This window comes from Oncorhynchus nerka, linkage group LG4 (genome assembly GCF_034236695.1).
Source record: "Oncorhynchus nerka isolate Pitt River linkage group LG4, Oner_Uvic_2.0, whole genome shotgun sequence".
NCBI lineage: Eukaryota > Metazoa > Chordata > Actinopteri > Salmoniformes > Salmonidae > Oncorhynchus > Oncorhynchus nerka.
Window position 1 is genome coordinate 53384436 of NC_088399.1, and position 288358 is coordinate 53672793.

The window sequence follows — 288358 nt, forward strand, 5'->3', positions numbered from 1 at the left end:
TATCACTTCATATAACACACATACAATAAAATTAGACTGATGTGTACACAAAACATTACTTGTGAGAAACACTGATTTTGAATGAAACACCAATCCTGAAGGTTAATGCAATGAATGATAGGCATACAACTCTCATTAATGTGTCCTGAATGGCTTCGACTTCGTCTCGGGCCTAACAACACCCATGCCAATATATCCTCCAAACACCGGCTTCTCTGGCGTTATCATTTTTTTTTTTGTAGGAAGCAACCTCTGCCATCCTGTATAAGCAGCTTCCCACTGGGCAAAAACTGGTTGAATCAATGTTGTATACACGTCACTTCAACTCCAAAATTCAAGGGGACGCACAAGACATTATCCAAACATGCCACAGGGCCGACATCCCCGTTATTTGCAAGAGAAAATGACACAGGTACAGAGGACAAAGAGCCGGAGAAGGCGAGTGGGAAAGCTGGGGTGGGGGGGTCCTGTGCATGTTTGTAAACAGCAGCTGGTGCACGAATTCTAAGGAAGTCTAGATTTTGCACGCCTGAAGTAGAGTATATTGTGATAAATTGCAGGCCACACTACTTGTCTTGAGAGTTTTCAGCTATACTTTTCGTGGCTGTTTATTTACCACCACAGACAGATGCTGGCACTAAGACCGCACTCAGTCAGCTGTGTAAGGAAATAAGCAAACAGGAAACCACTATTGGCGCTCCGCAGCCGACGTGAGTAAGACCTTTAAACAGGTCAACATACACAAGGCTGCGGGGCCAGACGGATTACCAGGACGTGTGCTCCGGGCATGTGCTGACCAACTGGCAGGTGTCTTCACTGACATTTTATGACAATTATGTCCCTGATTGAGTCTGTAACACCAGACCCGTAGCACGTACGTAGCCATGAAGTGCTTTGAAAGGTTGGCAATGGCTCACATCAACACCATTATCCCAGAAACCGTAGACCCACTCCAATTTGCATACTGCCCCAACAGATCCACAGATGATGCAATCTCTATTGCACTCCACACTGCCCTTTTCCTCCTGGACAAAAGGAACACTTATGTGAGAATGCTATTCATTGACTACAGCTCAGCAGTTCAACACCATAGTACCCTCAAAGCTCACCACTAAGCTAAGGATCCTGGGACTAAACACCTCCCTCTGCAACTGGATCCTGGACTTCCTGAAGGCAAAACATTTGCCACGCTGATCCTCAACACTGGAGCTCCCCAGGAGTGCGTGCTCTGTCCCCTCCTGTACTCCATGTTCACCCATGACTGCATGGCCAGGCACGACTCCAACACCATCATTACGTTTACAGATGACACAACAGTGGTAGGCCTGATCACCACAACGACGAGACAGCCTATAGGGAGGAGGTCAGAGACCTGGCCGGGTGGTGCCAGAATAACAACCTATCCCTCAACGTAACCAAGACTAAGGAGATGATTGTGGACTACAGGAAAAGGAGGACCAAGCACGCCCCCATTCTCATCATCGGGGCTGTAGTGGAGCAGGTTGAGAGTGTCCACACCACCAACAAACAGCTGCAACATCGGTACGGCAATTGCTCGGCCTCCGACCGCAAAGCACTACAGAGGGTATTGCGTACGGCCCAGTATATCACTGGGGCTAAGCTGCCTGCCACCCAGGACCTCTACACCAGGCGGTGTCAGAAGAAGGCTCTAAAAATTGTCAAAGACCCCAGCCACCCCAGTCATAGACTGTTCTCTCTACTACAGCATGACAAGCGGTACCGGAGTGCCAAGTCTAGGACAAAAAGGCTTTTCAACAGTTTTTACGCCCAAGCCATAAGACTCCTGAACAAGTAATCAAATGGCTACCCAGACTATTTGCATTGTGTGCCCACCCAACCCCTGTTTTTACGCTGCTGCTACTCTCTGTTTAGCATATGTGCATAGTCACTTTAACTATACATTCAGGTACATACTACCTCAATTGAGCCGACCAACCAGTGCTCCCGCACATTGGCTAACCGTGCTATCTGCATTGTGTCCCGCCACCCGCCACCCACCGCCCGCCAACCCCTCTTTTACGCTACCACTACTATCTGTTCATCATATATGCATAGTCACTTTAATCATATCTACATGTGCATACTACCTCAGTCAGCCTGACTAACCGGTGTCTGTATGTAGCCTCGCTACTGTATATAGCCTGTCTTTTTACTCTTGTTTTATTTCTTTACTTACCTATTGTTCACCTAATACCTTTTTAGCACTATTGGTTAGAGCCTGTAAGTAAGCATTTCACTGTAAGGTCTATCTGTTGTATTCGGCGCACGTAACAAAGAAACTTTGATTTTATTGTCTTCTGACTCTCCTCTGTCTTCATTGTTTTTCACACACACTGCTTTGATGAAAAACCCCCTGTTTATTTTTGCTTTTTTGAAAATCTTCATTCCTTTTGTGCGCACAGCTTGATTTGATTGCCCTATTTTGTGAGCGATTTGTGAAATTTGATTTGATTGGCCACTGACTAAACAGCACCAATTTCCATCAATTCCCATTATTAAAGTGGCTGGAGTTGAGTCAGTGTGTTGGCAGCAGCCACTCAATGTTAGTGGTGGCTGTTTAACAGTCTTTTTCAGTCTCTCGGTCCCTGCTTTGATGCACCTGTACTGACCTCGCCTTCTGGATGATAGCGGGGTGAACAGGCAGTGGCTCGGGTGGTTGTTGTCCTTGATGATCTTTTTGGCCTTCCTGTGACATCGGGTGGTGTAGGTGTCCTGGAGGGCAGGTAGTTTGCCCCCGGTGATGCGTTGTGCAGACCTCCCTACCCTCTGGAGAGCCTTACGGTTGTGGGTGGAGCAGTTGCCGTACCAGGCGGTGATACAGCCTGACAGGATGCTCATGATTGTGCATCTTTATTTATTTATTTTATTTTAATTTAACTAGGCACGTCAGTTAAGAATAAATTCTTATTTTCAATGACGGCCTAGGAACAGTGGGTTAACTGCCTTGTTCAGGGGCAGAACGACAGATTTGTACCTTGCAACCTTTTGGTTACTAGTCCAACGCTCTAACCACTAAGCTACGCTGCCGCCCCAGCGTAGCTACAAATCTGTAGAAGTTTGTGAGTGCTTTTGGTGACAAGCCGAATTTCTTCAGCCTCCTGAGGTTGAAGAGGTGCTGCTGCGCCTTCTTCACGACACTGTCTGTGTGGGTGGACCAATTCAGTTTGTCCGTGATGTGTACGCCGAGGAACTTAAAACTTACTACCCTCTCCACTACTGTCCCATCGATGTGGATAAGGGGGTGCTCCCTCTGCTGTTTCCTGAAGTCCACAATCATTTTGTTGATGTTGAGTGTGAGGTTATTTTTCTGACACCACACTCTGAGGGCCCTCACCTCCTCCCTGTAGCCCGTCTCGTCGTTGTTGGTAATCAAGCCTACCACTGTAGTGTCGTCCGCAAACTTGATGATTGAGCTGGATGCGTGCATGGCCACGCAGTCGTGGGTGAACAGGGAGTACAGGAGAGGGCTCAGAACGCACCCTTGTGGGGCCCCAATGTTGAGGATCAGCGGGGTGGAGATGTTGTTATAATGGAGATGAAGATGGATGCATTCTCTAAGCGTTGTTTCAGAGACCTTGCCATCACATATCCTAAAAAAGTTTACAAGTGAGTCAGGAAAAAATGTATTAAAAACAAGTTGCTAAGAGAATCCCCAAAGACTCTGAGGGCAGACTTCATCATAAAACCGAACCAGGAAATAATAAGGAGACCTTCTGTTCTACACGGATGATCCTAATACTTGGCACACAGTTCTCCACACCATCAACTAACTTATAATGTCAGAAAACAAAACAATGAGGCAACTGTACATTGATTCCACCCACAAATGTAACATTAATATTTATAATAAAGGCAACTGTGAAGGTACAAGGTTCGGAGGCCAGTCTGGATCAATTTGTCCACTACTTCAACCAAATAAAACCTCTTTGTTACTGAACTTAAAACCTCTCCACTGTCACGACCTACAACAGCCTCCACTCCCTCTGTTCCCCAGTATGTAGTCCCCAATATCCCTCTCCCTTACTCGCCTGCAGCAGACACAGCCCTGAGAATGCCTCTCTCACACGTGACACCTGCAGTACCACAACACAGAGGAGGAGGTCAGCCTGATGCGTCAGCATAGGGATGAGATCTGGGAGCTGCAGTGTGCAATGGCAAATGTTGAGGAGGACAACCAGGCTCTCAGGATGGAAGTGCGCAGACCTAGACACAGTCAACACCAGCCACACGCAGGACCTGCAGAAGGAGCTACTTAAGCTAAGGCAGGAATATCTCAGCCACCACCATCCACTCTACAAGTCCCACAAAAAACCCAGGACCAAGCCAACAGCTAACAGCTGAATCAGAACCCACCAACCAACCCAACCAAACAACCCAACCAACGAATGCGCCAACCCAGCTGAGCCCCTCCACCACCATCTCACAGACTGTAATTACCCCCATCACTCTTGCCATCCTCCACACCTGACGAGAAACCAGATTCCAATGGAAAGTTTATATTAGAGAATAAACTTTTCCCAAATAAAAAGGTGGAGAGCTATGGAGCTCTTGACTGTGGTCCAGCTTTGCTCCCCGAGCCACATCATCATTCACACGGGGACCAATGACATACGTGCCCAACAGAAAAGGGTGGCCACATCACTAATGGGAGCGATAGAGAGGGCCTCCGCCATCTTCCCCCTTGAGAAGATTGTAATATCTACAAGTAATATCTACAGGCCTGGGCCAAAGCAAGGAAAGCTGGACTGGCAGTCTTTCAGACAATTGAGAAACAGATGTACTATCTTGATTACTAGTTACTTTTTAAGCTCCATCTATGTCTGAATGCACTGAAGTGTACAAATTCCTCTTCTTCCCTGCCTAAGCAAGTTCTGTCTGACTCTGGCATCATAACTGAGAATAATGGGATAAGTTATGTTTTTAATGATCATTTTATCTCTGCAGGCTTTTTATTTGAGAAAAAACTGCAGTTGAATTGACCCTGGTCAGTTAATCGACTGCCCTTCCCTCTGCTAGCCTCTGACTTGACGGTTCACCCATCAACTTCTAATGAATCTTTGTTTCATTTAAACAATTTACTATCTGTGATGTGCTTAGATGCCTTGCTTAAGATTGATATACAAAACATGCACTAGTTGTGCAGTTACCATTTCATTATAAAGCCATTGTGGTTTATCATATCACAATGCTCTTTATTACGGATGCCAATTTTAGTACTCATCACTGCATTCTCTACCAGAAGGTTGGTTGACCATCTTTGATGTCACGAAGATTGGTTGATACTTTGCTATGTTTTCATTTATAAAGCCCTTTTACAAAAAGTCCCACTGTATCTAACATCATTACTAAACTTTAGACATATGAGTTACCACACCCGGTCTCATTCCTTGGGTCTTTACTGAGTTAAGTAAATCAGCTTTTAGTTTTCTTGCACCTTATTTGTGGAACAAATGTGGATCTTCAAAATGTTCTTAAATGTGATGTTCTGGTGCCTCTAGGGTAATTAAGATAGCTGATTGAGGACCTTATTACTGATGAATGTGTTTGTTTTCATGTCCTTGTTTTGCTTTCGTTCCTTTTGCTTGCATTTATAAAAAAATATTTTGATGTGTATAATTTCTTTCATTTATGTAACTCAGTGCCCATCTGTAAAAGGAACCTTGGTCTCAGTATAATTCCCTGGTAAAATAAAGGTAAAATAAACAAATACATCTTAACCATGTTCCTTCTCTCTTTCTAGAAGCAATCAGTTACAAGGCAAAAATACAGATTTGAGGCCTTCAATCAAACGGAGGACAGAGAAATATGTGTGCGCCAGGTCAAGGCTTCTTGCATGTATGGCTTTGAGAATTAAGTTAGCAATAATTCATTTTGGAAAAATATCATGAATTGCCACATGAGACATAACTCAATTTTATGTTGCTTTTCTTCCACCCGAGCCAGGAAGAATAGTCAAGTGGTAGACGTAATGATGAAGTACCCAGTCTAGATTGAAAATCATCATTAGTTGATTAGTTTGAATCAGTTGTGTTGATATAAAAATATTGTATACTGTGTGGCTCTACAGGAACAGTTGGACACACATTTATAGGTAGATTTAATAAGCCTAAGCCCCAGTTTATGCTAAATACATTGTTTGTTCATATAGCATTTGTACAAAGCAAAAACAGTGTTTCCTTGCTGAACAATATATAGAATGCCAGTTTCAGTGAGAAGCATAGCAACATCAAGGCAACTTTGTAATAGCTGACACCCGTTTTTCCAAAGCCAAACCAACCCATTAGCTGCTGAGTTTACCTTTTAATATACCAAAATATAAACCATTTTCAGTAACTGTTTTCAGTGTCCTAATTTTGTTGTTTTCTGTTTTCTGATTGCTTTGGACAAAGTTCACTTAAAAAGGCACGAGTTCTGAACTGGGTTTGATCTAGTTTTTGTTTGTTTTAATTATCTAAATGTTGTTAATTATCTTTTAAACTTCCATTGGTTGAAAGCTATTGCTCAGTTAAAGTGGTGTAAAGTACTTTAGTAAAAATATTTGAATGTACTACTTAAAGTAGTTTTGGGGGGTATCTAGACCTTATTTATATTTTTGACAACTTTTGCTTTTACTTCACTACATTCCTAAAGAAAATTACATTTTCCCTGACACAAAAAAGTACTTGTTACAGGAAAATGGTCTAATTCACACACTTATCAAGAGAACATCCCTGGTCATCCCTACTGCCTCTGATCTGGCGAAATCACTAAACACATGCTTCATTTGTAAATTATGTATTGGAGCGTGCCCCTGGCTAACTGTACATTTAAAAAACAAGAAAATGGTGCTGTCTGTTTGCTTAATATAAGGAATTTGAAATTATTAGTACTTTTACTTTTGATACTTAAGTATATTTCAGCAATTACATTTACTTTTGATACTTAAGTATATTTAAAACCAAATACTTTTAGAATTTTACGCAAGTAAGATTTTACTGGGTGACTTCCTCTTTTACTTGAGTAATTTTATGTTAAGGTACCTTTACTTTTACTCAAGTATGACATTTGGATACTTTTCCCACCACTGCTCAGTTATCACTTGGCTCTTGTAAGTTCTGTAGTTGCCTCTTTAAACATCCTAAGGTCAACACCCCCCCCCTAAGGTCAACATAGTGTTCACATTTGTATCATGTAATGTTGTAGCTACATTTAAAAAATTGCAGCAAACAGTAGAAGTTTCACAGAATTGTTTGCCAGAAGTTTGCAAGTCACTGCAAATTTGCTGCAACAGTTTGCCACAAAACTAATTTGCATGTTAAAATATGAGCTGTTTGCCAGAAGCCTGTTTTTTTGGTAAGGGTCTTATCCCGCCCTCCCTCTCTGTCTCCCTCTCTGTCTCCCTCCCTGTCGGACTGAGTGCTCTCTTCCTGCAATGCCTCTCAACGAATGCCAAGAAATAAGATGAGAAATCTCCCCGCTGACGTACTTCCATGTTCTGCTAGTTATTTAGTCCAAATAAACACAGACAGAGAGAGATAGGGACATTGGCTTCACTCGAAATAGCACCCCATTCCCTATGAAGTACACTTTTGCCCCATAGGGTTCTGGTCAAAAGTAGTGTACCATATAGGGAATAGGGTGCTATTTGGGATGCACACAGTCACCGACAGGCAGCAGCCAGATACACTACAAAAAAATGGATGCTGTCTGCAAGAGCAATCTTCTACTTCAGGGTGTAGTTATAGGGGCCCTGTTTTTAACCCTGTGAAAGGACTGGACTTTCTCTTTACTCTGATCTCAGATTACTCAACAGAGAGGGCCTACTTTATTTCATGTTGTTGCTATGCTAGCCATGTGTGTGGTGTTTGTGAGACTTGTGATCTTGGTGTTCTTATCCAAATATGGTCGTAGAGAGCCTGGGCAGGATGTTTTGCTCAGGCCAGGCTCCAGGAAGACCCCTCCACTAGAGACAACAACAAAACAAATCATCATAAACAAAAAACAACATTTGTTAATCAGGGCCAAGGGTAAAAGACTCACTGTCACCCTGCGTGTGTGCCTAAGTGTGTGTGTGTGTCTAAGTGTGTGTATGTATGTGTGTATACATGCACACTCCATTTGGGCCATCACTATCTTGTGTTGTTGTCCTGTCTGTCCCCTTTAATGCCGACCCAGTCGTTTCCTGGCTGTGTTGTGTTTTGATCTGACCTGTGCTGTCAACCAATCAGGGTCCAAGGTAACCGTCTAGCGCAAGCAGTCAAGCTGTCGCCCTGGTGGAGAACATACCATTATGAGATGTGGAGCGATCATAAGGACACAATCACAGGCATTTATATGGCCGTCATATCAGTCTGATTGACGCCATTAACCTGATGTCTGTCTGACATACAGCGTCAATAACAGCAGCCTGGCTGGACAGACTTTAAAGATAGATAGCGTAACAGCTATAACAGTTTACAACGCAACACCCAGAGAGCGAGAGAGAGAAATAGAGAGAGAACTAGAGAGGTGGACTGACTGGCTTGCTGGCTGGCTGGGTGAATATCCTGGCTTGGTGGACTGTAATTGTTGTTTTTTCATGCAACTCCACAATTAAACTGAACAGTGGAACTCCAAAGAGGCATGACGTTTGACGCTGCCGGTGGGTCACCCGCCAGGTGAGTCACCCGCCGGGCGGGCAGGGCTAGCTGGCGGACCTGGCAGGGCAGGCACCATATTGTTGGCTAATGATATATTTAAAAAAAGATAAGAAGTTATAGCAGTGTTAGAAGATTTCCAGAAAGTAGAACCGATTGCCAAGCCCATAGCCAACCATTAGTAAAGTCATTCATACATACATTCATACATATACATTCATTCATACCTTTTGTTACCTCCACCATAAGTGTGAGATGATGGGCGCATGGGCCCCCAGAGCTCCTGCCTCCCCCCTCCCGCTGTGGGGGGGTTCTGCTATGCCAGTGAGACCAAGAAGGAATCCTTGTGGTTCAAGTGTGACATTTGGGCTTGCTAGTCTCTGGCAGTGCTACCTTATCACAAGAGCGTGATTCCAAATCACCACTGCTACATTAGCACTCAGCCAGTTAGCTTAGCTCAGCCATGCTTTTCTAAAATGATCAGGACTCATACATACATAAGATGATCCGATTAAACCTGGATGGCTAGCAGCTACTGTACATGATGTACCTGCCACACAATTATAAGACTAGGTTAGGGTTAGACCCCCCTGCTCCTTCTTGAATGCTCCTTCACTAACAGGTTGGTGACATTTCAAATCCCAAACCCCTTGGTTTGATATCACTCTAAAGCCAGGCTTGAGTATACATAATTACCAAAGTGGTAAAAAACTGAAATACAGTTCTTCCGTTGCCAAGCAACTGCATGCCTCAAAGTAGCTGGAATTTAAACAGTGGAAGTGGTCCAATTATCCTGGGGACCATTTTGACGTGGAGTGGATTGCAGTCTGTGTGTGAGTGTGTGTGCCCCTAGTCAAAAAATACTATAGTGATTTTTCCAATAGAATCCTATAGGATTTTGTGTCACCTCTATCAGAATCCTATTGGAATCCTTATTGGACTACTTTTTTCCTATTGCAAATCAAAAGTAATCCCAATGGATCCTATATGATTCTTACAATCCTATATATGATTTTCTGTCACCTCTATCAATAATCCTATTGGAATACTATTGGACTACTTCTTTCCTATTGGAAATGAATCCTATTGGATCTTATAGGTTTTTGATAAGACTTTTTTACTTAAAGGGCAATTATGCCCATTATCTTATTTCCCAGTGTCAGATGAACTTGTGGATACCATGTTTATGCCTCTGTGTCCAGTATGAAGGAAGTTAGGGGTATTTTAACGAGCCAACGCTAACTAGCGTTAGCACAATGACTGGAAGTCTATGGGTATCTGCTAGCAAGCATAATAGACACATCCTATCAGTGTGCTGGAGTGCAGTGTAGCAGTCTAAGCTCCCGCCTACGAACCACGGGTTTGAGCCTCAGCTCGGGTCAACTGCCTCTTCCCTTCTACATCTGTCTTCCTATTTGTCAAGTAAAAGGAACAATAAAGTAAACAAAAATAAACATTTTTCTGTAGCAAAAATAATGTTTTTGGGAAAAAAATAGTTTTTGGAACCAGCCCCATAGTCCCAGAGCTACCAACCGGAACATTAAGCTAGCCAATACCAACAACCCAAACAAGTGAACTATACAGCTACAAGCAGTGAGTGTAGTTATAAACAGACTATACTAAACAAGTTAAATGTGTTACCTGTGATGAAATGTTTTCCACACACATAGTTACGCAGCCTACTTAGACACCGGGTCCCCACATTTCCCACGTCGAACAGCCTGAAGCCACAGAGCTCTTCATAGGTTGTTTTTTTGTTGACCTGGCTACATGAACATTTAACAACACAGCAGCTTTTTGGCATGTCTTGTCATTTCTGTATAACAAAAAAAATCTACGACAAAGTTTGCTCTTTTACACTAGTGGTCAATGGGAAAGCATGTTTGTTTTCCCCAATTTGTGGGCGTGGTTGGGAGGAATTCCTTATTATTATATCCTTAACGATTCTATCCTGTAGGACAAAATCCTATAGGATAGGTTGCAACATTTGACAGGATTTTCTTTTTTGATTCTAATGGGATTTTCTTTTTGGAATCCTTTAGGTTTTTTTGACTAGAGGTGTGTGAGTGCGCGTGTGTTTGTGCTGAGAGAATACAAGACAAGCAGCAGTGAGTGACTGACATGACGATCCATTCCCTACAGGGACTCGACATATCTCCAGTAGCCATTGTATCTTGTGGTCTAATCCATCTACTGTAGAGGGTCTACACCCTACACATATAACCCCCACAGAGACACAATCACACCACATTTCACCAACATCAGATAGGATGTTGAAAATCTGTGGTGGTGGATGTAGCAGTATTTTCATTGCAGTGGGAGAGGGTATAAGCCTTATATTTTGTCACAGATTCTCCAGAAAGGAGAAGAAATTAGAAGAGGATATGAGAAGAGAAGAACAGAACCGAAGAAAGAGATGTGAAAAGAAAAGAAGAGAAGACGATAAGAGAAGGAAGAGAAGAGAAAAGTGTAAATGTAGGCCAGTGGGTATATCCCCTGTCTTCTCATTAGGATTGAAATGGATATTTCTGCCTCATCAATTAGGGAAGCTTCAAGAGCAATGTAGACTTCATCGCAACATTGCCATTATGGGAAAACCACGGCAGGCTGGAGCCCTATAAATGACTGTATTTAGGTAGTTCTCTCTCTCTCACATGCAAGCGCACACACACACCATGAAAAGTGCATACATTTTGTCTGAAGACATCTTTTACCACAAAACCATTGATCCAAAATATACGTTCTGTGAAATACTGTGAAATATCATGTGAACATGAATTAAATAATCAAAAACAGCAGAATGATATCTTCTCAATTTCATTATTTTAACAACCAAGATACATGTTTCAAAATATCCCTTTGAATGAAATATGATGCAGTATTGTAAATTACAGTACACTATTATACCTTTATTTTAACAAGGAACACAGACTGAGACCAAGGTTTCTTTTACAGCATGTACATGTTTACACATACAGTTTAGGTACAATGATTTAAAAAAATAAACAAGACAAACAAAATGATCACAAATAATAATGAATAAAAAACAAAAACAAACACAGCAAAATATTTAATTTACACCCAGGTTATTCTACTATCAGCACAAGAACTTGCATTACTCAAAACAGTTACAAGCAATAAAAAAATAAAAATGAGCAAGGGGGACAAGAGTCTCAAGTTTAAGTTTAGTCTGCAGGCTATTCCATAGACAAGGAGCGTAAACAGGGAAAGGCAGCCATACCCAACTCTGTGGAAATCGCATGGGCCTCAAGTATAATCCATGCTTGAGACCTGGTTTTAGGAATTCTAATTCTAATATTGATGAGTGATGATAAATAAGAAGGTAGCTTATTCAGTCGTGTTTTATAGACAAACACGAGAGCATGTTGTTCTCGTCTCACGGACAGCGAAGTCCAACCCACATTATGATATAAAACACAGTGGTGAGTTCTGTGATTTTCACTTTAGGCAATACACTTGCACTACCTATTAAATGAGCTAATACCTGGTGTGATCAAAAGTGTGATCATTAAAGACATCTTTCACAATCATTGATGCAAAAAAGACGTGTTGTAAGAGGCGGCAGGGAAGTCAGGCGCAGGAGAGCAAAACTGGGTAATCAACGGAGCAGTTTTATTCATAAAACCACTGGAAACCAGAACAACAAACCAGAGAAAATGTGCACATGCACTTACAATAAACAATAAACAATTCCGCACAAAGACATGGGGGGAACAGAGGGTTAAATACACAACATGTAATGAGGGAATTGAGACCAGGTGTGTGGGAAGACAAGACAAAACAAAAGGAAAATGAAAAGTGGATCGATGATGGCTAGAAGACCGGCGATGCCCACCGCCCGAGCGCCACCCGAACAAGGAGAGAAACCGACTTTGGCGGAAGTTGTGACACATGTACTATTCATATAATTACAACATAGACATACTTTAATTAAATGAAACTAATTAAATAAACATCATGTTTAGCAAGCAGTAGGTTGCATCAAGCCTGTCTTGAGCATTTGGCCACAAGTTCTCATCGATATCACAGTAAATGTCCTCATTGTTCATGCACCTGGGGACAAACTGTTTGGCATGGTGAATCCAAACATCTGGACTGATGTCATTGTATGCCTCGTCCATGGCCTGAAGGAGGGTGGTACGCAAATGGGGATTGCAATCATACATCTTCCACCTGTATAATAATCATGTATTTTACAGTATTGTATTATAGTGATCCTGTACGTGACTCAGTTTGTAAAGGCATGGCACTAGCAAAACCAGAGTTGTAGGTTCGATTCCTACTGGGGTCACATATGAAAATGTGCGGACTTACTGTTGTCACTTTGGATAAAAGCATCTGCTACGTAAATTGCATGTATTACGGTATTACGGTAATGATTTGGCCAATGCAATTTTAGTGCGAATCCCAACCCAGCAACTTCATTTTGGATACATGGTTTATTGTACAGGGGATGTTTTTGTTACATACAGTAGATCTCTAATTTTGTCAAAAGCAGACTTTTTAAAACTTACTGTGAATTAAAATGAAAGTAGTAAAAATTGTACATTACAGTAAATATTATAATTTATATGTTTCTACTTTACAACAGACACATATTTTCATTATGTAGTTCTCAAAATCTGTAGTAGACAAACCAGTTTAATATATATAGATTTACCAAACGGTTTAGTGATTATTAATTAAGAGCATTAAGTATGATGGTGATGAAGTAATAGTCAAATGTATTTAACAAATGAGAAGAGAATCATATCAAAAGTATTGCGAAAGTCAATTACTTTATGTGAACATGTATTGCAATGGCAAACATGTATTTCTAGATGAAACACTGATTAAGTTTGGTTACAAAGTGATAGTATGATTCTGTGTGTTGTACTTAGTCAATTGAAAATGTGTTTAGAGTTTTGACACAACTGCCTTTTTGATCTGATCTGTTTTGAGTTCTGTCCTAAGAGTGGTGAAAATGTACATCATACTGGTGAACATTGCACCAAAGTGATTGAAAAACTGTAAGCTTTGTAATTACATCCATGTTGATTATAATTCTCCAGTTAGGCACACAACATGTGTTGTGTGGGCCCTGGTCATAAGTAGGACACTATATAGGGAATAGGGTGCTATTTCAGACGCACACATCGTCTGCACTAAGCTGTGTGCATCATACATAACACTTCCTTTGCGGTTTATATACAAAAAGCATTCATAACGGCATATATGAAAGCACTCATAACAACATACATAAAGCATTAATAGCACATTCGTGAAGGTGTAGTAACATTTAGTAGACCATAGATAGAGAGATCTATGTTTGGTAACCTCTCAGTGAACCACCATACTCTAACAGCAGAATCAGTCATATCCAGTTCAGTGATCTGGTCTGTGCCAGAGCTCTCAAGGAATGTCTCAGAGTCAGACTAGGGTTCGGGTGGGCAGAGCCAGACTAGGGTTCGGGTGGGCAGAGCCAGACTAGGGTTCGGGTGGGCAGAGCCAGACTAGGGTTCGGGTGGGCAGAGCCAGACTAGGGTTCGGGTGGGCAGAGCCAGACTAGGGTTCGGGTGGGCAGAGCCAGACTAGGGTTCGGATGGGCAGAGCCAGACTAGGGTTCGGGTGGGCAGAGCCAGACTAGGGTTCGGGTGGGCAGAGCCAGACTAGGGTTCGGGTGGGCAGTATTAACTATGAGATTTGAGATAGATTACAGCTGGGGTGTTTCTAAGACAGAGCAAGAGAGAGAGAGAGAGCTGTGGATTTCATTGGGTGATTGTGGCACATTTATTGGAGTTTGAATCTGGGTCTCCTGCTTGCCCCAAAGACTGTGTTAGCCTGCTGAGCTAAAGCCAAGGCATTAGCTTAGGGGGCTAAAGCAATTTCATAGATCTGAGGTGCTCATCATCACGTGAGCGTAGTTGATCGAATCACCGGGTTACCTGTGGGTGTAAGTCCATTGAGAAACATCATAAGGGACTGACACACTGAAGCAGCTCAGCTCTGCTCAGAATGCGCTTTCTAACACATTAGGGGGGTGAGGGCTTTGGCCGTTGAGAAACATGGCTGTGAGGCTATAGGGCAGTGTTCTCCAACCCTTTCCTCAAATACTCTAGCCAGTTCTGGAACAGCAGTGAGTGACTGACTCCATTCCCTACAGAGGGTCAACATATCTGCAGGTAGCCTGGTGGTTAGAGCGTTGGGCCAGTAACCGAGAAGTTGTAGACCAGTGGGTATACCCCGTCTTCTCATTATCATTTAAATTGATATTTCTGCCTCATCAATTAACCTAGAAGTGGCACTCAGCTCCGAGAGAAATATAGACTTCATGGATGGCAATTACAAGACAGTTGCCATTATGGGAAAAGCATGGCAGGCTGGAGCGCTATAAATGACTGTATTTAGGTAGTTCTCTCTCTCTCTCTCTCTCTCTCTCTCTCTCTCTCTCTCTCTCTCACACACACACACACACACTGTATTTAGGTAATTTTCGAGTTAAGCTTTGTAATTATATCCATGTTGATTTTAATTGTCCATGTAGGCACACAATGTGAAGCTGCTGTTTCATTTACTCTATTGCCTCGCAAATGGCACCCTATTCCCTACATAGTGCACTACTTAAAAGTATGTACCAAGCTGTGTGCATCTGGTGGCTAAACCACCTACGATCCTGTTCAGTTGCAGTTTTATCCTTTCCATAATAGCGTGCAATCGAACATCTTGAGTGATAAATAATCGTTGTTTAAGCTAGTCTTTTATTAAAGCTAGTCTTGATGAAGCTAGTCTTGATGAACCACTGTAGTCCAAAACACTTCCTTTGCAGTTTATATACATAAATCATTCATAACAGCATATACACTGACTGTACAAAACATTATGAACACCTGGTCTTTCCATGACATAGACTGACCAGGTAAATCCAGGTGAAAGCTATGATCCCTTATTGATGTCAATTGTTAAATCGACTTCAATCAGTGTAGATGAAGGGGAGGAGACAGGATTTTTAAGCCCTGAGACAATTGAGACAATTGAGACAACTCAAAACAAGGAAGGTGTTTTAATGTTTTGTACACTCAGTGTATAAAAGCATTAAGAAGCAGTAACATTTAGTAGATAACCTCTTAGTGAACCACGATAGTCTAACATCAGAATTAGTCAGATCCAGTTCCGTGATCTGGTCTGTGCCAAAGCTCTCGAGGAATGTCTCAGAGTCAGATTAGTGTTTGGGTGGGCATCGGTATTAACTATGAGATTTGAGACAGATTATAGTGGACTAACTGCGTGACACACTGGGCATTTCTAAGAGAGAGAGAGTGAAAGAGAAAGGAAACGGGGGATTTAGTTGGGTGAGTGAGGTGCATTAGTGGAGTTTGAACATGAATCAAATCAAATGTTATTTGTCACATGGGCCGACGACAACAGTGAAATGCGTACTCACAAGCCCTTTAACCAACGATGCAGGTTTGAGAAAAATACCTAAAGAAACATAATAAATAAAAGTAAAAAATAATTCAAATTCATTAAAGGGCTCCTGAGTGGTGCAGTGGTCTAAGGCACTGCATCTCAGTGCAAGAGGTCTCACTACAGTCCCTGGTTTGAATCCAGGCTGTGTCACATCTGGCTGTGATTGGGAGTCCCACAGGGTGGTGCACAATTGGCCCAGCATCGCCAGGGTAGGCCGTCATTGTAAATAATAATTTGTTCTGAACTAACTTGCCTAGTTAAATAAAAGTTTATAAAATAAAATAAAAGGAGCATCAGTAAAATAACAATAGCAAGGCTATATACAGGGAGTACCGGTACAGAGTCAATGTGCGGAGGCACCGGTTAGTCGAGGTAATTGAGGTAGTACAGTATATACATGTATGTAGAGTTATTAAAGTGACTTATGCATAGATAAAAACAGAGAGTAGCAGCAGCGCAAAATGATGCTGTCTCATTGTTGTTGATGATCAGGCCAACCACTGTTGCCAAACTTAATGATGGTGTTGGAGTCGTGCCTGAACATGGAGCACAGGAGGCGACTGAGCACACACCTCTGAGGGGCCCCCGTGTTGAGGATCAGCGTGGCGAATGTGTTGTTACCTACCATTACCACCTGGGGGCGGCCTGTCAGGAAGTCCAGGATCCAGTTGCAGAGGGAGGTGTTTAGTCCCAGGGTCCTTAGCTTAGTGATGAGCTTTGAGGGTACTATGGTGTTGAACGCTGAGCTGTAGTCAATGAATAACATTCTCACATAGGTGTTCCTTTTGTCCAGGTGTGAAAGGGCAGTGTGGAGTGCAATAGAGATTGCATCATCTGTGGATCTGTTGGAGCGGAAAGCAAATTGGAGTGAGTCTAGGCATTTTGGGATAATGGTGTTGATGTGAGCCATGACCAGCTTTTCAAAGCACTTCATGGCTACAGACGTGAGTGCTACGGGTCGGTAGTCATTTAGGCAGGGACTTGGGCACAGGGACTATGATGGTCTGCTTGAAACATGTTGGTATTACAGACTCAGACAGGGAGATATTGAAAATGTCAGTGAAGACACCTGCCAGTTAGTCAGCACATGCCCGGAGCACATGTCCTGGTAATCCGTCTGGCCCTGCGGCCTTGTGAATGTTGACCTGTTTAAAAGGTCTTACTCACACAGGCTGCAGAGAGTGTAATCACGGTCTTCTGGAACAGCTGGTGCTCTCATGCACGCTTCAGTGTTACTTGCCTTGAAGAGAGCGTAGGAGTAATTTAGCTCATCTGGTAGGCTCGTGTCATTGGGAAGCTCGCGGCTATGCTTCCCTTTGTAGTCTGTTATGGTTTGCAAGCCCTGCCACATACGACGAGCGTCGGAGCCGGTGTAGTACGATTCGTTCTTAGTCCTGTATTGTCGCTTTGCCTGTTTGATGGTTCATCGGAGGGCATAGCAGGATTTCTTATAAGCTTCCGGGTTAGAGTCCCGCTCCTTGAAAGTGGCATCTCTACCCTTTAGCTCAGTGCGGATAATGCCTGTAATCCATGGCTTCCGGTTGGGGTATGTACGTATAGTCACTGTGGGGACAAAGTCATCGATGCACTTATTGATGAAGCCAGTCTACTGATGTGTTGTGTTCCTCAATGCCATCGGAAGAATCCCGGAACATATTCCAGTCTGTGCTAGCAAAACAGTCCTGTAGTTTAGCATCTGCTTCATCTGACCACTTTTTTATTGACCGAGTCACTGGTGCTTCCTGCTTACATTTTTGCTGGTGAACAGGAATCAGGAGGATATAATTATGGTCAGATTTGCCAAATGGAGGGCGAGGGAGAGCTTTGTACGTGTCTCTCTGTGTGCTTGCCCCAAAGACTGTGTTAGCCTGCTGAGCTAATGCCAAGGCATTCGCTTAGGAAGCTAACACAATTTCTCAGGTCTGAGGCAAGGCTACTCACCATCACATGAGCGTGGTTGACCAATTCACCAGGTTACCTGAAAGTGTAAGTACATTGGGAGATATCATAGGGGACTGACATACTGACGCAGCTCAGCTCTGCTGAATGTGCTTTCTAACATATTAGTAGGGTGAGGACTTTGGCCATTGAGAGACATGGCTGTGAGGCTATAGGGCAGTGTTCCCCAACCCTTTCCTCAAGGAAGTTACACCTAGCTGTTCCAGTACTAGCACATCTGATTCAACTGGTCAACTATGGTCAAGCCCTTGATTAGCTAAATCAGGTGCCAGTACTGGAATAGATCAAATAGTGTAAGTCATGTGGCTGGGGGTTATTGAGGAAAACTGCACCAAGATCGAGGTATTTTCTAGATTCTACTTTACTTTAGATTCTAGATTGTCACACCTCAAACCTCCACTATCACATCATCCACCCCATAGGAGACATTGTGTGTCTCCTCTCTCTCTCCCTGTGACTGGGAGCCTAGGCCTGTTGTGGAGGAAGACGTTTCAGTGCGGGTTTGTATGTGTGTGTGTGTGTGTGTGTGTGTGTGTGTGTGTGTGTGTGTGCGTGGCTGTGTGTATGTGTCTGTGTGTCTGTATGTCTGTGTATGTGGCTGTCACCAGTCAGCAGTGCAGGGGATGGAACACAGATCAACATTTGTGTTTCATTAGCCCCTTCCTTCCGCTCTGCATGCCTGCCACCCAACACAACACACATGCTGATAACTAACTCTCATTGGCTGCCCCCTTCATATGCACACACACACACACACACACACACACACACACACACACACACACACACACACACACACACACACACACACACACACACACACACACACACACACACACACACACACACACACACACAAAGATTTTGTCACACACATACATGCATCAAACACACACACTTACTTAAATACACAAGACACAGTGGTTTCCGTACTTTCCCCTGCAGATACCATTAGTGGTGAGAGATGGAGGGAGACAGGGCCCATGGAAGGAGGCGGCAGAGAGGGAGGCAGGGAGGGAGAGAGGGAGGAAGAGAGGGTAATTGTTGCTAAATCACAACTTCAGACTCAAGACTGGTGGGTGGGTGACAGGGACGGGGAAGGAGGGTACTGCCTACTGCCTGCTGCGTGACTGACTGTCTCTCTGCCTGCCTTTGTCTGTGTGTCTGTCTGACTTCTAAATTCCTATCCTGTATTTTTACATACATTTTCTACTATAACAATAGTAAATACATATATGTGAAAGTATAGGGTAAGTCTGATGACAAGTCCTCTAGAATGCAGGCTACAGGAAGGACTGGATTGTGAGACTCTCTCCCTCTCCATATCTTTCCCTCCACCTCTTATGCCTCCGCTACACCCCTCTCTCCCGCCACTCTCTCGCTCTCTGCTTCCCTAAACCTCTGTCCCTCTCTCTCCCTCCAACTCTCCCTGCCTCCATTACACCTCTCTCTCTACTCTATATCCTTCCCTCCACCTCGCTCCCTCTCTCTCTGCCTCCATCTCTCCCTGCCTCCACTACACATCTCTCTCCCTCACTCTCTTGATCTCTCCTTCCCTCCACCTCTGTCCCTCTCTCCCTCCATCTCTCCCTGGCTCCACTACACCTGTTTCTCTCTCTCCCTCTCTCCCCTTTACACCAACTTAATAAGTAATTAGCAATGTACACTGTCAAGCTTTTTCTTCACCTTTTACATGTAAAGCATGACATTAATCACAGAAGGTGCAGTGTTACAAAAAAAGTCAAATGTAAAGGCCAATAATCTCATCCTCAACCCTGACACTCTTATAGAAGGTGGAAGTGTAGCTAGCTACTATCCCAGTCCCAAACCATCAAAAAGGGAACTTGGTCAGAGGAATAATAATTAGGACAGACATTGTGCTTTCTTCCACTAATACTTCCAGAAGTCTCCCTGGGGTAGACAAGATAAATTATAAGCAAGAGAGAGACAGACGTGTCCCTATACAGGTAGTCAACCGACCTCATTCCTAAAGTAACACAGAGCAGACCAGTCTGGCTCAGAGGGGTTGGAGCTCTTTTATGTCACACAGGCTCCCAATGAATGTGTCATGTATTGACGGTAGACCAGCGGTATTCAGATTTGACCCTACGGGGTCCGGGGTCCTGCTGTTTTTCTGTTCTACCTGATAATTAATTGCACCAACCTGGGGTCCCAGGTCTAAATCAGTCCCTGATTAGAGGGGAAGAATTTTAAAAAGCAGTGGAACTGGCTTCAAAGTCCAGATTTTAATTTGAAGGGTATAGACACAGAGAAATACCATAGACTAAGCGGAGCACATTGGAGCTTTACTTAAGAATAAGAAATACTTTAGTACAGTAAAATGACCTGAAACATGTACAGACAGAAGACACTGAGCAGCTGCCTGCATTGTGAGCTGTCTGTACTGTGAGTGGCTGGGATACTGCTGCGGCAGGGGGGAGGGAGGTAGGTAGGGAGGTAGGCAGGGAGGGAGGGAGGGAGCGAGGGAGGGAGGGAGGGAGGGAGGGAGGGAGGGAGGGAGGGAGGCAGGCAGGCAGGCAGGCAGGCTCTGACCCATCTCAGTTGTGACCTTGATTTGAGCTCAAATGGGGCTCCTGTGGTGTGTGGCCTCCTCCTCCTCCTGTGGGGCACGCTTGCATTGTGTGACAAAGAATGGCTGCCAGTTGACTGCTTCTGGGCCACTTCTACCCTGTAGAGAGAGGTAGAGAGAGACGAGCAGAGAGAGACGTAGAGAGAGATGAGATGAGTCGAGAGAGAGCGAGAGAGAGAGAGAGAGAGAGAGAGAGAGAGAGAGATGCTGTGTGAGAAATAAGATGAGATCGGTGAGAAATGTCAGTGGTGTTTAGGAAATAGCCTTGCTGTCACCTACAGTACTGCATCACAGCTTCTCAGTGTGACAGCCAGTCAGCCAACCAGCTAGTCAGCCAGTCAGTCAGTCAGTCAGCCAGCCTACCAGCCAGAAAGACATTTGACAGGAACCAGAGGAGACTGTTGTGAGACTGTGGCTGACTGGCTGCTTCACCAAAGACAGGGGCACGGAAGGGTTTACAAGGTTAGAGCACTGAGGTATAGGGCTATCACTCTCTGTCTTTTGTAGCCAATCAGCCTTCTGCCCTGCAACTAAATAATATTATTCTGCATAAAGATATAATTACTTGTGAAGAAATATAATGATCTCACATAAACATTTGGAAGAAAACATCAGCTCAGTTGCATGCCCTGGCTCCTCTACAGAACAAATTATGATAATGATTACTTTAGGAGGGTGGCTGTGTTCGTAGGGGGTAGGATAGATGGGCTAGGGGATAGAGGGAGACCTGCTACCTCCATATTCATGAAATACCCACCATCAGTACTGACGGTGCAAAGCGCAGCTGGCAGCCTCTGTGTGTGCTCCGGCTGCATGGTAAGTAGCCCCTGTTGTATACTCATCTGCCCCTGATTCAATTACACACAGCCACTGCTTTGGTTGAATATTAATATGAGGCCTAAACTTAATTTGTCTGCTCCCTCTTGGCAGCGGGGGAAACACGCCCATCTGCTGCAGGAGGGACTGTGTGTGTGTGTGTGAGTGTGTGTGCGTGTGAAGGGGAGGGGAGGGGCGGTTATTCCTATTGTTTGGGTGACGAACACACAGGGACCTGTCGCCCCTGTCTGAGGAAGACAGATCAGTGTGTCAGAAGACAAAAGCTGGAGAGACCACAAAATAGAGACGGACGGAGAGACAATGAAAGAGAGAGAGGGACAATGAAAGAGAGAGAGGGACCTACCCTTGGTCTCTGGACACTCCCCAGAGAGACAGCAAACAGACAGAGAGAAGGAGAATGAAAAGAGACTGAGCGAGAGCGAGGGAGAGGAATAACAATAAAAGAGATAGGAAAGGAGGAGAGGTGGGAGCGAGAGAACAGAGACAGAAAGAGAGAAAGAGAGAAAGAAAGAAAGAAAGAAAGAAAGAAAGAAAGAAAGAAAGAAAGAAAGAAAGAAAGAAAGAAAGAAAGAAAGAAAGAAAGAAAGAAAGAAAGAAAAGGGGAGAGCTGGGGTAGATTGTTAAATGCTAATTATCTGCTACATTATCTGTGCTATGGCTATTGTATTGTGTTGTGTATTATGAGTGTATTGTAGTTTCAGATTCTGACATCATTCCGGTATCTATTTGTAGATCCACCCACACAATAATTCATGAATTCTGTGAGAAGCACATTATTCATGTCTAGTTGGTATAAGATAATGATAGCTCAGTTGGTCAAGCATGTTGCTTGTGACACTAGGTTAGTGGGTTTGATTCCTGGGACCACCCATACGTAAAATGTTTTATCCATTCTTGACTGTAAGTCTCTTTGGATAACAGCATCTGCTAAATGACATGCATTATATATGGTATATAATCCTTCCTCTCCATAGAATGATGGCCGTACGATAGAATGATTATATTATAGAATTATAGGCTGAAGAAGTCTGATTCATCTCCGAAGAGGAAGAGTCGAGCATGGGGGGGCGTCATTGCTCTCTGACATATTACCCAGGATCCTCAGAGAGAGAGAGAGAGAGAGAGAGAGAGAGAGAGAGAGAAAGGCTGTGCTCTAGGGCTCTGACCTGACCTCTGAATCACCTCTCACAAAGAGCATGTCCTGACCTCTGAATCACCTCTCACAAAGAGCATGTTTGCCTTTTTCTGCTCTAAAAGGTCAAAGGCAGCAGGACTAAGAGGAACTATACAGAGAGAGAGAGAGATGAACGATGGGAGAGAGAGGGGAGGCTGTCTGCTCGGCTCTCATTATCTGTATCATGTGGGGCTGTGAGGCTGTGACACTGATGAATGCCAAGAGCTGCTTTACCTCACACAGGCTGCCTGCTTGTCATATTGAATCCGTAAATATAACCACCGCTCTTCTGCTGGGAGCTGATCTCTCTCTCTCTCTCTCTCTTTCTCTCTCTCTCTCTCTCTGTATGCTGGGAGTGTTTGGTGCATGCTGGGAATTGTGTGAGCGAAGGAGTGCGTGTGTTGTGTAGAGGTGGATATTCAGAACTTTCTTTCGGTTTTCTCTTTCTTGGTGGCATTTTTTGTTTTCTTTCTGTGCATGATTAAGGTAATAATTTTTATTTTTGTTGTGGTAGAATTAAGTATTTTGTTTTTCGTATCGAAATTAACCTGAGTTTGGCGGGGATGGCAGCCCGAAATGGGGATGCCGTCCCTGTCACTTCGGCACGGCTTTAGGTGTGTTACTGAAGCTACTGTCACGGAGCAGGAGTTTCTGGTCGCCGTAGGAGAGAAGGTAGGATATGAGAATGTTGCTTATGCATCACGGATGAATAAAGCAGTGGTGGTATTTCTTAAAGAAGAGTGTCTTGTAGATCGTATGGTTGAGCATGGTGTACTTCTTAAAGAAGAGTGTCTTGTTGATCAGATGGTTGAGCATGGGGTACTTCTTAAAGAAGAGTGTCTTGTTGATCGTATGGTTGAGCATGGCGTACTTCTTAAAGAAGAGTGTCTTGTTGATCGGATGGTTGAGCATGGTGTACTTCTTAAAGAAGAGAGTCTTGTTGATCGTATGGTTGAGCATGGTGTACTTCTTAAAGAAGAGAGTCTTGTTGATCGTATGGTTGAGCATGGCGTACTTCTTAAAGAAGAGTGTCTTGTTGATCGGATGGTTGAGCATGGCGTACTTCTTAAAGAAGAGTGTCTTGTTGATCGGATGGTTGAGCATGGCGTACTTCTTAAAGAAGAGTGTCTTGTTGATCGTATGGTTGAGAGTGTCTTGGCGATCAGATGGTTGAGCATGGCGTACTTCTTAAAGAAGAGTGTCTTGTTGATCAGATGGTTGAGCATGGTGTACTTCTTAAAGAAGAGTGTCTTGTTGATCGGATGGTTGAGCATGGTGTACTTCTTAAAGGAATGTTATTCAAGTTATTCCGCTTTTTTCTCCGTCAACAAGGGTAACGATTTCAAATGTACCGCTGTTTATTCCAAATGAGCTATTGGAGCGCGAGTTATTGCGCTTTGGGAAGTTTGCAAGTTCAATTAAGGTTGTCCCGTTGGGTTGCAAACAGGGGGGCGGTGTTTATGTTTTTGGACTCACCGGAGCAGACTTTAGAGTTATCGTGTAAAATCAAGTATGACAATAGACTGTATATGGCTTATGCTAGTATGGGTAGTCAACGGTGTTTTGAGTGTGGGGATGTTGGTCATAAGCGACATGCTTGCCCGAAAAGGGAGAAGGAAGAGGGAGGGGTGCAGGTGGTCATCGTAACGCATGGGTCCATCGCTTCCCTCAAGGATATGGATGCTCCTAGCGCTTTAACAAAAAAAACCTAGGACAGTCGACATTGCAACGTAAACAGATGGTCTGCCTTCGTCTCCCTGATGGGAAGGTGACCACGGATGACAAGTGAAAATTTTATTTTATTTATTTATTTATTTTACCTTTATTTAACCAGGTAGGCAATGTGAGAACAAGTTCTCATTTACAATTGCGACCTGGCCAAGATAAAGCAAAGCAGTTCGACAGATACAACGACACAGAGTTACACATGGAGTAAAACAAACATACAGTCAATAATACAGTATAAACAAGTCTATATACAATGTGAGAAAATGAGGTGAGAAGGGAGGTAAAGGGAAAAAAGGCCATGGTGGCAAAGTAAATACAATATAGCAAGTAAAACACTGGAATGGTAGTTTTGCAATGGAGGAATGTGCAAAGTAGAAATAAAAATAATGGGGTGCAAAGGAGCAAAATAAATTAATTAATTAATTAAATACAGTTGGTAAAGAGGTAGTTGTTTGGGCTAAATTATAGGTGGGCTATGTACAGGTGCAGTAATCTGTGAGCTGCTCTGACAGTTGGTGCTTAAAGCTAGTGAGGGAGATAAGTGTTTCCAGTTTCAGAGATTTTTGTAGTTCGTTCCAGTCATTGGCAGCAGAGAACTGGAAGGAGAGGCGGCCAAAGAAAGAATTGGTTTTGGGGGTGACTAGAGAGATATACCTGCTGGAGCGTGTGCTACAGGTGGGAGATGCTATGGTGACCAGCGAGCTGAGATAAGGGGGGACTTTACCTAGCAGGGTCTTGTAGATGACATGGAGCCAGTGGGTTTGGCGACGAGTATGAAGAGAGGGCCAGCCAACGAGAGCGTACAGGTCGCAATGGTGGGTAGTATATGGGGCTTTGGTGACAAAACGGATTGCACTGTGATAGACTGCATCCAATTTGTTGAGTAGGGTATTGGAGGCTATTTTGTAAATGACATCGCCAAAGTCGAGGATTGGTAGGATAGTCAGTTTTACAAGGGTATGTTTGGCAGCATGAGTGAAGGATGCTTTGTTGCGAAATAGGAAGCCAATTCTAGATTTAACTTTGGATTGGAGATGTTTGATATGGGTCTGGAAGGAGAGTTTACAGTCTAACCAGACACCTAAGTATTTGTAGTTGTCCACGTATTCTAAGTCAGAGCCGTCCAGAGTAGTGATGTTGGACAGGCGGGTAGGTGCAGGTAGCGATCGGTTGAAGAGCATGCATTTAATTTGACTTGTATTTAAGAGCAATTGGAGGCCACGGAAGGAGAGTTGTATGGCATTGAAGCTTGCCTGGAGGGTTGTTAACACAGTGTCCAAAGAAGGGCCGGAAGTATACAGAATGGTGTCGTCTGCGTAGAGGTGGATCAGAGACTCACCAGCAGCAAGAGCGACCTCATTGATGTATACAGAGAAGAGAGTCGGTCCAAGAATTGAACCCTGTGGCACCCCCATAGAGACTGCCAGAGGTCCGGACAGCAGACCCTCCGATTTGACACACTGAACTCTATCAGAGAAGTAGTTGGTGAACCAGGCGAGGCAATCATTTGAGAAACCAAGGCTGTCGAGTCTGCCGATGAGGATGTGGTGATTGACAGAGTCGAAAGCCTTGGCCAGATCAATGAATACAGCTGCACAGTAATGTTTCTTATCGATGGCGGTTAAGATATCGTTTAGGACCTTGAGCGTGGCTGAGGTGCACCCATGACCAGCTCTGAAACCAGATTGCATAGCAGAAGGTATGGTGAGATTCAAATGGTCGGTAATCTGTTTGTTGACTTGGCTTTCGAAGACCTTAGAAAGGCATGGTAGGATAGATATAGGTCTGTAGCAGTTTGGGTCAAGAGTGTCCCCCCCTTTGAAGAGGGGGATGACCGCAGCTGCTTTCCAATCTTTGGGAATCTCAGACGACACAAAAGAGAGGTTGAACAGGCTAGTAATAGATGCGTCAACATGCAGTGGATTTCTACTCGGCCCTCTATAAGGTGGAGGATTGTGACTCTCTGTGTACTGAACAGTTGTTACACGGTCTTCCTCAATTGGGACCTGAGCAGAGAGTCGCATTGGACTCTGACATTACACTGCAAGAGCTGTCCACAGCAGTTATGCAGCTCTCAACAGTCCGAGCCCCTGGCATTGATGGTTTACCATCACTTTTGGGGGTCTATTGGGGAGGATTTTTATGAAGTGGTGTGTGAATCTTTTCATGAGCGTTCTCTTCCTGTATCCTGTTAACGTGCAGTGCTTTCACTGTTGCCAAAAAAGGGGGATTTGGCTCTCATAAAAAATTGGAGACCTGTTGCTTTGCTGTGCGCAGAATACAAAATTGTTTCTAAATATATCTCAAACAGGTTGAAAGAGTATCTGGGATTGTTGGTCCACAAGGACCAGTCTTACTGTGTCGCTCTATCGTTGATAACTTGTTTCTGATAAGAGATGTTTTAGACATTTGTAAACTGTCTGATGTAAATGTGAGTTTACTTTCTTTGGATCAGGAGAGAAGGGTTTTGATCGTGTGAACCACCAGTGCTTGTTTAAAACGATGAAAACCTTTGGGTTTGGGGATGTTTTTTTGTCTTGGATGAATTTACTGTATGCTGGGGCCTCGTGTATGGTGAAGGTGGGGGGTGGTTTGAGTTGCCCCATCCCTGTCCTAAGGGGCATCAGGCAGGGATGCCCAATTTCAGGGCGGTTATATAGTCTGGCGATTGAACCAATGCTTTGTTTTTTAAGAGCGAAGCTTACTGGTTTGTCTGTGCCAGGTGTAATGAAGGGTCCCACGATAGCACTGTCTGCGTATGCAGATGACGTGACAGCTTTTATTACAGGGGGTGAAGATGTTAAGGTTCTCTCAAACGCTTTAAAGGTGTATGAGGGGGCCTCCTCAGCTTCAGTCAATTGGGGAAAGAGTGAAGCGCTGTGGGCAGGTCAGCGTCAGATGGGGTCCGCTCCACGGTTACCAGGGGGGCTTCAGTGGGGCAAAGATGTTTTTTATTCTTTCAGAAAAATAACTGGGAGGGTGTAGTGGCGAAAGTGTGTGCCAGACTGTCAAGATGGAAATGGTTGCTGTCTTATAGGGGAAGGGTACTGGTAGCTAATAATCTTGCTGCCTCTACCCTGTGGCACAGACTAATGATTTTGCAGCCAACAAAGGGTCTGATACAAGAGCTTCAGAGGACCCTTGTCAATTTCTTCTGGTCTGGACAACACTGGATTAAAGCTGCAGCCCTGTACCTGCCACTGCACGAGGGTGGGCAAGGCCTGGTGGACATTTCCTCTAGGATCATGGCTTTCCGGCTTCAAGCAGCCTAGAGACTGTTGTACAGAGACGGTTCTAGCTGGGTCGACACAGCCTTACACATTCTCTCTCGCTCTCTCGCTCTCTCTCTCTCTCTCTCTCTCTCTCTCTCTATATATCTATATGTCAATTCAATTTAAGGGACTTTATTGGCATGGGAAAAACATGTTTACATTGCCAAATCAAGTGAAATAGATAATAAACAGAAGTGAAATATTACTCACAAAAGTTCCAAAATAATAAAACGTTTCAAATGTCACATTATGTCTATATACAGTGTTGTAACGATGTGCAAATAGTTAAAGGAAAAAAGGAAAAATGTTTGTTCCATGATGTTTGTTCTTCACTGGTTGCCCTTTTCTTGTGGCAACAGGTCACAAATCTTGCTGCTGTGATTGCACACTGTGGTATTTCACCCAATAGATATGGGAGTTTATCAAAATTGGATTTGTTTATGAATTATTTGCGGGTCTGAGGGAAATATGTGTTTCCAATATGGTCATACATTTGGCAGGAGGTCAGGAAGTGCAGCTCAGTTTCCACAACCTTTCTCAATAGCAAGGCTATGCTCACTGAGTCTCTCTGTTTCTTTCTCTCCCTACTACACATCACCACATCAAGTCTGTACAGTACAGTAAAGGCAAACTACGTTAGTATGTTAATGCTTTCTCTTGTGGTGTTATACTCAGTGGCAGCGATGTGTGCTTTGAGGCACTTCTGACTTCACAGGTTCTTTGCATTTCTTTGTTTTTGTTTAGCTTTTTGTTATCAGAATAAATGGTCTGATTACTGGTCTGCAAACCGTTGTGATTCCAGCGATTAGTAATTGGTTTGCATACAAATGGTGGTTGGCTGTAGGGGTCAGTTGACGTTCACATGATCTGCTTTGGTGGTGGGGAAGCATTGTGTGTGTGTCTGTATGTGTGTTGTGTGTGAGAGTGTGTGTGTCTCTGTGGCCAGGATGTGTGTGTGTGTGTAAGGGGTAATTTAAATTGGGAACATGTGAGAGTATTTGGTTAGGAAGCTGTGGCTGAAGGTCGGAGGGTATATGTGTGTCTGTATGCATGTGTGTATGCCTGCATGCGTCTGGGTACATATGTGCCAGCGCACATGTGTGTGTGTGCCTTTGTGTGTGTGTGTGTGTGTGTGTGTGTGCGTGCATACGTGTGTGCGTGTGTGTGACCCGGGGTTGAGCCTCAGTCTTTTTGAAAGGTAATGAGAACACAATCAAAAGACCTCTCCCTCTCTGAGCCAGGACACAGGGGAAGCTGCATGTGGTGTAATTCCACTAATTGACTCTTGAACTGTTTGCTTTAGTTTGGGGGCTGGTTTTCACAGAGAGGCTCATCTACCCCATAGGCTCCTCCATAAGATCCTTAATGAGAGCCTGGCTTGCTAGAGTCTTCACTCTTCTTTATCTCCTACCTTCACACCCTCTCTTTTTCTCTCGCTCATTCACTCTCTCTCTCCTCCATTCTCTCGCTTGCTCTCTCTTTCTCTCCTCCTCCGTTCTCTCTTCCTCTCTCGCCATCTCTCCTCTGTTCGTCTTTCCCTCTCACAGCCGCTTGAAACCTAACCCTCTTAAGCAGTGGCCCTAAACTCTGTGATGAGGAGCTGTGTTTACTTTGCTTTGTTCCGGGACAATGTGGACTGCGCTGACTTTCAATGTAGCAACTGCTTGCTTGGGGAGGACTACAGGAGCAAAGTAGCTACTCTTAGCAAGCAAGTAGCAAACCAACATGAGCTACTGGGGAACCCACGCCCACCTACCTTTTATTTTTCTTCCACCCCAGTATCCAGACGTCGCTCTGGTCTGGTGGAAGTATCGCCGCCGTGTTGGGTCTCCACAGTGGACAGGCCGGTGTTAGACAGGGTTCCATCCCAGAAGGCGTCTCCTCCTTCCCTGGAGAACGGAGCTGATCTCGACCCAACCAACCAGCCATGGAGGTACGCCACTTGCCGTGGAAGTCGAAGAAGGCGTCCTCTGGCAATGGGGGTCTCCATGGAGATGTGGAGCCCGGAACTGACACAGACCAGAAACAGCTTTTGCCGCCCTGGATCCAGAGGTTCCAGCGCCTTCGTCCTTGGTGGCTTCCCAATCAAGATCGGATACGGAGGTGCCTGTGTCTTCGTCCTCGGCTCTGTTTCCCTCTCCGGTGGCTTCTACCTCGGGTTCAGATCCTCGGAGCTCCCAGCCTCACCAGACAGTGAGGCTGCCTGAGAGACCGGCCCATTCAACATCACCAGCTGTCACCATAGGCATCTCTATGGTGAGAAACATCTCGGTCCCCAAGGCAAAAACCCTGTGCTACCCAGAAGCACGAGTACAGGACATAACAAGGCTGCCTCTGACTGTTCTACCACAGATGCCAGGAACTGACACCGTCGTAGTCCATGTGGGGTCAAACGACATCAGGAGGGCTAGCTCGGAACATTTGAATATGGATTTTATAGATTTGAGCATTAAAAGACTCCAAAAAACAGCCAATAACTTCAGGTCCAGAACCATCGTTGGGCCGCTGGTGTGAAAGATTCAGCAGACTGCTGGCATTACACATCTGGCTAAAAGATTATTGTAGCTCTGCTGGAGTCACTTTTATGGATAACTTTGACACCTTCTGGAAAAAGAAAATACGCTACAGGAATGACCGAGTCCATTCAAATCATCTTGGCACTGGACACTGTCCACGCATTTCAGGGCTGCATTGAAACAATGACTGGTAAATGATCCAAGACCAGCTCAGTTAATCCCTACCATTGTGACAATGAGTCATCATAATGCTGCATCATAATTAAATTTACATGATCTTAGGGGCATTGGCAAACACAATGTAAGTCATTTAATTTATGTACCCCTAATTGCACCCAATACATCTGTTTATCATACAGCTAATGTAAGCAGTAATCATGATCCTAGAAACTAGAGTTACACTGTTAGTGTAATGAATACTCAGGGAGAAAAAGGTGTAGATTCACGAGCAGAGAACGTGGCAGGTGTTAATTTCGCCTTAGTAGAAGGCAGGAATCGTGGTCACAGGCAGGCAATGGTCATACACAAGTAGGTGAATCAAAACTAGGACTGAAGGCTATAACTGGTTCTCACAAACGAGCTAGGAAAAGGCTTAGTAGAGTCAAAACGAACAATACCTCACAAAGGCACAAACAGAATGAACTGAACTAAATAAAGAGCTGGTGATGAGTAACCAACACAGGTGAAAATAATGAACAAAAATGAAAGACAGGGCTACGTTCAAGAACACAAAGAAACAGGGCTACGTTCAAGAACACAATGAATCAGAAAACAAGGTTGACTAAGAAAAGAAATACAGAACCTTACTGTTAGCACTGAGGCAGTGTGCAATAGTAGGAAGACCACTTTATGCAGCTCACCCTGCACTATCAGCTCCAATATAAATAACATGAGTAAGTCTACCTCTGATGAGCTTCCCAGTAAGCATGAAACACAATCAAGCAACCCAGAAAAGTGCTAAAAATAGCCCATATTAACATATGTAGCCTAAGAGACAAGGTACATGAAGTTCATAACTTACTTGTAACAGATGACATTCATATTCTGAAACTCTGAAACTCACTTAGATAATACCTTTGATGATACAGTGGTAGCAATACATGGTTACAACATCTATTGAAAAGACAGAAATGCCAACGGAGGTGGTGTTGCGGTCCATATTCAGAACCATATTCCCGTTAAGCCATATTCCCGACGATCTAATGTTAAATACTGCAGAAGTAATATGGCTACAAGTTCATCTGCCTCACCTAAAGCCCATTCTTGTGGGAAGCTGCTATAGACCACCAAGTGCTAATAGTCCGTATCTGGATAATGTGTGAAATGCTTGATAATGTATGTGATATCAGCAGATAAGTATATTTTCTGGGTGATTTAAATATTGACTGGCTATCATAAAGCTGCCCACTCAGGAAAAAACTTCAAACTGTAACCAGTGCCTGCAACCTGGATCAGATTGTCAGCCAACCTAGTTACAAACAGCACAATAATTAAATCATCAATCATCAATCATGTATTGATCACAACTTTACTAACACTGCAGCTATTTGCTTTACAGCAGCATCCAAATCCAAATCTATAGGATGTGATCACAATTTATACCTTCATTTAACTAGGCAAGTCAGTTAAGAACAAATTCTTATTTTCAATGACAGCCTAGGAACAATGGGTTAACTGCCTTGTTAAGGCACAGAAGGACCTTGTCAGCTTGGGGATTCGGTCTTGCAACCTTACGGTTACTAGTCTTTAACACTTTAACCACTAGGCTACCTGCCACCCCATAATATAATAGCCATATCTAGGAAAACCAAAATTCCAAATGCTGGGCCAGATATAGTGTATAAGAGGTCATACAAGAAGTTTTGTAGTGATTCATATGTTGATGATGTAAAGATTATTTGCTGGTCTGTGGTGTGTAATGAGGAGCAACCAGATGCTGCTGGTCTGTGGTGTGTAATGAGGAGCAACCAGACGCTGCACTTGACACATTTATGAAACTACTTATTCCAGTTACTAATAAACACGCAGCCATTGAGAAAATGATCGTAAAAACTGTTCAATCCCCTTGGATTGATGAGGAATTGAAAAATGACCGTAGAGAGCATTTTATGACTCTATTTTGGTTTGGTCAGGGTGTGATTTGGGTGGGCAGTCTATGTTCTATGTTCTATGATTTTCTATTTCTATGTGTTTGGCCGGGTGTGGTACTCAATCAGAGGCAGCTGTCTACCGTTGTCTCTGATTGAGAACCATACTTAGGTACCCTTTTCCCCCACCTGTTTTGTGGGAACTTTGTTAACTTTGACTTTGACTTTGTTTAGGGCACATAGCCCAAAGCTTCACGGTTTGGTTTTGTTCTTTGTTTTGTCTGCGTCATTTTTAATAAAGAGAAAATGTAAGCTTACCACGATGCACCTTAGTACAGTCCATCAGCCAGCTGTGACAATGGTTGAGAGGGACGAGGCAAAAGGTATGGCAATTAAGTCTGGCAGACCAACTGATTGGCAAACGTACTGCAATTTAAGAAGTCATGTGACTAAACTAAATAAAAATAAACTGCACTATGAAACAAAGATAAATTATATAAAGAATTATCGTAAAACACTTTGGGGCACCTTAAATAAAAGCTTTGGAAAAAAGCCAACTCGGCTCCTTCATTCATTGAATCAGATGGCTCATTCCTCACAAAGCCCACTGATATTGCAAACTACTTTAATAACTTTTTCATTGGCAAGATAAGCAAATTTAGGGATGACATGTCAGCAACAAACGCTGACACTACACATCCAAGTATATCGGACCAAATTATGAAAGAAAATAATTGTACTTTTGATCTCCGTAAAGTCAGCGTGAAGGAGGTGAAAATATTATTGTTGTCTATCAACAATGACAAGTCACCGGGGTCTGACAATCTGGATGGAAAATGACTGAGGATAACAGCAAATGATATTGCCACTCCTGTTTGCGTCATCTTCAATTTAAGCCTACTAGAGAGCGTATGCCCTCAGACCTGGAGGGAAGCTAAAGTCATTCCACAGCCCCCCCTTTACTGGCTCAAATAGCTGACCAATCAGCCTGTTACCAACCCTTAGTAAACTTCTTGAAAGAATTGAGTTTTACCAGAAACAATTCTGGTCAATAAACGAATTGACAACATAATTTCAGCATGCTTATAGGGAAGGACACTCAACAAGCACAGCACTTACACAAATGACGGATGACTGGCTGAGAGAAATTGATGATAAAATTATTGTGGGGGCTGTCTTGCTAGACTTCAGTACAGCTTTTGACATTATTGATCATAGTCTGCTGCTAGAAAAACGTATGTGTTATGGCTTTACACCCCCTGCTTTAATGTGGATAAAGAGTTACTTGTCTAACAGAACACAAAGGGTGTTCTTTAATGGAGGCCTCTCAAATGTAATCCAGGTAGAAGCAGGAATTCCCCAGGGTAGCTGTTTAGGCCCCTTGCTTTTTACATTTTTACTAACGACATGCCACCGACTTTCAGTAATGCCAGAGTGTCTATGTATGAGGATGACTCAACACCATACACGTCAGCTACTACAGCGAAGGAAAAGACTGCAACTCATAAAAAAGAGCTGCAGTTAGTTTCATAGTGGGTGGCAAGGAATAAGTTAGCCCTAAATATTTCTAAAACTAAAAGCCTTGTATTTGGAACAAAACACTCACTAAACCCTAAAACTCAACTAAATCTTGTATTAAATAATGTGGAAATTGAGCAAGTTGAGATGCCTAAACTGCTTGAAGTAACCTAGATTGTAAACTGTCACGGTCAAAACATATTGATGCAGTTGTAGTTAAGATGGGGAGAAGACTGTCCAAAATAAAGCGATGCTCTGCCTTCTTAACAACACTATCAAACAAGGCAGGTCCTACAGGCCCTAGTTTTGTCACACCTTGACTACTGTTCAGTCGTGTGATCAGATGCCACAAAAAAGGACTTAGGAAAATTGCAATTGGCTCAGAACAGGGCAGCACGGCTGGCCCTTGGATGTACACAGAGAACTTATATTAATAATATGCATGTCAATCTCTCCTGGCTGAAAGTGGAGGAGAGATTGACTTCATCACTACTTTTATTTATGAGAGGTATTGACATGTTGAATGCACCGAGCAAGTCTGTCTAAACTACACAGCTCGGACACCCATGTATACCCCACAAGACATGCCACAAGAGGCCTCTTCACAGTCCCCAAGTCCAGGACAGACTATGGGAGACACACAGTACTACATAGAGCCATGACTACATGCAACGCTATTCCACATCATGCAACTGACACAAGCAGTAAAATTAGATTTAAAAAACAGATTAAAAAAACACTGTGAAGCAACACAAACATTGGCACACACACACACACACACACACACACACACACACACACACACACACACACACACACACACACACACACACACACAAGATAACATACGCACTACACATACACATACACATGGATTTAGTACTGTAGATATGTGGTAGTGGTGGAGTAGGGGCCTGAGGGCACACAGTGTGTTGTGAAATCTGTGAATGATTCGTAATGTTTTTAAAATTGTATAAACTGCCTTAATTTTAATTTTAATTTTGCTTACCCATGAAGAATAGCTTCTGCTTTGGCAGCTGCTAATGGGGATCCATAATAAATACAAATACATGTACAAACGCATCAACTAGTGTACAGTAAACAATCACAGCATCATCAAATAACCTAGCCTAGCCATTTACCTTCCATTAGGTGCTCGCCCCATTCCGGTGTGTGTTAGACCGGGCATAAGCTAAGCCTACAGTCCTGCAATAACAGAAAGCTGTGTATGTTTGCATGCCTTTACAGCATGTTAATCCTTGGCTTTGAGGAGGTGTAAAAAGGAAACTACAATTTAATTAGCACCTACTGGAATACACTCTACATTTCTAAACGTCTTGTGCACACAGCAGGGCAGGAGTGTGATGTCTGTTACAGTACAGAGCCAGCTCTCTCAAAGATGTGGGTCACTCTGGGTTACTCTGTACATATTGATATCTGCTCAATCATATTTAATAGCATATTTAACATGAAGAGGATGACATAATGTGTTCTATTTTCACCGACTGATCAATAATCCAGTCAGTTTATAAACACTGATTACCTATTATGATAATCAATTTCCTGATTGATTTAGACCACTAATTATAACAATAATATAACAATAATAACAATAATAACAATAATAACTCATTAACTGTGCTTGATGCAAAACATTGTAAGCAACAATATAGCAAGACAGCATATTGCTCCTAGTTTTCAAGCAATGTAAACCGATGCATTGTATTTGGTAGCTGCTCTAAGAAAGCAGAAAACAGAACCCACCAAATTACCTTGAACAATGATAGGAAAGGAAAAGTACATTTACCGGACCACTGTTACCGAGATCTCCAACAGAACAGGCCTCCACTGTTCAAAAGACACACATTCCATTCAAAAATAGTTCACAGCAGAACACATAAGGGTGTGTGTGTGAAGCACAATTTGTGTGTGTGTGTGTGTGTGTGCGCCTGCACGTGCGTGCGTATCAAGCACAGTGAGTGAGTGGATCAGTGGAGATCCAACTCCATCTGGCGCTCATAATAAAGTGTGTCCTCTAAAGGACCTTGATCTAGAACGTGGAACCGTTCTCCTCCTCTTACCTAGAACATCCCCAGGATGCTCTGGAACCATTCTCCTCCCTTCAGTACGCAGCAATGTCAAATGCGACACTAACATATGACTGATTTCAGTGTTGTTGGTTTGAGGCGGTCAGAGCAAGATGCTGACTCGCCCTAATGCTTTCTCCCAGCCTTCAGAGAGAGAGAAATTGAGGGGGAGAAAAGGGAGAGACACAAAGAGGGGAGAGAGAGAGAGGGGGAGAGAGAGGGAGAGAGAGAGTGAGAGAGAGAGGGGGAGGAGGAAGGAAGGAGTGAAAGAAAAAAAGAAAAGGAAAGGCACAATAGTCAGACCATTGTTATCCCAAGTGGAGTTATGCTGATGTAAACAAACCATGTCAAATATCTGAACCTCCACGTTCCTGACACCATGAAGAACCCAAGCTAGACAATGCACCACAGTGTGGAGAGAGACCCAGTGGAGGACCGAAGGACCCACTGGTGCACTCAAGCTGACCCCAGGCTTGGACAGCCATCTCTGGGGAAGCCTGCTCCCACATCAAGGCCTACCACCTCCAGACCCAGACCCAGACCCAGAGTCGGCCCAGGGTTAGGGTGTGCGTCTGAAATGGCACCCTATTCCTTGTATAGGGCACTATATTTCACCATAGCCCCTTGGACACTGGTCAAAAGTAGTGCACTAAATAGGGAATAGGGTGCAATTTGGGATTCAGACAGAGTGAGAGGCATCCCAGCCAGGGTTGGGGCTAGGCTCAATGAGTCTTTGTTTCCAACGCGTGGCTGGAGCAAAGCCACTGACTGAACCACCTCACAATCGACCTCACCTCGGCTCCAGCTGCAACATTGAGCCGTCTGACCCCAGGCCCCAGCTTCTGTCCACCAGCCCTTTCCAATCCAAGGGGAAGGGAGCTGATACAGACACACCCACTGGGGCCATATGTATCAAGTGCTTCAAAGTAGGAGTGCTGCTCTATGATCAGGTCCCATATTCATAAAGCGTCTAATAGCAGGAGTGCTGATCTAGGAACAGTTTTACCTTTCGACCATAGTGAATGGACCGTGGGAGCCTGATACTAGATCAGCACTCCTACTCTGAGACGCTTTATGAATACATGCCCAGGGCTACCCTGTCCATGTAATCTTATTTGTTGTGATCTAGAAGGCAAAACCCATCCTAAATCAGTACTCCTACTCTGAGATGCTTGATACATACGGCCCCTGACCTCACCCCAGTCTCCAGCTGCAGCCCCCTGCTACTCCAAGGGGGAAGGTCCTAACTGAGACATAGACCAGCCTGGCCCGCGACCCCGGTCACCAACACAAAAGGTTAAGCGGCCGTACTTAGTAGGAAGGCAGCTGTGAAAATGATATAGGGAAGGAGGGAGACCGAATTTAATGTGACAATGAATCACTTTATGGAGACGGGAGCTGTATGAGGCTCGTTCGAGTCCATTATCATATATATTACATTGGCATTTTACATAACGCCTCAATGTCAATCAAGGATGCATAGATAATCAGATATGTAGTTATTAACATATAGTCACAATCTGCAAAAAAGTAACGTGCCTGTCTTTCAATTTAATCTAATTTGATGTGTTCTGAGAGTAATAAAGTACTATTACCACTTCCCATTATTCCTTTCCTTCTGACTCTGGTAGAAATAAAAATGTCTTTACAAGTGTAATTGGTACAATGAAAATACAAAATTAAAATAGTGGTTGGTGACTGAGTTATAGTTTCTAAAACAGAAATATGCAGTATGTTTGGAATAACTGAATAACAAAAACAAACAAACATTTACATTCGAAACAATGATTTGGCAGTTGTTATTCACACCAAAGATGTGTTAATGTCTTAATTCGTAACACAACATCGTACAGAAAAACAATTATTCAGACATGTCCAACAGAGGTAACTACGAATGCTTCGTTTAGAGAAGAGAAAAGACGAAAACAGAGTCAGAGGAATTAACCTCAACAATACTTGGCATCCATATGTCACAGAAAAAGAGGGAAGAAAGAATGATAATAACTGCAACAGAGAGGGAAATATACAGTACCATTCAAAAGTTTGGACACACCTACTCATTCAAAAGTTTTTCTTGATTTTTACTATTTTCTACATTGTAGAATAATAGTGAAGACATAAAAACTATGAAACAACACATGGATTTATGCATTAACCAAAAACGTGTTAAACAAATCAAAATAAATTGATATTTGAGATTCTTCAAAATAGCCACCCTTTGTCTTGATGGCAGCTTTGCATACTCTTGGCATTCTCTCAACCAGCTTCACCTGCAATGCTTTTCCAACAGTCTTGAAGGAGTTCCCACATACGCTGAGCACTTGCTAGCTGCTTTTTCTTCTGTGGTCCAACTCATCCCAATACCATCTCAATTGGGTTGAGGTCGGGTGATTGTGGAGGCCAGGTCATCTGATGCTGCACTCCATCATTCTCCTTCTTGGTCAAATTAAACAGCCTGGAGGTGTGTTGGGTCATTGAAAAACAAATGATAGTCCAACTAAGCGCAAACCAAATGGGATGGTTCACTGCAGAATGCTGTGTCTGACAGTGTCACCAGCAAAGCACTCCCACACCATCACACCTCCTCCTCCATGCTTCATGGTGGAAACCACACATGCGGAGATTATCCGTTCACCTACTCTACGCCTCACAAAGACACGGCGGTAGGAACCAAAAATCGGAAATTTGGAATCATCAGACCAAAGGACAGATTTCCACTGGTCTATTGTCCATTGCTCGTGTTTCTTGGACCAATCAAGTCTCTTCTTCTTATTGGTGTCCTTTGGTGGTGGTTTCTTTGCAGAAATTCAACCATGAAGGCCTAATTCACGCAGTCTCCACTGAACAGTTGATGTTGAGATGTGTCTGTTACTTGAACTCCGTGAAGCATTTATTTGGGCTGCAATTTCTGAGGCTGGTACCCCTAATGAACATATACTCTGCAACAGAGGTAACTTGGGGTCTTCCATTCCTGTGGCGGTCTTCATGAGAGCCAGTTTCATCATAGCGCTTGATGGTTTTTGCGACTGCACTTGAAGAAACTTTCTCAATGTCAACAGTGAAGAGGCGACTCCGGGACGCTGGCCTTCTAGGCCGAGTTGCAAAGAAAAAGCCATATCTCAGACTGGCTAATAAGATGAAAAGATTAAGACAGGCAAAATAACACAGACACTGGACAGAGGAACTCTGCCTAGAAGTCCAGCATCCTGGAAGGCCAGCATCCCGGCCAACATCGCCTCTTCCCGGTTGACGTTGAGACTGGTGTTTTGTAGGCACTATTTAATGAAGCTGTCAGTTGAGGACTTGTGAGGCATCTGTTTCTCAAACTAGACACTCTAATGTACTTGTCCTCTTGCTCAGTTGTGCAGTTGGGCCTCACACTCTTCTTTCTATTCTGGTTAGAGCTAGTTTGCGCTGTTCAGTGAAGGGAGTAGTATACAGCGTTGTACGAGATCTTCAGTTTCTTGGCAATGTCTTGCATGGAATAGCCTTCATTTCTCAGAACAAGAATAGACTGACAAGTTTCAGAAGAAAGTACTTTGTTTCTGGCAATTTTGAGCCTGTAATCGAACCCACAAACACTTAGGTTGGAGTCATTAAAACTCAATTTTCAACCACTCCACACATTTCTTGTTAACAAACTATAGTTTTGGCAAGTCGGTTAGGACACATACTGTTTGCATGACACAAGTAATTTTTCCAACAATTGTTTAAAGACAGATTATTTCACTTATAATTCACTGTATCACAATTCCAGTGGGTCAGAAGTTTACATACACTAAGTTGACTGTGCCTTTAAACAGCTTGGAAAATTCCAGAAAATGATGTCATGGCTTTAGAAGCTTCTGATAGGCTAATTGACATAATTTAGATGCATTTCAAGGCCTACCTTCAAACTCAGTACTTCTTTCCTTGACATCATGGGAAAATCTAAAGAAATCAGCCAAAACCTCAGAATTCTTTTTTGTAGACCTCCACAAGTCTGGTTCATCCTCAGGAGAAATGTCCAAACACCTGAAGGCACCACGTTCATCTGTACAAGCAATAGTAAGCAAATATAAACACCATGGGACTATGCAGTACTTTGGTGCGAAAAGTGCAAATGAATCCCAGAACAACAGCAAATGACCTTGTGAAGATGCTGGAGGAAACAGGTACAAAAGTATCTATATCCACAGTAAAACAAGTCCTATATCGACATAAGCTGAAAGGCCGCTCAGCAAAGGAAGAAGCCACTGCTCAAAACTGCCATAAAAAAGCCAGACTACGGTTTGCAACTGCACATGGGGATAAGATCGTACTTTTTGGAGAAATTTCCTCTGGTCTGATGAAACAAAAATAGAACTGTTTGGCCATAATGACCATCCCAACCGTGAAGCACAGGGGTGGCAGCATCATGTTGTGGGGGTGCTTTGCTGCAGGAGGGACTGGTGCACGTCACAAAATAGATTGTATCATGAGGCAGGAAAATGATGTGGATATATTGAAGCAACAACTCAAGACATCAGTCAGAAAGTTAAAGCTTGGTCACAAATGGGTCTTCCAAATGGACAATGAACCCAAGCATACTTTCAAAGTTGTGGCAAAATGGTTTAAGGACAACAAAGTCAAGGTATTGGAGAAGCCATCACAAAGCCCTGACCTCAATCCTACAGAAAATTTGTGGGCAGAACTGAAAAAGCATATGCGAGCAAGGAGGCCTACAATTTTTATTAGGATTAATTGTCAGGAATTGTGAAAAACTGAGTTTAAATGTATTTGGCTAAGGTGTATGTAAACTTCTGACTTCAACTGTAATATCTATATATGAGAGAGAGAGAGAAAGAGAGAGAGAGAGAGAGAGAGAGAACCATTCAGAAAGTCAACGCTGAATTCACCAGAGGGTGTGGCCTACTCCCGAACGTGCACGTTGCTCACCACCCAACAATCACCCCAGAGCATCTGTGCGACCACTCCCACCTGAGGAACCAGACAGTAGAGATGTTTGCCAAGTCTCTAAAGGATGTGGCACTTGGTAAACAAAAACCCCATGCCGGACTGGACAGAGGACCACCCAGAGACCCTTACCAGACCACTGCACCACCAAGGAGCCCCAGGCCCCTTCAACGCCACACCAGACCCAGCGCACCCCACAGGCCCCACCCACCACCAGAGCATCACCACTTCCATCGGCTTAGCCAGACTGGACCGGGCCCAGCCTACTACCCCGCACCAGACCACCACCTCTACCAGACCAGAGAGGAAGCCCCACGGCCCAGACCTGGCTCCCTTCCACTCCACAGGGCCCAACAGCAGGACTAGCACAGCTACTCAGAGGTCGTCAGAGGACAAGAGAACCCTGTAGGATTAAGTGAGATTAAACAGGTCCTCCAATACATCTGCATTAAACTGCACTAAACACACACTGACTCATGCATGTGCACACACACACACACACACACACACACACACACACACACACACACACACACACACACACACACACACACACACACACACACACACACACACACACACACACACACACACACACACCTATTGTACTAAAAGTTAACTTGTTCAATGAATAGGAATATTTATATATATAACAGATTTCTTTTCCTGTTTATCTCACTTTGAACAACTTATTTGTTAGTAGTTACTGTATTTCTGACTGCTATTCTTTCTTTTTGCAACATGAAATCACTATCATTTAGGATGTGGAACATTCAGGGCCTAAACTCATCAACCTTAGGACTGAAGAGTTTAGCACGGAGTTCAACAAACATCGTAAAGATGTTGACGTCATCATTCTGCAGGAGACATGGTGTAAGTGTCACGGTTCATGAATCCACTGCCTCCTTCTCTCTTTCTCTTTCTCTCTCTCTCTCTCTCTCTCTCTCTCTCTCTCTCTCTCCGTGTTTGTGTGGGCGTGGTTCCCAATCTCGGCCTGATTGTCTGCGCCAGCTGGAATCACTTATCTTCCCTTTATATGTTCTGTAACCAGTGTTTCTTGTTGTCAGATCGTTGTTACTTCCCTGAGGGTGTGTCGTGTGTCCGTGCTCATCTCTCGCCGCCCTTGTGTGGATTATCTGCTGTGCTCCTTCCTACCCATCCGGACACTCTCCCCTAGATTTCTCAGCACGCTATCATAGGAGGATGCGCCCTAGTCCCTGGGTCGGATTCCGTCTGAGTACAGTCTGTCTGTCCTGTTGCTGCTGTAAACTGTATTCATTAAACCATCGTTGCTTGCATCTTGCATCCGCCTCTGTATTGTTACAGTAAGGCTGGCATTGTCACTCACTGTCCCACAGGCTGCAGAGAGGTAATTGTGCCATCACAGAAACACAGCTCTGTCAATAGAGGCAGACACGGATCATTTGGAGACTGATCATTTGGTACAAATCCGAACTACAAAATCTAATTGATCCCCTCAAAATTGGTAAATAATCACATCTGGTTAAAACGGAAAAAATATATTGTACTGACAGAAAAATATGTGTTCCTTTGCGCAATATATATCCCCCCTCAAAATCTCCATATTACTCAGAGGAGATCTTCCCCACCCTTGAGGAAGAGACGTACCATTTCCAGGCCCAGGGAAATGTGCTCATCTGTGGGGACACAAATGCGTGCACAGGAACACTACCTCATCTAACGACCACACGAGGGGACAGCTTTATTCCAGGCCATACTGTTTTCTAACTGTCTTCATACTGTCTTCATCTCTCCCATAGAAACAACAGTGACAGCACCGTCAACAACAACGGAAGGGTTCTGTTGCAGACATTGACCCTTTCTCTCTCAGCTCGTTCACTGTCAAGCCACTAACACCTCTCTCTGATCACAGCCAAATGACGTTGTTCCTAAAAAAAAACAGACATGGACACAACCACACATTCACAGCCCAGTGAGCTGTACAACATCAGAAATTCATGCAGGTGGGCCCAAAACAGCACAGAAGAATACCAGAAAGCAACGTGAACCAAAATATCCAAACAATCTTAGATTCATTTCTGGATACCACATTCACTCACAGCAAAGAGGGCATCAATCTAGCAGTAAAAAACATAAACTATATGTTCAGGCAAATGGCAAAAGAAGCAAAATTGAAATTGATAAAAAACAAAACAAAAAAGACCACAGATGACAACTGGTTTGATGCAGATTGTAAAATTATAAGGAAAAAACTTAGAACACTATCCAACCAAAAGCACAGAGACCCAAATAATGGTGAATTACGCTTTCATTACTGTGATACCTTAAAACTCTATAAACCTACACTCAGAACCGAAAAAGCACAGTACAACAGCAAGCAGCTGACACGAATTGAGGAGTCCATAAACACAAACAACTTCTGGCAAAATTGGAAAAAAACACACACAAAAAACAAGAGGAATTAGCGACACAAAATGGTGACATATGGACAACACATTTTAAAACACTCTACAACACCGCTCAAATTGATACAAATGCAAAACAACACCAAATTCATGAGAAGTTGAATGGATTAGAAAAAGCTATAAAGGACAATTAAAATCCATTGGACTCCCCAATTACTGACCAGGAGCTCTATAAGAAACTTCAGGCCCTCAAATTTAAAAAAGCATGCGGACCTGATGGCATCCTAAATGAGATGCTCAAACTCACTTGTGCAAAATGTCAATTGGCCATATTAAAACTGTTTATTTGATTCTGAGTGTAGGTTATTTCCCTGACATCTGGAATCAAGGACTCATAACCCCAAACAAATTTGACCCTGACAATTACAGAGGCATTTGTGTGAGTAGTAACCTGGGGAAGGTTTTCTGTAGTATTAGAAATGTAAGAGTTCTAAACTTCCTTAATAAGCAGAATGTCTTGAGTAAAAGCCCAATTGGATTTATACCAAAACATTCCACGACTGATCCTTATACCCTACACACCCTGATAGATAAACATGTCCACCAAAATAGTACCAAAATATACGCTTGCTTTATCGACTTCCAAAAAGAATTTGATTCTATTTGGCATACAGGACTGCTCTACAAAGTTATTGAAAGTGGTGTAGGAGGTAAAACATATTTAAATCAATGTATACTGGCAATACGTGCAGCATTAAAATTGGCAAGAAAAGAACAGAATTCTTTAACCAGGGGCGGGGCCTTCGCCAGGGTTTCAATCTGAGCCCTGCACTTTTCAAAATTTACATCAATGAATTGGCCACTATTCTAGAAAAATCCTCAGCCCCTGGTGTTAGTCTCCACAATTCAGAGGTTAAATGCCTACGACCTATGCCTGCTGTCACCCACAGCACATGGCCTACAGCAAAGCCTGGACCTGCTAGAGCAGTACTGCCAGACCTGGGCCCTGGCGGTAAAACCCCCAAAATAATACAATAATGATTTTCCAGAGAAGATCCAAATCTCAGGGAATTAGACCAAAGTTGTCAATTGGTACAAAATATATAGAGTACTGCACACACTACAATTTCACGTAGGTTTAAAAATAAGCTCTCCTGAACAGAGAAAGCACGCAGGGCATTATAACGCCATTAAAAAACAAATTCAAATTGAAATACCTATTAATATTTGGCTAAAACTAATTGAATATGTCATTGAACCAATTGCACTTTATGGCAGCAAGGTGTGGGGTCCACTTGCAAAAGATTTCCTCAAATGGGACAAACACCCCATTGAAACCCTGCATGCAGAGTTCTGTAAGATTCTCCTACATGTCCAGAGGAAAACCACAAACAATGCATGCAGGGCAGAATTAGGCCAAAATCCACTAATAATACAAACTCAAAAAAGAGCAATTAAGTTTTGGAAACATCTACAATACAGTGACCCCCTCTCATATCATTACCAAGCCCTGCAATGCCAAGATCTGAGCAAAGAAAATAGTTCCCTCATCCAGCTGGTCCTGGGGCTGAGTTCACAAACTTGTTCTACTAACACACTGAAGCCTCGGGACCAGAACATCCAATCAATCAGAATAAACCAAATTACAACACAGTCAAAACAAATCTACATTGCTTATTGCTTATTGGGAAACACAAGCACAAGCACAAAGCAAAATGCAGTGCTATCTGGCCCTAAATCGACAGTACACCGTGGCTAACTATTTGACCATGGTTACTGATCAAACCTTAGAAAAACCTTGACAAAGTACAGGCTCAATGAACACAGCCTTGCCATTGAGAAGGGTAGACACAGGAAAACCTGGCTCCCTATAGAGGAAAGACTGTGCAACCACTGCAAAACAGCAAAACCTGAGACGGAGCTGCATTTCCTGACAAAATGTGAAAAATATATAACAATTAGAGAGTGTCATTTCCCCAAATTTGAAACCCTTACCCAAGGGAAGCTTACAAGAAATCCTGCTATGCCCTGCGATGAACCATCAAACAGGCAAAGAGTCAATACAGGACTAAGATTAAATCATACTACACCGGCTCCGATGCTTGTCTGATATGGCAGGGCCTGCAAACTATTACAGACTACAAAGGGAAGCACAGCCACGAGCTGCCCAGTGACACGAGCCTACCAGATGAGCTAAATTATTTCTATGCTCGCTTTGAGGCAATCAACACTGAGGCATGCACGAGAGCATCAGCTGTTCCGGACGACTGTGTGATCATGCTCTCCGTAGCCGACGTGAGTAAGACCTTTAAACAGGTCAACATACACAAGGCTGCGGGGCCAGACGGATTACCAGGACGTGTACTCCGGGCATGTGCTGACCAACTGGCAGGTGTCTTCACTGACATTTTCAACATGTCACTGATTGAGTATGTAATACCAACATGTTTCAAGCAGACCACCATAGTCCCTGTGCCCAAGAACACAAAGGCAACCTGCCTAAATGACTACAGACCCGTTGCATTCACGTTCATAGCCATGAAGCGCTTTGAAAGGCTGGTAATGGCTCACATCAACACCATTATCTTAGAAACACTAGACCCACTCCAATTGGCATTCCGCCCTAACAGATCCACAGATGACGCAATCTCTATTGCACTCCACACTGCCCTTTCCCACCTGGACAAAAGGAACACTTATGTGAGAATGCTACTCATTGACTACAGCTCAGCGTTCAACACCATAGTACCCTCAAAGCTCATCACTAAGCTAAGGATCCTGGGACTAAACACCTCCCTCTGCAATTGGATCCTGGACTTCCTGACGGGCCTCCCCAGGTAGTGAGGGTAGGTAGCAAAACATCTGCCACGCTGATCCTCAACAATGGAGCTCCCCAGGAGTGCGTGCTCAGTCCCCTCCTGTACTCCATGTTCACCCACGACTGCATGGCCAGGCACGACTCCAACACCATCATTAAGTTTGCCGATGACACAACAACCTGATCACCGACAACGACGAGACAGCCTATAGGGAGGAGGTCAGAGACCTGGCCGGGTGGTGCCAGAATAACAACCTATCCCTCAATGTATCCCTCAACGTAAAGACTAAGGAGATGATTGTGAACTACAGGAAAAGGAGGGCCGAGCCCGCCCCCATTCTCATCGACAAGGCTGTAGTGGAGCAGGTTAAGAGCTTCAAGTTCCTTGGTATCCATATCACCAACAAACTAGAATGGTCCAAACACACCAAGACAGTCGTGAAGAGGGCACCACAAAGCCTATTCCCCCTCATGAAACTGAAAAGATTTAGCATGGGTCCTGAGATCCTCAAAAGGTTCTACAGCTGCAACATCGAGAGCATCCAGACTATTTGCATTGTGTGCCCCCGCCAACCCCTCTCTTTACGCTACTGCCACTCTCTGTTCATCATATATGCATAGTCACTTTAACCATATCTACATGTACATACTGCCTCAATCAGCCTGACTAACCGGTGTCTGTATGTAGCCTCGCTACTTTTATAGCCTCGCTACTGTATATAGCCTCTCTACTGTTTTTCACTGTTGTTTTTATTTCTTTACTTACCTATTGTTCACCTAATACCTTTTTTTGCACTATTGATTAGAGCCTGTAAGGTAGCATTTCACTGTGAGGGCTACACCTGTTGTATTCGACCTACGTGGCAAGTACATTTTGATTTGATTTGGTTATTTTGACCCATGGTTATTGTTGTTACTGTTGTTATATGGGCTGGGCTTGTGTTTTTCCACAATGGAGCATTGAACTGAAGTGGAACTCCAAACAGGCAGAAGGGTTGATCAGGAAAGCCAGGCACAGGACCCCATCCCCATTCCCACCACACCATAACCCCACTAGGGGCAGGACGGGTTGGGGCTAGCCTGCCGTCCTGGCAGACCAAGCACCATGGACCGTGGGAGGGACGGGAGACAGCAGGGTCTGAGTGCCAGGACACTCCGGGCCCCAGGCCCCCATCAGACCATCACTGGGGGCAAGGCGAGCAGAGCTAGCCAGAGGCACCAGGGGCCATGGGTAGGACTGGCAGGGGACACAGCAGGGAGAGTCAGGCCTGAGTGCCAGGACACTCCGGGCCCCAGGCCCCCATCAGACGAGCAGAGCTAGCCAGAGGCACCAGGGGCCATGGGTAGGACTGGCAGGGGACACAGCAGGGAGAGTCAGGCCTGAGTGCCAGCATGCCCCTCCAACTCACCACTACATTACAGGCAGCAAACTGTAGTTCAGCCACAGTACAATTTAGTAAAGCAGCTATTGTGTCTCACTATGTTTCAGCCATAGTAATAGAATGACTAGAACAGACCCCTCAGACCACCACGTCACCCCAGGAAGCTCAGTTCAAGCCACAGCAGTCGGCCCAGTACAATACAGTAAAGCTTATTACAAGCTCTACGCAGATGCACGATTCTAGGTGTTGCAATGTCATAATCTGTTACATAAGGGGAGGCTCCTTGTAATACGCTCCTGTATTCAACATACTTTTTTATTGCCTGAAAATTGAGACGCCATATCATTCCTTCTGCAGCTGTGTTGTCACTCGGTTCATTGATCTGATCTATAAGCTATACAGGCTATTCATCAAAGTAGCCTATTTTGCATTGGTAACCAAATATAATCTCAGTGACTGTTCAAACAGTAAACCCAACAACAAGAATCCACCCAGAAAGGTATATATTTTTTAGATGTAATAACTAGTGATGATTACAGGCTATTGTGAAATGGTAGAACCTGCTGGAGCCAACTAGCTAGCCATGTGCTTTTTTTCTCCTGTGACCAAAACATCACAACGTTCTATTTTTAGCTGATATGGGAATGAATACACAAGCATCAAACTGGGATAATGTTTTAGGTTACACTGGCAAGTATAAGAATATTTGGCAGGGCATTTAAAAAAACATTGAAATCGGATAATTTAATTTAATCTATGTTTTTAGTCAGGCTATATCAACAGATTGAAGTTTGTAGTAATCTTAAAGCAGCCATTTTGACTGTCTGTAAACATCCCAAAAGACACCCTTTTGCCTTTAGAGGACATTTGGGATGCAAACTCTGTCTACACCATTGTGTGTCCATGCAAACATACTAGAAATTCTTCAGCCAAAGAAATAGAGTCCCTAGACCCCCCCCCCCCCCAAGCAGCCCTGTTCAATACATTATAGTTCACACACACACACACACACACACACACACACACACACACACACACACACACACACACACACACACACACACACACACACACACACACACACACACACACACACACACACACACACACACACACACACACACACACACACACACATCCCGGAGGCTCAATTAAATTGAATTGTATTACTGTTCAGAGTAAACATTGTGGCTGTATGTCCAAACGTTAGAGTCTGTTTAGGACAACAGAGAAATGAATCAGATTACCATGTATGGCCTGAATGGCTGAAGGCAAAGCAAACAAACACAGTCACAGACACAGAGCTATTTTATTTACATACATTTTTACATTTTAGTAATTTAGCTAGCAAACACTCTTATCCTGACACTTACAGTACAGTGAGTGTATACATATTACATTTATTGTATGTGTATGTGATGCCTGCAGAAATTGAACCCACAACTGGGTCACACAGGACCAGGACCAAACCCCACCAGTCCAGCACAGTCAGCCCACTATGGAGAGTGTGGTGTAGGAAGAAAACAGAGGTAATAGGTGACTATCAGAGGTGTGGCCTTCTAAATTCACACCCCAGTAGCTCTCTCTCCCAGTGTTAGTTTCCAGCCAACAGAAGAGAGAGAGAGAGAGAGAGCGAGAGAGAGAGTGAGAGGGAAAGAGGGAAAGTGGGAAAGAGAGAGAGAGATGATGTGAAAGGTGAAACCACTTCTAAAGAATGTTCTGTAGCTCGATGTTCCGCACGGAACAGAAACAGGAGAGAACGTTTTCTCGAGATGTTAACAAACACAACAACAACGGAGCTGTAAATACGCTGGAACAGAGGGGAGGGTGGGAGGGATGGGGGAGGGAGGGAAGGAAGGAAGGAAGGAAGGAAGGAAGGAAGGAAGGAAGGAAAGGAAGGAAGGAAGGGAAGGAAGGAAGGAAGGAAGGAAGGAAGGAGAGAGAGTGGTAGAGGAAGGGGAATGAGAGAGAGAGAGAGAGTGAGTGGTAAGAGGAAGGGGAATGAGAGAGAGAGAGAGCGAGTGGTAGAGGAAGGGGAATGAGAGAGAGAGAGAGAGAGAGAGAGAGAGAGAGAGAGAGGGTAGAGGAAGGGGAATGAGAGAGAGAGAGAGAGAGAGAGAGAGTGGTAGAGGAAGGGGAATGAGAGAGAGCGAGAGAGAGAGAGAGAGAGAGAGAGAGAGAGAGAGAGAGAGAGAGGGGAGAGTGGTAGAGGAATGAGAGAGAGAGAGAGAGGTAGAGGAATGAGAGAGAGAGAGAGAGAGAGAGAGAGAGAGTGGTAGAGGAAGGGGAATGAGAGAGAGAGAGAGAGAGAGAGAGAGAGAGAGTGCTAGAGGAAGGGGAATGAGAGAGAGAGAGAGAGAGAGAGAGAGAGAGAGAGAGAGAGAGAGAGAGAGAGAGAGAGAGGGGGACAGAGTGAGACAGAGAGAGAGACAGTGAGTGGTAGAGGACATGGGCTTGCTCCTACCTATCTTTCCGATTTGGTCCTGCCGTACATACCTACACGTATGCTACGGTCACAAGACGCAGGCCTCGAAATTGTCCCTAGAATTTCTAAGCAAACAGCTGGAGGCAGGTCTATCTCCCATAGAGCTCCATTTGTATGGAATGGTCTGCCTACCCATGTGAGAGACTCAGACTCGGTCTCAACCTATAAGTCTTTATTGAAGACTCATCTCTTCCGTAGGTCCTATGATTGAGTGTAGTCTGGCCCAGGAGTGTGAAGGTGAACGGAAAGGCACTGGAGCAACGAACTGCCCTTGCTGTCTCTGCCTGGCCGGTTCCTCTCTCTCCACTGGGATTCTCTAACCCTAATACAGGGGCTGAGTCACTGGCTTACTGGTGCTCTTCCATACCGTCCCTAGGAGGTGTGCGTCACTTGAGTGGGCTGAGGCACTGACGTGGTCTTCCTGTCTTGGGTTGTGCCGTGGCGGAGATCTTTGTGGGCTATACTCAGCCTTGTCTCAGGATGGTAAGTTGGTGGTTGAAGATATCCCAGACCACAGAGCTAGCTGTTAGAGGAACTAGCTTGGCGACAGACACAGGGTGACCATAAACACTGAGTCACACAGAGCACAGCTGCAATGGGGAGTAATACCACGGTAAAAAGAAGACATTTCTGAAAGGAAGACATTCTTCTTATTGCCATCTATTGAATTCATTTTCAGGTAGCCTTACCTGTGTAATTGCACACACACAAACTTGGCTCACAATAGAAGAGGATGATAAAGAATGCAATACAACTGAGGTACTTCACATCATGAAATACTATCACATCATAAGCCATGAGGTTTACTGCAGATAACAAAATGTGTTCTTTTAAGAGTTGAATCGCATTATTTAAAAAAAATATGGCCTTCGTTAAGGGGTTTAGCAAACTAAGTCATGAAGCTCCAATGAGTGTAAAAGCAAGGCAGTGGTTATGAGTTATACTTTAGCTGTGCTTGATCGAGCTTGCCTGGCACAATGGACCAATGGAATAGCCCCAAAAGTGCTACACCCACCCATCTGACACTCCAGTTAGGCTCAAGCCAATGCTCAAAGACTATTTGAACCCATGCAAGTCTGGTTGAGACCAGGCATACTGCTACCATGCAGTCACATTCCTCCCTGTTTAGAAGGAGAGTGAGAATGGAGCAAGGCCTGCATACATGTACATCTGCCTGCTGCCTCCATTTACACAGGGGGCTTTGCACCAGTTTTACTGCCCTATAACCAGCCCACAGTACACAGCTGGTAGTACTCCTTTATCTCTCTTTCGCCCTGCCTGCCTGCCTGCCTGCCTGCCTGCCTGCCTGCCTGCCTGCCTGCCTGCCTGCCTGCCTGCCTGCCTGCCTGCCTCCCTCCCTCTCGCTCTCGTTCTCTCAGGGAGTGAGGTGGTTAAACGCACCCATTTGGAATTGCAAAGGCAGCTTTTGGGATGTGCGTGTGTCTGTGTGTGTGTGTGCTCGGAGAACACCTGTGTCTGTAATCACTAATCACTTACAGCAGGGCCAAGTCAAACCTGTGGACAAACAAGAGCGCACCTTGTATCATGTACTCCTGCTACCCTCTGCCCAGCCCCCAAGAACCTTTTATGCTTTAATGTGAATGTTTACACACGCTCAGGAACCACGCCTCCAACAGGTCAGCATGCCACCTCGTAAATCAGACACCTGTTGGCACATGTGTACCTACATGTGTGTGTACCTATGTATGTGTGTGTGTTGTTGGCACGATTTAACAGGAGTTAAATCACTGAGTTCTTTCCGATGGCCTACTACTCTCCCTCTCTATGACTAACCCATCAGGGTCAGTAGGAGAGGGTCATACACCTCTCTCAGTCTCCTCTGAGCTTTAACCTCTGATCTCTGCACAGGACAGGGTCACAACAGGAAGAGACACATCATACAGTATATCATCATAACCTTAACGTCAACAAATTACATGGTTCATTTTCTTTGCAAGCTGCTCTAGTAGTCTTGGTAGTGGCTGTAGTAGTAGTGACTAGGAGACATGAAGCAGAAATGAGATGAGGTAACTAGCTAGTGTCTAGTACTGTAATTGTATTCCAAAGCTTTTAAGAAAAATGCTGAATTTTCAAGGCTGACGGAATGCAATATGACATTTTATTAAATACAGTAGTTTGAGGAATGGCCTCGTCTCCGAGCGAAGATTCTCGGAGCTAGATGATGTGATGACAGGAAAGCCCTATGCGGGGCTGTTGACATAGAAACAAAATAACATAAGTTACCACGGAGAAGGGACGCAATGAAGCAACAATTGGATCTAAAGATCGAAAACAATGATTCATTTATATGTAAAAGAGTTGCATGCAAGGAATCGAACAAAAGTGAGATTATACTGAAATGGAAAGTAATTATATGACATTTCTCAATAGAATCAAACATTTTCTGATGTGTTTAGTTGAAATGCTGTGTATGCCTGTACATAGAACCCAACCATGCATGCTGTAATGCAATTTGTATGATAAGATGAGACGTTTCCTTTGCGTCTAACCCAGTCCCGCAGGCAGTAATGTGAAGCAATAGGGACATGTGGCAAAGAGTGAGTGTCTGACCCAAGGCCTGCTGAGTGACTCCCATTGTTACATACGTGAAGGTGTAATAATGAATGACTGCAACCGCTACGTGCATGAGTGTGATCGGATACTCGCCAACTAATGTAGCTATTGATGGCTATGGTAAAATGACCATTGACCTGAGAGAATAGCCAATAGATTGTGGCTAACATATGAGGTGTAGGCAGAGCATGACCAGGGACCTCGTGGCTGGAGAGTGAGGGTGGAATTATACCTAGTGTGGCAGCTGTGTTTGCAGCTCCAGTTCTGAACGTGTGACCAGTAGTTTAGCATTGAGGTGAAAGATAACACCTTTATATTACTTCAAATCAAAATGTATTTGTCACATGGGCTGAATGCAACAGGTGTAAGAAAAGATTTACTGGATAAACTAAAGTAAAACAATTGAATAAAATCAAAAAAGTAACACAAGAAAATGACATAAGAGTAATACAGTTTTATACAGGGGGTACCGGTACCGAGTCAATGTGCGGGGGTACAGGTTAGTCAAGATCATTTGAAAAGTGACTACGCGTAGGCTATAGCTATAGTGATTAGGTTGAAAAGACCAGATCAGAAAAAACGAAATCACGTGAAGGAATGAAAGTGATAGAAGAAGTTGTGAACTCGCAATTAGAAAGAAACTATGGAAAACCAGTAAGAAGACAACCTTGCAAAAACGTCAATGCGGAGGGAAGCCACTTTGTCTGAGGGTTGCGAGCATATGCTGTAGAGATAAAAATGGTTCTGTTGCGATAAAGAAGAGTCGAGCTAATTGAATATGAATGGGCAAAGATGGTACAAGACAAAGCAACAAGACGTAATAGTTGCCTGAATTAATGTGATTCACCAAGGGTGTGACATGCTGTCGCTAGGCCTATTATTTGAGGCCCACTATAGAGTTACCGTTTATATGTAATGTAAGGGCAATAGGGGTGTAACGGTTCACCAAACCCACGGTTCAGTACGTATTGCAGTTTTGGATTCACGGTTCGGTTCTGTTCTGTTTCAGTACAGCGGGAAAGTTCATTTTTGTTTATTTAAGAAAACAGGAAGTGTTGTTATTCCTGATCCCATATATCATGAGACATATAATGTCTAATGAGAGCACAATTAAATGAAAACACACGATTACTCATCAACAACACCAAAATAAAGTGCAATATGCGTGTGAAATCAATATGTAAACAATGGCTCAGGCATTGTATAGGCCTATGCTATAAAGAGAACTCTCATAAAGGGGTCGCGTCTGTAGCACGGTTCTTCTAACTTCTCACTCCGGGGTAATGTGATGGGATGTCATTATTAAGTAGCCCTGGAGGTCCATCAATCTGTAGTAAGCACAACACAGGTTGCATTGGCCAATTCATTGACAACTTTGGCTTTAGCTTGCACATATAGAGCGGCTACTACCCATTTGCTGAAATGGGTGTGAGAAGGCAAAGTTCATAACGTTGCTCGAGCGCGTTCACAATGTGTTCAAACCCCCCTATTCTTCTCACCCACCGAGAATGGGGGCATTTCAGCGGCTATAAACATACTTATCACTCTTCTAATTGATTTGGCCTGGTCAGAAGCAGCTGCAAAGGGCTGCATGAGTGCAAAGGGGAGACGAAGTTGTGCTGTGGTTTTTTTGTGTTTCCATCTTCCTCCGGTGGTAGGAATAGTGTGGGGAGGTGGCGCTGCTAACAGCCGCAGCCAACCCTTGAAATTGTTCCAGCAATGTGTTCAATGCTCGGTCATGGTGTTCGGCCAAGGTCTGGAACCCTTCCTTATTATTTTTACATTTTTTATTACACCTTTATTTAACTAGGCAAGTCAGTTAAGAACACATTCTTATTTACAATGACGGCCTAGGAACAGTGGGTTAACTGCCTTGTTCATTGGCAGAATGACCGATTTTTACCTTGTCAGCTCGGGGATTTGATCTAGCAACGCTCTAACACACTGGGCTACCTGTTGCTACGAAGAAACTCCTCGTGCCTTCCAATGGTGGCTCATTGGGAGGAGATGGCGTTGCGGAGCTGGTTCGAGTCTGCTGGGTCAGTCATGGCCAGTTCGTACTATCACGTTTCAGGAGAAGACCCAGATGCAGACAGTGTTGAAGTAACAAAAGTTTATTACTAGAACCGGGGGCAGGCAAAACAACAGGTCAAGGGCAGGCAGAGGTCAATTATCCGGCATTGTCTCAGGATGGTAAGTTGGTGGTTGAAGAAATCCCTCTAGTGGTGTGGGGGCTGTGCTTTGGCAAAGTGGGTGGGGTTATATCCTTCCTGTTTGGCCTTGTCCGGGGGTATCATCGGATGGGGCCACAGTGTCTCCTGACCCCTCCTGTCTCAGCCTCCAGTATTTATGGTGCAGTAGTTTATGTGTCGGGGGGCTAGGGTCAGTTTGTTATATCTGGAGTACTTCTCCTATCTTATCCGGTGTCCTGTGTGAATTTAAGTATGCTCTCTCTAATTCTCTCTTTCTTTCTCTCTCTCTGGCAGGAGCTGAGCCCTAAGGACCATGCCTCAGGACTACCTGGCATGATGACTCCTTGCTGTCCCCAGTCCACCTGGCCGTGCTGCTGCTCCAGTTTCAACTGTTCTGCCTGTGATTATTATTATTTGACCATGCTGGTAATTTATGAACATTTGAACATCTTGGCCATATTCTGTTATAATCTCCACCCGGCACAGCCAGAAGAGAACTGGCCACCCCTCATAGCCTGGTTCCTCTCTAGGTTTTTTCCTAGGTTTTAGCCTTTCTAGGAGTTTTTCCTAGCCACCGTGCTTCTACACCTGCATTGCTTGCTGTTTGAGGTTTTAGGCTGGGTTTCTGTTCAGCACTTTGAGATATCAGCTGATGTACGAAGGGCTATATAAATACATTTGATTAGATTTGATTTGATTTGATAATCCAGATCAGAGTCCAAAAGGTACAGAACGGCAGGCAGTCTCGGGGTCAGGGCAGGCAGAGGTCAATAATCCAGGGTGGTGTGACAAGGTACAGAATGGCAGGCAGGATCAGGGTCAGGGCAGGCAGAATGGTCAAAACTGGGAAAACTAGAAAACATGAACTTGAAAAAGATAGGAGCAAGGGGAAATATGCTGGTAGGCTTGACGAATAAAACGAACTGGCAACAGATAGACAGAGAACACAGGTATGAATACACTGGGGATAATGGGGAAGATGGGCAACACCTGGAGGGGTTGGAGACAAGCACAAAGACAGGTGAAACAGATCAGGGTGTGACACTCAAGAGGCATAGGAATACAACGCAGCTTAGGCATCGCCTATAGGCCTAGTATTTTTATTTTGTAAATGTTTTTTTAAATGTATTTATTCCGGTTCACAGTGCGGACTGAACCGAAGTCCCTGTACTGAACGGTTCGGTATGAATATATATGCACAGTTACACCCTTAAAGGTTAATAAAACTGCAGACGGCTGATCCTGAAAATCCCCCAAAAGTACACGGATGGGAAGCATCTGTAGTAAATCCTGTCTAACATATAATGAATACATTTGAATAAATAACAGATCTTGAGATCGTAAAAAAACTCAAGGACCAACCATAAAAAAATAACTTAATTAATAGTGTTATGAAAAACTGAGTGCTAAGCAAGGACGGGCAGGTGCCAGTGACATATCCTATCCCTCAGGGGAGATTTCGGCGTCTGACAACACAGAAGCTAATGACTGTCATTGGAAAATTGTTGCTGAAATAACAGCAAGTGAGAGAACATGGGTAAATTGACACATAAATATATCCCAACAGCAGCGTGAGGAATGTGCATTATTGTGCCGTACTTATAGACTATAAGGTAAATAGGTAAATGACATGGCTAATAGGAAAAAGAGAAGGAACAGGACACTGTGCTGATGATGATACGTTTGTATTCATTGCCACTATGCCCGTAGAATAGGAAACAAAGTTCATTATGTTAAGCTTATTGGATGAAGACAAACGAGCATTCAGACCAGCCTTCCTGATTGAACTTTTGTAAACTACATTATAAAACTCCCAACATCACCAACACAGCCCTGGCTGACAACACGCACACAGCTCTCTCTGAAAGCAGCACAGCAGCACTGCAGCAGCAGACAGCTCTTAACGGGGGTTCACCCCGCTGTTGGTGGAAGTTCGAGACTGTCAACTTCACAGTTGGTTGCCTAGCAACAGGGTCACACTCCCTCTTGGCGTGCTGCCGCTGTGACTGTCGCTAGACGGGGAGCTTGGGCCCTAGTAACAAAGACATCAGATGCTACTTCTCACTGCTCGTCTGCAGACACCTCAACTAATGTCCTAACGGCCGGTAGAGGGGAGAGAGAGGTGGTATGTTTCTGTGTGTGTGTGTGTGCTCTACATGTTTTTCTCTCTATTTGTGTGTGTGTGTGTGTGTGTGTGTGTGTGTGTGTGTGTGTGTGTGTGTGTGTGTGTGTGTGTGTGTGTGTGTGTGTGTGTGTGTGTGTGTGTGTGTGTGTGTGTGTGTCTACTCCACTCTGCTCCACACAACGGAAGCTGTTCTCACGGGGGCTCGTCATGAGCTACAAAGAGACACTTCTGGGTGGGTGACTGGTCAAATAGGAGCACAATAACACGCGGCTACAGCGCTGCAGCTGCAGCCAGTCCCTGTGGTGGACAGGAGCATGGTTAGGAAACAATGGTGTGTGTGTGTCAATGGAGTGTGTATGGTGTGTGTATGTGGACAGGGTTAGAGTTAGGAAACGATGCCATTACATGGAGAGGAAGTAGACAACTCTGGCCATTTTATGTGCTCCATCCACAGCACCAAGTAGAACCTAATAATGGTGGTGGGTCTATTTGCCATTTGAACCACTAGATCAACCTAATGTAATGATTCAAAGGCCTAAGTACTAACCTTGCTGAGCAGCATGGGAACTGAGTTTCACAAAGTTAATTTCATAAATATGTTTTAGCTGAATTTCTAGGGATTTGACGTATGATGATGTTATGATATGTTTCTTACGATATATGACATATCCAATTGCCATACATCCTTATTAGTTACTTCTGTTTCTAAATCAGTATTCGTATGCTAGAATTTCTATTGAAAAATACACAATTTCCTTGCATAATGCCAGTAACCAAATGTCTCCCCCATTACATTTTTAATAAGATTCACAGTAATTTGACAAAAACCTAGATAAAAAGCTATTAGTATTATGATAATGTTTCTTGCCTCATGCTTAACAATTATTTTTACATTTTGTTCAAGACAACACCTTTATTTCCTTATATTTATTGGTGTCACCGGGCCGTAGGACATTATGTCCAACAGATGGACAATACACAACAGGCAGTCAAATGTTACTGTAACGACCGTTCGTGGAAGAAAGTGAGGACCAAGATGCAGCGTGGTAAGTGTTCATCATTATTTTAATAAGCTGAACACTAAATACAACAAGGAACAAAAGAAACAACCGAAACAGCTCCGTCAGGTGCAAAACACACTAAACAGAAAATAACTACCCATAAAACCCATGTGGGCAAGAGCTACCTAAGTATGGTTCTCAATCAGAGACAACGACAGACAGACATACATACCCGACAGATATACATACAACGACAGACATACCCGGGCAAAAACAAAGAAATACAAAAACACAGAAAAAAGAACATAGAACGCCCACCCTAGTCACACCCTGGCCTAACCAAAATAGAGAATAAAAAGCCTCTCTATGGCCAGGGCGTGACAGTTACGATTATAACATAATTAATGACACTCAGAAGTTTCTAACCGCTGTAAAACGCAACCTCTAAACATCAGCCATGGATCCTCATTAATGGATTTAAAGTGTACTCATTCCAAATGAAGGGCATCGGAAGAGTCCTGTATTGTTATTTTTCTTCACTACCTCCCTGAGTTGGGAGTTGGTCATTTGCCCGCCTGGTGCCTTCTTGGGATGTGTTAGCTATTTCTTAAGCTCCCTCCCTGGTATCTAACACTGATTCCGATTTACCCGTGGTCACCATGGTATGCACAGAAAGTACCATTAATAAGGCAGACATTCGAATTAGACATCAGCGCATCACCAGTCGAGGTTCTAGTCACCAAAAGCGTATGTGGTGGCCGAGAGTACCCCGCATGGGTTTTGGGTGTGAATAAATGCAAGCATCATCGAAGGTCAGCACTTGTTGGCAAGTATTAGGTCTATGATTTCTGCAGTCATCCACGTAATGTTGCAATCAAAGGAACCATAACTAATTTAATGAGCCATTTTACAGTTTCACCATACCTGCAGTGTACTAAGACTGGCAGGATCACTCAGGTAGATCCCCACAACATTGAGGTGTACCTGGGCACACAGCGAGGCGCAAGGGCACAGTCCCCGAGTGAAGGAGGAGACCCAAGCACACCCATGCACACCCAGTGGGAGGCCCTGGCCTTAACAACAGCAGTGGTAGCTATGGGAGCTGAGGCACCACTCACTGGGTGTTCTGTTGAAGGGTTTTCTGGCGTATCCTGCACTATAGAGCCAATGGGTTTGAAAAACTCAACGTGTCTCTGATGCTGGCGGGTAACATGGTCACATGCAGGGTGCGAGAAACCAGGCGTAGGAGAATGAAAATGTAAATATTACACTCAGAACCACTTAAAATGATCAAAATTGCAACAGGATGCACATCGGTATAATACAAATAAGTTTAAAAAGGTCATTATAGGGGGGTATTTATAGGTGTAATGTCCCCTGGAGTGACAGCTATTTCATCTGGTGTGACACCATCTTCATGTCACAACAAGAGAAAAAAGCTGTCACACCAGTGGAAATCTCAGGCTGTATGGTCCATTTTTGGCCTTATTGTCTACCATTTGATTTCACCACAACAAAAATGTAACTTCAATTTTTTTCAACACATTCAAAAGGCGTCACACCAAAGGCCTAAGAAATGTACCCCTTTTATGGCAACAGCAGAAAAGTGCAATATTAATGATAAATATTTCTGATAAAGCTCACAATCTCTCCAGACCATGTGCTCCAGAAATGTCTTGTGTAGTTCCTCATTGCAAGAGTACCCTCCCCAGTGAAATGGTTCCCAAATGCTGGCTTGTTATTCACAGAATTGTGTCACACAATGTGGACATTGATTTTAGGGACCAGGTTTAATCAATCAGAACTATTTGGAAATATCATGAATGGACTTGGGGACTACTGTTTCTTGACATAGACAGGGAATTTTATGAATGTTTTCATTCATAAACTTACGTTCAAAGTTCCACAAACTTAACTGGAACAGTGGACCATTACCATGTTTGTAATTGTCCACTTACCAATTGTAAGTAAACAAATAATACACTGCATGAATTTACTCATGATCAAAGTAAAAAAAAAACAAAGCTTTTAGTAATATGTCACAATTTTATCCAATTCATGAACAAAAAACGACCCATGTCAACTACCCATTACACCATGGGGACACAAAACTCACTGACTGTGGTGCTTTTCTCCTGGAGTATTTTTTGTGTCCACACCTCTCCTGAGAACACCACTGTTGATGTTGGCTGGCTGAATGTGGGTCCAGGCAGAGGCTGCTGAGGGCTAGGTAGCAGTGCTGGACAGGGCTAGGTATCAGTGTGTGTGTGTGTGTGTGTGTGTGTGTGTGTGTGTGTGTGTGTGTGTGTGTGTGTGTGTGTGTGTGTGTGTGTGTGTGTGTGTGTGTTTATGTGCATGCATGTTTCAGATGTACGTGTGTATATACAGTGCATTCGGAAAGTATTTGACCCCTTGACTTTTGCCACATTTTGTTACATTATTACAGCCTTATTCTAACATTGATTAAAACACATTTTTCCTCATCAATCTAAACACAACACCTCAAGTCTTCTTAGGTATGACACTACAAGCTTGGCACACCTGTTTTTGGGGAGTTCCTCCCATTCTTCTCTGCAGATCCTCTCAAGCTCTGTCAGGTTGGATGGGGAGCATTGCTGCACTGCTATTTTCCGGTCTCTCCAGAGATGTTCGATCGGTTTCAAGTCCAGGCTCTGGCTGGGCCACTAAAGGACATTCAGAGACTTGTCCTGAAGCCACTCCTGCATTGTCCTGGATGTGTGCTTAGGGTCGTTGTCCTGTTGGAAGGTGAACCTTCACCCCAGTCTGAGGTCCTGAGCGCTCTGGAGCAGGTTTTCATAAAGGATCTTTGCTCCGTTCATCTTTGCCTCAATCCTGACTAGTTTCCCAGTCCTTGAAAAACATCCCCACAGCATGATGCTTCCACCACCATGCTTCACCACAGGGATGGTGCCAGATTTTCTCCAGACGTGACGCTTGGCATTCAGGCCAAAGAGTTCAATCTTGGTTTCTCATGGTCAGAGAGTCTTTAGGTGCCTTTTGGCAAACTCCAAGCGGGCTGTCATGTGCCTTTTACTGAGGAGTGGCTTCCGTCTGGCCACCCTACCATAAAGGCCTGATTGGTGGAGTGCTGCAGAGATGGTTGTCCTTCTGGGAGGTTCTCCCATCTCCACAGAGGAACTCTGGAGCTCTGTCAGAGTGCCCATCGGGTTCTTGGTCACCTCCCTGATCGAGGCTCTTTCCCCCCGATTGCTCAGTTTGGATGTCAGCCAGCTCTAGGAAGAGTCTTGGTGGTTCCAAACTTTTTCCATTTAAGAATGATGGAGGCCACTGTGTTCTTGGTGACCTTTAATGCTGCAGAAATGTTTTTGTATCCTTCAATAGATCTGTGCCCCGACACAATCTTCGACCTCATGGCTTGGTTTTTGCTCTGACATGCACTGTCAACTGTGGGACCTTATATAGACAGGTGTGTGCCTTTCCAAATCATGTCCAATCAGTTGAATTTACCACAGGTGGACTCCAATCAAGTTGTCGAAACAGCTCAAGCATGATCAATGGAAACAGGATGCACCCGAGCTCAATTTCGATTCTCATAGCAAAGGCTCTGAATACTTATGTAAATAAGGTATCTCTGTTTTTTATTTTAGTACAATTGCAAAAATGTCTAAAAATCTGTCTTCACTTTGTCATTATGGGGTATTGCGTGTAGATTGCTGAGTTTTTTTATTTGATTCAATCCATTTAAAAATAATGTTGTAACGTAACAAAATGTGGAAAAAGTCAAGGGGTCTGAATACTTTCCGAAGGCACAGTACATACAGTCAGGTCAGTGGAGGCTGCTGAGTGGAGGATGGCTCCTAATAATTGCTGGAATGGAGCAAATGAAATATAACATCAAACACATGAAAACCATGTGTTCGATGTATTCAATACCATTCCACTTATTCCGTTCCAGCCATTACCATGATCCCGTCCTCCTCAATTAAGGTGCCACCAACCTCCTGTGAGATAGGTCCATGATTATTGGCACCCTTGATAAAGATAAGCAAAAAAGACTATAAAATAAACAATACAAATACTGAGCTATATTGTACGTTCAAAAATACCAGGAAATTATATTATTCTATAATATCATTTGCTTCCACTGGTCCTGGGGCCCTTGTTAAGACCAACGGCATCATTAACTATATTTATTCATCAGGAGGCTGACACGCAAGTGGATCTTCCAGCACGAATCATAATCCACAAAGAAATGGTTAATTGACCACAAAATGTATATGTTGCAATGGCCATCACAGTCTCCGGACTTGAACCCCATTGAACACCTGTGGTTTGAATTGAAGAGGGCAGTCCATAAGCGCAGACCAAGGATATGAAGGATCTGGAAAGATTCTTAATGGAGGAATGGTCTAAGATCCCTCCCAATATGTTCTCCAATCTCATAAAACATTTTAGAAAAAGGCCCAGTGTTACTATCCTCGCAAAAGGGAGGGTGCTAGAGTATTTTGACCCCTACCTTCAAAAACATTTTAAAAAACAACATTTTAACAAAAATCTCTTATCTCTGAGCAATTGTGGTAGTATAAATTAATATAAATTCCCAATTATTTTGGGTGCCAGTAATTATGTACCTGACTGTATGTAGGAGTACAAGCCACTGTAGAGTTAGATTGAATCTTACTCAGCAAGTTCCTAAAGCAGTGGAATCATTAAACAGTTCATTCAGGAAGCCAACAGGTCATGACATAATTTCCTCGCTGCCAGTCCAGGATGCAACAATATGAGTTACTGGTTCCACCACTGTTGATTATCAGGGCTTCTCTTACACGTCCATTGTACAGTTAGTTTACAGAGTGAGGGACATCCAAAACCAATCCTTAAAGTGGAACTGACTGGGTTTTAGCTACTTTGCAGACATGAAACAGACAATCATGATATCAATCAAGAATCTAAAATTCCCTGTTTATGTTTCAAAACCAAGGTTCTAAAAATAGTACAGCAAGGCATTGTTGGAAGAATAGGTTGATACAGTTCAATGCATGATAAATATACACTGAACCAAAATACAAAAAATGCAACATGTAAAGTATTGGTCCCATGTTTCATGAGCTGAAATAACAAATCACATTTCTCCTTTGCCCAGATTATCCATCCACCTGACAGGTGTGGCATATCAAGAAGCTGTTTAAACAGCACAATCATTACACAGGTGCACCTTGTGCTGGGGACAATGAAAGGCCACTTAAAAATGTGCAGTTTTGCCGCAAAACACAATGCCACAGATGCTGAGGAGTATTTCAGTCTGTAACAAAGCCCTTTTGTGGGGAAAAACTCATTCTCAAGGGCTGGGCCTCGCTCCCCGGTGGGTGGGACTGGCTGCCAAGTGGGTGGGCATTGACCCTCTCAGGCCCACCCATGGCTGCACCCTTGCCCAGTCATGTGAAATGCATAGATTAGGACCTAATGAATTTATTTCAATTGACTGTAACTCAGTAAAATCTTTGAAATTGTTGCATGTTACGTTTATCTTTTTGTTCTGTATATTTGGCATGGAGGCAATTTCCCATTCAGTTGTCAAAATGTGAGTTGGGATAGGCATGCATTGGCAGGCAAGCTGCAGAAGGACGAGCATCGTTTATCAGTGCAATTTCGACGGCCAACTAGCTGAAAAAGTTTGAGAGGGTACATCTACTGTAGATAGTGTTTCCTCGTTAGATTTTAGCTAATCTCCCTTTGACTAGCATTAGTTGTTGTTGATGTGCACAGCCAACTGAGGGAGAGAGCCTACCTTTTCATGGTTGTTTGATCAATAGGACTGTGAAGTTAACAAACGTAAAAGGACTCCTGTGGTATTTACATACACTGCACTTGCAGAAATCCATTCAATTGTATTTTGTGGCTTTTGGCGAATGCATTCTAATGATCTAAAGTCGCGCTGATGCTACTGTATGTGAACACAGAGTCCAGTTCAAAGTGAATGATGCCAGGCCAGTGTGACAAATAGTTTATTTGCAAATACAGTTGAAGTCGGAAGTTTACATACACCTTAGCAAAATACATTTAAACTCAGCTTTCACAATTCCTGACATATAATCCAAGTAAAAATTCCCTGTTTAAGGTCAGTTAGGATCAACTCTATATTTTAAGAATGTGAAATGTCAGAATAACAGTAGAGAGAATGATTTATTTCAGCTTTTATTTATTTCATCACATTCCCAGTGGGTCAGAAGTTTACATACACTCAATTAGTATTTGGTAGCATTGCCTTTAAATGGTTTAACTTGGGTCAAACGTTTCTGGTAACCTTCCACAGTCTTCCCACAATAAGTTGGGTGAATTTTGGCCAGGTTTGTAGGCCTCCTTGCTTGCATACGCTTTTTCAGTTCTGTCCACGCATTTTCTATGGGATTGAGGTCAGGGCTTTGTGATGGCCACTCCAATATCTTGACTTTGTTGTCCTTAAGCCATTTTTCCACAACTTTGTAAGTATGCTTGGGGTCAGTGTCCATTTGGAAGACCCATTTGCGACCAAGCTTTAACTTCCTGACTGAGATCTTGAAATGTTGCTTCAGTATATGCACATAATTATGTACTGTGCCTTCAGAAAGTATTCACACCACTTGACTTTTTCCACATTTTGTTGTGTTACAGCCTGAATTTAACATTGATAACATTTTCTTCCAAAGAAGGGCTCCTTTTGGTAGATAAAAAAAACAGGCATGGAATATCCCTTTGAACATGTTGAAGTTATTAATTACACTTTGGATGGTGTATCAATACACACAGTCACTACAAAGATACAGGCGTCCTTCCTAACTCAAGTTTCCAGAGAGGCAGGAAACCACTTAGGGATTTTACCATGAGGCCAAAGGTGACTTTAAAAAAGTTACAGAGTTTAATGGCTGTGAAAGGAGACAACAACCCTGTAGTTAATCCACAATTACTAACCTAATTGACAAAGTGAAAAGAAGGAAGCCTGTACAGAATAAAACATATTCCAAAACATGCATCCTGTTTGCAACAAGACACTAAAGTAACACTGCAAAAAGTGTGGCAAAGCAACTCCTGCATAATTATGCTTTTCATACTGTGAAATGATTCAACAAATGTTAATTTGGTCTCGGGAACAGGAATATTTCTTTCTTTTTTCAGCATCTCGAGAAAATGCGAATGTGCATGTAATGTGTTATCTTTGACACCGTTATGCAGACAGTATTTCAACCACATAAAATATGCACCCAAGCCAAACTGAAGTCTTATCAGAAACATGTTTTGTTGTTTTTCGCAGTTTTTAATTTCCTTAAAACCGGTGAAACTGATGACATTTAGATTTTTTGCACAAGACCAATCTTTCCACTGCTTTGGAGTTACTGCGTTTTCTCCTCGGTCCCTAAATGAAACAGACAACTTTACCGGTTTTAACTAGATTACTAATGCATTATTCTGGTGAGCACTACTTTATTTAGTCTTCTGGGGCAACAAGATGTGGCAGAAGAGAAGCTGCATGTATCAAACTATAGTTGACAAACAAATGGCCTACCAAATGTCGGAAATTTTAAGGAGAAACTTCATTTAAATTATAGCAAATTCATTATAGAAGGCTAAATTATTATGGTGGATCAAACTGTGCAGGTAGACTACTTTTTGAAGTGATTTGTTTGACAATCAGATGAAAACATCATTACACAACACCCGTGATATGTGAAACTGAGCCTGCGCAGACCGCAAAAACTACAGTGTACGGGATAAGATATTTACATGCCACATTATCCCGTCTTAGAAAAGCATATCCCAGGCATCTTATCTGGGTTTCTCATACACCAGGATACAAGATTTTTCAGGTTATTGTAAATGGATATGATGTTAATATATTATACTTGAGTATCCTAACAATAACAGGATACTGGTGTGTGATATTGGTGTGCATGTAAACGTGGTCAGTGAATGGTCAGTGGCCCAGTTACAGTTTTGAATGAAATCGGCTTGAAAATCTATGGTAAGACTTGAAAATTGTTATCTAGTAATGATCAACAAACAATTTGCCTGAGCTTGAAGAATTTTCTAAAGAATAATGGGCAAATATTGTACCATCCAGGTGTGCAAAGCTCACTTTGGCTGTAATCACTGCCAAAGGTAATTCTAACATGTATTTACTCAGGGGTGTGAATACTTAGGTAAATGAGATATTTCTGTATTTCATTTTCAATACATTTGCAAAAACTTCTAAAAACATGTTTTCACTTTGTCATTATGAGGTATTGTGTGTAGATGGGTGAGAAAACAAATCTATTTAATCTATTTTGAATTCAGGCTGTAGCACAACAAAATGTGGAATAAGTCAAGGGTTATGAGTACTTTCGGAAGGCACTGTATACATAAAACACAGGTAAAGCATGTTTATGTCTGCACTGGGCCTTTAAAAACTAAAGAAAGAAAAGTCAGATTGCAAAATCTATTCTCACATTCCCACTTTCCTAACCGCATACAATATGAGGTCTATGAGTCGTTACACTGCAAAGCCAAACCAGGCAGCTAAAATCCTCCTGTAGCCTCTAGCTATTGGTTCCTCTATCAAAGAAGTAACACACTGACTGAAGCATCAGAGGGACTTTTCTTTTCTCTTTCTCTGCTCCAGTTTTCCTCACACGTCCTTTCGCCTTTCTCTTCCGCTCCCCTCAGCAAGACCACCCCTGCAGTACACGTCTGGCTCACTGGAGTGAATTATCTCTCTCTCTCACACACACACACACAAATGCATGCGATTCATTTTCGCACATATATATATAAGGGTCAGAAATGAGCTGTGAATGTAGGTGGCATGAGCACACGCATTCAAAAGCTCACAAATAATCAGTGACTACAGGTACTGTATCTTCCCCTGCCCATCAGTGGCAGAGCTATAGGAGTGGTGACATCTGAATGGCATCATCAGGAGGATTGGGACTACTCAGCTGAGAGTTTGTGTGTTCATGGGGGTTGTCTCTCTCTCTCTCTCTCCCTCTCTTTGTGCCTTGCTATCAAGGACAGCTGAGTCACAGCCTCCCTTTGTCTGCCCTACACAATAGACCCAGGCTAGGCTGAGCAGTTACTCAGCTAGCTAGCTCACACCCAGCTCATCCATCAGTCCTGACAACACAGCCCCAGAATAAAGCCTCACAGCCACGATGACCAGGGGACAGGAAGACCAGACACAGGACTCTGTCTGGACGACCATGACAAAATCCTCTTCCCAGAAACAATGCCTAACACATAACCATTCATATTACAGTTCAACTAATGTTGCTGACGAAGGCTTGAAATGGTGGCCGGAACGCATCCATTGTGACTGCTGATAATAATACATCTAAGTAGCTAAAACTTTACTTGCCGTCTGTCTTTTTCTTACTAATGTTTCAGTCCAGTTTATAGTTGTCATACTATGTAGGCTAATTCATCAACCAAAGATGACTCCCACTAACTCCACCATGAAAAGGTCATAGAATGTCTGGACCATAAAGTCCTCCCCATCCCCCCTGTCTTGGTCGGTCAGTCCATGGGAGAGCTTTCCTCTCTTTTTGTGCAGACTGGCCGGCCAAACATCTCTTTGTGCTGCAGATAGTCTAGACTGGCTGGCCAACATGAACTCCTACTGTGATTCGGTAATGCGATCTAATTCACTGGAAGACGTAGCTAGCTGGATGAGTCTCCAGCCCGCATGGTCCTCTCTGTTTATCCTCTGACGCGCGGGCAAAATTAGCCATGATTCTAATTCAGCCTAGGGAGGGATGGAGGGAGCAGTCTCTCCATCCTCCGTTTAGCCATCTCCCCTCGGCCCGATGACACCATTAGCACAGGGCCGTGCTCGTCATTCACCCAACATCCACATCACACAGAGACCGAGGCGGAGACTGGAGACAAACATGGTTGCAGATGGGGTGTCTGACAGTCTGTTCACAGTATCATTTCAGGGTTGTGTGTATCAAATGGTGTGCATTATTAAAAATATACAGTACCTGTTAAAGGAGAACACAAAGTGATACAACGCCTCGAGTATATCAGCCTTTGACTTCCTTGCACCCCATGTTTGGAATAATCTCCAAAAGACATTTCAATTGGATGCTTTGGTGTCCCTAGGGCAATTTAGACAGCTGACAAGAGGATTTTTGTAATGAAGAATGTGTTCGTTTTAATTTTCTGTGTTGTGTATCTTGATGTGTGTACTTATCTATTCTTGCCTATTGATGTTAGTTTATGTATGTGCAGGGCTCAACTTTAGGCTCAATATGACTTTCCTGTTCAAATAAAAAGGTAAATAAACTATTCTAAAGATAATAATTTTTACATGAAGACACCTTCATATATTGAACAGTCCACATGTTGTGAGATGAATTATCAGTGTGTGCATTTTGTTACTCCTCGCCATAAGAGCTGAGTGGAACTGTCTATAATAAATCACAATTTGCACACACAGCTATGCAAATCTTTAATGCATATTTACCAGAAATCATTAGAAAATGGAGGAGACATGAGCAGTAACATTTCACATGCCCTTAACATTCCCAGTATGTTTGATGCCCTCTCCCCTATATCAGAAGTGGACTACCCCGTCTCACCACCCTTTCCTCTCCTGCCTCACATCCCCAGACAGAGATGGATGTGGACGGACACTGAAGGACAACCTGCCTGTGTTCCAGGGGCGAGCTCAGAGATCCAGGCCCCTGGGGGAGTGAACCCTCCTGACGCCTCCTGACGTCAGGGCCTAACAAAGGCAACACAATGGGCCAAGGACATCCAGTCATACAACTAGTCAGACACATAAAATATAGTATAATGTCTATAGGTAATACTCAATTTTGAAAGTATGCAAAACCTTTTAACAGAGATGACATTAGTATGTAGTATGATTCATATAGGACAGTCCCAGTGTGTACATGTAGCCTAGTGTTTAGAGCTTTGGGCCAGTAACCGAAAGGTTGCTGGATAGAATCCCCGAGCTAACAAGGTAAAAATCTGTTGTTCTGCCCCCTGAACAAGGAAGTTAACCCACTGTTCCCCAGTAAGCTGTCACTGTAAATAAGAATTTGTTCTTAACTTGCCTAGTTAAATAAATATTCTGTGTCTGAAGAATGAGAGCTCATTGTGAGCATAGCGACATGTGGCAGAGCATATATCGAGAGGAAACAGAGCTTTTCTCAGGTATTACATCCTTACTTATTCTGAAGAAGATTGTGTTTGAGTCAAAACAGTGCAACACAAGGCATCCCCCAGACATACGAGATGGTTTCTTAAAATAAAGAGGCTTTAGTGGCTGAACGGTGGAGTGAAGGGGGAGATGTTCTCAGGAAATGGGAAAATAAAATTGTCCAGCCCGTGAGAACGTTTAGCGGCTGCGTCAATACAGGCGCCTAATATTTCAGGCAGCTAAAAACCATAGTACAACACCCACATTTTTTTTTACACCTCTTCAGTTAGTACATTTTTTAAATGGCTTAATAAAAAATAAAATTGATGACCAACAACTTCCACAAATTCTACAGCTCATTATCTGTGCACCATCTGGCTGGTAGTCTCGCCTCGCTGGGGTTACACCGCTGTGATGATGCTATACCATATACCTCCCAATGTCAATGAGATGCAAATGGAGGTGCGTCACATTCAATAGTAGGGCGAGTGATGTAACCTAAAGGTCTAAGGTCAGACGGCGCCGGGAGGCCCAGTGTCACAGAGGAGAGTCACTCCTTTGCATATGGAATCACCCAATAGCATTATTTACAATCTAACATTATACCACACTTACCAGGCAAGTGATCATCGGAATCACAATTTTAGTCACTGAAAATCAAGACCCATTGTATTTTATCAAACTAAAATGAAATTCACCTTATCTACTTATCTAGACAGATGGGTTTGTATATGCAGGTAATTGTCAAAATAATTGAAACCCTTGAGTAAATGAGAGATACAATGTTTATTGAAAGCAGGTTTTTCCACGCAGGTGTGGTTCCTGAGTTAATTAAGCAATTAACATCCCATCATGCTTAGGGTCATGTATAAAATACTGCGCAGGCCATTATTTTGGCTACCATGGCTATGCCCCCATAGGACGACAATAACTACATCCACAGGGCACGACTGGTCACTGAACGTTTCATGCTCATCAAACCAATGTAAACCATACGCCATGGCCGTCTCTGTCACCAGATCTCAAACCCAATTGAACACTTGAGGGAGATTCCCTGAGCGTTTATCAACACCAGCAAATGATTGAATTTCTAGTGGAAGAATGGTGTTGCATCCCTCCAATTGAGTTCCAGACACTTGTAGAATCGACGCCAAGGGACATTGAAGCTGTTCTGGCTCATGGTAGCCCCAGTGTTGGTGTTTCCTTTATTTCGTCAGTTATCTGTTGTAAAATAACCTATTGTTTTGGATGTGTGCCAACCTTAAAATATTTGAATTCTTGATGCAAAAAAAAGAAATGCCCAGAGATTCAGTTCAATAAGGAAATCAGAAGCTAGTAACACTAGGACTGAAAGACTGCCCCACAGAAAGAGCAGTTCCTTCAACATGAGCTGAAGCCATAGTAAGAACACATGGAAAGGCCACGTCCTATCCACACAACCACAACCCTATAGCTAATCATCATGGCTAGAATATCATATTTCTTATACCAGTCATTCCTTTCAAATCAGGAAAGGGAAGTGAACAAGTGCACACTTTGGAAGGGTTGATAAAGGGGACGTAGCCCTCGTCTCTCTTCGCACCATGCCCTCCTAGAGCTTGCTTCGTTGTCTTAAATACTGGTATTTTATGTATATTCGATTACATTTAATTGGATTACATAATGATGATGATGGGGTTGATATGTTAATAGTGTTGTACACACATTTGCAGAAGCCAGAGTAATGCGAATCACATACTAGCTAACTACATTGTCAAATATATATATATATATTTTTTTTATAATCTGTAAAATGAAACAGATTTTTTTCTCTCTCAAAAGCAAATACTTCATCATCATACAGATAGAGTTGCAAAATATCCAACACTGCAAAATGGCTGCTTGAACAGGAGAACATTTGAAGAAGCGATTTGTATCAGGCTCGTTTTTTTGTTGTTTTTTTTTGCAGGAAAAAAATCAAATAAATAACCTCACTAAATTCGGTCACTCGGCAAGCACTCTCCACCTCTCTTGGCCTTGTCATTCAAAACAGCAAGGACGCAACTCTATAAATGTAGTTATAGTTCACAAGGCCACTAGTCTGACTGACTTCATCAAATCCATAATTTCTTTGATTCTTCCTTCTTGCTAAACCCTTCCCTTTCTAGTCAACCAACCCCTCAAACCTATTGATTCTTCTTAATGCTATTATTTATCCATACCACCATTAAAAAGTATTTTTTTCTTTTAAAACAAGTAATCACCTTAAAACAGTGCAAAAACAAATCAAACCTGTGCAATACATCTACCCTAAAATATTCCATTATCATACATATTTACAGTACATGATTTAAAAGAAATAATACAATAATAGTAACAATAATATAATATAATTAATAACAAAGGTAACAAAAGCATGGACAGAGAAAATTAAACCCCTCTGAAAATGATAATGACAACAAAAGCTCCACTAAAGCAGCGGCTTGATGCTGCTATCTGCTGCGCCTCCCAACAATCCCCAATCCCTAGCCCCCCACGGCAGCCCCACTGGCCCCCAGGACAAACCCACTGCCCCAGTCTGTCAGTGGCCTGGCTGGGTTAGTGTTAGCCTGGGTTGGAGGATGGGTTGGCCTTGGCTGGAGTGTAGGTGGGACTGGGAGGGTGTCTGCATCCAGCCCACTGAGGCGCCAGAAGCCATCTGCTACCCAGCCAGCAATCCAGAGTGCGCCAGCCAGTGTCTCAGCCACACAAAGCGCCTCTGGGGAGTGGGGGGGGGGACAAAGGCAGGCCTTACTGGAACCTAGCCCTGCAGTCTGGACATTTGACCTGGCCCACTGGAGGGAGGTCTGCCTGCCTCCCCTCTCATCTCCCCCAGTCAGCCACATAGACCCTGGGGTGAAAGGGTCTGGGACAGAGAGGAGGAGGGGAGATAGATAAAGGAGAAAGACAGAAAGGAGGAAGGGTGGTTGGCCCATGAACACAGAGAGAAAGAAATCTCCTTGGACCCCCCCTGCTTATTCTCTTTTTAACCTCTGAGGAGAGACTGTTCACCAAGGACAGGCGGCTGCTGTTCCAAACCCCCCCCCACACACACATCATGTCGTCTCTTTGTCCTCCACCCATCTCAGTGACCAGACACGCCCCCACCATCGAATGTGTGCAGGCTGCATGGCCAGTGGCCAGTCTCTTCTGTCTGTGTGTGTGGTGTAGTGTTTGTCTTTGCATGGATTTCAAGTCTGTCTGTATGTATTGTCAGTCCCATCTCCATATACCTAAACGCATTTGCAGTCTGGTATGGGGCCAACCAATTATGTTCTGCGACTCTGTACAGTCCCATGTCTAGTCCAGCCCCATGCATCCCAGCCATCAACCCAGCTCAGGCCTCCATGTGCCTGACCTGTGGGACAGGTCCTGGGTCTGGGGGGCTAGGCGGTGGTGAGCTTCTGGATGGTCCTGTTGTAGTACTGTGTGGTGAGGTCCTCCAGAGGGGTCCAGTGGTTGGCGTGCAGCTCGATGATCTCCATGAGCAAGGAGCGAGTTAGCTGGGACTCGGCTGGACACAGCATCTTGTCCCTGGCCGCAGCCAGGAGCTCTGTCATCATCTCTGGAAGCTGCTCCTCCAGGAGACGACCAGTGGACTGCAGCTGGAGAAGGAGGATGAGGGAGGAGGAGAGGGAGAGGAAAAGAGGAGAGGTGACTTGGCGTTGGAGTCGGGGGTTATGTCTAGCTGTCTGAATATTAAGAAGGCTAGTCTGAGAGACGGGCCGTGGCTGGCTGACTAAAGAGTGGGGGTGTCTGAGTTGTGGCATGCAGGGGGCAGGCTCATTAACAGATGTCTGTCTCAGAAGGATGGAGTCCCATTATAGGAACCTTGGCCTGTCTGTCTGTCTTATATTCCCAATTTCCCATACAATTCAAGGTGAAAATTCTAGCAATTACTGACTAGCTCCACTATAGCTATGGCAGTCTTTTTAAAGCTACCTTTATTTAACTAAGCAAGTCAGTTAAGAACAAATTTACAATGACGGCCTACCGGGGAACAGTGGGTTAACTGCCTTGTTCAGGGGCAGAACAACATATTATTTTTACCTTGTCAGCTCAGGGATTCGATCTTGCAAACTTTTGGTTACTGGCCCAATGCTCTAACCACTTGGCTACCTGCCGCCCCACCTTGCCTACCCTATCGCCCTCTTTTCCCCCCTTGAACAGAGCTTTTACCTAGCCCCCCTTTCTCCAACCCAGCTCCTGTCTACAGGCTGGGACTCAGGGAGTTTCAGACTCTGTTCTTAGCCTCTACACTACCTCACAGTCACTCTATAATTCATGAAGATTCCTTCAATACATCCAGACAGAGAAAATGGCCTCACTACAGACACACTCCTACTATGACTTGAGTTATCTGTGCATTCAAAACAAATCTATCACACATAACATAACAATTCATTATTCATAAATGACTGTGTGCAGCTGTAGGAGGCATCAGTACATATGAAGGACCGTATTGACATTCAGTAGTATGGTAAAGTAAAGTACATACCTCCATAGAATAACAGAGGACCGCATCCTCCTTCACCTCTGGAGACTCCAGCAGCTGTAAGAGACAGACAGAGAACAGAGAGTTACAGAAGAGAACAGAGATGATGAGAAGATGGCTCTTATAGAGATGATACTTCATTCTTTTCTATATACGGCTGGCTCAAAGTAACACAGCTCCCCAGAGAGTGAGACCGATAACATTGAGTATAGCAAACATTAGGAACACCTTCCTAATATTGAGTTGCATCCCCCCTTTTGCCCTCAGAACAGCCTCAATTAGACGTGGACAATGCAAGGTCTTGAAAGTGTTCCACAGGGATGCTGGCCCATGTTGACGCCAATGCTTCATAAAGTTGTGTCAAGTTGGTTGGATGTCCTTTGGGTGGTGGACTATTCTTGATACACACTGGAAACTGTTGAGTGTAAAAAACCCAGCAGCGTTGAAGTTCTTGACACAAACCGGTGCGCCTGGCACCGACTACCATACCCCGTTCAAAGGCACTTAAATCTTTTTTCTTGCCCATTCACCCTCTGAAAGTCACACATATACAATCCATGTCTCAATTGTCTCAAGGCTTAAAAATCCTTATTTAACCTGTCTCCTGCCCTTCAGCTACACTGATTGAAGTGGATTTAACAAGCGACATCAATAAGGGATCATAGCTTTTACCGGGATTCACCTGGTCAGTATATGTCATGGAAAGAGCAGATGCCCTTAATGTTTTGTACACTGAGTGTATACCCAGAGCAGAGATGGTACTCTAAATGTACTATGCACACCGAGGAGGGGTTGTCTCTCTGTCTGTAAGGTTGACTGACAACGAGAGGGAAAAACAAACACACACAGACAGCCAGAGAGAGAGAGCGAGATATTATATATATATTTTCTTGAATTTACCGCTTTTTCTCCCCAATTTCGTGGTATCCAATTGTTTTAGTAGTTACTATCTTGTCTCTTCGCTACAACTCCCGTACGGGCTCGGGAGAGACGAAGGTCGAAAGTCATGCGTCCTCCGATACACAACCCAACCAAGCCGCACTACTTCTTAACACAGCGCGCATCCAACCCGGAAGCCAGCCGCACCAATGTTTTGGAGGAAACATCGTGCACCTGGCAACCTTGGTTAGCGCGCACTGCGCCCGGCCCGCCACAGGAGTCGCTGGGGCGCGATGAGACAAGGATATCCCTCCCGGCCAAACCCTCCCTAACCCGGACGACGCGTCGCCCCACGGACCTCCCGGTCGCGGCCGGTTACGACAGAGCCTGGGCGTGAACCCAGGGTCTCTGGTGTTACAGATGGCGCTGCAGTACAGCGACCTCAACCACTGCACCACCCGGGAGGCAAGCTCGGCTCACTAAAACATCCAGCTCAGTGTGTGTATGTCCAGCTCAGTCCAAACAGAACATAGACAAGCAGAACAGGGCTGTAAATTCATAAGGATCTATTGCTGAGCTATCTGAGGCTGTGTGACTGTGTTGGCAGATCTTTATTGGGTGCATAACTACAAACAATTAGATCATATGGACCAGAGAGAGGAGAGCAGAGCAGGATCTGTCCGCCTTTGTTCTGAGACTGTCAGAGAACAAATTCAATTTGGTGACTCTGCTGCCAAAAAATACTTTCAGAACACACAAGTAGGCATGTACGCGCACACACACACACTTCTCATGAGCTAGTTTCGCTTCATCACAGGGAAATAATGGTGCATGGTGGTGCTTAAACTGCTTAAGAAGGAGTTAATAAGTAAGCAAATTCCTACCCTGAAATACTGAGCTATTTCCCACACACTGTGAGTGTCCCAAATGGCACTATTCCCCTAATAGTACACTACTTCAGAAAGTATTCAGACCCCTTAGCGTGTAGCTACGTTACAGCCTTATTCTAAAACCGATTAAATCCCCCCCCCCCCCCATCAATTTACCCACAATGACAAAGCAAAAACAGGTTTATTGATCTATTAAAAATAAAAAACATCTAATTTACATACTGTAAGTATTTTACATGCTTTACTCAGTACCTTGAAGCACCTTTGGCAGCGATTACAGCCTTGAGTCTTCTTGGGTATGACACTACAAGCTCGGGACACCTGCATTTGGGGAGTTTCTCCCATTGTTCTCTGCAGATCCTCTTAAGCTCTGTTAGGTTGGATGTTGAGCGTCGCTGCACGGCTATTTTCAGGTCTCTACAGAGATGTTCGATCAGGTTCAGGTTCAAGCCCGGGCTCAGGCTGGGCCACTGAAGTACATTCAGAGACTTGTCCAGGAAGCCACTCCAGCATTGCTTGGGCTGTGTGCTTAGGGTCGTTGTCCTGTTGGAAGGTGAACCTTCGCCCCCAGTCGGAGGACCTGAAGGAGCAGGTTTTCATCAAGGATCTCTCTGTACTTTGCTCCGTTCATCTGTCCCTCGATCCTAACTAGTCTCCCAGTCCCTGCCACTGAAAAACATGCCAGGTTTCCTCCAGACTCACGCTTGTCATTTAGGCCAAAGAGTTCCATCTTAAGGATGATCAACGGAAACAGGATGTACCCAAGTTCAATTTCGAGTCTCATAGCAAAGGGTCTGCATACTTAGGTAAAATATGTTTATTTTTAATAAATTTGAAAACATTTCCAAAAATCTGTTTTCGCTTTGATGAGAGAATGTTTAAAAAATGTAATACATTTTAGAATAAGGCTGTAATGTAACAAAATGTGGAAAAGGTCAAGTGGTCTCAATATTTTACGAATGCACTGTAAAGGGAATAGGGTGCCATTTGGGATGCAACCACTGAACCAACTAAGAGTGGTTTAACAGCTTAATGCACCAACCACTCCAATCGATGGCCAGCCCTCAGAGACGTTGACCTTTCACCTCTGGGGGAATTGTGTGCGCGGGAGCTGAGAAGCTGGGGCAGGTGGGTCCCGGGATAACTGCTTTCCTAACCTGCCAGTTCAGACAAACACAAATATTCCACATGGAAAAGGAACATCCTTCATGTGTCGTGCAGAGAAGTAGTAGAAGGGGAGAAGTGCTATGTTGTGGTGGTGGCTGGTGGGGAAACCACCAAGGAGGATGAAGGGATTTTGGAACTGTGATGGAAGAAACTGGATCAGAGGAGCTACTTTGTGTCCCAAGGACTTCCATTTTGTAAACACATCCAAATGTATACATGAAATTATGCCCATGGCCTTACAAATGAACTCCTGTAACTTGGTGGTATGCTTAAGCCATACTCAAAGCCTTGCACTAGCTAGCTCGGCCTTACTAAACTAAAGTTGGCAGGAGAAAGTAGCTTTGCGCAAACTATGTATTATAACAAACACACATTAAGCCCTATTGGTAGAGATTCCTGTGGAGGTGGTAGATAGGTAGCTTGGTACTAACTTTGGTGTGCCTCTCAGAGTCGCCCCCTGGGGGCAGTTTGGGGATGTGAAAGCTGTGTATCCTAGCTTGGCTCTGAGGCAACTACCCGACTGCCTGCTATCAGATGGTCCTCCGAGCCTCATCACTCCACACTGCTGCACAGTACAGCACAGCGACCGCTAAGCTAACGCTCCCTGAGCTCCTGCAAGAGTCCTCCGGTGCTTCTCAAATGGCACCCTATTCCCCATATAGTGCACTATTTTTGACCAGAGCCCTACACAGTCCAAGAGCAGCCAGTCACACTGCCTTGCTGAAGGGTGTCACAACCTCACCGGGCGGGCTGAGGATGGGGACATCACGTCTCCTGAGGGTATGGTCAGGTCCCACAGAGGTGAGGGGATGCAGAAAAGAGGCCAGAGAGAGAAAAAATAACCACAATGTGCTACTTTCTACTTCCCTCAAGATGAAGCTGTGAGGAGTGGAGTCTGGAGGGGGAATTGTGACGTTATCTAGCTTGTTATCTGGGCTGGTTGTCTTTGTAGGAACAGATGGAATGGTATCTGTAACTGGGACAAAAGGCTGGATGATGGAAAGACCACCGCGGATAAGAACCCTAGGCGAGTTAGCCCTCTGGTATAGGCAGTCTGTGTAGGTTGTCTCTCTCAGCGATACGCGTTTGCACTGACAGAGAATATCGTTCAGGCAGAATGAACACTGTCTGACGAAGACTGAAACAGATTATAATGAGGTCCCTAGTTTACAGCCTGTCTGTGTGTATACAGCTCCCCTAAGGAGTTTGTCTGTGTGTATGCTGTGTGTGTGTGTGTGTCTCTCTGTCTTTCCCTCTGATTTCTTACATGCGGAGGGATAAAGTATAAACGGAACAGTTAAATATTTTTGGGCCAAACTGGCAAGACGACCGAATGCGGCGGCAGCAGCAGACAGACTAAAAAGAGGAGCATCAAACGCTAACCCCTGCTGTTCAGTAAACACACTATGCTACAGTACAGTGGGGGGAGAGAGGCTGTCGGTTGGCAGCACACGCACCAATGGCACCATAAATACTGTTCATAGGAGGGCAGAGCAGTGTCATTATGCGCAACAGTGTGCATGTTTGTGGGAGGGCGTGTGTGTGTCTGTTAGCCTGATTAAGTGTGTGACTGTCGTGTGTGAACGGTCTCATATCTAGCCTGAATAATGACACACAGACGATCCTATACAGTAGTACAAGCATCAAAGCTTTGAAAAGCAAGGCCAATGTTCTTTTTCTATAGGAAAGATGAATAGTTCGGTCACAGTGAAGGACATAGCGATAGGTGAACATCTACAGAGCATAATGATGTATTGTGCACAAAAACAAACATCACTCTAACTGTGAAGAACATACAGTACCAGTCAGAAATTTGGACACACCTACTCATTCATGGGTTTTTCTTTATTTTTACTATTTTCTACATTGAATAATAGTGAAAACATCAAAACTATGAAATAAAACATATGGAATCATGTAGTAACCAAACAAAGGTTAAACAAACCCAAATATATTTTCTATTTGAGATTCTTCAAAGTAACCACCCTTTGCCTTGATGACAGCACTGCACACTCAGCATTCTCTCAACCATCTTCACCTGGAATGCTTTTCCAACAGTCTTGAATGAGTTCCCACATATGCTGAGCACTTGGCTGCTTTTTCTTCACTCTGCGGTACAACTCATCCCAATTGGGTTGAGGTCAGGTGATTGTGGAGGCCAGGTCATCTGATGCAGCAATCCATCACTATCCTTCTTGGTAAAATAGCTCTTACACAGCCTGGAGGTGTGTTGGGTCATTGTCCTGTTGAAAAACAAATGATAGTGGGACTAAGCGCAAACCAGATGGGATGACGTATTGCTGACGAATGCTGTGGTAGCCATGCTGGTTAAATGTGCCTTGAATTCTAAATAAATCACTGACAGTGACACCAGCAAAGCACCCCCACACCTCCATGCTTCACGGTGGGAACCACAGATGCGGAGATCATCCGTTCACCTACTCTGCGTCTCACAAAGACACAGCGGTTGGAACCAAAAATCTCAAATTTGGACTCCAGACCAAAGGACAGATTTCCACTGGTCTAACGTCCATTGTTCGTGTTTCTTGACCCAAACAAGTCTCTTCTTATTGGTGTCCTTTAGTAGTGGTTTCTTTGCAGCAAAATCGACCATGAAGGCCTGATTCACACAGTCTAATCTGAACAGTCTGCTACTTGAACTCTTGTGAAGGATTTATTTGGGATGCAATTTCTGAGGCTGGTAACTCTAATGAACTTCCATTCCTGTGGTGGTCCTCATGAAAGCCAGTTTCATCATTGCACTTGATGGTTTTTGCAACTGCACTTGAAGAAACATTCAAAGTTCCTTAAAATAATGATGGACTGTCATATCTCTTTGCTTATTTGAGCTGTTCTTGCCATAATATGGACTTGGTCTTTTTACCAAATAGGGCAATCTTCTATATACCATCCCTACCTTGTCAAAACACAACTGATTGGCTCAAATGCATTAAGGAAAGAAATTCAACAATTTAACTTTTAATAAGGCACAATTGTAAATTGAAATGCATTCCAGGTGACTAACTCATAAAGCTGGTTGAGAGAATGCCAAGAGTGTGCAAAGCTGTTATCAAGGCAAATGGTGGCTACTTTGAAGAATCTCAAATATAAAATATATTTTGATTTGTTTAACTTTTTTGGTTACTACATGATTCCATATGTGTTATTTCATAGCTTTGATGTCTTCAATATTATTCTACAATGTAGACTGGTACTGTAAATAAATACCTTTACTACCTGTAGCCTGTAACAAATCATATTCGCAAATCCATTTTTCCACATGTTAAAACATTCTCTAGACTTGTACAACAAATACATGAACTAGCTGTATACCATTTACCAACTCAACCAATTCATAATTTGCAACTTCAACTTCCTTCCACCCTCCTCTACCAAGAAAAGCAGAGTTGTTTGCCTGTACCATGACATCACAAAAATAGCTTGTTCCCAACTCAGGGAACGTTCTGGCTGTGTGCATCTGGTCTCCTCTAGGTCGTATCCATTAGGGCACACTGTAGCAAAAACTTTTGCAACTGAAAATGTAAAAAACAAACATTTCTTTAAGGACAAGTCCCTATTTCAGTCCGTTTCAGTCTTCCGTTTGGTGCCTTATGAACCCAACCTTGCTCTGTCCGCGGTTATCTAATGAGAGGACTGTGTGACTATGTCTGTCTGTTTGTGTGTGTATGACCTGTATGTGTGTGTCTGCATGCGAGCGCATGTTTGTGTGTGAGCAGGGCCGACAGTGAGACAAGCAGCTCTTTGTGGGGGGGGTCCTTCCAGAGAGAGAGGGATGATCAAAGAGACCAGGGAAGGCCCTGGACACTGTCTGGGTCTGGCTGGGAGTTAAAATGGCTGACAAGCCACAATAATTACCCTATCCCCGCCATGTGAAACTCAACTTGGGCTTCCCCCGAAATGGCACCCTATTCCTTTTATAGTGTATAACTTTTGAGCAGGGCCCATAGGGCTCTGGTCAAAAGTACTGCAAGACATATCCTTACCCGGGAAACCAACCAACGACACCAGCACAGAGCTTTGACTTTCAACTCGATTATTATGGGTAAAACAGAGCACACTCAAAAGGACTAAAATGTTGAGAGGTTGTGGGGTTGAATTAATACATTTTGGACCAAATAGTAGGGATAGACATGTAATAAATGGTGCAATTTGAACAAGAGATCTTCCGTTGGCCGCTTTTCTACATGTTGTAATAGAGCTAGAGGTCCATAAAACCTTGTATCTTCTCACTGTCTCTAACTAAAGCCTTTCCCTATTGTTAGGACTGACATTATTCTGAATACAGCCGTTCAACTGTGGGAGTTACTGACAGCTTTAACACTGGTCTCTCTCACATACCAATTAAAAGGACAATGAGCAGGCAGGCAGGGCAGGAGAGCAGGCCTAGGTGTACACAGCTACACTACTAAGCCCAATGATGAGGCTAGCTATTCAGAACCCACCATCAGCTCAACTGAGACTGCCTGCCTTTTTTTTTGTTTTTTTTTGTTACTTCCGGCGCCGACAGAGATGGCCGCCTCGCTTCGCGTTCCTAGGAAACTATGCAGTTTTTTGTTTTTTTACGTGTTATTTCTTACATTAGTACCCCAGGTCATCTTAGGTTTCATTACATACAGTCGAGAAGAACTACTGAATATAAGATCAGCGTCAACTCACCATCAGTACGACCAAGAATATGTTTTCCGCGACGCGGATCCTGTGTTCTGCCTTACAAACAGGACAACGGAATGGATCGCATGCAGCGACCCAAGAAAACGACTCCGAAAAAGAGGGAAACGTAGCGGTCTTCTGGTCAGACTCCGGACAAGGGCACATCGCGCACCACTCCCCAGCATTCTTCTTGCCAATGTCCAGTCTCTTGACAACAAGGTTGATGAAATCCGAGCAAGGGTAGCATTCCAGAGGGACATCAGAGACTGCAATGTTCTCTGCTTCACGGAAACATGGCTTACTGGGAAGACGCTATCCGATGCGGTGCAGCCAACGGGTTTCTCCACGCATCGCGCCGACAGAAACAAACATCTTTCTGGTAAGAAGAGCGGCGGGGGCGTATGCCTCATGACTAACGAGACATGGTGTGATGAAGGAAACATACAGGAACTCAAATCCTTCTGTTCACCTGATTTAGAATTCCTCACAATCAAATGTAGACCGCATTATCTTCCAAGAGAATTCTCTTCGATTATAATCACAGCCGTATATATCCCCCCCCAAGCAGACACATCGATGGCTCTGAACGAACTTTATCTAACTCTTTGCAAACTGGAAACCATTTATCCGGAGGCTGCATTCATTGTAGCTGGGGATTTTAACAAAGCTAATCTGAAAACAAGACTCCCTAAATTTTATCAGCATATCGATTGCGCAACCAGGGGTGGTAAAACCTTGGATCATTGTTACTCTAACTTCCGCGACGCATATAAGGCCCTGCCCCGCCCCCTTTCGGAAAAGCTGACCACGACTCCATTTTGTTGATCCCTGCCTACAGGCAGAAACTTAAACAAGAGGCTCCCACGCTGAGGTCTGTCCAACGCTGGTCAGACCAAGCTGACTCCACACTCCAAGACTGCTTCCATCACGTGGACTGGGACATGTTTCGTATTGCGTCAGATGGAAATATTGACGAATACGCTGATTCGGTGTGCGAGTTCATTAGAACGTGCGTTGAAGATGTCGTTCCCATAGCAACGATAAAAACATTCCCAAACCAGAAACCGTGGATTGATGGCAGCATTCGCGTGAAACTGAAAGCGCGAACCACTGCTTTTAATCAGGGCAAGGTGTCTGGTAACATGTCCGAATATAAACAATGCAGCTATTCCCTCCGCAAGGCTATTAAACAAGCTAAGCGTCAGTACAGAGACAAAGTGGAATCTCAATTCAATGGCTCAGACAAAAGAGGCATGTGGCAGGGTCTACAGTCAATCACGGACTACAAGAAGAAACCCAGCCCAGTCACGGACCAGGATGTCTTGCTCCCAGGCAGACTAAATAACTTTTTTGCCCGCTTTGAGGACAATACAGTGCCACTGACACGGCCTGCAACGAAAACATGCGGTCTCTCCTTCACTGCAGCCGAGGTGAGTAAGACATTTAAACGTGTTAACCCTCGCAAGGCTGCAGGCCCAGACAGCATCCCCAGCCGCGCCCTCAGAGCATGCGCAGACCAGCTGGCCGGTGTGTTTACGGACATATTCAATCAATCCCTATACCAGTCTGCTGTTCCCACATGCTTCAAGAGGGCCACCATTGTTCCTGTTCCCAAGAAAGCTAAGGTAACTGAGCTAAACGACTACCGCCCGTAGCACTCACTTCCGTCATCATGAAGTGCTTTGAGAGACTAGTCAAGGACCATATCACCTCCACCCTACCTGACACCCTAGACCCACTCCAATTTGCTTACCGCCCAAATAGGTCCACAGACGATGCAATCTCAACCACACTGCACACTGCCCTAACCCACCTGGACAAGAGGAATACCTATGTGAGAATGCTGTTCATCGACTACAGCTCGGCATTCAACACCATAGTACCCTCCAAGCTCGTCATCAAGCTCGAGACCCTGGGTCTCGACCCGCCCTGTGCAACTGGGTACTGGACTTCCTGACGGGCCGCCCCCAGGTGGTGAGGGTAGGCAACAACATCTCCTCCCCGCTGATCCTCAACACGGGGCCCCACAAGGGTGCGTTCTGAGCCCTCTCCTGTACTCCCTGTTCACCCACGACTGCATGGCCACGCACGCCTCCAACTCAATCATCAAGTTTGCGGACGACACAACAGTGGTAGGCTTGATTACCAACAACGACGAGACGGCCTACAGGGAGGAGGTGAGGGCCCTCGGAGTGTGGTGTCAGGAAAATAACCTCACACTCAACGTCAACAAAACTAAGGAGATGATTGTGGACTTCAGGAAACAGCAGAGGGAACACCCCCTATCCACATCGATGGAACAGTAGTGGAGAGGGTAGCAAGTTTTAAGTTCCTCGGCATACACATCACAGACAAACTGAATTGGTCCACTCACACTGACAGCGTCGTGAAGAAGCGCAGCAGCGCCTCTTCAACCTCAGGAGGCTGAAGAAATTCGGCTTGTCACCAAAAGCACTCACAAACTTCTACAGATGCACAATCGAGAGCATCCTGGCGGGCTGTATCACCGCCTGGTACGGCAACTGCTCCGCCCTCAACCGTAAGGCTCTCCAGAGGGTAGTGAGGTCTGCACAACGCATCACCGGGGCAAACTACCTGCCCTCCAGGACACCTACACCACCCGATGTTACAGGAAGGCCATAAAGATCATCAAGGACATCAACCACCCGAACCACTGCCTGTTCACCCCGCTATCATCCAGAAGGCGAGGTCAGTACAGGTGCATCAAAGCTGGGACTGAGAGACTGAAAAACAGCTTCTATCTCAAGGCTATCAGACTGTTAAACAGCCACCATTGAGTGGCTGCTGCCAACACACTGTCATTGACACTGACCCAACTCCAGCCACTTTAATAATGGGAATTGATGGGAAATGATGTAAATATATCACTAGCCACTTTAAACAATGCTACCTTATATAATGTTACTTACCCTACATTATTCATCTCATATGCATACGTATATACTGTACTCTACATCATCGACTGCATCCTTATGTAATACATGTATCACTAGCCACTTTAACTATGCCACTTTGTTTACTTTGTCTACATACTCATCTCATATGTATATACTGTACTCGATACCATCTACTGTTTGCTGCTCTGTACCATCACTCACTCATATATCCTTATGTACATATTCTTTATCTTCTTACACTGTGTATAAGACAGTAGTTTTAGAATTGTTAGTTAGATTACTTGTTGGTTATCACTGCATTGTCGGAACTAGAAGCACAAGCATTTCGCTACACTCGCATTAACATCTGCTAACCATGTGTATGTGACAAATAAAATTTGATTTGATTTGATTTGCCTGGCTGGGGCCTACATACTGTACGTAACAAAGGCTATAGTTTCCACTACAGTTACGAAGTAGTCAGAAAAGTGAACATAAATCAAATAGCAACACCTAGTGTATTTGTGGATTGATTAATGTTACTAAATGAAGCGGTGCTAACAGGTTTAATAGAATGCTGTGTTGAAAACAACACTAAGCTATAATCAAAAGATGTATTGCTTTTAGATTATAAAGTAACCAAGTAACTGCACTACAATGGTTATATGCCATTCCAGTTTTGTCTATCTGTCAGCAGATGTCACCTGCTGAAGTGTGTGTGTGTATTCACTATGTTCGTGTGCAAGATGGCTGCTAGGAAGAATTACTGGTGATCTGTGGTAATTACTGAAGACTTCGGAATAGTCTCAGCAGTAGGACTGGGACTAGGAAATAATTCCTAGACTGAGCATTGGGACTGGGGATATAAACTGAGGCATGCCCATAATGACATACCCGGAGACCTGGTAGACTGACGGTTGCCAAGCTCTAACGTTACTTACACTGAATTTAGCACCACATGTGCAGGTTGTCACCAGAACCTCCAACCACTCCTTTCCGCATTCTTCCATTCCCACTTCCTTTGCTATGAATACTGAAAACTCCCTGATGTCCACAGACATTCTGCTCGGGAATCCTGTGTGACATCTTTTAAGGTATTGTCACTCACTGACCTGTGACCTCTTATTCTCATTGGTGGTGTTCCTTAGCTCCGTGGTTCCAAACGCATCAGTCAAAAGAAATAAGTCTAAACATGTTCAGAACTTTATAAATTGTGGTTGGTGAGGCAGTTCCACCTTAAAAAGTAATTCTCGAAGGCCATTCACTCTCACCCTGTCATTCATCCCAGGATTAACATACACAAAAATGATTGGGACCCTTGATAAAGATGAGCAAAGAAGACTGTATAAAATAAATACAAATCCTGAGCTACAGTATATTGTATGCTTTTATACTAATACAAGTGCACCGGTGTGCGTGGCCAAAGAGCTCTACTTTCATGTCATCTGACCAAAGCACTGGTTCCAATCCAGGCAATGCAAACCACAGGCAATGCTATGGTCAGATGACATGAAAATAGAGCTCTTTGGCCACGCACACCAGTGGCAGGTTTGGCTTCATAAAACAGAAGTATATGCAGTACCTCATACCGACGGTAAAATATGGTGGTGGATCTTTTTGTATTTATTATGGATCCACATTAGCTGCTGCCAAAGTAGCAGCTACTCTTCCTGGGGTCCAGCAAAATTAAGGCAGTTTGTACAATTTTAAAACATTAGAATATATTCACAGATTTCACAACACACTGTGTGCCCCCAGGCCCCTACTCCACCACTACCATATATCTAAAGTACTAAATCCATGTGTATGTATAGTGCGCGTATGTCTTCGTTTGTCTGTGTGTACCAATGTTTGTGTTGCTTCACAGTCCCCGCTGTTCCATAAGGTGTTTTTTGACCGTTTAAAAAAAATCTAATTTTACTGCTTGCGTCAGTTACTTGATGGGGAATGTAGTCATGACTGTATGTAGCACTGTGTGCCTCCCATAGTCTGTCCTGGACTTGGGGACTGTGAAGAGACCTCGTGGCATGTCTTGTGGGGTATACATGGGTGTCCGAGCTGTGTGCCAGTAGTTTAGACAGACAGCTCGGTGCATTCAACATGTCAATATGAAGTAAAATCCACTTTCAGCCAGGAGAGATTGACATGCAAGTTATTAAGATTAGCTCTCTGTGTTGTAGGGCTATTTTGCTTCCACTGGTCCTGGCATCCTGAACTTTACCAAGTACCAGGACATTTTAGCCAAAAACCTGGTTGCCTCTGCCAGGAGGCTGAAATTGGGCTGCAAGTGGATCTTCTAGCAAGACAATAACCCCAAGCGCACACACAAATCCACAAAGAAATTGTAAATTTACCACAAAATAAAACATTTTCAATGGCCACCTCAGTCTCCAGATGTTAACCCCATTGAAAACCTGTGGTTTGAATTGAAGAAGGCAGCCAATGAGGGCAAACTAAGGATATCAAGGATCTGGAAAGAATCTGTATGGAGGAATGGTCTAAGATCCCTCCAAATGCGTTATTCAATCTCATAAAACATTTGTGACCGGATTCAGGAAAGTGGGCGTTTGAAGCTAGTTCTACTTCACAGCAAGGCCGCTTGAATTAAAAAAATAAATATATATATTTCTTTGTCCAGAAATGCCTTCTCGAACATGTGAACTTTCATGTGCCTTAATAAAAAATTGGTATGCAATCTTAAATTACAAGCCTTGAGCCAAGGAGAAAGCACTCCACTACATAGAGAATAGGACAGGATCCTTTCTGGCTTGCCCTGATAAAGAGCAATTTTTATGGCGTCGTTTTGTTGGCACTAACGGAGGCTATCTACGCCAGGGCTCGTTGGCCAAATCCTATGGGGAATTTCATGTTTTTTTTTTTTGGGGGGGGGGGTATAAACAGGGATAATAAAGTCTGTTTTGTTCTATGAGATAATCTTCAGCTAATTTATTTGTGAATTTTGAATCATTTATGTAATCAACACAAGCACATAAAGCACATTAAGGCTTCAAAATGTATAAGAGTCATGTTAACTGACTGATATGTCATAGAACAAAACATAAGAACTCCTAAGCCAGAACTTATTTTTGGCGTGTATCCCAAAACCTCATTCTTCCCTCCATTGGAACGGTCAACGAACTAGAGGTAGAAAATGTTAATTAATTTACATTTTTTAGAACTATAAGCTGGCGAGCTCTATTGGCTGAGATAATGCAGGGGCTGGGCATCCCGAGAGGTGAGTCCTGATTGGTCTGTCACGTCACAGGCTTCTGTCCCATAACAGACTGGGGCCATCCCTGGTCAATGCATTCGGATAGTATTCAGACCCAATGAACTTTCACATTGTTACATTAAAGCCTTATTCTAAAATGGATTAAATAGTTTCCCCCCCCTTCATCAACACCCCATAACGACAAAGCAAAAACGTGTTTTTAGAAATGTATACAAATGTATATATTAAAAAAAATAATAATATCACATTTACAAACTAAGTATTCAGATTCTTTACTCAGTACTTTGTTGAAGCACCTTTGGCAGCTTCAACATGACGCTACAAGCTTGGCACACCTGTATTTGGGAAGTTTCTCCCATTCTAATCTGCAGATCCTCTCAAGCTCTGTCAGGTTGGAAGGGAAGAGTCGCTGCACAGCTACTTTCAGGTCGATGAAGTTCAAGTCGGGGCTCGGGCTGGGCCACTCAAGGATATTCAGAGACTTGTCCTGAAGCCACTACTGCGCTGTTTTGGCTGTGTGCTTAGGGTCGTTGTCCTGTTGGAAGGTGAACCTTCGCCCCAGTCTAAGGTCCTGAGCAATCTGGAACAGGTTTTCGTCAAGCATCTCTCTGTACTTTGCTCCGTTAATCTTTCCCTCAATCCTGACTAGTCTCGAAGTTCTTGCTGCTGAAAATCATCACCACAGCATGATGCTGCCACCACCATGTTCATGGTCTGAGTCCTTTAGATGCCTTTTGGCAAACTCCAAGCGGGATGTCATGTGCCTTTTACTGAGGAGTGGCTTCCATCTGGCCACTCTACCATAAAGGCCTGATTTGGTGGAGTGCTGCAGAGATGGTTGACCTTATGGAAGGTTCACCCATCTCCACAGAGGAACTCTGGAGCTCTGTCAGAGTGACCATCAGGTTCTTGGTCACCTCCCTTATCCCTCGATTGCTCAGTTTGGCAGAACGGCCAGTTCTAGAAAGAGTCTTGGTGGTTCCAAACTTTTTCTATTTAAGAATGATGGAGGCCACTGTGTTCTTGGGGACCTTCAATGCTGCATAATGTTTTTGGTACCCTTCACCAGATCTGTGTCTTGACACAATCCTGTCTCTGAGCTCTACGGACAAATTCCTTCGACCTCATGGCTTGGTTTTTGCTATAACATGCACTGTCAACTGTGGGACCTTATATAATGTCCAAATCAATTGAATTTACCACAGGTGGACTCCAATCAAGTTGTAGAAACATCTCAAGGATGATCAATGGAAACAGGATCCACAAGCTACATTTCGGGTCTCATAGCAAATGATCTGAATACTTATGTAAATAAGGTATCTTTTATTTTCATAAATTAAAAAATGTCTAAAAACCTGTTTTCGCTTTGTCATTATGGGGTAAGGCTGTAAGGTAACAAAATGAGGAAAAAGTAAAGTGGTGTGTATACTTTCCGAATGCACTGTACATAATGCTTGCCATTGCATATTTTTGGGACGATATAGCTATGGACAACTGCAAAAGTGTTGCTACAGCTCTCAACAACATTTCTGCCCTGAATTTAGCTGGTGCTCATGACCTTGTTTAGCTAGCTAAACAAAGGAGAAAAAAAGAGACCCAATTCACAAAGAGACCAGTTCACATGTGAAATCCTAAAGAGATGGGTGGTGCGAAGACCTAAGAGGGCGTGAACAATGCTCAATAGGCATACACAAAGAAGAGCTCTCGACCTAGTGTTAGAACCTCAGGGGCGTTTTCAGGAGCCTTTTCTCAAAAGTGGGGTTACAAGTTGATAAACTTTTAAAGCAGCATTAACGTTCCCCAACTACAGTGTATGATATACAATTTTGAAGCTCTGAGTCTGTACTTTTATAAAATGTAAAAAGCCCAGATAGAGCTGGCTGGGCACATTTTAGAAAAAGGCTCAGTGTCATTATCCTAGCAAGGGGAGGGTGCTGCAGTATTGAAAACAGGGGTGCCAATAATTTTGGCCATCTATTTTAGATTTATTGTTTTACTTGTTAAACAAAATCTCTTTCTCTGAGCAATTGTATTAGTAATAAAATAATATAATTATTAAAAAAATGATTGGGGCCAACAATACATACCCAGTATTTGTACTATTTATTCATCTTTTTTGTTCATTTTTTATCAAGGGTGCCAATAATTTTGGACCTGACTCTACATCCATACAGTCTAGTACCTACCTATACACCTGTCATGTAACTACAGTCCATCCAGATACACATTCAACACACCTGTAATTATCTAAACCTGTTCTACCAGACAGCGGAGAACATGTAGGCTACATTACACTTGGCTGGTGTGTGGAGGGAGCCTAGCCGATGAAAGCCATGTAAATACGGTCTAATATCTGACTGCCGTAAGCTACCAGTGACTACAGCTGCAGCCCGAAGTGGTGCTCTAAAGGCGTGCATGCTTCCCAACCGAAACAGTTCGGAAGTTTGTGCATTTATTATGATGACAGTGAGAAGTTTTTGTTATTTTGGCCTTTGGCAAGGTATTTTTGGGCTGTCCGTGCACACTAAATGTTTTCGAAGCAAGCCGAAGTTCGGAAGCCGAAGTCTTCGCCCCTTCATTGGTGATTGGTCACCTGTAGGGATTCTTCAATGAAGTGTTTGTTGTCATTCAAGGACAAGACACGTTTCATGCACATTTTTCACTTACAAAATACTGTAAAAAAAATGGATGTAAAATTGCGCGACTAAGATCTCCTCTGCAAAAACACAAAAATGTATGACATTTCTTGAGTTATCTTATTCGGACTATTTTGAGGAAGTGTATCTGGTGTCTTAAGATGGACAAACAGTACTATTGCCGCTTTTCCTCATTTTTCAAGCGAAGGTCTTTTAACCCATAAGTCTAAGCCGTGGGAGGGGGTTCTACTACGCCACATATGTCAGAGTCAAGGCCCGCGGGCCACATCCGGCCCGCAAGAAGGTTTTTTACGGCCCCTGGGATGATCTTGATTTATTATTAGAACCGGCCCGCAGCAAGCCGGCAGCCCGCAGATCTTTTACACGCACCAATACTACATTTCCCACAATGCAAAGGTGACGCACCGAGCAGTAGGCTGCTTCATTTCAATATTTATTGGCACAGCAGTCGTCAGCATCACAGTAAAATTTACTTTCAGATACCCATCAAAAATGGCAAAACGGAAGGTGGATACTGAGAACCGGGGTTTCAAACAAGGTGGGAGTCGGAGTATATGTTCACGAAGGTAGCTGGAAAACCTGTGTGTCTTCTGTGTGGAGAAAGTGTGGCGGTACTGAAAGAGTATAATCTGAGACGACATTATGAAACGAAACACGCGGACAAAAACAAGAATATGGACATGGAACAAAGGCTACAAAAGGCAGAGGAATTAAAACGAGGCCTCAAATCTCGACAGGCTCTGTTCAAAAAAGCCAAATCACAAGGCCAGGCTGCTGTCAAGGCCAGTTTTATTTTGGCAGAAGAGATCGCTAAATCAGCCCGGCCATTTACGGAGGGGGATTTCATCAAAAACTGCATGATTAAAGTTTGTGACGAAGTTTGCCCAGAAAAAAGGCAACTCTTTTTAAATGTGAGTCTGAGCAGAAACACCATTGCCGAGAGAGTAGACCAGTTGTCCATCAATCTAAAAGAGCAGCTTGTGAAAAAGGGAAAAGATTTTATTGCATATTCCTTGGCTGTGGATGAGAGCACCGACATTTCTGACATTGCCCAGTTGTCAATTTTCATCCGCGGAGTGGACTCCAACCTAAGCGTGACAGAGGAGTTTTTGGCTTTACGTCCTATGCATGGCACAACTACGGGGCATGATTTGTATGAAGAGGTGTCAAGATGTGTAAATGAGATGGAGCTGCCTTGGGAAAAACTCGTGGGTTTGACAACCGACGGAGCACCTGCGATGTGTGGACACAGGAGCGGACTGGTGGCGAAGATACGGGAAAAGATGCAAGAGGAAAACGCGACAGGTGAGCTGACAGCTTATCATTGTATCATACACCAGGAAGCGTTGTGCGGTAAAGCCTTGAAAATGGAGCATGTAATGAGCATCATCACGCGCACAGTTAACTTTATCAGAGCCAAAGGTTTGAATCACCGCCAGTTCAAGGCATTTCTGACGGAGTTAGAAACGGAGCATGGTGATTTGCCTTATCACACAGAGGTGCGATGGCTAAGCCAGGGAAAGGTGCTTCAAAGATGTTTCGAGCTTCGTGAGGAGATTTGTCTGTTCTTGGACAGCAAAGGGAAAGACACAACACAACTCCGAGACGAAATGTTTCTGTGTGAAATGGCTTTTCTGTGTGACATTACGAGTCATCTGAATGCAATAAACTTGCAGCTGCAGGGTCGGGATCGTGTCATCTCTGATATGTACAGTACAGTGAAGGCATTTAAAACCAAACTGACTCTGTGGGAGACGCAGATGCGGAAAGAAAATTTGAGCCACTTTCCCAGCTGCCAGACCATGAAAGAGAAGCTCTCTACCAGTGCGTTCCCGAGCACACAGTTGGCTGATAAAATAGGTATGCTTGCCGCTGACTTTCGACGCCGATTTGCTGACTTTGAAGCACAAAAAAGCAGGTTGGAACTGCTCGGTAACCCATTTGCTGTTGACGTGGAAAGCTCACCACCAAACCTCCAAATGGAGTTGATTGACCTCCAATGCAATGATGCACTGAGGGCAAAATATGCGGCAGTGGGTGCTGCGGAGTTCGCCCGTTTCCTCCCGGCACAATGCCCCAGCTGCGCATCCAGGCTGCTCAAACGTTGTCTATGTTTGGCAGCACATACCTGTGTGAACAACTGTTTTCTTTGATGAACCTGAACAAAACATCACACAGAAGTCGACTTACTGCTGAACACCTCCACTCAATTCTGAGGATTTCTTCAGCTCAGAGCCTTACCCCGAACATTGATGAACTTGTGGAAAAGATGGGACACCACCAAGTATCACCCTCAACCTCAAACAAGTGAACATTACTGTGCAATCACATATTTAGAGTTTTTACTCAGTTCAAGTTTAAAAGTTAAAATTTAATATTTGTTTTCACTGCATGTTACTTCTCCTTAAACAAAGTGTTGTTTTTGATTAATAGATTTTTGCACTTTATTTTTTTGTATTTCAATCCAATTATATTTTAAAAATATTTCAGTTGAGTGGATGATAGAAAATTGCTATTATTGTTTTTTCTTTGAAGTAAATTTAGCCCACTTTTGCTAAAATAGAAAATATAGTCTACTGATGGTGCCTTGAATACCGGTTTCTTTCATTTAATGTTCATGTTATGGGGATATTTATATAAAGGAAATTTGTCTTTTGTGTCTGTTGAAAATTAAAGATTACTGACAGAGCCATAAGAAAATATTGCTTTATTTATCTGATCATATTGTAATATATTTGTTAGGTTTTCAGTAGGTTCAATTAGGTTCACTAGACTATATGCGTCATTTAAAATTTTTTCAATGAACATTCGAACAGTCCGGCCCTCGTCTTGTAGCTGATTTTTTTATTTGGCCCTCCGTCCATTTGACTTTGACACCCCTGTACTACGCTATATATGGAATTGTTTTTGAAGGTCATACCAAGGATCATTTAGCTATTTGATTTTGAATTAAGACCCCTTGAAGTATCTTTTTCTTTCTCCAAATATATGATGAAAAATGATTTTGGGCCTTACTGCTATTAGCCCATACAAATGCATTGAATAACATATTCACTACATGGAACAACAAATAGTCCCCCAGCAAAAAAATTGTTCTGAAGTGTCTGTCCAATATCTGAGAAATGCAAGAAATATCAGGAAACATTTTTTATAATATATATATATATATATATTTTTTTTTTACATGTATTTAACCCATTATTTTGGGATCTAAAGTGAATGGTACTGGGGGACCTTCAGGGGGACATTCAGATGTGTCTTGTGGGCATCCTAGAGCAAAACAGAGCCTTGCCACAGAGGGGTCATATAGGTCTGTAGCCCAAACTGTTTGGACGCTACAGACAGAAGTTGGCAGGTTGTTTGTAACAACTTTTTTTTCTTGTACATTTATTTAACTAGGCAAGTCAGTTAAGAACACATTCTCATTTTCAATGACAGCCTAGGAACAGTGGGTTATAACTGCCTTGTTCAGGGGCAGAACAACAGATGTTTACCTTGTCAGCTCAGGGATTCGATCTTGCAACCTTTTGGTTACTAGTCCAACGCTCTAACCACTAGGCTACCTGCCGCCCTTGTGGGGGTCGTAGAGCAAAACGGAGAACACTATCGGGTTCATCTTTCCATAGAGGGGTCATAATAGTTTGTAGGCCAAACCGTTCAGATGCTACAGATGATTTTGTGAGAAGACTAATTTTCAGGAATTCTCATGGTGTGACAAACACCGCACTAGCTCTGTCACCTTTCACACGGAAGTGCAACATTTCTTATATAAAAAGAAAAATGTAACCTTTATTTAACATGGCAAGTCGGTTAAGAGCACATTCCTATTTACAATGACGGGCTAAGAACAGTGGGTTAACTGCCTTGTTCAGGGGCAGAATTACAGATTTTTACATCATCTGTTCGGGGATTCGATCGGTTACTGGCCCAACGCTCTAACCACTAGACTGCCTGCCAACCCTTGGAGGACGCAGTAGATTGAGATGCATCCAATGCAAAAAAAACAGATACTGTATCTCTAGTTTAAACTGACAGAAAAAAAAAAAAAAAGGGGATTTTTGTATTATACTAACTAGATTTTCGCAAGCTCGCGGACATCGACCTTAGGGGGTTAAGGGTGTATGCGAGCACACTCGTTTGGTTCGGCAGCCAAACTGAAGCACGCAGAAGCCTTTACGCTATACCCTCAGCCAGTGGAAGCATGTTGGGACATGGAGCCCAGACCTAATTGGGAACTCTCCTCGGCTGTGTCCTAAATGGCACCCTATTCCCTATATAGTGCACTCCTTTTAAACAGGGCCCATACCAGACATTGTGACCTCTCACCCATATCTCCGATACTGAGCTCTTGAAGTAGCATCTCAGTGTTTGATGAAATACCTAACCCCGAGATAAGGATTTTTGCTGACTGCTTTAGTGTTAACTGCCATGTCTCAGAGTTAGTCATTTACATGATCTGAGAGGATGATTGCTCTGTGTATTCTGTGTATTCGCAGACAAGGTACACAGTAGTATACAGTACACAATATACAGTTGAAGTCAGAAATTTACATACACTTAGGTTGGAGTCATTAAAACTCATTTTTTAACCACTCCACAATTTTTTTGTTACCAAACTGTAGTTTTGGCAAGTCGGTTAGGACATCTACTTTGTGCATGACAAGTAATTTTCCAACAATTGTTTACAGACAGATTATTTCACTGTATCACAATTCCAGTGGGCCAGAAGTTTACATACACTAAGTTGACTGTGCCTTTAAACAGCTTGGAAAATTCCAGAAAATGATGTCATGGCTTTAGAAGATTCTGCTAATTGACATAATTTGAGTCAATTGGAGGTGTACCTGTGGATGTATTTCAAGGCCTACCTTCAAACTCAGTGCCACTGCTTGACATCATGGGAAAATCAAAAGAAATCAGCCAAGACCTCAGAATTTTTTTTGTAGACCTCCACAAGTCTGGTTCATCCTTGGGAGCAATTTCCAAACACCTGAAGGCACCACGTTCATCTGTACAAGCAATAGTACGCAAGTATAAACACCATGGGACCACGCAGCAGTCCTACCGCTCAGGAAGGAGACACGTTCTCTCTCCTAGAGATGAACGTACTTTGGTGCAAAAAGTGAAAATCAATCCCAGAACAACAGCAAAGGACCCTGTGAAGATGCTGGAGGAAACAGGTACAATAGTATCGATATCCACAGTAAAACAAGTCATATATCAACATAACCTGAAAGGCCGCTCAGCAAGGAAGAAGCCACTGCTCCAAAACCACTATAAAAAAGCCAGACTATGGTTTGCAACTGCACATGGGGACAAAGATCATATGTTTTGGAGAAATGTCCTCTGGTCTCATGAAACAAAATAATACTGTTCGGCCATAATGACCATCATTATGTTTGGAGGAAAAAGGGGGATGCTTGCAAGCCGAAGAACACAATCCCAACCGTGAATCACGGGGGTGGCAACATCATGTTGTGGGGGTGCTTTGCTGTAGGAGGGGCTGGTGCACTTCACAAAATAGATGGCTTTATGATGAAGGGAAATTATGTGGATATATTGAAGCAACATCTCAAAACAGGAAGTTAACGCTTGGTCGCAATTGGGTCTTCCAAATGGACAATGACCCCAAGCATACTTCCAAAGTTGTGGCAAAATGGCTTAAGGACAACAAAATCAAGGTATTTGGAGTGGCCATCACAAAGCCCTGACCTCAATCCTGTAGAACATTTGGGGGCAGGACTGAAAAATAGTGTGCGAGTAAGGAGGCCTACAAACCTGACTCCGTTACACCAGCTGTCAGGAGGAACGGGCCAAAATTCACCCAACTTACTGTGGGAAGCTTGTGGAAGGCTACCCGAAACGTTTGACCCAAGTTAAGCAATTTAAAGGCAATGCTACCAAATACGAATTGAGTGTATGTAAACTTCTGATCTACTGGAAATGTGATGAAAGAAATAAAAGCTGAAATAAATCATTCTCTACTATTATTCTGACATTTCACATTCTTAAAATAAAGTGGTGATCCTAACTGACCTAAAACAGGGAATTTTTACTTGGATTGAAAAACTGAGTTTAAATGTATTTGGCTAAGGTGAATGTAAACTTCCGAATTTGACTGTACATAACGTAAATATCCTGTTCGTTTCCATCTGCATTTGATCAGGAAAAATATGAGTTGATGACCCCAGAGAATTACGGCTAGAATATGTGTGAGCCTGCCATACAGAGGGAGTTGGGGGTTCCTTCAGAAAGTATTGAAAGAATTCAAAATGGATTAAATATATTTTTTTCTCACCCATCAACACACAATACTCCATAACGACAAAGTAAAAAAAATGTTTTTAGGAATGTTTACACATTTATAGAAAATTAATGACAGAAATATTTAATTTACATAAGTATTCACACCCCTAAGTCAATACATGTTAGAATCACCTTTGGCAGCGATTACAGCTGTGCGTCTTTTTGGGTAAGTCTCTAAGAGCTTTCCACACCTGGATTATTCAATATTTTCATAGAATTCATTCTAAAATTGTTCAAGCTCTGTCAAGTTAGTTGTTGATCATTGCTAGACAGCCATTTCCAAGTCTTGCCATAGATTTTCAAGCAAATTTAAGTGAAAACTGTAACTAGGCCACTCAGGAACATTCAATGTAATCTTGGTAAGCAACTCCATTTTATTTAACTAGGCAAGTCAGTTAAGAACAATTCTTATTTACAATGATGGCTACCGAGGAACATTGGATTAACTGCCTTGTTCAGGGGCAGAACGAGAGATTTTTACCTTGTCAGCTCAGGGATTTGATCCAGCAAACATTCGGCTACTGGCCCAACGCTCTAACCACGAGGCTACCTTGGCCTTGTGTTTGTGGTTCTTGTCCGGCTGAAAGTTGAATTAATCTCCCAGTGTCTGGTGGAAAGCAGACTGAACCAGGCTTTCCTCTAGGATTTTGCCTGTGCTTAGCTCCATTCAGTTTCTTTTTTATCCTGAAAACCTCCCCAGTCCTTAACAATAACAAGCATACCCATAACATGATGCAGCCACCACTATGCTTGAAAATATGTAGGGTGGTACTCAGTAATGTAAAAAGTTAATAGCATTGTCACATTTTTTTTGCAGTATTACTTAAGTGCTTTGTTACAAACGGGATGCATGTTTTGGAATCTTTTTATTCTGTACAGTCTTACATCTTTTCACTCTGTCAATTAGTTCTCTCCTATCACAGCCATTAAACTCTAACTGTTTTAAAGTCACCATTGGCCTCATAGTGAAATCCCTGAGCCGTTTCCTTTCTCTCCAGCAACTGTATCTTTGTAGTGACTGATGTATTGATACACCATCCAAAGCGTAATTAATAACTTCACAATGTTCAAAGGGATATTCAATGTCTGATTTTCTTTATTTTTACCCATCTACCAAATGGTTCCCTTCTTGAGCAACTCGAAAATCTCCCTGGTCTTTGTGGTTGAATCTGTGTTTGAAATTCACTGCTCGACTGAGGGGCTTTACAAAGACTAGGTGTTTCTGAGCTTTGGGGAAAATATCCAGGAGAATGATCCCAGACAGCACCCTCCTATGTGTACCCATGTCCTTTTGCCTGCTCACAGTGCACTCTATACCCTATATGTCCTTCAATAACTGCAAACCCAGCATGGTTTTAATACAGGGTATAGGAATGTGAGGTGTGTCCCCACCCTCCTACATGTTACAATTTTACAGCCCTATAGCGTCTGTGGAGGTGTTAGATTGTCGTCTCCTGGGGAGTGCCAGTGCCAGGGTGTGCAAGGCATAGCTGGCACCTGTCAGTGGTGTGTGGAGGCTGGGGTGAACAGTAGCAATGGGGGGTGCTGCATACACCTTTGCTCATCTCTCTTTCTCAAACCCCTGCTCGCTCTCTCTATCCTTTTATTGCTCTTACACCCCCCCCCCCTCTCGCTTTCGCTCTCTGGCAGGAGTGTTTGTGAGTGGGCGAGTGTCACTGTGATTTCACTCCTATGCAGAGAAGAGAGGAGCCTGACAGAGACTCTAGAGGAAGACTGCGGCTAGTGCTGCCGACACCACAGAGCTTCCTGAGTAACTGCAGTGAGAGAGACGTCTGGTATGTGTGTGTATTCGCGCATGAAAGGGAGGTGCAGGCGTACACTGCAAAGAAAAACTATTTCGGCGCAACAATAGTATCGCAGGTGGATTAAAATAATGACAATTTTACATCATCCAGTTATGGAGAGTGTGTGAGGTCGGGCTCTAACACACTTAAAACACACACACGCAATCCCTCCCTGGCCCTCGGAGCATCCCAACAGCTAAGACAAACAACGCTAGCATGTCACAGACAGGAGACCCCAGCCTTTAGTCCAACAAGGCAGAATGATTGATTGTGGTATGTGTGTATTTGTAGAGAACAGTATGTGCCGGGCCACTTCAAAGCAGCGGTTGTAAAAATGCCAGTGACATTCTTGGAGCTTATTCACTATTCCAGCGAGCCCAGGCATGGACCACACACTGGAACCCGCAGGTCTGTGTGTGTACATGGGTGGCTGGATATAGGATAGACATAAAAATCTTGCATCACTGGGATTTTGAAGAGGTGGGCTCCAACAACTGGACCCTCCAGCAGGCAAGCATGGTGGCAGATCTCTCGCGCTCTTTCCTTACGCTAGCACCCCCGCCATGGCATGGCACGTCAGACCATCATTAAGTTCGCCGACGACACAACGGTGGTAGGCCTGATCACAGACAGCGATGAGACAGCCTATAGGGAGGAGGTCAGAGACCTGGCAGTATGGTGCCAGGCCAACAACAACCTCTCCCACAACGTCATTAAGACAAAAGGAGATGATCGTGGACTACAGGAAACAGAGGGCCGAACACAACCCGATTCCCATCGACGGGGCTGTAGTGGAGCGGGTCGGGAGCTTCAAGTTCCTCGGTGTCCACATCACTATGGTGCATACACACTAACCCAGTTGTGAAGGCACGACAACGCCTCTTACTCCTCAGGAGGCTGAAAAGGTTTGGCATGGGCCCTCAGATCCTCAAAAAGTTCTACAGCTGCACCATCTTGACTGGCTGCATCACCGCTTGGTATGACAACTGCTTGGCATCCGACCGCAAGGTGCTGCTGAGTGAGTACAGCCCAGTACATCACCGGGGCCGAGCTCCCTGCCATCCAGGACCTCTATACAAGGCGGTGTCGGAAATGTTTCAAAGACTCCAGCCCGTTCTCTCTGCGTCTGGAACCAACAGGACCCTGAACAGCTTCTACCCCCAAGCCATAAGACTTCTAAACAAGAATGCTAAATAACTAACCAAACTCTCTTGCACCAACTCTATACACACACACTGGACTCTACCCACACATACTTACTGTAGACTGGACTCTACACCCCCCCCCCCTCCCACGCACTGCTGCTAGTCACTTTACCCCTAACCTCTATGTACATTACATACACACATTACCTCATACCCCTGCACCCTGTATATAGCCATGCTATTTTCCACATCCTATATATAGCCATGCTAGTTTAAGTTTTCTTCATTATTCACTTTGTCTATATTTCTATTTAAATCTTATCTTTAACACTGCATTTCTGGAAAAAGGACCCGTAAGCAAGCATTTCACTGTTATTCTACACCTGTCTACGAAGCATGTGAGGAATTAAATTTGATTCTCAAGCTAAGAGAGGTAAGAAAATGAATGCTAATTGCTAAACTCGTCCTAGATCTGTTTGTGCTGTCTTGACAACGCATGTGGTCATTTGAAAAGAAAACAACTAGGAGTTGGCTATACAGCACAAACAAATCTGAGACCAGGCTATGATAGGCTAAATGCTCAATTGTCTGGTGGTTTTCCTAGTATTTGATTTCACTCTAAACCCTCCATCCTCCCCATCCACTGTCTGTCTCGCATGTCTGTGTCTCGACCACTTCTGCTTATTCTTTAGCGGTAAAGCCCTAGATTTCTACCACGTCTGTCTGCGGTCTCTGGTTTTCATGGAAACGGTCAGAGCCATTGTGACAGACCACTTCTGCTGATGGGAATTGGAACTCTGTGGCAAGGAAGGTGTTACCGGAATCATCTTCCCCCTTAGTTTTTTCCAATTACTAAAAGTGCTGTGCTGTGGGATGGCTAGATGGAACAGCCCTCTGAATAAGGAAGCTTTGTGATCGTAGCGAATGACATGTTGTGTCTGTTCCAATATCCATTCAGAAATAATGTCCCTGCAGTGGTATGCTAGTGTAGATATTGGAAGATAGCCAACGTTATAGTACTGTATGTAGGTTACATTGCGACATAGTTGGGCAAAGATGAGTAGGGGTGGAATGTCCGTGTGTGAGAGTGTACTATCCTCTCTGCGACATGGGGGCGACTCTGAAGGGCTCTCAGGTGGAGGTGTGTTAGTAGGTATGTTAGTGTATAGAGGACGATGTGTGTTGATGGTGGTATGGAGGTAGGTGTGTACTAACCTCTCTGAGACAGGTGTATATGGGACAGACCAGGACTCTGAAGGGCTCTCAGGTGGAGGTGTGTTAGTGTATAGAGGAAGATGTGTGTTGATGGTGGTATGGAGGTAGGTGTGTACTAACCTCTCTGAGACAGGTGTATATGGGACAGACCAGGACTCTGAAGGGCTCTCAGGTGGAGGTGTGTTAGTGTATAGAGGAAGATGTGTGTTGATGGTGGTATGGAGGTAGGTGTGTACTAACCTCTCTGAGACAGGTGTATATGGGACAGACCAGGACTCTGAAGGGCTCTCAGGTGGAGGTGTGTTAGTGTATAGAGGAAGATGTGTGTTGATGGTGGTATGGAGGTAGGTGTGTACTAACCTCTCTGAGACAGGTGTATATGGGACAGACCAGGACTCTGAAGGGCTCTCAGGTGGAGGTGTGTTAGTGTATAGAGGAAGATGTGTGTTGATGGTGGTATGGAGTTAGGTGTGTACTAACCTCTCTGAGACAGGTGTATATGGGACAGACCAGGACTCTGAAGGGCTCTCAGGTGGAGGTGTGTTAGTGTACAGAGGAAGATGTGTGTTGATGGTGGTATGGAGGTAGGTGTGTACTAACCTCTCTGAGACAGGTGTATATGGGACAGACCAGGACTCTGAAGGGCTCTCCAGCACTGGACCTCATTGTGCCAAACATCTCACACAGGAAGGTGATGAACCCCAACCAGCGCTCCACGTCAGATGCCTGCAGCTCCTCCCGACGAGAGAAGTCCTTCTGTAGAGGACAGAGAGGAGAGATTTAATGTTAGGGAGCAGAGAGATGAGATACTGTAAAAACACAACACAGCAGAGAAGAGTCCTTCGGTAGGGGACAGAGAGAGGGGTGAGTACAACGTTAACCAGGTTAAGCATAATTGTGACATATTTAAATTGTTTTATCAAGGTATTTCATTTATAAATCAGCCTCTGTTAAGCACATTCGCTTCACAACAATTTGGCTGATAGCCACACTTCCCAGCTTGAAATGAGTGCGCCTTACAAGACTGCGGTATCCACAGTCATTGGAAGCTGGGAAGACCCGCCTGAAATTTAATTCGTTGGCCAGACTGTCAATTTATGTCGGAAGGACACGTCGCACCTTCATATTCCGGACAGCATTGGAAAACTAAAAACCTTCAGCATTGATAGCAACTAGTCCCATCGTTGTACGACAAACACAAATGGTTTTATTTCAAATTTAATTTAAAAAACGTATTTCAACCACTGTGTTCATCACAGACGGACAACTTTTTAATAGTATTTTTTTTTACCCCTTTTTCTCCCCAATTTCGTGGTATCCAATTGTTTTAGTAGCTACTATCTTGTCTCATCGCTACAACTCCCGTACGGGCTCGGGAGAGACTAAGGTTGAAAGTCATGCATCCTCCTATAGACAACCCAACCAAGCCGCACTGCTTCTTAACACAGCGCGCATCCGACCCGGAAGCCAGTCGCACCAATGTGTTGGAGGAAACACCGTGCACCTGGCGACCTTGGTTAGCGTCCACTGCACCCGGCCCGCCACAGGAGTCGCTGGTGCGCGATGAGACAAGGATATCCCTATCGGCCAAACCCTCCCTAACCCGGTCGACGCTAGGCCAATTGTGAGTCGCCCCACGGACCTCCCGGTCGCGACAGACGGACAACTTTTATAGGAGATGAAATCTGAGATCGTATTAAATCAGTAGTCTCTGTGTTTTGTTTCTTATGCTTTGTACTTTTTGTGGACCCTAGTAAGAGTAGCTGTTCTGCAAAACCTAAAAATGGGGATCCAAATCAACTAAAAACATTCAGGAGGGGAGGGATGCAAGAATCACAAAGCTGTGACACAAAAATAAGGCTACTTCTCCCTACCCACTAGCTATGATATGATGAACTGTTACAGTAATAATGTAACTGACATGGTATAGTATGACATTTGTGAATTTGATTGTAAATATATATAGATGCGATTCTCAAATAAAATATTTCAGGCCCTATTCAACCATTTTTCATGAATGGGAACTTAATCATATATTGATATTTCATAATTGTGTATCGTATTTGTACTACAGTATGTCCTTGAGCTTTGGGTCGTCAAAAGTGAGTTCATCTCAGCAATATTTTTTACCAGAAAGGTGAGATTTCTATCTTTCTGGCACTATGAAGCATTACTATCTTGCCATGAAAAATGATCAAATTCGGGCATAGCCATATAGACATCCGGAAGATCAGCCATTAGCATTGAACATGTTAACACAATTATAAGTCAGTCCCATATGTAGGGGACAGAAAGCACAGAGACACCTGAAAACCAAACTAGGGCACAGGGTATGCCTCAAGATTCGTAGCAGCTAGAGAGAGGATAGATACTGTGACTCCTTCTAGGGTAGAGGAGATGTATACTGAAATTCACCATAAACTCAGAAGATCACCAGGGGTTGAGACCGAACAGTGATGCAGATCCAATGTGATCAGAGCCGCTTTCAGAAGGTCTCTTATTAACCCCACAGCACTGTACATTACTTACTGTGTGCGCTCACACACACACACACACACACACACACACACACACACACACACACACACACACACACACAATTATTGTGCAACCAGGGGATGGGGGAGGGAAATAATAATTTATGATTCATCCATAGAAAGGAGACTGATGTCTCAGTGCCTATCTTAATTTACACTCATGGAAATGGGCCTATATGGACAGGGCCAAATTTCAATGACTCAGAATAACTAACAGAATAACTTCCAATGGTGGAAATTGAAAGAGAGCACTTGGGAGATTATGGGGAAGTTTTCAAAGCAAAGGTGAGGACACACCAGTTCACCTGACACAAGACTGAATGCAAACAAACAGTTGATATGTGCATTTTACATTTATTGCACTTTTCACAGCATTTGTTGATAACAACATCTGAAAAAAACTCTGGATATATTCAGTAAGATAATAAGAATATTCATTGAATGTTAGAGTAGGTGCAAGATAAGAAAAAGGGTTTGAGTGAGAGGTCTAACTGGTGTCTCCAAGCGGCCACACACCTCTCCAAATTGTGCACAGTTTCTAAGTAATTTCAATGCACTTTTATGACTCAAGGAAAGAGCATTCAATGACAAGGTGTTTTTAGCTCTCCTAGCTTGCCATTGAGGAACTGAAGCAAGCACACTTGTTTTTTTGTACACAATCCAAATAAGTTCCATTATAAATCGCAATCTGGTTCAGGTGGGCATCATTTGAACAGTAGCAGTGCGTGGGTAATATCACTGGGGAAGCCAAGCCCTTGACACTTTTTTTTTTGCCGCGCCAGGACCATTCACAGTTGAGTTTGATCAGTTTAGCTCAATGCTGATTCGCAAATTTTTAATATTTTTGTCGAGGGAGGCCAGATGCTCGCTGGCTTCCCTTGCCTTCAATGCTACGGGCAGCAACAATGTCATACTCGTTTGGACCAGACAGCATCAGATACAGTACATTTGGAAAGTATTCAGACCCCTTCACTTATCCGCAAGTTACAGCCTTATTCTAAAATGATTTAAATCGCCCCCCCCCCCCCATCAATCTAGACACAATAGACTTCTATTATAGACTTCTATTATAGCCTTTGGCAACGCATACACTCCTTGGCGCGCAAGCAGCGTGGGTGCAATAAATATATTTTTTAAATAAATAATTTTTGTATTTTATTTCACCTTTATTTAACCAGGTTGGCTAGTTGAGAACAAGTTCTCATTTACAACTGCGACCTGGCCAAGAATTTAACCCTGTGGCACCCCCATAGAGACTGTCAGAGGTCCGGACAACAGGCCTTCCGATTTGACACACTGAACTCTGTCAGACAAGTAGTTGGTGAACCAGGCTAGGCAGTCATTTGAGAAACCAAGGCAGTTGAGTCTGCCGATAAGAATATGGTGATTGACAGAGTCGAAAGCCTTGGCCAGGTTGAGGACTACAGCTGCACAGTATTGTCTCTTATCGATGACGGTTGTGATATCATTTAGGACTGAGGTGCACCCGTGACCGGAAACCAAATTGCATAGCGGAGAAGGTACGGTGGGATTCTAAATGGTCGGTGATCTGTTTGTTAACTTGGCTTTCGAAGACCTTAGAAAGGCTGGGTAGGATAGATATAGGTCTGTAGCAGTTTGGGTCTAGAGTGTCTCCCCCTTTGAAGAGGGGGATGACCACGGCAGCTTTCCAATCTTTGGGGATCTCAGACGATACGAAAGAGGTTGAATAAGCTAGTAATAGGGGTTGCAACAATTTCGGCAGATAATTTTAGAAAGAGAGGATCCAGATTGTCTAGCCCAGCTGATTTGTAGGGGTTCAAAGTTTGCAGCTCTTTCAGAACATCCTCTATCTGCATTTGGGTGAAGAAGAAATGGGGAGGCTTGGGCAAATTGCAGTGAAGGAGGTCGGGGTAGCCAGGTGGAAAGCATGGCCAGCCGTGGAAAAAAAAGTATCGCGGATTTATCAGTGGTGACAGTGATTCCTAGCCTCAGTGCAGTGGGCAGCTGGTAGGAGGTGCTTTTATTTCTACATGGATTTTACAGTGTCCCAGAACTTTTTGGAGTTTGTGTTACAGGATGCAAATTTCTGTTTGAAAAAGCTAGCCTTTGCTTTCCTAACTGCCTGTGTATATTGGTTCCTAACTTCCCTGAAAAGTTTCATATCGCGGGGGCTATTCAATGCAAATGCAGTACGCCACAGGATGTTTTTGTGCTGGTCAAGGGCAGTCAGGTCTGGAGTGAACCACGGGCTATATCTGTTCCTGGTTTAAAAAAAAATTGAACGGAGCATGCTTATTTAAGATGGTGAGGAAAGCACTTTTTAAGAACAACCAGGCGTCCTCTACTGACGGAATGAGGTCAATATCCTTCCAGGATACCCGGGCCAGGTCGATTAGAAAGGCCTGCTCGCTGAAGTGTTTTAGGGAGCGTTTGACAGTGATGAGGGGTGGTCGCTTGACCACAGACCCATTATGGACGCAGGCAATGAGGCAGTGATCGCTGAGATCCTGGTTGAAGACAGCAGAGGTGTATTTGGAGGGCAGGTTGGTTAGGATGATATCTATGAAGGTGCCTGTGTTTATGGATTTGGGGTTGTACCTGGTGGGTTCATTGATAATTTGTGTGAGATTGAGAGCATCAAGCTTAGATTGAAGGATGGTCGGGGTGTTAAGCATGTCCCCACAGCTGGGGGCAGAAGGTGGTCTATAGTTAGCGGCAACGGTAAGAGACTTGTTCCTGGAGAGGTGGATTTTTAAAAGTAGAAGCTCAAATTGTTTGGGCACAGACCTGGATAGTAAGACAGAACTCTGCAGGCTATCCCTACAGTAGATTGCAACTCCACCCCCTTTGGCAGTTCTATCTTGTCAGAAAATGTTATTGTTAGGGATGTACATTTCAGTGAATAGAATAATATAGATTTCTAAATGTATTTTGCGATGCGAGCGGTGTAGTCAGCCCGTACTACACTGTCTGAGCCATGCTTTCTGGTAAATTTTGATTACAATCCTGGATGGGGTGAATATATTTTATATGAGATACTGTTGAAGTCGGAAGTTTAAATACACCTTAGCCAAATACATTTAAACTCAGTTTTCACAATTCCTGACATTTAATCCGAGTAAGAATACCCTGTTTTAGGTCTGTTTGGATCACAACTTTATTTTAAGAATGTGAAATGTCAGAATAATAGTAGAGAATGATTTATTTCAGCTTTTATTTCTTTCATCACATTCCCAGTGGGTCATGAAGTTTACATACACTCAATTCGTATTTGGTAGCATTGCCTTTAAATTGTGTAACTTGAGTCAAACGTTTCGGATAGCCTTTCACAAGCTTCCCACAATAAATTGGGTGAATGTTGTTCCTAAGCCATTTTCCCACAACTTTGGAAGTATGCTTTGGGTCATTGTCCATTTGGAAGACCCATTTGCGACCAAGCTTTAACCTCCTGACTGAGGTCTTGAGATGTTGCTTCAATATATCCACATAATTTCCTACCTCATGATGCCATCTATTTTGTGAAGTGCACCAGTCCCTCCTGCAGCAAACACCCCCACAACATGATGCTGCCACCCCCATGCTTCACGGTTGGGATGGTGTCCTTTCTCCTCCAAACACCTTACTCAAATGATGTAAATTAGCCTATCAGAAGCTTCTAAAGCCATGACATAATTTTCTGGAATTTTCCAAGCTGTTTAAAGGCACAGTCAACTTAGTGTATGTAAACTTCTGACCCACTGGAACTGTGATACAGTGAATTATAAGTGAAATAATCTGTCTGTAAACAATTATTTGAAAAATTACTTGTGTCATGCACAAATGAGATGTCCTAACAGACTTGCCAAAACTATAGTTTGTTAACAAGACATTTGTGGAGTGGTTGAAAAATGAGTTTGAACTTCTTGGGGGCGCTATTTTAATTTTTGGATGAAAAACGTTCCCGTTTTAAACAAGATATTTTGTCACGAAAAGATGCTTGACTATGCATATAATTGACAGCTTTGGAAAGAAAACACTCTTGACGTTTCCAAAGATATTGTCTGTGAATGCCACAGAACTGATGTTACAGAAAAAACCCAGATAAAAATCCAATCAGGAAGTGCCGCATTTTTTGAAACCGCCTCATGCCAATGACTCCTTATATGGCTGTGAAGGAGCTAGGAGTCAGCTTACGTTTTCCACGTTTTCCCCAAGGTGTCTGCAGCATTGTGACGTATTTGTAGGCATATCATTGGAAGATTGACCATAAGAGACTACATCTACCAGGTGGTCGCTTGGTGTCCTGCGTCGCAATTATTGCGTAATCTCCAGCTGCATTATTTTTCCGTTTGCTTCTGATGAGAAGCCACCACTGATAGATTATCGAATAGATATGTGAAAAACACCTTGAGGATTGATTCTAAACAACGTTTGCCATGTTTCTGTCAATATTATGGACTAATTTGCATTTTCCAGTCTTTTTCTTAGCCAAACCTGATGAACAAAACGGAGCTATTTCGTCTACACAAATAATATTTTGGGAAAAAATGAACATTTGCTATCTAACTAAGAGTCTCGTCATTGAAAACATCCGAAGTTCTTCAAAGGTAAATTATTTTATTTGAATGCTTTTCTTGTTTTTGTGAAAATGTTGCCTGCTGAATGCTAGGCTTAATGCTATGCTAGGCTATCAATACTCTTACACAAATGCTTGTGTAGCTTTGGTTGAAAAGCATATTTTGAAAATCTGAGATCATAGTGTTGTTAACAAAAGGCTAAGCTTGTGTTTGAATATATTTATTTCATTTCATTTGCGATTTTCATGAATAGGAAACGTTGCGTTATGGTAATGAGCTTGAGGCTATGATTTACGCTCCCGGATACGGGATTGCTCGACGCTAGATGTTAATGACTCCAACCTTAGTGTATGTAAACTTCTAACTTCAACTGTACATTATTTGTTGTTAACTAGTAAATAGTAGCCTACAGCAAAATGTGTTTCTAACTCGTTAACCATTTCTGCTAGTTGTTTGAGCCTGCTAACTGAGGAGTGTTAATTCACCTGTTTCCATACATGTTTCATTTTAAAACATTTATCTTAGAAAGGCGTTGTTTGATCTAACTGTTTAACTATTTATCTGCACATGGAATTGTATTTCTTTTTTTGTACTCTTTTCTAATCTTTACAGGAAAATAACACGGGCATTATCTGATGTGTGGAGACATTTCACTGCAGCAAATGTAGAAGGAAAAGATGTGTACATTTGCAAATACTGTGCCAAATCATATGTGAAGATTGCAACAAAATGGCTAAGTGGCTAAGTGCATACATTTCGCTCAGCGCAACCTCTGAAAAAAAAGTCCCTTCACTTCTATTGGAGGTGAAAATGATGAATCAGACACCTTATCGATAGCAACAGCTCACGGTCCTCCTGGAATCAGACGTTTTTGTGACTCAATGGAGGAACGTAGTCAGATAAATGCTGATTAATGTCTTGTTCGAGCTGTGCATGCAACTGGTTCACCTCTGATGCTCACAGGCAATGTGTATTGGATGAGATTTCTGGACGTTCCTCGCCCAGCATACACCCCTCCAACCAGACATGCTTCATCTACTAATTTGCTGGATGCAGAGTTCAACAGAGTTCAAGTGAAGGTCATGCAAATCATAGAGAAAGCAGACTGTATTCAATCATCTCTGATGGGTGGTCGAATGTTTGTGGGCAAGGAATAATTAATTACATCTCCACCACTCAACCAGTATTCTACAAGAGCACAGACACAAGGGACAACAAACACACCAGTCTCTACATTGCAGATGAGCTGAAGGCAGTCATCAACCTTGGACAACAGAAGGTATTTGCACTGGTGAGAGACAATGCTGCGAACATGAAGGCTGCTTGGTATAAATGGTTAAGTATGTGAAGGGTCATCAAGTTATAACAGCAATCTACCTCACCAAGCAACGTGAGAAGAATAAGAGCACTACATTGAAGCTGCACCGCAACACCCATTGGGGTCGTGTTGTCATCATGTTTGACAGTCTCCTGGAGGGGAAGGAGTCTCTCCAAGAAATAACCATATCACAGTCTGCCAATATTGACAGCCCCATCAAGAGGATCCTCCTGAATTATGTATTTTGGGAGAGAGTGGTAAGCAGCCTGAAACCTATAGCAGTAACCAATGCAGGGATTGAGGGAGACAAAATGCCATTCTGTCTGATGTTCAGACTCTGCTTGCAGATGTAAGAGAAGAAATCCGTACTGCCCTGCCCACTTCACTGTTGCTCCAAGCAGAGGAAACTGCAGTTCTGAAATACACCAAAAAGAGTGAAGACTTCTGCCTGAAGCCCATACATGCCGCAGCGTACATGTTGGACCCCAAGTATGCTGGCAAGAGCATCCTGTCCTTAGTGCAGGGATCAACAAGGCCTATGGTGTCATCACTACCATGTCTCGCCACCTTGGCCTGGATGAGGAAAATGTTCTTGGCAGTCTGGCCAAGTTCACTTCCAAGCAAGGGCTTTGGGATAGAGATGTAATATGGCATGACAGCTCTTTCCCCTGTTGTCTACATCACCCTCCAAATCCCACCAACATCAGCCTCCTCAGAGTGCAACTGGTCCTTGTTTGGGAAAAGCACGCAACAGGCTGACCAATACAAGGGTTGAAAAATTGGTGGCTATCCGGTCAAATTTGAGGCTTTTTGAGCCTGACAATGAGCCATCCTCAACAAGGTTGGAAAGTGACAGTGAAGATAAGGCCTCAGTCTGATGTTCAAGAGGTGGACATTGAGGGGGTCCAGGGAGAAGACATGGAAGCCTGAGAGGAAGACAACCAAAGCTTTGGTTTCTAGACTATGATTTCACAGATGTATGCTGAAAAAGTTTTTGTGAGATGCGATAGATCATTGGGGATCATTCAATATTCCCTTTCTTTTGTTGTTCAGTGAAACCTCCCATGAGAAGAGTCAACTCATTTAATTAAAGTTAAATTCGTGACTAAATTGCTTTAAAAAATATATATATATTGGAAGGATTTAATAATTTGCAATTATGTCTATTTATAAGGTAAAAGGTTTATGTTTCTGTCTCCATTTAATATGGTAATGCAAAAAACATCTACATTTAAATAGTATTAATTTGCATATCTTTCCGTTAGTTCCCATATGTTCCCACGGAAAGTTTCCACCTCCTGGTGAAGTAGTCAAACGTAACAGGGAATAAGATACTTAAAAGAAGCAGTATTTGAAACCACTAAAGTGGTATAAAGCTTTATATATCGATTTAATGTTTATTTCGTAGTGGGCAAAACCCTCAAATAAAAATACTAACCATACTAACCAACCTTGGCTAATGCCTATACTTTACATCAACTTCATAATGAGAAAGTTGGGCATAAAAACATGCTGGGAACATTTAATTCAATTTAAGAGAATGAAACAACCTGTTTGAGCGCAATAAAAATAACTATGGTTAATCAAGGTTAATGCTCATTGTGCACGTATAGAGATAACATAGGATGGTAGAAATAAAAGTAGATGACAGAGAATCTGAGTTGGTGAAGTCTGTGTAGCTCTGTATGCTCTTTGTACAGCAAACACACATGCACAGATAGTTATATATGCGCGCAGGCACACACTCGGTGGTGGGCGAGCCATGCCAGACAGGACAGGAAGTTCTCTGTGACTGTGCCATAGGGGAGGAAGGGTTACAATGTGACACCAGGGCGAGAAACAAGCCTAGCACTCATTTGCTAAAAGACAGCTACAGCACTTAGCACCCAGCAGACAACCCAAACCACAGCCAGCCAGCCAGCCAGCCAGCCACACACACACACAGGTCAGAAAGGTGGAGAGAGAGGGCAAATAGGGTAGAGGGGGAGAAGGCAATGTTCAGATGAGAGTTTAACAGGAATATCAACTCACTACCAACAAAACTTTCGATAAAGAGTTAATAATTCATGCATTTTTCCCCAAACATAATTTGTACATGAATGGTATTTTTTTAATTATATAAATAAATGGGAGACTAATAAAGCAAGTTGCATTTATCCTCATTAATTTATCTTTAACAAACATACTGTTTTTGTTTGATAGTCCTTTATTCTTTACTAATGAGAAATAGTAATAGAAATGTTGAATTAATGCATTACGCTAAACACCACGTGACAAATTATCTAAATGTTCTATTGTGTTAATTGAGTCCGGATGATGCTTTAGTAAACAGGCCTGTTTAATTAAAGAAAGGTAACAGAAACCAGGGACTAGCCAGCCAGCTGTATTATTCTGTGGAATAATCAACAAATTATTCTCAGGTTGAAAGAGTGGAGATTTGGCATCACATCCACTAGTAACAATCTTTTTAAACAGGCCACATTCTGCTGTTTATAACATTAGAAATGCATCCATTCTCTATTTACCGCAAATGAAGGCAGACAAACAGAGAAGGGGAAGAGGAGGAGGGGAGTACGATGACGCAGCAGGTGGGTTAACATTTCGCCTGGCATGTCAGCCACAGAGAGCTGGCGGGTGGAGAGAGAAAAGGAAAGAGAGTAGAGGGGAGAGAGAGAGTTTAGCGCCCAGACTGTGTCTGCAATGGAGCGTCTGTCTGGCTCCCAAAGGAGGGAGGGAAGTCGTGACACCCAGGGAGGCACTGAGCCGTAGTGCGGGCAGGGAAGACGTGGGTGGGGAGAAACCTTATCTTGGGTGAGGCTAGGCAGACGTCCCCCCCTCAGGCTATGGCCTCCCATGCTGTTCATTAGCTCTGTGCCCACTGACATTTTCCCCACGCCACACACAGCCCACGGGGCCAATGACACCAATTAGGACCATCCACACCCACTGAGATACACTACTCACTCACACACACTCATTGCCTGACAGACACCACACACACACGCTGAAAGACAGATGGATGGGTGGACAGAAAGACATGCACGTACCCACATAACCCCACTCCCTGCCTCCATCCATCTCACCTGTAACATATTGAGTAGTAATGATCTAAACTTGGTCCCCTCCACCATGAACAGGGCCATCTTGTCACAGAGTCTGGCAGCGGAAGCGGCGAAGCTTCTGTCGCTGAGGGCCTTGCCATAGATAGTAGAGACGATCTGGGCCAGGCTCTCCTCTGACTGGGTCGAGGTCTGGGCCTCCTCCATGAAGGAGCTGAGCTGGCCATCCACCCCGGCACTGTTGTTCCTCATGCTGTTCAGGATCTCCAGCAAGCGGTCCATGCGGCTCCGCTGGGGGCCCGCTGGGGACACGATCGCCTCCTCCTGGAAGACACCCGACGAAGGGCGGCGGTTAAAAAACAACTTGTGTATGTAGTAGGTAACACTTTATTTAGATAGTCTGTTGAGCGTTAATAGGTGGATTATCAACATGTCATTGTCAACTGCATATCCGTGGACTTTAAACAACGAATAGTGTTAACGACTACTGTACTATAGAAAGCGTGTGGTCTTGATGTATCTCTGTGTCCTTACTGCACTAACAGTATTCAAGCTGACAACATGCTAGCTTTCTCTAGCAGAGGTTTAACCAAACAACTTACACAGGGGAGTTGTTCCATGTCATTTCAGTAAGCCATGTCTGTATGGAAGTTGTTTAGACTGGCTTCTGAATAGTTTTTATAGTTAGAAACAGATAAGATGAGCTTTCCTGTAACATTATTTTGCTGAAATGTTATTAGATCGCTTGAGAAATTGCACCCAAATTGGCCCTTTTAATTTATAGGATTCACATATTCAATAAATATAGTACTCAACGTCCGATTTGGACCAAACTTACTATTTAGTAAGACATGAGGAATCCAATAAAATTGTCAAAAGCCACCCACAGACCCCCCCACAGCCCACGCCAATCCCACCCCAACAACCAGTATCAGTTCTCGATGTCTGACAAGTAGTATGGCGCTGCAGCTCGGAGTATTGGTTCTCCATCCTCCAGTGACTTCCAGTGACTATGCACGCACCACTTTTTCTACATTTTGTTGTGTTAGAGCCTGAATTTAAAATGGATTCAATTGAGATTGTGTATCACTGGCCTACACAAGATACCCCATAATGTCAAAGTGGAATGATGTTTTTGGAATATTTACAAATGAGTTAAAAATCAGAAGCAGAAATGTCTTTTGAGTCAAGTATTCAACACCTTTTGTAAATGGCAAGCCTAAATACGTTCATGAGTAAACATCTGGTTAATAAGTCACATAATACGCTGCTTGGATTCACTGTGTGCAAGAATAGTGTTTAACATGATTTTTGAATGACTACCTCATTTTTGTACTGCACACATACAATTATCTGTAAGGTCTAGAATTTCAAACACATATTCTTAAAAAAAAGAGGAGGTTTTCAAATGCCTTGCAAAGAAGGGCACCCATTGCTAAATGGGTCGAATAAAAAAAGCAGACATTGAATAGCCCTTTGAGCGTGATGAAATTATAATTGCACTTTGGATGATGTATCAATACACCCAGTCACTACAAAGATACAGACGTCCTTCCATACTCAGTTGCTGGAGAGGAAGGAAACCGCTCTAGGATTTCATCATGAGGCCAATGGTGAATTTAAAACAGAGTTTAATGGCTGTGATAGGAGAAAACTGAGGATGGATCAACAACATTGTAGTTACTCTACAATACTAACTTAAATAACAGAGTGAAAAGGAAGCCTGTACAGAAAAAAATATTCTAAAACATGCATCCTGCTTGCAATATGAGAATTTGGCAAAGAAATTAACTTTGTGTGTTATGTTTGGGGCAAATCCAACAACATCCCTCCCTTCATATTTTCAAGTGGTGGCTGCATCATGTTATCAGCAAGGACTAGGTCGTTTTTTAGGATAAAAATAAATGGAATAGGGGAAAGATGTACAACTGAATGCCTTCAACTGAAATGTGTCTTCCGCATTTAACCCAACCCCTCTGAATCAGAGAGGTGCGGGGGCTGCCTTAATCGACATCCACGGCAGCCGGAGAACAGTGCCTTGCTCAGGGGCAGAACGACAGATTTTTACCTTGTCAGTTCAGGGATTCGATCCAGCAACCTTTCGGTTACTGGCCCAACGCTTTAACCACTGGGCTACCTGCCACCCCAATAAAGCTAAGCACAGGCTAAATCCTCGAGGAAACCCGAGTTCAGTCTGCTTTCCACCAAACAATGCGAGACAAATTCACCTTTCAGCAGGACAATAATGTAAAAAAACACACAAATACACATTGGAGTTGCTTACCAAGACGACATTGAATGTTCCTGAGTGGCCTAGTCACAGTTGACTTAAATAGCTTGAAAAACTATGGCAAGAATTGAAAATGGGTGTCTAAATGATGAACCACCAACTTGAGAGAGCTTGAAGAATTTTGTGCAAATATTGTCCAGGTGCGAAAAGCTCTTAGAGACTTACCCAGAAAGACTCACAGGCTGTAATCACTGACAAAGATGATTCTAACATGTATCGACGTAGGGGTTTGAATACTTATTTCATTTTCAATAAATTAGAAAAAAATTCTAAAAACATGTTTTCACTTTTCCATTATGGGGTATTGTGCATAGGTGGGCTAGATAGAAAAAAATTCAATCCATTTTGAATTGTAATACTACAAAATGTGGAATAAGTCAAGGGGTATGAATACTTTGTAGGTAATGTATTCCCTGTGAATCGTTCAGAGAAATTTGCCATTTAATTCGCTTGCATAATTCACCATAAATTAGTGTGAAAGTACCAGGTTTTGTCCAATAGACTAGCCTTAATGAGGAGAACTTGGTCTTATTCACTAGGCAGCGAACGGAAGAAAGTTGACAAAGAGGTACGAAGTAGATTTATTAAATTAGAAGCGCAGTTTTAGTTTTCCATTTCAAACTGTTTTGCTACGGTATGCCTTAATGAATACAACCCTGGACTCAAACGCAGACAGACCTGGCTGAGGATAATATCCCATGTTTCCTCCCATTTAGCAAAATTCCTCTGTGTCTGCGTCCCAAATAGCACCTTATTCACCTATATAGTGCATTACTTTTGACTATACCCCCTATGGGCTGTGGTCAAATATAACACACTATATAGGGAATAGGATGCCATCTGAGACACAGCCTGTGTTTTCCCTCCAGATCGGCATGTTTGAAGCTGTCAGTTAATCTCAGTCTTGTTGTCGGAGGCTGTAAGTGGGTTAGGAGCCTCGATGTCTTAGATACTTGCATGTCTTAGATACTTGCAAACTAAAAAAACACACAGCGTCAGAAATTAGTTAGCTTATGTCCCAAATGGCGCCCTATTCCTTACATAGTGAACTACTTTTGACCAGAGCCCTATGGACACTCGTCAAAAGTAGGGAACTATATAGGGAAAAGGGTGCCATTTAGGACGCAGGCTTAGATGGAGGGAGGGGAAGTAGTCCTGGGCTAAGGCTGGGCTGGTTGTGGGAACGCTGGAGCTGAGACCAGCAATACAAAAGTCTAGCACACAGCAGAAAACATCAAAAGGCTGTTGCTCCAGCTACTTATCCTCCTCCCAAGAGAAGAGAGAAGTTTACCCACGACAGCAAAATCTACAGACAAGCCACCACTGTTAATCCAGACTGAACCCTTACTGAGAAACCTGTGTGTGTGTGAATGACTTTGTATGCATCTAAAAAGGTGCATTAGTTACTGTGGGTTTATGTGTGTGTACGCAATGCGCATGTGGTGTAATGTGCATATGTGTGTAGAAAGGGGAGGGTGTGGCCATGGCATGCGATGGTGATTGACAGACAGACAAGACAGTAAAGAGCTTTCTTTTACCTCGTCTTTTAGCCTCCTCCTCAGCCTCTCTTTGGACGACGGCAGAAGACAGACTTTAGGGCCACCCTGGCCCCCAGGCTGGCTGGGAGGCCCGTCATTGGGGCCCCTTGAGCTCTCTGGCTCCAGCCTAGCGCTGGCCTCCTCTGCCTTTACATCAGTCTCTTCGTTTTTTCTGGGTGGTGCCCCCTTGTCTCTGTCTCCCGTTGGGGTTGCCCCCCTGTCTCTGCCCACTGCCGGGCCATCCTGCGGTCCCTGTTCTCCTCCCTGCCCCTGCTGGTTGTGGTGCCAGCGGCGGTTCTGGCTGTAGCCATGGTGGAGGGGCCCCTGGCGCTGCCCGCCGTGGCCCTGAAAATGCTGCCCATGGCTACCGCCACACTGTCCTCTGTGCTGCTGCTGGTCACGAGGATGTTGATTGACTGTTTGTTGTTGTTGTTGTTGTTGTTGTGGCGACTGCTGCTGCTGCTGGGTCTTCCTGTCTCCTTCTCCTCCCCCCGGTGGTCTCTGCTGCTGTCTCCTGTAACGAGAGGAGCAGGCGGGTAAGGGTTCTGTTAACCACGTGGCAAAGCGTGACGCCCAGGCTACTCTGTCTGGCCAGCCTGAACCAAGCCAGCGACCCCAGGCACACTGTCACAGGGCCACGGCCAACTCCATGTCCATCTGTTCAGCTGCGACTCAGTCACTCCCTCTCGGTCTGCCTGCTCTCTCTTGATCATCTATTGTAACACAGTCCCACTATGTCTTTACCTTCTAACACACTGTCTCCTCTGGCACAGATATAGCTCATCTACCAGAGCCTGTCTTCTTTCAGTCAAATACTAAAACACCATAGATCTGTTAACAGCTATGGCCGCCTGCTACCATAAGGCCTGGGAGTTCTTATAAATAATAGGTGCTTCCCCATGTGGTGTGGGTCTCTGCTGACTGATGCAACAGGATTAAACACATTTGTTCTGCTGTCGCCCTTAGCTTCAGATCAACAGGAGCTTGCAGGCCGTGTCTGTGTAAGGGGGGGGGGGTATAACAACTAATATCCTTTCAGGTAACAACCCTCGACTAAAATCTGATTACAATGAGATGTTCAGTTAAAAAAAGTGGCTTTTTGAACATGCCTTCCTTTCAACTATAAGGGGCAGTTAGCCTAGCGGTTAAAAGCGTTGGGCCGGTAAACCAAAAGGTCGCTGGTTCAAGGTGGCAGAAACAAATATGCCGTTCTGCCCTTAGTTAACTCCCAAGAACAACTGCTCCCCCTGGCGCCAACGACGTGGACGTCGATCAAGGCAGCCCCCCCCCATATCTCTCTGATTTAGACACATTTAGCTTGAATGCATTCAGTTGTGCAACTGAATAGGTATCCCCTTTCCTATCAAACCATCATAGAAACACAAGAACCTAAAGCAAGCAATTCATATGGAACTGTCCTCAACCAACATTCTAACCCTTCAACAAAAGCACCATCACATCCTAAACAACACTGTCCAAGATATTTCCAGCAGATTTTTCCACTGCTTGTGTTCAAATTTAACACCACACCCACTCTACAGAGGCATGGAAAACATGAAGCAGGCCAACACTCATAAAATCCAATAGCGCCACCATTCATCAATTCTCTCTCTTTAAAGATTGGCCAGCCAGGCAGGCATAGACCCAGGCCACGCAGAGCAGAGATATGTGACCAACCAGCCAGCAACAGCCATTCAGTCAGTCAGGCTGTATTTTGTGTTTCCAGCGCTGCAGTGATTTGTAATAAGTTAGCCAGCCAGGCAAACAGGGCCAGCTACAGCAATGCTATATAGTCAGTCAGCCAGCCAGCCAAACAGGGCCAGCTACAGCAATGCTATATAGCCAGTCAGTCAGCCAGCCAGCCAAAACAGGGCCAGCTACAGCAATGCTATATAGCCAGTCAGTCAGCCAGCCAGAGCAGGCCAGTCAGTAGCCGGTTTCCATAAGGCTAGCCAGAGAGCCAGATCCAGCCAGTTCCATGTGCTGCAGTGACATATAGCCAGACAGCCAGCCAGGCAGGCGGTCAGCGAGCCAGACTGTTTCCAGTGCTGCAGTGATTTATAGCCACCCAGTCAGTCAGTCAGCCAGCCAGTGTTTCCCAGTACTGCAGTGCCACTGCCTGCCAAACCCCTGTGACCTACATTACATTCTCTAGAAGAGCTGGATCCTACACGGCTGGCTCACTGGCTCCACAGCTTTTAATTAGAAGACTATAGGTGTTCAGTGCTTTGCTCTATGTTCCTTTCCCATGTTATATTTCACTGGTCTATTTATAGCGTTATGGGGCTAGGGCGCATGCAGTACTATCACCCTGAGCTACAGAACGTTAGCCTACGGTTGGAGGGTTGTGTGTGTGATTGTATTGTGTGTGTGTGGTGGTTATTAAACTGATATGTGACCGTAGATACAAGAGAGGGTCACAGGGAACAGGAGAGTCATGGTGCCCTGTGTGCAACCGTAGCTAGCTTCCTGAACCTGGAACCAGCAGCACAGAATGATTCCTCCCTCCCCACCATGTTTATATCAAACTATATAGACATGCAAGCAACAAAACCGAAACACCACCACAGTCCAAACATACAGATGTTTCCACAAATAGATGTCCTATAGCTTAACACACACAATGACAGAGTCACTCACATTGTTTTGCAATATGTTAAAGCAATAACAGACAATCACTGAATTTCCACATCTCATTACAACTCAGATATAGAGCAGTAAATTGAGTCAAAGACTAGTTGGGGATGTGGTGGGTCCTAGTCTAGAAGAAGAGCCTAAAGCAATGACTGTCTGTCACACTGATCTGCTGTCAGATGTTTTGGCCTGGCTGCCTCAGAGAGAAGAGCAGAGAAACAAACACACAAATTGCAGCATACACACACAGACCTCACTTTACCCCCAACTTAATAATGCAGGTATTTTCCTGCCATTGAAATCCTTGGGCGGGCCCCCTAAGCGCTTTTTCTGGTCGCTTAAATCCAAACAGTGTCATTTTTTATTATTATACATTTGCGGGATGGAAAAAGGCTTTCAGTGTTGACTTAAAGGATATAAAGTATGTCGAAAAGATAATGGACCTATATAGTTTTAAATAATATAATATTTGAGAAATCACTAAAATAAAACCTAGAGAGTGCTAGGTTTCCATCCAATTGGTTAGATTTATGCAAATATTCTGAAATCCGTATAAATAGATGTGCATTTTCCCACCAGATGTGTTTTCATCAAATTTACTTGTTGGGGATAAAAGGCTGTGCGTGATGACGTGGTGCACATAAAAATGACTTTTGCAGTTAAATGAAAATGGGCTTCCATGGCATTTATCTCTACTGATGGTTTTGTCAAAAAAATTAAGCGTTATAGGCTATAGCGAATGTGCCCACTTTGGTCTTGGCACGTTCGCTCTAGCCAACAGCTCACAGATAAAGTGCGGGTATAGCCTACAAGATGACATTATAATTATTTGTCAAACAGCAGCCAAAGCATCGATCATCATGTCACCAGAATAAGACCCTCAATATTTTTTGGAAAGGCGCATCAAGCTCATCACCATGCACTTTCACCACCTTGTAAAGTTCATCCTAATTTATTTAATCTGTAGCCTAACAAACGGCATGCTTTCCCGAGTCGTAGTAGGTGGACTACACGACATATCATCGCGTGACTCCAAGTTTACTTCGATATAATGGTTATTATATCAATATCTGCACATAAAAAGGTGTTTCAAAAGCCATTTCTCGCATGTTTTCATCAGGCCTGTCATGACATTTTTTTTTATCAGACATGTACTTTACTTGCTTAAAAAAGGTTGGATGGAAACCTGTATATAGCAGTATAGATTGTTATTGTGTTTGCGCAAAAGAACACAGCATTAGCCATGGCAAAATGCATGGAATTGCAGGAAATTAGCTTTAAACTGCAACATTTTCTCTCAGCTGCATGGCAAAATGTGTATAATTGCAGTAAATGTTCTTTAAACTGAAGAGAAATAAAATATCAGCTTTCATCAAGACATTTCAGCTGCTCCAACAGGGTCGACCGCATCCCCTACCACGCCCCCTGCCACTCTCACCACCTAAGCCTCTTTTTTTATCCAGAAAACCCCCTGTAAGGATCATAATAATTGACTGAATTTACGCAACGTTTTGTCCAGACGCTTATAGCACTTTACATAGTGAGGAGGGAACCTCACATAATTTCCCATTTTAAATGCAACCACCCCCTGCCCCCTTCCAGCTCACAGCCAACAAAACTTAACCTCGGTAGCGTCTTGCATGCAGCCCTCCGTGCTCATAAAAACAGACCCCCACAACCCGGAATAATATCAACATTTTCCCCGAAGCCAGTGCGAGCCTCGAGTGTAAACGTAGCCACGGCCAGACCAATGGAGGAGAGGCTGGGAGTCGGCCTGACAGGCTCAAAATAAAGATGTTCCGAGTCGAGGGCCCCAGGTTCCGACCGTGGCATTCTATGACTTTATGAGTGTTAACCTCGGCCCTATCCCCGACCCCACCCCTCCCCAACACTGAAACATCTTGGGGGCAGATGCCTAGAAGCCTCACCCGAGCTCCTGTGTGTTTCATGGTAGAATACTCAGGAGAGGGAGAAACAACATAGTCTAACACAGAGTTTTATTTTCAGTGGAACAATACCCCAACTTGTAAAGACAAAGACACACCTGAATGGCTTTCCAAGAGGTGTTTAGTGGTCTAGTCTCAGTCCTCCTGACTTAAATCTATAGAATTTCAGGGCAGAAAACTAAAGGAGAAGTAAAGTGTTTCAGATTTCAGTAGAATGATCAGGAGCAGAGGAGAGAAACAGAACATAGTGCAATATTCATATACGGATTTAATAAAGACAGAAAGCAGCGAGTTGAGGTGAGAGCAGTGTTGGATTAATGGACAATATTGTGCAATGTGCATGCATAATGAGTATGGGAGGGTTGAATAGAGGGATTCACAATGTGACGAAAAAGAAGACTTCTTGTGTGTCCAAATGTAAAACATTTTAGAAAATGAAATGCTAGCCATTCAGAACGGTAGAAAAGAGAAGTGCAGGTGCTGCCGTGCTGGTTTCAACTTTCCCACAAAAGCCTCTGTCTGAGCTCAGACAGTTATGTTTAAGTAACGCTTTTAAAACTCATAATAGGAGATCAACCAAGTCAAATTGTACAGACATTTTCCTGAACAAAAGTTCTTACCTTCTAAAAAAAATTAGTCTGGCTATATCTATGGTGCCCCATAGATGTCATGGTGGAGAGAAAAAAAAAACAGCCAGGCTTATCTGTTCCCTTAGTTTGTTATTTGTTCCCAACTTCCCTCCCTCAAATTAGTTCCCTCAATGTATTCATTAATTTTCTCAATGTATTTATTTGTTCCCTTGGATCTCCCGCGCAGATCGATCAAAGCGCCACTGAATGGTCGACCATGGTCTCAGCTCTCCATTGCTAGGACTTATGTAGACTACTTCCTCATTTCGCCATTTCGTCTAGTTTGCTTTGTTTGTCATGCATTCTTGTTAAGTAGATGTAGGCCTATACACTTCGTGCAAACTCTGATTCATGCCACATGGACAGTCCATTTTGTGCGCCTCTTCCACATGACCCAGTATTTTACTCCACATGCACAGGGCTAACCTCGTCCCAGGCTATTGAGCACAAAAGTGTTTGTGAACAAGATTAAGGCCATAGCTCACGTCCAGTAAATCATGGCACCGGCCAAGCACCTGAATGTGTTTATGATTGGTTTACAATTGTGTATGTGACTCAGCAGCAGAAAGGAAAGGAATGCTAATTTATTATTTATAATTTCCAGGAGGCGTCGGTGTTAACAATTGCAATGAAATGTTCTCATCCGTACACGAGGCAAGAATTCCAGGCATACTCTAGCTAGCTAGCTACCTATCCTAGCCTGACTGTTGGCTAACATCTAATCCTATTTTCCCTAACCCTAGCGCCAAACCCTAAAAACCAACCCTAACATGGAACCCAAACCAACTGCGTGCATGCGCCATCGTTGCCCCCCCCCACACCAAACGCGATCACGACACGCAGGTTAAAATATCAAAACAAACTCTGAACCAATGACATTAATTTGGGGACAGGTCGAAAAGCATTCAACATGCATGGCAATTTAGCTAGTTAGCTTGCACTTGCTAGCTAATTTGTCCTATTTAGCTAGCTTGCTGTTATTAGCTAATTTGTCCTGGGACCTAAACATTGAGTTGTTATTTTACCTGAAATGCACAAGGTCTTCTACTCTGACAATTAACCCAAACATAAAACAGCCAACCGAATAGTTTTTAGTCATCTCTCCTCCTTCCAGGCCTTTTCATCTTTGAACTTATATGGTGATTGGCATCTACACTTTCATAGTATTACCACGACAACCGGCAAAACATTTAGTCTTTCAATCACCCACATGGGTATAACCAAAAAGGAGATGTCAAGTGGGTACCTGCTTCTATAAACCAATGAGGAGATGGGAGAGGCAGGACTTTCAGTGGGATCTGCGTCAGAAATAGAAGGGAGTTCTATTTTAACCCTTGGCATCTCAGACGATCGTTGGCGCCGCCAGCAGTGTGGGTGCAATAATTGAATAACATGGATTTCTACATTTATTTTGCGACACTCTGGTCCGCATATTTGACCTAGTGGGGGACAAACAATGTCCCCAGTTGGTCACATTTTTGTTAATTTACTATACTATTGTGGGGACTTATAGTATAGTTAAACACGTCCACACACACGTTTCTGGGGAAGACCTTTGCGGTGCAGAAAACGCAACGAATAGACAATCTTGCGGATTCCGAGGATAATAAAATTGAGGGAATTAAAGAATACAATTGAGGGAACAAAAAAAAGAACGGTTTAGCCTGGCATTTTTGTCTCCCATCATGACCATATATAAAACATTTTATATCTTACTTTTCATAATTGACCTTGAATATGTTATCCCAAGCAGAATAAAACAGCATCACTTTGTGGTGTAGTTAATGGCTGTCTGAAAAATAATTATCTATCTAAGCAGGAGATAAAATAAAATGCTAAATAATTGTGTTGAAAATTAATTGGGCTGAAATGTAGCAGCATACACAAAACACTATGAATAAAAGTTAACTTTGAATACGCAATACAGTAACAATAGGCATACAGGTACCTGGATGTTGACTATGCCATGTATATTTGCACTTTGTGGTTGTGTGTGTACATGGTTCTCTGTGCACCATGAGGCACTAAGCATGCTGAGACAGAAGAGTGCAGGAGATGGGAGTCAAGATGAAGGAGAGGAGAAAGCACTCTGCTATCTGGGTGGTACTCTCTTAAGGGAGGTGGGGCTGGAAATAATGTAGTTTGAACCTCGGGTGGATAAGGATGGGCATAGTGAAGTGTTGTAAGAAGACGCATGTGACCCCGTCTTGCACTCTAGCTGGTTGTTTGTGGAGAGTGTGTGTCTTGTCTACCCATCAGCCTCTCTGCTTGGCCTCCCTGGTACCCTCTCTCAGGGAGGTAGGGGGTCATTTCAGTGTCTGCTTCAGAGTCTGTCGGCCTTCCCTAACTCCACGTCATCACACCAGATCTCTCACACTGCCATGTCCTCTACATGACTCCACACCATCCCCATTGAGACTTGTTAGAGTTAGACCAGGGTACTGGAGGGGATCTCCGAAAATATCTTTCAAAAATGGGAAAAAATATATATATTTCAATGTTTTTATGGAAATCGCGAGCAACAAAAGAATGAACATATTTGTAATTACATACCTAAAGCATACCTAAAACATACCTAAGCATATCTTCTTCCTAATGTCAACTTTATTTCTCTCAAGCAAATTACACTTATTGGAGATAATTACACTCACTGGTGCGTCTGACATAGGCTTTGAAAAAGCACCCGAGTACCAGTAACTTAGGCCATTCACCAGACGCTTTTATCCAAAGCGAAGTTCAGTCATTACTAGCATACATTTATTTTTTTATTTTTTACATGTGTGTGGTCCCGGGAATTTTTATTTATTTATTTTATTTTACCTTTATTTAACCAGGTAGGCAAGTTGAGAACAAGTTCTCATTTACAATTGCGACCTGGCCAAGATAAAGCAAAGCAGTTCCACAGATACAACGACACAGAGTTACACATGGAGTAAAACAAACATACAGTCAATAATACAGTATAAACAAGTCTATATACAATGTGAGCAAATGAGGTGAGAAGGGAGGTAAAGGCAAAAAAGGCCATGGTGGCAAAGTAAATACAATATAGCAAGTAAAACACTGGAATGGTAGTTTTGCAATGGAAGAATGTGCAAAGTAGAAATAAAAATAATGGGGTGCAAAGGAGCAAAATAAATAAATAAATTAAATACAGTTGGGAAAGAGGTAGTTGTTTGGGCTAAATTATAGGTGGGCTATGTACAGGTGCAGTAATCTGTGAGCTGCTCTGACAGTTGGTGCTTAAAGCTAGTGAGGGAGATAAGTGTTTCCAGTTTCAGAGATTTTTGTAGTTCGTTCCAGTCATTGGCAGCAGAGAACTGGAAGGAGAGGCGGCCAAAGAAAGAATTGGTTTTGGGGGTGACTAGAGAGATATACCTGCTGGAGCGTGTGCTACAGGTGGGAGATGCTATGGTGACCAGCGAGCTGAGATAAGGGGGGACTTTACCTAGCAGGGTCTTGTAGATGACATGGAGCCAGTGGGTTTGGCGACGAGTATGAATCGAGGGCCAGCCAACGAGAGCGTACAGGTCGCAATGGTGGGTAGTATATGGGGCTTTGGTGACAAAACGGATTGCACTGTGTTAGACTTAATTTCGTAGTTTTGATGTCTTCACTATTATTCTTCAGTGTAGAAAATTGTTTTAAAAAAAATAAGAAAAACCCTTGAATTAGTAGGTGTGTCCAAACTTTTGACTGGTACTGTGTGTGTGTGTGTGTGTGTGTGTGTGTGTGTGTGTGTGTGTGTGTGTGTGTGAGAGTGTAAGAGAGTAAGAGAGAGAGTGAACGGTTCGGTACAAATACGTGTACCGTTACACCCCTGAATGGATCATTGGCTCCATGTCATCTTCTGCTGATCAATTATGCATGGTTCTATGCTTTCGTTCTTTTAACTAGACCAGCCCAGAACAAAACAGGTCCCTGCAGAGTTTTTTTCCGTGGCTGGGTCTTTGACCATGGCTGGTAAAATAAGGGTTAAATAAAAATGAATACATTTGACAAAGAACCTGGCTGCTAATAGTAAAGAAAGAAAGGAGTGAGTTTCAGTATCCTAATTGATATGTGTAAGCTACTTTAGCTACTTTAATAGCTAAGTGGGAGAGAGAAGTATCTGCTCGTCCTAGTAGAGAAGGGAAGGAGTGCGGATTAGTATCCTGATTAGTATTGTACTGTAGTAGGTAGAAGTCGAGGAGAAAACCATGCGGGACATTGTGATGTCTGCTCTGTTTAGTAGATACGGACTAGTAGAAAGCCATGTGGGAGATGTGACGTTTGCTCGTCCTATTAAAAAGAGAAGTAAGGAGAAGCATCCTGAATAATAAGTGTATTATTTATTTATTTTTATTTTTTATTTTACCTTTATTTAACTAGGCAAGTCAGTTAAGAACAAATTCTTATTTTCAATGACGGCCTAGGAACAGTGGCTTAACTGCCTGTTCAGGGGCAGAACGACAGATTTGTACATATGGAATCATGACGTAACCAAAAAAAGTGTTAAACAAATCAAAATATATGAGATTCTTCAAACAGCCACCCTTTGCATTGATGACAGCTTTGCACACTTGGCATTCTCTCAACCAGCTTCATGAGGTAGTCACCTGGGCCCTCATTATCAATGATGCATAGCAAAGCTTCTAAATGAACTCATAGGAAGAAAATTTAGAATTTACGCGAGTAAAAAAAAGTTAGTATATATCAATTGCTCGTACACTTGATTTACACACACCTGTAAGTATTTTGCCTTGATATATCAGACACGTTCTAAAACACTGTGCTAGTGAAGTCTTATTTACATAAAAAAAATGCCCCAAATGACAATTTATGGTCACAAACCTTCCCTTTAAAGCTGCAAGAAATGTCTCTAATTTCAGTTCGCCAAAATGTAGAAATCAAAGACAAAGAAAACAACTTTTGTTCACTGGAAGCAAAACAAGATCCTCCAGCAATGGAAGATTTGCCATTTTGGCAAGTCACAATGCCTCAGTGTTGCCTTTATTATCATTTAACTGGTTTAACTAAATTGCCTCCAACCTTACATTCCACTCTCTAATTTCCTTTATTATTCAATTAGGCTTAAATGGTTTCATGTTTATGAATTCGATAGCACTCTGAGAAAACTATGAGTAGCTTAGGTGTCTATAAAATAAATACATGAATAAACTAAAATGTATTATCTTTTTCTTCATAGTTTATGATTTGGTCCAGTACTGTATGTCAATTAGAGGTCGACCGATTATGATTTTTCAACGCCGATACCGATTATTGGAGGACCAAAAAAGCCAATACCGATTAAATCGGTCGATTTTTATTTATTTATTTGTAATAATGACAATTACAACAATACTGGATGAACACTTATTTTAACTTAATATAATACATCAATAAAAATCCATTTAGCCTCAAATAAATAATGAAACATGTTCAATTTGGTTTAAATAATGCAAAAACAAAGTGTTGGAGAAGTAAAAGTGCAACATGTGCCATGTAAAAAAGCTAACGTTTGAGTTCCTTGCTCAGAACATGAGAACATATGAAAGCTGGTGGTTCCTTTTAACATGAGAATTCAATATTCCAAGGTAAGAGGTTTAAGGTTGTAGTTAATATAGTATTTATAGGACTCTCTCTCTCTATACCATTTGTATTTCATATACATTTGACTATTGGATGCTCTTATAGGCACTATAGTATTGACAGTGTAACAGTATAGCTTCCGTTCCTCTCCTCGCCCCTACCTGGGCTCGGACCAGGAACACATCGACAACAGCCACCCTCGAAGCAGCGTTACCCATCGCTCCACATAAGCCGCGGCCCTTGTAGAGCAAGGGGAATAACTACTCCAAGTCTCAGAGCGAGTGACGTTTGAAACGCTATTAGCGCACACCCAGCTAACTAGCTAGCCATTTCACATCGGTTACACAGGCCATTAGGCTGATAGGCTTGAAGTCATAAACAGCACTGTGCTTGCGAAGCACCCAAGCCATAGAATGTTCTCTATGCTAGAGCATGGCAAACAGTACCCATGCATTAAGTCTGGAACCAACAGGATCCTGAACAGCTTCTACCCCAAGCCATAAGATTTCTAAACAAGACTGCTAAATAGCTAATCAAATTGCTACCTGCTGCTGCTACTGTCTACACTCAATATAAGCACAAAAAATATTTCATTACGTTCCAGACAGATTCTTTATCAAGTGTTGTGAGGAGTCACTAGATTGAATTAGCAGTAGCAGCACAGAAGTCTTACCTATTCCTGGTTCAGTACTACGACCCAGGGTGTATAGGCGTCTTTCTATAAATAACTGGGACCAATGTGTGACATTAGGATCAACATTTCAAAATGGTTTGAAACAAAATAATAATATTTTTTATGCAGTTCCACGTGTACTTCAAGGAATGTATACTGAGTGTAAAACACATTAAGAACACCTGCTCTTTTCATGACAGACTGCCCAGGTGATAGCTATGCTCCCTTATTGAAGTCACTTGTTAAATCGACTTCAAATCAGTGTATATGAAGGGTAGGGACACCTAAAACTTGAGACATGGATTGTGTGTGTGCCCCATTCAGAGGGTGAATAGGCAAAACAACATATTTAAGTGCTCCTGAGTGGTGCAGCAGTCTAAGGCACTGCATCTCAGTGCTAGAGGCGTCACTACATACCCTGGTTTGGTTCCAGGCTGTATCGCAACCGATTGATTGGGAGTCCCATAGGCCGGCGCACAATTGGCCCAGCGTCATCCAGGTTAGGGTTTGGCCGGGGGAGGCAGTCATTGTAAATAAGAATTTGTTCTTAACTGACTTGCCTAGTTAAAAAAAAAAGGTTACATTTAAACTTTTTTTTTTTTTTGACACCTTGTAGAGTCCATGCTCCAACGGGTGCAACTCAATATTAGGAAGGTGCTATTAATGTTTGTTTACTCAGTGTAAATATCTATAAAACATAGGCGTACAACTATACATCATTTAAGCAGGGTTCATACAGACATTAACATGTCAAATTCAAGGACTTCAAGGGACTACTGTATTTAAAACATTTAATTGTAAAAAAAATAAATAATCTTTATTTATTTTTACATTGTAGAATAATAGCGAAGACATCAAAACTACGAAATAACATATGGAATCGTGTAGCAACCAAAAAAAAAAGTGTTAAACAAATCCAAATATATTTTAGATTATTCAAAGTAGCCACCCTTTGCCTTGACGACAGCTCAACCAGCTTCATGAGGTAGTCACCTGGAATGCATTTCAATTAACAGGTGTCCCTTGTTAAAAGTTAATTTGTGGAATTTATTTCCTTCTTAATGCATTTGAGCCAATCAGTTGTGTTGTGACAAGGTAGGGGTGGTATACAAAATTATAGCCCTATTTGATATAAGACTAAGTCCATATTATGGCAAGAACAGGTCAAATAAGCAAAGAGAAACAACAGTCCACAATTACTTTAAGACATGGTAATGCGGAACATTTAAAGTGCAGTCGCAAATACCATCAAGCGCTATGATGAAACTGGCACTAATGAGGACCGCCACAGGAAAGGAAGACCCAGAGTTACCTCTGCTGCTGAGGATAAGTTCATTAGAGTTAACCGCACCTCAGATTCCAGCCCAAATAAATGCTTCGGAGTTCAAGTAACAGACATGTCAACATCAACTGCTCAGAGGAGACTGCGTGAATCAGGCCTTCATGGTCAAATTTCTGCAAAGAAACCACTACAAATGGACACCAATAAGAAGAGACTTGCTTGGGACAAGAAACTTGAGCAATGGACATTAGACTGGTGGAAATCTGTTCTTTGGTCTGATGAGTCCAAATTTGAGATTTTTGGTTCCAACCGCCGTGTCTTTGTGAGACGCAGAGTAGGTGAACTGATGATCTCCGCATGTGTGGTTCCCACAGTGAAGCATGGAGGAGGTAGTGTGAAGGTGTTGGGGTGCTTTCCTGGTGACACTGTCAGTGATTTATTTACATTTTGAGGCACAATTAACCAGCATTGTAACCACAAAATTCTGCAGTGATACGCCATCCCATCTGGTTTGCGCTTAGTGGGACTATCATTTGTTTTTAAACAGGACAATGACCTGTTTAAATGGATTGCTGCATCAGATGACCTGGCCTCCACAATCACCCGACCTCAACCCAATTAAGATGGTTTGGGATGAGTTGGACTGCAAAGTAATGATGTCCGTTGTTTCTCTTTGCTTATTTGAGCTGTTCTTGCCAAAATATGGACTTGGTCTTTTACCAAATAGGGCTATCTTCTGTATACCACCCCTACCTTGTTACAGCACAACTGATTGGCTCAAACACATTAAGAGTGAAAGAAATTCCACAAATGAACTTTTAACAAGGCACCCCTATTAATTGAAATACATTCCAGGTAACTACCTTATGAAGCTGGTTGAGAGAATGACAGCTTTGCACACTCTTGGCAAAGGCAAAGGTTGGCTAATTTGAAGAATCTCAAATATAAAAATGTTTAGACATGTTTAACACTTTTTTGGTTACTAAAGGATTCCATATGTGTTATTTCATAGTTTTGATGTCTTCACTATTATTCTACAATATAGAAAATAGTAAAAATAAAGAAAAACCCTTGAACGATTAGGAGTGTCCAAACTTTTGACTGGTACTGTAGCTATCTTAATGTAATGACGTGAAAAAAAAACATTTGCAGATATTTATCAATGACTTATCAACAGCTGTAATCAGTTGTCCAGCGTAGGAAATCCTCACTGGTACACTAGTTTATGGAAAGACCATAGGCTCCAGACAGAATACAGCAAGCATGTTTATTTATCTGTGTGTGCGTGTGAATCTGCCCTCATCTGTGTCTATATAGAAAACATTTCAGGTTATTCCGGTTGGTTGGTAGTTGAGGAAAGGCAGAAGATTCAAACCAGGTGGCGAGACAGACAGACTGGCATGTGGTAGCCAGCTCTACTCATTGACAACTGGAGCGCACACATGCAACACACACATACACACAGACACAGACACACACAGAGAAATGCCCAACCATCAACCAATCACAGAACAGATTCTATGTTCAACACATTTAGAAGTAGAGGATGTCAAAAGTGTGATTCCTTCATCTTAAACCCATAAAACTACATAGTTTCCCCACTCTACAAAGTAAGCAAGTGTCTGATAGTGGCTTTGGTGTGTGGATATGCGTTTACAGCTGGCAGATTGACTGCTGTGGTGGCTCTCTTGATAGCACCAAAGGCTTGGTTAGTGTCTTGGGCAAAGGCAGGGCGGGGGTTATAAGAAGTGTGCTTGCTTGGCGAATTGCTAATTTGACGTAAAATGGCTACACTCCAAAGCCAGCCTTGCTGTTTTTCTCAATCTGCTATATGACTCTTCGATTGTCAAGAGAATATCCCCTTCCAGCTAACCCATCCCAAGTAATCAGTCCATATAAAAAGGCCTTCCCTGTAGTCAGTGAGAGGTTAGGCAGAAGCCCTCAGGAGTATTGACTCTCTGAACCATTCTGAAACGATCCAGTGGGAAAGATTAAACATGTTCCCTGAATCGAGGCAGTAAGAAGTGCATTCCTGTAAATCAGGTCTAATTTCTACCCAGTTGCCGTGTTGGCTAAATTCAAAACGTGTGTGTGTTTCTCCCTCCTTTCAGACAGCAGCCATAGCTGCCTTAGTAGCCCCCCCTCTGCAATCCACAGCAGCTTCCTTCCACTGACAACAAGCAAGCAAATAAAGCTTTTCAGCAGAGACATTGTTAAGAACAGGGTGTGTGTGAGCTTGCATGTTTCCATGTTAATGTCCTGTGACGTGATTCATTTTGAAATATACAGTAGTGTGTTCATATGTACGCATGAGTTGTTTCGTTCTTGCAACAAATCAGGAACAAATGACATCTGTATATCTATACTGAACAAAAATATAAACACAACATGTAAAGATCGTTTCCATGTTTCATGAAATGAAATAAAAGATAACAGAAAAGTTCCATATGCACAAAAAGCTTATTTTTCTCAAATGTTGTGCAAACTTGTTCACATCCGTTAGTGAGCATTTCTCTTTTGCTAAGATAATCCATCCACCTGAAAGGTGTGGCATATGAAGAAGCTGATTAAACAGCATGATCATTACAAAGGTGCACCTTGTGCTGGGGGCAATAAAAGGCCACTCCAAAATGTGCCGTTTTGTCACAACACAATGCAACAGATGTCTCAAGTTTTGAGGGAGCGTGCAATTGGCATGTTGATTGCAGGAATTTCTAACATAGCCGTTGCCAGAGAATTTAATGTTAATTTCTCTACCATAAGTCACCTCCAAAATTGTTTTAGAGAATTTGGAAGTACGTCAAACTGAAAAAAAGCCCTTTGTTGGGAGAAGGTCCTGGCTCCCCAGTGGGTGGGCCTATGCACTCCCAGGCCCACCAATAGCTGCACCCCTGCCCAGTCATGTGAAATCCATAGATTAGGGCTTAATTAATTAATTTCAAAATTGGTTGATTTTCTTTATATGAACTGTTTACTCAGTAAAATCATTGAAAATGGTTGCCTTTTGCATGTTGCGTTTATATTTTTGTTCAGTACAGATGCATATGCAGATGCATGTCTGTGTGTTTACTGTGTGCTGTGTGCAAATTGATGAGGATTAGTGCGTTTGATACAGGGGAGAACCACTGCCCACTCTCATTGAAGCCGCTGAAGTTCAAGGCTGGACGCGGTACAGAAGGCATTGTTAGCAGAAAACAGGATCCCCATTATATTGAATGGAAAACTGGCAGCCTTTGTGGTCAATCTTCATGTAAATAAATAAAAACTTTGGTGGTACCAATAACTGCTTCTAATACACCAGACGTATGTCCTTGAACCGATTATTAAAAAATTCGCATTCATAAGAAGTTACAAGGATAATTTGGTTGCTAATGGCAGCCTACAATACCCTGGTAGACCTTCAACTTGAGTTACTCAATGAGAGGAGGCAGCGCCGAGCAAGCCTGCAACGTCACTTCCTGGAGTTGCCAAAACTGCACGTTATGTCTCCATGAGACGGCATCTGAACAGACTTAATTTAGTTTTAATGCGCTATTGAGCTTCTCATAGGAAAGAATGGTGTTACATGAAACTAAAATCGATGACCTACCAGCAAGATTAAGATTAAATGGGACATAAAAAAAAAACATATAGCTGGTGGGTTATACACTGTATCGGCAGGAGAGAACAGCAGCCTCTGGAAAGACAAGCGGTGCCGGTCTATGTATATTTGTAAACAACAGCTGGTGCACGATATCTAAGGAAGTCTCAAGGTTTTGCTTTCCTGAGGCTGTAGACCACACCTAGAGAGTTGATCTGTATTTTTCATAGCGGTCTACATACCACCACAGACCGATACTGGCACTAAGACTGCACTCAATGAGCTGTATACCGCCATAAGTAAACAGTAAAACACTCATCCAGAAGCAGCACTCCTAGTGGCCGTGGACTTTAATGCAGGGAAACTTAAATCCATTTAACCAAACTTCTACAAGCATGTTAAATGCGCAACCAGAGGGGAAAATTTTAATAAATAAAACTCTAGACCACCTTTACTCCACACAAAGAGACGCGTACAAAGCTCTCCCCCACCCTCCATTTTGCAAATCTGACCATAATTCTATCCTCCTGATTCCTGCTTACATTAAAAACATTTAAGCAGGAAGCACCAGTGACTCGGTCAATAAAAAGTAGTCAGATGAAGCAGATGCTAAGCTAACGGACTGTTTTGCTAACACAGACTGGAATATGTTCCGGGATTGGCATTGAGGAGTACACCACATCAGTCACTGGCTTCATCAATAAGTGCATTGATGACATCGTACCCACGGTGACTGTACATACATACCCCAACCAGAAGCCATGGAGCTAAAGGGTAAAGGGTAGAGCTGCCACTTTCAAGGAGCAGGACTCGGAAGCTTATAAAAAAATCCTGCTATGCCCTCCGACGAACCATCAAACAGGAAAAGTGTCAATACAGGAATAAGATTGAATCGTACAACACCAGCTCCGACGCGTGTTGGATGTGGCAGGGCTTGCAAACTATTACAGACTTACAAAAGGAATCACAGCCGAGAGCTGCCCAGTGACACGAGCCTACTAGGTTTCAAGACTAGTCATTCAACTGAGACTGCTCTTCTCTGTATCACGGAGGCCCTCCGCACTGCTAAAGCTAACTCTCTCTCCTCTGCTCTCATCCTTCTAGACCTATCGGCTGCCTTCGATACTGTGAACCATCAGATCCTCCACTCCACCCTCTCCGAGTTGGGCATCTCCGGCGCGGCCCACGCTTGGATTGCGTCCTACCTGACAGGTCGCTCCTACCAGGTGGCGTGGCGAGAATCTGTCTCCTCACCACGCGCTCTCACCACTGGCGTCCCCCAGGGCTCTGTTCTAGGCCCTCTCCTATTCTCGCTATACACCAAGTCACTTGGCTCTGTCATAACCTCACATGGTCTCTCCTATCATTGCTATGCAGACGACACACAATTAATCTTCTCCTTTCCCCCTTCTGATGACCAGGTGGCGAATCGCATCTCTGCATGTCTGGCAGACATATCAGTGTGGATGACGGATCACCACCTCAAGCTGAACCTCGGCAAGACGGAGCTGCTCTTCCTCCCGGGAAGGACTGCCCGTTCCATGATCTCGCCATCACGGTTGACAACTCCATTGTGTCCTCCTCCCAGAGCGCTAAGAACCTTGGCGTGATCCTGGACAACACCCTGTCGTTCTCAACTAACATCAAGGCGGTGGCCCGTTCTTGTAGGTTCATGCTCTACAACATCCGCAGAGTACGACCCTGCCTCACACAGGAAGCAGCGCAGGTCCTAATCCAGGCACTTGTCATCTCCCGTCTGGATTACTGCAACTCGCTGTTGGCTGGGCTCCCTGCCTGTGCCATTAAACCCCTACAACTCATCCAGAACGCCGCAGCCCGTCTGGTGTTCAACCTTCCCAAGTTCTCTCACGTCACCCCGCTCCTCCGCTCTCTCCACTGGCTTCCAGTTGAAGCTCGCATCCGCTACAAGACCATGGTGCTTGCCTACGGAGCTGTGAGGGGAACGGCACCTCAGTACCTCCAGGCTCTGATCAGGCCCTACACCCAAACAAGGGCACTGCGTTCATCCACCTCTGGCCTGCTCGCCTCCCTACCACTGAGGAAGTACAGTTCCCGCGCAGCCCAGTCAAAACTGTTCGCTGCTCTGGCCCCCCAATGGTGGAACAAACTCCCTCACGACGCCAGGACAGCGGAGTCAATCACCACCTTCCGGAGACACCTGAAACCCCACCTCTTTCAGGAATACCTAGGATAGGATAAAGTAATCCTTCTCACCCCCCCTTAAAAGATTTAGATGCACTATTGTAAAGTGGCTGTTCCACTGGATGTCTTAAGGTGAACGCACCAATTTGTAAGTCGCTCTGGATAAGAGCGTCTGCTAAATGACTTAAATGTAATGTAAATGTACTAGACAAGCTAAATTACTTCTATGCTCGCTTCGAGGCAAGTAACACTGTGCCCAAGAACACTAAGGTAACCAGCTTAAATGACTACAGACCCGTAGCACTCACATCTGTAGCCATGAAGTGCTTTGAAAGGCTGGTCTTGGCTCACATCAACACCATTATCCTAGAAACCCTAGACCTACTCCAATTTGCATACCGCCCTAACAGATCCACAGATGATGCAATCTCGATTGCACTCCACACGGCCCTTTCCGACCTGGACAAAAGGAACACCTTTGTGATAATGCTATTCATTGACTATAGCTCAGCTTTCAACGCCATAGTGCCCACAAAGCTCACCACTAAGCTAAGGACCCTGGGTCTAAACACCTCCCTCTGCAACTGGATCCTGGACTTCCTGACGGGCTGCCCCCAGGAGGTAAGGGTAGATAACAACACATCCGCCACGCTGATCTTCAACACGGGTGCGTGCTCAGTCCCCTACTGTACTCCCTGTTCAATCATGACTGCACAGCCAGGCACGACTCCAACACCATCATTAAGTTTGCCGATGACCCATCAGTGGTAGGCCTGATCACCGACAAAGACGAGACAGCCTATAGGGAGGAGATTCAGAGACCTGGCCGTGTGGTGCCAGGACAAAAACCTCTCCCTCAACGTGATCAAGACAAAGGAGATGACTGTGGACATACAGGAAAAGGAGGACCAAGCACACCCCCATTCTCATCGACGGGGCTGTAGTGGAGCAGGTTGACAGCTTCAAGTTCTTTGGCGTCCACATCACCAACAAACAAACATGGTCCAAGCACACAAAGACAATCGTGAAGAGGGCACAACAAAACCGATCCCCCTCAGGAGACTGAAAATATTTGGCATGGGTCCCCAGATCCTCAAAAGGTTCTACAGCTGCACCATTGAGAGCAGGTTGCATCACTGCCTGGTATGGCAACCACTCGGCCTCTGACCGCAAGGCACTACAGACCTTTCTGCCATCCAGGACCTCTATACCAGGCAGTGTCAGAGGAAGGCCCTAAAAATGGTCAAATACTCCAGCCACCCTAGTCATGGACTGTTCTCTTTGCTACCGCACGGCAAGCAGTACCGTAGCGCCAAGTCTAGGTACAAGAGGCTTCTAAAACAGCTTCTACCCCCAAGCCATAAGACCCCCGAACATCTAATGAAATGGCCACAGACTATTTGCATTGCCCCTCCCCCTCTTCTGTCCTGCTGCTACTCTCTGTTAGTATCCATGCATAGTCACTTTAATAACTCTACCTACATGTACATATTACCTCAATTACCTCGACTAACCATTGACTCTGTACCAGTACCCCCTGTATATAGCCTCGCTATCATTATTTCGCTATCGTTATTACCCCCTGTATATAGCCTCCCTATCGGTATTTATGCTGCCAACGACTGGAAAGAACTACAAAAATCTCAGAAACTGGAAACACTTATCGCCGTCAATTGCTTTAAGCACCAGCTGTCAGAGCAGCTCACATATTACTGCACCTGTACATAGCCCGTCTATAATTTAGCCCAAACTACCTCTTCCCCTACTGTATTTATTTATTTATTTTGCTCCTTTGCAGCCCATTATTTTTATTTATACTTTGCACATTCTTCCACTGCAAATCTACCATTCCAGTGTTTTACTTGCTATATTGTATTTACTTCGCCACCATGGCCTTTTTTTTGCCTTTACCTCCCTTATCTCACCTCATTTGCTCACATCGTATATAGACTTATTTTTTACTGTATTATTGACTGTATGTTTGTTTTACTCCATGTGTAACTATGTGTTGTTGTATGTGTCAAACTGCTTTGCTTCATCTTGGCCAGGTCGCAATTGTAAATGAGAACTTGTTCTCAACTTGCCTACCTAGTTAAATAAAGGTGAAATAATAAATAAATAAATATATTTTTTTGTTTTTACTGCTGCTCTTTAATTATTTGTTACTTTCATTTCTTATTCATATTGTTTTTGGCATATTTTTTAAAACTTGTTGGTTAAGTAAGCATTTCACTGTAAGGTCTACACCCATTGAAATCGGCGCATGTGACACACGCTACCCTATTCCCTATACCAGAGCTTTATGGTAGTGCATCAAATAGGGAGCCATTTGGGACAAATACAGAGATGCTGCTGGGGAGATCGACTACTGATATAAACACGGATCTATTGGTTTAATGGCCAATTATGGCCATTTCTCTGGCTGGTATATTCCCAGATTAGTAATGATTTATGTTTCCCGTATCGGCTGTGATCACCTATACAGTATTTATACAGGATATAGTGTGTGTGTGTGTGTAACTCTAGCTGGAGTATTGCCTCATGTGATTCTGCAGCAAGGTGTTCCTGCCAGGGGAAAGATTTGTCCTTAAGCGAGAAAACTGACAAACAAGACCGCAGTGTCCTCCGTGCCAGCAGCGCAGGCACGTGCGCTCACACACTCACGCAGTGCAGAAAAAACAGAGCAGAGCTCTTTCCCACTAGGTACAAACTGGTTGAATCAACATTGTTTTAATGTAATTTGTAAAGTATTGTGATGTGGAATCTCTGGAAAATACATTGGACTTGAAAAAAGTAACTTTTGTTTTGAGGTTGAAATTTCAACCACACGTTATGTTATCATTGGTAAGCAAATTTCAACATAGACAAACCTTGTATAAAATATGTTGAATTTGTACCTTTAAAAACAACGTCAGATGATCAACGTTATATCCACTATCAGAAAAAAATAACAATAAGCTGGGCAGTACATCCTACTGGAAAATTTATCTTAAATTGAAGTCGGACGTTTACACACACCTTAGCAAAATACATTTAAACTCAGTTTTTCCACAATTCCTGACATTTAATCCTAGTAAAAATTAATTGTCTTTATTTTAAGAATGTGACATGTCAGAATAATACTAGAGAGAATGATTTATTTCAGCCTTTATTTCTTTCTTCACATTCTCAGTGGGTCAGAAGTTTACATGCACTCGATTAGTATTTGGTAGCATTGCCTTATAATTGTTTAACTTGGGTCAAACATGTTGGGTAGCCTTCCACAAGCTTCCCACAATAAGTTGGGTGAATTTTGACCCATTCCTCCTGACAGAGCTGGTTTATAAGCCTCCTTGCTCACACACGCCTTTTCAATTTTGCCCACAAATTTTCTATAGGATTGAGGTCAGGGCTTTGTGATGGCCACTCAAATATCTTGACTTTGTTGTCCATAAGCAATTTTGCCACAACTTTGGAAGTATGCTTGGAGTCATTGTCCATTTGGAAGACCCATTTGCGAACAAGCTTCAACTTCCTGACTGATGTCTACCTCATGATGCCATCTATTTTGTGAAGTGCACCAGTCCCCCCTGCAGCAAAGCAACCCCAGAACATGATGTTGCATCCCCGTGCTTCACGGTTGGGATGGTGTTCTTTGGCTTGCAAGCCCCCCCTTTTCCTCCAAACACAATGATGGTCATTATGGCCAAACAGTTATATTTTTGTTTCATCAGACCAGGGGACATTTCTCCAAAAGTACAATCTTTGTCCCCATGTGCAGTTGCAAACCATAGTCTGGCTTTTTGTAATGGCGGATTTGGAGCAGTGGCTTCTTCCTTGCTGAGCGGCCTTTCAGATGTCGATATAGGACTTGTTCTACTGTGGATATAGATGCATTTGTACCCGTTTCCTCCAGCATCTTCACAAGGTCCTTTGCAAATTGTTGTTCAGGATTGATTGTTGTTCGGGATTAATTTGCACTTTTCGCACCAAAGTACGTTCATCTCTAGGAGACAGAACGCGTCTCCTTCCTGAGAGGTATGACGGCTGCGTGGTCCCATGGTGTTTATACAGATGGACGTGGTACCTTCAGCCATTTGGAAATTGCTCCCAAGGATGAACCAGACTTGTGGAGGTCTACAATTGTTTTTCTGAGGTCAAGGCTGATTTCTTTTGATTTTCCCATGACGTCAAGCAAAGAGGCACTGAGTTTGAAGGTAGGCCTTGAAATACATCCACAGGTACACCTCCAATTGACTCAAATGATGTCAATTAGCCTATCAGAAGCTTCTAAAGCCATGACATCATTTTCTGGAATTTTCCAAGCTGTTTAAAGGCACAGTCAACTTAGTGTATGTAAACGTCTGACCCACTAGAATTGTGATAGTGAATTATAAGTGAAATTATCTGTCCGTAAACAATAGTTGGAAAAATGGCTTGTGTCAATGCAAACAGTAGATGTCCTAACAGACTTGCCAAAACTATAGTTTATGTTAACTTCCAACATCAACTGTATCTAAAGCTGGTATTCCCAAGTAAGTGCAATGCCGTCTGGGGTACGCCAAATAAAAGTGATTCAAAAATATATATATATATAATATTTCTTCACATTTTCAAACAGTCCATTTATATTTTCCAACGGGGCTATACATTTGGGTGAGGTTTTTTCCCGCGCCGAGTAGCCTCGTTTTACTGCCAAAAATAAAATTAAACCATCTGTGTTGTTATTTCGCTGAACACTAATGTCAAATATAGGTAGCCTGGTCAAAAAATTAACATCCAATCACATTAACCGTTACTCTCTCGCGGAAAATCCACTAACAGTCCGTATGGAGCCAAACGTAGCTGCTGCTCATTCCGTTTGCTCGAAAATGGATAAATGGTTAAAAAAAGTAAGGCCCATTTCCATAGAGACTAGTAGTACTTCTACTACCAGCAGGACTACACCTGCACCTGTCGACGACACAAGTTGTTCTGCTTCCATGAGCACATCCAATGCTAACATCCGTAATTCTACATTTGTTGTTAGACCAGCAAGCACAAACACTGACAGTTGTGAATTTGATGCAGCCGAAGCGCTACTGCCCCCTAACCCGGGAAAGCACCGAACAGACAGCGACGTTGGACCATCAGAGGCACAAATATGATGAGAACTACATTGATTTGTCATTCACTAATATTGGGAGTTGTGCCTTTCAGCCACAGTGTGTTATACACTACCGTTCAAAAGATTGGGGTCACAGTTTTTGAAAGAAAAGCTCATTTTTTTGTCCATTAAAATAACAAAATCTTATCATAAATACAGTGTTGACATTGGTAATGTGGTAAATGACTATTGTAGCTGGAAACAGCAGATTTTTTAATAGAATATCTACATAGGCGTACAGAGGCCCATTATCATATGTTCTAGGCCCTCTCCTATTCTCGCTATACACCAAGTCACTTGGCTCTGTCATAACCTCACATGGTCTCTCCTATCATTGCTATGCAGACGACACACAATTAATCTTCTCCTTTCCCCCTTCTGATGACCAGGTGGCGAATCGCATCTCTGCATGTCTGGCAGACATATCAGTGTGGATGACGGATCACCACCTCAAGCTGAACCTCGGCAAGACGGAGCTGCTCTTCCTCCCGGGGAAGGACTGCCCGTTCCATGATCTCGCCATCACGGTTGACAACTCCATTGTGTCCTCCTCCCAGAGCGCTAAGAACCTTGGCGTGATCCTGGACAACACCCTGTCGTTCTCAACTAACATCAAGGCGGTGGCCCGTTCTTGTAGGTTCATGCTCTACAACATCCGCAGAGTACGACCCTGCCTCACACAGGAAGCAGCGCAGGTCCTAATCCAGGCACTTGTCATCTCCCGTCTGGATTACTGCAACTCGCTGTTGGCTGGGCTCCCTGCCTGTGCCATTAAACCCTACAACTCATCCAGAACGCCGCAGCCCGTCTGGTGTTCAACCTTCCCAAGTTCTCTCACGTCACCCCGCTCCTCCGCTCTCTCCACTGGCTTCCAGTTGAAGCTCGCATCCGCTACAAGACCATGGTGCTTGCCTACGGAGCTGTGAGGGGAACGGCACCTCAGTACCTCCAGGCTCTGATCAGGCCCTACACCCAAACAAGGGCACTGCGTTCATCCACCTCTGGCCTGCTCGCCTCCCTACCACTGAGGAAGTACAGTTCCTGCGCAGCCCAGTCAAAACTGTTCGCTGCTCTGGCCCCCCAATGGTGGAACAAACTCCCTCACGACGCCAGGACAGCGGAGTCAATCACCACCTTCCGGAGACACCTGAAACCCCACCTCTTTCAGGAATACCTAGGATAGGATAAAGTAATCCTTCTCACCCCCCTTAAAAGATTTAGATGCACTATTGTAAAGTGGCTGTTCCACTGGATGTCTTAAGGTGAACGCACCAATTTGTAAGTCGCTCTGGATAAGAGCGTCTGCTAAATGACTTAAATGTAAATGTAAATTATCAGCAACCATCACTCCTGTGTTCCAATGGTACGTTGTGTTAGATAATCCAATATTTATAATTTTAAAAGGCTAATTGATCATTAGAAAACCCTTTTGCAATAATGTTAGCACAGCTGAAAACTGTTGATTAAAGAAGCAATAAAACGGTCTGCCTTTAGACTAGTTGAGTATCTGGAGCATCAGCATTTGTGGGTCCTAATCCAGGCATTTGTCATCTCCCGTCTGGATTACTGCAACTCGCTGTTGGCTGGGCTCCCTGCCTGTGCCATTAAACCCCTACAACTCATCCAGAACGCCGCAGCCCGTCTGGTGTTCAACCTTCCCAAGTTCTCTCACGTCACCCCGCTCCTCCGCTCTCTCCACTGGCTTCCAGTTGAAGCTCGCATCCGCTACAAGACCATGGTGCTTGCCTACGGAGCTGTGAGGGGAACGGCACCTCAGTACCTCCAGGCTCTGATCAGGCCCTACACCCAAACAAGGGCACTGCGTTCATCCACCTCTGGCCTGCTTGCCTCCCTACCACTGAGGAAGTACAGTTCCCGCTCAGCCCAGTCAAAACTGTTCGCTGCTCTGGCCCCCCAATGGTGGAACAAACTCCCTCACGACGCCAGGACAGCGGAGTCAATCACCACCTTCCGGAGACACCTGAAACCCCACCTCTTTAAGGAATACCTAGGATAGGATAAAGTAATCCTTCTCACCCCCCTTAAAAGACCTAGATGCACTATTGTAAAGTGGCTGTTCCACTGGATGTCATAAGGTGAAAGCACCAATTTGTAAGTCGCTCTGGATAAGAGCGTCTGCTAAATGACTTAAATGTAAATGTAAATGGTTCGATTACAGGCTCAAAATGGCCAGAAAACAAAGGACTTTCTTCTGAAACTTGTCTGTTTATTCTTGTTCTGAGAAATGAAGGCTATTCCATGAGATAAATTGCCAAGAAACTGAAGATCTCATAGGCGGTGTACTACTCCCATCACAGAACAGTGCAAACTGGCACTAAACAGAATAGAAAGATGCGCGGGAGACCCCGGTGCACAACTGAGCATGAGGACAAGTACATTAGAGTGCCATGTTTGAGAAACAGACGCCTCACAAGTCCTCAACTGGCAGCTTCATTAAATAGTACCTGCAAAACACCAGTCTCAATGTCAACAGTGAAGAGACGAATCCGGGACGTGTTTCAAAAACAAGGACATTTCTAAGTGACACCAAACTTTTGAACGGTAGTGTATGTGCAAAAGTAATATCTCACAACTCGATGAAAACTTCAAATCTCCGCAGACATTTAGAAACAAAACATGCCAATTTGAAAAATAAGCCATGGGAGTTTGAGTGAGAATTAAGATGACTTTCAAGTAATAAGACATGTATAAACACAACAGATACCATTAATAAGAAGGGGCTAGAAGCATCTTATATGGTGAGCTACTGAATGGCTAGGACAGGCAAGCCCCAAACTATTGTGGAGGACTTAATTATTCCTGCTGCCGCAGATATGGCTGGGACAACACTGGGGGAAAAAACACTACAGACAATGTCTTCATCAAACAACACTGTTTCACGATACATCAGTGACATGGCAGGATATGTTTTGAAACAATTACTGCTTTGCATACAAGCCAGTGAATTCTATGCATTACAGCTGGATGAGTCAGACGTGGCGGGCCTGGCACAGCTCCTGGTATATGTCCGTTAAGTTTATAGGTGGTCTATTAAGGAAGACATCATCTTCTGCAAACCATTGGAAACCAGGACAACAGGACAGCTTTGTGACATCAAATTGACTTTGGTGGTCAAGATGTGTTGGTATTTGTACTGAAGGTGCAAAAGCCATGACAGGGAGACAGTGGAGTGGTAACGCGCGTGCAAGCAGTTGCTCCCAACGCCACTTGGGTAGACTGCAGTATCCACTGAGAGGCTCTTGCTGCCAAAGGAATGCCTGACAGCTTGAAAGACGTTTTGGACACTACAGTGAAAATGGTTAACTTGTTAAAGCAAGGCCCCTGAACTCACGTGTATTTTCTGCACTATGCAATGATATGGGCAGTGACCATGTAACGCTTTTACAACATACAGAGTGCGGTGGTTATCAAGGGGCAAAGTATTGACACGTTGTTTTTGTTTTTTTAATTGAGAGACAAGCTAAAATGTTTTCTTTACTGACCATAATGTTCACTTGTCTGACCACTTGCATTATGACGAGATTCTCACACGACTGGCCTATCTGGGTGATGTTTTTTCTCCCCTGAATGATCTGAATCTAGGATTACAGGGACTCTCCGCAACCATATTCAATGTGTGGGACAAAATTGAGGCTATGATTAAGAAGTTGGAGCTCTTCTCTGTCTGCATTAACAAGGACAACACACAGGTCTTTCCATCATTGCATGCTTTTTTTGTGTGTAAATGAACTCAAGCTTACAGATATAATGTAAAATGTGATATAGCGAAGCACCTGAGTTGGGTGCGCAACTACGCATGTACTTTCCCGAAACGGATGACACAAACTGGATTCGTTATCCCTTTCATGCCCTGCCATCAGTTCACGTACCGATATTTGAAAAAGAGAGCCTCATCGAAATTGCAACAAGCTGTTCTGGGAAAATTTAATTTAATCAGAAGCCACTGCCAGATTTCTGGATTGGGCTGTGCTCAGAGTATCCTGCCTTGGCAAATTGCGCTGTTAAAAGATACTGATGCCCTTTGCAACCACGTACCTATGTGAGAGTGGATTCGAAATACAGGAACAGACTGTGTGTGGAAATTGATTTAAGACAGACTCTCCAATACAATCCAACATTGCAGAGTTATGTGCATCCTTTCAAGCACACCCTTCTCATTAACAAATTAGGTTTTATATGTAACATGGCTAAATAAAGAGAAAAATGATTGATTATATTATTATTTGTGCCCTGTTCCTATAAGAGTTCTTTGTCACTTCTCAGGAGCCGGGTTGTGACAAAAACTCACATTCATTCTTATGTTTAACTTCTCTAGCGTAGGGGGCAGCATTTGGAATTTTGGATGAAAAGCTGGCCCAAATTAAACTGCCTTCTACTCAGGCCCAGAAGATAGGATATGCATATAATTAGTAGATTTGGATAGATAGAAAATACTATAAAGTTTCTAAAACTGTTAAAATAATGTCTGAGTATAACAGAACTGATTTGGCAGGCGAAAACCTGAGAAAAATCCATTCAGGAAGTTGGATTTTGTGTTGTTTTTGTAGTTTTCTATTCATTACATTACATTTACATTTAAGTCATTTAGCAGACGCTCTTATCCAGAGCGACTTACAAATTGGTGCGTTCACCTTAAGACATCCAGTGGAACAGCCACTTTACAATAGTGCATCTAAATCTTTTAAGGGGGGGGTGAGAAGGATTACTTTATCCTATCCTAGGTATTCCTGAAAGAGGTGGGGTTTCAGGTGTCTCCGGAAGGTGGTGATTGACTCCGCTGTCCTGGCGTTGTGAGGGAGTTTGTTCCACCATTGGGGGGCCAGAGCAGCGAACAGTTTTGACTGGGCTGCGCGGGAACTGTACTTCCTCAGTGGTAGGGAGGCGAGCAGGCCAGAGGTGGATGAACGCAGTGCCCTTGTTTGGGTGTAGGGCCTGATCAGAGCCTGGAGGTACTGAGGTGCCGTTCCCCTCACAGCTCCGTAGGCAAGCACCATGGTCTTGTAGCGGATGCGAGCTTCAACTGGAAGCCAGTGGAGAGCCTTCTTGGTAGCCTTCTTGGGGCTCTTGGCCGCTTTCTTGGCCGCTGCGGCGGGCTTCTTCACCTTCTTTGGGCTCTTGGCGGCCTTTTTGGGTGTAGCGGGCTTCTTGGCCTTCTTGGGGGACTTCTTTGCGGCCACGGCCTTCTTGGCTGCTACCTTCTTGGGCTTCTTGGCGGCGGCGGGCTTCTTGGCGGCCACCTTCTTAGCTTTGGGGGCTGCGGCTTTCTTAGCGGGCTTCTTTGCCTCGACGGCCTTCTTGTTGAGCTTGAAGGAGCCGGAGGCACCGGTGCCCTTGGTCTGGACCAGGGTGCCCTTGGTGACGAGGCTCTTGACGGCGATCTTGACACGGGAGTTGTTCTTCTCCACGTCGTAGCCGCCTGCCGCCAGAGACTTCTTGAGCGCGGCCAGGGACACGCCGCTCCTCTCCTTGGAGGCGGACACCGCCTTGACGATGAGCTCGCCTACGCTGGGTCCCGCTTTCTTGGGCTTGGCTGCTGCCTTCTTCTTGGGGGCCTTGGCCGGCGCGGCGGCGGCGGGTGCTGGTGCGACTTCTGCCATGTCTGTCGTTCGGTCCGGTAAACACACACACTTACAACACTACGGTAGTCTGTGAGGAGGAGTACTTTGCTGTAGACGCTGCTCTGTGCTATTGAAGCTCCACACGGTGCAGGGGGCTGGCCTTAAACGCGACATGAGAACCATGTAGACTCAAGCCTATTCAATGCCATTACAGTATCCATTGACTTATGACTTCCACTAGATGTCAACAGTCTTTAGAAATTGTTTCAGGCTTGTATTCTGAAAAATGAGGAAGTAAGAGCAGTCTGAATGAGTGGACCCTGCCGTGTCACAGAGCTTTTTCATGCGCGCGACCGAGAGAGTGCCTTTCTTGTTGACATTTTATATTGACGACATTATTATTCGGTTGAAATATTATAGATTATTTAGGCTAAAAACAACCTGAGGATTGAATATAAACATCGTTTGACATGTTTCTATGAACTTTATGGATACAATTTGGATTTTTTGTCTGCCTGTTGTGACTGCGTTTGAGCCTGTGGATTACTGAAGAAAACAGACGAACAAAACGGAGCTTTTCGGATATTAAGAGAGACTTTATCGAACAAAAGGAACATTTATTGAATGTCTTCTGAGTGCAATCATATGAAGATCATCAAAGGTAAGTGATTAATTGTATCTCTATTTCTGACTTGTGTAACTCTTCTACTTGGCTGGTTACTGGTTTGTAATGATTTGTCTGCTGGGCTATGTTCTCAAATAATCGTAAGGTATGCTTTCGCCGTAAAGCATTTTTGAAATCTGACACCATGGTTGGTTTCAATCTTTAAACCTATGTAAAACAGTTGTATATTTTCTGAATTTTTATAATGAGTATTTCCGTATTTGAATTTGGCGCTCTGCAATCTCACTGGATGTTGGCCAGATGGGACGCTAGCCCACATACCCTAGAGAGATTAATAAATGTATCGTATAGTGTGTGTGTGTGGCAGGCTTACAATGATGGCAAAAAACAACAAGATTTGAGTGTGCGCTGACCCTGGTGCTAGAGGGGATACGCAGCTGGAGGTTGAATGTTTGAAGGGTACGGGACTATAAAAAGTTTGGGAACCACTGATCTCGGACTACTCTTTGGCTTACACGGAACCCAAACCGTGCGCGCGTGCGCCATCGTTACATAAATGTATTTTGTCCCCCCCACACCAAACGTGATCACAACAAGCAGGTTAACACATCAAAACAAACTATGAACCAATTATATTAATTTGGGGACAGGTCGAAAAGCATTAAACATGTATGGCAATTTTATAGCTAGCTTGCACTTGCTAGCTAATTTGTCCTATTTAGCTAGCTTGCTGTTGCTAGATAATTTGTCCTGGGATATAAAAATTGAGTTGTTATTTTACCTGAAAGGCACAAGGTCCTCTACTCCGACAATTAATCCACACACAAAACGGTCAACCGAATCGTTTCTAGTCATCTCTCCTCCTTCCAGGCCTTTTCTTTGACTTTATAATGCGATTGGCATTTCATAAATTAGGTGATTTACCGGCACTGACCTTGTTCGTCTTTCAGTCACCCACGTGGGTATAACCAATTAGGAGATGGCAACGTGGGTACCAGCTTCTATAAACCAATGAGATGGGAGAGGCATGACTTGCCGCGCGATCTGCGTCAGAAATAGAACTGACTTCTATTTTAGCCCTTGGCAACGCAGAGACGCTCGTTGGCGCGTACGAGCATTGTGGGTGCAATAATTGAATAGCATAGATTTCTAAATATATTTTGCAGCGCACGCGACGCGAGCGGTGTAGTCAGCCTGTTGGTCACTGACTATTACCAATGTGCTATGGTGAGAATGATTTTTGAGAGATCAATTTAAAAACTATACTGAACAAAAATATAAATGCAAAAGGCAACAATTTCAAAGATTTTACTGAGTTACAGTTCATTTAGGGAAAACAGTCCATTTAAAAAAATTCATTGGGTCCTAATCTATGGATTTCAAATGACTGGGTGAGTTTGGGAGGGCATAGGCCCACCCACTCAGATTTAGTTTTTACCCACACACAGGTTACACATGGTCTGACATTGCAAGGCTGGTTGGAAGTACTGACAAATTCTCTAAAATGACATTGGACGTAGTTTATGGTAGAAAAATGTACATTCAATTGTCTGGCAACAGCTCTGGTGGACATTCCTGCAGTCAACATGCCAATTGCACACTCCATAAAAACTTGAGGCATCTGTGGCATTGTGTTGTCTAAGAAAACTTCACATTTTAGAGTGGCCTTTTATTGTCCCCAACACAAGGTGAACCTGTGTAATGATCGTGCTGTTTAAGCAGCTTCTTGATATGCCACACCTGTCAGGTGGATGGGTTATCTTGGCAAAGGGGAAATGCTCACTAACAGGGATGTCAACAAATTTGTTCAGTATAAACAACAAAAAACACTATCGCTATCGAAGTCATTCCAAATTGTAGGTTTTACAGAGCAAATTAAATGTGACCATACTATATCAATCATATACTGTATCAATGATGCTATATAGGCCTATACACATATTGAAAAGTATGTGGACACCACTTTAAATGAGTTGATTCAGCTATTTCAGCCACACCCGTTGCTATTTCAGCCACACCCGTTCAGCTATATATATATATTTTTTAATTTTACCTTTATTTTACTAGGCAAGTCAGTTAAGAACAAATTCTTATTTTCAATGACGGCCTAGGAACAGTGGGTTAACTGCCTGTTCAGGGGCAGAACGACAGATTTGTACCTTGTCAGCTCGGGGATTCGAACTTGCACCCTTTCGGTTACTAGTCCAACGCTCTCACCACTAGGCTACCCTGCCGCCCCTATTTCAGCCACACCCGAGCACACAGCCATGCAATCTCCATAGACACACATTGGCAGTATAATGTCCTTACTGAAGAGCTCAGTGACTTTCAACATGGCACTATCATAGGATGCCACCTTTCCAACAAGTCAGTTTGTCAGATTTCTGCCCTAGAACTGCCCCGGTCAACTGTAAGTGCTCTTATTGTAAAGTGGAAACACCTAGGATTAGCAACACAAACCCACAGAATGGAACCACAAAGTGCTGAAGTGCCTAGCGCGTGTATATATATAAAACAATATATATATATAAAACAATATATATATATATATATATATATATATATATATATATATATATATATATATATATATATATAAAGTCTGTCCTCGGTTGCAACACTCCCTACCGAGTTTTAAACTGCCTCTGGACGCAAGCACAATAACTGTCCGTCGGGAGCTTCGTGAAATGGGTTTCTATGGCCGAGCAGCCACACACAAGCCTAAGATCACCATGCGCAACGCCAAGCTTCGGCTGGAGTGATGTAAAGCCTGACACCATTGGACTCTGGAGCAGTGGAAACACGTTCTCTGGAGTGATTAATCACGCTTCGCTACCTGGCAGCCAGTCAAACGAATCTGGGTTTGGCGGGATGCCAGAAGAACGCTACCTGCCCAAATGCATAGTGCCAACGGTAAAGTAATAATGGTCTGGGGCTGTTTTTCATGGTTCCGGCAAAGCACCATAGTTCCAGTGAAGGGAAATATTAACTCTACAGCATACATTCTAGACATTCTAGAACGATTCTGTGCTTCCAACTTTGTGGCAACAGTTTGTGTAAGGCCCTTTCCTGTTTCAGCATGACAATGCCTCCTCGCACAAAGCAAAGTCCATACAGAAATGGTTTGCCGAGATTGGTATGGAAGAACTTGACTGGCCTGCACAGAGCCCTGACCTCAACACCATCGAACACCTTCGGGATGAATTGGAACGCAAACTGCGGGCCTAATCGCCCAACATCAGTGCCTGACCTCACTAATGCTCGTGGCTGAATGGAATCAAGATTCACAGATTTTGAGGTTACTATAACTACAGTATAAATGTATTCTTATGTAATCATGTAAAGCATGCATATTTAAGATAGGTCACCGCAGGTCTGTGGATATCTTCACAATTGCTGCAGGTACAGACCTACAGCAATTGATATCTTCACAATTGCTGCAATCACTTGCGCAGAATCTTGAACGGCATTGATCACTTGCACCATGTACTTTTAATGCAATCTCAACTACAATCCAGGTGATTTGGTTCTGCTATTAGATTAATCTGTTGTATACAGTAAATAAACAAAATATCATATTTGACATTGGAATTTGGTTGTGATTTTAGATTGTTGAAAATATAGTGATAACACATTGGAAATTCAACTAACTTTTGGCTGAGTGGGTAAATATAAGTTGTAATCTCATTGAGCAACGTCTCAACCAAATATTGCCCAATTATCCATGTTTAAATTACGTTGTGTGCCCAGTGGGTTCTGTCAGATCGTGTACAGAACGCTGAGTACACATCCATCACAGCGAGAGAGGGGGAGAGAGACAGAGGTGGGAGAGAGGGAGAGCAAGAGAGAGAGGGAGAGAAGAGAAAGTAAGAAAGTAAGAGATGAAAGTGAGGGGAGAAAAGTGATGAGGGGGAGTCAGGGTCAGAGAGAGGGTGAAAGAAGGAGAAGGGCAACAGACAAAAGGAGAGACAGAAAAGAGGTAGAGTGAGTAAATAGAGAGCGCCACCACAGGGAAAAGTCAGTAAGTCAGCTAGCGCCACCACAACACAACAGACATGTCCAAAATCTATAAAGTAATCTTTTCTAGGTACAGCTCTTTCTGTCCCACTCTCTGCTTCTCATTCCATCTCTTACAATGGTCAGGCTCCCGCCCAGAGAGGGAGGAGAGGACAACAGAAAATGACTGGAATGATTAAATGATGATACCTCTGTGTTCAGTCACTAGTACCTATACCCAGTCTCCCTCTCCGCCTCCCTCTCGCTCTGCATGCCTCTGAGCTTATTGCACTGCTCCCACTCACAAGGGTTAATAAGGATATGACACTTTAGTCTTCTTTCTCTTTTTTCTTCCTATATGGAGTGTACCGCTCCCTCTACCTATCCCGGGGGTGGAAAGCAACGCAAATAATAGCTGTGTTAATTTATGGAATGAATGGTGGAGCATTGCTTTAATAGCAGGACTGGCGTGGGACTGATGCATCTTTCACAATATGATTCACTGTCACACACACCGCTATTACCGCACGTTAGCTGGGACTGACGATGAGCTCTGTGAGGGGAGAAAGTGGCTCTGGCCCCGCCGTGAGAGAGATGCATTGTGGGTGTATTTCTAGAGACAGCAGGCAGAAGGAAGAATGTAATAGCTGAAAATGTAGAGAGGGACTATATAATTCCAGAAAAAGTAGTGAGTGAGAGAAAATAAAGGAAAAAGGGAGGAAATGAGGAGAGCGGTAGAGAGAACTGGGCCAGGCGTTGGATGTGTATGTGACCAGAAGTTTTGGGGCAGAGCAGGCTTGAGAGTGTGTGTTTGCGTGTGTGCATGAACACAAGTGTGTGGAAATACTTGGTTGGGGCGATGGGGCCCACCCCTTGGCTGAACCTCCATTCACTCCTGGCTCTGTGCTGCTCTGTGGTCGGGGCTGGAGCTGGCTGAGGGTAATTACAGTCCTGCTCTGAAAGCCACAGCACTGCAGCAAGTATGGTCCAGTATGCACATATGGTCCAGCATAGAGCAATAGAACTGCTATATGTTTTATTATTTACTCTCTGAAACTTCTAAATGTAATCATAGCCATTGGTTGTCATACTCCAACCCATACAACCATGCAATTGCAGTACCTTACTGACATAAAAGGCAAACCACACAAGAAACTGATCCTTCCTCCTGTAGCCAGAGGCAACATTATTTTCTCTCAGTAAATATTAACAATACAAAAACACAGCCAGCCCGGCAGCCAGCCAGGCAGGCAGGCCCCCAAGTCAAAGCCATTACCTGTGATATCTTCCAGCCAGTTTCTCTGTAGTATATACTAGTATACTGTGATCTGGCCTCAGCAACATTATAATCTAACCACAGCTATTTAACCACACAATCACTGTGAATCAATTATCTACCACTGGTTTTAAAATAGTATAAAGAAAGAAAGGAATAAATAGAAGAGAATATAAAATAAGTTAACATTTCACTCTCTGGCTCAACTTTCCTCCTTTCAGTCAGAGACGCAAATATTTTCTTTCTCAGTTGTTTCTTAGCAACCGGGGAGAACTTTCCAATGACGTCATGCGGAAACATTTTCAGAAGATTAAACTACGATTAAACTAATTTCATTGAGTTAAGGAACGTTGAACGCTGCAGTGAGCAAAAGAACTGAGAGACAGAGGTTCATATCAACAGTCAAGTGTGATTGGAGATGACAGTGTCTGGATCCCAAATGGCACCCTATTCCCTATAGTGGGCCTATAGGGCTCTGGTCAAAAGTAGTGCACTATAAAAAGGCAATAGGATGCCATTTAGGACACACCCAGTATCATTACACAGACCAGATACGTGAAGAAATTTGTAAAAAAAAAAATAATAATAATCTGCCTTTTCTGTCTGCGTGTAAGTGAGTCTGGGGCCAGGAGCATTCCTGCTTTGACTGGAGAGAAGAGTTAAGGGTTCTGGCCTGGCCTAGTGTTTCATCAGCGTTGCAACAACGTTCCAGGAGGGGAGAAAGTGTGTGTGTGTGGCTGTGTGCTTACCGTCGGTCGTTCCTCCTGCGACGGAAAAGCTTTTTGGTTTGGGCAATCTCAGCTTCGTTAGGCAGGGGCGGGAAACCCTGCAGAGCGAGAGAGAGGGAGAGACATAGCAAACACTTTCATCTAAAGCGAGTTACAGTGTGTGCATAGATTATATGGTCATTGTATGCACAAACTGAATTCCTGAGTGATCTTTTCTTTAGCCCACATGCATACTGTACATAAAGGGTTGTCGTTAGATGGTATTACAGCTACGGATGGAAGTGACGCACAAATCGTCGTCATTTTTGTGTCTTTTCTCCCAAGACAGAGAGGAATCCAGCACCCCTCCCTCCAACAGTTCAGTCTACGCCCATGCAGGCATTGAGCGACGCATGGAACCCACCGCAAATTATAGGTCCACCTCACAACCTCCAATAAGGAAGGAAGGAAGGCAGAGCCACACAGCCAATGCAGAGCTCCTCTCCTCTCATACCTTTAACTTCTCACAGGAATGTTGGCAGCCTACAATTTCCCCAGACAAACTCTGAAAGAGGGGAGAAGGTGGGGGGGGGGGGCACTTAGAAGCAGCGGGGAACCGGCTCCAAGTCAAGACAGCTATATTCCATATGTTGTGTGTGTCGGTGGATGTGTGTGTTGGAGTGTGTGTGCAATAATAATAATTTGGTGGGTGCTAATATTTGGCCTATTATTTGTACAATTTGGAATTGGTAGTGTGTTTTTTGTTGTTGTTGCATAAACCCAACTCTCCCCGAGTCACCCTCGGGGAGTGGGGTCACGGCAGGGGTCAGCCATTATCAACAGTGACCGTGGCGCAATCAGGGTTAAGCACTTTGCTTAAGGGCACAGACAGATTTTCACATTGTCGGCTTGGGGACTCGAACTAGCGACCTTTCAGTCACTGGCCCAACGTGCCACCCCTGTGTGTGTGCTCTAAAAGCACAACTTCATCACTTAAATATAGTGGTTTGGTTGTTTTCAGTCAAAACTGGTTTGTCTGGGATGGAAACAGTGTCTGGTGTTGTCATGGTTGCATATGGTCAACTACAAGTTTGAGGAGGAGGATGACTGGGGGAAGGGTGTTCAAATGTGTTTGTGTGTTTGCGCGTTAAAGTGTTGAAAAGTGTTGTTAAAGTGTTTGTGCAGTTTGTGTGCGTAATGTGTGTAACAAGATGTGTTGTACATTTCTGGGTGGGGTGGATTCGTATTTTCTGTTTGACATGTAGTGTGTGTGTCTACAACTTCTCTCTATTCTGCCCCTCTGTGGTGACGTGGTATGGCAGTGTGTGGCTCCAGTCCAGGTTCCAACCCTGTTATCTCCCGATCAGCAGTGTCTGCACAGGAAGCAGTGGAAACGCCCACTCTTGGGCAGACACCCTCACTCTAAACCCCCACAGCCCCGCACTTTAATTGCACTTCAGTCAACAGAAATCAGGCGTTCCGCAGAGCCAGCCAGGGTAGGGAAGAGCCAGGCACAACCCATACCTCCAACCCTCCTAACACTAACCCATCCCCAACCCTTAATCTCATAAGAAACCACATCCAATAGGCTATGTAGCTAGCTGCACATGATGATATTGTACGATTATCAGACCCCTTGACTGTTTCCACATTGTTAAGTTACAGCCTTATTCTAAAAATGGATTAAATCATGTTGTTTTCTCCCTCTTCAATCTACACACAATATATACCCCATAATGACAAAGTGAAAACATATTTTTAGATTTTTAGGGTAAATTAATAAAAATATTAAAAAATACCAGAAATATCTTGCCATGAGACTCGAAATTGAGCTCAAGTGCATCCTGTTTCCATTGATAATCCTTGAGATGTTTATAAGGTCCACAGTTGACAGTGCATGTCAGAGCAAAATCCAAGCCATGAGGTCGAAGGAATTGTCCGTAGAGCTCCGAAACAGGATTGTGCCGAGGCACAGATCTGGGGAAAGGTACCCAAAAAAAGTATGCAGCATTGAAGGTCACAAGATTCTCTGGTTTAATGAAACCAAGATCGAACCCTTTGGCCTGAATGCCAAGCGTCACGTCTGGAGGAAACCTGACACCATCCCTAAAGTGAAGCATGGTGGTGGAAGCATCATGCGGTGTGGATGTTTTTCAGTGGCAGGGACTGGGAGACTAGTCTGGATTGAGGCAAAGATGAAGGGAACAAAGTACACAGACATCCTTGATGAAAACCTGCTCCAGAGCGCTTAGGACCTCAGACTGGGGCGAAAGTTCACTTTCCAACAGGACAACAACCCTAAACACACAGCCAAAATTTCACAGGAGTGGCTTCGGGACAAGTGTCAATGTCCTTGAGTGGCCCAGACAGGCCCGGACTTGAACCCGATCGAACATCTCTAGAGAGACCTGAAAATAGCTGTGCGGCAACGCTCCTCATTCAACCTGGCAGAGCTTGAAAGGATCTGCAGAGAGGAATGGGAGAAAATCCCCAAATAAAGATGTGCCAAGCTTGTAGCGTCACACCCAAGAAGACTTGAGGCTGTAATCTCTGCCAAAGGTGCTTCAACAAAGTACTGAGTAAAGAGTCTGAATAATTAAGTAAATGTAATAGTTCAGTTGTATTTATTTTTGCTTCGTCATCATGGGCTCTCGTGTGTAGCAATAACAAGGCTATATACAGGGGGTACAGGTACCGAGTCAATGTGGGGTTAGTCGAGGTCATTTGTTCATGTAGGTGGGGGTAAAGTGACTATGCATAGATAAAAACAGTGAGTAGTAGCAGTGTAAAAAAAGGGAGGGGGGGTTTAAACATAAATAGTCTGGGTGGCCATTTGATTAATCATTCAGCAGTCTTATGGCTTGCGGGTAGAAGACATTAAGGAGCCTTTTGGTCCTAGACTTGGCGCTCCGGTATCGCTTGCCGTGGGGAAGCAGAGAAAACAGTCCATGACTTGGGGGACTGGAGTCTTAGGGAATTTTAGGCCTTCCTCTGACACACCTAGTATATAGAGGTCCTGGACGGCCGGAACCTTGGCCCCCGTGATGTACTGGGACGTACGCACTACCCTCTGTAGCGCCTTACAGTCAGATGCCGAGAAGTTGCCATACCAGGCGGTGATGCAACCGGTCAGGATGCTCTCGATGGTGCAGCTGTAGAACCTTTTGAGGATCTTTTCAGTCTACTGAGAGGGAAAATGTGTTGTTGTGCCCTCTTCACAACTGTCTTGGTGTGTTTGGACCATGATAGTTCATTGGTGATGTGGACACCAAGGAACTTGAAACTCTCGAACCCGCTCCACTACAGCCCTGTCGATGATAATGGGGGCTTGTTCGGCCCGCCTTTTCCTCTAGTCCATGATCAGCTTCTTTGTCTTGCTCACATTGAGGGAGAGGTTGTTGTCCTGGCACCTCACTATAGGCTGTCTCATTGTTGCCGGTAATCAGGCCTACCACTCGTCAGCAAACTCAATGATGGTGTTGGAGTCGTGTTTGTTACCTACCCTTACCACCTGGGGGCGGTCAGTCAGGAAGTCCAGGATCCAGTTGCATAGGGAGGTGTTTAGTCCCAGGGTCCTTAGCTTAGTGGGCACAATGGTGTTGAACGCTGAGTCAATGAACAGCATTCTCACATAAGTGTTCCTTTTGTCCAGGTGGGAAAGAGCAGTCTGGAGTGCAATTGAGATTGTGCCGTCTGTGGATCTGTTGGGGCGGTATGCAAATTGGAGTGGGTCTAGGGTATCTGGGATAATGCTGTTGATGTGAGCCATGACCAGCCTTTCAAAGCACTTCATGGCTCCCGACGTGAGTGTTACGGGGCAGTACTCATTTAGGCAGTTTACCTTCGCTTCCTTGGGCATAGGGACTATAGTGGTCAGCTTGAAACATGTAGGTATTACAGACTCTGTCAGGGTCTGCTCAGTTGTGCACCGGGGTCTCCCACTCCTCTTTCTATTCTGGATAGAGCCAGGTTGAGCTGTTCTGTGAAGGGAGTAGTACACAGCTTTGTACCAGACCTTCAGTTTCCTGGCAATTTCTCACATGGAATAGCCCTCATTTCTCAGAACAAGAATAGACTGCCGAGTTTCAGAAGAAAGTACTTTGTTTCTGGCCATGTTGAGCCTGTAATCAAATCCACAAATGTTGATGCTCCAGATACGCAACTAGTCTAAAGGCCAGTTGTATTGCTTCTTTAATCAGAACAACAGTTTTCAGCTGTGCTAACATAATTGCAAAAGGGGTTTTATAATGATCAATTAGCCTTTCAAATTATCAACTTGGATTAGCTAACACAACGTGCCATCGGAACACAGGAGTGATGGTTGCTGTTCATGGGCCTCTGTACACCGATGTAGATATTCAATTTTTTTTTAAATCTGCCGTTTCTTGCTACAATAGTCATTTACAACATAAACAATGTCTACACTGTATTTCTGATCAATGTTATGTTATTTTAATGGACAAAAAAGCTTTTCTATCAAAAACAAGGACATTTCTTAGTGAACTCAAACTTTTGAACGGTAGTGTATGTTCAAATATTAGTGTTTGCTTCAGCCTGCCTGAAGTGCCTGATGGGCCAGGTTTTCATACTATTCTGAGACTATTCTATTGGATCCATTGCACCAGGCAAGCTCGATCAAACCCAGTTAAATTTTCTGAAATTATTTCAAATAGTATTTGAACACTGGTCTGTTCAGACGTAGCTCATTCAGAAGAAGTGAAACTTTCCAGAGCCCAGACCGCAGGAGGGTGGGGTTCCTTCCCAGTCAGTCTCCTACCCAGAGTCCCCAAGCCAGGCCAGCAGTATGAATCCCCAGAGCAATAAGAGGATCATACCTGGCTTAACAGAGACACGCACACAGCACTGAGCCATTCACTTACACTGCAACACCTTCATAACTCGACTTTAGGTTACACATTTCAGACATAGTCTGGGAGAAGTTAACCAAAGAAATTAATGTTGCTGTTCTTTCGAATTTACTTTTTTCCCCCTCTATCAAGTTTTCTTCCTCTGTCTAACTAAGCTGCTGTGGTGGTGCTGGGCTCTGATTGGAGGCTGATTGGATACAGATGTGTGCGGAGGCTGGAGGCAGGGGAAGGCCTTTGTAGTGTGGCATGGTGGTTATACGAGCCTGAGACACACAGCAGAGAACCACAGGAACAGAGGCCCAGCCCCAAGCAGCTAGCCCCGGCCAGAGAGTCTTGCCCCGGGGAGTAAGGCAGGAGTTAAAAGTTCATTTTTGGAATTTCTGGGGTGGTCAAGATGAAGGGACACACAAAGAGAGAGTCTTGCTAGCCCACACTCCTGAGTCTACACAGAACTGGTTTTGCAACAATACCAGACAGCCAACACAACCATCTAGTTTAAAAAAGATTATTGAGTATCCCTGATCCCAGGTCAGTTAGAGGTGTACACAAGTTCATTCTGGTGGGTAAGCAGAGGAGATACCAGTGTAGTTATCCTTCTACGGAAAATAAACACTGATTAGTGCCAGTAATATGAATTCATAATAAGTCTGCTTCATTCAGCATTTAACTGGTTAACTTCAGAGAACGCTCTGATCCAGGGGGACAGATAAAAGATGGGGAAAGGCCTAGGAGGAGAAAAAGTGGGAGGGAGAGAAGCAGAGTTGCATGTTTAGCTACTGTTGTTTTCCTGTAGGATATCATTAGCTGTAATCCTGCTTCCAAATGGTTACCAGATGACTATCTGAACTCCAGTATACTTACAGTCATCAAAGCCTAAGAAAAAATGCAAATATTTAGAGAAACGTTAGCAAGGGAGATTTGGGGTTTGCATGGGAATCTGCTGTGAATCATTCAATCATAACTTAGATTTTGAAGTGCTGTAAACAAATAAAAAGCCCATATTAAATATGCAAACTCAGACATGGACATCAAGACTATTGTCTTCAGACCGTGTCCTGTCTGTACTCCTTAAGCGTCTTTTAGACTATGCCGATTGCATTTGGGTGTCTTTCATCAGTGCAGACAGAGGACCAGACTGATCAAAGAGGTGTGTCCTCAGCACGTCCCCTTCCCCAGCCAGGCAGTATGACCTTTAACCTAGCAGCAGACATAGGGAAGGAGCCTTGGAGGGCTCTGTGGACGTGACGACGGGCCACGGGCTTGTGTGTGTAGTATAGAAACATCACCAGGTAGCGCACGTACAGCACCACATTCCAGGGGCTGGGGTTCAGGGGTCAAGAAGGGCTCCAACCTCAGACAGTAACAAACATTCAGAACATTGAATGTATAACCTCATGATTATCCATGACTATGACGACTGTTGTGGAAGAGAAGCCATAACAAGTCATATGCCACAGAGAGCAAGAAAGTCTGTTATAACACAGTTGATGGAATGGAAGTCAGTCTGGTTGAGGTGACTTCCTCTAACCCCTTACTGGGTAATTATCCTGCTAGATTAAGCTTCATTCACAAAGCCTACACTCCATTGTTCAATCTCTGCTTATTTATGCTTGTTTGGCCTCCCTACAAAAGCAATAAATTAAGGAGAAAAATTGACTCTCAATGCCATTACAGCATGTATTATTTCTAGACCATGAACTTTCTTTTTGCCGCCTTGCGGTGAAAAATGTGATACGGATATGCCTTCCTCTCTGGACAGGAAGGAAAAAAACATTAAAAACATTTCTTTTTAAACCCATGTTGCTTCTTAAAGCTGAGATCCGCGATAGGCGCAACAGCCATGTTTTGGGCCATGTTTTCCTCAGCACAAACACAGTGTCTTTAATTGTTATTGGGGACAACTGGAACTGATTGACGACCATGTCTGACACATGGGAATTTGTCCATAGAGTGCAGAGAGCAAGGAGGGAGAGGGGGAGAAAAGAAGAGAGCGAAAGAGGGGGGAGAGAAAGAGTGAGAGAGTGACAGAGCGAGATAGAGATTCTTAGCCACAGCCACTGGAAAGAGAGCTGCTACTGGGAGGGAGGAAGGGGATCAGAGTCAGGGCCGTCTGTTAACAGACCTTCTGAAAATATTTTTTTTTACTGTGTGTGAGAGAGAGTGTTGCAGCAGCCAGCCAAGGAGCTATATTCCATGTGCTGCTGCATTTTGTACCTCAGGCGGCAGCCATTTTGTAATCTATCTTTGCACTTTCCTCTTCAGGGGACCTATAATCAATTACAAAGGAGACTGAGGGGAATATGTGAATTATAAAACATTATCTTGCAATTACTGCCCTGTCCTTTATGTCTGCATTAAATTACTGTTGTTCAATGAGAAATAATGACATATTCCAACACTGTAAATACAATGTATGATATCCTAACAAAAATGAAGTCATACACTACTGGTCATTCAAGGGTGTTTCTTCTTCTTATTTTTTTTACTATTTTCTACATTATAGAATAATAGTGAAGACATCAAAACAAAACTCAGCAAAAAAAAAAAAAAAAGAAACGTCCTCTCACTGTCAACTGCGTTTATTTTCAGAAAACTTAATATATGTATGAACATAACAAGATTCAACAACTAAGACATAAACTGAACAAGTTCCACAGACATGTGACTAACAGAAATAGAATAATGTGTCCCTGAACCAAGGGGGGTTCAAAATAAAAAGTCAGTATCTGGTGTGGCCACCAGCTGCATTAAGTACTGCAGTGCATATCCTCCTCATGGACTGCAACAGATTTGCACAGTTCTAGCTGTGAGAGGTTACCCCACTCTTCCTCCAAGGCATCCTCCGATCCAACAGGTCCAAGAGGTGCTCAATGGGATTGAGAGCCGGGCTCTTCGCTTGCCATGGTAGAACACTGACATTCCTGTCAGATGTGTCTGTTACTTGAACTCCGAAGCATTTATTTGGGCTGCAATTTCTTAGGCTGGTAACTAATGAACTTATCCTCTGCAGCAGAGGTAACTCTCGGTCTTCCATTCCTGTGGCGGTCCTCATGAGAGCCAGTTTCAACATAGCACTTGATGGTTTTTGCGACTGCAAAAATGTTCTGTATTAACTGACCTTCGTGTCTTAAAGTAATGATGGACTGTCGTTTCTCTGATTATTTGAGCTGTTCTTGCCATAATATGGACATGGTCTTTTACCAAATAGGGTTATCTTCTGTATACCCCCCTACCTTGTCAGAACACAACTGATTGGCTCAAACGCATTAAGGAAAGAAATTCCACAAATTAACTTTTAACAAGGCACACCAGTTAATTGAAACGCATTCCAGGTGACTACCTCATGAAGCTGGTTGAGAGAATGCCAAGAGTGTGCAAAGCTGTCATCAAGGAAAAGGGTGGCTACTTTGAAGAATATAAAATATAAAATATATTTTGATTTGTTTAACACTGGTTACTACATGATTCCATATGTGTTATTTCATAGTTTTGATGTCTTCACTATTATTCTACAATGTAGAAAATAGTAAAAATACAGAAAAACCCTTGAATGAGTAGGTGTTCTAAAAACATTTAGACCAGTAGTGTAAATAAATGATTGTTCAAACGACTGACACATGTAATGAAAATATGCATAGGGATTGTCAACACAAAAGGGAAAGTGAAAGAAACCAGCTCTTTAACAATTTTTTTTTCAGGGCTTTGGGCTAAAAAGGCATAGAGGCAAACAAGCTTTGTTACTACAGCACTGTGACTATTCCTTTTTTTATGCGTTTTGAGATTAGGTCTGCGATCCAAATGGCACCTTTTCCTTTATAGTGCACTACTTTTGACCTGGGCTCTGGCCAAAAGTAGTGCACTATATAGGGAATAGGGTGACATCCCTCCCAGTTTGGTAATCTTATTCTATGACTTATATCTCACTGCCTCAACACTACCCCCTCCCTGGTCCTGAACTCCACACATGGCATGTGTACAGTTGGACCATGTTGCTTGTAACCACAGTGCTGACGCTAACAGAACTACTTTTCATCACTGCCTGCCACGGTGAGTTCCTCAGCTCTGAGGGCATCGCTTGTTTACATATCTCTCCTCTCTACCCAGGCCAGGCCCAAATCTTACACATTCCCCCCTCATCTTTCCCAAGCCATTGTAAGGCCAAAGTATTGAAATGCAAAACTGCCAAGAAGTCATTCATATTGGCTAAAAATAGGTCACAGATCCTTTAACTTCTCTAGGATAGGGGGCAACATTTGGAATTTTGGATGAAAGGCATGCCCAAATTCAACTGCCTGCTACATCCCCAGAAGATAAGATATTCATATTATTAGTAGATTTGGATAGAAAACACTGAAGTTTCTAAAACTGTTTGAATCATGTCTGTGAGTATAACAGAACTTATGTAGCAGGTGAAACCCAGAGGACAAACCATTCAGATGTGTTTTTTTTAGGTCACTCTCTTTTCAATGGGTTTTCATTGGGAATTCATTGGCAGTTCCTACCACTTCCACTGGATGTCACCAGTCATTAGAAATTGGTTGAGGTTTTTCCTTTGTGTAATGAAGAAGTAGCCCTGTTCAAAACGAGGGTCACTTCATGTGTACTGTTTGATAGAGGCGCTTGACCAGAAAGCTAGCATCAGTTTGTTTTCTTCCTGTATTGAACACAGATCATCCAGTCTTCAATTTTATCGATTATTTTCTTTTTAAAAAATACCTAAAGTTGGATTACAAAAGTAGTTTGAAATGTTTTGGCAAAGTTTACAGATCAAACACGCCAAATAAATTGACATTTTGGATATATATGGACGGAATTAATCTAACAAAAGGACCATTTGTGATGTTTATGGGACATAATGGAGTGCCAACAAAAGAAGCTAGTCAAAGGTAAGGAATGATTTATATTTTTATTTCTGAGTTTTGTGTCGCGCCTGCAGGGTTGAAATATGCTTTCTCTCTTTGTATACAGAGGTGCTACCCTCAGATAATAGCATCGTTTGCTTTCGCCGAAAAGCCTTTTTGAAATCTGACATGCTGGCTGGATTCACAACACGTGTAGCTTTAATTTGGTATCTTACATGTGTGATTTCATGAAAGTTGAAAGATTTTTATAGTAATTTATTTGAATTTGGCGCTCTGCATTTTCACTGGCTATTGGCCAGCTAGTGTCCCACATATCCCAGAGAGGTTAATTTATTTTGTCACATGAAGTGTACACTACACTATTACAGATACTTTTATGCTTGTCTTGCCCATTTCAAACCCGCGCTAGTCTTTCATGTGTAATGCATGTGGAACTAGCACTGTAACTTGACACATCACTAAAGTGAATGGCCCATGTTATCCAACTGGTGCTAGCCAACTGGAATCCTCCACACAGGCAGCACAGAGCTACACAGGGTCCTGTACTCTACGGACGTTCCTTCTCAGAATCCGACGGTCCAAGTTTGCTCTCTGACCTCACATTATTTCATTAAGTGAGGTATTCCGGAGCTGAGAAAGCAGGCAGGCGAATGGAAGCGTACAAGGGAAAGAGAAGCGTCGTCGCTCAAACCAAACAGGAAGCGCTGTGGAATGTCTTTCCACCACAGGCCAAGCAAGTCCTCCAATAGGCTACCTGCTCTCTGTGTCACAGTCCAAACCCTGGATCAACTGGGGGAGTGGGTGCACACATACAGACGCACAGACACACAGGGATGCACAGACACAGACACACACACACACATTATACCCGTACAACCTCAATGTGTGCGTGATTGTGTGTGGGCAGTGAAGGGATTACAATGCCTCAGGTATAAAAACCAGACTCTGGCCACCTCAAAGACCCCCCAAAATATGACAGTTTTGCAAAACAGCCACCACCTAGCAACACCAGCTAAGTTCTACTTTTACTCATGATCCCGCAAATAACAACTGACCACAGAACTTGAGATGGGTGAGAAAATGAGGTATGCTTAGAACTGGTGGAATAATCAAGCATTACAACACACCAGTAAGAGTCATTATTTTCTGAAAGCATGGATCCAAAGCCCTGCAACACAGCCAGCCAATCACCTCTCCAATCAGCACTAGTAGGTCTCATCAGATAGACCTGCTGGATGGATGAGTCAGAAATAAGGATAACATAAAAATGTGAAATCTAAAAATCCACTGCCTCATCTCTCCTAGAGGGATATTACATTTCTATACATAACATTGTCTGTCCTGATTCCTTTCCAAAAGGGCTGTTATAAAAATTCAACTCTGGAGTCAGGACTGAGAAACATCTAATGGCTTATTATTCTCAGGCTCTAGTCTAATTGCTTATTATTCTGTCTTCAGGCTCTAGTCTAGTCTAATGGCTTATTATTCCCAGGTTTGAGTGTTCAGTATCTAGTCTAGTAGTCTAAAGTCTTATTATTCAGGATCTAGTTTAGTCGAATGGCTTATTATTCACAGGCAGGGAACCTATGTTCTCCATCTTTGTTATCTGGCCAATGGTCACTGGATGCATAAGAAGCCATTATGAGTGGAGCAGCCAGACTAGTGTCAGGCAGCGATCCGTGGATTAAAGACAATGGGGAGAGAGAGACTGCTGGAGGATTGATACTTTTGTAGAGGGAGTCGAGCAGTGCTTTGTTTTGCTGTTCTTCAGTTCAGTCAGTCAGACCGGGATCAGGCTGTCGTCACAATGAGAGGCTGTAAGATAACCCCCACCATACCCCAGTCCCCGCAACATACAAAGTGTTGGTCCCATGTTTCATGAGCTGAAATAAAAGATCACAGAACTGTTCCATACGCACAAAACCCTTATTTCTCTCAAATGTGCACACATATCTCCATCTCTGTTAGTGAGAATTTCTCCTTTGCCAAGATAATCCTTTCAACTGACAGGTGTGGCATATCAAAAAGCTGAATAAACAGCATGATTATTACACTAGTGCACCTTGTGCTGGGGACAAAAGGCCACACTAAAATGTGCAGATTTGTCACACAATGCCACAGATGACTCAAGTTGTGACGGAGCATGCAATTGACATGTTGACTGCATTCAAAGGCCACCGGAACTGTTGCCAAATAGAGAAATGAACATTAAACTACCATAAGCCACCACCAATGTCATTTTCCGGCTTCTTTACCTGTGGGATTGTCTGAGTCCAACCACCCGGACAGCTGATGAAACTGAGGAGTATTTCTGTCTGTAATAAAGCTCTTTGTGGGGAAAAACTCATTCTGATTGGCTGGGCCTGGCTCCCAAGTAGGTAAGCATATGCCCTCCCAGGCTGCACCAGATTAGGGCCTAATTTATTTATTTAAATTGACTGAATTCCTTATATGAACTGTAACTCAGTAAAATTGTTACATTTATATTTCTGTTCAGTATACATTAACAAATAGTTATGGTTAACATGAATTATTTTGTGGTATCTAGTTGGTAGTTACAGTCTTGTAAGTTGGTAGTTACTGCAACTCCCATACGGACTCGGGAGAGGCAAAAGTCGAGAGCCATGCGTCCTACGAAACACGACCCAACCAAGCCACACTGCTTCTTGACACAATGCCCGCTTAACCCGGAAGCCAGCCACACCAATGAGTCGGCGGAAATACCGCAGAACTGGCGACCGTATCAGCGTGCATGCGCTAGAGCGCGATGGGACAAGGGCATCTCGCCGGCCAAACCCTCCGGTATACGTGGACGACGCTTGGCCAATTGTGCCCCATGGGACTCCCGGTCGCAGCCGGACAGAGCTTAGACTCTAACCAGGATCTCTAGTAGCACAGCTAGCAACTTCGATGCAGTGCACCACTTGGGAGGCCCCATATAAATCAGTTTTAACTAATAGTTATAACTAAAACACTTGAATTCTATTAATGGATGATGTTTAATGATTGATTAAATTGTATTGTGTTGTTGGATATCTTATTGATCAGCCTGGGAGGCAGAGAGAGAGAACAAGACACTGCCTAATGGGCCCATATCTGACTGGCATATAATCACAGAGACACACCGTATAGTCTGGTCGTCTGGTTTGGCAGGGGCACAGAGGGGCCTCTAGCGGGTGGTCGGGTGTGGCCCACACAGACACTATGTTTACCTCTACCATCCACCCGTCAAGTCCTTCTCTCCTCCTCTCTCTTTCTTTCTTTCCACTCCGTGTCCCATCCCATCCACGCAGCTCATCTAGTCTCCCTCCATTCCTCCCATCTCTCTCTCTCTCTCTCATCTCAAATCAGGCCAGTGTGGTTTGTCTGGTTTCCAGTCTTATAAATACAGGGGAAGGAGGATGACCCAAAATGGGGATCGGGGAGCCATGGCGTGCAGGATATGCAGAGTGTGTCCCAAATGGCAAACTATTCCCTTTAGTGCACTACTTCTGACCAGGCTCCATAGGGCTCGGGTCAAATGTAGTGCAGTATAAAGGGAATAGGGTGCCCTTTGGGACACAGCCCAGGCCTAGCTCCCACTCCCACAGGGGAGGTACCTCCAACAGCCACTGACTGACTAACTATTATGATGCAATTGTCCTCGGTCTGGCCAACCAATAAGATGCTCAGGATCAGACCACCAGAGGTGATGATTATGGAGTGGAAAGTGGTGATACTCAAAGTCCCAGATGTCTTACATTCATTCATGAACTTGTATGCATTGTTAAATGTCAAAGAATATTGGTGTATATAATATTGAGGTTTGGAGTATAAAGACATAATAAATAAAGGACTAATAAATGAATCCATTCACACACAAAAATGGCAGCGGGGAAAACAACAGTGATTGAGTTTGAGTGCCAAATACATTGTGTGTGTGTGTCTGTATACACATCTCCTCCAGAGCCAGTTCCCTGATCCCTAAAAGCAGTTCTTCTGTGGTCGGTCACTGGGAGCAGAGCGGAGGCTCTCTGCTCTCCCTCTCTGACAGACAATGGCAGGAAAAGGGAGTAGGACGGGGCTGCTCGCCGCACTGACCTCCACATTGTTCTACTGTGGACGTGAAGGAGGACAAGAATGGAGGAGGGAGCAGACCCAGGCAGGCCTGTGTTACATACCGACCCCAGTTAGAGTCATGAGTGCTAGCTGGCTGGCTGCACCGAAGACTCCTGCTCCGGTGCACGTAGACCGGGGGGGCCAGCCAGTCTGAGGAGACGTCTTTGGTCTGGCCCTCTGGTCGCTTTGTTCAGCAGGAAGGAGACGGAGCGGATGTGTCCTCAGTAATTCTGTGGGCCCAGCTCGGCCACCCCCGGTCAGCCCGCCAGGCCCCTACTGACTGGCTCAGTACCAAAGCACCACCAGAAAGAGAATGTGCAGGAGGGTAAGCCTCAGCCTGGTCACAGATTAGTTTGTGTGGTCTTGTCAACTCCTATGGTCATTGACATGACAATGACCATAGGAAGTGGCAAAACAGGAAAAAAGTGATCTGGGACAAGGCGATCAGCCTTCCTCCCTCCTGGGAAAACAACCAGCTCCACTGAGACAGAGGCAGAAGACAGGGGAGGAAACCTACAGTTAATCTACTATAATCTACTATAAACTCACACTGCATCTCAGTGCAAGAGGCGTCACTGTAGTCCCTGGTTCGAATCCAGGCTGCATCACATCCGGGCGTGATTGGGAGTCCCATAGGGCGGCGCACAATTGGGCCAGCGCCGTCCAGGTTTGGCCAGGGTAGGCCGCCATTGTAAATAAGAATTTGTTCTTAAAGTGACCTGCCTAGTTAAATAAAGGTTAAATAAAAAATATTAAAAAATCACCCTGATGTTGACCAACATTTAGTTTAGTCTTCTTCAGGGGTCAGCCAATTTCCACCAGGCTTGGGTTGATAAGACCATTGAGAGTTAATGAATGAGAACAAATGGAGCGATGGACATGAGCGCACACAGGACATAAGCACAAGCACGCTTCCACGCAAGTACACGGAAACAGACAAGCCGGCTCTAATGTCAATGCAAAAACAGAGCCCTTTAAGCCATAGGAAAAGAGAGAATATGATCAAATGCGAGTAATACCCATTGAAATCAAAATGGTGCCGGAGGACTTCTGCACACAAGTCGCAGTCGCACAAACAAGCAGGGTTCATACACTGACAAATTTCCATGACTTTTAACCAAATTTCCATGACCAATAATTTGTGGCGTCTATTATGCGTACACGAAAAAGCAAGCATAAATGTGGTCTCTGATCCCACGTATCATCTCCTGGTGTTGCGCCCTTCAGAAAGTCACTTAACGACCTACAAAGTTGAACAGCAGCATTGTTAGGGTACCGTACAAAACACATGGTCAACACTCCATCCGGAAAGCTAATTGGTGTGCAGTGCAGGCTTTTGATCCAGCCTTGCTCAAACACACCCAAGTCAGCTGATCAAGATCCTGCTGATCAGATTATTTTTTTTAGAATGTGGTGTGTTGTATTTCTCATTTCCTAATATTCAGTGCTTGAGACATTGTTTACACCCAAAATATGTAGCACCTGTCCCGTTCACCTTCTGCACGTCGGCCATTTGAGTTTATTTTATCGAGTGCCAGCAGAATGTTTTTAGGACATACCGATGACATTAACACATGCTAATAATAGCTAAATAGTCGGAGAGCGAAATATCTAGCCAGGATACTAGCTATTTAGTTAAGAGTCGGTTGTCTATCATTATTTTATAGGCTACCTGTTGCTGTAATGTCTCCCTTGCTCTCCGTCACCAGCTGCCCATTCGCATTGGCACACATACTATATGCAGGTGATGCACATACAGTACACACGGAGACATGCTCTGAAGGATCATTCTGATCATGGCTGATATGTAGGTTTTTTACATGATTGCCACAATATTTATAGCGTTTGCCTCAAATTAATTACATGAACCAATTTTTAAACACATTTCCATGACTTTTCTGATTGTATAATTTTTTCGAGGCCTGGAATACACAATTTCCAAATTGCCATGATTTTCCCCCAGGATTTATGACCGAACGAATCCTGAACAGGGCAACTAGATGTTGTTAGGGTACTATTTTTTTTAAACATATTTACAGACACAATCATCTGTCCTACCCAGTACCACACACACACACACACACACACACACACACAGTTTCATTTCACAGACAGACCCAGGCATGACAACACATCACACCAAATTCAGTTGTGTGGATGGATTGTGTTGTTGACATGCATGCTCAGAATGCCCCAGAGCACCCAGATGTATAGGCCTGTCACAATAACACATATCCTGTTGACATCAGCCGCCAAAAGCACACATAGTTGTGTATGTCACAACAGCACGTCTTCTGTTGACATCATCTGCCCAATGACTGAGCTGTCCATCTGTCTGTCACTATAAACTATGGGAACATGAGAGGGGTCCCTGCCATGCCCTGCTCTTAAAGCTGACCTGATGTAAACCATCTCTGCTAGGGTAAGGGTGGGTGGGACCACATGACACACACCCACTCCCAGTGTAAACTATGTCAGGAGCAGGAATGAGGAGCAGGAAAGGGCTTGACTCATCTTTAATGAAGCATGTCTCACTCCAGCCCCAGGGATTCATCCAGCAAGAATCTAACCTGTCTACAGTGTCATCGTAACACAGGCGCTAGGGTCGGGAGGGGTGTGTGTGTGTGGAGCAATCAGCTGCATTCCAGGGAAGCTAGCAGGGCTCCCGAGGGACATGTCTTGCAGAGATGTTCTCCCTCTCACCCCTCTTCTCTCGGAAGTGACTGAGGAAGTGGTGGAGGAGAGGGGGGGTTGTGGGTTACGTATTCTCTTGGCCCAGACTACCCCCCTAGAGTCTAAAGGGTGAAGACTGTGGAAGTGGTAGGTCACTGTTGACTAACCGGTCTAGTCAGTGTTACATTAACACACAGAGTTCTGTCTGCACAGAGTGTCCCTGTTCCCCATTGCATTGCACTGCACTCAGGGCCAGTTTCAGACATTATGCCTACATCAGGGTTGTGTTTAGTAGGGCACTCGGAAGCAAAAACTGAGTGTTGCTATTGGATGATGTCAGGTAGTACCTCACTCATCTGAAAGCCCATACATCCCTCCCATTGATCCTCTTCCATGGGATAAACATGACAATGATGATGCTGGTCCATTCCATTACTACTTAGAACTGTAGGTGTCTGTAGCCTCTGCTAGACTCTTCCTTCCCCAGTTCTCTCAGCCTCAGTACTAGGTTATCATATAGGCTCAATCTCAATGAGTCTTTCCACGATTCCTCACAACCTATACTCACATACTTCACTGTTCCAAAACATTTAACAGTTTATCCCTACTGAACACTGCCCAAAGCTGCACATATGACTAGCCCTACTCCTAATCATGATTCTGATTCGCAGGACGTACACAATATCTAGCCACACACACAAACATGACACCGACCCTTCACCATCAGGGAGACAAAGTGGAACAAACATACAGTAAGCTTCCTTCCCACGCCCGCAGCACGTCAGTCTCATTCCAAAACATTAGATTTGTTGCTTTTCAGCCATTCTGATTTAGACTTGTGTGTTTTGGATCATTGTCTTACTGCATGACCCAGCTGCGCTTCAGCTACCACCACCATGCTTGACCGTTGGTATGAGGTTCTTACTGTGGAATGCAGTGTTTGGTTTTCGCCAGAAATAACAGCATCCATATTGTCCAAAAAGTCGTCAACTCTAGTTTGCCAAAACTAGCACCTGGATGATCGTCAAGACTCCTGGAAGAATGTTCTATGGACAGGCAAGTCAAAAGTGGAACTTTTTGGACGACACGGGTCCCATTATTCCTGCCGAAAACCAAACACTACATTCCACATTTAGAACGTCATACCAACAGTCAAGCATGATGATGGTATTGTGAGGGTATGGGGAAGCGTTGCTGCCTGGACGACTTGCCATCATCAAAGAAACCATGAATTCTGCTCTGCATGAGATCATTCTAAAGGAGAATGTCAGGCCATCCGTCCGTAAGCTGAAGCGCAGCTGGGTCATTGTCTTCAATGATCCAAAACACACATGAAAGTACATCAGAATGACTGAAAAGAAGCACATTTAAAGTTTTGGAATGGCCTACTCAATGTCCAGACCTAAACCCGATTGAGATGTGACAGGACCTGAAACGAGCAGTTCATGCTCGAAAACCCACAAATGTCACATAGTTAAAGTGGTTCTGCATGGAAGAGTGGGCCAAAATTCTTCCATACAGGAAGTGTTCGGTTGCAGGCATTACAGCGAAAAGGTGGCACAACCAGTTATTGAGTGTAAAGGAGCAATTACTTGTTCACACAGGGGCATTTGATGTTGAATAACTTTGTTAATAAAATAAAAATAATTATCTAAATGTTATTTGTTCACTCAGGTTCCCTTGATCTAATATTAGGTTTTGATTGAACAAAAAATATGCAGAGAAAAACAGAAAGGTGGAAATATCTTTTCACGGCATTGTACACACATAGCTCCAGTCAATCACAGAGGCTTAGAGGCCTGGCGTGGTCTGCTGCTATATTTAGTCAGGTTATCAGTGAGGTAAACCCAGGGACTGACTGGCTGGTCCTGGTCACAGGATCCTAGCAGGGGACAATAGAGAGCTCTATGTGGCTGAGTTACTAAGACCAACAGAGGGCAATTGGCATCAGACTCACTGAATGTCACTATTGACAAACACTGTGAGGGAAACAGGACTGGCATTGCCAGGTCTCATGATAAATAGTATCAGGCACTGCAGAGTAGAGGACGCATTATATTATATTCAGTCATCTTGAGGAAGTACTGTCTTTGGTCTATTTTCTACTTTTTTGGCTATGATTTGAGTTTTACTTCCAGGGTCATCTGCATCCTTGCAGTCACAGTTCCTTCCCTTATGTTGTTGTGGGGAATCTGTATATTTTAGAATGCAGCCGGGCAAAGGAGACGGTGGTCACAATGAAACGATAACAATAGCCTGGAGACTTGCTTGGCCTGGCGTCATGGCTGGCTGGCTGGCAGGGCTGTGACGTGGTCAGCGGTGGGGGGGATGTGTGTGTGTGTGTGTCCTGCCCTGTCCTCATGACCCTCCAGTGCCCCTGTGCCAACATCATGCCTGTCAGCAGACCACTGCAGAGCAGAAAAACCTGACTGGCACACAGTGACGCAGTACTGTAGACATGCAAGACCCAACCTAGTTGTATCTATATCGTATTCCTGCCAGCAATAACTGCCCCTTGGGATGATTCAAGTTTACTGAATTGCATTGTTTTACAGTTATATTGGCTACAGAGCTAAAGAAAATTACACCCCCACCTTGGTCTTTAGGGATGTGTTCTATTTAGGGTTTTCAAGCATTAGTAAGATAGATACAGAGATCCAGGAAAGGTTAAGTCTCATCAGCACTACAGTGCATTATGATGAGGATGGATGGAACTTACCTTGAAACTACCACAGGGTGGCAGTAAAGGGACAATATTTCACCACTAGTAGTCACTCCACTCACACAAGAATACTCAATACCTTTCTTTCACTAAAGTACGGTTGTTCAATCTTCTAACCATCAGGTGGAGCTCCCTACCAACAAGTAGGTTTATGGTCTTGATAGAAAGCAGAAAGAGGATTTTTATTTATTTATAAAAATGTTAACCTTTATTTAACTAGGCAAGCCAGTTAAGAACAAATGCTTATTACAATGACGGCCTACTGGGGAACAGTGGGTTAACCGCCTTGTTCAGGGGCGGAACGACAGATTTTTACTTTGTCAGCTCTGGGATTCGATCCATCAACCTTTCAGTTACCGGCCCAATGCTCTAACCTCCAAGAGATAGAGATAAAGATCGAGTCTTCTATCTACAGAAGAGGATAGAGATAGAAGATCGGTAACTTACGGTAAGGCCTGGCAGGAACTGCTCCATGTCGTTCAAGTTGATCCCATCATCATATTCAAACTTGCCTTTCATCATCCTGAAAGACAGAAACAAGACACACAGATGGAGACAGGATGAACAGGTGTGGTAGATTGGGCTCTGATAGGGACTTCCTTATACAGTGGGCTGTGGCTCATTCTCAGTTCATCTTTCCTCCATTCCTCACATTCTCTTTTCTCGCCTCCTTCTCAAAACTCATTGGAGAAGAAGGTTTGAGGGGCGGGACCTTGGACCTTCTCCAATATGGTTGAGAAGGATGTGAGTATAGGTTGTGAGGAATCGTGGAAAGACTCATTGAGATTGAGCCTATATGATAACCTAGTACTGAGGCTGAGAGAACTGGGGAAGGAAGAGTCTAGCAGAGGCTACAGACACCTACAGTTCTAAGTAGTAATGGAATGGACCAGCATCATCATTGTCATGTTTATCCCATGGAAGAGGATCAATGGGAGGGATGTATGGGCTTTCAGATCTGCAAAGAGGAAACATTGAAGGGTTAGGGCCAAGGGAAAATGGCGAGAAAGTAGCGAGTGAATTAGGAGTGACCATGAGTGACCATGTTCCTCTATGTTCAAGTCAAGGAGCCTTTGGACAGGAGCCTTTTATTTTATTATTTTAATTGATGCTGAAGATGCACTGACCCCTCTCTGTCGATGTGTGGAAGGTGCTTTGGTGTTCCCCGGAAGGGTTTCCTGTGGAACTGGCTGAAGTCCAGCTTCTCAGGCTGGAGGTCCCATGTTGCCCCCCTACAAAAACAACACAACTTAGGTGAGGAAGATGACATGACAGTTAATACACTCAGGCTGGACGCCCAACTACAACACAGGACAGGACGAGGTCTGTTAATAGCAGGAAAGACACCCACTGTTCTTAGAGCATCCACTCAGAGCATAAACTGTGAAGTCTCCATTTCCTGTCTCCAGACCATCACTAACTCCATCTACTCTACCATCTGCCCACTTCTCTAAGCCCCCAAAACAAGGGGGCTTAGACATGTGATCATCATTTTAATCACCCAAAACACCACTGAAGCCTAGCTGCCCCCTAATGATGCATATAGGCAGCCTAGCTACTTTAGGAACACCCCCTGAAGATGCCCGGTCATCCTAACTACTTTAAATGACCCCCTGATGATGCCCGGCTAATAGCTCCTTTAAAAATCTCAGTCAGACGATGTTACCATATGTTTCACAGTGTGCCAATTAAAACGTAAATCACAAAATTTAAAGAGTGGCAGTTTTAATCCAGCCATTACATTAATCTATCATGAATCTGATACAGAATATAAAAACTTGTTTGTAAGCAAATACAGCCCCTGGTCCTTGAAAAGGGGTTCTGACTAATCCAATTACAGTTTGTCGTAGTAACAGGGCGGGCTTCCATGTTGTGTACGTGGCTTCCTTCCTTCTATACCAAAGTGATTTAACAACCTCTTTGAGGAAAAGTTAACATGGCATTACCATGCAGCTGTCGCCATGGCAGCCTCCAGCTACACTGGCGACACCCAACACCCACCCCCACTATGTCATCATCACATAACACCGCTCTCCATTTATTCAACACATCTACCTAGCTACCGGGTCACGCAAGAGATTCAAGCCTTTGTTTTTCAGTGCTGGTTCGGCTTCTTTTTTAAAACCTCCCAAAAACAGTTGGCCATCTCATCCCAGAAGAGTTTGTTTTGTATACGTGTTCATCTACGTAGCATGCATTTGTGATTACAGAGTGAGTCTACCCCTCTAGATGGCATCACAAACAGGCCAAGAGCTGAATCGCAGGCTGCATCCCAAAGGGTACCATATTGCCTTACATAGAGCCAAACTTTTGACCAGGGCCAATGGTGCTCTGGTCAAAAGCAGTGCACTGTAGATAATAGGGTTCCATTTTGGGTGCATACTCAGAAAGGTGAAATTGTCGTTATGTCTTCAATAAATAGAGAAACTCAGCTAATTAAGCTTGTAGCAAAAAAACAAAACAAAAAACAACTCTGGGATTCATAACAAAACAAATGCTGATATGAATTGTTAAATCAGAACAAACCACATTTTCCCTTGTTTAAGCTGCTAGGGGGCAGATATCATCAGCAATTAAAAAACAGCTTGCTGATGCTGAAAGAAGGTGTGGCTGTAAATGTATTTCATTTAGCCTGAGGCTAAGCCGTTGCTAATGTAGTTATTTTGTTAGAACAGTCTGACCCCTGTGGCTTTTTTCTCTCTCTTCTATCTCTAGTCTGACAACACCAAAGCAGGTAATGTTTTCCTAGCATCAGCTTGCCTGGTCTGGAGAGGGTAGCCACCACTATATGAGGACAAGAGACCGTACAGTTTCAAAAGCTGAAGACACCAGCCCACTTGCCTGACGACTCGTCCTGAAGTTAATTCCGCTGCTCTATCAATCAGTCTATACATTCATTCTGAAACTACCATCCTAGAAGTCATTTGTGCCGATGTCAAAATGAGGGGGTTATAAAACTAATTATTCAGCGATTGGATAGTCTCCAACCAATCAGAGTATCAAAGCCATTGACTTGATTAGTGTTGGCCTGCTCTTGCCCAACCCATCAGTTTCTGGGTCAATCAGAACGTGTTGGCATTCTACAAGACGTCGGGGAGGAATCCAAATCCACACTCAGTGAGTGTGGTGTTTGGCAGGAGCGATATGGACGTGTAGTCAGGCTAACCTGGACTACCCCCATCCAACCACCCATAAAGACAATGAAGCCTGTGAATGTAAACAGACTACAAGCTATACATCTGTGGAAGCTTGTAATACTGCATATTTTTCCTATCCATTGATGGGTAGGAAACGTGTTGGTCAATACATGACATACCCATGAGTCCATGGTGTTACTGTGGTGTGTGTGGTGAAGGGGAGCTGTGGGGTGGTGGTGAGTAATGAATGAGTAAATAGTTACATACATGACATACCCATGAGAGTCCATGGTGTTAGCAGCCCAGATGTCAGTACCCAGGATGTCAAAGGACCCTTCTCTGTTCCCGTTCTGAAAGACAACACATTACAACAGTGTATTATCTATATACAGTGCCTTGCGAAAGTATTCGGCCCCCTTGAACTTTGCAACCTTTTGCCACATTTCAGGCTTCAAACATAAAGAGCTCGAGCTCAGTGAGGTTGGATGGAGAGTATTTGTGAACAGCAGTTTTCAGTTCTTTCCACATATTCTCGATTGGATTCAGGTCTGGACTTTGACTTGGCCATTCTGACACCTGGATATGTTTATTTTTGAACCATTCCATTGTAGATTTTGCTTTATGTTTTTGTCTTGTTGGAAGACAAATCTCCGTCCCAGTCTCAGGTATTTTGCAGACTCCATCAGGTTTTCTTCCAGAATGGTCCTGTATTTGGCTCCATCCATCTTCCCATCAATTTTAACCATCTTCCCTGTCCCTGCTGAAGAAAAGCAGGCCCAAACCATGTTTGACAGTGGGGATGGTGTGTTCAGGGTGATGCGCTGTGTTGCTTTTACGCCAAACATAACGTTTTGCATTGTTGCCAAAAAGTTCAATTTTGGTTTCATCTGACCAGAGCACCTTCTTCCACATGTTTGGTGTGTCTCCCAGGTGGCTTGTGGCAAACTTTAAACAACACTTTTTATGGATATCTTTAAGAAATGGCTTTCTTCTTGCCACTCTTCCATAAAGGCCAGATTTGTGCAATATACGACTGATTGTTGTCCTATGGACAGAGTCTCCCACCTCAGCTGTAGATCTCTGCAGTTCATCCAGAGTGATCATGGGCCTCTTGGCTGCATCTCTGATCAGTCTTCTCCTTGTATGAGCTGAAAGTTTAGCGGGACGGCCAGGTCTTGGTAGATTTGCAGTGGTCTGATACTCCTTCCATTTCAATATTATCGCTTGCACAGTGCTCCTTGGGATGTTTAAAGCTTGGGAAATCTTTTTGTATCCAAATCCGGCTTTTTTGCACGCCCAATTTGACAGTTTTGGATTTGTTAAAAAAGTTTGAAATAAATAAATAAATAAATGTCGTTCCACTTCATGATTGTGTCCCACTTGTTGTTGATTCTTCACAAAAAAATACAGTTTTATATATTTATGTTTGAAGCCTGAAATGTGGCAAAAGGTCGCAAAGTTGAAGGGGGCCGAATACTTTCGCAAGGCACTGTATCACTTTACAGAACACGTCTACTACTACAGCTAATATTGATCAAAAGGGGGCATCTTGGTGTCCATTGTCACGGTGCTTCATTGAACTAATACTTAACTTGAATGCTAACAGTCATTGACATGTTAAAGGGTGTATAAGGAAACATTTTAACAGGGCAAACAACTTTTACAAAACTGTTACAAAAAAATTAATAGGCAGGTCCATCTTAATTCTGGTATTAGGCAATGGCCTATCGATTTCAACAAAAATATTCATCCTTTTCCAGGTTACATCCATGGCCACTGCTATAGTAATATGCTGCAGTTGATTGACTGGTTCCTTGAGTGATGTCAAAGTCCATTATTTCAGAACGTTCAAAAGTACTTTGCAAACAGTTGGTTTAAATTTCATATTGTTTATTTTTTAGGGATGAAATGTTAATATACTCAACAAAAATATAAAAATGCAAAGTCTTGGTCCCATGTTTCATGAGCTGAAATAAAAGATCCCAGAAATGTTCCATACAACACAAAAAACCTTATTTGTCTCAAATTTTAGGCAAACATTTGTTTACATCTCTGTAAGTGAGCATTTCTCCTTTGCTAAAATAATCCATCCACCTGACAGGTGTGGCGAATTAAGAAGCTTTTTAAACAGCATGTGCATTACACAGGTGCACCTTGTGCTGGGGACAATAAGGCCACTAAAATGTGCAGTTTTGTCACTCAACACAATGCCACAAATGTCAAGTTGAGGGAGTGTGCAATTGGCATGCTGACTACCAGAGAATTTAATGTTCATTTCTCCAACGTCGTTTTAGAGAATTTGGCAGTACGTCCAACATGCCTCACAAAGGCAGACCACGTGTCATCACGCCAGCTCAGGACCTCCACATCAGACTTCTTCACCTTCAGGGGGTTGTAGAGTGCTGAGGAGTGTATCTGTCTGTAATAAAGCCTTGTTGTGGGGAAAACTAATTCTGATTGGCTGGGCTGGCCAGTCATGTGAAATCCACAGATTAGGGCCTAATGAATTTATTTGGATTAAATGATTTCCTTCTACGAACAGTAACTCAGGAAAATCTTTGAAATTGTTGCATGTTATGTTTATATTTTTGTTCAGTATACAGTGCATTCGGGAAAGTATTCAGACCCCTTGACTTTTTCCACATTTTGTTACTTTGACAGAGCTCTTCGGTGGAGATAGGATAACCTTCCAGAAGGACAACCATCTCTGCAGCACCACCAATGAGGCCTATATGTTAGAGTGGCCAGAAGAAAGCCATTCTTCAGAAAAAGGCTGATGGCACCTAAAGATTCCCAGACCATGAAAGACCATAAAGGTAACAAAGACAAGATTCTCTGGTCTGGTCTGGTCTGATTCTCTGGTCTGATGAAACCAAGATTGAACTCTTTGGCCTGAATGCCAAATGTCACATCTGGAGGAATCTTGGCACCATCCCTACGGTGAAGCATGGTGGTGGCAGCATCATGCTGTGGGAATATTTTTTTCAGCGGCAGGGACTGGGAGACTAGTCAGGATCGAGGGAAAGATGAACGGAGCAAAGTACAGAGAGATCCTTGATGAAAACCTGCTCCAGAGCGCTCAGGACCTCAGACTGGGGCGAAGGTTCATCTTCCAGTAGGACAACGACCCTAAGCAGAGCCAAGACAACGCAGGAGTCTCTGAATGTCGTTGAGTGGCCCAGCCAGAGCCCGGGCTTGAACCCGATCTAACATCTCTGGAGAGACCTGAAAATAGCTGTGCAGCGACGCTCCCCATCCAACCCGACAGAGCAGAATGGGAGAAACTCCCCAGATACAGGTGTGCCAAGCTTGTAGCATCATACCCAAGACTCAAGGCTGCAATCGCTGCTAAAGGTGCTTCAACAAAGTACTGAGTAAAAGATGTGAATACTTATGTAAATGTGATAGTGATATTATTTGCAAAATGTTCTAATAATCTGTTTTTGCTTTGTCATTAAGGAGTATTGTGTGTAGATTGATGAGGGGAAAAAAACTATTTAATCAATTTTAGAATAAGACCAACGTAACAAAATGTGGAAAAGGTCAAGGGGTCGGAATACATTCCAAATGCACTCTATATAGAATGACAAATAATACTACGGTACTTGGTGAAGTGTTTCCTTCCCCATGACCCCTTGTTTCATATACATCCTTTAAAGTACCATTCAGTGGAAAGATGATCATCCCATCACAATGTATGTAAGGGACTTTTTTTCCCATATTTACTTTGCAGTTAACATTAAATTGAGAAGTTTTGGGGGAAAGTTTGTCTACCCAGAAGACAGTTATCATCATCATCGCTAACTGACTACATGAAGTAAATGATAGACAAACATACGCACCACACAGGCAATATTGCTGGAAATGAATTGGTAGATATTCTTACCTTTGGCTTTTTAAGCCAATTGTGACAAACTAGTCAATGTGGATTGGATAGTAGTCGGGAGCTTGAGGTGTCTGATACGTGTGAGATTTGTTCATGACAGTTTGTGGTGGAAAACGTGAAACATACATTCAGAATTGTTTGGCGAGCTACTCATAGGTGGGCTCCGAGCTACCGGTAGCCCTCGATGGACCTGTAGGAGACCCTTGGGCTACAAGATGAATTGATGGACCACGTCAAATTGACTAGCTAGTTACAGTAGCTAACGACAGAGCACACCAATTTGGCTAGTTAACGACCTAACTGCCAGGGGATAAACTAGAAGGTTATTTCCAAATATTGCTTGATTTGGTAACAGATAACTTTACCAGGACGAGTTAAACGCAAATACTTGCAAATGTCAAGCTCTTTCTAAAAAAAGCCTAATCTCTCAACAAGCAAGATAAATGACAAGTTGTTTGCTTAGCTAGCTACATGCCAAATAGATAGGCTACCCTCAAGTATCTGAAAATACAGGAATAGATGTTTCCTGATCATGAAAGGCACGCAGTTTATTGCTGTAACTGATGATCGAGCTAAATGTCTGGGGACGTGGTGGTCTAATGTAAAAGCAGTAGGATGGTTAGTTACCTGTACCTTGGCTGGCCCTCTGAATTGGTTGTTCCTCCCCCTGCTACCAGACCTGGAGCCTGAACCAGGTCTAGAACCAGAGCTGGGCCTGGATCCTGTACTGCCATTACTACTGTGATCCCACTCATCCTGCAGGGGGAGGGGGTAGAGACAGACCGAGATAGATAGTGGGTGGATGAGAGGGATTATGATCAATACCATATCAAATCCTCCTTTGCAGAAAACGCAGAACATGTGATATGCAATGCTGATTGTATTGTCAATAAGACACATTTCTATTATCTATGAGGGAGGAGTGGAGAGTAAGGATCCAATATATTCCCATCCACAGTTCGTGGTTAAGCAGCGGTGTGGGGTAATACATTGAGATAGGTCTGTAATTGTCTATCAGGCAGGTCTGTGTCTGCTGCTGAGTCTGAAGACCATTTACATGATGAATGTTACCATGAGCACTGAGTGAGGGAGGAAGAGAAAAAAGCGAGGGAGAGAGAGGTGTGGGTGGAGGGAGGGGCGTTGGTCATGTTGGTTAGCAAGGGAGAAGGAGAATGCTGACAGGGCTGGTAACCCCGAGAAACCACAGCTCCCCATGGCCTTTCTGACTCAGTGCTGCTAAGCACAACTGACTGCTGCTGGCTGAATAAAGGTTGCAGCAGCCAGTGACTGTTTTGTCCCAATGGTCACAGTCTGGCCCCATACCCAAGTACAGGCTGGCTGCATGCATACATACAGGTTGACAAATAGAGCAGCCAGTCAGTGCCTTGGTTCAGTGGATGGACGGACACACCTCTTAACGCTAATACAGACTGCCTGCCTGACTGGCTGTCTGGGGTATTCCGCTAACCCCTGGTGAGCCGTTCAATCTCATTTATATCCAGTCCTTCCCTAGTGGTTTATGTCTGTGTGTGTACATTCCTCAGAGCAGTTTTAGACAACCTCCCAGTTTCACAAAAAAAAAAGTAAAGTTTTCTCCCTGATGCACACAACCCAGACCCACAACACTGTATGCAGATACCACACAGAGAGACTCAATAGGCCAGGCCAGAAAGTAATGTTCTCTGTTCATTCAATTTCATGTCATTTGATTATTTCATCAGTGCCTCTCACAAAGTCATTTGTCAGACCAAATGACAGCCTAGTGCTTGGGAAAGGAAAAAATATATATCAGGCGATGATACAAAGAATAATATGTCTCCCCTTTTCCTCCCTCTCCTTTTTCATTTTCCTTAGCCCACAGTAACAGCTGAGAGGGAGAAAGCCTAAAGCTGCGTCACCCTATCGGCCCTGGTCAAAAGTAGTGCATTTCTAGGGATTAGACTGCAGCCTAGGCTAAAATCAATACATCCTCACAAGGGCCTGATCAGCATCTGAATAGCTCTCTGTTTCTGGAATAGATATGGGAGCAACATGAGTCATGACTGTGCAGATTGAGATGGAAGTGAAAACTAGGTCCTCTGTGATCCCAGAGAAGTCAAGTTACACTGCTATCCTGAAACTACGGTCCTCAAATCTCTTCCTCAGAAACCGACACACCCCAGACACTCTAACCCTCAGTCTTTACCTGACTACAACCAACCCAACTGTCCACAAGACAGCCTCAAGTCACTCTGTGTACAAACAAGGGCTTAGAAAGGGCTCCAACTGCTTAGTTCAAATGAAAGTGAAGCAAAGAAGCAGGTGGCAGATGACTGAATCAGTGCCCAGAAGACCAGAGGGCAGGCTGCAGAAGCAGCCCAGCGTTTGCTTCACTCTCTCTCCAGCAACACAAACACCTCACATACGATCTATCTATGCCTTTATGACCTAAGCTACATACTGACACAAATATAAAATCTTTCTTTCAACCTCAGGTCACCTCGCCATACAGTATCAATGTATTGTTTGTTATTTGGAATGGCAGGCCCCATAAAATGCTCTATTGTATTTTTCTTAATTCTGTTCTGGGTTCCCCCCCAACTCTCAATATTATTATTATTATTCACAGAGAAACAAAGGTAAACATTTGTTTCATATAAATAAAGATTTGCATTGCAAATCCCATTTAATTGTGTTTCTAGTAAGAGGAATGTGTCAGTTGAGTGATGTTTCTCCTGTTAGGCCTACTCCTGTTGTTTCTCCTGTTAGGCCTATCGCTTCACATATCATAAACAAAAAACAATTTTTATTTTTTTAAAGGGCTTACCCTGGGCAATGGAACACTACCACACAGAGGTCGACCGGTTAATCGGAATGGCCGATTAATTAGGGGCGATTTCAAGTTTTCATAACAATTGGTAATCTGCATTTTGGACATCGATTATGGCCGATTACATTGCACTCCACGAGGAGACTGCGTGGCAGGCTGACTACCTGTTATGCGAGTGCAGTAAGGAGCCAAGGTAAGGTGCTAGCTAGCATTAAACTTATCTTTTAAAAAACAATCAATCTTCACTTAATCACTAGTTAACTACACATGGTTGATGATATTACTAGGTTAACTAGCTTGTCCTGCGGTGCATATAATCGATGCGGTGCCTGTTAATTTATCATTGAATCACAGCCTACTTCGCCAAACTGGTGATTTAGCAAGCGCATTCACGAAAAAAGCACGAGTCGTTGCACCAATGTGTACCTAACTATAAACATCAACACCTTTCTTAAAATCAATACACAAGTGTATATTTTTTAACCTGCATATGTAGTTAATATTGCCTGCTAACATGAATTTCTTTTAACTAGGGAAATTGTGTCACTTCTCTTGCGTTCTGTGCTACAGTATGCAGCAGTTTGGGCCGCCTGGCTCGTTGCGAACTGGGGGAAGACCATTTCTCCCTAAAAAAGACACAAAGAAACGGGGGATGATTTAACAAAAGCGCTTTTACGAGAAAAGCACAATCGTTGCACGATTCTACCTAATCATAAACATCAATGCCTTTCTTAAAATCAATACACAGAAGTATCTTTTTTTAAACCTGCATATTAAGTTAAAAGAAATTAATGTTAGCAGGCAATATTAACTACAGAAATTGTGTGACTTCTCTTCATTCATTGCACATTGAGTCAGGGTATATGCAACAGTTTGGGCCGCCTGGTTCGTTGCGAACTAATTTGCCAGGATATTACATAATTATGACATAACATTGAAGGTTGTGCAATGTAACAGCAATATTTAGATTTACGGATGCCACCCATTATTATTAATGACCTAAGGCTCGTATTTCTGTGTTATTATATTATAATTAAGTCTATGATTGATAAAGCAGTCTGTCAACTCCCGAGATTTGGCTGACAATACTAAAGTACCTATTAGAACATCCAATAGTCAAAGGTATATGAAATACAAATGGTATAGAGAGAAATAGTCCTATAAAAACTACAACCTAAAACTTCTTACCTGGGAATATTGAAGACTCATGTTAAAAAGGTACCACCAGCTTTCATATGTTCTCATGTTCTGAGCAAGGAACTTAAACGTTAGCTTTTTAACATGACACATATTGCACTTTTACTTTCTTCTCCAACACTGTTTTTGCATTACTTAAACCAAATTGAACATTCATTATTTATTTGAGACTAAATTGATTTTATTGATGTATTATATTAAGTTAAAATAAAAGTGTTCATTGATCATTCAGTATTGTTGTAATTGTCATTATCACAAAAATATAAAAAATAACAAAAATAGTCTGATTAATCGGTATCGTTTTTTTTTGGGTCCCCCAATAATCGGCATCGGCGTTGAAAAAAATCAGTCGGTCGACCTCTACCACACATCATTGGTTGAAACAGGAGGAGACAGAGAGAGCCAGAGACGTGTGTGTCTCCCTGCACCCTGTGCAAGCAGACACGGGCAAGTACACTCTGCCACGTCGTCGTTGCCAACAGGCACAGACAAACACAAAGCCGGAGGCGGCACATGGGGGAAACCCCATCCACCGGACTAGAAGAACCCTGGCTATGACGTCAGCATTCAGAAACATAACTGAACACGCCCCTGTTCTCAGCTATACAACCGGGCTACAACCCCCTATATTCCACCACTGACAGAACAACACCTACTGGTACTGGTAGGAATACCTAGGATAGGATAAAGTAATCCTTCTCACCCCCCTTAAAAGATTTAGATGCACTATTGTAAAGTGGCTGTTCCACTGGATGTCTTAAGGTGAACGCACCAATTTGTAAGTCGCTCTGGATAAGAGCGTCTGCTAAATGACTTAAATGTAAATGACTTAAATGGTACCGTGATATTCCAGGGTAGTTCGCTATGCACCATAAAGCCCATGCAAATAGGATGAGGATTAGTGAGAGAGGTCTCAATTTATGATCAGCCAGTCTGGATATGTTATCAGCCCTGCTGCCAGCGTGCCCGGTGGAAACTCACTTACGCCTACATTTTGCAAGTGACGAACACTTGTCTTCATCCATCCTACACTTCAGCAGAGCCTCGAACATCAGAGATTAAATAAGTTGAATTCAAAATGCATCTAGTCTCTTTTAGCATGGAGCTTGCTTATTTATGACGGTTGTGTCCTAAGGGCATTTGCTATATGACCAAAGAAGTAGACACCCAATGAAACAGCAGTAATGTGCAGTATGTATGCATGTCTGACTGGAGCCATATGTTAGTAACCTTGGCTATCATTGAGATCTTGTTTCCCCTCTCATCAATGATCGTACATGGAGGTTCAGCACAGCTGTGTGTTGTGTGTAGACCTTCAGCCAGCCAGCATTTCCTCCAGAATTCAGACACATCATACACAGTCCAAACACTCACTGGTTTGTTGGAGCCCCTCCCCCACGAGGGTGACCAACTCCCGTCTTTCTTGTCATTGCAGTCCTCTGTCCACTAGGTCAGAGGGAGGGAGAGAGACGGGAAAAATTGGAATGACAATTACTCAACACTATTTTTGTGATGATGATGGAAAGAAAGACGTTTACAAATCTCTCCTTCTCCACCCTCTGCCAGCTGGTCAACGTTGTCCCCTAATTTTTGCTTGGCTATTTTGTGAATGTTGCTCAGCTGGCAATGCATCCCAAGAGGTAAACTAGCCTGTTTTCTGTGCACGTACAAGAGCCACCAAGTATTGGTTTTAGAGTTACAGTGCCTTCGGAAAGTATTCACACCCCTTGACTTTTTCCACAGTCACGTTACAGCCTTATTCCAACTTAATTACAAAATAAATCAATCTACACACAATACCCCATAATGACAAAGCAAAAACAGGTTTAGAAAATTTTGCAAACGTATTAAAAATAAAAAACAGAAATATCTTATTTACATAGGTGTTCAGACCCTTTGCTAAGAGACTCGAAATTGAGCTCAGGTGCATCCTGTTTCCATTGATCATCCTTGAGATGTTTCTACAACTTGATTGGAGTCAAACTGTGGTAAATTCAATTGATTGGACATGATTTGGAAAGACACACGTCTATATAAAGTCCCACAGTTGAAAGTGCATGTCAGAGCAAAAACCAAGCCATGCGGTCAAAGGAATTGTCCGAAGAGCTCAGAGACATGATTGTGTCGAGGCACAGATCTGGGGAAGGGTAAAAAAAAGGTCCCCAACAACACAGTGGCCTTCATCATTCTTAAAATTGAAGTAGTTTGGAACCACCAAGACTCTTCCTAGATCTGGCAACCTGGCCAAACTCAGCCATCGGGGGAGAAGGAACATGGTCAGGGAGGTGACCAAGAACCCGATGGTCGGCCTCCCGGGTGGCGCAGTGGTTAAGGGCGCTGTGCCACCAGAGACTCTGGGTTCGCGCCCAGGCTCTGTCGCAACCGGCCGCGACCGGGAGGTCCGTGGGGCGACGCACAATTGGTATAGCGTCGTCCGGGTTAGGGAGGGTTTGGCAGGTAGGGATATCCTTGTCTCATCGCGCACCAGCGACTCCTGTGGCTCAGTGCACGCTAACCAAGGTCGCCAGGTGCATGGTGTTTCCTCCGACACATTGGTGCGGCTGGCTTCCAGGTTGGATGCGAGCTGTGTTAAGAAGCAGTGCGGCTTGGTTGGGTTGTGTATCGGAGGACGCATGACTTTCGACCTTCGTCTCTCCCGAGCCCGTACGGGAGTTGTAGCGATGAGACAAGATAGTAGCTACTAACAATTGGATACCACGAAATTAGGGGAAAAAAGGGGGTAAAAATTCACACACACACACAAAAGAAAGAAAAAAAGAACCCGATGGTCACTCTGACAGAGCTCTAGAGGTCCTCTGTGGACATGGGAGAACCTTCCAGAAGGACAACCATCTCTGCTGCACTCCACCAAATCAGGCCTTTAGGGTAGAGTGGCCAGACGGAAGACACTCCTCAGTAAAAGGCACATGACAGCCCACTTGGAGTTTCCCAAAAGGCACCTAAAGACCCTCAGACTATGAGAAACAAGATTATCTGGTCTGATGAAACCAAGAGTGAACTCTCAGGTCTGAATGCCAAGTGTCACGTCTGGAGGAAATCTGGCATCATCACTACGGTGAGGCAGCATCATGCTGTGGGGATGTTTTTTTTTCTCCGTTCAAGGCAAAGATGAACGGAGCAAAGTACAGAGATCCTTGATGAAAACCTGTTCCAGAGCACTTAGGACCTCAGACTGGGGCAAGGTTAACCTTCCAACAGGACAATAAGCCTTAGCACACAACCAAGACAACTCAGGAGTGGCTTTGGGACAAGTCTCTGAATGTCCTTGAGCAGCACAGCCCGAGCCCAGACTTGAACACGATCTAACATCTCTGGAGAGACCTGAAAATACCTGTGAAGCAATGCTCCCCATCCAACCTGACAGAGCTTGAGAGGATTTGCAGAGAGGAATGGGAGAAACTCCCCAAATACAGGTGTGCCAAGCTTGTAGCGTCACACCCAAGAAGACTCAAGGCTGTAATCACTGCCAAAGGTGCTTCAACTAAGTACTGAGTAAAGGGTCTGAATACTGAGTAAATGTGATATTTCAGTTTTTTATTTTTTATAAATGTGCAAAATTTCAAAAAACATGTTTTTCTTTGTCATTATGGTGTATTGTGTGTAGATTGATTAAGGGAAATAAAAAACAATTTAATCAATTATTTAAAACTAATCCTGCATCGCTAATTATTGGTTTATTAACAAACAACGATGTGCAGTCATGTTACCTAGCTAGCTAACAACCTAGTAACTTTACAGTAGGTTTAGGCACAGGCAAAAAGGAAAAGGGTTTGATACTCATAAGATGTGCTTCAAAATGGTAGGTTTCATATAGGTCTAATACAAGCCTAAACTAAATCAAAAATCCATTTATTTCTGGTGCTTCTTAAATTGTTTGGGTTAACTGCCTTGTTCAGGGGCAGAATTACAGATTTTTACCTTGTCAGCTCGGGGATTCAATCTTGCAACCTTACAGTTAACTAGTCCAACGCTCTAACCGCCTGATTACATTGCACTCCACAAGGAGACTGCCTGTTACGCGAATGCAAGGTAAGTTGCTAGCTAGCATTAAACTTATCTTATAAAAACAATCAATCAATCATAATCACTAGTTAACTACACATGGTTGATGAAATTAGTAGTTTATCTAGCGTGTCCTGCGCAACGCAGGACACGCTAGATAAACTACTAATTTCATCAACCATATAATCGATGCGGTGCGTTTTCGCAAAAAAGGACTGTCTTGCTCCAATGTGTATCTAACCATAAACATCAATGCCTTTCTTAAAATCAATACACAAGTATATATTTTTAAACCTGCATATTTAATTCATATTGCCTGCTCGTTGCGAACTCTGTGAAGACTATTTCTTCCTAACAAAGACAGCCAACTTAGCCAAACGTGGGATGATCTAACAAAAGCGTATTTGCGAAAAAAGCACAATCGTTGCACGACTGTACCTAACCATAAACATCAATGCCTTTCTTAAAATCAATACACAGAACTATATATTTTTAAACATGCATATTTTGCTAAAAGAAATCCAGGTTAGCAGGTAATATTAACCAGGTGAAATTGTGTCAATTCTCTTGCGTTCATTGCACGCAGAGTCAGTGTATATGCAACAGTTTGGGCCGCCTAATTTGCCAGAATTTTACGTAATTATGACATAACATTGAAGGTTGTGCAATGTAACAGGAATATTTAGATTTATGGATGCCACCCGATAGATAAAATACGGAAAGGAATAAACGTCTTGTTTTCGAGATGATAGTTTCCAGATTCGACCATATTAATGACCTACGGCTTGTATTTCTGTGTGTTATTATGTTATAATTAAGTCTATGATTTGATAGAGCAGTCTGACTGAGCGATGGTAGGCACCAGCAGGCTCGTAAGCATTCATTCAAACAGCACTTTCGTGCATTTTGCCAGCAGCTCGTTGCTGTGCTTCAAGCATTGAACCGTTTATGATTTCAAGCCTATCAACTCCGGAGATTAGGCTGATGTAACCGATGTGAAATGGCTATATAGTTAGCGGGATGCTCGCTAATAGCGTTTCAAATGTCACTCGCTCTGAGACTTGGGAGTAGTTGTTCCCCTTGCTCTGCAAGAAACGCGGCTTTTGTGGAGCGATGGGTAACGCTGCTTCGGCTATTGTCGATGTGTTCCTGGTTCGAGCCCAGGTAGGGGCGAGGAGAGGGACAGAAGCTATACTGTTACACTGGCAATACTAAAGTGCCTATAAGAACATCCAATAGTCAAAGGTATATGAAATACAAATTGTAGAGAGAAATTGTCCTATAATTCCTATAATAACTACAACCTAAAACGCCTTACCTGGGAATATTGAAGACTCCTGTTAAAAGGAACCACCAGCTTTCATATGTTATCAAGTTCTGAGCAAGGAACGTTAGCTTTCTTCCATGGCAAATATTGCACTTTTACTTTCTCCTCCAACACTGTTTTTGCATTATTTAAACCAAATTGAACATGTTTCATTTTATTTGAGGCTAAATTGATTTTATTGATGTATTATATTAAGTTACAATAAGTGTTCATTCAGTATTGTTGTAATTGTCATTATTACAACATTTTTTTTTTTTACTTATAAATCGGCCGATTAAATCGGTAGCGGCTTTTGTTTTGGGGTCCTCCAATAAATCGGTATCGGCGTTGAAAAATAATAAATCGGTCGACCTCTAGCCTACACTGATGAATATTCCTTCCTACCATTCCGCCAACCAATATGAGCAAATCAGCCGTTCTATGCAGTATTCTACTATACACTGAACAGTGTGAAGTTAAATGTAATGTGTTGTATTAAGTAGAAGTGTGAATTTCAGTGACAGGTTTTTGGAGAACGGGGGACGGAGCGAAGGACGGAGGATGCTCGGCCACTGATTTTTTCCCACCATGGTATCGCGATACTATTTGGTATCGTGCTACTTCGTCTGATATTGTATCGTTTGTCAAAATGTTGGTATCAAGCCTAGACTACTTGTATCAGCATCAATGTTGCCACTCTGGTCCCGTTTAGCATTAGCCTTAGCTAACCTGTGAAATGTGGGACTGGGGTTTGTTGTCTCCGTCCAGGTACGTCTCGTTTTTGTCTCCCAGAAGGCCTTGCACCTGGTACTCCAGCACGTAGCTGTCGATGAAGCGCTCCAGCTCCTCAATCTCCTGTGAGCGCGTGCTGCCCGCCTCTGAGGACGCGGACGCCACCGACGAGTTTTCCATGGCAACCTGCTGCCTGCCCGCCGGCGGGGGAGGGAGGGAGGAGAGGACCTGCAGAGAGGTGCAGGAGAAATGGCTGGTTAGTAGAGAGATCAAAACAAAAACATGACTGCAGCATATCCACTTAAAACCACCATGTTGAGTCAAGAAGCTATAAGTGTGTCATTCAGACGGATAGTTCAATCATTTTCATTCAAGAAAAGCTCATTCTAAAACATCCATTAAGAAAATGTCAAATAGACACTGTCAGACCTCTCAGAAGACTGAACGCAAAATCCAAACCACTCCCATTCAGGGCAGAGCAGTAATAACACCACTCCATCAGCAGGGGAGGCATAGTGTGTTTACATCCCAGACAGAATTGGCCTTCAGTCCTACTGCTACGCCCAGGCCCAGCAGGCAGCAGAACCACAGTCTAGTCACAGTCGGTCTGTCTCACCTCCTAACCTTGTCCCCAGACCAGAGCCAGACATAGTCAGTTATGAAACAGGACAGCTTTGTCTCTCTGCAGGGGTTTTACCAGGCACTAACTCAGCCATGGCTCGTTGGCCAAAGCCTATGGGGATATCAAACACCCAAATTAAGGTATGTAGTAAACACAGGCTTAGCAGATCTTACACGTTTTGTTCTATGAAAATCTTCAACAGCTAACATCACTTTTTGTGAATTGGGAAGCATTTATGTAATCCAAACAAGCACATAAAGACCTCATATTCATACAGGTCGTGTTAACACACTGATATTATCTCAATGTATATAAACTCCCCTTCTTTTTTTTCTTCTTTTTCTTCCTATTGTGTTATTGACTTGTTAATTGTTTACTCCATGTGTAACTCTGTGTTGTCTGTTCACACTGCTATGCTTTATCTTGGCCAGGTCGCAGTTGCAAATGAGAACTTGTTCTCAACTAGCCTACCTGGTTAAATAAAGGTGAAATAAAAAAATAAAAAAAAGAACAAAACGTTTAAAGATCTCCTATAAAGCCTCAGACCTTATTTTCCCTATTCATTTCCCCCATAGGAATGGCTGAACGAACCAAAGGCAATAATTTCAGTTTTTTAGGACTACAAGATAGCGAGCTCTATGCCTTTCACCCTGCCTGTGTCGTCTCTCTTGTCGTGATCTGTGTTTTGTCCTATATTTAAATTGTTTTTTTCTTCTTTTTAATCCCAGCCCCCGTCCCCGCAGGAAGTCTTTCGCCTTTTGGTATTATCGTCATTATAATGAAGAATTTGTTATTAACTGACTTGCCTAATTAAATAAAAATTCTAACTAAATATATTTATTTCTCTCCTCTTCCCAACTCTACCTCTCCTTCCCTGTGTTTTATCTGACAGTGAAGTGGCTGTTGGTGGTCACATGACTAAGGCCTTCTGCTAAGCTTCTTTACACCACCGCTCTGCCTGAGCACTGGGCATGCCACGCAAGTGGATTTACTATTGCAGCAGAGCAGCCTGAATAGTGGTATAGTAGTAGGCCTGTGTATGTAAGCTACTCTCAACCAATTAAAGGGGGGTAAATGCAGACTCATTTTGTTCTTTACAACGGACATTAGCCTACTACACAGACTGATTAACGCTTCTTGTTCCTGTAATATGACGTACTAATGCTCTGATCCTCATTCTATTGCTGCTATACCTATTGGTTTTAATCTCGCTGTGTGTAGATATGATCCACTAATCTGGGGCCTGATTAGCCTAGCTAGTGAGGCTAATGCTAACTCCACTGATGGCTACACATTCACCAGTTGACCACATTAAAAGTAGACTGGCTGATGCGACTCACGTGGTCCACAGCGAGGGAGATCTGTGACACAATGGTCTGACCAGGAGTCCGTTAGCGCAGTATTCGCTAGTGATGGGAGGGGGTGTATAGTTAAATATAGGGATATTATTTTGGATGAAATATCTTATTGTATTGACAATATCGCAATATAATTTTGGCGCTGGACAGCTGTACATGCACTAAAACGCCAGTATTTTTCCTTCATAGCTTGTTCTCCATCTTTTTAAATAGGGAGCCAATTTATTTTTCCGCACTTTTCTTTCCATGACTGATCAAAACATGTTTTGTCATGGCTCTGTCTTGTCCATCTGCAGCAGAAATATGGAGAGCATTGTTTTTTTTGGAACATCACAGTATCGAATCACAATGCATACAGCAGAGGCACTCAACTCTTACCCTACGAGGTCCAGAGCCGGCTGGTTTTCTGTTATACCTGAATTAATTACACTCACCTGGTCACACAGGTCTAAATAGTGCCCGTTTAAGAAAATAATGGGGGGGGGAAGCAGTGGAACTGGCTTCGAGGTCCAGAGTTGAGTTTGAGGGGCATATAGAATCTTAAGAATCGCAATACATATCGTATCGGCACCGAAGTATCGAGATAATATTGTATCGTGATAATATTGTATCGTGAGGTCCCTGGCAATTCCCAGCCCTAATAAGAACCAAAGCGTTGGTCAGTGTCCCGGTGACCCTAATTACACTTAAAAATATAAACATGCAACAAAGATTTTAGAGTTACATATAAGGAAATCAGTCAATAGAAATAAATTCATTAGGCCCTAATCTATGGATTTCAAATGAATAGGAATACATAAATCTGTTGGTCACAGATACCTTTAAAAAAAAGTAAGGGCATGAATCAGTGGTGTGACCACAATTTGCCTTATGCAGCGTGACACATCTTCGCATAGAGTTGATCAGGCTGTTGATTGCAGCCTGTGGAATGTTGTCCCACTCTTCAATAGCTGTGCAAAGTTGCTGGATATTGGCCAGTCCACTTGATATGCTGATCAAATTTAGGGAGCCTTGTTTTCAGATTAGTGTTGTTAAAATTCCCAGCTACAATAAATGCAGCCTCAGCATATGTGGTTTCCAGTTTACATAGAGTCCAATGAAGTTCTTTCAGGGACGTTGAGGTGTCTGCTTGGGGGGGAATATACACCGCTGTGATTATAATCGAAGAGAATTCTCTTGGTAGATAATGTGGTCGGCTCCCTAATGTGGTACCCTTCCTGCAGGCTCATCCTGACATGAAAATGCCAGCATGACAATGCCACCAGCCATACTGCTCGTTCTGTGCGTGATTTCCTGCAAGACAGGAATGTCAGTGTTCTGCCATGGCCAGCGAAGAGCCCAGATCTCAATCCCATTGAGCAGGTCTGGGACCTGTTGGATCGGAGGGTGGGCTAGGGACATTCCCCTCAGAAATGTCCGGGAACTTGCAGGTGCTTGGTGGAAGAGTGGGGTAACATCTCACAGCAAGAACTGGCAAATCTGGTGCAGTCCATGAGGAGGAGATGCACTGCAGTACTTAATGCAGCTGGTGGCCACACCAGATACTGACTGTTACTTTTGATTTTGACCCCCCTTTGTTCAGGGACACATTATTCAAATTCTGTTAGTCCCATGTCTGTGGAACTTGTTCAGTTTATGTCTCAGTTGTTGAATCTTATGTAAATATTTACACGTTAAGTTTGCTGAAAATAAACGCAGTTGTCAGTGAGAGCACGTTTCTTTTTTTGCTGAGTTTATAAACACATTTACCACTTCTTAGACTTGCTTTCAACAAGAATGAAAGATCAATAAATCACATTTATGTGAATTTGGTCAGGTCGCCCAAAAAGATACATATTGCATCTTTAAGAATGCTTCCTAGAAGCACTCTATTCAGAAACGCACGCACACCCTGCTGCTGCAGGTAGGATGAAATTATATTTCTTGTTTTCAACTAGCGCCGGCTGTCGGCTATGCAGCCGATTAGACTCATTTTCAGCCAGACACTTTCCCACTTAAATTAACTTGGCTACTTTTCAATTCGCTAGCCAGAATAAAGTCTGTCAAGCCTTCTCCCGCTAGAATGAACATTATGCATCTTCTAGTGATCTACTGATAGGACAGAAGTGTGTCAGTCACAAAGTGAGCGATGACGGGGAACACTGCTGGTTTGACAGTGCGCTGGTCGGTCCCGCCTCTCGGTACCTGGGTGTGTGTGTGTTGTGTGTGCTGTGGTTGCAGTCAAATTCCTCTACACGCAGGAAGAGAGCATGAATTTGTATGTCCCATAATGTGAGTGAATTTGCTTCCCACATATAATGTGGAAACAATAAGTCGAAATCCATTTAGGCCATTGTTTTATGGCACATTTGTTTATTTTCTTTCACGTGCAGATTCCAACACTAGCGCTGGCCAGTAAAAACGTGTCGGGCCAGTGGATCTCGACAGGGCCAGTTCAACATTTACCTACTCTGTTGCAGTGTTAATGTCATGCTATTTGAATTTGAGCATATGATTGGCAGTTCATTCAAGCGCCACATAAGAATAAATACTCATCGAAAGGCAAATGGACATTATGGCCGAAATTATTTAGGCCTATGTCACAAGTAGGCTTGTAAACATAACAAAAATCATATATATATATATATATATATATATATACAGTGCCTTGCGAAAGTATTCGCCCCCCTTGAACTTTGCGACCTTTTGCCACATTTCAGGCTTCAAACAAATATATAAAACTGTATTTTTTTGTGAAGAATCAACAACAAGTGGGACACAATCATGAAGTGGAACGACATTTATTGGATATTTCAAACTTTTTTAACAAATCAAAAACTGAAAAATTGGGCGTGCAAAATTATTAAGAAGCAAGCCAGCAGTGGTAAGCAGGGTGGTATGCTGTTGGCTACTAAAATGACACCAATAAGAAGCAGACTTGCTTGGGCCAAGAAACACGAGCAATGATCATTAGACCGGTGGAAATCTGTCCTGTGGTCTGGTGAGTCCAAATTTTAGATTTTCTGTTCCAACTATCGTGTCTTTGTGAGACGCACAAATGTGTGGCTCCCACTGTGAAACACGGAGGTGGTGGTGGTGGGATGGTGTGGGGGTGCTTTGCCGGTGACACTGTCAGTGATTTATTTAGAATTCAAGGCACACTTAACAAGCATGGCTACCACAGCATTCTGCAGCGATGCGCCGTCCAATCTGGTTTGCACTTAGTGGGACTATCATTTGTTTTTCCAACAGGACAATGAACCAAAACACACCTCCAGGCTGTGGAAGGGCTATTTAACCAAGGAGAGTGATGGAGTGCTGCATTGGAAGACCTGTCCTCTACAATCACCCGACCTCAACCCAATTGTGATGGTTTGGGATGAGTTGTACCTCAGAGTGAAGTAAATGCAGCTAACAAGTGCTCAGCGTATGTGGGAACTCCTTCAAGGCTGTTGGAAAAGCATTCCTCATGAAGTTGGTTGAGAGAACGCAAAGAGTGTGCAACGTTGTCATTAAGGCAAAGGGTGGCTACTTTGAAGAATCTAAAATATATATTGATTTGTTTAACACTTTTGGTTACTACATGATTCCATAGTTTGAGGTCTTCACTATTATTCTAGAATGTAGAAAATAGTAAAAATAAAGAAAAACCCTGGAATGAGTAGATGTCCAAACTTTGACTGGTACTGTATGTTGACACCCCAATTAGTGGATTTGGCTATTTCAGCCACAACTGTTGATGACAGGTTTATAAAAATCGAGCACATAGCCATGCATCTCCATAGACAAACATTGGTAGGAGAATGTCCTTACTTAAAGCAGGGGTTGGAACCTAAACCATTTTCCAACCGTTTCGTTCTGAACAGAACAAAATGTGGTTCCGTTCCAATGTTCCGACCAGCAAAATAAAGTTCTGAACGGGATCCGAACGCCAAAAGTACTGGTATATTTTGTAATTTTCTGTTCCTGTTTTTTGTACGTTTAGCTCAACATTAAATTACACCAATCATGCAGTGCAGATAGAGCAGCTTGTTATGGAGCAGGCAAGCTATAGATCAGTGAGTTGTTTACATGCGTAACGGAAACAGAAGATGCAACTGAAATTTTGAAGGTGGAGAGAGAAAGAGAAAGAGGGTGGAGGAGAAGACTTGGCTTGAAGAACTGGGCATCTTGTGATGACAAGCATTATCTGAATTAGGCCCACAGAATTATACCTACAGAGGAACAGCTTCTATGGAGGAACTTTGAATGTCTTTGAACGTCAGAGTCGGCTTAACGTTGGACCAGAGATAGATAGCTAGCTAACAAGCTTGTGTGTGCAGAGCGGCACTAGAATTAAAAACACGTGTTACCTTTTTGTAGTTAATCCAATCTGAAATGTGATAACTATAGTATTTGTAACTATCATTGAAAAAGTTCATCCATACTTCTCTAATTAAAAATCTCTCTACCCATCTTCTGAATCACACTTGTCACCTCAGTACCTCCAGGCTCTGATCAGGCCCTACACCCAAACAAGGGCACTGCGTTCATCCACCTCTGGCCTGCTCGCCTCCCTACCACTGAGGAAGTACAGTTCCCGCGCAGCCCAGTCAAAACTGTTCGCTGCTCTGGCCCCCCAATGGTGGAACAAACTCCCTCACGACGCCAGGACAGCGGAGTCAATCACCACCTTCCGGAGACACCTGAAACCCCACCTCTTTCAGGAATACCTAGGATAGGATAAAGTAATCCTTCTCACCCCCTCCCCCCTTAAAAGATTTAGATGCACTATTGTAAAGTGGCTGTTCCACTGGATGTCTTAAGGTGAACGCACCAATTTGTAAGTCGCTCTGGATAAGAGCGTCTGCTAAATGACTTAAATGTAAATGTAGTAAGCTACAGTTTAGCTTTGGAGGGGGAGGGGCAGGTAGCCTACACACTGGATGAGGTTTCTGATTGACAGGGGAGGGCTTTGCATAGGCGCTTTTTTGTGTGAGTGAAAGAACATGCCTGGAATGTAAAATAGCGTTATTAACCAGTTCCCATGAATTTTAAAACAACGGTTCTGCACCGGTATAGTATAGATCACTTTTGTTCCCGGTTCTGATTCTGTTCCATGAACAATTTAGGTATTTTCTGTATCTGTTCCCTGAAACGGTTCCAACTGTGGTGCACATTATTGTTAGAAACGTATCGTTCTATGCATCGTTAGCGCATCAATTTATCACAATATGGATTTTTGTCTATATCACCCAGCTCTAATATATTCCCATACTGGACTAAATCGTTGGATTCTCAGGCAGCTTTAAACCATAAAGCTGGGTGATAGACACACAGCAGAATAATGTACGCACTGCTTCTAATACACTAAAAGCCTATTCTATCTAGTACAGTTCCCTGCTTATTATAATAAAACTATGTGGGTGATTTATTCCTCCTTATAGACTAAGACAATTATTCTGACATCTTCTCATCTATGGCTGCCCACACCACTTCCAATAACACCACAAATATTGCCTCAAAAAGTCTCTATACAACATTTAAGCGAGGGCTCATCCTTCATCCATGACATTAGACCAGCTTTACTTTGTTTTGTGCATCAGTAACAGTGGCACATTCGAGGACTCAAGCCAAGGTCACATGATGATTTCCATCCAGGTCATCATAATCTCATCACTGTAGTGATACACAGGGCCAGAGGCTGTGACCACAGGACTGCATTAGTAGGCTACAGAAATCAATGCAGAGCGCTTAGGTTAGAGAACTGCCTGGCTGCTGTGCTGCAGCCTAAACGGACCTGACACAAAACACTGCAGCCTAGGTTGACAACACTGCTGAAGCCCTGATAAATGAAGCTTGGGCTGTGTCTCATTCAACGTGTTCCCTTCCCTCTGCCCTCACAGAGCAGATGTTCAAGTCACTTCCCTTCACATATCTGAGAGGACTGGATATGTGAGAGCAATATGGCAGAAACTTGGTGGAGCTCATAGTGTTGTCAGTGTTATTTTTTAAGTAATTTCTACTTCAATACCAGATTTAGTATCACAATACTCGATACCAAAAAGATACTACGACAAAACAAAGGCGTATTAGCCAGTCTCAGAATGGAGCTTGATCCAGACAGATAAAATCAGCTACTGCTCTGTTCAATAGGTGAGCATTTTTTTTGTTCAATATCATTATGTGATGTCCATTTTTTAGAGACTGCCATGTATGCATTAATGAATCAATTTGACTTTGGTAAAAACAATCTACCTACAAAACAACATAATGGTAATTTATTTAAATGGTAAATCTCTATTGATAAACTGGGTAAATGTAGCCTAGGTCTAATCACAAAACAGGTAAAGGAATATTATTCAATAGGAATGTGTGCATGCATTGAGTTACTGAGCTTGTTTTAGCTGATTTCATGGGGCTACAGATGACAAACAATCCCTTCCATTTAGGACTTAGTTTATTGTGGCAACTGTTAAGAGATCATGTACTTTAAATTGCACTGATCAACAACATTTGCATTGAAGAAGCAATCTATTATAAAAGTGTGCGCTGTGTCTTTAAGAAGGTAATGACATCATTCATGAGGCAGAATGTGGCGGTATAGAAAAAGAAGCAAATTTGTTTTTGGTGGCGAGGGAGACGATGTGAATTAATAATGTTTTTTGTGGCAATCAGCTTTGAAAATCAGAGTATTTTGCATATTATCACCAAAAAAGTACTAGGGTAGTGAAGTCAGCTGTAAGCTTGCAGGGAAAGTTAGCCCTAAAATTAAAGCTGGAAGCTACCGGTACCGTCTTGCATTGTAAAGTGTTCTGGACTATCGACATTGTTGTGCAAACAGTTTCAACATTTTTACATGCCGTGTTGCATGTAAAAAGTGTGTTAACTTCTGTGCAGCATGAGTGGGACGCTAACAATGCAGCCCAGACAACTCTAGCAATGAATTAGTAAGTGGATCAGGCACTTTGCTCTTCGCGCTATAAAGGGCAAGACACATTTGACTGAAGTACCGAACACAACAGAAATTCTAGTAGAAACAGGTTTTTTTGGGGGGGGAACAAAGTTTTAGTATAGCGTGCATCACTAATTCACAATACAGGTGCATGCAAATTCAATAGGAGTGTGTGCATGCATTGAGTTATTGAGCTGATTTCACGGGGCTCGGATGACAAACAATCTGTTTCTTTTCCATTTGGGACTTATTTTATTGATCAACATTTGTATAGAAGAAGTAATTGCTTCTTTTTTTACCCCCTTTTTCTCATAAATTTCATGACATCCAGTTGCAATCCAATTACGATATTGTCTCATCGCTGCAACTACCCAACGGGCTCGGGAGAGGCGAAGGTCGAGTCATGTGTCCCTTGAAACATGACCCACCAAACCGCGCTTCTTAACACCTGCCTGCTTAACCCGGAAGCCAGCTGCACCAATGTGTCAGAGGAAACACCGTCAGTTGGACCGAAGTTGGACTGGGCGCCTGCAGGCTACCACAAGGAATCGCTAAAGCGCGATGAGCTAAGTAAAGACCCCCGACCAAACGATGCTGAGCCAATTGTGCGCCGCCCTATGGGTCACAGCCGGTTGTGACACAGTCTGGGATCGAACCCGGGTCTGTAGTGATGAATCAAGCACTGCGATGATGTGCTGCAGCGGTCTAAGGCACTCGGGAGGCCGAAGTAATCTCTTTTATAAGAGTGAGCACGCTGTATATAAGACCCATGATGTCATTCACACAAACTGAGCAAAGATGATCTTGACTGGGAGAGATGTGAGGCGGGGGAGACGAAGTGAATGGATAAAGTGTTTGGTGGCAATCAGCTTTGAAATCAGCAATATTTTTTGCGTTATGGTTTGTATATTATAACAAACAAAGTACTAGGTTAGTGAATTTATGTTAGCTTTAACAAGGAATGTTAGCCTACAAAGCTAGAAGCTACCGTTACCTTTTGCAATGTAAAATGCTCTAGCCTCTATGGACATAGTAATTTACTGTTTGCAAAACAGTTTTAAAAATTCTACATGCCATGTCACATTTTTCAAGTGTGTTAACTTCTGTGCACCATTAGTGGGGAGTCCAGTGCAGGCTAGCAATGAGTAAGAGCAGGCATGGTGTGCATTAGAGGTTGACCGACTATGATTTTTCAACCCAAAAAAGCTGATACCGATTAAATCGGCCGATTTCTATATATATATTTGTGATAATGACAATTACAACAGTACTGAATGAACAAAAACCCTTTTATTTCAAATTAATATAATACATAAATAAAATCAATTTAGTCTCAAATAAATAATGAAACATGTTCAATTTGTTTTAAATAATGCAAAAACATGTGCCATGTAAAAAAGATAACATTTAAGTTCCTTGCTCAGTACATGAGAACATATGAAAGCTGGTGGTTCATTATTCCAGGTTAAGAAGTTTTAGGTTGTAGTTATTATAGGAATTATGACGTGTCAACTATCTCTCTATACCATTTGTTTTTCATATACCTTTGACTATTGGATCTTCTTATAGGCACTTTAGTATAGCCAGCCTAATCTCTGGAGTTGATAGACTTGAAGTCATAAACAGTGCTGTGCATCACGCATGGCTAACAGCTGCTCGCAAATGCAGTAAAGTGCTGTTTGAATGAATGCCTACGAGCCTGCTGCTGCCTACGAGCCTGCTGCTGCCTACCACCACTCAGTCAGACCGCTCTATCAAATATCAAATCATAGACTTAATTATAATAAACACACAGAATTACGAGCCTTTGGTCCATTAATATGGTCAAATCCGGAAACTATAATTTCGAAAAAAACGTTTACTCTTTCAGTGAAATACGGAACTATTACGTATTTCGTTTAACGGGTGGCAACCATAAGTCTAAATATTGCTGTTACATTGCACAACCTTCAATGTTATGTCATAATTATGTAAAATTCTGGCTAATTAATTATGGTCTTTGTTAGGAAGAAACAGTTCACAACGAGCCAGGTGGCCCAAACTGTTACATATACCCTGACTCTGCTTGCACTGAACGCACGAGAAGTGACAATTTCCCAAGATCAAAGTTCCTGCTAACATGCATTTATTTTAACTAAATATGCAGGTTTAAATATATATACTTCTGTGTATTGATTTTAAGAAAGGCATTGATGTTTATGGTTAGATGCATTTGTGCATCGAAAGTGCTTTTTTCGCAAATGCACTTTTGTTAAATCATCACCCGTTCGGCGAAGTTGAATTAGGCTGTGATTCGATGATAAATTAACAGGCACCACATTGATTACATGCAAAGCTGGACAAGCTAGTTAACCTAGTAATATCATCAACCATGTGTAGTTAACTGGTGATTATGTGAAGATTGATTGTTTTTTATAAGATAAGTTTAATGCTAGCTAGCAACTTACCGTGGCTCATTGCAGCCACAAGGTCCTTTTGACGCTGCACTCACGTAACAGGTGGTCAGCCTGCCACGCAGTTTCCTCATGGATTGCAATGTAATCGGCATCCAAAAAGGCTGATAACCAATTGTTATGAAAACTTGAAAATCGGCCGTAATTAATCGGTTGACCTCTAGTGTGCACTATAATGGGGTGGGTTGTGCTGAAAGACAGGCTTGATTCATGACACACATTTGACAGATGTACCAAAAGTAACACAAATTCTATATCAGTTTTTCATGTTTTAGTATTGCAAAAATACTGAAGTTTTGGTATACAGTACAACACTACTAGTATGTGACTAGGGCTGTTACGTTGAGAGCTGGGCGATATAGACAAAAAAGACATCACAATAAATCAAACTATTTTGCTCAATAACGATAAATACAACGCTAAACATTTATGGACAATTATGCTTACTTTCCATTAGGGGTAGATTTTTTTGTGTCAAGTACAACCGAGATGGAATTGCCTATGATTTAAAAAAGTTATTTAATCTAACATATGCAGGTAATTCAAGATCGATATTTTGATGTGCAACCTATAGAATCCAGAATGATCAGATTTATTTTGGGTTCTTCAGAGATGGATTTGCCGACATCTTTGTGCGTAGGCCCAGGCTATATTATTAGCCTATTCACCACCTGAGGAAGTGTGAACTCAAAACACTTAGCAGGTATGCCAACTAAATATGACATTGTTGCTAGATAGCCATGCAGACTAATTGATTAATTGATCAGTAAATGTAATGCCCTACAAAACTTTCCAGTGCTAGGTCTAGGCTACTTAAGTGAAAATGGAGCTCTGCTTCACGGGCACTTCAAAACGATACTACATAGCCTACTCTGGTTGTAAAGTGGTGCCATGAACCAATATACATTAAATACTCACAGAAAGCTGTGACTGCTGTCTAACTAGATCAGTAGCTGCTTTGAAAACGTTATTTTTCCACAATTGCATTTTGAACAATTGTCTTATGCTGGTCATATTGTCATATGAGTGAAGAGTGGCTTGCACACACAGCAGCCGACAATAAAACAGGGACAGGCAGATACTTTTATAGAAGGAATCATAATGCATAGGTTATTACTGTTGACCAGTGGTTTTCAAACAAACAGAACAAAATCACCTAAAATTATGAGCTAAGCAAAATACTTTGGTAAGAGGGCAATGTGAGTAGGTTAATTTTCAGTTTATTGTCCTAGCTTTATGTTAACACCCTAAGGTCGATGTCCACACCCCAGTGGAAATCTAATTTGCATAAGACTGTTAAGTGCCAACGGGCACTTAATAAGAGCACATGTATAAAAATCAAATCAATATGGATCCTTTATATATATATATATATAATATGTTTGTATTATATATATATATTTATTTTTTTACAAGTGCCCTTTGGCAACAAAAAAAAATCTAAAGGAAGTTTGTTCTGAAGTGTCTGTCATACATGCATTTTATATATATATATATATATATATATTGTATGTATGACAGACACTTATTGTATGTATGACAGACACTTCAGAACAAACTTCCTTTTGATTTTTTGGGGGGGTGGTCTACCTGTTGTTCCATGTAGTGAATCTGTTATTCAGTGCGTTTGTATGGGCTAATACCATTAAGGCCAAATAAATATGGATCCTTTATTTTTATATTTAGCTAATATTCTAAGCCTAATTTCAGTTTGCGACAAAACAAGCAGTGTAGCTAATCAGTGTACCATCTTAACCACTGAAATATATTTTCAATAACCAAAAATATAGTATTTTCAGCTGGTGTACAAAATCAAAAGTAAAAGACTCAAAAACTAAACTTAAGGAGAAGCGTAGAAAATGGCGCACACAACAGATCTACCGCGTCTTAGACTTGCTTTCAATGACACAGATCTAGAACTACATTTATATGTGAACTTGCTCGGGTTGAACCAAAAAGTTCGATACTGCAGCGACCATAAGAATCGACTAGCTGTGTAGCTAGCTAGTTAGCAACTACTAACGTCTCAGCTGGGACAACACTTAGCGGATGGTTTGAGAGTAACATGCTCGCTAGCTAATAACAACAACAGCAACAAAAACGTATTTTCGATATGGAATCTTTTTCAGTGTGTTTTATTTTACCGGACGCGTGCCTGAAAAACATGTTGACTATCAGAAAAAAAAGAACGACCACACATCTGCCCGGCCTCGGGCGCCATCACGCTAGTTAACGTTACCTAGGTTAGTTTAATTCATGCGCAAACCCCAACGTTGCCTACTGTCATAACTATAACGTTTACAAGCCAGTCACAGCTTTCTGTCGAGCCACAATCAGTTGAAATGTCTTTCATCATCATCATTTAGCCACACCATGTCTCAGGCACAACATTGGATCTGATCACACACCGTACCTAGCTTTAGACCAACACTCAACTGGCAAACCTTATTTCAGCTAGATAGCGAAAGCTAAACCATTTACAGAAAACAATATCCTCACCCAGATATTGGATTCGGACGGCTGGGGAATCCGGGATCACCTCCTGATATTAAACCCACTGTGTCATGGGTATATTTCTCGGGAGAGAAACGTATTCGGAAGGAAAAGATTACGCTCCCAGACACACAAGCAGGGGAAACGCATGAATGTGACGTTTAGTCCGGTTTGCTCGCAGGACATGTGTACGTGGAGGCTTGGATTCTGGGAGCTGGAGTTCTAGTGAGACATCGCAGTCTTGTTGAAATGTATATATTTTGTAATGATACAGGCTTATATAGACATTTTAGAAGGATCTATGAGGTTATTGGGGGACATTTGATGTGTTTTATTATTTCTGAAGTCAATTTCAGTTTATTGATGTTTTTTATTGTCCCTGTGCTGTGTTTTATCTAGGCCTATTCTAATGCTATTACGGTACAAATGATCAACTGTTCAAATGTTTATTTAAATTGTATTTCATACAATTTATATTTTTGTGTTTAAATAGATTCGAAGGTACGGACCTTCTCATGCAACAGCCTGCGTTGTTATACAATAGACTGTACCATTTATTGTTATCTATAAATAAAATCAAACAACGGCCATGTTTTAAGACAAGGAGTTTTTGCTTTGTTATGGTGTTAATTGATTTGAGCGCAGTGATGGGTTTTTATCTGTGTGTCCAACGAAGTAACTCAAGCAGAGAGAATCTCTTTGTGGTGTATGTAGCTAATGTTGTGCACTTAAGTCCCCAAGTGACCCCTTGTGGGTACTGGATGAAATACAACTTTTGCAATCATGATTGTGCAATGACATTTTAATCAGGCAGTGTAAATGTATAGGTGACTGCCAAAGTAAAGGAAATACTTGAAATGGAGGATACAAAGGAAATTGAAAGCAGGTGCTTCCACACAGGTGTATTTTCCTAAGTTAATTAACATCCCACCATGCTTATTTATAAAAATGCCCAGTTGGCCACCATGGCTAGAAGAAGAGATCTCAGTGACTTGGCTAGAAGGGGTCTCAAAGGAGCGTAGGGGGTTTAATGTGTGTGTGTGTCTGTGTCTGTGTGTGTGTGTGTGTGTGTGTGTGTGTGTGTGTGTGTGTGTGTGTGTGTGTGTGTGTGTGTGTGTGTGTGTGTGTGTGTGTGTGTGTGTGTGTGTGTGTGTGTGTCTCAGTCACTAGATCTCAACCCAATTGATCACTTAGGTGAGATTCTGGAGTGGTGCCCGAGACAACATTTCCACCACCATCAACAAATCACCAAATAATTACATTTCTTGTGGAAGAATGGTGTAGTATCCATCCAATAGAATTCCAGACACTTGTAAAATCTATGGCAAGGTTCATTGAAGCTGTTCTGGCTGCTCGTGGTGGCCCAACGCCCTATTTAGAAACGTTATGTTGTAATTGTTGTAATGTAGCTTCTGTAATCATTCAACCAAACTGCTTTTATAGAATACTGAAACAGATTAAATTAACAGGTTGACTGGTCATCACATATTTTCATGAACCTCTGAATTTGGGACATTACCATATTTAGTGTGTAGATAGCAACTTATGAGGGGAAGAAAAGTTGTGTAAAAAAAAGAAGATACAAGTAACATGTCTTACAGCCAAGGGGGATGGTGGGAAGGTGATGCTGGACAACTGTCTTTATGGGGAAGTCAGGTGTTTAATTTACTGCAAGGTGTCAGTCGATTTTAATATACAAATGGATCCAGAAAATACAAAAGCTATATAAATCTGTCTATCAAACACTTTTAGAGTGAACTACAGCTATTAGGTTTAGGCCTATAGAACCCCACAGTGGAGGTGTCAATAGACATTTTGATAACCATGTAAATCTCTCTTGGACAAGGTGAGTTTTATTAACATGTCCGGCTCTATTTACTCTCAGTTTTAAAAATGCTAATGGTATCAAAGTAGACATCATGCAAAACTACAAATCCCTGCAAGCCCCTGCACATCATCTCTAGCTGACACCTTTGCTATCAATTGATAGAATTGTCCATTTAAAGAAATGTAGCCTATTTATTCATTACTACATTTAGCTAACATGGTATCAAATACATCAAACATATGGTTTCCAGGTCTTTGATGCCAATTCCATTTGCTCCTTTCCGGCCATTATTATGAGCTGTTCTCCCCTCAGCAGCCTCCACTGGTATATCACAGATTTAAACTCATAACCATGGCATGACGTTCATAAATTCCTTGCCATAGAACAAAAAGGTGTATACAATTCATCAACTCAAAATATTACAAAGCTCAGTGCATACATATTCTCAAAATAACAAACAGGGAGAACCCCGTGAGCCAACATCAGAGCCTCCTAACTGGATATGAACCAATGGAGGGCGTTTGAGCAGATCACTTTAGTCAAGTCGGTGGCTGTTGTAGAAATGACCATCAAGGACTCAAAGTCGAAGTTAAATGAATAGATCTTTATTATTACCGGGAGAGGTTACTGCTAACTTAATACTCAAAGTACAAGTCTGTCAGAAGCTCTGAAGGGATGTTCTCCCTTCAGCAGTCTTTATGCTCATACTCAAACTGATCATGACCTTGCACACATTGTTACTTTGGCCCAACGCCTAGAAACTATGTATTCCATTCCTTCTGTTCTCCTATCAGTCCCCTCCCTGAGAGCAGTCACAGAACATCCTAACACAAAAACAAGAAACAATACGCTATATGTAGTCACACATTTTGGAGACACACAGAGGACACAAAACGTTTCCACTACACTCCCTCCTTTTATCCAAATATGTGATAACACATTTTTCTTTGACTTCTTAACATACATTCAGTCTATCATCAGGAGTGCATTTAGTAAATACTGATTCTTACATGCAATAGGCATAACAATAGACAAAAATCCGTCTTCATATTTGATCCTTTTTCCATTAACCTTTACATTAGAAGGTTGCTGTCGTTTAACAACCTAACTTAAAACCTTCAGGTACTTAATCAAGCATGGATACTAACTAATTATTGCATATTATCATCCATTATAGAGGGAAATGGGAGTTTCTGGAGAGACAGTATCACCTTCTTTAGTACATGATAGTTGCTGAGACTTGAGTTGCCAGGGAAGCACAAATGGCCTTACAACAACAAAGCAAAATGGTTAAACACATTAAACAAAATATTCCAGCTATCACCCACTGAGCTATCTGGGAGCCCCGAGCTCCAAAGAGGCCTTTCAGCCAACCAGTAAACACCCACTCTAATTTCCCAGAATGAGACTTTTCAACAGTGGCAATGTAGTTAGCAAGATCAGTCACATTTGATGACACATCTGGGACAAAAGTCCAGCATTTATCGCCAGTACCTCCTTGACCAGCCAATAAGTAGTTAAGTGCCTCCCTGTTTTGCAGGGCGACCTTGCTGAGTGCTTTCACTTCCTCGTTCAGAGTAATCAAGGCATCTCTAGTAGCATTTTCCGTTTTCTCAACTTTAATAGTCAAATTTCAAATTTGATCTAAGGCACATGCAACTCCATTTTGGGGCAGCTAAACACCAGTGAATCGGGAGGAGGTTTGCACCTGAGTGGCATCTGCAAAGGATCGCTTATTAAAACGAGGGGTCGGCTGATGATATTCCCTGAACAGAACCCTCAATTCTGTTGCAGTTTTTCCAAGGACTCTCATGGCCGGCACGACAAACCCAGTTTTTCCAAGGACTCTCATGGCCGGCACCACAAACCCAACAATATTTACATTTACATTTAAGTCATTTAGCACTTAACTTACAAATTGGTGCGTTCACCTTAAGACATCCAGTGGAACAGCCACTTTACAATAGTGCATCTAAATCTTTTAAGGGGGGGGGGGGGGTGAGAAGGATTACTTTATCCTATCCTAGGTATTCCTTAAAGAGGTGGGGTTTCAGGTGTCTCCGGAAGGTGGTGATTGACTCCGCTGTCCTGGCATCGTGAGGGAGTTTGTTCCACCATTGGGGGGCCAGAGCAGCGAACAGTTTTGGCTGGGCTGCGCGGGAACTGTACTTCCTCAGTGGTAGGGAGGCGAGCAGGCCAGAGGTGGATGAACGCAGTGCCCTTGTTTGGGTGTAGGGCCTGATCAGAGCCTGGAGGTACTGAGGTGCCGTTCCCCTCACAGCTCCGTAGGCAAGCACCATGGTCTTGTAGCGGATGCGAACTTCAACTGGAAGCCAGTGGAGAGAGCGGAGGAGCGGGGTGACGTGAGAGAACTTGGGAAGGTTGAACACCAGACGGGCTGCGGCGTTCTGGATGAGTTGTAGGGGTTTAATGGCACAGGCAGGGAGCCCAGCCAACAGCGAGTTGCAGTAATCCAGACGGGAGATGACAAATGCCTGGATTAGGACCTGCGCTGCTTCCTGTGTGAGGCAGGGTCGTACTCTGCGGATGTTGTAGAGCATGAACCTACATGAACAATACACTTCCCTCCCAAATTAGGTGGTAAACTATAAAAGAAAATCGGCCACACAACCAATAGGTACCATTTGGGCCTCCTTGCAATATACTTATTGTAAACAGAAGTTGTATAATTCACATTTCCTGGTGTTCCTGTAACAGAATCATGTACCACAAGAGAACAGTTATTGCTACCATTAACCAACGTAGTAGAGTTACAAAGAATTTCACCCAAATGGTTACTTCCATTTCCTCTAATACACCAGGGGGCTACCAGGGATCCTACTATAGGGATGGGTGGGGCACTGTAATTGTTTGGTCTAGGATATACAAGGCTGACAACAGCATTGTACATCGCAAAATAAGTAATGGGGTCGGGATTCTTTGGGGGGAAATTGGCCAATGACAATATTGAGGACAGTTGAATAGTTAAGTTCACCCCCAAGGGAACCCCTACAACCCCTTACCTACTCCCACAGGACCCAACCCACATACCCAACAATAAGTCTTATATGAGGTGACATTTCCCACCATTTCAGCTTGAGAGAGAAACAGATTCCCTCCCTCATCTTGAATTTGTACTTCTCATTTCCTTCGGCTGACTTCTCCTTCTGGACCACTACTCCGGGTGTGTGGTGGTTCCTTTGGCTCAGGACTTTCATCTTCACCTGAATGGTCACCACTGGAGGGCAACCAACTGTTCCAATCAACACAATGGTGCAGATCCAGACAGCAAGGCCAGACAGCCTAGGGATGGGACTCCCGCCATCCTCCTCAGGGGCAGGAACTCGTCTGCAGTGTGAGACGTGAATCCAGGTGTCCCTCTCAGCTACCTTTACCTCAGTCGGGTGGTCAATAAAACCTGATATGGTCCTCTCCAATGAGGATTTTTCCAGCTCTTCCTTCTGTAATCTTTTACCGCCATGAAGTCTCCTGTGCGCAGACAATGCTCAGTTCCACCTGATAGGTTGGCAGAGAAGCCTTCACCTGTGGGAAGACAATCTTAACACTGTTAAGTGAGACAAAGGATGCTACCATGTCTTCTTCCATTCCCTGCAATGTCAACCTGTTTTGAGGAAATAGCACGTTAGTCATTCTCATGGGTCGCCCTGTCAGCACCTCATGGGGGGAGAGACCAGTCACTGTGTGGGATATGCCTCCATTGGAAGCACCTTCACCCATGTCAGGCTTGTTTTGCCAATCAGCTTATTAAACAATACATTTTTTAGGGTTTGGTTTGCCGAGTTCTACTGCACCCCCAGATTGAGGATGATAGGCACAATGGGTTTTCAACTAAATCTGTAAAGCCTCTGACATGGACTGAAAAATCTCATTCATAAAATCTCGACCACTGTTGGATGAGGCTTTTTACGGCAGACCCCACCTTGGTATGATCTCTCTCAGAAGAGCCTTGCCACAGCTGCTGCTGAAGCTCTCCTTCAAGGAAAAGCTTCAATCCATTTTGAAAATATGTCAACAATCACCAAACAATACTTGTTCCCCTCACAAGGGGTCAACTCAATGAAGTCCATCATCAAGTGCTCAAAGGGGTCCTCTGGCCTACGATGGGACACGGGGGATACGACACGGGGGATACTGAAATACTGCGTCCAACATTATTAGTCATACAGATCACACACTTTTACAAAAATATTCAGCAAAAACAGTAAATCCTACTGTACTCCAATATTTATTTACAAGATCCACCATCCCTCCTTTTAACACATGGTCTAGACCATGTGACAACTTAGCAAGGTACTGGAAAGTACAATGTGGCATGGCAGGTCTATTAGAATCATCAAGCCATACACCCGAGGTGTCCTTGTGACAGTGTTCAGCCCACCTCCTTTCTCAGTCGCATCAGCTGCTGCCTGCAAAACAACATCATTAGGAGAGAAGGGATTAGTGGGAACAGGAACTGCTGTCATCTGTAGAAGGGGGGAAACAGAAGAGGAAGCAGCCAGCTTGGCCGCAAAATCAGCCTTAGCGTTCCGTTGAGAAACACTGTCCTTTGCAGAAGTTTGTGCTTGGCATTTGACCACTGCAATAGATGAGGGGAGCTGAAAGGCCATCAGCAAAGAGGAGACAAGATCACTTGAGCAATAGTTTTTCCAGACAAAGTAAAAAAATCCTCTATTCTTCCACAACGTGCCAAAATCATGCACAACACCAAATGCATATCTACTATCAGTGTAGATATTAACAGAGCAATCCTTAACCAAAATACATGCTCTGGTTAAACCAAATAACTTGTGAGGAGTAAGTCTAGCACTTTCCACTGTTTGAACAGCGGTGATAACAGCATAGCCTGCTTTTCGTTTCGCTGGGCAGAGCCATCCACAAAAAACTCATAGTCCGAATTCAAAAGAAGAACATCTTTTAGGTCAAGCCTATGGCCATAGTCAATCTCAATGGTCAATTCACAGTTATGTTCTTTACCGGCATCAGCTGTAGGAAGAAAAGTAGATGGGTTAAGCACAGTACATCTTTTCAGGTTAACGTGAGACATTATCAACAGAATGTTCTGATAATCCAGCAATATGGCAGGCGTAAGATGGGCAGTTTTAGCCTGTGTAGTAATGGCATGAACCACATGGGGAATAAGCACCATCAGCACAGTTATTGCTACAATATCAGAACATGCAAAAACTGCAGCAGTTTCTACAGCAACAGAGCAGAAGCAGGAAACCATGCCTCAGATAAGTGTCTAAATGCTTAGAGTAGTACCCCAACAGGCCTATAGCCAACTCCGTGGTACTGTGTCAACACAGCAGACATAAACCCATTATTCTCGGAGACAAAAATATGGAATGGTTTGGTATGGTCAGGCAAACCAAAACAGGGGGTTGACATTAGAGCCTGTTTTAATAACTTAATCAAGGATAATTCAGTCTCAGGTGTCCATTCCACCACTTCAGACATTTCCATCTTTCTGCCATAAATACAATCCTGCAGAGGCTGTATTGACTCTGCATAGACTTTCAACCATGGGCGACAGTAGCTAGCCACTCCCAACAGTGACATCATGTGCTGCCTAGTAACAGGTTTAGGCAGGGACTCTCTTTAGAGAGGGGGACCCTCAGAAGTAATGTCATGACCCACATTTTTTACTGAACTTCTAGACAACTGCATCTTAGAGGGGGAAACTTTGTGACCATTTACAACTAAGACAATCAACAATGCCTTAGTATCTTCGTGACAGATCTCCGCCGACAAGGAACAGACTAACAGGTCATCAACTTATTGAACCACAGTGCTACCTCCAGGGGGAACAAAACATTCCAGATTCCTCGCCATTTCCTGGGAAAAATTACAGTTGATTCAACGTAGACTTATTGCATCACCGTCCAAGTCTATTTTTTCCCAAGAAACCTAAAAGAGAACCAATCCTGTGACCCAGGGTCAACAGGGATGCTGAAAATGCATTAGCCAAATAATAACCAAAAAACAACATCTCCCTGGGGGAACTTGGGAAAGACGAGTAACTGTGTTCGGCACCAGGGGTGCTCTTGCGTAAACAGCATTATTAACTATTCTAAGATACAAAACGATATTCACCAGATGGCTTCCCAACCGGTCAAATATAGGTGTTACAGAGAAAATTTGGGCATGGGATCAAAGCCCCATTTTCAACCAGGGATGGATGGATGGGAATAATACAATTTTCTGCGTCTTTGCTATGAGGGTGCTGAGCTTTATATGGTCTGTGATTATTCTTTGGGACAACTTTCCCCAGAGTGGCACCTCTCATCTTCCCAATATCGGTCTTGGAGACAGCCTAGAGCTGGCACTTCATCCAGCCATGGTATGTGGGAGTTATCTCGGGACATGACCATCATACTTTCGGGAGGAATAGGTTCCTTTTTGTATCGTTCGAGTAGTAACCCAACAGGATACAACATCTTTCCATTGTTGATTGGGGGTTTTCGACATACTAGTATGGGACAACGCCCAGTACTTCAAACATTGATCTCTGTACATCAGACAGCAAAACCCCGGCCGCTGTAAATTCCTCACCGTAGTATAGTCCATCAAATGTCACTTCCACTCTGATTCTCTGCTTTGTCCATCTTTGTTGATATTTAGGGTCTTCTTCACATGAAGGGACAGCTTCTGTGCAGGATCGTTCAAATACCAGGCATAATAACACTGGTACATGGACGGGTATTTCTCATTTGTAGGGGAATGGAGGGATAAGCCCTCAGCAGTGCATGCAACAGTCATATTCATCTTGCACATCAGATCTATTCTCAGGAGATTTCCATCTTCCCATTTAACATGTAGGGGGTAAGTGAGGCATTCTTCAGAGGGAATTCCTGATGCACCAACAGTGTGGATGTTTTTTTGGGGGGGAGGGGGTTACTTTCAGGGCAGATTGTTTCAACACTGAGATAGCAGCCCCAGTGTCTCCTAGGAATGGAATCTTCTGGCCAAGTATTTCTATCAGGGGTTTTTCAGTCGAAAAGGTGACTCAGCATCTGGCATGCTTCATGTGGTTCTTCATCATCGGAGTCTATTTCCACCTCATCCTATGTTCTTTGCCCACCAAAGGAATGTCCAACCCTTACATCTTCAGGTGGCCATTCACCCTGGTCATCTCCATCACCAGGACAGTCCCTTGGAAAATGTCCTGGCTTGCTACAGTTGTGGTAGCTCCAGTCTCTCCCTCCAGAGGCGCCTTGCGCTCCTCGCCCCCTGCCTCTTCCCCCTCCTTGGCCTCGTCCTAGACCTCCACCTCCACGGTATCCTCTTCCCCCTCCTCCAGCAAAAAACATCAACTGTGCAGCTTATAGTGCAGCCAATCGATCACGACTGGACTGCCGACGTGATCGCCCAATGTGGTCTCAACAGGCTATTCTGTTACGATATCGCCAAAGAACCATCTACTACCCCCGGCCTGCTAGCTTTTCTGAACGCTGTGTCCCCTGCTCGACAAGCGTAGTAGTGACAACCAAACAGCACCTATTGCTGCTCGTTTGTCTCTATGATAACTCGGCTACACAGCTGATGCCCTCTGGACTGTTTCAATAACACGGTACCTACTTCTGTTTACCTGTCGGCCCCAGCCTCAACCTCAGGTCCTGTACGTATCTAACTGACCCGCTCTGCCCATTCATCGCCATTTAGCCGTTGTTGTCTTAGTTCTCCTGATCAACGCCTGTGAGTGCTTTATTTCTCTCTCTAATGTCAATATTCCTTGTCTACTGCTGTCTTGGCTAGTTTGTATTGTTTTATTTCACTATAGAGCCCTCAGTCCCGCTCAAAATGCCTTAGATAGCTCTTTCGTCCCACCCCACACACATGAGGAGACCTCACCTAGGTTAATTAATGCCTCCAGAGACGAAACCTCTCTCCACTGTACTCACATCCTACCCTACACATCCTACCTGAATTAGTATAAATGTACTTACTGAAATTAATTTGTCAGTCCTGCCAGGTTTCGTAGATGATGTGTTATCTCCCGGGCAACCCAGAGTGAGTGTCTGGTGTGGGACGGTCCTCAACGTCTTTGGTCAGACGAGAATTTCCCTTGCATGCTTTCACATGGAATGTGCCACCGGTGTTCCCTCACAGACCCTCACTGCCAAGCTCCAAAGGTAGAAAAAAATCATCCTGTTTCGTGACGCCAAATTGTTTTGGAAATTACCAATAAGGACTCAAAGCCAAAGTTAAATGAAGAGATCTTTATTATCACAGCTGGAGAGGTTACAACAAACATAATACTCAAAGTACAAGTTTTTCAGAAGCTCTGACAGCTCAATTTCTTGGCAATTTCTCACATGGAATAGCCTTCATTTCTCAGAACAAGAATAGACTGATGAGATTCTGAAGAAAGTACTTCGTTTCTGGCCATTTTAAGTCTGTAATTGAACCCACAAATGCTGATGCTCCAGATACTCAACTAGTTCTAAAGGCCAGTTTTATACCTTATTTAATGAGCACATCAGTTTTCAGCTATGCTAACATAATTGCAAAAGGCTTTTCTAATGACCAAATAGTCTTTTAAAACTATCAACTTGGATTAGCTAACACAATGTGCCATTGGAACATAGGAGTGATGGTTGCTGATAATGGGCCTCTGTACGCCTATGTAGATATTCCATTAAAAAAATCTGACATTTCCAGCTACAATAGTCATTTACAACAGTGACCCCAAACTTGACAGTGACCCCATTTCCAGCTACAATAGTCATTCTAAGTGACCCCAAACTTTTGAACAGTAGTGTAAGTATTCCGACCATTTATTCAGTACTTTGTTGAAGCACCTTTGGCAGTGATTACACTCTCAGATCTTCTTGGGTATGAAGCTGCAAGCTTGGTATACCTGTATTTGGGGAGTGTTGGGGAATAATCAGAATTGGTTGGTAACATAGGTAAGATGATTTAGTGTTCATCATATGTTTGTAAGTTACTTCTCATCAGAATGTTATTTTTGTATAATACTGGTTGCAGTATATGTTCTATGTCAAGACTAAGTTGCTTGGGCCGGAGAAAGGGGAGAGGTCAAGCCTGTATCTCTTGGCTCCACAATGTCTGTGTGCCAGTCAGTGTGTCTCTGTGATCTTGTCAAGATAGGATGGATTTGATATATGCCTGTTGATATGGAGGATTGGTTTATGGTTCTGAGTTTGAGAAAATAACATAGTTTAGGAGACAAAGCTGAACGATAAATTATGTCTATGCTGTCTAGCTATGTGTGTTTTTTGCAATTAAAGGCTCTCAGAGAATTCATTGATAGACACTGAATTGATCTGAGAGTCACAGGGTTGTGATAGAGCTCATATAATTAAAGATGGACTTTGATAACTAACTCTGACTTGTGTGTGGTTTGCTCTCATGATTTGGTAAATAGAGGATATTTCCACGACAGGAGTTTTTCCCATTCTTGTCTGCATATCTTTTCAAGCTCTTTCAGGTTGGATGGGGAGCGTCACTGCACAGATATTTTCTGGTCTCTCCAGAGATGTTCGATCGGGTTCAAGTCTGGGGCTCTGGTTGGGCTCCCCAAGGACATTCAGAGACTTGTCCTGAAGCCACTTCTGCGTTGTCTTGGCTGTGGCTTAGGGTTGTTGTCCTGTTGGAAGGTGAACCTTCACCCAAGTTTGAGGTCATGAGCACTCTGGAGAAGGTTTTCATCAAGGATCTCTCTGTACTTTGCTCCATTAATCTTTTGCACGATCCTGACTAGTCTCAGAGTCCCTGCAGCTGAAAAACATCCCCATAGCACGATACTGTTACCACCGTGCTTCACCCTAGGGATGGTGCCAGGTTTCCTCCAGACGTGATGCTTGGAATTAGAGCTAAAGAGTTCAATCTTGCTTTCATCAGACCAGAGAATCTTTTTTCTCATGGACTGAGTATCCTTTAGTTTCCTTTTGGCAAATTCCAAGCAGGCTGTTATGTGCCTTTTATTGAGGAGTGGCTGCAGTGATGGGTGTCCTTCTGTAAGGTTTTCCCATCTCCACAGAGGAACTTTGGGGCACTGTCTGAGTGACCATTGGGTTGGTCACCTCCCTGACCAAGGCCCTTCTCTCTGATTGCTCAGTTTGGCTGGGCGGCCAGCTCAAAATTTATTCAATTTAAGAATGATGGAGGCCACTGTGTTCTTGGGGACTTTCAATGCTGCAGAAATATTAAGGCCCCCTTCCTCAGATCTGTTCCTCAACACAATAATATCTCGGAGCTCTACGAACAATTTATTTGACCTCATGGCTTGGTTTTTGCTCTGACGTGCACTGTCAACTGTGGGACCTTATTTAGACCGGTGTGTGCCTTTCCAAATCATGTCCAATCAATTTCTATTTGTATTTATTATGGATCCCCATTAGCTGCTGCCTGGGGTCCAGCAAAATTAAGGCAGTTCATACAATTTTAAACATTACAATACATTCACAGATATCAAAACACACTGTATGCTCTCAGACCCCTACTCCACCACTACCACATATGTACAGTACTAAATCCATGTGTATGTATGGTTCGTATGTTATCGTATGTGTGTGCATGCATCTGTGCCAATGTTTGTGTTGCTTCACAGTCCCCGCTGTTCCATAGTGTTTTTTAATCTGTTTTTTAAAATCATTTTTATTGCTTGCATCAGTTACTTGATGTGGAATAGAGTTCCATGTAGTCATGGCTCTATGTAGTACTGTGTGCCTCCCATAGTCTGTTCTGGACTTGGAGATTGTGAAGAGACCTCTTGTGGCAAGTCTTGCGGGGTATGCATGGGTGTCCAAGCTGTGTGCCAGTAGTTAAGACAGACAGCTTGATGCATTCAACATGTCAATCAATACCTCTCACAAACAAAAGTAGTGATGAAGTCACTGCCCTGTTCTGAGCCAATTGCAATTTTCCCAAGTCCTTTTTGTGGCACCTGACCACACGACGGAACAGTAGTCAAGGTGCGACAAAACTAGGGTCTGTAGGACCTGCCTTGTTGATAGTGTTGTTAAGAAGGCAGAGCATCACTTTATTATAGACAGACTTCTCCCCATCTTAGCTACAACTGCATCAATAGGTTTTGACCATGAGAGTTTACAATCTAATGTTACTCCAAGCAGTTTAGTCATCTCAACTTGCTCAATTTCCACATGATTTATTACAAGATTTAGTTGAGTTTTAGGGTTTAGTGAGTGTTTTGTTCCAAATATTTTTTGTTTGTTTTAGTAATATTTAGAGCTAACTTATTCCTTGCCACCCACTCTGAAACTAACTGCAGCTCTTTGTTAAGTGTTGCAGTCATTTCAGTCACTGTAGTAGCTGATGTGTATAGTGTTGAGTCATCTGCATACATAGACACTCTGACTTTTCTCAAAGTCAGTGGCATGTCATTAGAAAAATAGAAAAAAGCAAGGGGCCTAAACATCTACCCTGGGGATTTCCTGATTCAAACTGGATTATATTTGATAGGCTTCCATTAACTTCTTCGAGATAGGGGGCGCTCTTTTAATTTTTGGATAAAAAACATTCCCGTTTTAAACAAGATATTTTGTCACGAAAAGATGCTCGACTATGCATGTAATTGACAGCTTTGGAAAGAAAAAACTCTGACGTTTGGGGAACCAAGATGAAGTTTCATACAGGAAATGCCCCAGATTCTGAAGGCGCTGTGTTCCAATGTCTCCTTATATGGCTGTGAATGCGCCAGGAATGAGCCTGCCCTTTCTGTCGTTTCTCCAAGGTGTCTGCAGCATTGTGATGTATTTGTAGGCATATCATTGGAAGATTGACCATAAGAGACTATATTTACCAGGTGTCCGCCCGGTGTCCTGTGTCGAAATTATTGCGTAATCTCTAGGTCCATGCGCGTTCCATTTCTTCAGAAGAGAAAGTCAACTGCCACGAAGGATTTATCATCGATAGATATGTGAAAACCACCTTGAGGATTGATTCTAAACATCGTTTGCCATGTTTCTGTCGATATTATGGAGTTAATTTGGAAAAAAGTTCGCGTTTTAATGACTTAATTTTCGTTTTTTTTCTTACCCAAACGTGATTTGTCAACACAAATAATCTTTTTGTAAAAACTGAACATTTGCTATCTAACTGAGAGTCTCCTCATTGAAAACATCTGAAGTTCTTCAAAGGTAAATGATTTTATTTGAATGCTTTTCTGGTTTTTGTGAAAATGTTGCATGCTGAATGCCAGGCATAATCCTATGCTAGGCTATCAATACTGTTACACAAATGCTTGTTTTGCTATGGTTGAGAAGCATATTTTGAAAATCTTAGATGACAGTGTTGTTAACAAAAGGCTAAGCTTGAGAGCAAATAGATTTATTTCATTTCATTTGCGATTTTCATGAATAGTTAACGTTGTGTTATGCTAATGAGCTTGCGGATAGATTTACACAATCCTGGATACAGGTTTTTTTCGTAGCTAAACGATGCCGTTAGCGGGTAAACAATAAACAAGCCAATAAGACAATAAACAAATCAATGACACAGTAGAAAAAAGAAAGTCTATATACAGTGTGTGCGAAAAGCATGAGGAGGTAGGCAATAATAGGCCATAGGAGCGAATAGTTAAAATTTAGCAGATTAACACTGGAGTGATAAATGAGCAGATGATGATGTGCAAGTAGAGATACTGGTGTGTAAAAGAGCAGAAAAGTAAATAAAATAAAAACCGTATGGGGATGAGGTAGATAGATTGGGTGGGATATTTACAGATGGACTTTGTACAGCTGCAGCGATCAGTTAGCTGCTCAGATAGTTGATGTTTAAAGTTGGTGAGGGAAATAAAAGTCTCCAACTTCAGCGATTTTTGCAATTCGTTCCAGTCTCTGGCAGCAGAGAACTGGAAGGAAAGGCGGCCCAATGAGGTGTTGGCTTTGGGGATCGGTAATATAGTCAGTTTTACTAGGGTAAGTTTGGCGGCGTGAGTGAAGGGGGCATTGTTGCGAAATAGAAAGCCGATTCTAGATTTGATTTTTGATTGTAGATGTTCAATGTGAGTCTGGAAGGAGGGTTTACAGAGTCTAGCCAGACACCTAGGTATTTATAGTTGTCCACATATTCTAGGTCAGAACCATCCAGGGTGGTGATGCTAGTCGGGTGGACGGGTGCGGGCAGTGAACGGTTGAAAAGCATGCATTTGGTGTTACTAGCGTTTAAGAGCAGTTGGAGGCCATGGAAGGAGTGTTGTATGGCATTGAAGCTCGTTTGGAGGTTAGTTAGCACAGTGTCCAAGGAAAGGCCAGAAGTATACAGAATGGTGTTGTCTGCGTAGAGGTGGATCAAAGAATCGCCCACAGCAAGAGCTCATTGATATATACTGAGAAAAGAGTCGGCCCGAGAATTGAACCCTGTGGTACCCACATAGAGACTGCCAGAGGTCCGGACAACATGCCCTATGATTTGACACACTGAACTCTGTCTGCAAAGAAGTTGGTGAACCAGGCGAGGCAGTCATTACAAAAACCAAGGCTATTGTGTCTGCCGATAAGAATACGGTGATTGACAGAGTCGAAAGCATTGGCCAGGTCGATGAAGGCGGCTGCACAGTACTGTCTTTTATCGATGGCGGTTATGATATCGTTTAGTACCTTGAGTGTGGCTGAGGTGCACCCGGAAGCCGGATTGCACAGCGGAGAAGGTACCGTGGGATTCGAAATGGTCAATGATCTGTTTATTAACTGGCTTTCAAAGATTTTTGATAGGCAGGGCAGGATGGATATAGGTCTTTAACAGTTTGGGTCTAGGGTGTCACCCCCTTTGAAAATGAGCAGCTTTCCAATCTTTAGCGATCTCGGACAATACGATAGAGAAGTTGAACAGGCTGGTAATAGGGGTTGCAACAATGGTGGTGGATAGTTTTAGAAAGAGAGGGTCCAGATTGTCTAGCCCAGCTGATTTGTACGGGTCCAGGTTTTGCAGCTCTTTCAGAACATCTGCTGTCTGGATTTGGGTGAAGGAGAAGCTGGGGAGACTTGGGCGAGTAGCTGCGGGGGGGGGCTTGGGTTGGGTTGGCTGTTGGCTGGGGTTGGAGTAGCCAGGAGGAAGGCATGGCCAGCCATTGGGAAATGCTTATTGAAATGTTCGATTATCATGGATTTATCAGTGGTGACCGTGTTACTTAGCCTCAGTGCAGTGGGCAGCTGGGAGGAGGTGCTCTTGTTCTCCATGGAAATTTGGTTGTGATCTTTGCAAAATACCTATTTTGGGTGCAGCAGTAACTAGAATGCTAATGCTCATTGATATTGGCTAGCTTTGTAATCCAGCCTAAGAGCCATTTTACTGGTTGAAGTTATTATTTTTTAAGTATAATGCAGTTGATTTGTGATGATGACACAAACATTATATCAGGACCTTATATAAGGCCATTCATACGATTCTTAAAATCCAATTATCATCCAAAAGTATTGTGAAATGCACTCATAAGCAACATGTAAATGGAAACATTTTTGCTGGCATTCTATGAGAACTCTCCCGTGTTCTGCAACCAAATTGTGCACACCACCCTCTTTCGACAATTTTTGCAAACACAGAAAGGTCTCTTTTCACAGTTACTTTCAATATGACACTCTGTAAATGACCGCTGCATGACCTTTCTCTGATTATAATAAAGGTCACACTCTGTGTTGATGTATGTCCTGCTCCACTGCCCTCCAATCTGTCATTTGCATGGTGTCTGGGGGACAGTGTTTCATCAATAAGAACACAGCACGATTCTAGAGTCTCCTAAAGTTCCACACACTCCAGATGGCCCTGCAATGTTAGCTCTCACTGTCAGAGGCTAATTAATCTTCCTGGTGTGATCCATGCTCGCCCACCAGTAGCCTCGCACCCTACTCCAGCAGGCTGCATGCAGCACCCACCAGTAGCCACCCACCAACAGCCCTCCCTGCCCTCTTATTCTCTCTGCAACCCACCCATCCCAGCTTTACACTTTCCCTCCCTCCCTGCCTCCCACACTCCCTCCTTCCCTGCCTCCCACCATCCCTCCTTCCCTGCCCCTCAGCACCTACCAGCAGCAGCCCTAACACCAGCCTACACACATTTCCCCTGAACTAGAACCTCCACCAAAAATTATTAGGGAGAGAAAACACTTTGAACTGGATACTACCTGAAATTGTGCAATAACAACACATATTTGTAACTGTATTACATTCAGTGTATAATCTTCAAAGTACCATCAAAGGTTTTGGAACTTTGTGAGTCATTCGAAAAATTAAGTGTAGTAGCTGGTGTGAGTATGTGCTAGTGTTTACGTTTGAGGCATGTTGAATAAATTGCACAGTGCACACCCTCCTGTAATGTCTAGTTGTGCAGTACTGGATTTGGGTTAACGTTATAACTGTCTGTGTTATGGCGCTAAGAAGGTTATTTTTGTTTACACTAAAAGTTTGAAAAAGTAGAATAGATTATATCTGTTATCTCAGAGCGTCAATTTGCTTTACATCTGGCAGTCAACAAAACTTTGGGTTGTAACGATCTGGGTGTAGTGGGTGCGAAGTCAGGCGCTGGAAGCAGAGAGTTCAGGGTAGTGCTATTTAATGCACAAACGGCGAACATAAGCCACCCCACGAAACACAGGGAGCACACAAAACAAATGCCCCAAACACGGGGACTTAAACAGTCCAGCAAAAACCCACGAAATGGGAAACACGTTAAACTCAAACGTGCACACTAGTTACATAAACAATCCCTCACAAAGAGCAGGCGGGCCTACTGGTTAACATAGCCCGACTAATCAGCCTAAACACAATACAGGTGAAACCAATAAACAGAAAGGGGGAAAAGGATCAGTGGCAGCTAGTAGTAGGCCGATGACGACAACCGCCAGCGCCACCCGAACAGTAGGAGTCGTGACATGGGTGAAGAGTTACTACCAGTATGTAGCCACTAGCCCGGCTGTTCCAAAACTGGGGAATGCGTAATGCCGTCGATTCACATTTTCAAACGGTCAATTTAGATTTTCCAACATGGCTATACATTTGGGTGATATTTTTTTCTCGCTTTGTGTGAGAATTTCACTGCCAAAAATATATATATATTTTTCTTGTGTTCAGCGAAATAACAACACAATGTCAAATACAGGTAGCCTAGTCAAATAATTAAAATCCAATCACATGAACTGTTACTCTCCCACGGGAGACCTTCACTCTTGCGCAGACATTTAGAAACGAACCATGCCAATTTGAAAAATAAGCCAAGGGAGTTTTTTGAGCGAGAATTAAGATGTATGTTGAGTAGTAAGTCATGTATAAAAGCAACAGATACCATTAATAAGGAGGGGATATGAGTGTCTTATATGGTGAGCTACTGAGTGGCTAGGACAAGCTAACCCCATACTATTGTGGAGGATTTAATTATTCCTGCTGCCGGGATATGGCTGGGACAATGCTGGGGGAAAAGGCCCAAAAAACTATACAGACAATATCTTCATCAAACAACACTATTTCACGACGCATCAGTGACATGCCAGGAGACATTTTGAAACAATTACTACTTCGCATAAAAGCCAGTGAATTCTATGTGTTACAGTTGGATGAGTCAACAGGCGTGGCTGGCCTGGCACAGCTCCTGGTGTATATGTCCGTTACAATTATGGGGGGGTCGATTATGGAAGACATCCTCTTCTGCAAACCACTGGAACCAGGACAGCTTTGTGACATCAAATGGACTTTGGTGGTCAAGATGTGTTGGTATCTGTACTGATGGCGCAAAAGCCATGACAGGGAGAGGAGACATAGTGGAGTGGTAACGCGCGTGCAAGCAGTTGCTCCTGACGCCACTTGGGTACACTGCAGCATCCACTGAAAGACGTTTTGGACACTACAGTGAAAATGGTTAACTTTGTTAAAGCATGTTAAAGTTGCTTGCATGATGACGAGGTTCTCACACGACTGGCCTATCTGGGTGATGTTTTTTCTCACCTGAATTATCTGAATCTAGGATTACAGGGACTCTCCGCAACTATATTCAATGTGTGGGACAAAATTGAGGCAATGATTAAGAAGTTGGAGCTCTTCTCTGTCTGCATTAACAAGGACAACACACAGGTCTTTCCATCATTGTATGATTTTTTGTGTGCAAATGAACTCAAGCTTACAGACAATGTTCAAATGTGATATAGCGAAGCACCTGAGTGAGCTGGGTGTGCAATTATGCAGATATTTTCCCAAAACGGACGACACAAAAAACTGGAGTTGTTATCAATTTCATACCCTCAGAACAAGAGAGCCTCATCAAAATTGCAACAAGCATTTCTGTGAAAATTGAATAAAATCAGAAGCCACTGCCAGATTTCTGGATTGGGCTGTGCTCAGAGTATCCTGCCTTGGCACATCGTGCTATTAAGACACTGATGCCCTTTGCAACTAGTACCTATCTGAGAGTGGATTCTCGGCCCTCACTAGCATGAAAACGAAATACAGGAACAGACTGTGTGTGGAAAATTATTTAAGACTGAGTCTCTCTCCAATTCCACCCGACATTGTAGAGGTATGTGCGTCCTTTCAAGCAGACCCTTCTCATTAACCTGTGGTGAGTTATTCACAATTTTTTAACAACAAATAAGGTTTGATTATTGATTATTATATTATTATTTGTGCCCTAGTCCTATAAGAGCTCTTTGTCAATTCCCACGAGCCGGGTTGTGACAAAAACGCACACTCATTCTTATGTATAATAAATGTATCATATAGTGGGTGTGTGGCAGGCTTACAATGGCAAAAAAACTACATTTGAGAATACGCTGACCCTGGAGGTTGAATGTTTGAAGGGGTATGGGACTAGAAAAATTTGGAAACCACTGCACTAGCCAATATACTTTAAAAAATCTTACTCCACCCAAGCGCATGCACATGCGTACAACTACATTCATTAAGCTTGTATTCACCTTTAAGGTAAAGGAGTTCTAGAGTAGGTCTGTGCCACTGTTGCCCTAGCTGAACAGAACTGAGGAATTGCCAGATAGGTGACTGCTACTGAAGGATCAATTAACAGGAGGAGTGAGTATGGCCGAGAGCACATGATTTGGGTTTAAGTTATAACCTTCTATGTTTTGGCAGTAGAGTAGAGGATATTTATTATCTTCAACGGGCAATTTGCTTTACAGCTGATTAGTCAATAAAAGTAAATAAAAACAACATTGTGATGTCGCTGTAGCTGTACAGAACTATAGGGCTGCCAGATGAGTGGATGGTATACAAGGCATCAATTAGCAGAGTGAGGGAGGAGGGTTAGGACTAGGAGTGAGGGAGGAGGGTTGGGACTAGGAGTGAGGGAGGAGGGTTAGGACTAGGAGTGAGGGAGGAGGGTTAGGACTAGGAGTGAGGGAGGGGGTTAGGACTAGGAGTGAGGGAGGAGGGTTAGGACTAGGAGTGAGGGAGGAGGGGGCATGATGACATTTCTGTGTGCCTGTGGCCAGGGCAGTAGCAGCCCCAGCCCAATCTGTTTTCTTTCTCTGTGTTATAAAAGGCAGACCATAAACATGGAATTAGACAGTACAGCACAGACCTTCCACCCTGCGGCCCTGATGTGTAATGGTGCAACATAAACAACGTTCACCACCAAGCTGTCATTATGACTGCTTTTAAAAGACTAGTGAATTAGTGACCTATATGTAGATATAGGTATGTCAATGGGGAATCTAGCTTTTTTACAACCAAATCTCAATTTTTTTATGTAGAAGGGTCCAGACACTTGTTTTTGCAATTTCACTTACCCCAACCAGCGATTCACTTCCTCATCCTCGTTGTGCAGTACAAGGGCTCTGAAAAAACATGAACAAATTCTGCTAAAACACTCAAATAAGTGCTTTTAGAAATTGAAAAAGTATAGTTATGCAGGTCTTTAGATGTTGTACACATGAAATTGTGTCATTACGAATTTTATCCGCACTGTTATATACACAGAAAATGATAGGGGACACTGCTCGAGTCACACACAAAATGGATTTAAATGAGGTATTTATGTGTTTTTGGAAAATGTGTTCATGTTTATTCAGTACTGCACAAAGAGGATGAGGAAGTAAATAGCTGTTTGGGGTAAGTTTCTCAAAAATAAGTAAAAATTGTCTGGAACCTTCTATAACATGCCATGGTAGTTTTCTGTCACACATACGCGAGTCAATGTATCTTTCCTACCAGCAGGTGGGGGCAATACACAGATCCACAGCATTGTTCTTGTTGTAGCATTGCTGCTACAGTGTGTCGTGACATCACTCTGTGGTGCCGCCATGCATAGATATTTTTATTTGACCTTCATTTAACTTATTTTTCAATGACGGCCTAGGAACAGTGGGTTAACTGCCTGTTCAGGGGCACTTACAACAGTTACTAGTCCAACGCTCTAACCACTAGGCTACCCTGCCGCCCCAGGGTGTAATATGAACCTGAAACAAGATCAAACTCTAATCACAGACCACCATGTCTTATTGTCACATGGTTCATTATTTGTTTTTATTTCCTATTTCTCTTATCTATTTTTTACTGAACACATTTATCTTCTTACCTTCTTAAAGCATTGTTGGTTAAGGGATTGTAAGTAAGTATTTCACTGTAAGGTCTACACCCGTTGCATTCGGCACATGTGACAAAAAACATTGTATTTGATTTTGATTCATAGATATGGCAATAGATATCTTGATTATGACGTTAGCTAATAATGGTGACAATGATGTAGGCTGTGTGTAGCAGTTAGCGGTTATGATATGAAGGTTTGGCTTGGGAAGATTTTTTCGCCTGGTCACAGACAGCTGATCTGTTGTGCACTGAAGTCCTCAAGTGAAAGGAAAAGGTGACAGAAGGAGAGCGCATAGATGTGAGAAGGAATTATAACTACAATGATCAAAGTGATCATGCTGTTTGTATGTGGTTGCTATGAATGTGAACTGTGTTTAAGTGTGATCATGGGTAAATTAATTTTGCCGATCCTGTTGAAAAACTTTTTTTCCCTCATCTTAAAACGGCACCAACTGCCACTGGGGGAAGCACCTTTGGCAGCCACGACAGCTGTGAATAATTTAAAATAAGATTCTACCAACCTTGCACAATTCCTAGGGCAACATATACAGTGGGGCAAAAAAGTATTTAGTCAGCCACCAATTGTGCAAGTTCTACCACTTAAAAAGATGAGAGAGGCCTGTAATTTTCATCATATGTACACTTCAACTATGACAGACAAAATGAGAAAAAAAATCCAGAAAATCATATTGTAGGATTTTTAATGAATTTATTTGCAAGTTATGGTGGAAAATAAGTATTTGGTCAATAACAAAAGTTTCTCAATACTTTGTTATATACCCTTTGTTGGCAATGACAGAGGTCAAACGTTTTCTGTAAGTCTTCACGAGGTTTTCACAAGGTTTTTTGCTGGTATTTTGGCCCATTTCTCCATGCAGATCTCCTCTAGAGCAGTGATGTTTTGGGGCTGTTGCTGGGCAACACGGACTTTCAACTCCCTCCAAAGATTTTCTATGGGGTTGAGATCTGGAGACCGGCTAGGCCACTCCAGGACCTTGAAATGCTTCTTACGAAGCCACTCCTTCGTTGCCCGGGCGGTGTGTTTGGGATCATTGTCATGCTGAAAGACCTAGCCACGTTTCATCTTCAATGCCCTTGCTGATGGTAGGCTTTGTTACTTTGGTCCCAGCTCTCTGCAGGTCATTCACTAGGTTCCCCCGTGTGGTTCTGGGATTTTTGCTCACCGTTCTTGTGAATTTGGTTGTGAATCATTGATGGAGAGCAATAGGGGTGTTTCCAGTATTCTAGTCTAGTAGTCTAGTTTCAGTCCTGACTAAAATTATCAGAGACAATGTTTAAATATTGCCGTCCATCAATAGTTCCCAACTAAATTTACTGAGCTTGAGCAATTTTGACAAAACCTATGGACATATGTTGCCCTAAGAGTTGTGCAAAGTTGATAGAATATTTTTCAAAATGATTCAAAGCTGTAATGGCTGCCAAACAAAGGTGTAAAGACATGCAATCCAGACATCTTCGTTTTTTGTTGTATGAATTTTGAAAATGTAATTCACTTTAGAAAATGTGGAATAGGTTGTGTAAATTTGTAATCCTTTTTAAATGTGAAGACGGTGTGCAAGGGATGTGTAGACTTTCACTAGGCACTGTATATCGTGAATGGTCATTTACATAAATTTACATAGTGTTTCAAATGTCACTCTTAACTTCTCCTCCGTGTTCTGTTCCAGGTGCAGCCTGAGATGGTGAGACTCCCCTGGTGTTGATCTGTGGTATTGCGGTGGGACCCCTGTGGAGTGCGTTGACAGTGCTGAGCTGTGTGGAGTGTGTGTGTGTACATGCCTGGGTGTGTGTGAGCACCCGTTGAGTAGGTGGGAGAGCTGGACGGGAGTGGGAGAGGTGGTAAAGGGGGGCAGATGGCCTGCAGAAGGAAGTTCAGGAGGGACAGAGAGGGGCTATGTCCCAATTCTCCACCCTTCTCGTGAAGTATGCACTTGCACACTGCCTGTCATAGATTTAAAAGAAAAGGTTAGTGCAAGGATTAGCAGGAGGGAGTTTCCACCATTGCTAAATTGGTGCACGAAAGTGTGCAGGTGCACACTTCGGAATTAGGGTGGAAAAATCGGGAATCAGCCAGGGTGTCAGAAAGAGTGGAGGGAGGGATAGAGAGTGGGTGTAAGGTACAAAGGAGGGATGGAGGGAGGCAGGGTGTAAGGTACAAGGGAGGGAGGGGGTAGGAAGCGTGTAAGGTGCTTGGGTTTGAAGGGAAGGAAAGGGACAGGGTGTCATGTACTGGGGAGAAGGGAAGAGAGGGTGGCGGGGAGCGAGGGAGATATGGAGGGAGGGGTATAGTTTGACCTTGAAGGGTTGTTATGTCATCTGAATGTGTTCCTGGCTGGCTGGAGAATGATGAGCTCCTTAGCTTCACTTCTAAGATTTGTTGCCTTTCCAGGGTGCGTACCTCTTATCCAAACACCATGTCACAGTCACCCTAGACCCATTCTGGATTTCTTTGTAAAACAGTCTGGAAAAGCACTTAAAAGCACTTAAGGTAGGTTAAATACAGGGTTGTTCTCTGGACTATGGGGGCAAGGAGGGCTGGTCAAGTTTTATGTTTATTTGCCATATTGAATGTAATAAAAATATTGGAAAATGTTACTCACCAGAGCACAATGTTTCAAGAGTACAAAAGGACAGGGAAGTGAGACCTTTTCAATATGGCTCTGTAACAAATGTATCATATTCCTCTTACAAATTATTCTTAGAGTAAAACTAGATCTTTTGTATTTTTTTTGTTATTCACTCAAAATGTTCATGACAGATGTTGATGACACATTTCTTGAAAAGCGACACTTTACGTCAGCGCATTTTGTCAATAAAACATGCCCATTTGTTCCTAGCTTATTAAGTGTCTAGCTTTGCAGGATATACAAACTTTGCAGGTTATTTGTCACTTATGCTGTCTGGACACTTCATCAAGACTAGGTCTATGACTCCATACCTCATTGTCTGTTACTGTCACATCTGTATTAGGGATTACATAGAGGACAACAAAGGGGAACACAATAACCCCCATGAAATACAAGAGAAATCCCTTTTTTTGTAAATACTGTGCATTCGGAAAGTATTCAGACCCCTTGACTTTTTCCACATTTTGTTTAGTTTAGTTTAGTTTATTTTATTTTTACAGGGACAGTGCACATTAATCAACGTTTCAGTAAAAGTGCCGGTTTTAGCCAGCCGGCTAATTTTCAACCGCAGTCCCTGGGCAGGTTATTAAAAACAATTACAATATAGACAATAGCACCATAGAACAAGCAAGACATAGCAACATAGGACAAGCAACACATAGCATACAGACAGAGCAACATAGAACAAAAAGCAGCACGTTACAGCCTTATTGTTAAATGGATTTAAACAGTTTCCTCCCCCTCATGAATCTACACACAATTCCCCAAATGTATAAAAATAACAAACTGCAGTATCACATTTACATAAGTATTCAGACCCTTTACTCAATTCTTGGTTGAAGCACCTTTTGGCAGCAATTACACCCTCATGTCTTCTTGGGTATGACGCTACAAGCTTGGCACACCTGTATTTGGGGAGTTTCTACAGATTCTCTCAAATTCTGTCAGGTTGGATGGGAAGTTTTGCTGCACAGCTATTTTCAGGTTTTCATCAAGGATCTCTCTGTACTTTGCTCCGCTCATCTTTTCCTTCGATTGTGACTAGTCTCCCTGCCACTGACTTGGTGATTCCAAACTTATTCCATTTAAGAATGATGGAGGATACTGTGTTCTTGGGGACCTTCAATGCTGCAGAAATGTTTTGGTACCCTTCCCCAGATCTGTGCCTTGACAAAATCCTGTCTCGGAGCTCTGAGGACAATTCCTTCGACCTTATGGCTTGGTTTTTGCTCTGACATGCACTGTCAACTGTGGGACCTTATATAGACAGGTGTGTACCTTTTCAAATCATGTCCAATCCATTGCATTTACCACAGGTGGACTCCAATCACGCTGTAGATACATCTCAAGGATGATCAATGGAAACAGGATGCACCTAATCTCAATTTCGAATCTCATAGCAAGGGTCTGATTTCTTTTGTAAATAAGGCATAGGCCCCCAAATAATCATAGGCCCACTCACTTGGGAGGCAGGTGCACCCACTGGGGAGCCAGGTCCAGCCATTCAGAATATATATTTTTTTTTTTCCCTCACAGAAGGGCTTTATTACAGACATAAATACTCCTCAGCAATTTATGGGATCTTTTTTTTCAGCTCATGAAAAATGTGACCAAACACTTCACATGTTGTGTGTATTTTTGTTCAGTAGAGTTTATTTATTTATTCAGAAGAGAGAAAAATAGAGATTACTTTAACACAAATACCACACAAAATAATGTAAACAATACAATCAATACACACAATTGAAGTGAGGTATATAATCGACATGTACACCAATATATTTTTGTTTTAGATCCTGTATACAGACCATTGCAGTGACTAGATCTTCATAGAGTAAACCCATGCTGTACTGAACGTGTGTACTGTTTTCTGTGGTTCAGGCCAGTCATGTAAGGGGAGTGGTGCTGAGTCTGAGACCAGGTTGAGTGTGGAGGCTTTGAGACAGGGGATGGGGGTCTAGGATGGGGGCTCAGACCTAGGGTGTTAAAACAACCAACCCAACTACATCTGAGTGACTTTATTTCCTTTGACACCTGTCCTGTCTGAATCTCAACGTAATGTTTTTAAAACGTGTGCCCCACCACTCGTTTGAGAGGCGAAAATAAAAGTTGTGTCTCCTGATGTGTTGGATTCATCTCCGGCCAAATGACAGCCCACACAGAGCCGAGAGACACTTGGGTTAGCAGGATAATGTTGAACAAAAAAATGATAACTTCCCCTAACATAACCCAGTGTAGTCATATTCCATTTGATCATACCCATCTTGAGGCTTGGACTGAAGCGCTCTCTGTGTAATTACAGACGTTAAGATGTTATTCTCTGCTAGCTATAGGCGTGTGTATGTATTTCTGTCTGCGGACATGGATGGTTGATTGTGTCTATTGTCGCCATAATTGTTTCATGTTGTCGCATCTCATCACGGCTGGCTATAGGATTCGTGTGTACTTAAGTTGCCATGGCATTAAGAATATTCACAGCTATACTGTATTTTCAGTGCTTGAAAAGTGAAAAAGTATTTATACATTTCGATTCGTGTCTAAGAAAACAACAAGGAGCTCTACAACCTAAGAGAGTCTCATTCGATTTTAAATCTGTATACATTTACTCACCGGCTACTTTTGTAATGTGGTGGTGGTGGAGCTGCAGTAAAAACATGTTTTTAAGCTGGTGACTACCCTGTGTTAATGTTAGAGCCTTAGCTGAGCCTCAGGGTGCACCTGGGGGTGGGTGGTGGAACAACAGGAAAAAATACTAATAGTGTATTTTTATTTAACTAGGCAAGCCAGTTAAGAACAAATTCTTATTTACAATGACGGCCTACCCCGGCCAAACCTGGATGACGCTGGACCAATTGTCCGCCGCCCTATGGGACTTCTAATCACAGCCAGGTGTGATACAGCCTGGATTCAAACCAGGGACTGTAGTGACACTGTCACGTTCTGACCTTAGTTCCTTTGTTTTGTCTTTGTTTTAGTATGGTTAGGGCGTGAGTTGGGGTGGGCAGTCTATGTTCCTTTTTCTATAATTTGGGATTTCTGTGTTTGGCCTGGTATGGTTCGCAATCAGAGGCAGCTGTCAATCGTTGTCCCTGATTGAGAACCATACTTAGGTAGCCTGGTTTCACCTTTGAGTTGTGGGAACTGTTTCAGTTTTGTTATTTCACGTTGTCGTGTTTTGTTTTGTTCAGTGTTCATTATTCTTATTAAACAATATGGACACTTACCACGCTGCGCATTGGTCCTCCGATCCTTCCTACTACTCCTCCTCATCAGAGAAGAAGACCGTTACAGAATCACCCACCACCAAAGGACCAAGCAGCGTGGTAACGGGCAGCAGCAGCGATCTCCAAAATCCTGGACATGGGAAGAGACCCTGGATGGCAAGGGATCCTGGGTACAGCCGGGAGAGTATCGCCGCCCCAAGGCAGAGCTGGAGGCAGCGAAAGACCGTTACAGACACCTCTTGCACTGAGATGCAGTGCCTTAGACCGCTGCGCCACTCTGGAGCCCTAGTGTATATACTATGGTAGGAATACTATAGTATTAACTGTAGTATTTTTGTATTTACAGCTTACTATAGTATAAATACTGTACTATTTAAAAATATATGTATATACTGACTGTATTATAACAATTACTGTAGTGTTTTTGGAGACCGTCGTATACTGTAGCATTTACTGTGGTATTTTTGTTATATTATCTTTGACATATTAGCGTAGGCTTTCTTCTTGAGGAAACCTACTGGAGAAATACTAAAAGTGCGCATTTTCCATAACCTGTAGGTAGGTAGTTAGGACTAGGTTCTGAACAGAGACTTCAGAGCGTCTGTTCTTTTTAATATCCTGTAGGGGACACAATATATGATTTATACTTGTAGGCATGTAGGTTTCTCACTTACGAGTGGCACACATTGGGATATGGGGGATGCGGGGGCAGGGTATATGCAAACTAAATACTGTAGTATTTACTGTAGTAACAAAAGGTTGTGTTTTTGCAGACAAGTGTTTTTGCAGACATTTGTTGTATTTACTACAGTGTTTTTTTTTGTGGATAATACTGTAGTATTTACTATATTTTTCGATAGTATACTAAGTACTACACATGGTCGAGGGATACTACAGTGTGTAGTATAGTATTGCACAGTATACTACAGTTTACTACAGAATTCTATAGTAAGTACTGTAGTATTATATCGTTAACTATATTTTTTTATGCAGGGAGGGTTGAGGGCTTGGTGGGTCAGGGCTGGAGGGCTTGCTGTCTGGCTGGGGGAGGTCTGACTGGGGAGGCCTGACTAACTGGCTGGCTGGTTGGTTGGTTGGGGAGGGCTGTGTGGGTTGGGATGGCTAGGTGAGTTGAGGAGTAGGGCTGGCTGGCGGCTGGCTGTGGGAGAGCTGGATGGATTGTGAAGAAAGGCTGACTGATTGACTCCCTCCCTCCCTCCCTCAGCCTTTCTGAGGTTGCCCCACAGCTCCATGTCATCACCAGTGAGGTTATGGTGAAGGAAGGGTTAGGGTGTGTTCTGAAGTACAGCTCTCTGTTTGGACCAGCAGGGCCTCCCTACAGGGTCGCCTGGGGTGGGGTGGGTGCTTAGTGGGTGTGGGTGGGACGGTGGGAAAGGGGCTCCTCTCACGATGACAACCAGATGGCAGAGGAAAAACATTTACTGGACTGTGCATCAATCTAACATTGTTCTATTTAATTGATAGTTTGTTTCATACGGATTCTTCCCTTTATCTTTTACCAATGCATACTTTTCACTTAAAACATGTTTTTTTTTTTGTGTGTGTGTGTGTGTGTGTGTGTGTGTGTGTGTGTGTGTGTGTGTGTGTGTGTGTGTGTGTGTGTGTGTGTTCACGTGTACAACTGAAGTTGAGTGAGTTCATGTCAAAGAGAGGAAGAAGATAATATAGATTTACTTTACGAGATGGGGGCATCAAATAAAAATGACAGAAATGCTTTTGGATTGAGAATGACGTACTAAAGAGAGAGAAGTTGAGTTTTTCTGGTTTTGTGGGATGGTCTTTTTAATAACAGTGAGAGAAGGAAGGCAGAGCTAGTGGCCAGTGTGGCCAGAAGGCAGCAGTTGACTTGGGGAAGTTTCCTTGTCCGTTTCTCCCTCCCTCCCTCTCAGACATTTCGTTTGGGTGAGGAACTCTGCCAGCAGGGTAGTACACTCCTGTGTCCCAAATGGTACCCTATTCCCTATATAGTGCACTACTTTAGACCAGAGCCCATACTACTATTGGCTCTGGTCAATAGTAGTGCACTGTGTAGAGAAAATTGGGACTTACCCCAAGATCATTATACTGTTGCTTTGCCAGTGGGTCCTGCTATGTAATTATCCAACACACACACGCACGCACGCACACACACACACACACACACACACACACACACACACACACACACACACACACACACACACACACACACACACACAATTTCTATTTTCAATGAACATGCATCCATAGAGATACAGGCAGACATACAGTCATGACTGAAATTATTGGCACCCTTGATAAAGATGAATCCTTTGTGGCTGTTAGTAGAGCTTTTTAAAAAAAAATTAAGACGGGGTTACAAATTATTGGCACTCCAATTTTCAATACTCCGACACCTTCCCTTACGAGGAATACGGCATTGAGCCTTTTTCTAAAATGTTTTATGAGATTGGAGAACACAGTGGGAGGGATCTTAGACCATTCCTCCATACAGAATCTTTCCAGATCCTTGTTATCCTTCATCTGCTCTTATGGACTTCCCCTCTTCAATTCAAACCATAGGCTTTCAATGGGGTTCAAGTCCTGAAACAAAATGTTGATTTTGTGGTCAATGAACCATTTCTTTGTGGAATTTGATGTGTGCTTTGGCTGGAAGATCAGGTTTTTGGATAAAATATCAGTCAAGTTCATGATGCTTTTGACCTTAACAAGGGCCCCAGGACCAGTGGAAGAAAAATAGCCAGATAACATCAAAGATCCAGCACCCTATATTAAAATAGGTATGGGGTTATTTTCTGCTTGTCAATGCCTTCTTTTCATGCCAAACCCACCATTGGTGTGTGTGGCCAAAGAGCTCTATTTTCATGTCATCTGACCACAGTACTTGTATCAAACTCCACGCGTTTCCATTTTTTTGACGTCATCAAAATAGAGCTCTTTGGCCACGCACGCTAGTGGTGGGTTTTGGATCGAAAGAAAGATGTGATACGCAGAAAGGTACCCCCATACCAAAAAAATTAAATCTGTTTCGCAAAGCTGTGGTCTGAATTGAAGAGTGCAGTCCATAAGTGCAGACAAAAGATAAAAGATCTGGAAAAGATTATATATGGAGGAATGGTCTAAGATCCCTCCCAATGTGTCCTCCAATCTCATAAAACATTTTTGAAAAAAGCTCAGTGCCATTATCCTCGCAAGGTGAGGTATTTTAGGCAGTGCTTAATTTAACAGGATCCGGCACCACTCCGTTTCGTTACCTATTTGGCCGGATCTGGTACCTCTCATGGCATGACAAATTCATTTTCACTTTTTGCAATGTAAAAATTCAAACAGACAAATTCATTACAGTTACATCTTAATTTTCCTGCCCCCCCCCCCTAAAAAAACTGTCCAGAGACCAATGTGTAATAAGTAGAATGATCAATACAAAAAAAAAAAAAATTTGCCAAAGTTATAGAATTACTGATGTCTTTTAAAAAATAAATAAAATAATTCAGAATAGCCTACTACACCATGAGAAGGATTAGCCCCTTTTTTTCAATTTTCACCTAAATTGACATACCCAAATCGAACTGCTCAGGCCCTGAAGCAAGGACATGCATATTCTTGGTACCATTTGAAAGGAAACACAAGTTTATGGAAATGTGAAAGGAATGTAGTAGAATATAACAATAGATCTGGTAAAAGATATTACAAAGAAATAACCAACCGTTCTTTAGTAATTTTTTTGTACCATCATCTTTGAAATGCAAGAGAAAGGCCATAATGTATTATCGGAGCCCAGGTGTAATTTAGATTTTTGCCACAAGATGGCATCAGTGTATGTGCAAAATGTTAGACTGATCCAATGAACCATTGCATTTATGTTCAAAATGTTGTATCAAGACTGCCCAAATGTGCCTAATTTGTTTATTAATAACTTTTCATGTTCAAAATTGTGCACTCTCCTCAAACAATAGCATGATATTCTTTTACTGTAATAGCTACTGTAAATTGGACAGTGCAGTTAGATTAACAAGAATTTAAGCGTTCTGCCAATATCAGATATGTCTATGTCCTGGGAAATGTTCTTGTTACTTACAACCTCATGCTAATCGCATTAGCCTATGTTAGCTCAACCGTGCTGTGGAAGGGACACCAATTCCAAAGAAGATAATGGAGCCACAGAAGATCAATAGCTTATTTGTTTTAAATAGCTTAGCTGTGAATGTAGCCCAATAACCAGGCATAGTCTACAGTTGGGAACACGCTGTAAATCTATCAGTAAACAACAGCATGCAACAACAGGGATTTTGCAATATTTAAAATACAATAGCGAGAAAACAGGCTGGAAGGCAAATGGCTCCTGCTTAAAAGAGAAGACTAATCTGTCTGCTGTAAGCTAACAAAATATTTGATCAACTTCTAAATATTGTTTTACAAAGTAAAGCAACAGAGAGAGAGAGGCTTTTGGCACGAGCTCCACCTGGGCCATCATCAAGGGGTGAGCTGCGCATCATTGGGTGAGTCAGTGAAACTGGAAAGCATTTCTAAGACTATAATTTTCTCCTCATATTGTAGCATTCAATATGTCTCCACACACCTAGGCCTAGGCTGCTCCCGAGTGGTGCAGCAGTCTAAGGCACTGCATCTCAGTGCTAGAGGCGCCACTACAGACCCTGGTTTGATTCCAGGCTGTAGCACACATAGGGTGGCGCACAATTGGCCCAGCGCTGTCCGGGTTAGGGTTTGGCCGGGGTAGGCCGTCATTGTAAATATGAATTTGTTCTTAACTGACTTAACTGACTTGTTCTTAACTGACCATTATTTGATAAAGGTCAAATAAATACAAATAAAGGCTATTGATGGATTCAAGACAAGGTCGTTTTTATTGATCTCAGTTTATCAGTGTCAAAGTAGCCTGCCATTTCAATCATTTGAGATTCTGCCAAAGTCTCCAGTCGTGTAAAATGAGGTAGAATTGCATGAAATCCATTTATAAAAGATAATGTTTTCCCGGGCTCTAGGCTACTAAAAATGTTCCCCATGTGTGCAACTTTTGGAAGTGCTCCTACTCTACTGCTCTATGCCACTACCCAAATGCGATGATATGCATGCAATGCAACTTCCGGGTTGGAGCGAGCGGTCGCATCTGCACTCGGTCCGCAGGTAGTATTACATTTCATTACATTTCATTATAGTACAATGGTTTGATTTGTCTAATCTTAGCAATTTCTTCTTAGCTAGCTACATAGCCATCTTTGTATCATAGATAATTGCGTAATTATCGTATTTCGTCGTCCTAACGCAGTCTACACTGCCCTGCAGCTAGCCAGCTAGCTAACGTCCACCGTTAGCTAGTCCACCGTCTACCGATTAGCAGCACAACTATTACACTCAACTGAACGACTTGATTAGTGTAGTGTTAGCTAGCTACATAGTTGTCTTTGCTGTCTTCGTATCCAAGATAATTGTGTAGTTTAGAGTGTGTAGTTTTAGAGTGATTATCTTAATTTACCGAGGTTAGCTAGCCAGCTATTTGTCGTCCTTAACGTAGGAGACACTGCTAGCTAGCCAACAGCTAGCCAACGTCTACCGAACAGAACTTCCGCACTCAACAATCCGGTCGCATTTCGCTTCGCTCCACAGGTAGTATCACATTTTTCATTTCATTTCATTACAGTACAACGGCTTGATTTGTTTGATCGTAGCTAGCTACATAGCTAGCTACATAGCCGTCTTTGTATCAAAGATAATTGTGTAGTCTAGAGCGATTTCCTAGGTTAGCTAGCCAGCTATTGTCGTTCTTTTAACGCAACGTAACGTAATCAACACTGCTAGCTAGCCAGCTAGCCCCGAATAGCAGCACAGTAGAAACTATTACACTCAACGGAACGACTTGATTAGTGTAGTGTCAACAACGCAGCCTCTGCCAGCTAGCCTACTTCAGCAGTACTGTATCATTTTAATCATTTTAGTCAATAAGATTCTTGCTACGTAAGCTTAACTTTCTGAACATTCGAGACGTGTAGTCCACTTGTCATTCCAATCTCCTTTGCATTAGCGTAGCCTCTTGTGTAGCCTGTCAACTATGTGTCTGTCTATCCCTGTTCTCTCCTCTCTGCACAGACCATACAAACGCTCCACACCGCGTGGCCGCTGCCACCCTAATCTGGTGGTCCCAGCGCACGACCCACGTGGAGTTCCAGGTCTCCGGTAGCCTCTGGAACTGCCGATCTGCGGCCAACAAGGCAGAGTTCATCTCAGCCTATGCCTCCCTCCAGTCCCTCGACTTCTTGGCACTGACGGAAACATGGATCACCACAGACAACACTGCTACTCCTACTGCTCTCTCTTCGTCTGCCCACGTGTTCTCGCACACCCCGAGAGCTTCTGGTCAGCGGGGTGGTGGCACCGGGATCCTCATCTCTCCCAAGTGGTCATTCTCTCTTTCTCCCCTTACCCATCTGTCTATCGCCTCCTTTGAATTCCATGCTGTCACAGTTACCAGCCCTTTCAAGCTTAACATCCTTATCATTTATCGCCCTCCAGGTTCCCTCGGAGAGTTCATCAATGAGCTTGATGCCTTGATAAGCTCCTTTCCTGAGGACGGCTCACCTCTCACAGTTCTGGGCGACTTTAACCTCCCCACGTCTACCTTTGACTCATTCCTCTCTGCCTCCTTCTTTCCACTCCTCTCCTCTTTTGACCTCACCCTCTCACCTTCCCCCCTACTCACAAGGCAGGAAATACGCTCGACCTCATCTTTACTAGATGCTGTTCTTCCACTAACCTCATTGTAACTCCCCTCCAAGTCTCCGACCACTACCTTGTATCCTTTTCCCTCTCGCTCTCATCCAACACTTCCCACACTGCCCCTACTCGGATGGTATCGCGCCGTCCCAACCTTCGCTCTCTCTCCCCCGCTACTCTCTCCTCTTCCATCCTATCATCTCTTCCCTCTGCTCAAACCTTCTCCAACCTATCTCCTGATTCTGCCTCCTCAACCCTCCTCTCCTCCCTTTCTGCATCCTTTGACTCTCTATGTCCCTTATCCTCCAGGCCGGCTCGGTCCTCCCCTCCCGCTCCGTGGCTCGACGACTCATTGCGAGCTCACAGAACAGGGCTCCGGCAGCCGAGCGGAAATGGAGGAAAACTCGCCTCCCTGCGGACCTGACATCCTTTCACTCCCTCCTCTCTACATTTTCCTCTTCTCTCTCTGCTGCTAAAGCCACTTTCTACCACTCTAAATTCCAAGCATCTGCCTCTAACCCTAGGAAGCTCTTTGCAACCTTCTCCACCCTCCTGAATCCTCCTCCCCCTCCCCCTCCTCCCTCTCTGCAGATGACTTCGTCAACCATTTTGAAAAGAAGGTCGACGACATCCGATCCTCGTTTGCTAAGTCAAACGACACCGCTGGTTCTGCTCACACTGCCCGACCCTGTGCTCTGACCTCTTTCTCCCTCTCTCTCCAGATGAAATCTCGCGTCTTGTGACGGCCGGCCGCCCAACAACCTGCCCGCTTGACCCTATCCCTCCTCTCTTCTCCAGACCATTTCCGGAGACCTTCTCCCTTACCTCACCTCGCTCATCAACTCATCCCTGACCACTGGCTACGTCCCTTCCGTCTTCAAGAGAGCGAGAGTTGCACCCCTTCTGAAAAAAACCTACACTCGATCCCTCCGATGTCAACAACTACAGACCAGTATCCCTTCTTTCTTCTCTCTCCAAAACTCTTGAACGTGCCGTCCTTGGCCAGCTCTCCCGCTATCTCTCTCAGAATGACCTTCTTGATCCAAATCAGTCAGGTTTCAAGACTAGTCATTCAACTGAGACTGCTCTTCTCTGTATCACGGAGGCGCTCCGCACTGCTAAAGCTAACTCTCTCTCCTCTGCTCTCATCCTTCTAGACCTATCGGCTGCCTTCGATACTGTGAACCATCAGATCCTCCTCTCCACCCTCTCCGAGTTGGGCATCTCCGGCGCGGCCCACGCTTGGATTGCGTCCTACCTGACAGGTCGCTCCTACCAGGTGGCGTGGCGAAAATCCGTCTCCACACCACGTGCTCTCACCACTGGTGTCCCCAGGGCTCTGTTCTAGGCCCTCTCCTATTCTCGCTATACACCAAGTCACTTGGCTCTGTCATAACCTCACATGGTCTCTCCTATCATTGCTATGCAGACGACACACAATTAATCTTCTCCTGTCCCCCTTCTGATGACCAGGTGGCGAATCGCATCTCTGCATGTCTGGCAGACATATCAGTGTGGATGACGGATCACCACCTCAAGCTGAACCTCGGCAAGACGGAGCTGCTCTTCCTCCCGGGAAGGACTGCCCGTTCCATGATCTCGCCATCACGGTTGACAACTCCATTGTGTCCTCCTCCCAGAGCGCTAAGAACCTTGGCGTGATCCTGGACAACACCCTGTCGTTCTCAACTAACATCAAGGCGGTGGCCCGTTCCTGTAGGTTCATGCTCTACAACATCCGCAGAGTACGACCCTGCCTCACACAGGAAGCAGCGCAGGTCCTAATCCAGGCACTTGTCATCTCCCGTCTGGATTACTGCAACTCGCTGTTGGCTGGGCTCCCTGCCTGTGCCATTAAACCCCTACAACTCATCCAGAACGCCGCAGCCCGTCTGGTGTTCAACCTTCCCAAGTTCTCTCACGTCACCCCGCTCCTCCGCTCTTCCACTAGCTTCCAGACCATGGTGCCTACGGAGCTGTGAGGGGAACGGCACCTCAGTACCTCCAGGTTCTGATCAGGCCCTACACCCAAACAAGGGCACTGCGTTCATCCACCTCTGGCCTGCTCGCCTCCCTACCACTGAGGAAGTACAGTTCCCGCTCAGCCCAGTCAAAACTGTTCGCTGCTCTGGCCCCCCAATGGTGGAACAAACTCCCTCACGACGCCAGGACAGCGGAGTCAATCACCACCTTCCGGAGACACCTGAAACCCCACCTCTTTAAGGAATACCTAGGATAGGATAAAGTAATCCCTCTCACCCCCCTTAAAAGATTTAGATGCACTACTGTTCCACTGGATGTCATAAGGTGAATGCACCAATTTGTAAGTCGCTCTGGATAAGAGCGTCTGCTAAATGACTTAAATGTAATGTAAATGTAATGATTTTTATTAGGCTGCAATTTCTGAGGAAGCCAGCTCTTGAAAGAGTAGTGTCGATGTAGATGGTGAAAATCTATTGAATGATACTAAAAATGCTGGTCAGGAGTTTGAAGTCCTGGATGCTTGGTTAACATTAGACAACAACAAAAAATCCACCAGGGCTAATCATTTGGAACCTGGTTTGCTAAAGTGTGCGGCATCTCTTATTGTTGGCCCGGTAGCCCACATTTTTTATATAACATTGTAATCAGGAAGTGTTCCAAAAGCATGGAAATCCACAAATGTGCTGCCACAAGGGTGGGGATACAAATGATCTTGACAACTATATCACCCCATTTCAAGACTATCTTCTTTAGCTAAGATTCTTGAATCCTTGGTTAATGTACAACTTTGTTCCTTTTTAGCTGATAATTGTATTCTTAATATAAACCAATGAGGGTTTAGGCCTGGGCATAGTACTACCACAACAACCACGCTAGTTGTCTAATGAACTTATCCTCTGCAGCAGAGGTAACTCTGGGTGTTCCTTTCCTGTGGTGGTCCTCATGAGAGCCAGGTTCCTCATAGCGCTTGATGGTTTTTGCGACTGCACTTGAGCAAACTTTCAAAGTTCTTGAAATGTTCCATATTGACTGATCTTCATGTCTTAAAGTAATGATTGACTGTCGTATCCCTTTGCTTATTTGAGCTGTTCTTGCCATGATATGGACTTGGTCTTTTTCCAAATAGGGATATCTTCTGTATACCCCCCTACCTTGTCACAACACAACTGATTGGCTCAAAACGCATTAAAAAGGAAATAAATGACAAATTAACTTTTAAGAAGGCACCTCGGTTAATTGAAATGCAATCCAGATGACTACCTCATGAAGCTGGTTGAGAGAATGCCAAGACTGTGACAAACTGTCACAGGCAAAGGGTGGCTATTTAAAGAATCTCAAATATAAAATATATTTGAATTTGTTTAACATTTTTTGGGGTTACTACATGATTCCATATGTGTTTTTCATAGTTTTGATGTCTTCACTATTATTCTACAATGTAGAAAATGGTAAAAATTAAAGAAACACCTTTGAATAAGTAGGTGTTCTAAAACGTTTGACCGGTAGTGTATACTGTACTAACACATATACTGTATTAAAGCTGCAATATGTAATTTTGTGCACGACCCGACTAAATTCACATAGAAATCTTAGTTGTAGAATGGTCATTCTCATTGAAAGCATGTCTAAGAAGAGGTAGATATGTTCTATGTGCACTATTTCTACTCTTCCCGCTCTTAAGTTTAGTTTTTGCGTCTTTTGGTTTTGTACACCAGCTTAAAACAGCTGAAAATACAATATTTTGGTTACGGAAAATACATTAGTCAGCAGTTTAGATGGTACATTGATTCTCTACACTATACTTGCTTGAGTTCTCTACACTTACTATTAGAATTTTAGTAACCAGGAAATGGAGGAGCGATTTATAAACATTAAGGTGTTCCAGCACACAGCTTTGACCTACCACCTACTGCAATGTTGGTCTATTGTACTTCAAACAATGTTTATGCAGGTTGCTTAAGATTCAACCTTCTCAAACAGCCTAATTCATACTCTTAGAGGAAGTGTTCCCAATATAATGTGATTTGTACTGCATACAAGTTAAAGTATTGGGCTCTTCACACACCACACTAAACCATTCCACTACCTTTTCAAGCTTTTTTTATTATATGAAAGCAAGCAATGCTTGATTGAGCGTTTTGTCTTGTAGTAATGTAGTGCCAGCCTGTATTTAGTAAAACATTTTTTTTTAGCAAAACGTAATTGAGAAGAATATATATTTCATAACATCTCTTTTTGGTCAGTAGATGCCGAACATAACAACAGGTGGGAGTTTCTCCCATTCTTCTCAACAGATCCTCTCAAGCTCTGTCAGGTTGGATGAGGAGCATCGCTGCACAGCTATTTTCAGGTCTCTCCAGAGATGTTCAATCAGGTTCAAGTCCAGGCTCTGGCTGGGCCACTCAAGGACATTTGTCCCAAAGCCACTCCTGCGTTGTTTTGGCTGTGGGCTTAGGGTCATTGTCCTGCTGGAAAGTGAACATTAGCCCCAGTCTGAGGTTCTGATCGCTCTGGAGCAGGATTTCATCTCGGATCTCTCTGTATTTTGCTCCACTCATCAAATCAAATAAAATTCAAAATCAAATCAAATGGTATTGGTCACATACACGTGTTTAGCAGATGTTATTGCTGGTGTAGCGAAATGCTTGTGTTTCTAGCTCCAACAGTGCAGTAATATCTAACAAGTAATATCTAACAATTTCACAACATATACCCACTACACACAAATCTTAGTAAAGGAATGGAATTAAGAATATACAAATATATGGACGAGCAATGTTAGAGCGGTATAGACTAATAGTAATCTAAAATACAGTATATACATATGAGATGAGTAATGCAAAATATGTAAAAAAATATTAAAGTGGCTAGTGATTTCAAGTCTATGTGTATAGGCAGCAGCCACTAATGTTCCTGTGATGGCTAATTAACAGTCTGATGGCCTTGGGATAGAAGCTGTTTTTCAGTATCTCGGTACCAGCTTTGATGCACCAGGAACTGACCTCGCCTTCTGGATGATAGCGGGGTGAAGTGGCAGTGGCTCGGGTGGTTGTTGTTTTGCTGTGGGGATCTTTTTCAGTGGCAGAGACATACCGCCTGGTATGGCAACTGCACCGCCCGGAACCGCAGGGCTCTCCAGAAGGTGGTGCGGTCTGCCAAATACATCACCGGGGGAAAACTACCTGCCCTCCATGACACCTATAGCACCCGATGTCACAGGAAGGCCAACACCATGCTTCACCGTAGGGATGGTGCCAGGTTTCCTCCGGATGTGACGCTTGGCATTCAGGCCAAATAGTTCAATCTTGGTTTCATCAGACCAGAGAATATCATTTCTCATGGTCTGAGAGTCCTTTGGGTGACTTTTGGCAAACTCCAAGTGGGCTGTTATGTGCATTTTATTGTGGAGTGTCTTTCGTCTGGACACTCAACCATAAAGGCCTGATTGGTGGAGTGATGCAGAGATGGTTGTCCTTCTGGATGGTTCTCCCATCTCCACAGAGGAATTCTGGAGCTCTGTCAGAGTAACCATCAGGCTCTTGGTCTACTCCCTGACCAAGGTCCTTCTCCCCCAATTGCTCCATTTGCTGGGTGGCCAGCTCTAGGAAGAGTCTTGGTGATTCCAAGCTTCTTCCATTTAAGAATGATGGAGGCCACTGTGTTCTTGGGGACCTTCAATGCTTCAGAAATGTTTTGGTAGCCTTCTCCAGGTAATTTGGTCTCGGAGCTCTATGGAAATTCCTTCGACCTCATGGCTTGGTTTTCGCTCTGACATGTACTGTCAACTGTGGGACCCTATATAGACAGGTGTGTGTGCCTTTCCAAATCATGTCCAATCAATTTAATTTTCCACAGGTGGACTCCAATTAAGTTGTAGAAACATCTCAAGGATGATCCATGGAAACAAGATGCACCTGAGCTCAATTTCGAGTCTCATAGCAAGGGTCTGATTACTTATGTAACTGTTTTCGCTTTATCATTATGAGCTAGTGTGTAGATTGATAAGGATAAGGCTGTAACATAACAAAATGTGGAAAAAGTAAAAAATCATCTTAAGACTAAGTTCATCATTAGAACTTTAGTAGGCACATCGTTAAATCTCAGAGCTGTTTCCCAAAACCATCGTTACTAAAGTTGCACTTGAAAACACTTGCTTTTTACCGACTGCCTCAGACCACTCATAAAACAGCTGTAGTCTGTAGATGTTTTTTTTTGCCCTTGCGCATCACTTTATACACAGAAGATCTCTGCTAAATATGGAGTCAAGATGTTTATCTGTCTGTGACCAACAATAACTTCAGAATGAAGTTGAATACAATACAAAGTTGGCAATGTCTTTGCAATTGTTACTTCTGGCGCCGACAGAGATGGCCGCCTCGCTTCGCGTTCCTAGGAAACTATGCAGTTTTTTTTTTTTTTTACGTGTTATTTCTTACATTTAGTACCCCAGGTCATCTTAGGTTTCATTACATACAGTCGAGAAGAACTACTGAATATAAGATCAGCGTCAACTCACCATCAGTACGACCAAGAATATGTTTTTCGCGACGCGGATCCTGTGTTCTGCATTTCAAACAGGACAACGGAATGGATCCCATGCAGCGACCCAAAAAATCGACTCCCTAGCATTCTTCTTGCCAATGTCCAGTCTCTTGACAACAAGGTTGATGAAATCCGAGCAAGGGTAGCATTCCAGAGGGACATCAGAGACTGTAACGTTCTTTGCTTCACGGAAACATGGCTCACTGGAGAGACGCTATCCGAGGCGGTGCAGCCAACGGGTTTCTCCACGCATCGCGCCGACAGAAACAAACATCTTTCTGGTAAGAAGAGGGGCGGGGGCGTATGCCTTATGGCGAACGAGACATGGTGTGATGAAAGAAACATACAGGAACTCAAATCCTTCTGTTCACCTGATTTAGAATTCCTCACAATCAAATGTAGACCGCATTATCTACCAAGAGAATTCTCTTCGATTATAATCACAGCCGTATATATCCCCCCAAGCAGACACATCGATGGCTCTGAACGAACTTTATTTAACTCTTTGCAAACTGGAAACCATTTATCCGGAGGCTGCATTCATTGTAGCTGGGGATTTTAACAAGGCTAATCTGAAAACAAGACTCCCTAAATTTAATCAGCATATCGATTGCGCAACCAGGGGTGGAAAAACCTTGGATCATTGTTACTCTAACTTCCGCGACGCATATAAGGCCCTGCCCCGCCCCCCTTTCGGAAAAGCTGACCACGACGCCATTTTGTTGATCCCTGCCTACAGACAGAAACTAAAACAAGAGGCTCCCACGCTGAGGTCTGTTCAACGCTGGTCCGACCAAGCTGACTCCACACTCCAAGACTGCTTCCATCACGTGGACTGGGATATGTTTCGTATTGCGTCAGATAACAATATTGACGAATACGCTGATTCGGTGTGCGAGTTCATTAGAACGTGCGTTGAAGATGTCGTTCCCATAGCAACGATTAAAACATTCCCTAACCCGAAAACGTGGATTGATGGCAGCATTCGCGTGAAACTGAAAGCACGAACCACTGCTTTTAATCAGGGCAAGGTGTCTGGTAACATGACCGAATACAAACAGTGCAGCTATTCCCTCCGCAAGGCTATCAAACAAGCTAAGCGTCAGTACAGAGACAAAGTAGAATCTCAATTCAACGGCTCAGACACAAGAGGCATGTGGCAGGGTCTACAGTCAATCACGGACTACAAGAAGAAATCCAGCCCAGTCACGGACCAGGATGTCTTGCTCCCAGGCAGACTAAATAACTTTTTTGCCCGCTTTGAGGACAATACAGTGCCACTGACACGGCCTGCAACGAAAACATGCAGTCTCTCCTTCACTGCAGCCGAGGTGAGTAAGACATTTAAACGTGTTAACCCTCGCAAGGCTGCAGGCCCAGACGGCATCCCCAGCCGCGCCCTCAGAGCATTCGCAGACCAGCTGGCCGGTGTGTTTACGGACATATTCAATCAATCCCTATACCAGTCTGCTCTTCCCACATGCTTCAAGAGGGCCACCATTGTTCATGTTCCCAAGAAAGCTAAGGTAACTGAGCTAAACGACTACCGCCCCGTAGCACTCACTTCCGTCATCATGAAGTGCTTTGAGAGACTAGTCAAGGACCATATCACCTCCACCCTACCTGACACCCTAGACCCACTCCAATTTGCTTACCGCCCAAATAGGTCCACAGACGATGCAATCTCAACCACACTGCACACTGCCCTAACCCATCTGGACAAGAGGAATACCTATGTGAGAATGCTGTTCATCGACTACAGCTCGGCATTCAACACCATAGTACCCTCCAAGCTCGTCATCAAGCTCGAGACCCTGGGTCTCGACCCCGCCCTGTGCAACTGGGTACTGGACTTCCTGACGGGCCGCCCCCAGGTGGTGAGGGTAGGCAACAACATCTCCTCCCCGCTGATCCTCAACACTGGGGCCCCACTAGGGTGCGTTCTGAGCCCTCTCCTGTACTCCCTGTTCACCCACGACTGCGTGGCCACGCACGCCTCCAACTCAATCATCAAGTTTGCGGACGACACAACAGTGGTAGGCTTGATTACCAACAACGACGAGACGGCCTACAGGGAGGAGGTGAGGGCCCTCGGAGTGTGGTGTCAGGAAAATAACCTCACACTCAACGTCAACAAAACTAAGGAGATGATTGTGGACTTCAGGAAACAGCAGAGGGAACACCCCCCTATCCACATTGATGGAACAGTAGTGGAGAGGGTAGCAAGTTTTAAGTTCCTCGGCATACACATCACAGACAAACTGAACTGGTCCACTCACACAGACAGCATCGTGAAGAAGGTGCAGCAGCGCCTCTTCAACCTCAGGAGGCTGAAGAAATTCGGCTTGTCACCAAAAGCACTCACAAACTTCTACAGATGCACAATCGAGAGCATCCTGGCGGGCTGTATCACCGCCTGGTACGGCAACTGCTCCGCCCTCAACCGTAAGGCTCTCCAGAGGGTAGTGAGGTCTGCACAACGCATCACCGGGGGCAAACTACCTGCCCTCCAGGACACCTACACCACCCGATGTTACAGGAAGGCCATAAAGATCATCAAGGACATCAACCACCCGAGCCACTGCCTGTTCACCCCGCTATCATCCAGAAGGCGAGGTACAGGTGCATCAAAGTACAGGTGCATCAAAGCTGGGACCGAGAGACTGAAAAACAGCTTCTATCTCAAGGCCATCAGACTGTTAAACAGCCACCACTAACATTGAGTGGCTGCTGCCAACACACTGAACACTGACACTGACTCAACTCCAGCCACTTTAATAATGGGAATTGATGGGAAATGATGTAAATATATCACTAGCCACTTTAAACAATGCTACCTTATATAATGTTACTTACCCTACATTATTCATCTCATATGCATACGTATATACTGTACCCTATATCATCGACTGCATCCTTATGTAATACATGTATCACTAGCCACTTTAACTATGCCACTTTGTTTACATACTCATCTCATATGTATATACTGTACTCGATACCATCTACTGTATCTTGCCTATGCTGCTCTGTACCATCACTTATTCATATATCCTTATGTACATATTCTTTATCCCCTTACACTGTGTATAAGACAGTCGTTTTGGAATTGTTAGTTAGATTACTTGTTGGTTATCACTGCATTGTCGGAACTAGAAGCACAAGCATTTCGCTACACTCGCATTAACATCTGCTAACCATGTGTATGTGACAAATAAAATTGGATTTGATTTGATTTGATTTGAATACATGGGGAACTCCAGGAGCTGTTACTGGGTTTTGCCATGTCATTCTGTAATAAATAAGCTACCTTTCTTTTAACCTCTTGCTTCTACTTGGGACGCTTGCGTCCCAACTAGAGCTCTGGAAATGCAAATGCGCTACGCTAAATGCTAATAGTATTAGTTAAAACTCAAAAGTTCATTAAAATACACATGCAGGGTATCAAATTAAAGCTACACTCGTTGTGAATCCAGGCAACAAGTCAGATTTTTAAAATGCTTTTCGGCGACAGCATGAGAAGCTATTATCTGATAGCATGCACCAATACACTACAACACAAAAGCACAGCAGGGGACGTAAACAAAATAATTAGCATTTCGGCGTTACACAAACCGCACAATAAAATAGAAAACAGTCATTACCTTTCACCATCTTCTTTGTTGGCACTCCTAGATGTCCCATAAACACTATTGGGTCTTTATTTCGATTAAATCGGGCCATATAAAGCCAAGATATCGTTATATGTAGACTGTGTGATAAACGAAAAAAACAGCGATTTCACAACGTAACGTCATTTTTTAAAATTCAAAAAGTAGACGATAAACTTTCACAAAACACTTCAAATACGTTTGTAATGCTACTTTAGGTATTAGTAAACGTTAATAAGCGATAAAAATCATCCGTAGGCGATGTAAAAATCATTAGCTGTCGTCTTGGAAAAAATTTCACGAGAGAGCTCTTCCGGAATGATCTGGGCGGAGACCGGAGGTAAGTGGTGCCCCTGTTTCGGTTCAACCAAGAATCAAAGATGATTCAATTCACAAGACTCTAGACAACATGGGGATGCTGTGGGAGTTGAATGCTCGGTCTTATCTAATTCGGCTCACTGTTAACAATTGCTGGAAGTGGCGCAAGGATATTTATTTCCATTTTCTGTGATCAGGTTTTCCTGCGCTTTCCGATGTAACGCACGTTATGTTATAGCCACAGTCGTGATTTAACCAGTTTTAAAAATGTCCGAGGGTTTCCTATCCACACATTCTAACCATATGAACGTACTATATTCCTGGCATGAGTAGCAGGGCGCTGAAATGTTGCGCGATTTTTAACAAAATGTTCAAAAAAGTAGAGGTTAGGAGCAACTAGTTAATTACCTCCCTTTTCTTAGCATTAACCCGGTACGGATGCTGACGTATAGAAACAGCGTTCCCCACATCCACGTCATGTTCCAAGATGGATGTGCGACTTGGAATGTCCTGAAACACACTGAGAAAACTGTTTATCAATAGGATAAGATCCTTAGTTTGATCGTTATCCAAATGTTCCATTTGAGAGGGTAACTTCTTCAGCATCTCTAAATTACATAGGCGTTCACCTTGCTGTAACGTATGGCGTAACTCCAACCCGTCCTCCCTATCCTCATCTAGGTCCCAGCCAGGCTTCAGCACCACCGCAGCCACACTGGAGACGCCGGGCTGGACCTGCTTACTTGAGGAACTGTCGGGAGAATCACGCACGTAATATGTTTTCAGCATGGTAACCTGTTGCGAGGTGCAATCCCGTATCCGGGATCCTATTTATAGCCTCAAGCTCATTAGCATAACGCACCGTTAACTATTCATGAAAATCGCAAATGAAATGAAATAAATATATTAGCTCTCAAGCTTAGCCTTTTGTTAACAACACTGTCATCTCAGATTTTCAAAATATGCTTTTGAACCATAGCTAAACAAGCATTTGTGTAAGAGTATTGATAGCCTAGCATAGCATTAAGCCTGGCATTCAGCATGCAACATTTTCACAAAAACAAGAAAAGCATTCAAATAAAATCATTTACCTTTGAAGAACTTCAGATGTTTCCAATGAGGAGACTCTCAGTTAGATAGCAAATGTTCAGTTTTTCCAAAAATATTATTTGTGTAGGACAAATCGCTCCATTTTGTTCATCACGTTTGGGTAAGAAAAAAACAGAAAATTAAGTCATTACAACGCAAACTTTTTTCCAAATTAACTCCATAATATCGACAGAAACATGGCAAACATTGTTTAGAATCAATCCTCAAGGTGTTTTTCACATATCTATCGATGATAAATCATTCGTGGCAGTTTGGTTTCTCCTCTGAAGAAATGGAACGCGCATGGACCTGGAGATTCCGCAATAATTTTGACGGAGGACACCGGGCGGACACCTGGTAAATGTAGTCTCTTATGGTCAATCTTCCAATGATATGCCTACAAATACGTCACAATGCTGCAGACACCTTGGGGAAACGACAGAAAGTGCAGGCTCATTCCTGGCGCATTCACAGCCATATAAGGAGACATTGGAACACAGGGCATTCAAAATCTGGACCATTTCCTGTATGAAATTTCATCTTGGTTTCGCCTGTAGCATTAGTTATGGGGCACTCACAGATAATATCTTTGCAGTTTTGGAAACATCAGTTTTTTCTTTCCAAAGCTGTCAATTACATGCATAGTCGAGCATCTTTTCGTGACAAAATATCTTGTTTAAAACGGGAACATTTTTTATCCAAAAATTAAGAGCGCCCCCTATCTCGAAGAAGTTAACATGACACACACGGGAAGAACGCCTTCGATCTGGTGTCTTTATCACATAATTGGTGTCATTGAGTTTCTTTTCCACCAGATATGGTCCAGAAAAACGTGCTGACAAATATGAGCCAGGGATTGGCAACAAAACTAAAACTTGATCCCCTGGTACAAATGAACGGCCAACAGCCTTTTTGTCATAATGCAACTTCATGCGTTTTTGAGACGAGGAGAGAGAATTTTGGGCTAACTCACATGCGGCGTGCAGTCTCTCCCGCATCTTACTGACATAATCCAACACATTTTTAGGGGCGCTACTGGGTGTAGAAGATAAGATATGCTCCTTCAAAACTTTCAGTGGACCCCGTGGGGTGTGTCCAAACACAAGGTCAGCAGGGCTGAACCCTAAGGACTCTTGTATCGTTTCCCTTATAGCAAATAGGACAAAGGGCACCCCTCATCACAATCAGTACTGGTATCCATACAATACTTGCGTAGCATTGCCTTCAGCGTCTGATGCCAGCGTTCGAGAGCCCCTTGACTCTCTGGATGATACGGACTGGAGACCTGATGGGAAATACACAATGTCTTTAACACATTTGAAAACAGTTTAGACATGAAGTTGGATCCCTGATCAGTTTGGATTACTTTAGGGCAGGGGTGTCAAAGTCAAATGGACGGAGGGCCAAATAAAAAAATCAGCTACAAGACGAGGGCCGGACTGTTCGAATGTTCATCGAAAAAAATTTAAATGACGCATATAGTCTAGTGAACCTAATTGAACCTACTGAAAACCTAACAAATATATTACAATATGATCAGATAAATAAAGCAATATTTTCTTATGGCTCTGTCAGTAATCTTTAATTTTCAACAGACACAAAAGACAAATTTCCTTTATATAAATATCCCCATAACATGAACATTAAATGAAAGAAACCGGTATTCAAGGCACCATCAGTAGACTATATTTTCTATTTTAGCAAAAGTGGGCTAAATTTACTTCAAAGAAAAAACAATAATAGCAATTTTCTATCATCCACTCAACTGAAATATTTTTAAAATATAATTGGATTGAAATACAAAAAATAAAGTGCAAAAATCTATTAATCAAAAACAACACTTTGTTTAAGGAGAAGTAACATGCAGTGAAAACAAATATTAAATTTTAACTTTTAAACTTGAACTGAGTAAAAACTCTAAATATGTGATTGCACAGTAATGTTCACTTGTTTGAGGTTGAGGGTGATACTTGGTGGTGTCCCATCTTTTCCACAAGTTCATCAATGTTCGGGGTAAGGCTCTGAGCTGAAGAAATCCTCAGAATTGAGTGGAGGTGTTCAGCAGTAAGTCGACTTCTGTGTGATGTTTTGTTCAGGTTCATCAAAGAAAACAGTTGTTCACACAGGTATGTGCTGCCAAACATAGACAACGTTTGAGCAGCCTGGATGCGCAGCTGGGGCATTGTGCCGGGGAGGAAACGGGCGAACTCCGCAGCACCCACTGCCGCATATTTTGCCCTCAGTGCATCATTGCATTGGAGGTCAATCAACTCCATTTGGAGGTTTGGTGGTGAGCTTTCCACGTCAACAGCAAATGGGTTACCGAGCAGTTCCAACCTGCTTTTTTGTGCTTCAAAGTCAGCAAATCGGCGTCGAAAGTCAGCGGCAAGCATACCTATTTTATCAGCCAACTGTGTGCTCGGGAACGCACTGGTAGAGAGCTTCTCTTTCATGGTCTGGCAGCTGGGAAAGTGGCTCAAATTTTCTTTCCGCATCTGCGTCTCCCACAGAGTCAGTTTGGTTTTAAATGCCTTCACTGTACTGTACATATCAGAGATGACACGATCCCGACCCTGCAGCTGCAAGTTTATTGCATTCAGATGACTCGTAATGTCACACAGAAAAGCCATTTCACACAGAAACATTTCGTCTCGGAGTTGTGTTGTGTCTTTCCCTTTGCTGTCCAAGAACAGACAAATCTCCTCACGAAGCTCGAAACATCTTTGAAGCACCTTTCCCTGGCTTAGCCATCGCACCTCTGTGTGATAAGGCAAATCACCATGCTCCGTTTCTAACTCCGTCAGAAATGCCTTGAACTGGCGGTGATTCAAACCTTTGGCTCTGATAAAGTTAACTGTGCGCGTGATGATGCTCATTACATGCTCCATTTTCAAGGCTTTACCGCACAACGCTTCCTGGTGTATGATACAATGATAAGCTGTCAGCTCACCTGTCGCGTTTTCCTCTTGCATCTTTTCCCGTATCTTCGCCACCAGTCCGCTCCTGTGTCCACACATCGCAGGTGCTCCGTCGGTTGTCAAACCCACGAGTTTTTCCCAAGGCAGCTCCATCTCATTTACACATCTTGACACCTCTTCATACAAATCATGCCCCGTAGTTGTGCCATGCATAGGACGTAAAGCCAAAAACTCCTCTGTCACGCTTAGGTTGGAGTCCACTCCGCGGATGAAAATTGACAACTGGGCAATGTCAGAAATGTCGGTGCTCTCATCCACAGCCAAGGAATATGCAATAAAATCTTTTCCCTTTTTCACAAGCTGCTCTTTTAGATTGATGGACAACTGGTCTACTCTCTCGGCAATGGTGTTTCTGCTCAGACTCACATTTAAAAAGAGTTGCCTTTTTCTGGGCAAACTTCGTCACAAACTTTAATCATGCAGTTTTTGATGAAATCCCCCTCCGTAAATGGCCGGGCTGATTTAGCGATCTCTTCTGCCAAAATAAAACTGGCCTTGACAGCAGCCTGGCCTTGTGATTTGGCTTTTTTGAACAGAGCCTGTCGAGATTTGAGGCCTCGTTTTAATTCCTCTGCCTTTTGTAGCCTTTGTTCCATGTCCATATTCTTGTTTTTGTCCGCGTGTTTCGTTTCATAATGTCGTCTCAGATTATACTCTTTCAGTACCGCCACACTTTCTCCACACAGAAGACACACAGGTTTTCCAGCTACCTTCGTGAACATATACTCCGACTCCCACCTTGTTTGAAACCCCCGGTTCTCAGTATCCACCTTCCGTTTTGCCATTTTTGATGGGTATCTGAAAGTTAATTTTACTGTGATGCTGACGACTGCTGTGCCAATAAATATTGAAATGAAGCAGCCTACTGCTCGGTGCGTCACCTTTGCATTGTGGGAAATGTAGTATTGGTGCGTGTAAAAGATCTGCGGGCTGCCGGCTTGCTGCGGGCCGGTTCTAATAATAAATCAAGATCATCCCAGGGGCCGTAAAAAACCTTCTTGCGGGCCGGATGTGGCCCGCGGGCCTTGACTCTGACATATGTGCTTTAGGGAGTCCAAACGTAGAGAAGAACTTCACTAGTGCCTTCACCACAGTCTTAGCCGTAATAGTACGGAGAGGAATAGCCTCTGGGTATCGAGTAGCACTGCACATTATTGTTAGTAGGAACTGGTTACCTGACCTGGTTTTCGGCAATGGACCTACACAATCAATTATCACTCTTTCAAACGGTTCCCCCACCACAGGAATCGGGCAGAGCGGCGCTCGAGGAACGGTTTAATTCACTTTCCCAGTGAGTTGAGATATGTGACATGTTTTACAAAATTGGACCACGTCAGACTTCAATCCTGGCCAGAAGAAATGACGCAGGACCCGGTTATAAGTCTTTGTGATCCCCAAATGTCCAGACCACGCCTGGTCATGGGCGAGTGACAGCACCTGCTGTCGGAACGGTGTAGGAACAACCACTTGACACACTTCACTCCAGTCATTAATGGTGTCATGAGATGCCCATTTCCGCATCAAAACTCCTTCTTCCATAAAGTAGGCGGTCTCTCTAGTTTTAGCTTCCTCAATGGAAATTACAGAAGCAAAACACTTGCGAAGACTGGTGTCTTCTTTTTGACATTCAATCACCTTCTTGGGGGTGACAGACAAAAGAATGTCATGTAATTGGGGCACAATTTCATTTTACCCTGCCTTAGTTTTTACGGGGGTAAAAACTGTTGGCATTGCAGAAGGCATACTCGGTGCATTGTCTTCTACCTCAACATTCTCAAAAATGGAACTAGCCAAATCCACCACATCTCCTAGCTTGCGAGATTGTGCCCTCGTTAACACACAAGCAGGAAAAACATGTGGAAATGCTTGAACCAATTTCTCATCTGTAGTTTGATTTCTAGCTTGTCTACTACCTCTAACACAGGAGTGACATTACCACCAGCAATATCATTCCCTAGTAGCAATGAGACTCCTTTTACTGGCAGTGTAGAAACTACACCAACACGGAAACGCCCTGATACCAAGTCTGACACTAAGTGGACCCAGTGTAATGGTACAGGTATGGTTTTTGTCTCTATCCCCTGTAATATGACATGCGAGCTACAATACGTTTCAGGAGACCAAGGTAAAGCATCAGTAATGATTACTGACTGCGCCGCCCCGGTGTCTCGTAGGATTTGGATAGGCTTTTGATCAGCTTGTTCTCCTGTTAAGGAAACACAACTGGCAGAGATAAACGGAGCATAGACAGGATCCGGTTTCTCAAATGCTAAATCAATAACTCGATCCAATGGACGACGAGCCAAAGACTTGACTAAACCCAAACTTTTCATTGTTGGGGACGGTGACTGTCCGCAATCACGTGACCCTTTTGGTGACAGTAAAAACATTCACGCATTTCATGAAAAGGCTTAGGGTTGTCTGGGGAAAAGCGACCTGAACGAGGAACTAATGACGTAATCGTCCGGCCTTCAAAACGTGGTGCACCAAAGACAGTCTTGTGTGTCAAAGCGTACTCATCTGCCAACACTGCTGCTTGGGCCAATATCGCCACCTTCTGTTCATTTAAATGAACTACAATTATATCTGGGAGGTTGCTTTTAAAGTCCTCCAACAGCATCAACTCCCGAATATCAGCAAAGGTGTTAGCTTTCCTGGCTGAACACCAGCGACTAAACAGAGACTCTTTGTCCCTTGCAAATTCAACAAATGTACGGTGAGATGTTTTTTTGTGGTTCCCGAAGCGCTGCCTATAAGCTTCAGGCACCAACTCATACCGCAACACAGTAGTTTTAACTGTATCGTAGTGTAAACTGTCGTCCAGGGAGAGAGCAGCTACTACTTCCTGGGCTTTCCCAGACAATTTACATTGTAACCGGCCAAACCTAGAGTGGCCAATGCAGCGCAGTGGCCACATGTTCAAACACAGAGAAATAAGAATCAACTTCCGACTCTCGGAATGGAGGGACTAAAGCTATGTTTTTAATCACATCGAAGTGGGTTTGATGATGAGCAGCTTGTGGAGTCGCACTGGAGCCAGCGTCTAGCTCCAGTTGTCGGATCCTCACCTCCTTGTCACCTATTTTCCTAATTTCAAGTTCAAAATTCATCTGTCTCTCTTTATCTTTTTGCTCCATTTCTAACCGAGCCAGCCTCACCTTCAGCCCAGCAGTCCCATCTGAACGACCCGAAGCAGAAGATAAAGGATCGAATCGGGGCAATATAAAGGGGGTACGAGGAACCCCTTCCTCCGCCCTGTCCTCCGACTTGGCATTTGAAGGTCTTACCTGTCTCCTCTCCTTGCAGTGAGAGAATCACGCCTCTATGAAGAGGGAACGCAACACCCTGCTACAACTAAACTCTCCGTGAAGTGAAAGAGGTATGGACTGTAGGCGTGAGTAAGGATGACAACAGGCAGAATGTAGTACCGTTTACAAGGACTTTATTCCTTTACACCGTAATATGGGGAAAAGGGGCTGGACGGAACCAAAGCAAAGAAAGTAAATCTCAAAGCCCCCTCTCCTATCTTATCTGCCTAACCAATACTTACCTAATTTAGCACCACCTGGTGCCCTAACCAAAATACAGGGGGTGGTCCGCCCAGGCCTTACCTATTGTGCCTAGACAATGAATATACTACGGGTATATGTATGCCCGCGGGCCTCTTGCCTAAGCACTCCCTAGGTGCCTTCCCCTTCCCCCCTGGGAACAAATGAAACAGGAGAACAAATAATTTCTTAAACAAACAAAGGACATCAAATAAGCTCTATCTGAGCAACAAACTCACAGAACATACCAACTGCTACCAACAACTAACATAGTAAATTATCCACAGCCATCAGCCTCCTCTCTCAGCAATGATTCTCTATCACATTCAATCTCTCTGCAATGACCTCCCAGCAATGACTCTTTTCTGAACAGGACACTGGCTTTTATATAGCTTCAGAATGAATGTGTAACTGGAGACGGCTGCGTCTTGACGAGGGAGCGGGGTCAGCTCTCCAATTAGCCATGGAGTCGACCAATCAGCTGCTTGAGGGATTTCAGGAAGCCATTTCCTGAAATAAACACATACAAATACACAAACTACCACACATAAACTGGGGAACATAACACAGTCAAACAAGGAAATGTTCCAATCGTTGTTCCACCATTCATTTTTCCCATAGAGGAAGTTAGATACACTTAAAATAAGGGCTGTGTTTCATGTAGGCTTACCCTGGCGTGACATTTTAATAACCATGTAAATGTCTCTAGGACTGATTTTTTTAAAACTTGGGGCAAAAACATTTAACATTTACATTTAAGTCATTTAGCAGACGCTCTTATCCAGAGCGACTTACAAATTGGTGCTTTCACCTTATGACATCCAGTGGAACAGCCACTTTACAATAGTGCATCTAGGTCTTTTAAGGGGGGAGGGGGAGAAGGATTACTTTATCCTATCCTAGGTATTCCTTAAAGAGGTGGGGTTTCAGGTGTCTCCGGAAGGTGGTGATTGACTCCGCTGTCCTGGCGTCGTGAGGGAGTTTGTTCCACCATTGGGGGGCCAGAGCAGCGAACAGTTTTGACTGGGCTGAGCGGGAACTGTACTTCCTCAGTGGTAGGGAGGCGAGCAGGCCAGAGGTGGATGAACGCAGTGCCCTTGTTTGGGTGTAGGGCCTGATCAGAGCCTGGAGGTAGTGAGGTGCCGTTCCCCTCACAGCTCCGTAGGCAAGCACCATGGTCTTGTAGCGGATGCGAGCTTCAACTGGAAGCCAGTGGAGAGAGCGGAGGAGCGGGGTGACGTGAGAGAACTTGGGAAGGTTGAACACCAGACGGGCTGCGGCGTTCTGGATGAGTTGTAGGGGTTTAATGGCACAGGCAGGGAGCCCAGCCAACAGCGAGTTGCAGTAATCCAGACGGGAGATGACAAGTGCCTGGATTAGGACCTGCGCCGCTTCCTGTGTGAGGCAGGGTCGTACTCTGCGGATGTTGTAGAGCATGAACCTACAGGAACGGGCCACCGCCTTGATGTTATTTGAGAACGACAGGGTGTTGTCCAGGATCACGCCAAGGTTCTTAGCGCTCTGGGACGAGGACACAATGGAGTTGTCATTGTGACCGAACACAGCCGGCCGCGACCGGGAGACCAATGGCCTAGCGTCATCCGGCTTAGGGGAGGGTTTGGCCGGCAGGGATGTCCTTGTCCCATCGTGCACTAGCAACTCCTGTGGCAGGCCGGGCGCAGTGCACACTGACGGTTGCCAGGTGTACAGTGTTTCCTCCGACACATTGGGGCAGCTGGCTTCCGGGTTAAGTGGGTATTGTGTCAAGAAGCAGTGCGGCTTGGTTGCGTTGTGTTTCGGAGGACACACAGCTCTCGACCTTCGCCTCTGCCGAGTCCGTATGGAAGTTGCAGCGACGAGACAAGACTGCAACTACCAATTGGATACCACGAAATTGGGGATAAAAAGGTGTAAAATGTAAATATATATATATATACACCTTATTTTATCCTTGTGTTGTATGAACCACTTCACAAAATAACCTTCTTCCATCGGACATGACAATGACATTAATGCATGCCAGTAGCTAAACAGTTAACTAGCGAGGTAACCAGCCAAACGACACTATCTAGTCTGTTGTATATATCATTATTTTACCTGCAGCGCAAATGTCTCTCTCTGTATATTCTCTGGCAATGACACTGGCGCACACGCAGATGGTGCGCACATCATGACCTTTCCAGGATTGCTGACAAAAATGTGCTATAACTGGGCAAATTATTATTAACTACCAATTATTCTCGCTTTGATAAAAACAAATGCATCTTTATGACTACATGATTGAAAGATTGCTTGTGCCTGTCAATGCAAGCCTACAATAATTATACTCAGATGCGCTCTGCAGAGATTGGGAGGACAGCGAGCAAAACATAGCATCCGAAGGACACTTTGATTAAATTCTGATCCTATTCTGATCAGAGTAGCCACATTTTTTGATATAGTGATTTTTGTGTGATTTTGTTTGACTTGTCCATTCAGACAACTTAAATCTGTAATCTGCTTGTCCAACAATTATTTTACTTGCACGCATTAATGTCTAGCCCTGTTTATCATCCGACTAGTGATAGCTAGCTACAGCTGCTAGCCTGCTACTAGCTAGCTGCTGCTGTTGCACAGCAACCAAGTTGCCGGTCCCGGTTATAGAACTCTGAGATTCAGCTGAAAAAGATGTTATCATTGTCAGAAATGCTACAGAAAGGTAAGCACATGGTTGGTTCTTAATGGACAGAAATTGGCAAGTGTGAGAGCGATAAATTCTGAATGTAATAAAAAATGTTGCACCTACATTTTTTAAGTGCAATGGTCACTTTTTAGAATTTGAGCTAGGTAGGCACAGAAAATACTCTGAAAACTCAATTGCTAAAGACCCTTTTTTAAAATTAGGTATGTGTTTCTCAGTAAAGGGCTGATGGCTCATGACCAGATGCGGGAGTGTGTTGTGTATCTCAAATTAATTTGATTGTGAATTTTCATAGAGATTGGTGTCATATTGGCTTAGATATGATGCTTCAACTAACGCCATATTGCCCCCACAATAATACACATTCCCATTTACTGTAACAATTAACATCAAATACAAATATTTTATAATATGAATCTATAATAATCATAGTGTAAAGGAGTCATCTTCCTGCAATAATGGCTTCTATCCTACAGTATATAATGCTAAAGTACATATATACTGTATATATCATTCCCTCCCTGCCCTTGTACTCAGCTGAGCCTGACCCAGTACGATTTGTCACTCTCAAACCTGCAATTGTATCCAGGGCCCAATATAGGATGTAGAATGCTAGGGTGGGCTGCGTATGTGTCACACAACAAAGCTTCACACAAGGGTGTTGCCTGCTTTTCAACATCCTCCCCCATAACCTAACCGCCAGGCCCATGTTGTTTGCATGGAAACAGAGCGATTGTGCGCAGTCAGGCCAGCTAGCTAGATCCCCACCCTCTACTTGAGGCCAGATTGCTCCTCCCTCCCCTGCCTGATTTAGTCTGTCTCGCTCACCCCATCCCCTCTCCCCCACAGAACAGAATGAGCCAGGCCTACTGCCTGCACACCATGGCACCTAACACTCAACGCTCACCCCCATGCTCACTCCACAGGCGTCCCAGCCAGGGCCCCGGCCTCCACCTCTGGCCCCCAGTCAGCCTACACGTCTGGTCTAGATTGGCCTCCCACTTCTCCATTTCTGCATCTACTAGCTGTCTAGCTCTGATGCTGGACCCTCACAGAATTGGGACCCATACTGATTCTGGGTTTTAAAGCAGGATATAAATCATGTGAATGGGCAGTTCAAATAGTTATAAGAGACGCTGGCAGAAACATTATGTACAAAATAAGTTACAAGTAACACAGAGAAAAAAGCGCATACCATAGCATAATTGGTTAGGAGACAGTAAAACAGCAGCCATTCTCTCTGGAGCCATCATTGCATGCATCCATACCCGTGTCCTGTTCCTTGTGAGCGGTAGCTCCAGCCTTTAGCTCAGCATGGATGTTGCCTCTAATCCATGGTTTTTGTTTTGGATACGTTCTTATAGTCACTGTGGGGACCACATCGTCTATGCAGTTATTGATGAAGCCTGTGACTGTTGTGATAAACTCTTCAATGCTATTGGATGAATCCCAGAACATATGTCAGTCTGTCCTAACAAAACAGTCTTGTAGCCTTGCATCTGCTTCATCCAACAACTTCCATATTGAGCGCATCACTGTACTGTTTGAGCTTTTGTATGTAAACAGGAAGCAGGAGAATAGAGTCATTATCAGATTTGCCGAAGGGAGTGAGAGTTGTATGTGTTTCTGTGGGTAGAATAAAAGTGGTCTAGAGTTTTTAGCACCCCAAGTGTTGGTAGAAGTGAGGTAGGACAGTTTAAAGTCTTCTTGCATTAACTTTTTATGGCTGCAGGGGCAGTGTTGAGTAGCTTGGATGAATAAGGTGCCCAGAGTAAACTGCCTGCTACTCTGTCCCAGATGCTAATATATGCATATTATTAGTAGTATTGGATAGAAAACACTCTGAAATTTCTAAAACTGTTTGAATGATGTCTGTGAGTGTAACATAACTCATATGGCAGGCAAATCCAACCAGGAAGTGGGAAATCTGAGGTTGTAGTTTCATTTAAGTGATTGCCTATCCAATATGCTGTGTCTATGGGGCCAGATTGCACTTTCCAAGGCTTCCAGCAGATGTCAACAGTCTTTAGAAAGTTCACGCGTGCGTGCCCTTCCTTCTTTTCCCTCTGTAATGAATACGCTATTGTCCGGTTGGAATATTATTGAAGATTTATTATAAAAATACCCTAAGAATTGATTGTAAACATCGTTTGACATGTTTCTACAAACTGTAATGGAACTCTTTTTACTTTTCGTCTGGCAAAAGGAAAAAAAGCCTTTGGAATAGTGCCTTTGGAATAGTGAATTAAACAAGCAAACAAACGGAGGTATTTGGACATAAATATGGATGTAATTGAACAAAACAAACATTTCTTGTGGAAGTGGGAGTCCTGGGAGTGCATTCTGACGAAGATCAGCAAAGGTAAGTGAAGATGTATAGTGCTATTTATGACTTTTGTTGACTCCACAACTTGGCGGGTAACTGTATGGCTTGCTTTTGTGGCTGAACGCTGTTCTCAGATTATTGAATATTGTGCTTTTGCCGGAAAGCTTTTTTAAAATCTGACACAGCGGTTGCATTAAGAACAAGTTTATCTTTAATTCTATGTAAAACATGTATCTTTCATCAAAGTTTATGATGAGTATTTCTGTTATTTGATGTGGCTCTTTGCAATTTCTCCGGATGTTTAGGAGGCATTTCTGAACATGGCGCCAATGTAAGCTGAGGTTTTTGGATAGAAATATGAACTTGATCGAACAAAACATACATGTATTGTGTAACATTGAGTCCTGGGAGTGTCATCTGATGAAGATCGTTAAATGTTAGTGATTAATTTGATCTATATTTCTGCTTTTTGTGACACCTCTCTTTGGTTGGAAAATGGCTGAATGCTTTCTGTGACTAGTTGCTGACCTAACATAATGATATGTTCTGCTTTCGCCCGAAAAGCCTTTTTGAAATCAGACACTGTGGTTGGATTAACGAGAAGTGTATCTTTAAAATTGTGTAAAATACTTGTATGGTTGAGGAATTTTAATTATGAGATTTCTGTTTTGAATTTGGCGTCCTGCACTTGCACTGGCTGTTGGCGATGTGGGACGCTAGCATCCCGGACGATCCCAGATAGGTTAAATTAGTGTTAACCTCTTCAACCTATGGGGGCGCTATGTCATTATTGGATAAAAAAACGTTCCCGTTTTAAGCGCAATATTTTGTCACGACAGCGTTGGAAAGAAAACACTCTGACGTTTTCAAAACTGCAAAGATATTATCTGTGCGTGCCCCAGAAATGATGCTACAGGCGAAACCAAGATGTAACCTCAAACAGGAAATGAGCTGAATTTCTGAAGCTCTGTTTTACTATCGTCTCCTTATATGGCTGTGAATGTGCTGTGAACGAGCTTATGCTCTCTGCCATTCGTCCAAGATGTCTGCAGCATTGTGACGTATTTGTAGGCATATCATTGGAAGATTGGCCATAAGAGACTACATTTGCCAGGGGTCCGTCCGGTGTCCTTTGTCTAAGTTGGTGCGTAATTCCCAGTGGCAATCATTTTACCACGCGATACATAGGGAGAAGTACACTTCCAGGAACGATACATCATTGAAGAGATATGTGAAAAACACCTTGAGGATTGGTTCTAAACAACGTTTGCCATGTTTCAGTCGATATTATGGAGTTAATTTGGAAAAAAGTTTGGCGTTTGGAAAACTGAATTTTCGTTTTTTTTGGTAGCCAAACGTGACGCACCAAACGGACCGATTTCTCCTGCACAAAAAATCTTTCAGGAAAAACTGAACATTTGCTGTCTAACTGAGAGTCTCCTCATTGAAAACATCCGAAGTTCTTCAAAGGTAAATGATTTATTTGAATGTTTTTGCTGGTTGTTGTGAAAATGTTTCCTGCTGATGCTAACGCTAAATGCTACGCTAGCTATCAGTACTGTTACACAAATGCTAGTTTGCTATGCTTGAGAAGCATATTTTTGAAAATCTGAGATGACAGTGGTGTTAACAAAAGGCTAAGCTTGAGAGCTAGCATATTAATTTCATTTCATTTGCGATTTTCATGAATAGTTAACGTTGCGTTATGGTATTGAGCTTGAGGCTATGATTACGCTCCCGGATCCGGCATGGCTCGACGTAAGAGGTTAAATACAAGTAATACCAAGCTCATGCTGTTCTCTAGGTTACAAAATGTTGACCCGAGGACCTACATATTTACGCTATAAATGGAGCCCAAATTGAGCATGTTTTTCAATTTAAGTACCTGGGTGTCTGGATTGATGACAAGATGTCCTCGTAACGCATATAAAAAAATCTGACTAAGATAGTTTTTTTGTATTGAAATAAATCATGCCTTTCTCCCTGTATTGGATTTTGGTGATATTGTTTACATGCATGCGGCAACCTCTGTTTTAAAACCCTTAAAATCGTTTTATCACAGGAGACATCACTGTAGTCTGTATTCTTTTGAAATTTATTTACAAAGTAATCTTACAGAAACTCTCTCTATATGTAACATCATTACTTAACAAAAGAATCACAAGTTCCCAAACCCATTCACAGGAATGGATGACACTAGAGATCCCTCCAGTCTCCACTGCAGTTAGATGTGCTAGTGCCACTCTGGCAGTTGAAATGATTGATTGAGGACCTCTATGTAGTTGAATGTGATTGCTTTTATTAAATGTTTATTTTTGTTTATTGTGCTGAAATATATAGTTTTATACACATGTTGTTTTAATAATCCGTTTTTATTGTAATGTGTACAGGGCTCTCTTGTAAAAAATATTTTTCATCTCCATGTACTGTAACTTCCTATTTAAATAAAGTTTAAATTAAATTAAATTATCCCCATCCGAGAGGGGGATGAATGGAAGACAGCTTTCAGCACGGTGTCTGGTCACTACGAGTACTTGTTATGCCTTATGGATTTAAAAAAATTTTTTTACCTTTATTTAACCAGGCAAGTCAGTTAAGAACACATTCTTATTTTCAATGACAGCCTGGGAACAGTGGGTTAACTGCCTGTTCAGGGGCAGAACGACAGATTTGTACCTTGTCAGCTCGGGGGTTTGAACTTGCAACCTTCTGGTTACTAGTCCAACGCTCTAACCACTAGGCTACGCTGCCGTGCATACCATTAGCCAATGCTCTGTCAGCATTCAAGGAATTTGTTAACGAGGTGTTCCAGGACATGATCGGATGCCAGGTGGTCGTGTATATCGACAACATCCTGGTCTACTCGGTTACCTTGGATGATCACATCGCTCACGTCTGAGTAGTCCTGGAACGCCTCCTGGCTAACCACCCTTTATGTCAAAGCGGAGAAGTGCCAATTCCATCAGGAAGCTGTCTCCTTTCTGGGTTACCAGATCGGCCCGCAAGGAGTGATGATGGATGGTAAAGAAGGTCGATGCTGTAAGGTAATGGCCAGGGGTTTGCCGACTTCTACCTCCATTTCATCAAGAACTTTGGCTCTATCGCCTCTCCTCTCACCTCTCTCCTCAAGGGTTGTGGTGGAGTCCTGCAGCCAATGAAATCTTCTGCCTACTGAAGGGACATTTCACCTCCGCCCGTTTGCTCAAACACCCATATCCTACGTTGCCCTTTGTGGTGGAGGTGGACGCTTCAAAAGAAACTGTCTCCTGCAGAGAGGAACTATGACGTTGCCGATCGGGAGCTCCTGTCGGTAATGTTGGCATTAGAGGGGCGGAGACACTGGCTGGAGAGCGCCTAAGACCTGCTCCCTCGTCATCGGGTCCATCCCCCTGGTCATCCTGCGGCTGGCGATCCAGCTAGTCCTGGCAACCGATCATTACGCACACCTGGCAACCCTCATTACGCACACCTGTGCCCCCTCATTAGACACACCTGAACTTCTACTACACTGATTACTCCCTTTTTATCTAGCACTCCCTTGCATCACGCTTCAGGCAGTGTTGGTTCTGTGTTCATGTCCAGACACTTCTCTTGTTGTGTACCACTCTATATTCTTTATTATTAAACTCATCAAATGTACCTGCTTCTTGACTCCTAGCGTCATTGTTACTGACATATAATATTGTAACTTTCCAGGTCTCTCTTATGGGAGACTCGAATGAAGCGCCTCCATCTTATTCTCAAGTGGTTGGACATTTGCCAATAGAACAGAGGGGGGCACCGGTCGTTTTGGTAGCCCATGGAACAAAGGAATAGGGTCTGCTATGAACTGCCTGGCCGGTTCCTGTCTCTCCACTGGGATTCTCTAATCCTATTACAGGGGCTGAGTCACTGGCTTACTGGTGCTCTTTCATGCCGTCCCTAGGAGGGGTGCGTCACTTGAGTGGGTTGAGTCACTGATGTGATCTTCCTGTCTGGGTTGGCGCCCCCCTCCCCCCTCTTGGGTTGTGCCGTGGCGGAGATCTTTGTGGGCTATACTCGGCCTTGTCTCAGGATGGTAAGTTGGTGGTTGAAGATATCCCTTTAGTGGTGTGGGGGCTGTGCTTTTGCAAAGTGGGTGGGGTTATATCCTTCCTGTTTTACCCTGTCCGGGGGTATCATCGGGTGGGGCCACAGTGTCTCCCGACCCCTCCTGTCTCAGCCTCCATTTTTTATGATGCAGTAGTTTATGTGTCGGGGGGCTAGGGTCAGTTTGTTATATCTGGAGTACTTCTCCTGTCTTATCTGGTGTCCTGTGTGAATTTAAGTATGCTCCCTCTAATTCTCTCTTTCTCTCTTTCTTTCTCTCTCTCGGAGGACCTGAGCCCTAGGACCATGCCTCAGGACTACCTGGCATGATGACTCCTTGCTGTCCCCAGTCCACCTGGCCGGGCTGCTGCTCCAGTTTCAACTGTTCTGCCTGTGGCTATGGAATCCTGACCTGTTCACCGAACGTGCTACCTGTCCCAGACCTATTATCTGACCAAGCTGGTAATTTATGAACATTTGAACATCTTGGCCATGTTCTGTTATAATCTCCACCCGGCACAGCCAGAAGAGGACTGGCCAACCCTCATAGCCTGGGTCCTCTCTAGGTTTCTTCCTAGGTTTTGTCCCTTCTAGGGAGTTTTTCCTAGCCAACGTGCTTCAACACCTGCGTTGCTTGCTGTTTGGGGTTTTAGGCTGGGTTTCTGTACAGCACTTTGAGATATCAGCTGATGTACGAAGGGCTATATAAATACATTTGATTTGATTTGTGAACGGTGGAACAGCTGAGTTGGAGTTGAAGTCGAAATCGAGATTAGTAACTGATCTGATGTCCAGAAGTGCTTGGTGGTCATATGTGATAATAGTATGAACTTTCTATACAAAAAAAGTGAAGATAGCCACGATAAAAGTCCCTATATAGCAAAGTTTGGTTGAACTCGAAAGATGTTGCCCTTGTCCGTCGGCCTCATCATGCCCACAGTTGGGTTGGAATTATTGACACCCTTGATAAAGATTAGCAAAAATTACTGTATAAAATAAATATTTCAAATACTGAGTTATATGGGATATTATATTATTTTATACTTATACAATTGCTCAGAGAAAGAGATTTTGTTTAACAAGTACATTTTCTATTCAAACCTCAGGTTTTCAATTAATTTCAAGTCTGGAGACTGAGATGGTCATTGCAAAATGTTGATTTTGTGGCAAATGAATAATTTCTTTGTGGATTTTGATGTGTGCTTGGGGTTATTGTCTTGCTACAAGATCCACTTGCAACTAAGTTTCAGCCTCCTGGCAGAGGCAAAAATATTATTGTACTGTGTAAAGTTCATGATGCCGTGGTCCTTAAAACTTGTTCAGGATAGGGGGCGGTATTTCCCCTTTGGATGAATTGCGTGCCCATAGTAAACTGCATAAAAATATGTCCTAAATTGCTAATATATGCATATTATTATTATTATTATTGGATAGGTAAACACTCTGAAGTTTCTAAAACCGTTTGAATTCTGTCTGTGAGTATAACCGAACTCACAGGGCAGGCATTCTTCCAAACTAGTTTTGGGATCCTGAAAGTTGGGGCAACTTTAACGTCATCGCCCCCTCCCTTCCCAAACAGTTATGGATCTGGAAACACTTCCTATGTCTTCCACTAGATGTCCTCATTCAGTAGAACGTGGAATGCAGCATGTGCTGTAAACTTTGACCTAATGGGGTGAAAAACTGTAAGTGTCGCGAGGATTTTCATGTGCGTGAAGGCGCGCTTGGTGAAGAGTGCTTCCTTTGTTCCAATCAGCCTCAGACGAACACGGATGTCTCGGTTGGAATGATATTCGATCTGTATGATTATAACATCCTAAAGATGGATTCTGTACTTAGTTTGACCAGTTTCGTCGACCTGTAATATGTAATTTGGAAGTTTTGATGCTGGACCAGAAGTCATTTTTTTGCAATTTGAGCTGAAAGTGGTAGCATATGCTACTACATGGCCACTAGAATTGAACATTATGAAACAAAACGATGTATTGGGTAAGTATGACTCCTTCCACTACATTCTGATCGAAGACCATCAAAGGTAAGGGAATATTTATGTTGTAATTTTGTATTTCTGTTGACTCCAACATAGCGGAGAAATATTGTTACGTCTGAGCGCCGTCTCAGATTATTGCATAGTAAACTAATTCCGTAACGTAAAAAAAAATGTGACACAGCGGTTGCATTAAGAACCAGTGTATCTTTCTAACTATATGTAGAACATGTATCTTTAGTCAAAGTTTATGATGAGTATTTCTGTTATCTGGCGTTATCTGGCGTAGCTTTCTATAATTTCTCCGGACATTTTGGAGAATTTTCTGAACATGGCGTCAATGTAAACCGAGATTTATGGATATAAAATGCATATTATCGAACAAAACATAAATGTACTGTGTAACATGTCATATTACTGTCATCTGATGAAGATTTTCAAAAGGTTAGTGAATGATTTTTCTTTTAATCCTGCTTTTGTCATTTTATCTTTTGTTGTTTAGTGAATGATTTTTCTTTTAATCCTGCTTTTGTCATTTTATCTTTTGTTGGACTACGTTTTTGGCTACGTTTTTTCTTTGTTTTGGTGGTGGTCTAACATAAATATATGCTGTGTTTTCGCCGTAAAACATTTAAAAAATCTGACACGCTGGGTAGATGAACAAGGTGTTTATCTTTCATTTGAGGTATTGGACTTGTTAATGTGTGGAGGTTAAATATTTCTAAGAATATTTTTGCATTCCCTGCGCCACCGTTTGAGTTGAACGGGGGAGTGTAGTTCCCGCTTGGGAACCCATGGCGTCAACAGGTTTTAACAAGGTCTCCACGGCCAGTCGTTGCAAAATAGCTCCATAACATCAAAGGTCACTTGGATTGGAACCAGGACTTCGGTCAGATGACCATGCACACCAGTGATGGGTTTGGTGCTGAAATTAGATTGCATGATGAGCATAAATAATATTCATTTAGACCCCTACATATGTAAATATATATATATATATATTTATTAATTACTTGTTACACAAAATCTCTTTCTCTGAGCAATTGTATTAGTATAAAACATAATTTCCCTTTTTTTAGCATACAATATAGCTCAGCATTTGAATTATATATTTTATACAGTCATGTTTGCTCATCTTTATCAATGGTGTCAATAATTTCGGATCCAACTGTATCTTCTGCTTGGATAGTTCCATCTGTGCCACTGACTTTAATTCCAGTTTGTCTACAAATTATTAGTTGATATGTTGGATTCACGTCTCCATCTCAACCAAAAATCTAAGTTAAAGAATAGGACTAAATAAAAAAATTAAAAAATTGTTTAATTTAAAGTGCATAAATAAAGTTAGCAAATGATATGTTGGATTCACAAATAATATGCTGGTCTCCAACCAACCAAAAATAGAAGTAAAATAATTGTTTTAAGCCAGAGGCACAGATGGAACTATTTTTAAAATGTTATTTATTTAACCTTTATTTAACTAGGCAAGTCAGTAAGAACAAATTGTTATTTTACAATGACGGCCTACCCTGGTCAAACCCGCCCCTAACCCGGACGACGCTGGGCCAATTGTGCGCTGCCCTATGGGACTCCCGATCACGAGCCAGGGTCGAACCAGGGTCTGTAGTGATGCCTCTAGCACTGAGATGCAGTGACCTTAGACCGCTGTGCCACTCGGGAGCCCATCATCACTATCAAAGCAGTAGATACATCACCTTTTAAATGTTGATATTTGGTTGAGTTGTCAACCAAACACAATTCAATATTACTTTTGTAACACAGTAACTAGCCCAAAGTTATCTTACAAACTAATGTAACATTCAACCATAAAATTAAGACAACATCCATGGCCACATTTTGTTGTTACTTTAACTATAAATGTGTCACGCCTACTTTCGCTCTGGCGCTCGTCATTGCCGGTCTACTAACCACCAGCCCTGGCAATCTTCATTACACACACCTGCTCCCCATTGTCATGACGTGACTATCATTAATCTGATGACTGTTATTTATTTTATCAAACAAATTATGTTTAATTGTTACTCGATTAAATTAATCATGTAACAATTAACTCATTACAAATTTGGGGCACCACGGGAAAATTGCTCTCCATCCAACCTCACTGAGCTCGAGCTGTTTTGCAAGGAGGAATGGGAAAAAAATTCAGTCTCTCGATGTGCAAAACTGATAGAGACATACCCCAAGCGACTTACAGCTGTAATCGCAGCAAAAGGTGGCGCTACAAAGTATTAACTTAAGGGGGCTGAATAATTTTGCACGCCCAATTTTTAAGTTTTTGATTTGTTAAAAAAGTTTGAAATATCTAATAAATGTCCTTCCACTTCATGATTGTGTCCCACTTGTTGTTGATTCTTCACAAAAAAATACAGTTTTATATCTTTATGTTTGAAGCCTGAAATGTGGCAAAAGGTCGCAAAGTTCAAGGGGGCCGAATACTTTCGCAAGGCACTGTATCTCCCGACTTAAAATCTAAAGATATACAGATATCTCTTAAATCTATAATAGTCCATTATTAATTATTAACTTATCAGTCTCATTCTGAACGTTGCATAATCCATGGATCCGCAAGAACCCTAGCTCTTTTGAATATTCAGAACTATACAAATTGATGTAATAATTTGTTTATTACAGTTTCTCAATTGCCAAAACACCATTTCTGAAACCTTGCTCCATTTCCTGAAAACATTAAACACAAAACCTCATCTTCAAGCACTATTTACATAACCTCTGACTCCTCTTGCAAAATGAAACATTCGCCTCAAAACAGTTTTACCTGTGTTCAAAATCAAACACTGCTCTCAAATCATAAACAGTGATCAAAATGATATACACTCTCAAGCAGTCAGTAAACAATACACCGAAATATAGAAAACACATTGTTCAAAACATACAATTCTCAGGGAGTAGTACATTTTTTATCAAAAAAAATATTCATATTTTTCCGTCATTGTCTTTTGATGAACGAAAACATGTTCTATCATAGTAGCTCAAAATTGATCAGAAATTATTACTCTGCTTTGCTCTTTGCAATTTTGTTTTTTGTTCTTCCTCCTCCTTGTACCCCTATTTTTACAGTACTGTACCCTGCATCTCACAAACTTGTCCTTTGTCTCTGTGATACTGTAATTCTTGTTATTTGTTGATATGAACCTGCAACCAGTCAAAATCTATTGAGCAGTCAGTACTGTTAATAAATGAAAAGCACAATGTTCAGGGCCATACAATTTGTCCATTGTACAGTATACAGCCTACAATGCACTGTACTACAGTATCCATTCTCAGACTTTGTCCTTCTCACCTTCAACAACCTGTTTGCTAACTGAACTGGCTTATATTGGTTGTGTCGCATCATTTGAAACAGGTTAACCTCTTAAGTCGACCCTCTACTTTTTCGAACATTCTGTTAAAAATCGCGCAACATTTCAGCGCCCTGCTACTCATGCCAGGAATATAGTATATGCATATGATTAGTATGTGTGGATAGAAAACACTCAGACGTTTATAAAACTGGTTAAATCACGGCTGTGACTATAACAGAACGTGCGTTTCATCGAAAAGTGCAGGAAAATCTGATCACTGAAAATGGAAAAATATATCCATCCGCCACTTCAACCCATTGATAAAGGTGAACCACATTTAATGGGGCCAAGGTTGCAATACCTACAGCTTCCACACGATGTCTAGAGTCTTGTCATTTGCCTACTATTTGTTTCTTGGTCAAACAGACGCAAGGCAGCGCAGTTCTTACGGTCTCCGACCGGATATTTTGGTTGAGATTTACCTGGGCATTATTTCCAGACGGACAGCTATAGAATCGCCTCGTGATCAATTTGATCGCTTATTAACGTTTACTAATACCTAAAGTTGCATTACAAAAGTATTTCGAAGTGTTTTGTGAAAGTTTATCTTCGACTTTTTTAATTTTAAAAAATGACGTTGCGTTATAAAACAATGTTTTTTTCCTTGATTACAGTCTTCATAGATTGATATCTAGGCTATATATGGACCGATTTAAACGAAAAAAAGACCCAATAGTGATGTTTATGGGACATCTAGGAGTGCCAACAAAGAAGATGGTCAAAGGTAATGAATGTTTTATATTTTATTGGTGCGTTTAGTGTAGCGCCGACTATGCTAATTATTTTGTTTACGTCCCCTGCGGGTCTTTTGGGGTGTTACATGCTATCAGATAATAGCTTCTCATGCTTTCGCCGAAAAGCATTTTAAAAATCTGACTTGTTGCCTGGATTCACAACGAGTGTAGCTTTAATTCACTACCCTGCATGTGTATTTTAATGAACGTTTGAGTTTTAACTAGTACTATTAGCATTTAGCGTAGCGCATTTGCATTTCCAGATGTCTAGATGGGACGCCTACGTGTCAGGTAGGAGCAAGAGGTTAAATCAATTTTGAGTGGTTGTGTTCAATCAATTACATATGTTCTCTATTTGTATTTGATTGTTGCCACTTGTGTTTACCAGTATGGACGACATGTGCATTAGAGTGCAGAATGTGTTTTGAGAATGAGAATACGTTTAGAGTTTTGCTGAAAAGTCTTAGTGAGATCTGCAAATTGTGTTTTACCATGTCAAATGGTTTAAGGTATTGACAACAGACTGCATAATTAGCTAAATGAGTCCAGGCAACTAAGAACTTTGTTCAGCCAATGGGTTTTAGTGTTTTAGCAATTGAGAAAAACTGTAAGTAACACAGAAATACCATACAGACTTACATGAGATAAAAATCCCTAGTGGACTGACACGATATGATGGCTTGTTACACAATGGAAAGGGGGTGGGGAAAGAGAGAGGGAGAGACAAACAGAGTCAACTTATCGTACATACATTTGGAAACTACGCTCACAGTAACCAGAATACTTGGCACCCTGACCACCGCTCATTGGGATTAGAATTGCAGTATATATTTACGCATAGATGCCTTTCTGTGTCGTCTCTCTGTTGAAACCAATCGATCCATTTATGGGTAGTGGCTCAATGTTAGACTCTGGTTGTCCACCAGAGGTCACAATGACCTTCTTAGTTGTAGAGCTTCTCTGATCTTGGAGTGTTCGTTAGAATAGATACTTCAGACGCACCAACAGTTGTATCAGAGGGGATTGTCTTTCACCGCCTTATGGGACTCTCAATCATGGCCGGATTTGTGATACAGCCTGGATTTGAACCAGAGACTGTAGTGACACCTCTTGCACTGAGATGCAGTGCCTTAGACCACTGCGCCACTCGGAGCAAATATAGGTTGTAATTTCATTGATCAATGTCTCAAACGAATATTACCCAATTACCCAATGGGGGTGCACACTCCCATCCACATTGAAGAGGTTCAAGTTCCTCAGTGTCCACATAACTGAGGACTTAACAAGAAGGCACGGGAATGCCTCTTCTCCCGCAGGAGGCTGAAATGATTTGGCATGGCCCCATAGATCCTCAGGAACCGTCCGGAAGGCTCAACAGAGGGGTGTTGCAGATGGGGAAAAACTCCCAGCCATCCAGGACGTACAAGCCAGGCGGTGTCTGATAAACGCCTGAGAAATTCTCAAAGACTCCAGCCATCCGGGACATGGACTATTCTGCATGTTCCCGTCCGGTAAGTGGTACCGGTGCATCAAGGCTCAGACAATAGAAGTAAACTATTACTCCTGTTTACATGTATATATTAACATTATTATATTAGCATAAACATTTATATATTCCTGCTACCAGTCACTTTTCAGCCCTGTTTACTTATACAGTATATCATACTCTGCAGATCCTCTCAAGGTCTGTTAGGTTGGATGGGGTGCATTGCTGCACAGCTATTTTCAAGTATCTCCAGAGATGTTCGATCGGGTTCAAGTCCGGAATCTGGCTGGGCCACTCAAGGACATTCAAAGACTTATCCGAAGCCACTCCTGCATTTTCTTGGCTGTGTTCTTAGGGTCGTTGGCCTGTTGGAAGGTGAACCTTTGCCCTAGTCTGAGGTCCTGAGCACTCTGGAGCAGGTTTTCATCAAGGAACTCGCTGTAATTTGTTCCGTTCATCTTTCCCTTGATCCTGACTAGTCTCCCAGTCCCGGCCACTGAAAAACATCCCCACAGCATGATGCTGCAGCCACCATGTATCACCGTAGGGATGGTGCCAGGTTTCTTCCAGAAACGACGCTTGGCATTCACCCCAAAGAGTTCAACCTTGGTTTCATCACACCAGAGAATCTTGTTTCTCATGATCTGAGAGTCCTTTAGGTGCCCTTTGGCAATGTACACATCCTGGTAATCCGTCTGGCCCTGTGGCTTTGTGAATGTTGACTGGTTTAAAGGTCTTGCTCACATCGACTACATCGGCTACGGCGTGATCACATAGTCGTCCAGAACAGCTGGTGCTTTCATGCATTCTTCAGTGTTTCTTGCCTCAAAGCGAGCATAAAAGATATTTAGCTCGTCTGGTAGGCTCGCATCACTGGGCAGTTCCTGGTTGTGTTTTCCTCAGTCCGTAGTAGTTTTCAAGTAGTAGGATTCAATGTTTGTCCTGTATTGACGCTTTGCCTGTTTGATGGTTCGTCTGAGGGCATAGCGGGATTTCTTATAAGTGTCCGGATTAGTGTCCCGCTCCTTGATTAGCCAGCTGTCATGTGCCTTTTTCTGAGGAGTGGCTTCCGTCTGGCCACTCTAACATAAAGGCCTGATTGGTGGAGTGTTGCAGAAATTGTTGTCCTTCTGGAAGGTTCTCCCATCTCCCTAGAGGAGCTCTGGAGCTCTGTCAGAGTGACCATTGGGTTCTTGGTCTACTCCCTGACCAAGGCCCTTCTCCCCGATTGCTCAGTTTGGCCTGTCGACCAGCCCTAGGAATAGTCTTGGTGGATTTAAACTTCTCCCATTTAAGAATGATAGAGGCCACTGTTCTTGGGGACTTCCATGCTGCATAAATGTTTTGGTACCCTTCCCCAGATCTGTGCCTCAACACAAAACTGTCTCAGAGCTCTACAGACAATTCCTTCAATCTCATGGCATGGTTTTTGCTCTGACATGCATTATCAACTGTGGGATCTTATATAAACAGCTGTGTGCCTTTCCAAATCATGTCCAATCAATACAATTTACCACAGGTGGACTCCAATCAAGTTGTAGAAACATCTCAAGAATGATCAATGGAAACAGGATACACCTGAGTTTTAATTTATACTTTTATTTGTATTCTATTTACTATTATTATTATTATTATTATTATTATTATCACTGCATTCTTAGGAAAGACCTCTCAAGGTAAGAGTTACACTGTACTATTTTACACCCTTTGTATGTGGCGAATAAACTTTGAAACTTGAAATGTTTAAACTTTAATGTTGAGAGATGGAATTGAATATGATTATGGTTCCTTTGCCATGGCTTCCCGATCATACATTACTAACAGAGACCATTCAGGGATGTCAGAATATTGACAGGCTGAACACACACATGCTCACACATGCACACACGCACATAGATGCAGGCACCCATGCACATGTATGCATGCACACACACGAAACACGAGTACATACACGAACGGCCACACACACACACACACACACACACACACACACACACACACACACACACACACACACACACACACACACACACACACACACACACACACACAGAAGCATGCACACACAAACAGACACAAATATGGCACAAACACAAATGGCTACAAGGCTTCTACGTAGGCAGAGTTCTAGCTTAACAGTTGGGGATGGAACCTTTCGAAATATTGAGACATCTGCTGAGACTGAAAGCAGCAGAAGAGAAGACAAAGAGAGCACGCCACAGTGCACCTCTGTCACCAGTGGCCTGGCTGGAGACACGGTGAAGGAGGTGAAAATTAAACCATGCAGGCGATGTCTCTCACCTCCTCCTCTCCTGACCCCCCTGGAGGGTGAGCTGAGGGGGTGGGTTGGTTTAACAGATGACGGCCATCCCAGGGGCGAGGACACACACGCAGGGGCGCGGACACACACACACACAGGGGCCCACACAGACACGCAAAAAAGGTGTGTATACATACACGCTGGTAGAATGGAGATGATCGGCTGGCTCCACACACACCTGCATACACACTTTCATATTACAGTCGCCTCACCACGGGGTGGAGGGGCTCAGGTCTGGGCGCAACGGTAAGTCCTGTGGTTGGATGTAAAACCATTAGGATGAAAAAAGTTGGCTGGAGGGTGTTGTCTGTAACGTTAGGCCCTGATGGATGTAAAACAATAGGTAAATAAATACACATGTTTAAGAACATAATAAAGAGAGCATGTTGTTACCCATAGAAAGCAACCTGCCAGTTAGTCAGGGGTCATTGATAGTAATTACAGAAAACACTGTGTGTGTGTGTGTGTGTGTGTGTGTGTGTGTGTGTGTGTGTGTGTGTGTGTGTGTGTGTGTGTGTGTGTGTGTGTGTGTGTGTGTGTGTGTGTGTGTATGCATGTGTCTGCATGCCCGCATATGTCCATGTGTGTCTTACTATGTTAGTAATGCTTTGAGAGGCAGGTAGGAGCAGCAGTGTGTCGGTCTCATCAGCTGATGAGATGTTTACAAGGTCTGTGTGTGTAGCCTGGAGGGAGCCCAAATCAGAGTGTTCTGCGCTCTGCCAGGGTTGAATAGTAATTGGACATCCCAATGCAACAAGGTTCATTACCTGCAAAATTATTTGCAATGCAGAATACACTGCTATAGATGTGTATTGGCATTTGGAGATACCCCCCTAACTAGAAATGATATGGACTGGATGCATAAACAACTTGGTTCAATATTAATGTTTTGGGGAGTGGGAAATTAACATGAAGTTAGTCCATAATGTGTGTTGGATTCTTATTTCCAGGAATCTCAATATAATTCTCAAACACAACATACCATTATGTAAGTGTGTCATTGTGTGAGAGAGAGTGGGTGAGTTGAGTTTGGCATGTTAGTCTACTCTGTGCCTGCCCAGGCAGGATGGGCATCCGACAGGCAGCTAATAGGTACAACAGGATTTTCAGAATGAGCAGCTAGTTACAGTCATGTGAAAAACTAAGTACACTCCCTGGAAAGTTTGTACATATTTGGACAGGTGGATATGTAATCTTCACTTCAACACTATTGACAGGTAAAGGTAACCTAATTTAACAAATGACACTAAACGATTATACTTTGCAATATTTTATTAATCAAAAGCTACAGAAATGCGATTCCATAGTGTGGAACAAACAAGTACAGCCCTAGCTTCAATAACTGGTGTTGACCCTTTGGCTGAGATAACTTCATGTAGCCATTTCTTGCAATGGTCTATCAGTCTCTTACATCGACTCAGAGGATGGTTTTGCCCATTATTTACAGTACTTCTTCAACTGTGTCATGTTTGAGTGCTTTTTTGCATGCACGGCCAGCTTCATGTCCCCCAACAGCATTTCGACAGGATTGAGTTCTGGGATTTGATTCGGACATTCCATAACCCTCCATTTCTTATTTTTGAGCCATTCTGTTGTAGCTTTGCTTGTATGTTTTGGATCATTGTCCTGTTACAACTTGCAGACTTGTTTTCGAGTTGCTGTGCGTTTTGTTGCCAACCTATTTTGCTACCTGACAACTTTACGGTTTTTACTTTTTAATTACCGTTTATATATATATATATTTTTTTCCTCGACTTTTTCACTCCGGACAATTTATCTGGACACGGTTCGTCAGGACCTCCAACAGCCGAAGCTAAGTAGTAAACATTAACATGATGCCTTCTAATTGCAGTCGCTGTACTCATAATATACAGGAGAACGATCGCCTTACGGCGAGGATAGCTGTGCTACAAGCCCAGCTTCAGACGCAATCGTTAGGCAAGGGTAATTTCAGTGTAGGAAAGGATGAAACAGCGTCTGTGCCACCAGTAAGTACAGATAATAGTATAAATCCCCTGGCACAGTGTCACACCCTGACCATAGTTTGCTTTGTATGTTTCTATGTTTTGGTTGGTCAGGGTGTGAGCTGAGTGGGCATTCTATGTTACATGTCTAGTTTGTCTAGTTCTATGTTTGGCCTGATATGGTTCTCAATCAGAGGCAGGTGTTCGTCATTGTCTCTGATTGGGAACCATATTTAGGTAGCCTGTTTGGTGTTGGGTTTTGTGGGTGATTGTCCTTGTTACTGTCTCTGTGTTACTTTGCACCAGTATTAAGCTGTTTCGGTTTTCGTGTTACGTTTATTGTTTTTGTATTTGATTCGTGTTTACTTTGTTTCATTAAACATGGATCGCAATAGCCACGCCGCATTTTGGTCTGACTCTCCTTCACAGTCCCCGCAGCCGGACAACTTTCTCACGGTTTCTGGAAGGAAATGCTGTAGGAACGCTCAACCAGTGTCGCTCATTCAGCCGACAGAAACTTTTAGCCGTTTTTCCCCATTAAGCAGCGAGTCAGAGGCCGAGTCTTCTCTGGTCTCTACTCCTCCCGTTACGGGGTCTGAGACGCCGAAGCTTCCCACCATTAGCTCTGACAAATTGAAAACTCTAGTCATTGGCGACTCCATTGCCCGCAGTATTAGACTTAAAACGAATCATCCAGCGATCATACACTGTTTACCGGGGGCAGGGCTACCGACGTTAAGGCTAATCTGAAGATGGTGCTGGCTAAAGCTAAAACTGGCGAGTGTAGAGAGTATAGAGATATTGTTATCCACGTCGGCACCAACGGTGTTAGGATGAAACAGTCAGAGATCACCAAGCGCAACATAGCTTCTGCGTGTAAATCTGCTAGAAAGATGTGTCGGCATCGAGTAATTGTCTCTGGCCCCCTCCCAGTTAGGGGGAGTGATGAGCTCTACAGCAGAGTCTCACAACTCAATCGCTGGTTGAAAACTGTTTTCTGCCCCTCCCAAAAGATTCTCCATAGAGAATTGGCCCTCTTTCTGGGACTCACCCACAAACAGGACCAAGCCTGACCTGCTGAGGAATTGACGGACTCCATCCTAGCTGGAGGGGTGCTCTCATCTTATCTACCAACATAGACAGGGCTCTAACTCCTCTAGCTCCACAATGAAATAGGGTGCAGGCCAGGCATCAGGCTGTTAGCCAGCCTGCCAGCATAGTGGTGTCTGCCACTAGCACAGTCAGTGTAGTCAGCTCAACTATCACCATTGAGACCGTGTCTGTGCCTCGACCTAGGTTGGGCAAAACTAAACATGGCAGTGTTCGCCTTAACAATCTCACTAGGATAAAGACCACCTCCATTCCTGTCATTATTGAAAGAGATCATGATACCTCACATCTCAGTATAGGGCTACTTAATGTTAGAGGCAATTATAGTCAATTAACTAATCACTGATCATAATCTTGATGTGATTGACCTGACTGAAACATGGCTTAAGCCTGATGAATTTACTGTGTTAAATGAGGCCTCACCTCCTGGCTACACTAGTGACCATATCCCCCGTACATCCCGCAAAGGCGGAGGTGTTGCTAACATTTACGATAGCAAATTTCAATTTACAAAAAAAAAAAAGACGTTTTCGTCTTTTGAGCTTCTAGTCATGAAATCTATGCAGCCTACTCAATCACTTTTTATAGCTACTGTTTACAGGCCTCCTGGGCCATATACAGCGTTCCTCATTGAGTTCCCTGAATTCCTATTGGACCTTGTAGTCATAGCAGATAATATTCTAATCTTTGGTGACTGTAATATTCACATGGAAAAGTCCACAGACCCACTCCAAAAGGCTTTCGGAGCCATCGTCGACTCAGTGGGTTTTGTCCAACATGTCTCTGGACCCACTCACTGTCACAGTCATACATTTTGTCCCATGGAATAAATGTTGTGGATCTTAATGTTTTTCCTCATAATCCTGGACTATCGGACCACTATTTTATTACGTTTGCAATTGCAACAAATAATCTGGTCAGACCCCAACCAAGGAACATCAAAAGTCGTGCTATAAATTCACAGACAACACAAAGATTCCTTGATGTCCTTCCAGATTCCCTCTGTCTACCCATGGACGCCAGAGGACAAAAATCAGTTAACCACCTAACTGAGGACATTTACATTTACATTTACATTTAAGTCATTTAGCAGACGCTCTTATCCAGAGCGACTTACAAATTGGTGCGTTCACCTTAAGACATCCAGTGGAACAGCCACTTTACAATAGTGCATCTAAATCTTTTAAGGGGGGTGAGAAGGATTACTTTATCCTATCCTAGGTATTCCTGAAAGAGGTGGGGTTTCAGGTGTCTCCGGAAGGTGGTGATTGACTCCGCTGTCCTGGCGTCGTGAGGGAGTCTTGTTCCACCATTGGGGGGCCAGAGCAGCGAACAGTTTTACTGGGCTGCGCGGGAACTGTACTTCCTCAGTGGTAGGGAGGCGAGCAGGCCAGAGGTGGATGAACGCAGTGCCCTTGTTTGGGTGTAGGGCCTGATCAGAGCCTGGAGGTACTGAGGTGCCGTTCCCCTCACAGCTCCGTAGGCAAGCACCATGGTCTTGTAGCGGATGCGAGCTTCAACTGGAAGCCAGTGGAGAGAGCGGAGGAGCGGGGTGACGTGAGAGAACTTGGGAAGGTTGAACACCAGACGGGCTGCGGCGTTCTGGATGAGTTGTAGGGGTTTAATGGCACAGGCAGGGAGCCCAGCCAACAGCGAGTTGCAGTAATCCAGACAGGAGATGACAAGTGCCTGGATTAGGACCTGCGCTGCTTCCTGTGTGAGGAACTTTCCTGTAAATTGAGGAACTCAATTTAACCTTGCGCAATACCCTAGATGCAGTTGCACCCCTAAAAACATTTCTCATAAGAAACTAGCTCCCTGGTACACAGAAAATACCCGAGCTCTGAAGCAAGCTTCTAGAAAATTGGAACGGAAATGGCGCCACACCAAACTGGAAGTCTTCCGACTAGCTTGGAAAGACAGTACCGTGCAGTACCGAAGAGCCCTTACTGCTGCTCGATCATCCTATTTTTCTAACTTAATTGAGGAAAATAAGAACAATCCGAAATTCCTTTTTGATACTGTCGCAAAGCTAACTAAAAAGCAGCATTCCCCAAGAGAGGATGACTTTCACTTTAGCAGTGATAAATTCATGAACTTCTTTGAGGAAAAGACTATGATTATTAGAAAGCAAATTACGGACTCCTTTAAATCTGCGTATTCCTTCAAAGCTCAGTTGTCCTGAGTCTGCACAACTCTGCCAGGACCTAGGATCAAGAGAGACGCTCAAGTGTTTTAGTACTATATCTCTTGACACAATGATGAAAATAATCATGGCCTCTAAACCTTCAAGCTGCATACTGGACCCTATTCCAACTAAACTACTGAAAGAGCTGCTTCCTGTGCTTGGCCCTCCTATGTTGAACATAATAAACGGCTCTCTATCCACCGGATGTGTACCAAACTCACTAAAAGTGGCAGTAATAAAGCCTCTCTTGACCCAGAAAATATAAAAAACTATCGGCCTGTATCGAACCTTCCATTCCTCTCAAAATGTTGAGAAAAGGCTGTTGCGCACCAACTCACTGCCTTCCTGAAGAAAAACAATGTATACGAAATGCTTCAGTCTGGTTTTAGACCCCATCATAGCACTGAGACTGCACTTGTGAAGGTGGTAAATGACATTTTAATGGCATCGGACCGAGGCTCTGCATCTGTCCTCGTGCTCCTAGACCTTAGTGCTGCTTTTGATACCATCGATCACCATATTCTTTTGGAGAGATTGGAAACCCAAATTGGTCTACACGGACAAGTTCTGGCCTGGTTTAGATCTTATCTGTCAGAAAGATATCAGTTTGTCTCTGTGAATGGTTTGTTCTCTGACAAATCAACTGTAAATTTCGGTGTTCCTCAAGGTTCCGTTTTAGGACCACTATTGTTTTCACTATATATTTTACCTCTTGGGGATGTTATTCGAAAACATAATGTTAACTTTCACTGCTATGCGGATGACACACAGCTGTACATTTCAATGAAACATGGTGAAGCCCCAAAATTGCCCTTGCTAGAAGCATGTGTTTCAGACATAAGGAAGTGGATGGCTGCAAACGTTCTACTTTTAAACTCGGACAAAACAGAGATCAAATCAAATGTATTTATATAGCCCTTCGTACATCAGCTGATATCTCAAAGTGCTGTACAGATGCTTGTTCTAGGTCCCAAGAAACAAAGAGATCTTCTGTTGAATCTGACAATTAATCTTAATGGTTGTACAGTCGTCTCAAGTAAAACTGTGAAGGACCTCGGCGTTACTCTGGACCCTGATCTCTCTTTTTAAGACCATTTCAAGGACAGCTTTTTTCCATCTATGTAACATTGCAAAAATCAGAAACTTTCTGTCCAAAAATGATGCAGAAAAATTAATCCATGCTTTTGTCACTTCTAGGTTAGACTACTGCAATGCTCTACTACCCGGATAAAGCACTAAATAAACTTCAGTTAGTGCTAAATACGGATGCTAGAATCCTGACTATAACCAAAAAATATGATCATATTACTCCAGTGCTAGCCTCCCTACACTGGCTTCCTGTCAAAGCAAGGGCTGATTTCAAGGTTTTACTGCTAACCTACAAAGCATTACATGGGCTTGCTCCTACCTATCTCTCTGATTTGGTCCTGCCGTACATACCTACACGTACGCTACGGTCACAAGACACAGGCCTCCTAATTGTCGCTAGAATTTCTAAGCAAACAGCTGGAGGCAGGGCTTTCTCCTATAGAGCTCCATTTTTATGGAACGGTCTGCCTACCCATGTCAGAGACGCAAACTCGGTCTCAACCTTTAAGTCTTTACTGAAGACTCATCTTTTCAGTGGGTCATATGATTGAGTGTAGTCTGGCCCAGGAGTGGGAAGGTGAACGGGAAGGCTCTGGAGCAACGAACCGCCCTTGCTGGCTGTGCTTGGCTGGTTCCCCTCTTTCCACTGGGATTCTCTGCCTCTAACCCTATTACAGGGGCTGAGTCACTGGCTTACTGGGGCTCTCTCATGCCGTCCCTGGAAGGGGTGCGTCAGCTGAGTGGGTTGATTCACTGATGTGGTCATCCTGTCTGGGTTGGCGCCCCCCCTTGGGTTGTGCCATGGCGGAGATCTTTGTGGGCTATACTCAGCCTTGTCTCAGGATGGTAAGTTGGTGGTTGAAGATATCCCTCCAGTGGTGTGGGGGCTGTGCTTTAGCAAAGTGGGTGGAGTTATATCCTTCCTGTTTGGCCCTGTCCGGGGGTGTCCTCGGATGGGGCCACAGTGTCTCCTGACCCCTCCGGTCTCAGCCTCCAGTATTTATGCTGCAGTAGTTTATGTGTCGGGGGGCTAGGGTCAGTTTGTTATATCTGGAGTACTTCTCCTGTCCTATTCGGTGTCCTGTGTGAATCTAAGTGTGCATTCTCTAATTCTCTCCTTCTCTCTTTCTTTCTCTCTCTCGGAGGACCTGAGCCCTAGGACCATGCCCCAGGACTACTACCTGACATGATGACTCCTTGCTGTCCCCAGTCCACCTGGCCGTGCTGCTGCTCCAGTTTCAACTGTTCTGCCTTATTATTATTCGACCGTGCTGGTCATTTATGAACATTTGAACATCTTGGCCATGTTCTGTTATAATCTCCACCCGCCACAGCCAGAAGAGAACTGGCCACCCCACATAGCCTGGTTCCTCTCTAGGTTTCTTCCTAGGTTTTAGCCTTTCTAGGTAGTTTTTCCTAGCCAGGGGTTTTAGGCTGGGTTTCTGTACAGCACTTTGAGATATCAGCTGATGTACGAAGGGCTATATAAATAAATTTGATTTGATTTGCATTTCCATGTTTGGTTCAGCTTATTTTTTGACAGATGGCCTCACCTTTTCCTCAAGAATTCTCTGGTACAATACTGAATTCATGGTTGACTCAATGATGGCAAGCAGCAGCAAACCATAATGCCACCGCCTCCATGCTTTGCGGTTGGCATGAGGTTCTTCTGTTCAAAGGCAGTGTTTTTTGGGTTTTCACCAAACATGGCATCTGGCATTGCAGCTAAACAACTCCACCTTTGACTGTCCAGAGCACATTGTTCCTGTAGTTTCGGTCTTTACCCAGGTGTTGTCTGGCAAACATTCATGTCTTGATATTATTTTCTGAGAGCAGAGGCTTCGCCCTTCCTGACCTCCAATGCAGGCCAGTTTGTGCAACATTGATTATGGCAAATGAGGTATGTATATCCCTTGACATTAGCATGGGATTCTTAGAGACTTCTATGACATCTTTTCGTCAGCTCTAGGGCTGAATTTGGTAGGATGACCTGTCCTAGGTAAATTGCCAGTGGTCTGGAATTTTCTCCATTTGTAGATGACACGTTGGACAGTGGAATGATGTACTTCGAATTGCTTGGAAATGGATTTGTAACCCTCTCCCAGACTCATGGTCATCAATAGTCTTTCTTCTGAGGGACTTGGATAGGTCTTTTGATCTTGGCATGATGTGTTACCACACACCCATATGGTTACGACCAAACCAGACCAAGTTGCTAATCTTTATGGAAGGCTGGATCCTCCCAAGTTACTCTCTAATCATTTGCACCTGCTTTGGAGCACCAGATTCAAATTATTGCAGTTTTATGTGATGGTAAAGGTATGGGTCTACTCACTTTTCCACATAACGAAATTGCATTTTTGCTCATTTTAATTGCATAACATTTTCAACATTACATTTTTTTGTGTGATTTGTTAAATTGGGTTAATGAATTGGGTCAATTAATGTGGTTGGAATTCAGCTAAAATATCCATGTATCCAAATATGTAAAAAACGAAGACCACTTTCCAAGGGGAGTACTTACTTTTTCACATGAATGTAGTTCTATTTTAAGGGATGGGGGGTGGTGGTCAGTGAGAGAGCAGGAAGTTAGTAAAGAGGTCACCTGTCTCCTGGGGGTCCATGCTGAGGTCAGCACTGTGCCCTGGTTGGTCAGTTGGTTCCCAGGGCTGATGGGAAAAGAGGAAGGATGATGAGGAGATGGAAAGAGAAGTGGAAACTACTGGGCTCTCTCTGGCACCAGGTGAGAGTGTATGTCCTGGCCCAACGTTTGTTGTGTATATTAGTCACACTGTCACGCCCTGACCTTAGAGAGCCTTTTTATGTCTCTATTTGGTTTGGTCAGGGTGTGATTTGGGATGGGCATTCTATGTTTTGTTTTCTATGATTTTGTGTTTCTATGTTTTGGCCGGGTATGGTTCTCAATCAGGGACAGCTGTCTATCGTTGTCTCTGATTAGGAACCATACTTAGGTAGCCATTTTTTCCTCCTTTCGTTGTGGGTAGTTAACTTGGTTTTTTGGCACTAATGCCCTGTAAGCTTCACGGTTGTCTTTTATTTGTTGTTTTGTTGGCGACATTTTGAAATAAAAAGGAAAATGTACGCTCACCACAGTGCACCTTCTTCCAGCAACGGCCGTGACGGAACTACTCACCACCAAAGGACCAAGAAGCGTGGTAAAGAGGACTCCTGGACATGGGAGGAGATCCTGGACGGAAAGGGACCCTGGACGCAGGCCGGGGAGTATTGCCGTCTGAGGGAGGAGAGGGAGGTAGCTAAGGCGGAGTGGCGGCAATATGAGGAGGCAAGTCAGCGAAGCAGGCACGAGAGGCAGCCCCCAATTTCTTTGGGGGGGGGCACATGGGGAGATTGGCGGAGTCAGAGTATAGACCTGAGCCAACTCCTCGTGCTTACCGTGGGGAGCATGTGACTGGTCAGGCACCGTGTTATGGGGTGATGCGCACGGTGTCCCGCGTGAGCATTCACAGGCCGGTGTGCTCTGTGCCAGCATCCCGCATTTGCCGGGTGGAAGTGAGCATCCAGCCAGAACGGGTTGTGCCAGCTCTGTGCTCGAGACCGCCAGTGTGCCTTCACGGCCCAGTGTATCCGATGCCCGCCCCACGCACCAGGCCTTCTGTGTGTCTCTCCAGCCCGGTGAGTCCTGTGCCTGCTTCAAGGACCATGACACGAAGCCTCCAGTGATCCATGGCAAGAAGCCTCCAGTGATGATCCATGGCACGAAGCCTCCAGTGGTGATCCATGGCACGAAGCCTCCAGTGGTGATCCATGGCACAAAGCCTCCAGTGATGATTCATGGCATGAAGCCTCCAGTGATGATACATGGCATGAAGCCTCCAGTGATGATCCATGGCATGAAGCCTCCAGTGATGATTCAGGGCACGAAGCCTCCAGTGGTGATCCATGGCACCTAGCCTCCAGTGGTGATCCATGGCACGAAGCCTCCAGTGGTGATCCATGGCACAAAGCCTCCAGTGATGATTCATGGCACGAAGCCTCCAGTGATGATACATGGCATGAAGCCTCCAGTGATGATCCATGGCATGAAGCCTCCAGTGATGATTCAGGGCACGAAGCCTCCAGTGAGGAGTCATGGCACGAAGCCTCCAACGACGGCCTCCAGTCTGGAGCCTCCAGAATGTATGCTCTCCACGCTGCACCTTGGTCTTCTTCCAGCAACGGCCGTGACACACACACTCTCACATACACACCCTTATCAGCCTGGCCCTGCTTGATCTCATTTTCATGCGCTACGGTATCCATCTGCAATCCACTAAAATTTCTGGTCAACACCCCAAAGATAACACACTTACACCACATTACCCCCTCTTGGAAATGTTCTGAAATAATATGAATGATGAGAATGCTGAATAAACTCCCTACCTGAAATTTGTACAATGGGATATACAGAGTAGGCTAGTTAGATCAAAGTATTGCCTAAGTCATGGTCAAAACTGGCACAGTCCATTTTAGCCTATTTGTTCTTGATGTGTTAAGATGGGTAGCTGAATTACTGGACAAAACTGCAATCAACACCAATATAGATGTGAAAATAAATTTGAGGTTGGGTGCATTTTCGACCCTGTATTGCATTTTGCTCATCAACAAGGACATCTGCAAACAGGGTGTTATTAAAGGCCACAAATTAGGCCTCTTCCTCTCACAGAAACCATTACTGAAACAAAACGTTAACAAATTACTGCAATAGGCTTTCCCAAATGTCTGATGTTTTCACAAGCATCCTCTACTGTGTTTTTCTGAGTGGTAGGTATCACTGAGGAACAGGGCTTTGAACTTCTGAATGTAGGCCTATGACATTTCCGCTTTTTGTTTCGAAGAGACAATCTAGATACACCTTCACCGACACCTTGAATGCTTTATGTTTTGCTTTTTTGTTTGTTGATGACCACTCATCATTGTCAATTTAGAATTCATCTTTGGCTTTGCAAAGGTCCACCATGGCTGTTTTTGTTTGTACATTACTAAGGTTACACCACAAAGTCAACTTTACTTTGGCCCGTCAACACACTACTACTCTCTCAAACCTATCTAAAGAGGTCATCTTACACACACTGGCTCCTGATCTTTGTCATTTCTGCCTCACTCGCTCATACTGAGAAACAAAGTGCAGTGGCCAAGCTGAGGTTGGAGAGACGACAACTGCAACAATGACTCAAAATCCCCTGTGTTTATTTTATTGATTTATCTACAAAGATGACACACATTCTGAAACTCAGGCTGAGAATTTTGCCATTACATAAACTTCTTTCACATAGGATATGTTGCCTATAAAAACAATTGGTAAATGTTGATATAAGCCCTGTTCAAACAGTGCCATCTTTACCTCTTTCTTGTCGGAATTGAGAGTCATAGTAATGACGTCTTTTTGTAGGTGCTAACTCCAAAATGGCTCATTGGCCAAAGCCTATTGGGAAATTAATGTTTTTTGTAGGGTTTTTGGATAAACTTCGGAGATATTAAACGTTTTGTTCTATGAGTTAATCTTCATAAGCTAATGTCACTTTTTGTGAATTCTGAAGCATTTTCTTGAAGGTCTATGTCCCTAGCAGTGTAGCAAGGGCAGCATTCTCTGTGTTATCACTCTTTCTTTCATCCATCCATCCATAGGATTTTACCCGATGACAAACAAGTTATTGCTCATGTATACCCTTTAATCATATATCATTGGAAAGCTGAGATTCACAAGCAATCCATGTTCAGGTCAACATAACTTTGACTTTAATAACTTTAAAAAGGAAACCATGATACATTTTACACCACCATAGTCCCTGTGCCCAAGAACACTAAGGCAACCTGCCTAAATGACTACCGACCCGTAGCACTCACATCTGTAGCCATGACATGCTTTCAACACCATTATGCCTCCAGGTGGTAAGATTAGGCAACACACGTCCGCCACGCTGAGCCTCAACACGAGCTCCCCTCAGGGGTGTGTGCTCAGTACCCTCCTGTACTCCCTGTTTACTCTTGACTGCATGGTCAGGTATGACTCCGACACCATTATTATGTTTGCCGATGACACAAGAGTGGTAGGCCTGATTACCGACAACGACAAGACAGCCTATAGGGAGGAGGTCAGAGACTTGTCCGCGTGGTGCCAGGACAACAACCTCTCCCTCAACGTGATCAAGACAAAGGAGATGATTGTGGACTACAGGAAAAGGAGGACCGAGCACTTCCCCATTCTCATCAGTGGAGCAGGTTGAGAGCTTCAAGTTCCTTGGTGTCCACATCACCAACAAACTAACAGGGTCCAAGAACACCAAGACAGTCTTGAAGAGGGCATGACAAAAACCTGTTCCCCCTCAGGAGACTGAAAAGATTTGGCATGGGTCCTCAGATCTTCAAAAGGTTCTACAGATTCACCATCGAGAGCATCCTGAATGATTGCATCACTGCCTGCTATGGCAACTGCTCGACCTCCGACTACAAGGCACTACAGAAGGTAGTGCATATGGCCCAGTACATCATCCTACAGGATTTCAATGTTTTGTTTTCTCCTATAGCATTTCTATAATTTTTTTCTTTAGGAATTATATTGATATTTGCATTAAAGATGCACTATGTAGAAATCCCTCCACCATTTCCTGGATGGTAAAAATCAAATTATTCTTTCAATTTCAGTTTATGCGACAAAACAAGAAAGTGTAAATGGTCTTGTCACCCAACAAGTTTCAGAGTCCATTATTAAATTCTAAAGGATTTATCCTCCTAATGTACACTCTACCCTCCAAACCTCTTAGACATGAAGGTGGACAGTGGACACATGGGACTGTACTGGTGGTCATAATGCAAATGGATTACAGCCTTTAATCATTTCTATATTGTGGTGGTGAATAAACCAGAAATGAATATGGAACTGTTGTTTCTGATCAATAAATGTTGTCTTGTACTTGAACAAATTACAACAAAATACAATTTAATGTGTTCAATTAAGATTTATTTTTAAATAATTTGATTCTGACATCAAAAACCTATAGAATCCAATTGGATTACTTTTAATTTCCCTTAAGCAAAAAGTAGCCCGTTAGGATTCCAATAGGATTCTGATAAAGGTGACACAAAATCCTATAGGATTGTGAGAATATAGGATTTTATAGTTTTTTTTTACTAGGAATGTTGTAGTGTCAGCTCTGGTTTGTGTCCCAGTCCCGTGTGATGAGGGGTTATGTGTGCAGTGTGAGAAATCTAACCCAACATCCTCACTTCTATTTATCTTAAAGCTAACATAATGTCACGGGTGGGTCTATGTGGAGGTTGAGGTTATTCTAAAGCTCATAGTTCTGGCCAAAACAAACCGTGGGTGTATACTTTTTTGGGGGTTGAATTGCACAGGTAGTGGAACAATATAATATAATTTTCCTTCTCTTATCTAGCACACAAAATTAGGTACATTATTTAAAAGCAAAAAAAAAAAGATAATTTCAAATCTAAAAGTGATTGACATTATTAAGAAATACATTAATTCATTTAAAACGTTTTCAAAAATGTACAGTGCGTACATTCACTTCACATAATATGTATTGGTGTGAGTAAATCTTCTGCCTCTTCAGTAAGACCCAGTATGCCCTGTTATGCCCCCTGTTATGCCTATGGGCAGGAGTAAATGCCCTCGGAGATGGACTGATTGAAGTGTCATTTATGGCTTTTATTTATACAGTATATTGTATCCTGTAACTATAGATATGCCTACCGTAGATACAGTAAAATTAAACTCATTGTTGACTATTTTTCAAGTAACAGTCTCATAACTCTGAAATTGCCAATTACGGATGTAGACTACAGAAACCTATACTTTCTTTAATGAACCTAATTGCCTGAAGCCCAGGTGTGTGGGGGTGGGGGGGGGGTTTGGTGAGTTCCACTAGTTGCAGTAAGTTGTTCCACGCAAAGTAACACCACAATGTACAATCTGTACAATAAGTTTATGAGACTCAACAGGTTCACATGGGTTCATCAGGCAGGGAGAGTTTTACATACAATTTAAAGAGTTCCTATCGATCGAGATGGAGCCGCCGGTCGGTTGATGGAGACACACACACACACACACACACACACACACACACACACACCGTGCACACACACACACCGCACAATCAGGGCCCTGAGCTTTGTCAGGTCAGGATCCCTCCCACTCCTTATTTCCCATCCTGCCTAGCATGCTGTCATCAGAGATATGAGTGCTGAGCTACAGGCTGGTGGGCGGTACTTCTAAGGTGAGGCAGGGGGTTATCGTTATCTTCATCATTATCTAGATGTGATTGGTTTCCACTGGAACAAAATGATCTGCTAATTTTGTTATTTCTAACCCACCTGTGTCTATCTGTCTGTCTCATGGGGGGATAGTGGTCTTTCCCCAAATAAGGTTCAAGCAAACTTGTCTAACTGCAAGCTCAATTGCATCTGATGGCTAACTGACTCTGAAGGTAGGTGGGCGGGTTAGTAACTGAAAATGACATTTTCTCTCTGAAGGATGAAAGATTTGAAAGACTGGGGTAGCATAATCTAAGCTGATGTCAACCGTTGGCATGATCTGGATTCTGTGAGTCAGTTTTATGTTCTTGTTGATAATCTTGATTAAATCACAATTTCCATGTAAATGCTGTAGTTTCTAAGTATTCACACAGTTATTTCAGGAAAAATAACTGTGAGAGGATGTGTAACCAATAAAGAAGGTGTATGATAAGAGGAAAGAGGAGTGATTCTAGTTGGTTGGCCTGTCCGACCAACATACAGTATCTTGGTCTATCTATCTAACACTGGTGCAGCCTGCTCTCTTAGAAACAAAGGTGCTGTCTAGAACCTAAAAAGGAACTGTGGCTTTCCCCATAGGAGAACCCTTTTTGGTTACAGATAGAACCCTTTCGGGATCCATGCAGAACCCTTTTTGGGAGGGGGGAGAGACAGTGGAATAACCTTCCATACTGAGCAAAAATATTAAAGCTACATGCAACAATTTCAAAGATTTTACTTACAGTAAAAGGAAAATCACACATTTGAAATAAAAATTAATTACTGGGAGTACAGATATGCATCTGTTGGTCATATATACCTTATTAAAGAAAGGTAAGGGTGTGGATCAGAAAACCAGTCAGTATCGGGTGTGAACATTTTACTTACGCAGTGCAACACATCTCCTTCACGTAGAGTTGATCAGGCTGTTGATTGTGGCCTGTGGAATGTTGTCCCACTCCTCTTCAATGGCTGCGCGAGAACTGGAACACGCTGTGTACACCTTTATCCAGAGCATCCCAAACATGCTCAATGGGTGTCTGGTGAGTATGCAGGCCATGGAAGAACTGGGATATTTCCGGCTCCCAGAAATTGTGTACAGATCCTTGTAACATAGGGCCGTGCATTATCATGCTGAAACATGAGGTGATGGTGGCGGATGAATGGCATGACAATGGGCC

General features: G+C 43.3%; 2 protein-coding genes across 8 annotated transcripts; both read right to left on the reverse strand.

The window, feature by feature from the left end:
- Positions 1-69680: 69680 nt before the first annotated feature.
- On the reverse strand, positions 69681-201670 carry LOC115127665 (CBP80/20-dependent translation initiation factor). 7 transcript variants are annotated; one of them, XM_029657303.2, is made up of 14 exons: positions 201515-201670; positions 187667-187897; positions 182983-183054; positions 178236-178358; positions 173993-174066; positions 171707-171811; positions 171445-171537; positions 171027-171102; positions 151399-151475; positions 115571-116084; positions 111767-112066; positions 100891-101046; positions 73430-73483; positions 69681-72536 (listed from the first exon to the last, which is right to left on the reverse strand). In XM_029657303.2, exons 2-14 carry the CDS (start codon positions 187847-187849, stop codon positions 72318-72320), a joined length of 2046 nt encoding a protein of 681 aa, XP_029513163.1. In that variant the 5' UTR covers positions 187850-187897; positions 201515-201670; the 3' UTR covers positions 69681-72317. The 7 variants fall into 7 exon arrangements, with proteins under 7 accessions (XP_029513163.1, XP_029513148.1, XP_029513156.1 ...); XM_029657288.2 differs by having other exon boundaries at positions 173984-174066; XM_029657296.2 differs by having other exon boundaries at positions 178230-178358.
- LOC115128833 (histone H1-like) lies at positions 143128-144934 on the reverse strand. The gene is made up of 2 exons (XM_065017100.1): positions 144168-144934; positions 143128-143229 (listed from the first exon to the last, which is right to left on the reverse strand). The coding sequence occupies exons 1-2, from the start codon at positions 144789-144791 to the stop codon at positions 143128-143130; spliced, it is 726 nt and encodes a 241-aa protein (XP_064873172.1). The 5' UTR covers positions 144792-144934.
- Positions 201671-288358: the final 86688 nt, after the last annotated feature.

Coding starts and splice junctions, on each gene's coding strand:
- LOC115128833 (XM_065017100.1), bottom strand. CDS start 144,791: ATGGCAGAAGTCGCACCAGCACCCGCCGCCGCCGCGCCGGCCAAGGCC. Junction 143,230..144,167: donor TGGTGCTTGCCTACGGAGCT/GTGAGGGGAACG, acceptor ACTCTCACATAG/GTACGTGGTTGCAAAGGGCA.
- LOC115127665 (XM_029657280.2), bottom strand. CDS start 187,849: ATGGAAAACTCGTCGGTGGCGTCCGCGTCCTCAGAGGCGGGCAGCACG. Junction 183,055..187,666: donor CCCAGTCCCACATTTCACAG/GTTAGCTAAGGC, acceptor CCTCTGACCTAG/TGGACAGAGGACTGCAATGA. Junction 151,476..171,026: donor AGTTCCTGCCAGGCCTTACC/GTAAGTTACCGA, acceptor CTCGCTCTGCAG/GGTTTCCCGCCCCTGCCTAA.